This window comes from Myotis daubentonii, chromosome 1 (genome assembly GCF_963259705.1).
Source record: "Myotis daubentonii chromosome 1, mMyoDau2.1, whole genome shotgun sequence".
NCBI classification, from domain to species: Eukaryota; Metazoa; Chordata; class Mammalia; order Chiroptera; family Vespertilionidae; genus Myotis; species Myotis daubentonii.
In genome coordinates, this window is record NC_081840.1 from 93,989,608 (window position 1) to 94,258,235 (window position 268,628).

General features: G+C 43.7%; 1 protein-coding gene and 2 pseudogenes across 1 annotated transcript; 1 reads left to right on the top strand and 2 right to left on the bottom strand.

Annotated features, from left to right (window-relative positions):
• Positions 1-28,212: 28,212 nt before the first annotated feature.
• LOC132230425 (proliferation-associated protein 2G4-like) lies at positions 28,213-32,129 on the bottom strand (annotated as a pseudogene).
• A 56,374-nt stretch (positions 32,130-88,503) lies between these two features.
• CCDC3 (coiled-coil domain containing 3) lies at positions 88,504-221,624 on the top strand. Its single transcript, XM_059711258.1, has 3 exons — positions 88,504-89,210; positions 91,556-91,730; positions 219,260-221,624. The coding sequence occupies exons 1-3, from the start codon at positions 88,831-88,833 to the stop codon at positions 219,533-219,535; spliced, it is 831 nt and encodes a 276-aa protein (XP_059567241.1). The 5' UTR covers positions 88,504-88,830; the 3' UTR covers positions 219,536-221,624.
• On the bottom strand, positions 120,822-217,363 carry LOC132228141 (ankyrin repeat family A protein 2-like; annotated as a pseudogene).
• Positions 221,625-268,628: the final 47,004 nt, after the last annotated feature.

Genomic DNA, 268,628 nt, shown 5'->3' on the forward strand with positions numbered 1-268,628 from the left:
GGGTTAGACAGACTTAAAAGGGAGGAAACAAGACGTTGAGGAAGGAGGGGAAGTGCCCTAGTTTGCATCCTAAGCACCGAGAGCAGGGATGAATGAGCAAGGATGAGGACACGGGGCACAGAAGGCATCTGATCACTGTGTGTGTGTGTGTGTGTGTGTGTGTGTGTGTGTGTGTGTGTGTGTGTGTGTGAAGGTCTTGGCCAAGGTGGTGCAGCCTGTGCACCGGCAGGCAACAGAATCTAAAACAAGACAAGAAAACAGAAATCAGGGCGGGTCCCAGGTGGTCTGGGAGGGAGAGTCTGGGAGCCGGTTTGTGCTGAAGACTAAGAAGGAAGTCTTACCAGGAAGAAATTGATTTATGAGTGAAGGAGCTGATGCTGCTGAAATCAGTGGGAATACGCAGCATATAGTTGCATGTCCGTGCTATTCACTGATTGGAAAGAAACGGAAGGCGGGGCTTTTGGGGTTGGATCCTAATGCAAATAAGAAAAGGCAGATTCATTTTTCCTGGCATCCCCGTGGGATTCAGCTTCCTGCTATCTAGACTGCCTACTCCAGGGCAACTCCCCTTCACACCACCCTGAATCTAACCCCTGAACAGGGTAGGGTGGCTAGCAAGTCTTAACTGCTCCCAGACCCAATTCCCGAGGGTCCTTCCTGGGCCTGTTAGAGGCACCCGAGTGAGGCACACTCCACTGGGCTTCTTGCTATTTTAAACCATACTAAGGTGAGATAAAATGAGTATCAGAGAAGCTGGGGGATGGGGTGAGGTGGGGTGGAAGGTCATACACAGGCTGCCAAAGCTGTAGAGGGGGAAGGTTAGAAGTGAGTTTCTGGTAGAGAAAGTGGCCAAAGTAGTTTTCTCCTGAACAACTTGCTCCCAGCAGGGTGCCTCCAAAGCCTTGAGGCCCCCCCACCACTTCTTAGCTATGTGACCTTGGACAGATTACCTACCTACTCTTGCTGTACCTCATTCTCTATCTGTTAAATGAAAGCTATAATACAGATCTAAAATCTAAACAGTTTTGAGAACTAAAGCCTTTATTAATTCATTTGGAGACAAAACTTGACCTAAACTAATATAAACCTTATACAGTCCTTATATCTTGTGATTATTTGTTTCACTGAAGGCACATTAATTAGTTTGTATGAGGGTGCTTCAGACCCTCTTGGGAAGTTAAGTTATATCAATTACATGCATGTGTTGCCTTGCTAAAATCCGAACAATTTTGAATCTGAGCTTGCTCCAAAGGCTTTCAATAAGGGATATGGATCTACAGCACTTACTACCTAAAGTCCTTGTGAGGATTAAAGGAACAATGTTACCAGCATAATAGCTAGTTATCAATATTAATAATAGGAAGAAAGCAAAGGGGAAGTCAGACATTGTAAGCATGGTCATCTGGGCAGCTTCACCAGGAAGCTGTGACTTTACACCCCTCAGGGAAGCACAGGTCCATTCCCTGCAAATCACTGGGGGAAGAGAAATGGGAGCGTGCACAGTGACGTCAGGATGCACAGGAAAGATGTTGCTTGTCAGTCTTCCTGGGAACAAAGATCATTGGCTAAGAGGGTGGCCCACGAAAATTTGGAAATACATAATCCTCAGACAGAAGAGTTTCCTCTCTTGTTCCTCTTGCTTCGCTCCTGCTTCCTTGCACTCGCTTGTTCCATGACCCATGCGAGCCTGCCATATGGCCCTAGAAGCTGCATGGCCCATGGCCAAGTGGACCCCACACGCAATGGACTGCAGCTGGGTACACAAGCTAAGCCAGCCAGATGCTGGGCTGGACTGTGCTTCGATATGGAATGAAAACTCTGGGCAGTGGCTTTAATCCTAGATCTGCTGAAGAAAACAATGGGACTTCCATGGTGGGATGGAGGTAGAGAGGACCTTGAAACTCAGGGGTTTAATTCTACAGAAATAAAGCTTTCCGTGATACCTCATCTTCCTGTGGGGGCCTCTGGAAATTCTTGTTCCCACAGCACCCAGAGAGCTCCACTTCCACCAGCAACAGGTGGGGGATGTGGAGGACACCCCACCAATAACAATAATATGTGTAAAACGCTCAGAACAATGCCTGGTGCATAGTGTTGGTTGCTAGTGTTAGCGCCAGCTCTATTTCTAGCCTGAATAGCCCACGGTAGTGCCTCTTTCCTCTCACACTTCTGTGAGTACGTGGACTCTAAGTGCAGCTAAGAAAACTGTAATTATAACATGCTTTTAGCTATCTACCCATGTGGTTTTGTGGTAGTTGAATACAAAGCAGTGTGGTAGAGTATTTAGTGAGAAACTTGTTTCATGATCTCTGTGTTCCTCCCCACTCCCTAACTCCCTCTGTTTGGAGAGAGCAGCTCAAAAACATTTTCAGGATTCTTGGGAGACCAACCTTTCTTCTAGTCTTTAGAGAGAGCCCATCCTTACTAAAGAAATTATCTATCCCAATTGTCCTGGGGGAAGAGAGGAGAGAGGCAGGATGAGATGGGGGGCTTTCACAACAGTGGGAGGCACAAGGGACTCCTCCAGAATGGAAGGGTTAGGGGTTGGTGGTCTCCAGAGCATCAGGGACTCAAGCCTCAGCCCCTATAGCACCAGGACTCATGGCAAGCTCTCCGCACCACAAAGCTCTGTGATGCGTCTCTTGGACCTTGGAAACCTGGTCCCACAGCTTTGGCAGATACAGGCTTGTCATTGGAAATAACAGAGCAACCTGCCTTCTCCTTTGAAGAACCCATATGTTGGGTAATGATGATATCAGCATTAAAGTTAATGGGCTAAAGAACAAACAGCCCTGATTCCAAATGGTACCAAAAGCCCTCCTGGATTTTCACATGACCCTAGAGAAGGAGAGCCTCCACACCGAGCCCCAGTGATGCCTGATAGTGGATGTCCCTGCACCCCTCCATGGGCTGGGTGGAGATAAAGATATGTAATATTTTTCATGTACATCTGAGCTAGTAAATTAATATTCACACTAGGGACATCAGATCAAAAAGATCTACCTATAGTATAGATTTACCTATACTGTGATTCCATAGAGAGGAAATGTTTTGGAAAATGGAAACAGAGAGACAGAAAGCAGACAAGTGGTTGCCTGGGGCTGGGAGTGGTTTTGACTGCAAATGAGCTCAAGGGTATTTTGGAGGTGATAAAAATATTCTAAAACTAGATTGTAATGATGAGTGCACAACTCTATTAGAATAATTAAAAATCACTGACTTGTACACTTACAATGGATACATTTTTTTGGCATGGAAAGTATATACTTCAGTAGAATTGCGAAAACACAAAAGAGAATACTAGAGCATGCGGCAAATAATCATATTGTCTTGTAAAGGGTATGCTCCTTCCTCTGTTGGACCAGCATCTACTCTGTAGCTGAGCTGGGTCTGGGCTTTCTTTGAGCTTTAGTTAGATTCAATTTACCATTGACTCCAAATATTCTGAGGATGGGTTTCTCAAAAAGGAGCCACATGACCCAGCAATTCAGTTCCTATGTATACACCTACCCAAATTGGAAGCAGGCGTTAGTAGAGGGGAGAGAGTCTCATCTCCTCCAGTTGCCTGTGGGAATGGAATTCTTGCAATACCCTGAAAAAAAGAATTTTCTGAGACTTGCACAGGAGAATGAGTGATTTTTATTTCTGTGGAATTATATCCCTGAGTTTCCAAGGTCCCATTTTTCTTTGTCCAGTCATTGAAAAAGTGTAGCTGAGGTTTCAGTAGAGCTAAAATCAGAGGCAGATGTCCAGAGTTTCCTTTCCATGTTGGAATAGTGGTTAGTCAACATCAGGCTAGTTCAGTTTGTGTTTTCTGCTGCAGTCCATTAGTCCACCATGTGTGGGGGTCACAGGGCTACAAGGCTATAAAGGAAACATGGGCGAGTGCAAGGAAGCCAAGAATGAGCCACAGCCAATAGACACAAGAGCAACAAGAGAGAAAACTCCTTTGTTTAGGAGATTATGTATTCCCAAATTTTTGCATACTTGCAGTGGCCATGCCATTCTGGCCAACCATCTATGTCCCTGGGTTTGACTGACAGGCAAGTACCTTCCCAATGTCACCCCAACTTTACTGGGCCTGTGTCTGTCTTCCTTTTGTTAGACCCCTCCCCCTAGTGTTTTGTAGGGAATAGGCTGGTGGTTCCCGAGGGAGTGCAAAGTTGTGGCTTCTTGGCAGGCCTGTAATGGTTGGCTTTCCCGTTTGTGCCTTTCCTATCCTATCTAATAATAGATAAACATGGTAATTAACCGTAACTTTGCTACCCTTCCCATTGGCTAATCAGCGAGATATGCAAATTAATCACCAGCCAAGATGGCGGTTAACCGCCAACAAAGATGGCAACTAATTTGCATAGTGCAGGCAGGGCAGGACAGTGCCATCCCGCCTGCCCCGCTGCCATCCGGGCCTGCTATTTGCGACCCAGGTGGCAGGCGGTCCGTATGGGAACAGACCCAGGGCTGGCAGCGGAACCCCAGTGATCGGCCACCAGCCACACCCACAAATGGCCCTCCAGCGGGGATCCATCGCTTACAGGTGCTAATGCACTGATCTGTCACTGGCCACGCCCACAAACGGCCCTTGGGGGGATCCCCGGCCAACAGATGCTAGTGCACTGATTTGCCAAAACGCACACCTGGGCAGCCTTTGCCCTGCACAAACTATGCAGCCGGGAGAGGGGAGTGGGGCCACTGGGAGCAGGGCGGGAACTTCCCGGGGTTTGCGTCACGCAGTTCAGAGCAGAGTGCAAACTATCCCCGCTGGCAGCTGCTTGCTCATTCACTTACTCACGCATTCATTCACTCATTCACTCACTCATTATTCACTCACTCAGCAAACCCACTCATGTCCATGGCACCAGGCCAGGCACTGAAGTTGAAGCAGGATAAGACAGAGCTATGTCCTCAAGATGTTAGTAATTCAGTATGCAGCCAGGAGAGGGGTGCCAGGACGCTGGGAGCAGGGGGGAACTTTCCCGGGGTGGGCTTCAGGGAGCCAGGAGTGGGGCTGGAACTTCTGCCATGTTGCTGTGGCAACGAGGTAGAAGTTCCTGCCCCTTAGCTGCTTGCTCATTCACTTACTCGCTCATTCATTCACTCATTCACTCACTCATTATTCACTCACTCAGCAAAACCTCTTAGGTCCCTGGCACCAGGCCAGGCACTGAAGTTGAAGCAGGATAAGACAGAGCTATGTCCTCAAGATGTTAGTAAGTCAGTAGGGTGAAGCAGGCACATGAACGAGGCAGTTGTATGCACAGATGCAGTGTACTGGGTTCTGTGAGGGCTGTAACTAATACCGACTTTGTTCTCTTAATAAATTGGGGCCTCGGGAGCCAGGCTGCCCAAGCCTGTAGGCCTGTGCCTAGGCCAGGAGTGGCCAGGCTCCCAGAACATGACAGAGGGTGCAGGTCGGGCTGAGGGGTCTGGCCCCACTCCTCACCCTCACCCCCGAGTGCACAAATTTTTGTGCACCGGGCTACTAGTCTACACTAATAAAAGAGAAACATGCAAATTGGTGTCACTCTGCTACGCTCACCAGCCAATCGGATGAGTATGCAAATTAACCCAACAAAGATGGTGGTTAATTTGCATACATAGGCGCCCAGCGGCCTGGGTCCCGGGAACATCATCAGCACCCAGGTCACTCTGAGGTAGGCCCCGTGTGGGCCCTGAGCAGCATAGGAAGGGCCGGAGCCAGGGCGCTCCTGGGCAGGGGCGGAGCCAGCCAACAGAGCTGTGGGGGGCCCCTGCCCAAGCCTAAAGCCTCAGCCAGAGGCATCAGGCCTGGGGGGGTGCGGAGATGGCGATTGGTGTGAACTACAGAGGAAACACCTTTTCTGACCGCTCATTGGCTAAGCTGTATGCCATTGGTAATATTTTTAGTAACTTGGGTAATAAGAATCCAAAAAGGTGATCTAGGGTTTTTCACCACACTCCTGGCGAAAAAAACGAAGGTCTGCTGCTGGAGGGCTTAGAAATGTCATATCCTGCCCTAGCCGGTTTGGCTCAGTGGATAATGCCTCAGCCTGCTGACCGCAGGGTCTGGGTTCAATTCTGACCAAGGGCATGTACCTAGGTTGCAGGCTCCTCCCTGGCCAGGGCCCAGGTCAGGGTTCATGCAGGAGGCAACCAATCAAAGTGTTCCTCTCACTTTGATGTTTCTCTCTGTCTTTCCCTTTCGAAATTCCACATTCTCTAAAAATCAGTGGAAACATATACTCAAGTGAGGATAAAAAATAATAAAGAAATGTCATATGCTATGAAAGACACATCTTGAAAATGCCTAAAGAAAGTTGTCATTTTTTCATGGTGAAGGGACTAGAGTCTGTGCTGATGAAAAAACCTTGGTGGCTGCGGTGACTGGCAGTGGCTGCAGCAGCGGGGTGATGGGGCTGGTGCCTTCCCCTGATCAGCCTGGTCGCCTCCCATTAAGGGAGGCCAGACTGCGGCTTAGGCCGCTCCCCAAGGGGATCAGGGAGCCGGCCTAAGCCGTCAGTAGGACATCCTCTGAGGGCTCCCAGTATGTGAGAGGGGACAGGCTGGGCTGAGGGACCCCTCCCCACCAGTGCACAAATTTTGTGCACTGGGCCCCTAGTTATTGATAACTAGGTAATTACAGGGGGACTCAGACTAGTGCATGCACAGGGTGGCCCATAAGTCACTTTACCATTTAAAAATTTAATAACATTTTTGGCACTAACTTTTTTTAAAATTTATTTTTTCAGATTTTGAAAATTTGTTCCCTGGAAATTTAGTATGGAAAACTTCACAATGGAGCAACACATAAAAATCATTGAATTTTATTTTGAAAATCAGCACCCCATTGTTCTAACACAGACAACATACATGCGCTATTTCCATGTCAGAAATTCACCCACAAAACCAGCAATATGTCACTTGGTTCAACGTTCCAGCAATAGGGGTCTGTTAGTTAGCCTTGATCTGGAGATCACGTTTGTACATGTGCAGGAAAAGACTGAGTGCGTGCAGCAGAGCATTCAGGAAGAACCGGCAAAGTCCACTCAGAAGACGGTCTCCGGAGCTTGGAATCTAACAGACTTCGTTACAGTGCATGCAAACAAATTTACACATGTACCCATACAAGGTGCAGTTGGTGCATGAATTAAAGCCCAGGCTTATCCAGCAGCCTAAGGACAACATTCGGGAAGAAATCCAAGTGCTGGAGCCAGATATAATAAGAGCCACCATGGAAAATGCCATAGAAAGAGCCTGTGCTTGCAACGCAGAAAATGGAGGTCATTTACGTGACATTTTTCATACATAGTTTAAAAATCCCCATTTTCTGTACTTTATATTATCAAAAAATAAATAGGAAAAATTATCAAACAAAAAATGTATTCAATTTTTAAATGGTAAAGCGACTTATGGGCTACCCTGTATAAGCTCTGACAGGTCACTTTGCTCTTACAGATATCTGGCATCTGCTTGTGTGAGAAGTGAGGTTGCAGTAAAGGCTTCCACCAGAAAGAGGCTCTGGCTTAGGGTCTAACCTGCCACCAATTTGCAGCCTCAGCAAAGTATCTTGCGACAGAGGAACAATGGCTCTGCTGTATGAAAAGCCAGAGCACAACATGTGTGCGGTGTGTGTGTGGGGTGGGTGATCTTCCTTCTTCTCCTTTGTCCCACTTCTCTAAATTGTGAAACAGTAAACTCACTGGGAAGGAGTCCAGTGTTTATCCTTTAGGTGATTGTTGGTCCTCTGTGAATATTAAATAAAGATAATGTATTACTACTACTACTTATTACTTCCTACTCCTTCCCTATTATGTATACACAGAAGCTTAGTCCCTGCCACTTTTTCTACCAAGTCAAAGCAGAGCATAGATTACACATTAAATCCTTGTTTCCTTGTTTTGCTGTAAAAGTGTTAAAAGTTCCTGGAGCAAATTTTTCTGATAAGTATTAATTAGCCAGAGCCAGTGATTTGGGAAAATAATCACTTAAGACACTACCATTCTTTGTCATGGTCTGAAAAGCATTATCACTATCTTCCCTGTGTGCTTGAGGAGTGAGAAATAGCCTGGGTGTCTCATTTTCTACATAGTTTCTTGCGTCTGATTAAATAATTTATCTGTCAGTGTTGACACATGTGATTTGTCTTTTTTCCATCTCAGTTTTTGTTCAAAATGAGGTGTCTCACTTCTAAGAAGTGCATGATGGAGTGGAGGGTGCAGGCCTGTGTGTCAGCTACCTGGGCTCAGCCTGAAAGGAAGGGACAGATTGCCCTGGGCTTGACCTCTTCATTAATGAGGTGGAGGGACTGGGACAAATGATCTCTTAGATTCCCTCCAGCTTGAAAAAATAGGAATTCCTTTTGGTTCATTATATTTGCTGTCCTATTTTAGTGGATGCCAAATTACCTTAATTTCAGTCATCTTTACTTTTGTATTAATCAGGGATCTTCAGAGAAACAGAACCAACATAGTATATATATGTATACAATATACTATGTTATATATAACTAGAGGCCCGGTGCATGGATTTGTGCACCGGTGAAGTCCCTTGCCCTGGCCTGTGGGTATTGAGCCAAAACCAGCTCTCTGACATCCCCCGAGGGGTCCCGGATTATGAGAGGTCAGTTCTCAGCTAATTCGCCCCAGAATCAGGCTCCCTCCTCCCTGGTTCCAGGTGCATCACCCGAGAACCACAGCTGCCAAGTCACCGCAGCTTGGCAGCTCCTGCGTTGAGCATCTGCCCCCTGATGGTTAATGTGTGTCATAGCTACCAGCCGGTTGGCTGGTTGGCCGGTCGCTTAGGCTTTTATATAATAGACTAGAGGCCTGGTGCATGAATTTGTGCACCAGTGGGGTCCCTTGGCCTGGCCTGCACCTTCTCACAATCAGGGACCCCTTGGGGGATGTCAGAGAGCCTGTTTTGGCCCGATCCCTGCAGGCCAGCCCAAGGGACCCCACCAGTGCACGAATCCATGCACTGGGCCTCTAGTATGCATATAAGATCTTTGGTTAATCTCTCTCTGCCCTCCCCTCTCCCCCTTCCTTCTGAGATTCATCAGTCTGTTCCATGTTTCCTAGCCTGTGGTTTCTGCTTCTGCATTGAGCATCTGCCCCCTGGTGGTCAGTGTGCATCATAGCTACTGGCCAGTCGGTTGGCCGGTCGGTGGTCGGCTGGCCGGCAGCCTGGTTGCTTAGGCTTTTATATATATAGACCAGGGGCCCAGAGCATGAATTCGTGCACCTTGAAAGAAACTGTTGGCTGCGATGTGGCAGTGGGCACAGGGGCGGGTCTTGGTCTATCCTCCATGCCCCCATCCAGACCCTCCCATCGTAGCCCCCAGTCCCTATCTGCCAGCAGCTTCACTCCAGCTGCCGCCGCTCCCACGTACTGACGACGCTGGCCCCACTCTCACCTGCTGATGGCGCGGAGCGATTGGGGCCGGTACCAGCAGCAGGTGTGAGCAGGGCCAGTGCTGTCAGCGGGTGCAAACTGTGGCTGCTGCCCCGATTGCCCCTCAGGAGCAGGGGGATATAGAGAAGCCCTGAGGGGCAATTGGGACCGGCAGTGCCGCTCACATCCTCTGACGGCGCCCAGCAATTGGGACCAGTGCCAGGTGCTGGCAGCAGGTGCGAGCCGTGGCTCCAGTGCTGGCAGTGGGTGCAAGCGCCTGGCAGGACCACGGCGTGTGGGAGCAAAGAATTTTCAGTAACCACCAGAGGCTCACCCCGATGACAGCAACCGGCGATCCACCTTGGTCTGGCTCTCCTGCTCACCTGCTCCACCATCCTGCCCCGCGGCTGGTGCCCACCATGTTCCGTGCACACCCCCTGGTGGTCAGTGCACATAATAGCGACTGGTTGTTCAGTTGTTCCGCAGTTCGATCTATTTGCATATTAGGATTTTATATATATAGACTGGAAGCCCAGCATGCGAAATCACTTGGCCCCGCCCACTTGCATGGCCTTGCGTACTTGCAGCCCCACCCACCCTTGTGCGCCCCACAGCGCTCGCAACCCTGCCCATCCACATGCAGTTTGCTGCGCTCACAGCCCTGCCCACCGCACTGGTCTTTGGTCATCACGGTGTTAGGGACACTCGGTTTTTATAATATAGATTATAAGGAATTGACTTGTGTAATTTTGGAGGCTGACAGGTTCCAATATCTGCAACTGGCAAGCAGGGGACCCCAGAGAACTGAGACTGTAGTTCTAGCCCAGAAGCCAGCAGGCCTAAAACCCAGGAAGCCTGCAGGGGAAAAAAACTAATGTCCCAGCTCAAGGCAGTCTAGGCAGAAGGAAATCCCTTTTATTTGAGTGAGGGTTAGCCTCTAGTTCCATTTAGGCCTTTAACTGATTAGATGAGGCCCACCCATTAGGAAGAGCCATCTGCTTTATTCAGTCTTATCAATTTAAATGTTAAGGTAATCAAAAACCACCCTCACAAAAACACCCAGAATAATGTTTGACCAAATATCTTGGTACCCTGTGACCCAATTCTGTTGAAACATAAAATTAATCATTGTACACATAAAATTAACCATAGAGACTAATTTTATGCTTGGCTAGTTAAATTGTCACAAATGATTTTGGAATTTTAAAAGTACCATGTTTTCATGAGAAAATGTATTCATATAGGCTTTCAAATAGACTACAATAAACTTGGATGTAAAATCTTGGATTGCCTGTGACCTTTGCACCGGCAAAACCTCAGCATTCCTCTCACCAGGCTACATTAACCCTTTTCTGGTTTTGAGCATAGAGTTCCCATTCCCTCTGTCATAGGGCAATAGACAGTTATTAAATTTATATACATGTTGCCCCGATGAGCAGTAATACAGGTTTCTCTGAGGTTGGTCTTCTCAGATCTTCACAACTAGATGCCAGGGACACACTCCTCCCACTACCTACCCCCACTCCAAGGTCCATGGTTCAATTCTCCAGTAGATATGGTTTTAAATCTTGCAACTACTACCCATTGTTACTCTCAACCTCATTCATTTCTCTTTCTGGTTCCAGTGGGAACTAAGGGAGAAAATGACTTAGATTACACAGGAGTTCTTCCATTGTGGAATTCCCATAAAGCAATTGTTACCAAGTTAATTTTCTGTGAACCCAGGGAGGCAGAAAAATGTCCCAACCAAAATATAAGTCTTGCAGAGACAGTTGGATATTCATGGAATATTGTGGCAATGCTGGCCAAGTTTTGAAGAAATGGCTGTGAAAACTCCAAGATGAAGGTCTAGTTGTGAACTTGGAAGTACTGGAGGCAGTATTTCCCACATAAATCTAGAACTTTCCCATTCATTGGGTCTTATTGTAATTCTGAGAAGCCGTTCCATAGAAACAAAGGAAGAGTTTCTATGAATCGTTTTATAAAACAATTTTCTGTCTCCTTTGGCTCCCATCTCGTGAATTTTTAAATTCACCTTCAGTACAAAAGTATAGTTTGGTTGATTTAGGCTTGGTTGGCTCAAGTGTACTTTCTTTGTGTGCGTGTTCATGAAATGTCACCCAGTGACTGCTCTCTTCCCTCTGCATCTTTTCTTTCCTGCTCTTATCCTTCACCTTCCAATCTCTATTTGTCTCATCAATCTTTCCACTGGAAGACTATATGATACAGCAGTGATACTTTGGTGTGCTTTCAATGTAGCTTTTTTCATTTAAGATTATTTCTAATTTTGTAATAAAAACCTTGTCTCTTAAATGAATTTCAGGGATCCACAGCCAGAGGGATTTTTTTTTAGGGTTGAGTGCTTCACAGTACACTTCATATCAGACATAGAGGGGGCTGCCATCTCAGCTGCAAAAAATTCATGTACAGTCTTTGGCTATCATGGAAAGGGAGATACATTTGGGAGCTTTTAAATAGGTGGGGTGGGCAGACTTTCAGGATGACTAGATGTGACAGGTGAGAAGAGGAGAACTGTGGAAGACAAGATTTTCTGCCCTGGGTGATGACTAAATAGATGTAGGACCATTAACTGAGTTGGGATGGGCAGCAGTGTTGGCAGGGAGACAATAACTTCCTTCTGAGAAACTTAAAATACCTGTGGGATAGGCATGTGAATAGCTGTAGGATAGGTGTGTGATGTCTACTACTATTTGGGAAAATGGGCCTGAGCCTCAGGAGAGAGATTAGGCTTGGAAATATGGCCTTAGGATTCATCCTTAGAGATATCATCTCTGAGGGCTGAATTATAGAGAGTTCCTCCAATTTGAGAGGTACTGAAAAGAAATAAAAAGTTGAAGAGCAAAGCAAAGTGAGCAGCTGGAGAGGAAAAAAGGAAACTGTGCTGTGTACCAGAGGCAAAGGAGAAAACTTGTAGAGAAGAAGAGGCCATTTAAAGTGTTGAAGTCTACAGAGCCATCAGAAGGGCGGGATTCAGAGAAGTAGGTTTGAGATTTGGAGACTTTAGTCAATCAATTCCCATTGACTTAAAAGACTAAAAAGTAACACTAAGTTGTTAGTGTTCTTTTTTAAAAAAATATGTTATTGATTTTTTTAAGAGAGAGAGAGAGAGAGAGAGAGAGAGAGAGACACATTGATGTGAGAGAGAAACATCAATAGGGTGCTTCTGGTACACACCCCAACTGGGGATTGAACCCTCAACCTGGGCATGTGCCCTGACCAGGAATCGAACCAGTGACCTTTTGGTGCATGGGACAATGCTCAGCCAACTGAGTCACACTGGCCAGGGCCATTTGTGTTCTATATGTGACTAAATATGTTCGAAAAAAAGATTCCTGGTGGGAGAACCAAGATGGCGGCATAGGTTAACGCCGGAGTTTGCTGCCTTGAACAACTACTTCAAAAGTGAAACTAAAAAAGGGAACGGACATCACCCAGAACCACAGGAACGCTGGCTGAGTGGAAGTCCTACAACTAGGAGGAAAGAGAAACGCATACGAACACTCAGAGGAGGCGCAGTGCTGAAGTCAAATTCTGAGGTGTGGAGTGCGCGGAGCGGGCGGGCAGTGGAGGGCACGGTTGGCGTGGTTGGCGTTTTCAATCCGGAGGGAGTCGCAGACTCTGAGCTCCAGATACAGGCGAGTCTTTAGGGACCCAGACTCAAACGGGAGAAGCGGGACTGTCTGGCTTCAGTCAGAGCAAGTGCAGCTTTCTCTCCCAGCTTTGCAGCAGGTGCTGGGACTCAGAGAGGCAGAGCCCCTGGGGACAGGACTGAGAGCCGCCATAACTGCTCTCTCCAGCCCACCCTGTTGATCCTGTGCGACCCGCCCCGCCCAAGCCCGGCAAAGAGGCATTTGCCGGATAGCCTCAGGCAAAGGCTAGATTAGCACCTCCCTAGAGGACAGAAGTTCTCTCACTGCAGACACAGCTGATTCTCATAGCCACTTGACCTGGAGGTCAAACCCTCCCTGGTATTAGCTACAACAATCAAGGTTTAACTATAAGACTGCCAACAAAGACCACTAGGGGGTGCACCAAGGAAGCATAACAAAATGCGGAGACAAAGAAACAGGACAAAATTGTCAATGGAAGATATAGAGTTCAGAACCACACTTTTAAGGTCTCTCAAGAACTGTTTAGAAGCTACCGATAAACTTAATGAGATCTACAAGAAAACTAATGAGACCCTCGATGTTATGTTGGGGAACCAACTAGAAATTAAGCATACACGGACTGAAATAACGAATATTATACAGACTCCCGACAGCAGACCAGAGGAGCGCAAGAATCAAGTCAATGATTTGAAATTCGAGGAAGCAAAAAACACCCAACCGGAAAAGCAAAATGAAAAAAGAATCCAAAAATGCGAGGATAGTGTAAGGAGCCTCTGGGACAGCTTCAAGCGCACCAACATCAGAATTATAGGGGTGCCAGAAGATGAGAGAGAGCAAGATATTGAAAACCTATTTGAAGAAATAATGACAGAAAACTTCCCCCACCTGGTGAAAGAAATGGACTTACAGGTCCAAGAAGCGCGGAGAACCCCAAACAAAAGGAATCCAAAGAGGACCACACCAAGACACATCATAATTAAAATGCCAAGAGCAAAAGATAAAGAGAGAATCTTAAAAACAGCAAGAGAAAGAAACTCAGTTACCTACAAGGGAATACCCATACGACTGTCAGCTGATTTCTCAACAGAAACTTTGCAGGCCAGAAGGGAGTGGCAAGAAATATTCAAAGTGATGAATACCAAGAACCTACAACCAAGATTACTTTATCCAGCAAAGCTATCATTCAGAATTGAAGGTCAGATAAAGAGCTTCACAGATAAGGAAAAGCTAAAGGAGTTCATCACCACCAAACCAGTATTATATGAAATGCTGAAAGGTATCCTTTAAGAAGAGGAAGAGGAAGAAAAAGGTAAAGATACAAATTATGAACAACAAATATGCATCTATCAACAAGTGAATCTAAGAATCAAGTGAATAAATAATCTGATGAACAGAATGAACTGGTGATTATAATAGAATCAGGGACATAGAAAGGGAATGGACTGACCATTCTTGGGGGGGAAAGGGGTGTGGGAGATGCGGGAAGAGACTGGACAAAAATCGTGCACCTATGGATGAGGACAGTGGGTGGGGAGTGAGGGCGGAGGGTGGGGCGTTGTGGGGGGGGGGGAAAGAGGAACAAATGTAATAATCTGAACAATAAAGATTTAATTTAAAAAAAATAAATAAATATGTTCATAGTGTTAAATAATAAGCTCATTATGTAAAAATTAGTTTTTAAAAAGTGGGCCATTTTATGTAAGCTGAGATGACATTGTTCATATGGTCAGCTATGTCTTTGTTGGGCCTGAATCAGACCCTGGAGAATTTGAGAAGAAAATTTGTTCTAAAATAATTGTATAGGTAGCTCAATATTCAGTTAATAATAAAAAAATGCTTTTCTCTTTCCCATCTTGTCTCCTTGATGCTGCCTAAGGCCTCATTGGCTCTTTTGTCTAATTTTTTGGAGATAGGAGCAGGCAGGTGAGAAGAACCTGTCTTGTGATATTCATTCATGTACCATTTCTGGGAGATCTGTAGCCTCGTTTTCACCCCTGCTTCTCATATGACCTTTGAAGATCAAAAACCTGTTTCTCAATATGATTCATCCTACTTGTATGCTTGTGCTAATTACAGTTGATATGGACTCTGCTGCATTTTAAGGGATGCCATCCTATGATGTCCCTTTCTTGTGTTTATAAACACTGGTTTGCTCAATTCATATTTCCCCCCTTTCTTTTTGCTTTAAGATTTGTATCTCTCCTATGGAATTGGAATCTTTCCATTTTCAGAACATCATGTAAATCCTTCTCAACACTATTTCTAAACTATGAAGTCTTTTTATGATAACTAGGAACCAACACTAATAAAAATTGACTAAATGGCAAATAAGCCTGCCCAAACTTACCTTACATAAATTTGCTAATATGACTTTACTGTGGTTTAATCTTGCTAGGACTTGGCTGAGACGCTATGTACAGTTGTGCAGGCTACCCAGAGGCGCTTTGCCATAGGGATGAATGCATGCTGTAGCGCAGTGGACATTTTGGAGTGGGGTTCCATCTTCCCAGGGGAGCAAGGCCTTTATCTAATTACACAAAGGCCCTGTATCAATCAGTGAGTCCTGGATTTGATCACTTCACACAGCTCCTCAGCCTATGATGCTGTCATGAAAGGAAAAGGGCGGTAGAGACCTTGCCCAAATAGTCTTAATGTGGAGAGGCCGAGAAGGTCTGGAAGAACATATACCTCTTACCGCCAGGTTCCAGTTGTACATTCCAGCCCATTACAGAGTCCACAAAGGTGTTGCAGCCATGGCTCCTTTGCTCTATGTGACCAGCTGCCTGTCCTAGTTTCTCCACTGGCACTCATATGTGGAATCTGATGAACAAAATAAACTGATGAACAAAATAGATCCAGAGACATAGAAGCATGGAACAGACTGATGAACTTCAGAGGGAAGGTGGGGGTGGGAAAGATTAACTGGGGAACTTATATGCATATATACATAGCCCATGGACACAGACAATAATGTGGTGAAGGCGTGGGAGGGGTGAGTGTGCGGCGGAGGGGCCAATGGGAACAAACAAACAAACAAAGGGACATCTGTAATACTTTCAACGATTAAGATGAATTTATAAAAAATAAAAAAAACCCATTACTAAATTAGTAAGGCCTCTCTTGGTTCCACATTTCTCATTACAACCACTTTTTCTAGTTCATTTTCTTTGAGCCCAAACATCTTTAAGTGACATTTGACCCTCTGACTTTCCAATGTTTTATGGTATGGATGAAAAAAGGCCACATACTAACCCCGACAAGCTTAGGGGAGGCCTGCATGGTGGGCCTTACAAACTCAGAGACCTAAAGTAACCACATAGGATTGTCTGAACATAAAAATTCCTAACTAAAAGTGAGCCATGGCAGGTAATCACATCTAATCACACCCTTGGAATGTCAGCACAATCCCCCTTTTTAAAGAACTTCCCCAGGGCACAATCTCCCACCATAGGATGAGACCACAGAACCCCTCATCGTTATCTTATTTCCAGAATACCATCTCTGTGTGCTGTAAAGGTTAAGTAACTATTCTATACTCACCAATGTAAAAGAAGTCTCTTTGTTTTAATCTTTGTTCAGTCTCAGAGGTTTCCCAGATTTGCTTTCCCCTGTTCCCTCAATTTACAACCAATGAATTTTATGTAACCCCTGTTTTACGTCTCCTCCTTTGCTTCTAATGTATAAAATGAGATGCAAAACTTCCATTCTCTGGAGCATTTCTCAATCCGTTGAGATTTTGCTTCCTGGCAATTGTTGTCAGTCTGGCTCAAACTCATAAAAATTCTCTATAGGTTTGGACATTTCTTAGTTGGCAATGGGAAACGCATAGGTTTTTGGCCTGAAAAGTAAAAAAGGCTCTGTTAAACAAAATTTAGGGGATTCCTTGGTCTCCTTTAATATGCTGCCTTGCATTATTCACATGCAGTTCAGTACTTTTTTTGACCAGCTGCTAAATGAAATAGATGTGTAATAGGGTGTAGAATTGTTTTTAGCAGTAGAGTTGACATTTCAAAGTTGCTAGCCATTTCTATGTGGCGTGGGGACACTGAGTCATCTTGGAGCAGGCCATTTCTATTCTGGGATGGGCCATTGGAGTGGACGGTTTGAGTTCCAGAGCTTTAAGGTTTTGGGGGTGAGTGGTCACTAGCACCCTTACTAATTTTCTCTTGAGAGCTGTGATGCTGGCTTGAGGCAGACCCAGCACCTTGACCCAAATCTAAAGGTTGCCAGGGTGGTCCTGGCAATTTGCCTGGAAGCCAAAGAGCTTTAGTGGTGGAGAGGGGATATTGACATTTCAATCCTTTCTCTGTTTTGTTAGAGTCTTTGAGGGGGCTCAGAAAATAGCCCTCTACCTCCTTGCCTGGCTTCTGAAATTGAGAAACAAGAAAAAAAGAGAAAGGCTGATGATAGGTTAACATTTTCCTCTATGAGGGGATAAGGGCTTGGTTGGAAGGTGTGGCTTATCCATTGGAGAACTTGGCCTGCTAATACTGAACTCCAGAATTTTACAGCCCTATCCCCCCAGGCAGGGTCCCATTCCCAGCTCCTACACCCCTGCACTCTGAAGGAACAAAGCAGAGCTTATGCTCTTTGGGCAACTCATTCCCAACAGGAAGGACTCAGGGGGTGGAGGTGGGGGTGGAGATAATGTGCCATTTATTTTTCCCAAATTTACCAATCAGATAAGTCAAGTCACACGGTGGGTAACTCCCAAGTTCAAGTAAATAAATGGGCAGAGAGATCCAGGAGGTTGGCACCTATGAGCCTGCCTACCCTCCTTCTGGTGTGCAGGAAGATGTGTCCCCCTAAAATTTTTAGCATAACTAAGGAAGCAGGTAGACCTAGGCTAAGGTAACCTGGAGTGGGGGGAGCTTTCTTTGCACAGCAGGCAACTGATGCTGTGACTGTTGTTCCTGCCCAGACACCCCAACATGGTGGGGCCATTAGGGGAATGGCTGTGCGTGTGTGGCTTGTAGCATGTGACTCAGGTAATACTGAGGAGACAGGCACCCTTGCCTCCTGCATCCCATATTGTTGAGCCCATAGTAGCCTCAGCAACCCTTGGTTTCCACTGTTTCCTGGCATAGAACTGGTTGGTGTCTTTTAGCGGGAACACCATGAAGGTCTGGCCACTGCTCCTGCGCTTCTATGTAAAATGACATTTCCTGGGATGGCTATCTACCCAATGTAAGCATGTCTGGGGTTCTTAGACCCTCCATGAGATAGAAACTCTAAGAATGTTAGAATGGGCTGTTGACACTTAGGGGGATGGGAGCTTAAATACTAAAGAAATGCCACTTTTTGTACCTCAAGATGGTATAATGGGATGCACACTTACAGATACTCACCCTTAAATTGTTTAATTGACCCTCTCTGCTACATGTGACACCCGTGACCATATGCTTGGCTTCCATGTGCTTTTCATGCTGCTCTGGGTGCTCCCTTGCAGCTGAATGTGTGTTACCAATATTCCTTCTCAGCACCCTTTAATGCTTAATGCTTCAATGTTCTCCTTCCCCACCCTAGACAGATCTCTGTAATCAATTGCTTGCTGGCATTTCAAAATCAACATGTTATATATAATCCCCAAATTCATGATCTTGGCCAAACTGGCTTGTCCTCTCTATTCTCCATGTCAATTCATGTCATTGACATTCACTCAGTTGTGTATGTCAGAAAATTTAGAGGCACCTCTGACTCTTCCCCCCAAATGCCCCTTTTACTTCTTAAGCTTTACTGAGGTTATTTGCATCTCTGCTTCCATCATTGGTGTGCTGGTAAATGGTTAACCACCTGTTCTGTGAGGATGGGGGTGGGGGTTAAGCCTTTATTTGTAGCTTTTATTAGTTTCTGTAGAGTAAATATTACTACCATACCTGATTACAAGATATCAAAGGTTTAATATTCTCTCCCTCCAATTCCTAAAAGAGTAATTGGCTTTTGTGAGATGGTAAAGGCCATCTCCAGTCCACACTGGCCCAGCCCTCATTGGTGCTTGCTCAGCCTGTGGCCCTTGCTCCAACCTTTTCTCCCCTCAGCCATTCCGTAGCTAGCTGCCAAAGATATCTCAGCATGACACGCCCCTGCTGAAATGACCTGATGGCTCCCTGGGTGACCCAGCCCACGCCTCTTATCAGCTTACCGACCTCTTGGTGACACATTCCTGTCTATCTCTCCTGTTTCATTTCTGGCTACCCTGCAGGGTTTCCCTGTCCACATTGTATGTGTGTCTTCCCTCCTTGCCCTTGTGCTGTCTGCCCACTCCCACTCCCACTCCCTGTGTCATCTCCTGGCTCCTGTTTTTCTTCTTTGAGTCTCAGCTCAGCTGAAACCTCCTCCAGCCATTTTTCAGGTTGGGTTGGATGCCCCATCACTGTGTGTCTATGAAGACCTGAGCAGGTTTTGCTCACTGCACTTACAACTTTGTACTTCTGGGGTTTTGTCTGTTTGTTTGCTTTGTTTTTTTTTCTTAATAGTCTATATGCTTCTTGAGAGAGACATCATGTTTTGGGGTCCCCCCGCAGCTTTCCTAAGACAGTGGCTCTCTCATTGAAATCAGTCAATAAATGCTTCTTAATTACCAAGGTGTGTGTGTGTGTGTGTGTGTGTGTGTGTGTGTGTGTGTTGGGAATGTGGTGGGGGCTAACAGTTGTCCATTTATCTATTGCTTTGTAACCAACCCCCCCTCCAACACACACACACACACACACACACACACACACACACACACACACACCCCTTTTGGCTTAAAACTGTTAAAAAAACAGAGCCCAACTTTGAAAATTCCCTGAGCAGACGAAACTAGTTAAGTTATACAAGCTAAGTGTAATTAAGCTGATTTTGCAAGTCTAACATGACCAGGGTCATTTCTTACGTAAGCCTCTGGAAATCAGAAGCAAAACTTGAACTATTTCCCAAGGTTGATATGAGGTAACTGCTGACCAACTCCCTATCAGTTAAGAAAATTCTAATAACCAATCCCTGTAAAGAATAAACGGTGATTGCTGTCTCACTAGATAGGCTGCTTTATAGCAATACACCTCTGAGCGTCATTCTGCTAGTATGTTTGGGTTGGAGTGCTCCTGGTTTGCAAACTGTCTTTTGGTGTGCATTCACCAAACTTTTAATTTTACTAATTTTGGTGTGCATTCACAAAACTTTTAATAATTTTACTAATAAATTTTTACTAATTTCTACTTTGATGATTTGTTGCTTTTATTTCTGAACTTTTGATAAGATTTTTGGCAGATTTTAGGTCAAGAAAAAAATATGCATGAGGTTTTTTAAATTTTTTTTTATTATTATTATTTTTTTGTGTGTGTTTTTAAACTATACTATTTTCTTTCCTAGTTCCTTTAGGTCCAGATCTCTGACATTTGAATGGATTCCTCTTTTACTTTCCCCCATTTGTCACAAGATAACATCTTCATCAATAATTTGCAACAGTTGAGTAATTTTTTGGCATACTATTTCAAGCAATAGCTTGAAATAGCTATTGCTTTTATAGCTTCCAAAATTATTTGTTTTATTATAACCATTATTCTTTTCTTTCTTTTTTAAATTGAATTTCTTGGGGTGACATTAGTTAATAAAACCATACAGGTTTCAAATATATAACTCCATAACGTATCATCTGCACACTGCATTTCTCTTTCTGCCACCATTTATCCCCCCTTTGTCCACTTTCACCTTCAACTACCCCTCTTTCCCTCTGGCAATCACCATACTGTTGTCTGTGTCTGTTGTTGTTGTTGTTGTTTTTACTTAATTCCTTCACCTTTTTCACCCAACTCCCCAACCTCCTCCCCTCTGACAGTCTGTTTCTATATCTTATTTGTTAATTTATTTTGTTCATTAGACTCCACACATAAGTGAAATCATATGGTATTTGTCTTTCTCTGACTGGCTTATTTCACTTAGATAATAATCTTCAGTTACATCCATGCTGTTGCAAAAGGTAAGATTTCCCTTTTTATGGCCAAAAATATTCTGTTGTGTAAATATACAACAGCTTTTCTATCCACTCATCTATGGATGGGCACTTAGGCTCCTTCCAAATCTTGGCTATCATAAAGAATGCTGCAATGAACATAGGGGTGCGTATATTCTTTGAATCACTGTTTGGAGTTTCTTCAGATATATTCCTAGAAGTGGAATCACTGGGTAATAAAGCAGTTCCATTTTTAATTTTTTTAAGGTAACTCCATACTGCTTTCCAGAGTGGCTGCACCAGTCTTGTATTCCTACCAACAGTGCATGAGTTTTCCCTTTTCTCCACATCTTTGCCAACTCTTATTGTTTGTTGATTTATTAATGATAGCCATTTTGACATTGTGGTTTTAATTTGAATTTCTCTGATGATTAGTAACGTTTAGCATCTTTTCATATGTATTGGCTATCTCTATGTTCTTTTTGGAGAAGTATCTATTTAGGTCATTTGTCCATTTTTTAATTGAACTGTTTGTATTTTTGGTGTTGAATTATTTAAGTTCTTTATAAATTTTGGATATTAATCCCTTATCAGATGCATCATTGGCAAATATGTTCTCCCATTCGGTGGATTGCCTTTTCATTTTGTTGATGGTTTCCTTTGCTGTCCAAAAGGTTTTTAGTTTGATATAATCCCATTTGTTTATTTTTTCTTTTGTTTCACTTGCCTCTCACATATCAGAAAAAATATTGCTCCGCAAAATGTCTGAGATTTTACTGCTTATGTTTTCTTCTATGATTTTTATGATTTAATGGCTTACATTTAAGTATTTAATCCATTTTGAGTTTATTTTTGTATATGGTTTTAAGGAGGTGGTCTAGTTTCATTTTATTGTACATATCTGTCCAATTTCCCCAACACCATTAATTGAAGAGACTGTCTTTACTCCATTGTATATTCTTACCTTCTTTGTCAAATATTAATTGACCATAAAGGCATGGAACTATTTCTGAGCTCTCTATTCTGTTCCATTGATCTATATGCCTGTTTTTATGCCAGTACCATGCTATTTTGATTACTATGGCCTTATAGTATATTTTGATACCAGGTAGCATGACACCTCCAACTTTGTTCTTCTTTCTCAACATTGCTGAGGCTATTTGAGGTCTTTTTTGGTTCCACAATAAATTTCTGGAATGTTTATTCTAGTTCTATGAGATATGCCGTTGGTATTTTAATAGAAATTACATTGAATCTATAGATTGCTTGGGGTAGTATGGAGATCTTAATGATGTTAATTTTTACTATCCATGAGCATGGTATATGCTTTCATTTATTTGTATCTTCCTCAATTTCTTTCTTCAATATCCTATAATTTTCCAAGTTCAGGTCTTTTATATCCTTGGTTAAATTTATTCTTAGGTACCTTATTTTTTGTTGTTGTTGCAATTGTAAATGGGATTGTTTTCTTAGTTTCTTTTTCTGAAAGTTTATTATTGGTAGAGTACTATCTATCAGTCTCTATGCAATTTCTACTTTCCATCCTTGGTTATCAGGTTCTCTCTAGTTAGTCTTCAGTTGATTTTTCAGGGTCATATTCCTGTATTTTAGTTGTATTTCCAGTTTGGTCCTGGGAGAGTGTCAGTGTCGCTTTCACTTACTCCACCACTATTTTTAAAAAATATTTTTATTGATTTCAGAGAGGAAGGGAGAGATAGAGATAGAAACATCAAAGATGAGAGAGAATCATTGATCAGCTGCCTCCTGCACGTCCCCTACTGGGAATCGAGCCTGCAACCCAAGCATGTGCCCTTGACTGAAATTGAAGCCAGGAACCTCTAGTCTGCAGGCTGATGCTCTACCCACTGAGCCAAACCATCTAGGGCTCCACTGCCATTTTTAATCTCCATTTCATTATACCTATGTTTCTCTATATTTATTTACTTATTTATTTTTATTTTTAAAAATTATATTTTTATTGATTTCACAGAGGAAGGGAGAGGGAGAAAGAGAGGTAGAAGCATCAATGATGAGAAAGAATCATTTGTCGGCTGCCTCCTACCCACCCTCTACTGGGAACCAAGCCTGCAACCTGGACATGTGCCTTGACTGGGAATCGAACTATGACCTCCTGGTTCATAGATCAATGCTCAGCCACCAAGCACACTGGCCAGGCTCTTTCTTCTTTTCAAAGAAGTCCCTTTACAATTTCTTGCAATAATGGTTTAGTGGTAATAAACTCCTTTAACTTTCTTTTTGTTTTGCCTGGGAAACTCTTTATTTCATCTTTAATTTTAAATGATAGCCTTGCTGGATAGAGGAGTCTTGGTTGTAGATCCTTGCTTTTTCTCACTTTGAATATTTTATGCCAGTCCTTTCTGGCCTGAAGTGTTTCTGTTGACAAATCAGCTGACAGAGCTATGAGAGTTGAGAGCTCCCTTGTAGGTTACTGTCTTTCTCTTACTGCTTTTAAGATTCTTTCAACCTTTGTAATTTTAATTGTGATGTGTCTTGGTGTGGACTTCTTTGGGTTCATATTGTTTGGGATTCTCTGTGCTTCTTGGATTTGTGTGTGATTTTCCTTCACCAGGTTAGGAAAGTTTCCAGCCATTATTTTTTCAAACAGGTTCTTGATCCTTTGTTCACTCTCTTTTTCTTTCTGGTACCCCTGTGATGCAGATGTTGTTACACTGGATGTTGTCCCAGAGGTCCCTTAGACTTTCCTGTTTTTTTAAAAATCATTTTTTCTTTTTGTTGCTCTGCTTTGGTGTTTTCTGTTATCTTGTCCTCTAACTCACTGATTTGATCCTCTACTTCTTCTAACCTGCTGTTGATTCCTTCTAGTGTATTTTTTATTTTAGATATTTTATTCTTCATTTATGAATGTTTTTTATACAGTTTCTATTTCCTTTTTTGTTAATCCTCACCTGAGGATATTTAAAAAATTGATTTCTAGAGAAATAGTGGAAGGAGGAAAGAGAGAGAGAGAGAGAGAGAGAGAGAGAGAGAGAGAGAGAGAGAGAGAGAGAAACATTGACGTGAGAGGGACACATCGACTGGTTGCCTTCTGTACATGCCCCCACTGGGACTGAGAAACCTGTAACTGAGGTATATGCCCTTGACTGGGAATTGAACCTGAGACTCTTTGGTCTGTGGACTGATGCTCTAACCACTGCACAAAACTGGGCAGGGCTCTATGTCCATCACTTTAAGTTCTCAGTGAGATCATCCGTTTTCCCCTGAAGGTTCTTGAGCATCCTTACAATAATTGCTTCAAACTCTGCATTTGGTATATGGGTTGCTTCCATTTTGTTTAATTCTTTTTTTGGGAATTTCTCTTGTTCTTTCATTTGGGGCATATTTTCTTTGTCTCCCTATTTTGTCTGCCTTTTTGTGTTTTTCTCTATGTATTAGTTAGATCTGCTATGAATCCCAAATGTGTTATGATGGCTTTATGATATAGGTATCTTGTGAGGCTCAGTGGTGCAAGTTTTCATATCACCTGAGCTAGGTGCTCAGGAATGTTTCTTGTGTGGTTTATGTGCTCCCTCTTATTGTAGTTGACACAGCTCAATGACTATCTGAATGTCTGCCTAGAGCTTCTCCAGAAAAAGAGCACACTAGAAGTCTGTTAGATTCAGCCAATGGAATCCCTTTCTGTTTGGCAGGTTAGTGTCACCAGTAGTTGGAGGTCTGGATTACTGCACTCCCCAGGCTGGTGCTATAAGAATAGGAGTGCACGGCCCTGGGAAGATGGTGCCTGATGGTGTTGTAGAATAGGAATTCAGGATAAGGACCTCAGTGGCTGACCTTCCAGATCTCTCCTTGGGGCCATACCAGCCAGATCTTCTATTTATGACTTCCATATATCCTGGGAGTTTCCTTGCCTCTACTAAAGCTCCAGGTGAGTGTCCAGGTGGTGTTTTGGCCCTTTAAGAGAGCACCTGGGTTGCTAGCAGACTCCCTCTTCCAGGTGGACAGAGTCCCTGCTGATTTTCACTGCCAGAGGCTATGCAGGCTCCTCTTTCTGGCCCCGCTCTGGGTTGGGGACCCCTATGTGGGGTTAAGACCACATACTGCTCAGGGGGGACTTTTGCAGATGAGATATCTCTCTGGATTCTCAGCTGCCACACATGGGTGCAGAGGCCTGCCCTCTTTGTGTCTCCACCTTTCTTACCAGTTCCTATGTGGCTTCTTCTGTAAATCTGTGGTTATAACACTTCAGCTTTCCTTCAGCTGGTTATTCAGGTTGATTGTTTTGTAATTTAGCTGTAAATAGGGTTTGACACCAGATGAGATGAGTGTAGCTTCCACCTATCCCACATCCTTCTTGGAATCTTCTAGATGCTAAAAAAAACAACAACCCTAAAACTTTAAAAAATATGTATGTTTTTATTGATTTTTAGAGAGAGAGGAAAGAAGAGAGATAGAGAAATAGAAACATTGATGAAAGAGAAAGAGAAAGATCATCAATTGGTTTCCTCCCTAATGCCCCTTTCTGGAGATTGAGCCCACAAGCTGGGCATGTGCCCTGTCCAGGAATTGAACCGTGATCTCTTAGTTCCTGGGTTGACACTCAACCACTGAGACACACAGGCCGGGTAAGACAAGCTTTTTGATGATGATAAAGAAGTCATAAAAATAATCTTTTTTTAATTTTAATTTTTTTAAAATATATTTTATTGATTTTTTACAGAGAGGAAGGGAGAGAGAGAGAGTTAGAAACATCTACGAGAGAGAAACATTGATCAGCTGCCTCCTGCACATCTCCCACAGGGGATGTGCCCACAACCCAGGTACATGCCCTTGACCGGAATCGAACCTGGGACCTTTCAGTCTGCAGGCCGACGTTCTATCCACTGAGCCAAACCAGTTTCGGCTTAAAAATGATCTTTAAGGGTTTGGCAACTAAGCAGAAAAGATACTCAGCCAGCAATCTGAATACTTGGGTTCAGATCCTGGCTCCATTGTTTAATAGCCACTTCACTTCTATGAGCATGTGTTCTCATCTGAAAAACAGATAACACCTGACTGATCACTTTCTAAGATCATAAAAATCAGCTAAGCTACTATACACCAAGTGCAATGTTTCACTCTCCAGACACACCAGAGGAATGCAGCCAGCAGAGTGGGCGAAGACACTGGATCTGGATTATTGACTGTTGCCCTGGCTAGGTTTTTATGACACTGTCTCTCCTGGTTCTCTTCCTGCTTTCCTCAGTGATCCTTCCTCCTATTGATCTCCAATGGAAGGAGTTCTCAGGTCTCGATCCTGGGCCCTACCCACTGTCTACGAGCCTCTCTTCAGGTGACCTCAGCATGTCTTTAAATCCCATCTATCTGTTGATGACTCCCAACATTATATCTCCATGTCAGACCCCTTCTTTGAGTTTCATACTGGAATGTCCACTTTCTCTTTGAGATGCCACCACTGGGATGCTGCACAGGAAGCTCCAATGTAACTATACAAAAGCAGTTCTGATGGCGTCTTGTCCAGCAATGCCTGGGATGCCATCTGAGCCCACGCACCTTGTTCTTCATTTGGCTTTTCTTTAGGTCTTAGTGAACTTACATTTCACCTCCTCTGACTTACTTATGGGGGGATGAGTCTCACAATTATTCTGTCACTTCACCTTGCTCATTTTCTTCATTTCACTTTTCACATGCTCTACAATGTTCACTTGACTATTATTGGTTATCCTTTCTAGAATTTTAGCTCCATTAGGGGACAATGTCTCTTATTTACTTTTTTATGCCCAGGGCAGGTAAAATGCCAGACCCATTGCAGCTGTTCAGCAAATATCTGATGAATCAATGAAAGGGTATCCAGAGCAGGGTCACCTAATCTTGCTGATGTAATTCAATCTGTTTTATAATTTTGGTAGAATTTAATGGAATATAAGATAATACACTTGGGTCCAGCTGGTGTTGCTCAGTGGTTGAGTATTGAACCATGAACCAGGAGGTCAGGGTTTGATTCCCAGTCAGAGCACATGCCTGGATTTTGGGCTCAATTCCCAGTAGGGGATGTGCAACAGGCAGCCATTCAATGATTTTCTCTCATCATTGATGTTTCTCTCTCTTCCTCTCCCTTCCTCTCTCTGAAATAAATAATAAATAAATAAATAAATAAATAAATAAATAAATAAGATAATATACTTGGAAGAGCCTGGTCTGCTACCTGGCACATAGTAGGTGTTTATTAAATACTATTAAATTTAAATTAAGTATTAATTCCCTCTCCCTTTTCTGGGCTATACATAATAAGCATATAATGTGCATCCAAAAGCTCTTAATCAAATCAGATGCACATACCATAGTTCTAAACTGAGTGTACCAACTATAGAACTTATTATATGTACAGAAGCACTGGACTGAACTTCCAGAGACAACTGTAATCATGTTTATCTTGATTCATATTAAAGTTTGAGATCTAGTTATGTAGAATATACATTAAAGTGTAGTACTGTGTGTATTAATCAAGGTTCTCCAATCAAAAAAGACAATAGAAGATTATCTATCTATCTATCTATCTATCTATCTATCTATCTAAAATCTATAGGGTACACTGGCAGGTTGGAAATTCAGGTAAGACTTAAAGTTGCAGTCTTGAGTGAATTCCACAGGATAGCAGCCTGGAAATATGGACAGGGTTTTAATGCTTCAATTTTGAAGAGAATTCCTTTTACTTTGGATGAGGCCCACCACATTATGAAAGATAATCAGCTTTACTCAAAGTTACAGATTTAAATATTAATCATACTTAAAATATATCTTCACAGAAACATCAAGACTGCATTTTGACCAAATAATTGAGCATCCTGTCAGACATCTTAACAAATAAAATTAACCATCACACTGGGCAAATGTTTTAATGATCAATTTTAAGAAGACTGCTGAAGCGGCCTGGCTCAGTGATTGAGCGTCAATTTATGAACTAGGAGGTCACAGTTCAATTCCCAGTCAGGGCACATGCCCAGGTTGTGGGCTTGATCTCCAGTAGAGGGTATGCAAGAGGCAGCCAATCAATGATTCTCTCTCATCATTGATCTTCCTATCTCTTTCTTCCTCTCCCTTCCTCTCTGAAATCAATAAAAATATATTTTAAAAAATTTAAAAATAAGATTGAAATATTTTAATACTTCTTCAATTCTAGGCTAGGTTTCATGGAAAATCTATAATACAAAATCTTTATTCCTTCCTGAAACCTGCAGGAGTTTATTGATTTGTTTTTCTTTTTTTTAGTGTCACACTCTTATTCTCTTTTGTGTGTATGGTGTGTTTTTTTTTATGAGCAAATCCACATTTATTTCAACTCCATGTCGTTTTCAGTTTAAAAACCTCCTAAGTTAGCAGGAGCCCTAGTTCCCTGGGACAGCATGCCAGAGGTACTGAATGAAATTCATCACCTTTCTCTCCAAACCCCTAGTAATTCATCCAATTCAAGTCCACACAGGGTAGAAAGCCAGGAGTTGTCTCTTCAGTCAGTCTGCTCCTCTGGTTCCTGACCTTTCTTTCAAGGGAGGGAGGTCAAAATATTTCAAACAGGGAACAAAACCACAGTTGAGCTTTCAGCTCAGGTTTGTAAGATCGATCAAGGGAAGACCCCACTGACTCCAAAGAAATTAACCGGTTAAAATGAATTCCTCCTTTACAGTTTTTTTTTTGGGGGGGGGGGCGGGGGGAGTCCTACAGAAGAAAAATGACTATAAAGATTTACAAATGAGGATCCGTTGCATAGATGAGAATCCCTTGGTAAGTGCAGGCTCCAGCTCCTAAAAAAAAGATGGGGCCTGACCAGATAGCCTGGGTCAGAAAAGGAACCTACCACATTGAATAAAACCATCTGAAGAACAGCTCCTCTCTACTTTGAGGCCAGATAAAATACTTACGGAGAGTGGGGAAAAGAGAGGAACAAGCCCCAACAGAAGAGAAAATGCTGACATCAGAGTGTGTAAAAATTTTAGCTCAATCTTTAATGGTGGTAGCTCCTTTAGCCTCCTCCTTGTTTTGTTGTAGGGCCATAAACTTTTACCAAGCAGACAGTAGTAGAAAAAGGCTAGAAAGAGGGGCTTGAAGACAATGGATTTTGATTCCTGATTTTATTGTTCAATTTCTCTTTTCTAGTTAAAGTAGTCTTCGGTGGCTGGGAAGCCTGGCCTCCCAAGACCAGAGTCAGTTGGAGCTGGCTCTTGTTGGAAGGGGGTTGGGTTGGGGGACTGGGATTGGGCAGGGAGACCCCTGATCTGCTGGCCATCCTGGGTGGAGAAGACGAACTGCACTTCACAGAGCCTGGGGTGTGGTGGGAAGGGGATGAGGCAGGAGCGGCTGGCTGGGGAGATGGGACCCACCTCAGTCCGCAGCTTCATTCTCTTCTAATATTTCCCCACTGGTGGCATTCTCTGCAGTCTTGGAGGCCTTTTTTTCCTTTTTCTGGGTTTTCCGACTTGCAGGACTCTGGAGGAGGGCCTTTAGCTCTGCATCCTGGGCCTCCTTGTCAGACTTGTAATGGCCAGGCTCAAAGGGACCACTGGTTATCCGCCTGGGGCCACTCTGCATCAGCAGAACTGTAAATTTAAACTGGGCAACAAATTCGCCCTCCTTCTCATAGAGAACATTATGAGCAGTTCATGTTTGGCGCATTCCACCACACCCATCCGGGCATTCTTCTCATCTGCAAATGCTCTGAAGTAAACGGCATGGCATCAAAACGCCTTCCAACCTCCCTGAAGAAGGCACGTGAAGTTTTCATTTTCAGGCCATATTGTTTAGAAGGATCTCGTTTATAAATGGTGGCTCTGTCCTGTGTCCTTGGCCTTGCCCTCTCCTGAGCTGACCAGAACATCCACAGCATATACTTCATGTACCTCCAATTCAGCTCCCTCGTGGTCCTGCTTCTGCTGGTCTGTGGGATTCTGGATAATGGTTTTCTCTCCATCGACGACATGCTGCTTCAATTGGTGTGACAGCATACCTTCTATTGGCGGGCAATTAAATGCATGGGCAACTTTGTGCCAGGCTTCGGGCACTTGTGTGTTCTGGTTTCCAGGTTTGATCAGGAGTAGGGCAGCTTCTGCACAAAGGTGAGCTGCCTTAATGACGCCTGCTTTCCTCCCTGTCACCTGGGTCCCCTGAGCTACACCAGCCACAAAAGTGTCAGCCACATTAGCGATGAAGCCATCCACATGGACCCCAAGGTCAACTTTTACCAAGTCACCTTCCTTGAGAATATAGTCCTGGTCGCTTTTCAAATGGGAGAAGTGACACACACAGTTATTTACTGAAATACTGGTGGGAAAGGCAATAACTTTCTTCATTTCTTTTTCTTTCTTGAAAATTTTCCCTGTCTCTTCCATAATCATGGCATCACCTTTTTCACACAGGCTCAGCACGGCACACCTGAGCAGGATGCTTCCACCAAAGACCGAAGTACCCGGTTGGTGATGTCACCCCCCATCTTATACTTGGTCACGACCAGGTCCTCAGCGATAGTTTGCTCGTCCTCGCCCGACGTCTTCCTGCCGCCACCACCACTGCAGCCTTGTTCCCTTAAGCGGCCGCCTGGGTCTCCCTCCCTAGCCACAAGCTGTGGCCAGAGCCCCTTCGATTTGCAAGGAGAGCGAGAGCAAAAGCACGAGCAAGCAAGGGAGCGGGCGGGCTGAGGCGCAGGGCACGCTGGGACCTCTTTTGTGTGTATTTTAATCCTCACTGAGGATATATTCTTTTCCATTGATTGTTAGAGAGAGTGAAGTTGGGGGAGAGAAACATCAATGTAAGAGAGACAAATCAATTGGTTTTCTTCTGCACATGCTCAGACTTGGGCCATGGAAGGAACCTGCAAATGAGGTACCTGCCCTTGACCAGGAATAAAACCTATGACTCTTTGGTGCCCGGGCCAACACTCTAATCATTTAGCCACACTGGCCAGGGATCACCCTCTTATTCTTAAGAGATTTAATACTTTGGAGGTGGGGAAGGGTTCTTAGTTAGAACTTTATTTATTTACTATTTTTTTTTATTGATGGGAGAGAGAGAGAGAGAGAGAAATGTGAGAGAGAAATGTCAATTGGTGCCTCCCATACATGCCCCAATGAGGAATGGAACCCAGCACAACATAGGTATGTGGCCTGATTGGTAATGACCCCGGGACATTTTTGGTGTATGGGATGATGCTCAACCAACTGAGCCACCTGGCCGGGTCCTAGTTAGGAATTTATTAATCACTACCTACCCAGACTGGGCAGTATAGAAATAGCTCTCTCCTCAAAATAAAGACATGTATGTGTCACATTCCCCCATCTCAGATATTAACTGCTTATAATTTCATTCAAAAAGCCACAAAACAAAACAAACTAAAGCATACTAATTCCAGAGCTCTGATCACTATGCTGGATACTAATTACAATGATAAAGAAAATGTGGCTTCTTTTTTCTAAGTTTTTTGCTGGTTGTCACAAGGCCCCTTAATTCTCAAGATTTGTTTAACTAAATAAAACAACGCCACTTTATGAAACTGCAAAGGCATGACAAGGAGTAATAGGAAAGACCCCTTAGTGGAGGAGAACCAAGATGATCAAGTAGGTATATACTGGTACTTGCTGCCTCCCACAACCACATCAAAATTACAACTAAAATACAGAACGACCATCACTCAGAACTGCCTGAAAACTGGCTGAATGGAAGTCCTACAACTAAAGAAGTAAAGAAGAAAGCACATGGAGACTGGTAGGAGGGGTGGAAGCCTGGAACTTGCTAGTCCAACACCCACGTGTGGCCTTGTTTTTAATTGGAAAAGATATCTTAGCTGTGTAGGTATCCTGTGAAGAGCAAGAAGTTCCAGACCCACACCAGCCTCCCAGCCCAGGGTTCCAGAGCTGGGAAGAGAAGGCCCCATAACTTCAGGCTATAAAAACCAGCAGGGATATGGCTGAGTGACATGGAGGCTGCTGGAGTTTCAGGCAGTTCCTTTTAAAGTGCCAGTGCACAAACTTACTTGGACTTGTTCCCTCTGAACTCCATTGCTGGGGCAGCAGCTTGGTCAGGGGGTAAGGAGGGGATCCAGGGACAGACAGGGAGGAACTGGATTGTATGGCCTTAGAGCAAGAACTTGGGGGTGGCTTTCTCCAAGATAAGGGTGCTTGCAGGGTCATTGTTCCTATGTTGACACCTCCCCCATCAGAGAGCTGACTGGCAGCCATATCTGAGTTTCCATCAGCATGGCCCACACTGTTTGCTCCATCCTGGTGGTTCCCTGAGACACTGCCCCATCCAATTTGCAGGCCCACCCAAGCCGTTTGCAGTAGCTTTTCCATATGAATGGCCTTTCCTGGCTCAGGCTTCAGACTTTGCTAAAATCTCTCAAACAAGCAGCCGGTCTCATCATACCCTATACCTATCAATAAGAGGCCCAAGACCTGTCATGAGCAGCAGCCTGCCTTGCTTCACAGCTTGGCCTTGCCTGGGCACTTCTAAGCCCAACACAAGTAGCAGCCATCTACAGATCACTCTGTAGCTCCTGTTGGGTGGCCCCAGGCAGTGGCTGTCTTTGCATCTCCTGGGAGGCCCCAGAGCCAGTGAACCTGGTGGACAGCTTCAGACCATACCAGATTAAAACTCTACACATCCACGAGCAATAATCTCAAGGGGCAGACTCAGAGAGCAACAAAACCCCACTGAAGCAAGTCCTTCTCAATAAGGGTATCTCTTGCACAGCAGCTCTTCCACTGTAGTCACATCTGGTCCTCACAGCCAATTGGCCTGGAGGCCAATTCCTTCTAGTGATGCCAGTAGTAATCATGGCTCAACTACAATAAGACTGTGCACACAGACTACACAGGGACACACCTAGAGTGCTGAGCTCAGGTGACTGGGGAGGCTGAGCCACTGGGTCCTACAGGACACCTACTATGCAAGGTCACTCTACCAATTCCAGGAGACATATAAATACAAACACAGGGAAGCAGCCAAAATGCAGAGACAAAGAAACATGTCACAAATAAAAGAACAGAAGAAATCTCCAGAAAAAGAACTAAATGAAATGGAAGCAAACAAACTACTAGATACAGAGTTCAAAACAATGATTATAGGTTGATCAAGGATCTTAATGAGAGCTTCAATGGACTTAGTGAGACTTTCAAGAACCTTAGTGAGAACATCAAAGACATTAAAAAGGACCAATCAGAAATTAAGCACACACTAACTAAAATAAGGAATAATTTACAGGGATTCAACAGTAGAGTAGAGCATTCTGAGAATCAAATTAATGATTTGGAATATGAGGAAGCAAAAAACACCCAATCAGAAGGACAAAAAGAAAAAAGAATTAAAAAATATGAAGATAGTGTAAGAAGCCTCTGGGACAACTTCAAGCATACCAACATTTGCATTATGGGGTACCAGAAGGAGAAGAGAGAGAGCAAGATATTTAAAACCTATTTGAAGAAATAATGACAGAAAACTCCCCTACCTGGACTTACAAGTCCAGGAAGTGCAGAGAGTCCCAAACAAAAGGAATGCAAAGAGGCCTACACCAAGACACATCATAATTAGAATGCCAAGGGTTAAACACAAAGAGAGAATCTTAAAAGCATCAAGAGAAAAGCACTTAGTTACCTACCAGGGAGCAACCATATGACTATCAGCTGATTTCTCAACAGAAACTATGCAGGCCAGAAGGGAGTGGCAAGAAATATTTAAAGTGATGAATAGCAAGGATCTACAACTAAGATTGCTCTACCTAGAAAAGCTATCATTTAGAATTGAGGGTCAGATAAAGAGTTTCAAAGACAAGAAAAAGCTAAAGGAGTTCATCACCACCAAACCAGTATTACATGAAATGTTGAAGAGTATTCTTTAAGAAGAGGAGGAGGAGGAAGAGGAGTATGAGAAGGAAGAAGAAGAAGAAGAGATAAAAAATATGAACAGTAAAATAGCAACAAATACATATATATCAACAATTGAATCTAAAAATAAAAATAAACGAACAAGGAATTTAATGAACAAAATACACTGATGAATAAAATAGAACCAGTGGCCTGGAAACATGGAAGAGACTGAGGAATCTTAGCGGGAAGGAGGGAGGGCTGTGGAGGGAAGGTGAGATGAGATTAACCAAAGTGCTTATATGCATATATGCATTACCTATGGACACAGACAATAGGGTGTTGAAGGTCTGGGGCCAGATGGTAACTGGGTGGAAGGGGGCAATGGTGGGAAAAAGGGAGACATCTGTAATACTATAAACAATAAAGATTTTTAAAAAGACCCTTTAGCTTCTGAGATATTTACTAGAAGTTGGATAGATCTGTTATAAAATGATATATACTATAGCATTGTTCCAGCAGGAAACAATTAGTTCAGAACAGTTCCAGGTATGTATGATGCTCATTGTCAAATCTGATTTTCTCAGCCTGTGACTGTGTCCACTAGATGGCGCCAAAGGACGCTCTGCAGCTAGAATACACTGGCTTCTATTCAGAAAACATAAAATGTATTTATGTAAGGCCAGCATCTTAAACAAAGCATCTTGTCTGAAATCCTCCTTTTTCTCCATGTTAGTGTGACATGTGGATCAAAATAAGTGGACAAGGGAATGGTTTTCTCTCATGAAATGTGGCATACTAGTATTGTGGAATAATGGAAATGTAGGTCAAACACAGAGACAGCCCAGTAAAAAGATACTCAGACACAGAGTTGATAAGGGAAACTCTGTGTGTGTGTGTGTGTGTGTGTGTGTGTGTGTGTGTGTGTGTGTGTGTGTGTTGTACTCATGCTTCTGAGATTAAACAGTCAAGAATGGAAGTGATAAAAAGTACTTCTAAAAAAAGGTAAAGAGAAAGTATTGTAGAAAAACCTATAAAGAAAATAAAAGTTGGAGAATACGAGAGAGAGAGAGAGAAAGAGAGAGAGAGAGAGAGAGAGAGAGAGAGAGAGAGAGACCTCAACTGAGCAGGAGACTAGGAACTTGATTTAAAAGTATTAATATGGAAATTCCAGAAGAAAGGTTACTTGAGTTTTAATGAATTTTATGTAAATGGAAACTTAGGGAAAAAGACACCAAATCATCTAGAACCAATTTAATGGGATTTCTTCATTTCAGGGGAATGTAACTTATTGTTCACAAAGAATATTCAGTACCTGCTGGGGAAGCTGACGGTTGTATGGGCGCTCCCTTGTAGGTAACTAACTGCTTTTCTCTTGATGCTTTTAAGATTCTCTCTTTGTGTTCAACTCTTGGCATCTAATTATGATGAGTCTTGGTGTGGGCCTCTTTGGGTTCCTTTTATTTGGGACTCTGTCCAATTCTTGGACTTGTAAGTCTATTTCTTTCACCAGGTAAGGGAGTTTTCTGTCATTTCTTCAAATAGGTTTTCAATATCTTGCTCTCTCTTTTCTCCTTCTAGCACCCCCCTAATGTGAATGTTGGTATGCTTGAAGTTGTCCCAGAGGCTCCTTACACTATCATCATACTTTTTAATTCTTTTTTCTTTTTGTCCTTCTGATTGGGTGTTTTTTGCTTTCTCATATTCCAAATTCTCAAAATCCTCTACTCTACTGTTGAATTCCTGTAAATTATGCTTTATTTCAGTTAGTGTATGCTTAATTTCTGACTGATCCTTTTTCATATCTTTGACATTCTCACTACGATTCTTGAAAGTCTCACTAAGTCCCTTGAAGCTCTCATTAAGATCCTTGAGTAACCTTATAACCATAGTTTTGAACTCTGTATCCAGTAGTTTGCTTGCTTCCATTTCTTTCATTTGTGACATCTTTCTTTGTCTCTGCAGTTTGGCTGCTTCCCTGCATTTATTTCTATGTATTAGGTAGATGTGTTATCTCTCCTGGAATTGGTAGAGTGGGTTTTGGTATTAGATATCCTTTTAAATAGTCATTTCAGGTGATTCTGATGCAGAAGATTGAGAGAGATCTCTTAGAGAAACATTTCCCTAAGCAAAGGCAGGATTGGTTAATCAGAAAGGCCTTCAACCTGGTCAGTGTGGCTCAATGGTTGAGCATCAACCTACAAACCAAGAGGTCACAGTTCGATTCCTGGTCAGGGCACGTGCCCGGGTTGTGGGCTTGATCCCCAGTAGGTGATGTGTAGGAGGCAGCCCATCAATTATTCTCACTATTGATGTTTTTTTCTCTCTCTTCCTTTCCCTTCCTCTCTGAAATAAATAAAAATATATTTTTTTAAAAAAGAAAGGCATTCAAAATCATGTCTCCATGCATTCATTTATTCTTTTATTCATTCATTTTCACCCTCCCAAAGACATCAATTCAACAAACATTTCTAAGGCCTTAGCATTGTACTTGGTGATGTGGGACATAGTAAATATAAAGAGATTCAGTTCTTGCCTGAAGGGAACTTAGACATCTATCTCAGGCATTAGATTTATATATATATATATATATATATATATATATATATATATATATATATATATATATATATATATCAGATTTATTTAATATATATCTATAAGGAATTAGATAGATAATATATGTATATGTTTATTGGTATTAGAAATACATGCCCATATGGATCGGGCATTAATCTAATATAGTATGTCCTCCAAAAATATATACACACACTTTGAATAATTATAAAGGCAGTGATTATTAAAATACATTTCATTTTCAAAACTGAGCTGCCAGCTGTCAAAGTGTGTGTCGATGTTTGGGACACCCTGTATGTCTAATGCTGATGTATATATGTGAATGGCAATGTCAGGTGGTAAGTTCTGAATTTGTAGAAGGGATGAAGAGAGTGTTGCAGGGATTTAGAAGGAAGACATGTCAGTGTGAGATAGTGTGATGGGAAAGGAGGAGCTGCCCCTGTAGAGGAGCAGGGACACTGCCCAGGCCCTGAATGATGAGAAGAGAGCGGGATATTTGAGAGGAAGGGAAAGTATTAGCTTTCTATTATACTTATTCAGCAAGAATGTTATTAACATCTCTAAGCCAATATGAAAGATAGCAGGGTGGCAAAGCATGACCAGGGATTGAAGCTATCATCTTGTTAACTACACTCAAAGGAGAAATAAAGGATAAGAGAAGCCAGAAGTTCTTGAATTAGCAACATCATCTTCAATACCCTGATGCCAACTGGGCCATTTTTTACTTTAATAAATTGATAGATGATAGGAGTGCTTGACATAACATGTTTATATTATACTAGAGGCTCAGTGCATGAAATTTGTGCATGGGTAGGGTCCCTAGTGGCTGCCGGCTGGAGCCTCCCTTTCCTGGGGGTTGGGGCACTGCCCCCGTCACACACAGAGCAGGGCCAATCAGGGGGTTGGGGCACCACCCTCTATCACCCACAGAGCAGGGCCGATCAGGGGATTGGGGTGCCCCCACTCTCATACTCAGGGAAGGGCTGATGGGGAGGTTATGGCTCTACCCCGTCACACACAGAGCAGGGCCCCTGGCGGGGGGTTGGGGAGCTCCCCCCTATCAGGCACGGAGCAGGGCTGATCAGGGGGTTGGGGCGCCTTCCCCCGTCATGAACAGAGCAGGGTGGATAGGGAGGTTGTGGCCCCGCCCCCTGTCACACACAGAGCCGCAGGGCGATCAGGGGGTTTGGGCGCTGCCCCCTGTCACGCTTATCTCGGTGCCGGGAGGCCTCATGGCTCTGCTGATCCCGGTGCTGGGAGGCATATTACCCTTTTACTATATAGGGTAGAGGCCTGGTGCATGGGTGGGGCCGGCTGGTTTGCCCTGAAGGGTGTCCTGGATCAGGGTGGGGGTCCCCACTGGGGTGCCTGGCCAGCCTGGGTGAGGGGCTGAAGGCTGTTTTCAGGCTGGGGCTGACTGAAGCTCCCAACTGCTCCTTTTTTTTTTTTTTTTTTTTTTTTTAAATTCTGGGCCAGCTTTAGCTTTGAGGCTTGGCTCCAGCAATTAGGCCTCCGCGGCTGAAAGTAGGTTTCTGGCCTTTGCTTACAATGTTGTGAATCTGCTGGCTGAAGTCCGGCGGTATTTGTTACAGAGTTCCTTAAACTGCCCGCTCAGAGGCCTGCAGCGGCAGGCGGGGAATGTTGGTTTCCTCCGTCACTGAGGCAACCAAGCCTCATGTTAGTTTCAAGTTGCCTGGCTGCCGGCCGCCATCTTGGCTGACAGTTAATTTGCATATCTCGCTGATTAGCCAATGAAAAGGGTAGCGGTTGTATGCCAATTAGTGTAGACTAGTGACCCGCTGCACAGATTTGTGCACATTGAAAGGAAATTAATTAGAAGTTGGCCAACAGGGTGGGACTGGGCAAGACGGGCCAGACACGCCCTGGAGCCAACCTCCTGTGGTTCCTTCCCGGCATCTGCAGAGTGAGTAGGGTCCCTCTTGCAGGTGGGGTCCCTCACCTGGCCTGTGGGGATAGGGCCAAAACCAGCTCTCCAACATCCCCTGAGGCAGGGGTCCTCAAACTTTAAACGGGGTCAGTTCACTGTCCCTCAGACCATTGGAGGGCCGTACTATAGTTAAAAAAAAAAACTATGAACAAATTCCTATGCATACTGCACATATCTTATTTTGAAGTAAAAAAACAAAATGGGAACAAATACAATATTTGTATTTGCATGTGGCCCGCGGGCCGTAGTTTGAGGACCTCTGCCCTGAGGGGTCCCGTAGTGCGAGAGGGCACTCTGCAAAGTTGTTGTCATACAGGGTGTAGAACACAAATTCAAGTGTGCAGTAAACCAGATTCAAGGCCAACAGTGCCCAAGATACAACATAACCCACAGCCCCGTGAGGAATCAGGCTCTCTCCTCTCTGGTTTCAGGGTGCATCACTTGAGAACTGCCACTTCCAAGTCACAGCAGTTTGGCAGCTCCTGCATTGAGCGTCTGCCCCATGGTGGTCAGTGCACATCATAGCGACCCGTTGGATGGTTGAACACTTAGCATGTTAACCTTTTATATATATAGGAGATATATATAAAAGCCCAGTGACCGGTATGGAGGAATGACCAGAATGACTGGTGGCTATGATGTGCACTGCGGCAGCCAACCAGCTTGATCCAGGCCCCCATTGCCTTCCACCTCACAGCCAGCCTGGTCCCCGATGGGCCCTCAACATCCCGATCAGAGGTGGGGCCAGCCAACCAACTGCCTGCAACACCTTCCCCCCGCCGGCCCGGCCCGATGGGCCCCTATTGGGGTGGGACGGCTGAACCCCACTCATGCATGAATTCGTGCACCGGGTCTCTAGTATAGATATATTTCTGTTTTTCCCATAGATTCATATCTATTTCATCCATCTGCTTTCAAAAGTTAAAACTATGATTATAAGACATATGAAGTGTATAGACAATTTGCACCTTAGGACTGTTTGAGACTGAGGGAGAAAGATTAGTCTAATTAAAAATCAATTTTTATTTAACAAAGAGATCTGTATTCCTTAAATTTATGCTATATTTGTCTATCTCATTACATGAAAGAAATTTAATCTAGTTATCTTGTTCTCTGTCTCTAGCTCTTCTTGCTAACATCCTACAAAGCATCAAAAACAAAATATCTAAACAATTTTGTCTGAGTTTTCTCTGAGCATTGCTAGGTCTGATTAAATCATTGAATTGATACCCCCTCTCCTGGGATACTAAGCTTTAGATCATTTCTCAACTGACATTCCCTTCCGCTTAGGCCACATTCCATTTGCTAAGACCATCTGGTTTCCAGATGACCTAATCCTATATAATAAAACCCTAATATGCAAATTGACTGAACAGCAGAATGACTGGTCACTATTACGCACACTGACCACCAGGGGACAGATGCAGGATCTACCCCCTGGTGGTCAGTGCACTCCCAAAGGGGGAGCACCACTCAGCCAGAAGCTGGGCTCACGGCTGGCAAGTGCACTGATGGTGGCAGGAGCCTCTACTGCTGCCTTTGCTGCAGGCGGCCAGTAAGGAGCAAGGGGTCCTGGACTGTGAGAGCACCGGACTGCGAGGGGAATGTCTGACTATTGGGTTAGGCCCGATACCCAGTTGTGCACAAATTCGTCCACTGGGCCTCTAGTAAATTTATAAGTCCTTACCACTTTTGGCCTCATGCATTCCTCCTTCGATGACCCTAACAAGCATGTAGACAGGTGGTATTACTATATCGCCATGCTAGATGGGAAAGGGCCAGACTCAAGCCAGACAACTGGGTTTTTAATCTTACATATATATCACTTACTATCTGTGTGGCTTTGGTAAAGTTATTTAACCTTTATGTGTCTTGGTTTCCTTATCTCTAAAATGGACATAAATAGAAGTTCTTATGATGATTAAACAGATCCATTCATATAATGCACTTGAAATAGCCAAGCCCATAGTAAGGGATTAATCCATGTTAGCTATTGCCATGAACTCTGGTGTTGAGAATGGTACACAAGTGCAAATTTCATGGGATTATAGGTAGACTGAGAGGTATTATGTTAGTGTATAATGTATATGTTTATACATTATAATATGTACTATTAATTTATATTAATATAACTAATTTAAACAAATAATTTATATGTATACAGTTTTTTAATTTATAAATAAATTATATTAATATGAAAATTATTCAACACTCCACCAAGAATCTTACCTAATAATAGACAAACATGTAAATTGACTGTCCCTCTGAAATGCTCACCAGCCAATCAGGAGAGTATGCAAATTAACCCAACAAAGATGGCGGTTAATTTGCATACATAGGCGCCCAGTGGCCTGGCTCCCGGGAATATCATCAGCACCCAGGCCACTCTGAGGTAGGCCCTGTGTGGGCCCTGAGCAGCGTAGGAAGGGCTTGAGCCGGGGGCTCCTGGGCAGGGGCGGAGCTGGCCATCAGAGCTGCAGGGGGCCCCTGCCCAAGCCTAAAGCCTCAGCCAGAGACGTCAGGTCTGGGTGGGGGGCCGAGCTGGTGATCAGAGGGGTCTGGGGGTCCCCTGCCCAGGCCCGACTCCTTGGCCAGAGGCATGAGGCCTGGGCGGGGTGCCGAGCTGGCGATCGGAGGGGTCTGGGGGTCCCCTGCCCAGGCCTGACTCCTTGGTCAGAGGCATCAGGCCTGGGTGGGGGGCTGATCCAGTGATTGGAGGGTGATGGGGGTCAACGCCTCTGGCTGAGGTGTGAGGCCTGAGTGGGGGGTGGAGTCGGCAATTGGAGAGGTCTGGGGGTCCCCTGCCCTGGCCTGACACCTCTGGCCCAGGTGTCAGGCCTGGGTGAGGGGCTGATCTGGCAATCAGAGGGTGATATGGGTCAATGCCTCTGGCCAAGGCATCAGGCCTGGGCGGGGGGCTGAGCCTGCGATTGGTGTGAACTACAGAGGAAACACCTTTTCTGGCCGCTCATTGGCTAAGCTCCCTGTATGCCACTGGTAATATTCTTAGTAACTTGGGTAATAAGAATCCAAAAAAGTGATCTAGGGTTTTTCACCCACACTCCTGGTGAAAAAAACGAAGGTCCACTGCTGGAGGGCTAAGAAATGTCATATCCTGCCCTAGCCGGTTTGGCTCAGTGGATAGAGCCTTGGCCTGCCCACTGCAGGGTCTGGGTTCAAGTATGACCAAGGGCATGTACCTAGGTTGCAGGCTCCTCCCTGGCCAGGGCCCAGGTCAGGGCTCATGCAGGATGTAACCAATCAAAGTGTTCCTCTCACTTTGATGTTTCTCTCTGTCTTTCCCTTTCTCTTCCACATTCTCTAAAAATCAATGGAAACATATCCTCAGGTGAGGATAAAAAAATAAAAAATAAAGAAATGTCATATCCTATGAAAGACACATCTTGAAAATGCCTAAAGAAAGTTGTCATTTTTTCATGAAGGGACTGGAGTCCGTGTTGATGAAAAAACCTTGGTGGCTGCGGTGACTGGCAGTGGCTGCAGCAGCGGGGTGATGGGGCTGGTGCCCTCCCCTGATCAGGCCGGTTGCCTCCCACAAAAGGAGGCCAGACTGCGGCTTAGGCCCACTCCCCAAGGGGAGCAGGGAGTGGGCCTAAGCTGTCAGTAGGACATCCCCTGAGGGCTCCCAGTATGTGAGAGGGGGCAGGCTGGGCTGAGGGACCCCCCCCCAGTGCATGAATTTCATGCACCGGGCCCCTAGTTCATAATATAAAATCATATGCATAGGTTGTAGAGAGCACCTGGGAAGGCACATGGGCATTTCTTTAATTATTGTCAGCTGAATCCAGTGGTGTTGGCAAAGCTACTTCCTGGATCATGCTTTGCCAAAAGGCAGGAGTGTTGTCAGCTTGACCTTCAGCCCAGGTGCCAGGAAATGGGTTTTTTTATTTAAATCCAGCTGAGCACCAGGAATGAATACGACTCGGGCCCACCCAAGAATGCACATAATCTTCTTTGTCTTGACTTTTAGTAAAACTTCCTGGTTTTGCTGTATAAAATAAACACGCTGTATTGGCTCTGGGTCCCTGTCCCTGTCTCTCCATCAGAGGACAGTGGTCCCACCTGGCCCCAACTTTTTCCTTCCATCTCTGTGTCTGTCTCTTTCTTTCATTTTCTCAATTCCCAGCCTCCCCTACTCAGGAACTGGACTTCTCTCTAGCGGTGCTGGATGCGGAGAAGAGAGAAATATTTACAATAGGTATTAAATATGAGACTAGCAAGGTAGAGACATAAAAAAGAACTGGAGAAGAATTTAGTACAAAAATGCATCCATGATCTCTTATGTATATGCAAAGGGTGATCACACATTTGCCTCTAAGGTTTCTGCTAACTATTGCAAACCTGATAAAAAGAGGTCAGTTGTTCAAGAGAAACATAATTACTCACACAATTAATTACACAATTAAGACCAGAGAGGATACTCCCTACAGTCATCTATCGGATGAGTCTGTGTAATATAATAAAAGACATTTTCAACAAATGAGCCAAAGTGTTTCACAGGGCTGCTCCTGTAACATTCTTCAAATCGTCACCCAAGCGCATGTTAGCAAAAGCAGTTCTATGAGAAATGGAATTGTGTGACCCAGGCGCCCAGCTCTCTGTTGATTCTGCTTTATGGAAAGAAGGATTTTGGAATGCCTGGAACACCCATAGCTTAAACCCATTCATAGTTGCTTGGTTTCTTAAAACACTCATGACTGTCCTCTCATTTCATCTTCAGAATTAAACCTATTTTACAGATAAAGAAACTGAACCTGCCCTAACCAGTTTGGCTGAGTGGATAGAGCGTCGGCCTGTGGACTCAAGGGTCCCAGGTTCGATTCCGGTCAAGGGCATGTACTTTGGTTGTGGGCACATCCCCAGCAGGGGTTGTACAGGAGGCAGCTGATCAATGTTTCTCTCTCACTGATGTTTCTGACTCTCTATCCCTCTCCCTCTTTCTCTGTAAAAAATCAATAAAATCTATTTAAAAAAAAAAGAAACTGAACCTGAGAATGGTTGGACAGCTAGGAAATTTGAGGGGAGGCTTTGACCTGCTAACTCCCAAACTCTCCCTAGCCTCTGGCCATTCATTCCCAGACTTCTTAGAACCCTCTTCCCTCTGCCTTATGTCCCATTCCCTTTTCTAATCAATTATAATCTTATTTTTATTTCTGCAACTCCATTGAAATTTCTCTGGCAAAGGTGTGAATGATTATATGCTTATTGATTTTAGAGAGAGAGGGGGGAGGAAGGGAAGGGAAGGGAGAGAGAGAGAGAGAGAGAGAGAGAGAGAGAGAGAGAGAGAGAGAGAGATATCAATTGGTGCCTCCCATACACACCCAGACTGGGGATTGAACCAGCAACCTAGGTAATGGTCTTACCTAAAATGAAACCCTCAACCTTTCGGTGTATGGGACAATGCTCCAGCCAGCTGAGCCGCCCAATCAGGATGTGAATGATATTTTTATTGTCAAATCTGGTCACCCTTTTCTCAACTTTTTGGGGGTTGTTGTTTAGTTTGAAACAATTGTTCAGTTTTTGGCATTCTGTCTTCTTCGGTAATTGGAGCACTCATTGCTCCTCGTCCTCCTCCTGCTTCCTGTTTCCCAGGGAGCCACCTTTGGTCCTCTCCTCTCTCACTCTATGCATTCCTGCAGGAGACTCAGTCCTCTCTCATGAAGTCAGCTGCCATCCTGGAAACATTACTTCCTAAACTTACACAGTAGGGTCACATTTTGTATGAGATTGAGTTCTAAGGTCAGAGTCTGAGGTAAAAATAGCATTTCGTCAACATAAGATATGTTCATTGTTTTTTTAGTTGAATAAGAGATAAGACAGCAGGCTCAACTTGGGAGCCATTATATAGGAAATAAGATTTCTTTAAAGACCAGAACTATATTTAGAGTGTTGATATGTTCATATTGTGAGGACAGGTAAGGAAATGAGACCGTTTGGAGGAAGAACAGGTTTACACATCCCATTTCATGGTCAGTTTAGAGTCTACAGCCATGGGGTGAATTGGCAGAAAGAAAAAAAAATTAAATAATTCTTCCCCTCTCTCCATTTATTATTTATTTATTTATTTAAGACCAAGTACTCACAGGTTAATTTACATATTTTAATGATGACTCCATGTGTCCCTACAAACTCTCACCATGTGCCTGTTAGCCATTGTCATTTGGTTGTCCCATAAGATTTCAAACTCAACATGTTTAATATTTAATTTATTGTGTTTACATCACACTGTTTTAATTATATGTAGCAAGATATCCACTATTATTCCTGTAACAAAGATACTCCCAAGTTTTAATGGTTTAACCAATAAAATTTTGTTTCTCATCTGTGTAACAGCCCAGAGTAGGTTTTCTGGGCCAGGAGGTGGGGGTGGGGAGGATGAAATGGTTTTCTGGGTTAGGAGGTGAGGGGTGAAATGGAGCACAGGAGGTCCTCTCCACAAGGTCACTCACACCCTAATCTTCCTCCCCATTTTTAATTTGTTCTTCCACCAGTATTTCGTGTCTCAGTTTCCTCTTTTGTGAAATGGGCCAACATTAGTACTCTTCGAAGTAGTTGTTGTGAAAATTGAGATAATAATCTATGCAAAGCAATTGGAATGTGCCTGACTTAGAGTTGACACTCAAAAGTTGGTTAACTATTGCCCAGCTAGTGTGGCTCTGTGGTTGAGCATGGACCTATGAACCAGGAGATCATGGTTCGATTCCCAGTGTGGTCCCCAGTGTGGGGGGTTCAGGAGGCAGAGTATCAATGATTTTCTCTCTCGTCATTGCTGTTTCTCTCTCTCTCTCTCTTCCTCTCTGAAATCAATAAAAATATATTTAAAATATAAAATAAAATAAATTGGTTAACTATTATTGCTCTTAATTAGTTGCAGGATTTCATCAGCCACCAAGTTGCACTATGCTAGAAACTCTCTTCTCTCATTACTGACTCTCATAAACATACATATTTGTGTTTCTTTAAATGCAAGAAATAGGTTTCTGTTAATAGAAATCAAAACAGTTGGATTTGGATTTTTTTAAAAAAGAAAGCAAAAGCCACTCTCCCTGGGGATCCAATGGGCCATGTAATAAGACTATGTGGTTGTGTTAGAACTCTCAGTTGAAAGGGATCCAGAAAAGTTTTCTTGTCCCCTCATTTTAAAACAGAGGAAACTACAGCCCAAGTAATGACAGAGCTGAGACTCAGTTCTAGTTTCTTTTTTTTTTTTTTAACTCCAATCAAATGACTCCTTCCTGTGTAACACCTTCACATAGTCTTCTTGATTTTCACCTCTTAGTTTAATTTCACAGATAAGTAAACTAAGCCAAAACCAACCAAACAACTCCTCTCCTCATCTTCACAATCTTTGGTTTGTGTCTATTAAATGAAGATGCTGCTGTATGAATTTCCCCTTATCTCCTATGGTTACCAAACCACTTAATTTTCCAGAATATTTACTACCAGGTAAATTCTGATTCTCCTAGCCTGGTTACTTGGATCCCCAAGCCCAGTGCCATCTCCTTTCCTGATTTTTACTCTCAGCAGCAGATGGCACTGTGAGCAAGTCTGAGAAGATGTTTTCCTTTCTCAGGGAAAGTTGAGGGAAAATGTCCTCACCCCTTCCTTGATTTTATAGGCATGCTCACCTTCCTTTTTCTGGGTCAGAGTGCTCACAATGAGTGCGAGCTGTGTACTAACAAGAATAAGTAACACTGTGTGTATAATTTGTATGGTCTGGGATGCTGTGGCTGCCGATTCATCATTGAACTTGCTTTCACTCCTCCCTGGACACACAACTGGACTACATTTCCTGGTGTCTGTTGTTGGATTTGGCCATGTGACTGAGACATGACCAATGGAATTGATCTGCACCATTTCCAGGCCTGGCTTATAAAAGTCTCCTGTGCTTTTCTTATTTACTAGCAGGATGTCAATGCTCAGGATGACCGTGGAAGTCATGGGCCAATGGTGGCAGAGTTGCCTCTATGCCAGGTTCCTGAATGACTGCATGGAGCCAAGTACCCCATTGACTTGGATCCACATCAGGGAGTTACATGAGTAAAAATTAAATTAAAATGTTAAGTCACTGGAATTGTGGGCTTTGTTGTTGCACTGATTAACCTACCTTTACTGATACAAAATTAACTAACGAAATCTCCCTGCTCCATGTGTTGTTCCTGGGGAAATGTTTAATGATATTTTATCAGAAGCATCCAAGTTTCTGCACAATGGGGTGTCTTTTTTCCACATTAGACTCCGAAGGGGAAGTGATGGTTCTTTGTCAAAGAGGGTCTTAAAGGCCTCCACCCTCAATTGTTTCAACAAAACAAAGAGCTCGATCTGCAGACTGGAAGGCAGGCAGCTAGCAGGGAGAACGTAGATTAGCTCAGGATAAAGACAGACTGAGCCTATATCATGTGGTCAAGTTTGTTTCTAAGTAAATCAGGTACCTAACAAGTTACCAAGCACAGTGGAGTGAAGTAAGTCCTTCAGTAGAAATAAAGGCAGTGTCATAACTACTCAGGGTGGGGAGATTGTCTTTAATGCAGGCCACCAGCAATTTCTCCCCTCCCTGTATACACAAGCTTCTTCTACATCAAGAGGTGGATTCTGTCTCCCCTGTTGAGTCTGGGCTGGCCTTGTGACTTGCTTTTGCCAACAGAATGCAGGGGAAGTGATGTGGTGCACAGGCGCTTCCTTGGTTTTGGAACTCGGCTGCCATGCTGTGAGGAAGCCCATCTGAACTGTGTAGGAAGAGGGCCATGTGGGGAGACCTCAGAGGCCCCTGCCAATGGCCAACACCAACTAACTGCCTGTCATCGGAGTGAAGTCTTCTTGGCTGCTCTGGCTCAGCTAAGCATTTAAGCCAAATGCAGCGGCATAGATGACCACAATCCATACCATGTGGAACAAAAGAATTGTTGATGTAAGTTCAGCCAACCCATAGAATCATGAGAAATACTAAGTCATGTTGTCAGGCACAAAGTTCTGGGGTAGTTTATCATGTGTCAGTGGATAACCAGAGTACAGGATAAATGCTCTTCAGCAAAAGGTAGATGCTGCAGGCCTGGCAGGAAGTAGAACACGGTGGGGCAGAAAAGACAAGCATTTAGCAATCAGTCACTGTCTCCTAATGCAGTTTGTTAGGCCAGGGGATTCAAAGACCACTGAGATGCTATCACTGCTCTCATGGAGCTCCTAACAAAGCTGAGGGAGACTTTCAACATTTAATAAATGAATAAAAAGCTGAGGTAGGGGCAAGCTCAAAGGGGTCAATGGGAGAAAAAACAGACATATGTAATACTTTCAACAATAAATTTTTTTTTTAAAAAAAGCTGAAGGACACAGAAATGCAAACAAACAGCTAGTTATTGGAGTTGTATTGAGTGGGGGACCAAAAAATGGAAGCAATCCATTTTTTTTTATTAAAAATTTAAAAAACATATATTTTTATTGATTTCAGTAAAAAAGGGAGAGGATGAGAGATAGAAACATCAATGATGAGAATCACTGATAGGCTGCCTCCTGCACGCCTCTTATTGGAGGTCAAGCCCACAACCTGGGCATGTACCCTTGACCAGGAATTGAACTATGGCCTCCTGGTTCATAGATTGATGGTCAACCACTGAGCCACACTGGCTGGGCAGCAATCCAGTTTTTCGTTGTTGTTTATTTTATTTCTTATTAGCAATCCATTTCTTAAAAAATATTTTTTATTGATTTCAGAGAGGAAGGGAGAGGAAGAGAAAGATAGAAACATCAATGATAAGAGAGTCATTGATTGGCTGCCTCCTGTACTCCCCCCACTGGGGATTGAACCCATTACCCAGGCATGTACCCTTGACCAGAATCAAACCCGGGACCCTTCAGTCTACAGGCTGATGCTCTATCCGCTGAGCAAAACCGGCTAGGGCAGCAACCCATTTTTAAAAGCTTAAGCTGAGTTTACAGGTGAGTAGGATTTGTTGAGTCGCTGAAGGGGATTGCAGGAGAGGCGCAAAAACATTCCGCGTAGGGGTGACCATGCTCAGAGGCATGGAGTGGTGAATCGTGGTCGAGAGAAGGAAGGGAAGCAGCCTGAAAAGCTGGGCTGAGAGCAGGCAAGCCAGGTGAGGCCCCACTTCCGCAGAGTTTCCTTACACTCCCCGTGCTGCCTGGCTGTGCCAAGACACCGGGAGTTGTGCAAGCTTCACGCTTGCCCAAGGGCCTTACCAGGGGCAAATGAGGCAGCTCTCACTTAGGTCTGAGTGGTGCACAAATGAAGTGTCAGGTTCAGATTTGTAAGTGACAAATGAATCAAAAATCAGCATTCCTACTTGGAAAAATGGTAATCCTGTTTCTATCACCTCCGACTTTTCTCAAAAGCATAAATTTGGGTTCTGTATTACATAAATCAATTGTCGTCGGAGGATATGTTTATTGATTTTAGAGAGAGAGGAAGGGAAAAACATTGATATATGAGAGAGAGTGAGAGCGAGAGCAAGAGAGAGAGAGAGAGAGATCTGTATGTGCCCCAACCAGGGATCAAATCCACAATCTAGCTATGTGCCATGACCAGGAATCGAACTCACAACCTTTTGGTGTACGGGACAACACTCCAACTAACTGAGCATCCTCAGCCAGAGCTTATCAGATGTTTTATCTCTCTGATTTTAACCCTTTGACCTACAAAGCAAAACAAAAGTTACTCTACTTGCACTCTTTAAAGATTGCTGGTATTTAAGAAATAAAAATGAGTTATCTTTCTGAGAATGGAGGGGTAAAGCCTTGACCCCTGATCTATCTCCTGGTTTGGAGGCCAGGAGTATCCAAATTGGGTACACAAGTAAATCCATTGAGGGCCAGGAAAAAAAGCCATAGAAACTTTATTATTTATTTATTTATTTATTTATTTATTTATTTATTTATTTATATTGTGGTAAGAACAGTTAACATGAGATCTATCCTCTTGACAAGTTTTTTTTTTTTCTTTAAATATGTCTTTATTGATTTGAGAGAGACAGGGAGATGGAAATATCAATGCTGCCTCCTGCACGCCCCCTACTGGGGATCAAACCACAACCCAGGCATGTGCCCTGACTAGGCATCAAACCCGCCACCCTTTGGTGTATGGGACGATGTTCAACCAACTGAGCCATACTGGCAAGTGCTCCTGACAAGTTTTTAAGTGCATAATGCAATATTATTAACTATAGGCACAATGTTGTACAGATCATGTAGTGTTTGCTTTTTATCTAAGCCGTACTTCATATGTTATCAGTATAGATGAATAGCTTACAAATAAGAATATGTATATGGAAAGTTCCTGATCAAATCAGGTAGCAGTCAACAAAGTTTGAAGAGTATACCGTCCTAGTAGCTTGCACCTTCCACGCTACTGCTGAAGTCCCATAATTGGGGCCCTCCTAGCCTTCCCCTCAGGTGAGCAGCTTCATACCTTTCTCAGGAGGAACCTGGGAAATGAGCCTCTCTTGTCGAATCCCCCAGCACATTCCTTGGCTCAGTCTACTTCTGTTTTGTCTTGTCTAGGCAGAACTTTTTAGTTCTGAAGTCTGCTCCTCCCCAGTTGAGAACTTTCTGTGTAGTCTGAAGATATCATCATTTCCCTTCCACTGTCTCCCTCCCTCTCCCTCTCCCTTTGAGTTTGAGGCACTGATGCTCACCTGCCCCAGTACACCACCTCCTCTAGCACTCAGCCCCCCCTTCCACCCCAGCCTGGCCTCCAGGTATCTATAATCCATCCTCAACAGACCAGTGCCTGCCGTGGGGCAGCGTCTCCCTGGTTTTGGAGGAACAGTGATAATACAGCAATGCCAGTAGTGATAGCTCCCACTTGGGTGGCTGCTGGGTGCCTGCGTTTTGCATGGTAATCTTCCACTCTCTATAAAAATCATTGGAAAAAATATCTTCCGTTGAGGATTAACAACAAAAACCTAATTTGCAGTCTATTTGTAGATAGGTAGAAAAATAGATAAAATAAGTTGTTTGCAAATACTTGAGGTTTATTTGGGGAAGAGTCAGAATTAAAAAGAAACTCCAATGTCTAGAGCTTTGTCTAATTCCATATTACTGACATCACTCTTCTCAAAGCCCAGGGCTGAGAAATGACCAGGGGTTCTGCCCTCTTATAGATATTGCTTACGTAAGCATTTAAATACCAACATCAGCCCTGGCCAGGTAGCTCAGTTGGTTGGAGTGTTGTCCAATGCGCCAAGATTGCAGGTGTGATCCCTGGTCAGGGCACATACAGGGAGCAACCAATGAATGCATGAACAGGTGGAACAACAGATCCATGCTTCTCTTTCAAACTGATCAGGGAGGCGATGTGGATGCAGTGCTGCACTGGCCTGTGGGCGGCCCTTCCGTCTGTCCTTAAATAAGACTTCCAGTGCACAGCCACATTCACAGGCTGAAAATAGGCTCACCACCCCCACCCCCAGGCACATCACAGCCATGACCATGACCAAGAATGTTTCCCTCCACCTTGCCTCACAGCCAAGGCCACACCTGGGCCCATTTCACATTTCCACCTTTCAGGTTTGCGGTTGCCTGTGCAGCAGAATCAAAATGACAGATTTGTGCAAGGCTGCGGGTTTGGATCAGCCACACGTTTATTCTCTGCTTCTCCTCATCCTTAGTGGCTATCTGGAAGAGCTGATGGGGAGGAAAACATTGTGTGTGTTTATTCAAACCCACCACAGCTGTTCTCCACACCTGGATACATTCAATCAACCTCGAAGTCGGGGCTGGGAGTCCTGGTTGGCCCATTTCCCCGACACAGGACAGGGACAGATTGGTGATTGCAGGTTAGAAAACCATTTCCCTTCCAGATGAGCACCCAGATGATGGTCTGGCTGCGAGTCACTAATTGCTGGGCTCTTCAGGGCGGCTTTCTCTGAATTACAGCCTCCAGAACCGGAGCCCTTGCCTGTATCACACTTTGCTGCTCACCCTCTCACACTGCTGGCAAACCATTCGATTTCTGCGACCTTTGTCTTCCCATAAAAGGGATTTGAGGGGATAATTCTCCAAGAAATCTCAAGTAGTTTTAAGATCAAAAGCTTGTTTTGGTTCTTTATTTCACTTCTTCCAGCTATTCAGAGTTTTGTTCTCCTGAGTTTGTGGAAACTCATAAAAATGCATTAGTTATTCCCAGCTTTAGAGGTGAGAGCAGAGGTCTTCAGAGGGCAAAGTGGACTCTGGCTGAGAGGAGGCCAGAAATCTGTGCTGTTGCCTCCATCCAACTCGCTTGTCTGAGCAGGCGCGCAGAGTGAATGATGAGCAGAAATGCTCCATGGTTTGTTCCTCCATTCCAAGAAGAGAGGTGCTCGAAGGCTCACTCTCCAACCTTCCCCCCCCGCCCCCAGTAGGTATGAGGGAATTGTTTGAATTTTGAGCTCCAGTCAAGATTAGAGAGTCTGCCTGGCCATTGACCTATGAACAAGGTTAGGGTTTGATTCCTGATCAGGGCACATGCCCAGGTTGCAGGCTTGATTCTCAGTAGGGGCCATGCAGGAGGCAGCCAATCAATGATTTCCTCTCATCACTGATGTTTCTATTTCTCTCTCCCTCTCTCTTCCTCCCTGAAATCAATTAAAAAAAAAAAAGAATAGAGAGTCTAAGTGGATCTTCACTCTAACCAAAATATTCAGGACTTGCCTGCTGGCGTGGCTAAGTGGTTGAGAATCGACCTATGAACCAGGAGGTCATGGTTCGATTCCCAGTCAGGGCACATGCCTGGGTTGTGGGCTCGATCCCCAGTTGGGGGTGTGCAGGAAACAGCCAATCAATGATTCTCTCTCATCATTGATATTTCTATCTCTCTCTCCCTCCCTGAAATAAATAAAGAAATATATATATATATATATTTTTTTTTTTAAAAAAAGAAGTAAAAAAGTTCAGGACTTGTGTGTAGAATAGTGACTCATTCCTAACTTGCCGTCTCCTTAGTTGATGAAAGGAAAGGATAGCAGGGGCTTCACTTTGTGTGTCTTCAGTGGATTAGAGAGCTAAGACGTTCCAAACCACAACTCAAGTCAGGTAACCTGACCCTCATTCCTATGCAATAAAGAGCTCAGGAGGCTTCTCTCCCCAGCTGTGACACTGGACATTAGTATGCTCATCCTGTCATTGTTATATAGCGAACTCTGCAAATTTTGCCATGAAAAGATGAAAAATTCAAACCTGATGGTTAAAATTCATGTGGCTCTGGATGTAATGAAAAATAGTTACACAGTCACACAATCTTCCTCTTACGTGCACACACACACACACACACACACATGCCCCACTCATATATGTTTGGAGTTTTACTTTCCTCTGCTTTGATTATAACCCTATCTTGGCTTGTTCTGTGTTATCAATGGCCAGGGGACCCAGAAAGACAGCTGGAGAAGCACCAAGCTGCCCATCCACTTGGGGCTGTTTGAGAGTTGGTCATAATTCTTAGGAGGCACCTCAAGCTCATGGCTGCAATGGGTGCTGCCCAAAGTCAATAGCACAGGAACCTTCCTGTCATACAAAAGCCCCACCTAAAGATGGGTGGCATCAATAGGAAACTACAACAGAAGGTAATGTTTCCTGGGTAGGTAACAGACTCCATGGAAACAAACCAGTTTCAGGTCTTGGTTCCTCTGGAGTGTTTTAGGGAGGTCCATGTACGTCAGGCTGCATAGGCAGGACACAGGAGATTGAGGTTGGGGCTTCAGGGCCAGAGCACACTACTAATGTCCCTTTATATATAACTACTAGAGGCCCAGTGCACAAAATTTGTGCACTGGGGGGTTCCCCTCAGCCCAGCCTGCACCCTCTCCAATCTGGGACCCCTTGGGTGATGTCCGACTGCCGGTTTAGGCCCAATCCCTAGGACATCCTTCTCACAATCCTGGACCACTGGCTCCTAATCGCTCACCTGCCTGCCTGCCTGGTAACCCCTAACTGCCCCTCCCTGCCAGCCAGATCACCCCTTAAGCCACCCCTGCTGGCCTGGTCACCCCCAACTGCCCCCCCATTAGCCTGGTTGCCCCCAACTGTCCCCCTGCTGGCCTGGTCACCCCTCATGGCCCCCCCATCGGCCTGGTCACCCCATGAAGCCTGCTTGCTCAGTCGTTTGGTCATCCCTCATTAACCCCCTGCCAGCCTGGTCGTAGGCAGCCATCTTGTGAAGGTGTGACAGTCAATTTGCATATTACCTCTTTATTATATAGGATGTGTTCTTTGGTGGGGGATGGGGAGGTTGGGGAGCAGACTCAAGGTAGTTTGGGAAATTCTGCTTTAAACAAAGTTAATCAGGTTTCTTTAGCCTTTACTATTCAGGTTTTACTGCAAATCTCTAAGAGGCAGAAATATAATATGGAACTTTTCCCAGACTTATTTTGACCTGGAGCCTTCACTGGGAATCTCTAACATGTCAAAGAGCATTAATGTCCTACATAACCAAGTTTGGAGACTATCATTTGGAGAAATCAGGGAAGTCCCAGCTGTCCAGGGCCACTAACTCCATGGAGACTCAGCTCCCAACCCAGTAGAGACAGTCCATGGTAGTGGACATCACACTGGGGACCCACATCCTTGGGGAGCACATGAAGGCTTTCCAAGGGTACATAGTACACGGATTTAAAAAAAAAATTCTAGGCCTACCACCTCCATGTGCACACTTTCCTAAAATAGCTCTGCCAAGAGCTGAATGGCAATGCACTATGCGAAGGGAACAGAGGGTTTCCCACCTGTCCCCCTTTCAGAACACCCATTTCACCATTTCATAAAAGCAAGAGGCTCCTCTCACTTCCTCTCATCTTAGCATGGTGCGCTGCCCCATGGGCGGCACATCTCTGGAATGTCAGACAAAATGCTCTTTTTTGAGAATGTGGATGAGTCTATTGACTGAGTAATACCTTTTTTGTAACTCAGATAATTTCTAATATTTTGCTTTCATGAAGATTGAGGGAACACCTAATTGAGTTGTTAGAGAATTGGATCATTAAAATAATTTTGGTGATAGATCACTGAATCAGAAGGAGGTCTGTAATTGACATTGCTATGATAAAATTCCTTTCATTCTCATCTACTTACTTAAAAAAAATTTTTTTTCATTGATTTCAAAGAGGAAGGGAGAGGGATAGAGAGATAGAAACATCAATGATGAGAGAGAATCACTGATCGGCTGCCTCCTGCATGTCCCCTACTGGAGGTTGAGCCAGCAAGACGGGCATGCGCCCTGACTGAGAATCCAACTGTGACCTTCTGGTTCATAGGTTGACGCTCAACCACTGAGAACACTGGCAGGCTCACCTACTTACTTTTATGAAAAAGGTTTTATAGTGTTAACAATAACTGTAACAACAATAATTGTAAAATGGGAATAATGTTGATGAGGATCCCATCTATAGCAGTTTTTTTAATTTACTTTTTATGTTTAATAATCCTATGTAATAAAAGGCTAATATGCAAATAGACCAAACTGCAGAATGACCGGTTGCTATGTTGCGCACTGACCACCTGGGGGCAGACGCTAAATGCAGGAACTGCCCCCTGATGGTCAGTGTACTCCCACAAGGGGAGCGCCACTCAGCCAGAAGCCCTGAGCTGGGCTCATGGCTGGTGAGTGTAGCGGTGGTGGCAGGAGCCTCTCCCACCTCCGCAGCAGCGCTAAGGATGTCCGACTGGGCCTCTAGTCATTTATAAAAGTGTTGTTTTGATAAATTACAAATGAATAGTGTCTACAATGGTAATTCAGTCCAGAAACATCTCTTCACTACCTAGAGCTGTACAGTCACAGGAAAAATTTTAAATTAATTTCAAATTAATTAAAGTGTGCAAGATTACTTTAATGTTATATAGATTCTAGAGGCCCGGTGCATGGATTTGTGTACTGGTGGGGTTCCTTGGCATGGCCTGCACCCTTTTGAAATCTGGGATCCCTCAGTGGATGTTGGACTACCAGTTTTGGCCCAATCCCTGCAGGCCCAACCGAGGGACCCCACCGGTGCATGAATCCATGCACCGGGCCTCTAGTATACATATAAGACCTTTGGTTAATCTCTTCCTGGCCTCCTCCTTCCCCCCTTCCCTTTGAGATTCATCAGTCTGTTCTATAGTTCCATGCCTGTGCATTGAGCGTCTGCCCCCTGGTGGTTAGTGTGCATCATAGCTACTGGTCGAATGGTCAAATGGTCAAATGGTTGGCCAGTTGCTTAGGCTTTTATATATATGGATTTTTGCTGGGTGATCAATAAAAAGATTTCAGGCATAAAATATATCACATTATCATAACATTACTTGGGGAGAGTGGAATGGAAATACAACTTTAAGGAGTAAATGAAATAACTTTTTGCCTATTAAACACATACTTGTTGGTGTATATTTAGAGTGGGTTATGGTGGATACCAAAGTGCTATGGTATGGAAACATTTTGTTGTTGTTAATTCTCACCTGAAGATATTTTTTCAATGATTTTTTTTAGAGAGAGTGGAAGGGAGGGAGGGAAGGAGACAGAGGGAGAAAGAGAGAGAGAGAGAGAGAGAGAGAGAGAGAGAGAGAGAGAGAGAGAAACATCAATGTGAGAGAGACACATCAATTGGTTGCCTCCTGCATGCACCCTGACAGGCGGGGTATTCAGCCTGTGCCCTCGACCAGAATTGAACCCGGATCCTTCAGTCTGAGGCCCATGCTCTAACCACTGAACAAAATCAGGTAAGGCACAACTATTTAAACTTTTAAAGACATGTTTTAGATGTTAATTTAAAAGGCTGTAAGAAGATATGCAATTTTAAATAATTATTTTTTCTACTTTGTTTTTATTTTATTTTTTTTTTAAATTATCCTTATTGTTGAAAGTATTACAGATGCCCACTTTTTTTCCCCATTGATTCCCCTTCTCCCCACTCCCATCCCCTCCCCAGGTCTTCACCCCACTATTGTCTGTCTCCATGGGTTATGCATAAATGCATGTAAGTTCTTTGGTTATATCTCCCCTTCCCCTGAAAATCCTGTCTTTTCCATGCTTTCATGTCTCTGGATCTATTTTGTTTGTCACATTATTTTGTTCATTAGATTCCACATATAAGCGAGATCATGTGATACTTGTCTTTCTCTGACTAGCTTATATCACTTAGCATAATACTCTCCAAATCCTTCCATGCTGTCTCAAAGGGTAAAAGATACCTCTGTTTTTGTAACTGCATAGTATTCCATTGTGTAAATGTACTACAGTTTTTTGAAAATATATATTTATTTATTTCAGAGAGGAAGGAAGAGGGAGAGAGAGATAGAAATATCAGGGATGATCGCTGCCTCCTGCACACCCCCTACTGGGGATTGAGCCCATAACACAGGCATGTGCCCTTGACAGGAATTGAACTCATGACTCCTCAGTCCACAGGCCAACACTCTATCCACTGAGCCAAACCAGCTAGGGCTGTCCTACAGCTTTTTTATCCACTCATCTACTGATGGGCACTTGGGCTATGTACAGATCTTATGTATCTATCTATCTATCTATCTATCTATCTATCTATCTATCTATCTATCTATCATCTATATAAAACCCTAATATGCAAATAGACCAAACGGAGGAACAACTGAACAACCAGTCACTATGATGTGCGCTGTCCACCAGGAGGCGCATGCAAAACATGGCAGGCATCGGCAGCAGGCTGCAGAGCGTGGAACATGGCGGGTGCCGGCCGTAGTGGGATGGTGGAGCAGGTGAGCAGGGGTGCCAGACTAAGACAGGGCGCCGGTCATTGTCATCGGGGTGAGCTTCTGGTGGTTCCTGAAAATTCTTTGCTCCCGTGCACCATGGTCCTGCCCAGTGTTTGCACCTGCTGCTGGCGCGGGCCCTGTTCACATCCGCTGCGGGTGCCGGAGCTACCACTCACACCCGCTGTTGGCACCTTGTGCCTTCAGCGGGTTTGAGCTGCAGCTGCTGGCTCCGATCACCCCTCAGGGCTTCTCCACTTCCCCCTGCTCCTGAGAGGTGATCGAGGCCAGCAGCTGCCTCTTTCACCCTCTGCTGGCGATGGCCCCGCTCACACCTGCAGCCGGTGCTGGAGCTGCTTCTTGCACCTGCTGCTGGCGCCCAGCACCGGCCCGATGGCTCGGCACTGCCAGCGGGTGTGAGTAGCTGCTGCTGGCCCCGATCGCCCCTGAGGGCTTCTCCACCTCCCAGTGCTTCTGAGGGGCAATTAGGGCAGCAGCCACCACTCGCACCTGCTGCTGGCGCCGGCCCCAATTGCTCTGCGCCAGTAGTGGGTGTGAGCGGGGCTGGCGCCTTCAGTGTGTGTGGGAGCAGCGGCAGCTGGGTGTGGCTGCCGGCAGACAGGGGACGAGGGGCTGTGGCGGGAGGGCCCGGGTCAGGGTATGGAGGATGGGCTGAGATCCACCCCTATGCCCAACGCAGCCTCGTGGCCCACAGTTCCTTTTAAGGTGCACGAATTTGTGCACTGGGCCCCTGGTTGTAAATAACACTGCTATAAACTAGGCATTATACATTCTTTCTGGTTGGTGTTTCTGGCTTCTTAGGACATATTCCTAGAAGTAGATTACTGGGTCAAATGGCAGTTCCATTTTTAATTTTTTGAGGAAACTCCACACTGTTTTCCATAGTGGTTGTACCAGTCTGCATTCCCACCAACAGTATAGGAAGTTTTAAAAAATTATTTTAAAGTGTAATCAAGAAAGAAATTGAAGGTCTCACATCCAATAGCATGTAAGGAAAACAAAAAAGTAGGAATCCAGAGATGACAATATTTGGCTTAAGTCAAGCTTTGGGCTGCTCTGCCTTGCATTCACTGCACACTGCTGTCTCCCTTTGCTGTCCCTTTAGTTTGGCATCCTTGTCTATCCAGGTCTAGGTCCCTCAACTTCCAATATAATGTCCCACATGACTGCTAATCTCCTCCTCCCAGATGTGGTACTCATTTCTTTCGTGCTTTATAATGACCATGTGGACTTGGCTCTGAGACTACTTCATGGGACTTGTTCCAGGGGACGTGACCCCTGCCCCACACTCCCCACTTTATTCTTGCCCCAAATCCCACAAACACTCAGATGCCAAAGTTGGTCTTGGTTCCTTATCCACTTACCACCATCTCATTAATTAGCATTAATTTGTAAATTTGTAGTTTTCAAAGTGCTTCCCTCTTTATATTATCTAATTTATGTCTCACCACAACCTGCTGTGATAGATGAAATTGGGGCTCAGAGGATCTAAGGATTTGCCTGTGATTACGCAGCAAGAAATGGCAGAGTTGATATTTGCATCTAGATCATCTGCCCTCAAATTGTATACTTTATCCACAACATCTCACTGTCCCTGGGGAGTCTATTTTGGTCGAAGGCCAAAGCAAACCAATTGGGATCTCCTGAGTCTGGGGTGGCCCACTTCTCAGCTCTGGGGTTTCCTTTGGCGTCTCCTTCAAGACTGTCCACTAGACAGCAAAGCAGAAACCAACACATTCACATGCTTAACTCAGAACAAGATATTATGGTATGGAGCCAAGATGAGATGAGTATAAACAAACATTCACATAAAAATGTGCAAGATTTTCCATGACTGGTGTTTTAGTCTGTATTGTAGTTGTACTAGAAATAAGACTTGGTCAGATGTCAAAATACCAATTATCTTGCTTTAGTTTTGATTTTTAATTAAAGACACAGACTTTCAACTTACCTCAAAGGGCCCAAATTAATAGGGATTTATGGCTGAATAAGTTAACTTTCTGATTTTTATGTTATTTTTGAAACATTTGAGAGTGGTGTGGAGAGAGAGAGAGAGAGAGAGAGAGAGAGAGAGAGAGAGAGAGAGAGAGTTTTATTGTATTCAGGTTGCTAGACATGCATGTTGGAAAAAAATTACTCCATTTTTGGGACATGGTTTTTTATTCCTCAGTGAGGTATTTCACTGAGGATGAGCCCTCAAGGATATTATAAAGTTACTAGGATTCTCTAGGTCTTAAAGGAGTAAATCTGTAGATGAAAAACAGTGAATGATTTCAGGCCACGTGGTGCACAAGGAAATACTTTACTAAAAGGACAACAGCACTGTAAACAGCTCAAGGTCACCTTCAAAACCACCTGGAAGTTCAAGCGAGCAGGTGGCCAGGACTTGAGCAACCTGGAACTTATTATACCTGTCCTCCTTGGATGGCTCCAGCTGTGTACTTGTGAGTACTATCAACTTGCTGGATAGTCAGGCTCCATTGATAGGTGGGGCCCACTGGCTTTTGTCAGAGTCATTCTTGGGCTGGCAAACATGTTAACACAAGTTGACAGCGTTACAAATATTAAATTCTTGCGTTGAACTTAAAAGCAAATCTGGGTGAAACAGTGGGGCCTTTCCCAAGCAAATTCTGGGTACCCTTAAAAACTCGCAAATGATAGCCTCCATGCCAGCTCTCTGTCCATTCCAGGTTCTCAACTATCCTCATCATGCTCATGAGTAGGGGACAGATCACCGGAACGAAGAACCTCATCTCTTTGTGACCGAACTTTCAGAGGCCAATATGTACCGACTACCACACTGAGAAGGAAGTTAGAGGTCACTTACCAGTGTCAATGATCAGCCAGGGTGCTACTGGCTTTGGGGCAGGAAAGTCTTTTCCTGGTGAAACTTTCTTGTGCAGGGAAAATAGCATCCTGGTCCCTACATATCAATAATGACTCCACTAGTTATTGTGACAACTGAAAATTGCCTCTCCCATGGTTCCACATATTGGGGGAGAGAAGAAAAATACACCGCTTTCAGCTGACACTGCTGTTTGCAGGAAGGACACCTTGGTCCCTGGAGGGGGCGTGGCTTGCCTGAGTTCATAATGCAAATTGGTAATGAAGTCAGAATTTTACTCTGAAGAACTGGTGGTTACCAGAGTAGAGGAGGTTTGGGGGACTAGTTGAAAAAGGTAAAAGGATTGAGAAGTACAGGTGGATAGTTACTCAATAGGTGTGGGGTGTAAAGTACAGCATAGGGAATATTTCCAATTATATTGTAATAACTATGTTATGGTACCTGTTGGGTACTGGAAATATCAGGGGGAACACTTTGTAAAGTATATGATTATCTAACCAAAATGCTATACACCTGAAAGAATACAAAATAATATTGAATGTTAACTGTGATTGAAAAAAACATTAATATTAAAAAAAGAAAAAAAGAAAAAAGAATTCTATCCTCAGGTATCTTATTTATTTTTTTAAAATATGTTTTTATTGACTTCAGAGAGAAAGAAAGAAGGAGAGATAGAAACATCAATGATGAGAGAGAATCATGGACCGGCTGCCTCCTGTACCCTCCCCTCCCTCACTGGAGATCGAGCCCACAACCCCGGGCATGTACCTTGACCCGGAACGGAACTGTGACCTCCTGGTTCATGGGTCAGTGCTCAACCACTGAGCCACACCGGCCAGGCTCTGAAGTCTCTTGAATCATCCTCCTGCTGTTATCCACCTATAAAGTAGGAATTACTTTATTAATTACTAAATTAATAATTTAGAAATTACTAATTATTAATTTAGGAATGACTAATTAATTTACTATTCATGGCCAGTATTTGTGAAATGTGTTAAAGTCCTATACAAAAGATACTAAATAACTACCGCAAATTATTTATGTATTTATAGCTCAAGGCACCATCAGCAGGAGTACAGATTTTAAAATAATAATTTGAATTGTAATCCATTCTGGAAGTACTTTTTGTAAGAAGACAGATCAGGAATGGCTAGAAGAATGCAACTGCACTGAGACTGACAGTCCCAGAGGGCAGGTCTAGAATATTCTCTTGACACGACAGTGCTGAGCACCACGCCTGGCACGGAGCTGACAGCCGGCAGTGTTTGTTCATCTGCACTGACGCACATGCCTGTTAGCATTTGAGCTGCTCTCCCAGAAAGTTTGTCAAAAAGTGTTCCTTGAAGTTTCACTTCTAATTACTGCGAGGACTCTTGTTTAGGCTCCCCTGGATTGTGGTGAGGAAACTGGACTCTCAAAATAGCCCAGATCGAATGGGTACATGTGCAGGATGTGGCCCAAGCATGCCATTGGTGCTGCTGGGTGGGGTGCATAGAACAGGCCTGCTTGCCAGCTCATGAATCCCTCCCTCCCAGAAGCTCTAGCAGTGTGAGCAAGATGCTGCCTGCCAAGGGCTTCGAGCTGCTTGGAACAAGGTGCGGAACAAATAGCCTTATTATTGTTGCTAATCTGCAGCTCCTGGGCTCTGTGTCTGGAAATACAAAGAAAGGAATGGGGCTGGGTAGACAGAAGCAAGTGTATCTGAGCACCCCACGCTGCCGTTTGCTCCGTGCCTTTCCATCAAGAGACACTAAGCCTCTGCTTCTAAGCCTCAGCAAATCCTATGCATTTGTCTGAGAGGAGCTTCCTCTTCTGGAACATAAATGCTACTTTTTTTTTTTTTTTTATGAAACAATTAACTTTTGTTCCGTCCCAACAGAGCTCCTACCCAGCCCCAGGCTGCTTTTCCTATCTGAATTGTGGTAACACTATTCTCTCCTCCAGCTCTGTCTCAAATCTGTTAGAGACCTCCCTGGAGAAAAGCTGTTTCTTAGGGTTCTAAGTTGTTAGTTTCATTCCTCCAACTGGATCCGGGGCAGAAATAGGGCAGGATAGGCACTCAGGTATATGCCCGCCAGTTTCACTAAATTTGCAATGCAGAGTGTCCCCAAGATTCAAGGGTGCTCCTTTGGAAGTCTTAGCTGCCAGGGAGTTCGAAGCTTAGAAATGGCTTTGCAATCATTTTGTAAGCTCATGCCTGATAATGGCTCTGCCTGCCAGCTTGCTGGTAGACCAGGTCACTGGCCTTTGCAGTTTTGTTTTCAAGTTTGACAGAAGCAGAACTAGTATTGAAGCAGCATTTACAGTTCTTTTAAAAAATGACCAAGATTGCCATAGAAACTAAAGGCAAAATGACAAAACTCCAAGGTGGGGGTGGGCATCCTTTGCTTAATTGGTTATGAAGATATGTGAAAGGAACAGAAAGTTCATGCCTGGTAAAATGATTGATCTGATCAAGAGGAGGAAATGAAAGAATAGGCAACACACCCTTCAGGAGGCCCAGACCAGCACTGTTGAAATCATTGGCTCTGTGGAATTGTCTTTTTTTTTTTAAATTTTTTTATTATAGTCTTTATTTTTATCTCCCATATTTTTTCTTTAGTTAATCCTTACCTGAGGATATTTTTTCCTTTGATTTTTTTTCCCATTTTTCTTTTTCTTTTTCCTTTTTTTTTTTTTTTTTTTTTTGGTGAGAGTGGAAGGGAGAGGGAGAGACAGACAGAGAGAAACATTGATGTGAGAGATACACATTGATTGGTTGCCTCCTGCAGGCACCCTGACCAGGGCTGGGGAACCTTCAACCAAGGTACATGCCCTTGATGGTAATTGAACCCGGGACCCTTCAGTCCACAGGCCGACACTCTATCCACTGAGCCAAAATGGCTAGGGCTGGAATTGTCTTGATTATAGAGTTTTAGTTACATACCTCTAAGATTTATGCTGGGGTAACAACAACAAAAAAAGGTTATGTTACAGTGACTATTTTGTGATTAAATAGAATCACTGAGGCGAAAAACAAATGATTAGCATATATGCTTCTTGGCTAGATTTTAAATCCTGTTAAAAAAATATCACCTGAGTTTCATCAAGGACTAAGTAAAAATGTAGAGTGTTCCCTAAGTTTCAGTGAATTCAGTCACTTCACATTTTTTTTCTGTCACTATGTAGAGAAGACATATCCCAGGTATTCTTTATATATATATTTATATAATATATATATATATATATATAATATATATATATATTATATATATATATGATTTCAGAGAGAAAGGGAGAGGGAGAGATAGAAACATCAATGATGAGAGAGAAACATCTATTGGCTGCCTCCTGCACTCTCCTCACTGGGGATCGAGCCCACAACTCAGGTAGGTGCCCTGATAGGGAATTGAACCATGACCTTTTGGTATAGAGGTTGATGCCCAACCATTGAGCCACACCGGCCAATATCCCAGGTATTCTAAGGGCAGGCAGTGTTATAAAACATGAGGTCCTCTCATTCTCGAAAGTTTTATTTAAAACTTAAACACGTAGGAGAGAACAAAATTAAAACTCTATTTGAAAAGTGTACTTTTGTTCCAAAATGTTCTTTGTAAAGATTATAGGCCTTTCAGAACTAATTCCTATAGATCTCTAATACAGCAGCAGCTTGAAAAAGCTGTAGGTTATTAAGGCTTCATGAGGAAAGTACTATTGCATATAATTTCAAGCCACACCTAGTTATCAGTGTCTAGTTAGAATGCTGGTGGAGAATGGCCATTAAACTCTTCTTTATGAGTAAAGTAAAAAATAAAGATATATCAGGATAAGGGATGATGTTTTGGCTCTATTAAGATAGTGCTATTTCCAGGTGCTATTTCAGATTTAAAGCAGAATTCAGAAGTACTAAAAATGAGCTAGAACTTGTGGGTTGATAATAAAATTGTTTTTCATCTCCAGTTTCTTCAAGAAAATAATTATCCAAGTAAATTTTCTCAAAGCTTTGGTTTGAAGATAAAAGCCGGGGTTCTAGCAATAAAATTTGGCCTCAGGGTCAAGGTCTCTGTTAAGGCATCAGAAATATTTAAGGGGTATCTCAAAGATCCTCTCAGCTAGACAAGAAGACCTCTATGAAGCTTAAGATTATTTCCCTCATAGTACTCTGATTTGCAGCCCCAAACAGAGAGAGGACTGTCTTGAAGATATTTGTGTCATTTTTGTCTAATAAAGTGGATAATAATTCATTTATTTCTTTATTTGAATCCTCACCTGAGGATATGCTTTTTTATTGGTTTGAGAGAGAGGAAGAGAGAGAGATTGGCCATGTGACATCGATCAGTTGCCTCCCATACACACCCTGACCAGGGCTTGAACCCGCAACTGGGTATGTGCCCTGACAGGTAATCAAACCCATGACATTTCAGTGAACAGGACAACACTGCAACCAACTGAGGCACACCAGCTAAGATGAGTGGATAATCATTTGATACATAGAAAACTACAAATTTTTAATATACTATTAATGTACATTTAAAAGATAGAGACAATTCAAAATGAAAAGATGCCTCAAAACCCCCAAACTTTTATGGAGAGGAAGCAAGCTGAGAAGGAAACTCATCTACAAACCTGGGTTATTTCTTTTAGGGAAAAAATATATTGCAGAGAACAGAGCTTAGAGCACAGAGGGAAGAGGGAAGAGCCACAGAGAATCTCTAGGAAACAGAAATGGGCCATAGTAAAACAACTGGCTCCATGTACCTGGCTGTATTTAAAAATTGCCATGGACCAGGAAGTGCTGTGTGCCTTCCATTTTCAACCTTTTCAAATGGGAGTTTGTATTGCAGTTTTCCTGTTCTTGCTTCCTATTGTATGTGGGGTGTGTGAGGAATAAAAAACTTGTCCTTTTTGCTCTTAATGCTTCAATTTAAGAGCAGTTGCACCCAAGAGACCTTGGTTGCATTTGGACCTGATTTGGATGGTAAAGTTCTCTACCTGATGCCATAATAGGATAAGACTTGTGGAGTTTTGAAGGGGGTAAGTATATTTTGCATGTGAGAAAGACATGATCAGTTAGAGGCCAGACAGTACCTTTGTGAGCCTCAGTGAACCTCATCTCCTGGTTTCCCGACCTTTGTAAGGTTCCCTCCCTCTCGGACTCTGGGTTTGGCCATGTGACTAACTTTGGACAATGGGACTTTAGCCACAACTGGAGAGTTGATAAGCACATGCCTTTGGGGCTTGTTCTCTTGGAACAGTACTCCCTGAAAGCTAGACACTGAGCTATGTGAAAGCCCAAGCATCACGTGGAGAAAAACTGAGGCCCCAGAAAACACTTCAAACTAAGCCCCAGCCAATGGCCAGCCCCAACTCTGAATCATGTGAATGAGGCTGTGTTGACTTCCTGTTATTCCATCATCCTAGCCAATAACGCATGGAGCAGAAGAACTACCAGGTCAAACAATAGAATTGTACAAAATATTAGTATTATTGTTTAAAATTATTAAATGTATGTGTGATTTGTTGTAAAGTAATAGGTAAGCCAGAGAGGTGGATAATAATTTTTTGATAAAATTACATAATATTTTTTACCTCACATATGACTTCTGCCATACAGTCACAAAAAGGGCTTTATGTAAAAATACTCAAGAGTTTATTTAATTTTTCCAAAGTGCTTTGTTAATCCTTTGATGTTTGAATCACTTTATTTCTAAGTATCTTTTCTGTAATCATTCTTGTTTATTTTCTCTTCTTCAATTGTTAACTGGCCAAATTGTGCTATATTTACATTTATTATTGGCTTGGCATCTATTTCTTTTTTACATTTTAAAAAAATTATTGATTCTTGGAGAGGGAGAGAGAGGAAGGAAAAGAGAGAGAGAGGAAGGAAAAGAGAAATAGAGATAGAAAGATAGAGAAAAACATTTATTTTTATTCCACTTATTTATGAAATTATTGGTGGATTCTTGTATGTGCCCTGACTGGGGATTGAACCCACAAGTTTGGCATATTGGGATAATGCTCTAACTAACTGATCTACCTGGCATCTTTTTCAAGAAATTCTGAAATATTTTTTCAACTTCCTGAAATCCTGCATCTGTGAAATATTTACAATTTCTTTTCACAGTGACTTCTATTATATTTGAATTTATTATCTGCTATAATGTTGGTGGCATAGATACTAATGTCTTAAAAGGAAGGTTATTTGGGGATTAATTTTGTAAGTGGTCAGTTTATTAATAAATAGTTTTGCTTTATGATGACTTTGCTTCTCTTAACCAATGAAGATAATGGACACTTAGATAGTGAGGGGGCCCCTGGAATACTCTACTTATAGCTGAGCAGGCCCCAGTAACAGACAATGCTGAGCTTTCTGGCAAAAGCTGAGTTGAAACATGTAATTTAGGCTTACGGTCTAAGAGAAGCTTCCTACTCTTCACCCTGAATCTAACTCTTGGTACAACCCAGTCAGGTATGACTTGAAAGGAAAGAACTAGGGAGAGGTCTAGACCTCAGGCTTATTCTAGCATGCCATTAGAAGTGTGGGAGAGGGAGAAAGCAAAGACAAATGCTCTGAGAATTCAGTTTCTGCATAGTCTGCAAGAGGAGGCTGAAGGGAGGGGTCTAACCACCTGTGTTGTCCTAAAAGGCACCATTAGCCTGCTCCCTGGCCAATGTGACCTAGTGAATGTCCTGAGCTCTCATTAATACGATTAGTAAATTTTCATCTCTTATGGGAGGGAGGATGGAGGAAGAGGAAGGTAGAAATATTTAGGAGTAGGAAAAGAGGACTGAAGACTCCCATTTGTGTATAATATACATTTTATTTGGGAGAATCTACCCATTGAGTGATAGGAGGTTGGGAAATCATAAAGCAGAGAAAGGAGGTAGGTGTTATACTATGAAGGCAGGTCACTCTGTATTTCTGTCTTCATTCTGCCCAGTGGAAAGGAGAAAAGAGATTTGAGCAAAGGAACCACACCTCTAGGAGGATTTGCTTTAGCAACAGACCAAGAGAAGCTGGTCACAGGATGAGCTCTTGTCCAAGTTCAAGTTCTCAGAACTTATTGCTGAAAAAAAAAAGCTGCATGATTTTTTAAAGCCAAGTTTTACTAAAGTCTGAATTAGGAGGGAGCTGCCTTTAAAAGATGATTGAAGTAGAACAAGAAGCTCTTGTGTGACAATCTGGAGATCAGTGCAAGATGTGGTTGTGATTGAGAAGAGCAGAAAGACGGGGAAGAATTGATGGTACCTCAAATTAGCTTATTCAAAAAAAATATTCCAGAAGAGTTATCTAATTTTATTGGCAATTATTATTCTTAGCTATTTCCACAAATAGAACCTTTACAGCTGTATTATATTAAAGCCATAATCTACTTCTCAAAGCCCACATGAATTAAATATATGATAAGAGAACATTTAAACTGAATAAGCAGTTTTAGTGCTGAATAAACTGGAAAAAATGCCTGAAAGCTGAAGTTGTACATTTTTATGTAAAGATATATAAATTCATTTATTCACTCATTCAACAAATATCAAATGTCTTCTCAATGCCAGTCATCATATCTAGTGTTCATTTATTAATGCAGGTTGGAAAACTTACATTTAAAATATGTAAAGTGGGGTTACTGGCACTAAGTCATAGTATTTTTAAATGGAACAAGGTCAGTAATGGAAAATTTAGGCAAAGCAGAAATTCTTCTACAAAGAACTTTAGCTTAGGTATAGAAGTTGCTGAAATATTGACCACATTAAGCCTTTGCAATGACAGCACAGATAGAAAGATTAATAAATGCAGAGTGAGTGAAAAATCATTTAGAGAAAAAATACTCTAGTTGTGATGCCTTTGTGGTTTTGCTATAAATGAACCAGTTGGACTCTTTCTTGATGCAAAAAACAAAGGCTGTAATCAGCACCAGTTTTATTTACATTTCAGAGCAGTCTTTATTAACCCTTTTAATGCAATAATTTTATTATAAATATGAGAATATTCAAATTTCTTCCTCACTTTCTGTTCGTTTCTTAACAGTCATCACAATATCCTACTAAGCTGAAAATCCTGGGAGATCTTTCCTCAGGAATAAGAGGCCATTCCTCCAGCATGCTTTTCGACAGGGTTTTAACTCTTCTATGCAGCTGGCAAGAATATTGAACTAGCAAACTGAAAACACACAGTGGTATGTATGCTTGGTGTGTTTATAAACTCTCCCATGCGTGCTATTCTATTAGCTTCACACATTCCCTGAGCAGCTTCTGATGAGCTGAGCTATCAGGCAAGTGCTCAGACGTGCAAACTGGTCTGGTGTGCCCAGTTTGTGAATTTCCAGCTGAATATGCCCAGCTGTGGGTCTCCCCTCCAGCTGGAGGGGTCTTGCCTTCTAAGAACTGTTCCACTCGATTTGCTATGGCTTCTATCATCTCCCTAGGAGACTCCATTTCCTATGAGAAAGAGCCACTTACTGACAACATGTCAGGGACACTCGGAGCAGCTTCATGATAATCACACATATTTCCTCTCCCACCCCTCCCCAACTGTGGCTTATTTCTTTGTTCTTTCATTTCGTTACGAGGAAATGGATGCAAAAAAGAAGGTCAATGAAACCCACCTTGCTCTCAGTCTGAGGGTCGGTTTTCTAACATGTAAAGGGAAGCGTGGCTTCTTAGAGACCTGAGACCTTGTGCTTAATCTTAACTTTGTCAGTTACACATTGAAATGAAGGTATTCAGAGGATGTTGAACAAGATTTTCAAGCCGTTATTTCCCAGGTATAGGTTTCATCTCCAAAGTCAAGTTTTTCTCTTTCAGATTTATTAACTGTAGCAACTTGAGTATTGATGGGTGTGTACTCCAAGAAGGCATTCATTGCTGTAAACTCAGGGCCTAGAATAGTGTCTAACACATAGTAGTTGAAGGGTAAATGCTGAAAGTGATTTATTAAAATGTAAATGTTGAATGATGACTTCAGAGGGTCAAAATGCTCAATTATGCCTAGTAGTATCTAAAAAATTATGCAAGAGGATGTTGTAAATTTGGTTTGATAGACTTAAAATTACATCAAGAATTTTTAGTCTCATCTTGGTTACTTAAAAAAATCAACTAGTCCCCCTATCTCCATTTTGCCAACTGTGCAAGGGGCTATTGACAGTGTCTTCATCATGACAGTAGAGTGAGGAAGTAAGCATAGTGCTTAACCAATGTGCTCATAACCTACCAAAGATGGACCCATTTCAATGGGACATTTGTCAATCCCAAACTTAGCTCATTCTTTCTCTGAAATGCAGATGCTTAAAATGGCATAGTTTAAGATATCTATCATGAGTTTAGGTCCCTGATTTCTGTCCTCAACTGACAGTACAGAACTGTGATGGACTCAAAGTCATTGGAAAGGTCTTTTAAGCTAAATATTGGTCTCCATATTGCGTGAATTTGGAACTATCATAGACAATGGCTACATGGCCTAAACCTGATTCTGAAAATGTAGCATGTAGGAATGTGCAGGGGAAGAAAAATGCAGTTGTCTCTCAGCCGTCGCAGAACATTCCTTTTATAGAACAAGACTCCAACAGAGTTTTAACATACAAAGTTCTCTCATAAGAAGGAGGACCCATTTGGGAGCCAGAGGATCCCAGGCAGGGATTCCTAACCCTAAGCCCTGTTCCCAGCACCCCAACAGCCTGCAGTTATGTGACCCTGGACAAGGCATTTAACCTCCTGGGACTGTCGCTTCTTTATCTATAAAATAACATTGGCTTCCTGCCTCCCAAGGATACCAGAAGGAAGAACGAGTTAACATTTATATAGGAGCCTCCAAGAAAAGCACTGCATGAGTAGCAAATGTGATAGATTAGGAAAATGTCTTTAATTTTTAATTTGTTGGTCTCTGGTCTGCGTTTCTGGACCTATTCCCCATATCTATGCAGTATTATAATGGCAGACAAGCATAAAAGAAAGTTCTAAACTGAATTCAGGTTCAGATAAAGAAGCTAATTCAGGTGGGATAACTGAATCATAGTTGCTAGGCTTTTTTGTTGTTGTTGGTTTGCTTGTTTGTTCATCATTTAACTTTGTAGAAAGGAGATGTGTGGGAGATAACTTGATTGCTACTGGGAGAAGTATCTGTCTTTGGACTGTATCTGTATTTAGACAACAGATAAGGCACTCCTACTGGAGAACAGCAATAGGCATAGATGGAGTGGCCACAATTTGGTCAACTCCTGGAGGGTAGGAATCGTGTATTATGTGTCTTATATCTCCAGCACCTTTCCACTACCTGACATATAGCTACTACTTAGTTTGTGTTTATCTAATGCAGTGGTTTTCAAATGGTGTGCCACAAAAATTTTGAAAACATGCAATACCTGACTATTTAGCCAGGTACACTGACCTCTTTTCCCTAATATTGTTAAAAAACTGACAATAGCTAACACAGCAATAGCTGTCCGGTGTGAATGAATCAAAATTATACTTATTTTTTTTTGTCAGATCAGCAAAAATAATGTTTAAAATTTTTTTTTATTGTTTAAAGTATGACATATAGTATTACATATGTCTCCTTTTCCCCCCATTGACCTCTCCCTGGCCACTCCCAATCCCCAGCACATGCCGTCAGCCCCCGACTGTCTGTGTCCATTGGTTATGCTTATATGCATGCATACAAGTCCTTTGGTTGAACTCTTGCACCTCCTCCCCTCCCTTCTCCCGCCCCCCCCCCCCCCCGAAGTTTGACAGTCTGTTTGATGCTTCTCTGTTTCTGGATCTATTTTTGTTCATCTGTTTATGTTGTTCATTATATTCCACAAATGAGTGAGATCATGTGATATTTATCTTTCTCCGATTGGCTTATTTCGCTTAGCCTAATGCTCTTCATGTCCATCCATGCTGTTGCAAATGGTAAGAGTTCTTTCTCTTTTACAGCAGCATAGTATTCCATTGTGCAGATGTACCACAGTTTTTTAATTCACTCATCTGCTGATGGGCACTTAGGCTGTTCCAAATCTTAGCTACTATAAATTGTGCTGCTATGAACATAGGGTGCATATGTCCTTTCTGATATATGTTTCTAATTTTTAGTAACATGAGATGAAAATTGCCAATCTAATGAATAAAATGAATAAATTGAATGCATCTTCATTCTGTGCCCCTTTTCCTTAAGTAGATTGGGAGTAATAACACCATCTTTGCAGAATTGTTGTGAGGGGTAGATGAGTAATAAGTATAAAGTGCCCAGCACACTGTCTGAAACAATTTTGGGGCATACAGGCATAGTACTTGTTGTGATGACTTTTAGCCCTCTCACCACTAATGCCAGGGACACAGGGCAGTGCAGTGGCCAAAGCATGGATAACTCCACATCCTGGCCTTGGTACTTATAAGGGGGAGAGCAATGATTTAACCTTTTTGGAACTTGGTTCCACATCTGAATGAAAGGGTGATTAAATTTGATTTACTTAACAGCTCAATGTCTAGAATATAGATCAGGATGGTAAAGGATGCAGGATATCTTTAAAGATCATACATAAGGGAAATACATAAAACATTTATGAAACACAGTGAATGACCCTCCAACTACTACCAAGGTCAAGACATGGACTATATAGACAGCACCCCAAGAGCCCAGCATGTGCCCACAGATCATTTATTTTTTTATTTTTTTCCCACAGATCATTTACACTCCTCTGTGACTTAACATTATATCATGTACATGTCAGTTAGAATGTTAAAAATAAGTTTAATTGTGATAAACTATTCAAATATATGAATGTGCTACAATTTATAAACCACTCTATGATGGTTGGCAGCTTGTGTTGTTCCTACACACTATTTTAAGTTCTTATAAACACTTATCTACACTAATAAAAGACAAAGATGCTAATTGACCATACCTTCACTATACCCAAGCCACACCCACCAGCCAATCAGAGTGACTATATGCAAATTAACACAACCAAGATGGCAGCCGGCAGCCACGGAGCTGGAGGAAGCAGGAGGCTTGGTTGCCCCAGCAATGGAAGAAACCAAGCTTCCCGCCTGCTCGGACAGGCTGTGGCCTCCACAAAAGGCAACAAAGTTTCAATTATAGATGCTAAATAAATCCCAGATACCTGCTTCCAGCCAGCCTCCACTGGGAGCTTGGGTGGCTGGGGGCTGTGGCTAGCCTGCAAACAGCCATCAGCCCCTCACCCAGGCTGGCCAAGCACCCCAGAGGGGACCCCTACTGTGAAGGGGCTGTGGCCAGCCTGTAAACAGCCACCAGCCCTTCACCCAGAATGGCCACACCCTCATGGGGTGAAAGTCCCTGCTGGGGGGCTTGGCTAGCCTGCAAACAGCCTCAGCCCCTCACCCAGGCTGGCCAGGCACCCCAGCAGGGACCCCTACCCTGAATGGGCTGTGGCCAGCCTGCAAACAGCCATCAGCCCCTCACCCAGACTGGCCAGGCACCCCAGCGGGGACCCCTACCCTGAAGGGGGTGTGGCCAGTCTGAAAATGGCCCTCCGTCCCTCACCCAGGCTGTCCCGGCACCCCAGTGGGACCCCCACCCTGATCTGGGACACTCTTCAGGGCAAACCAGCCAGCCCCCACCCATGCACCAGGCCTCTATCCTATATAATAAAAGGGTAATATGCAAATTGACCCTAACAGCAGAGCGACTGGGAATCACTGGTCACTATGACACACACTGACCACCAGGGGGCAGAAGCTCAATGTAGGAGCTGTCCCCTAGTGGTCAGTGTGCTCCCACAGGGGGAGCTCTGCTCAGCCACAAGCCAGGATGATGGCTGCCAGTACAGCGGTGGTGGTGGGAGCCTCTCCTGCCTCCTCAGCATGGCTAAGGATGTCCAACTTCAGCTAGGCCTGCTCCCCGCTGGCAAGTGGACATCCCTGAGGGCTCCCAGAGGGATGTCTGACTGCCAGCTTAGGCCCAATCTCCCAGGGAGCGGGCCTAAGCCAGCAGGTGGTCATCCCCCAGGGGGTCCCAGACTGCAAGAGGGCACAGGCCAGGCTGAGGGACCCTCCCAAGTGCACAAATTTTTGTGCACCGGGCATCTAGTAAGAACTATAAGTGTTTTGTTCTTCTGACATGACTGATGCTTTTTGTACAATGACCACACTGTTTTAAACATTATAGCTATACACTATACTTTAATATCTGGAAGGGAAAATTATTCTTGCCAATGCTTTTTTGAAAACTTCTTGGCTATTCCACTTATTTATTAATTTTCTTCTCAAACTTACAGAAAAGTTGCAGGTCCAGTTCCAATGAATTTTCATCTGGAACCACTTAAGAATAAGTTACTCCATGATGCTCTACCACCTGCAAACATGTTAGTGTGTATTTATTACAGTCAAGGGCCTAGGAATTGAAAATTAGCATTGATATATTATCCTTATCAAAAGTTCAGACCCCATTCATATTGTGCCACTTGCCTCAATAATGCCCTTTACAGCAAAAGGATCTAGTTCAAGATCATGGGTGGAACTTAGTCTTTTGGAGTTTTTTTTATCTCCTTCAATCTGTAAAAGTTGTTGGATATTTTATTGATTTTTGTGAATTTCACACAAAGAGCATAGGTCAGTTATTTGTAGAATATTCATCAATTTGTGTTTGTCTTATATTTTTTCATGATTATATTTACACTAGAGGTCTGGTGCACGAAATTTGTGCACAGGTACTAAGCCTGGCCAGTGATCAGGGCCAATAGGGACCTTCGTTCAACGTCACCTCCTGGTGGTCAGTGCACATCATAACGAGTGGTCAAACTCCCAAGGGGACAATTTGCATATTAGCCTTTTATTATATAGGATTATACATCTTCAGCAGGAATAGAAGTGACACTGTGTTCTCATTGCATTCTATCAGGTGGCACATGATTTCAGTTTGTCCCATTACTCAGAATGTTTACTTTGATTAAGGTAGTTAGTACCTTCCAAGCTTCTCCAACTATAAAGTTGTTCTTTTTCCCTTTGTAATAAATAAATATTTTGTTGTGAGATATTTGTTACTATGTAAATATCTCTAAAGTCTTCTCTCTATTCATTCATGTATTACTAGTGTGGATTCATGATTTCTTACTTTATTCTATAAAATAAGAAATTAAGCTTATAAGCAATTATTATCATTATTAATTGTAATTGATCACAGGATCCCCTTCAGGACTGTGTGTGTGTGCATGTGCGTGTGTGTGTGTGTGTGTGTGTGTGTGTGTGTGTGTGTGTGTAAATATGTCCCAGTTGTTCTTTGAGCCCTCCCTTAGTTTTTGTCATAGCAATATTGCTGGTTCATCTGAGAATTTTCATGTCCACCCCCAACCCCCAACTAATCGGTGGAATCAAAGAGCTATTTCTCCAAAGATCCCTGGTTCCTTTTAGTGGAGAATGATATTTAGAATAGTGTTAGGTGCTCTCATTGCTACAGGAGTGTTACTGCCTAAGTCCTCTCAGTGGACAGAGTGAGGGAGTGTACATATGTATATATCGGGGTGTTCCAAAAGTCTTAGTGCAGTTTTAGGCTTTATGGACCTTGAGAGCTTGTTTGGAGGTTCTAGCAGGGGAGCGCAGCTACTCATATACCCTTGACCGAAGACCGGTCCTCTCCTCGGGGGGGAAGGTCGTCCTCTTCGACCGAGCGCGCAGCTTCGGGAGGGACGCACATGGATCGGTGAGGGAGGAGGGGGACACCCGCCTAGCCAGCCAGATCAGCCGAATCAACCCTGGCGATCAATGGGGTGACAGATGTCGCAGCCAGATCGCCCTCACATCCAGTTTTAGGCTTTATGAACTTAAAAAGTACAAATTCACAAAAGCATCATTGGGAAATTTAGTGATTTATAGTTCTTTACACTTAATTTTGTGAATATTAAAAAAATGATTTTTTTTTAATTTTAAGGTTTCATTTGTGACAGTTTTATGAAGAAGAATTTCTGAGACCAGTGACTTAGTATAGGAGGTTCTCTTGTTTGGCCATTTCTTTCACCTGATCTATCTCCATTAGATTTTTTTTCTTGTGGGATCATATCAAAACTGTAACTTATGCATCAAAACATAATTCTTTTAACAAATTAGATAACCTAGATAAAATGGGCAAAATTCCTAGAGCACAAAATACCACAACTGACTAAAAAAGAAATGGAAACTATGAATGGATTCATAAGTAAAGAGATTGTGTCAGTAATCCAAAAACTTCCCATAAAGAAAAGTTCAGGAACACATGTGTTTCACTAATGTATTCTACCAAACATTTAAAGAAGAATCAACACCGATTTTTCTAAAGTTAAAGAGAGGATACTCCCCCATCCATTCTATGAGGCTAGTATTACCCTAATACCCAAACAAACAAACAGAAAAGAAATCACACAAAAAATGAAGCTACAGACCAATGTCTCTTATGAATGTAGATGCAAAAATCCTTAAAAAAAAATAATACTATCAAAGTGCCTGGCTGTTATGCCTCAGTGGTTGAGGGTTGACCTATGGACCAGAAAGTCATGGTTCAATTCCCTGGCAGGTTGTGGGCTTGATCCCCAGTGTGGGGTGTGCAGGAGGCAGCCAATCAATGATTCTCTCTCATCATTGTTGTTTCTGTCTCTCTCTACCTCTCTATTCCTCTCTGAAATCAATAAAAAAATACTATCAAAGAGAATTCAGCAACCTATGAAAAGAATGTATACTATGTCCAGGTGGGATTTATCCCAGGGTTGCAAAGTTGGTTCAACACATGGAAATCAATACACCATATTAATAGAAGTAAAGGATAAAAATCACAGGATGGTATCTTTAGAAAAAGAAAAACATTTGGCAAAATCTAACACCCTTTATGAAAAAATGATCAACAAATCAGAAATTAGAAATAGGAGGGAACATCCTCAATGTGGTAGAAGGCATCTATGAAAAATCCACAGCTAATATCACAGGTAATGGTGAAAGACTGAAAGCTTTCTCCCTAAGATAAAAAAAAAAAGTCATGAATTTTGCTCTTGTCAATTTTAGTCAACGTTGAATTGGAAGTAATAGCCAGGGTTCTTAGGCAAGGAAAAGAAATAAAAGGCATCAAGATTGGAAAAGAAGGGCCCTAACCGGTTTGGCTCAGTGGATAGAGCGTCAGCCTGTGGACTGAGGGGTCCCGGGTTCGATTCCAGTCAGGGGCGTGTGGCTTGGTTGCGGGCACATCCCCAGTGGGGGGTGTGCAGGAGGCAGCTGATGGATGTTTCTCTCTCATCGATGTTTCTAGCTCTCTGTCCCTCTTCCTTCCTCTCTGTAAAAAATCAATAAAATATATTTAAAAAAAAAATTGGAAAAGAAGGAATACTACATTTGCTGATAACATGATATTTTATACGTAAAATCCTAAGGAAAAAAGTGGCCATGATGGTAGGAATAGAGGCTACACATTTACTCGACAACATGGACTCACCCTCACCAAAGCCAACCTCGCTAACACCACTACAGAGGGCCTACTATGTCAGCAACAGAGACTAATGTTGATTCCCTAATATAGTCCCATTCACTGGGGGAAACAGTTAGCCACCTGGTGGCAGGTTGCTTACAATTGGACCTCTTCCATCTTGGAGGGGGCAGATGTTTGTCCTCACTGGAATACATATATTCTGGATGTGGGTACACCTCCCCTGACCCACAATGCTCTGCCAGTAGCACTATCTATGAACTCACAGAACACCTTACCCACCCACTGTCATGCTATTTCCCATGGCATTGTTTCTGATCAGTGATTTCCATGGCACTGCTTCTGTTACAGCAAAGGGAATGCAGCAATGGGCTCTTGGCCATCCACTTAACTTGTTTTGTTATCAGAGAATCAAACTCCTCCCTCACTCATGGGAGTGGGGTTAAGGTTCTTGGGGTCCCACTAAAATAAGAAGTTTCAGAAGCCCACATGGGAGAATGAGATGTGGAAAAAGGCTTTATTTGCATGAAGTCACATTCCTTGGGCTCTGAGGTGCCCTGCCCCTGAAGCCAGCCCTGAAAGAGGTACAGCTGGGGTTCCAGCAGAGCCCAAAGAAAGGCCAGTGTTTAGAGCTTCCATTCCATGTTGCAGCCAGGTATAGTTCAGTATCCACGCTAATTAAAGTCCATTAGTCTATTGTGTGGAGTCCGACATGGCTGTGAGCCACATGGGCAGAAGGGAGGGCACCCTGCCACAGGAGAGCCAGGAACCCAGTGTGCCAGAGAGAGTGAAAACCAAGAGGAGTGTGCTTCTTTGTTTAGATGTTTAAATACCCAGGTTTCTTGGGCTTGCAGTGGCCATGCCTATTCTGGCCACTGACTAACTCCCAGGTGTGACTGACAGAAAGCACTTTTCCAGGTTTCTCAGACCTTACTGGGCATGTGTCTAAACTGCCTTTGTCTAGTTCTTCTCCCCATCGGTCAGCGGAGAACAGACTTGGAGAGTGTTAAATATAGATTTTTGGCAAAGCTATATAAATGGCATATCTATATCATTGTTTTACCTTTTCTTCTTTCCTGTTAAGTAATAACCAGGTTATTATAACAGTATCAGTTTTACCACATACTCAATCATCTACTAGAAGAAGCCATAGGGCATATTTTGATAGCATCAACACTAATAAACGAGAAAAATGGTAATTGGCGTACGAGCTACCCTTTTCATTGGCTAATCAGGGCTATATGCAAATTAACTGCCAACTAAGATTGGCAGTTAACTGCCAACAAGATGGCGGTTAATTTGCATATGTAGGCACAATGCAGGGAGGCGAAAGGGAAAGCAGGAAGAAGCCCCCTGCCACTGACAGTGATCAGAAACCCAGGGGGGAGCTAAGAGCTGGGGGGCAGGGCAAAGGCGGCCCTGGGGCCGCCTTTGCCCTGCCCCCCAGCCATGATCGGAGAATCAGGTGCCTTTTCCGCCCTGGCCAGTGATAGCAGGAAGTAGGGGTGGAGCCAGTGATGGGAGCTGGGCACGGTCGAAGCTGGCAGTCCCAGGAGCTAGGGGTCCCTTGCCTGGGCCTAAAGCGAAGCCCACGATCGTGGGGCCACTGCAGCTGTGGGTCCCCACTGCCTGGGCCGGACGCCTAGGCCAGAGGCGTCAGGCCTGGGCAAGGGGCCGATCCTGTGATTGGAGGGTGATGGGGGTCAACGCCTGAGGGCTCCCAGTATGTGAGAGGGGGCAGGCTGGGCTGAGGGACACTCCCCCACACACACACCCAGTGCACGAATTTCGTGCACCGGGCCCCTAGTATTAATATAATTTAATGACTTATTGAAGACTCAGTTATTATGTCAGTTGGGAGTCAACATCCTGGAAGGATGAGGTGCTATCTTAAAGGAGACTCTACATGCTTTGAAACAAAACATTATACAGTGGTACCTCCCACATAGCCAGATCATACTGTTGTAATGAACCCCGCGAATCACAGAAGGATGCCTCAAGAAGTCGAATGAAAGAGTCACATTTATTGCAATCCGGGACTATGAGGGGCCATTCCCCAAATCTCATAGTAACAAGGTGGTCGCAGTTCCAAGGTTATATAGGCAAAAATCACAAGGTATTGATTACATCCCAGGGTTTGGAATGAGGACCCTGGTTTGCACAAAGCAGTTACAGAAGCGAGATTGAGCCAATTAGTTATCTACAAAGATTAATTATAGTTTTTGGGCCTTGGGACCACTGAGTTGACAGAAACACATTATCTAGAGCCCTCAGGTCTGGAATGAGGAACCTAGTTTGCAAAAAAGCAGTTTACAGAAACACATTATCTAGAGCCCTTGGGTAACCTGGGTTAAACTTAGGCATGTTATCTAAATTACAATTTTGGGTCTCCGGATCACTGAGTTGATAGAAACATATTATCTAGAGCCCTCGGGTCTCGAGACCACTGAGTTGTCAGGAATTCATTATCTAGAGCCATCGAGGCAATTTAGAGTAATTGTGCTGTCCTGGTCTTGGGACCACTGAGTCAGCTGGAATGCATTATCTGTGGCCACTAAAACAATTTAGGATAATTGTGCTGTCCTGTTTCCCAGGTACAGAAGAATGTGCTTTCTAAGACCAGTATGACCCCAACCCATGGGATATTCACATTACAATCAATAAGGCATTTATGATTTATATAATTCAGAAAAATCAAAATAACCTATCCATTGTTAAACAAAGCAAATAGGTACCATACTTCAATATGAGTTTTAGAATGAAGGGTGGGAGCAACTTGTCTCACTATTAAGCCCAAAAATGCACTCGTAGAATTTTTGCCTCCCATCCTGGCTACCTGGAGCTCTGCTTGTTTGCCTTGCTCAATCCCCAGAAAGGAGCTGCTCACCAGGGGACACATCCATGACTCCAGGTAAAGACCACCAGTCTGTGAGGCGCTCTGCCAGAACTTACAGAGGAGAAGAAAAGCATGCCTGTTGTGCCTGTGAGGAATTCAGGCAAAGGACAATCTCTTAAAGGGCTTGCTCCTAGAAAAGACATTCTGGGTAGTTATTGGAAGAGTTTTGATTCTAAGTTTATTCAAAAAGAGAGAAAACAGGTATACATACTGATTTTTATTTATTTGCTCACCTAAATGGAAAGAAAAGTCAGTGTTTTAAGGTCTGTCGAAGTGGACAAATCTTTTCTAGGACTCTGAGACACTTGAAGATTCAATTAAAAAGAAAAACTTTCTTACTACCTTGTCTGCATAAGTTATAGCATAGGACTAAAGTTGAGCAGGGCTGCCACTCATACAGAATTAATGCTGGTCCTGTTACACCCTCACTTACCAATCACTAGTGATTACGCTAAAGGTTATTACTATTGTGGACAAAAAGGGGCCACATGCTAATCGGAGAAGCTCAGGGAAGGGAAGCCTAGCGGCCTTGCAAACTCAGAGACCTAAAGTAACCACAAAGAATGGTCTAAAATTAATTTTAAAAACCCAAACATGTTTTTATTGATTTTAGAGAGAGAGGAAGGAAGTGATAGAAACATGGATGAGAGAGAAACATTGATTGGTTGCCTCCTGCCCCCTCCCACTGGGAATTGAGCCTGTTACCCAGGCATGTGCCCTAAGTCGGAATTAAACCGGCAACCTTTTGATCCATGGGACGATGCTTAACCAAGGGACCCATACTGGCTGGGCTGAAATGAAAACTTTCACTAAAAGCAATTTATGGCAGGTATTCATGTCCCAGGCTAGAATCTTCTCTGACAAAAGTCCGTCTTACCAGTACCTTAATTAAGCCTGTCTAGTGTCTTGCATCTAAGACAACATTCCTTTGGAATGTCGGGGTAACTCCTCTTTTTCCAGACCCCTTTAGCGCACAACCAATACAGCAAGTCAGATCAGAAATCCTCTCATTGTTATTGTTATCATGTTAATTGTTGACTGTTGACTATCCTGACCCACCTAGGTAAAAGATGTGTGTGTCTGTCATTTTACTTTTCATCCAATCCCAGAGGTTCCCCCTACCTTTGCTTTCTCCCACCTCCCTAATCTATCATCAATGGAGTTCATGTAACTCACTTATGCCTTCCCTTTTGGTTGTAATGTATAAAATAAGGTCCAAAACTGCCATTCTCTGAAGTATTATCTCAGTGTGTTGAGATTCTGCTTCCTGGAAATTGTCAATAGTGTCTCAAATAAACTCACAAAAGTTCTTTACAGCAGCGGTTCTCAACCTGTGGGTCACAACCCTTGGGAGGTTGAACGACCCTTTCACAGGGGTCGCTTAAGACCTTCGGGAAACACATATATAATTATATATTGTTTTTGTGACTAATCACTATGCTTTAATTATGTTCAATTTTTAACAATGAAAATTCATCCTGCATATCAGATATTTACATTACAATTCATAACAGTTGTTGGGAGCTATCGGAGAAACTGGCCTAGTCAAAGCCATCTTAAGAACAATAAGTTTCTGGTAGTAACTCCTAGTTACCAGAGACCATGGCAAAGCCATCTTAAGAACAATAAGTTTCTGGTAGTAACTCCTAGTTACCAGAAACCATGTACGTCCTGCGGTTTGGTCAGCAATTAAGAATCTGTCACACACCACCTGTCACACACCACAAGCAAATAGCTGCCACTTGCTGATAGGCTATTACTATAAGCTTTGCTACCCACCCCTGCTACCCACCCCCGTCCCTGGAACAATATATATTCTGCCGCTGTAAAAATAAAAATTTGAGGCTTGATCAGACTCCTGTCTTGCCTCCATTTCTTCGCGTCTCCTATCCTCTCATTCTCTTACAGGAATTGTCATGGTACCCACGTTGCATGCCCCACGGGTCGGGGCAAACAGTAGCAAAATTAAAGTTATGAAGTAGCAACGAAAATAAATTTATGGTTGGGGGTCACCACAACATAAGGAACTGTATTAAAGGGTCGCGGCATTAGGAAGGTTGAGAACCACTGTTTTACAGGTTTGAATGTTTCTTAAGTTGACACTATTCATATACTCAGTGCTAGAAAAAGAGCCCACTTGTGTCTTTAAAACATTGCCTGCTTTGCCCCTATTCTAGTGTTGTAGTTAAGCTCATGGACTCTAGAATCTGAGGCCAAGGTTTGAATGCTGGCTCAGCCACTTTCTAGCTCTGCTTAGGTAAGTCAATTAACTTCTTTGTGTCTGAATTTCCCTGTCTATAAAATGCAGATAATAGTCATATCCACTTTGGAGTGTTGGTTAGAGAATTGATTAACATAACATATGCAAAGTCCTTACAACATTGCTTGACCCATAGTAAGCAATGAGTAATTGTTAGCAATTGTTAATATTATAATTTGGCAATGATTGCTCTAATTCTTTTGATGGTTGTTTAACCTTACCCAAAGGTATTTTTTCCATTGCTTTTTGGAGAGAGAGTAGAAGGGAGGGAAAGAGAAACATCAATGTGAGAGAGACACTTCTATCGGTTGCCTCCTGCATGTGCCCTGATAGGGGCCAGGGAATGAACTTGCAATCCAGGTACATGCCCTTGACCAGGAATTGAACCCGAGACCCTTTGGGGCATGGGCCAGTGCTCTAACCACTGTGACACACTGGCCAGGACCTTACTCTAGTTCGTTTTGCCAGGAATATAAACCATTTTATATCTCTTCTCTCTCTTTCTCTAGCAAACCTGCAGGACACCTGCTAAATAACTGTGAGACAGGTCAGTAAGCCAGGACAAGTAGAATAAGGAAACTGAGACAAATAGTTAAAGAGCAGTTAGCAGCCATCTAGAAAGTCTAGATGCCAAGCAATTTTCAGTCATCTAGTAAATCCTATCTTCCCTAAATCAGGGACACTAAAGAATAAATGATTTTCACTTCTCCCCAGCCAGAGGGTAAATAACTTAAATCACCCTATTCAGGGAGGTAGCAGAAATCCAATAGTGACATTTGCCAACCACACTTAAAGGCAGATGAAGTTAAGAGAATAAACCTCATTTTGGTACATCAGCATAAAGCTGATGAATATTCTATTGAGATCCTCCCCGAAGACTTCCCCTAAATGCCCAGCCTTTAAAACCCCTCCAAAATGAAGGCCCAGTTTGCTATCTCCCTCCCAAGAGCATGCCTGCACCCTCTCCCCTGCCTTTTGCATCTCCTGAACTCCAGGGGACCCCACAAGGCTTGTAACCAGGGCCCCCTGGACAGCAGCAGTTCATCCCAGACTAACACCCTGACCCTGTCCCCAAGGCCCCTTTTCTCTGACTTCCCAGTGAGCCAGAGCGGACCATTCTAGGCTCATTTCCCCAGCGTCCCTTGTTTCACTGTCCCCAGCTTTAATCAATGTCCTCTAAAATTCACCCGCACTCCTGTTGTGAAATTTTTCCTGCCGGCTGGCCCTAGGCGGGCTCGTTCAGAGCCAGTCCCCTTTCTGGTAACAACTGCCATGAACTGAACTGTGCCCCCTACCCCTCAAATTCATATGTTGAAGCCTTACCCCCCAATGAGACTGTATTTGGAGTCCTTAGGGAGGAAATTACGGTTAAATGAGGTCACAAGGGTGGGGCCTAATTCAATAGGGCTGGTGTACTTATGAGAGGAAGGAAGAGACACCAGAGCTCCTCTCTCTACAGGCACGTGAGGACAGGTCATGTGATGGCAAAGAGGACAGCTAACTACCTAAAAGTCTAAAAGCGTGACCACACCAGAAACCACCTCTGATAGCACTTTGATCTTGGACTTCCAGCCTCCAGACTGTGAGAAAATAAATGTCTGTTGTTTATGCCTGGAGACCGTGGTATTTTGTTATGGAAGTGCTAGCAAACTGAAACAATGACATAGAAACTTCCGAATTCACATATTAAATGAGAGACAAATGAGCAGTGCTAACAGTGCCTCCTGTTACCCTTGAATACAGTTACAGGTTGTAGGAAGCCTGGTATCCGAGGGGCAGGTGCGGGGCGGGTCACAGCAGGGATTCATACACCATCAGAACGGCTGTCCTCTTGTTTCCCTCTAACCATTTTTTCAACAAAATGTACTGAGGCCTTCGGCTGACCCACAGGTGAGCAGGGATTAGTTAGCTCCTGTGAGGAGCTCTCACTGTTATTTCTTTCTGTTTTTAGTCCCATCCCAGAGGATTTTGTAAGAATAAGAATTTGGGTGATTGAGTCACCAGATTCTAGACCAGCCGTGGGCAAACTACGGCCCGTTTGAAATGAATAAAACTAAAAAAAAAAAAAGACCGTACCCTTTTATGTAATGATGTTTACTTTGAATTTATATTAGTTCACACGAACACTCCATCCATGCTTTTGTTCCCGCCCTCCGGTCCAGTTTAAGAACCCATTGTGGCCCTTGAGTCAAAAAGTTTGCCCACCCCTGTTCTAGACCAGTGGTTCTCAACCTTGGCTGCACATTAGAATCACCTGGGAATCTTTTTAAAATCCTGATTTCTGGGCCCCATTCTCCGGAAATTCTGTTTCTTTGTTATGGGGTGGGGCCACAACATTAGTAACAAAGAAACAGAATTTCCGGAGGATGAGGCCCGTAAATCAGGATTTTAAAAAGATTCCCAGGTGATTCTAATGTGCAGCCAAGGTTGAGAACCACTGTTCTAGACGAATGTGATCTATTGTCAGCTGTGGCCTTTCATTCCTACACTAGCTGAGTATCACTGGCTGTGTTATCAGTAGAAGCAGGGTGTCCACTGGTGGAAGTGGGGGATCCTTTTTCCCACTGGGTGCTGGGGGATCGGGTGCTTATGATATCTTGAGAAAAATAATTCTCTAAGACTCCAACAGGAGAATGAGTGATTTTTATTTGCATGAAATTACATCCTTCTGTTTCTTTTAAAAAATATATTTTTATTGATTTCAGAGAGGAAGGGAGAGGGAGATAGAAATATCAATGATGAGAGGGAATCATTAATTGGCCCCTGCATGCCCCCTACTGGGGATTGAATCTGTAACCCAGACATATACCCTGACCAGGAATCAAACTGTGACCTCCTGGTTCTTAGGTCAATGCTCAACCACAGTGCTACACCAGCCGGACCATCCCTCGGGCTCTTAAGTCCTATTTCCCTGAAACCAGTCCTGGAAGAGGATTCCAAGCTGAGCTAGAAGCAAGGCTAGTGTCCAAAGTTTCTGTTCCACAGTGGAGCTGGGTCCAGTGTAGTATTAGGCTAGTCAGTCCACCAGTCCATTGTGTGGGCAAATGCAGGGGAGCATGCCCCCTGCAGCAAGAGAGCCAGAGCCGAGTGGCACCAGAGAGGGAACTCCTTTGTTCAGGAGCTTAAGTATGGAATCTTCCCCAGCTTGCAGTGGGCATGGCTATTCTGGGCAAGGACCTATTCCCAGGTATGATTGACAGACAAGCACCCTCCCCTACATCACCCAGACGTTATTGGGCATGCGTCTAAATTGCAGCTTCCTTTTGCTCCTTTCCTGTTATTAATAACTGGGTTAATTACAATGATCAGCTGGAGTCCTGATAATTCCACTTCTGGGGATGCCCAGACCCCTTCCCCTCATGTCTTCCAAGTCCCCTTCCAGGTCTCCTTCTTCCGAGTCCCTGCTCCGAAGGGCTGGATCATACCCCAGAATTGCCTTTCAAAACTTAGTTCATAACAAGCATGCATCCATGTATTCATCTTAACTGGAGTTTGAGAGATCTCAGGAAGGAGATTTGGGAGTCGTGGGAGGTGAGGTCCAGCTTGGAATCTTCTCTCCCACTTCGGTAGCCTCTGTTTTTGCTTATCTTTCTTTCCAGAATCTCCCAAGAATTCTTTTCCCTCCAGTGCATAGAAGAATTCATTTGGGTCCAAGGCTCCAACTTGCAGAAACCTTAACTCATAAGCTGCTTGCAGAACAAAGAGCCTTCCATTTTAAGGCAATTTTGCTTATACGTTTACCATACATATATATTAGATATGATATCATGATATATACAGCAACTTGTATATTACATATGCATATTTATGTATGATATGCATACATATTATAAATATCTACTTATATAAAAACCATGGGTGGTGTTCATCACATACAGACGAACAGCCGAGACCGAGAGGAAGGAAGTCAGTCCTACAGGGGTTGTCTTGGCAACGGCTGCTCCCTCCCCCGGGCTGTTTCCCGGAGCTGTTTCCTATAAGCTCAGAGTTTGAGGCAGGAACCCACCCTGGGAGCATGGAGGCAGATCTTTCTAAAGTGTGCTATGCCAGCACAGGGTGAACCTGAGTGGGGCGGCTGAAAGGCTTAGAAAAGACAGACAAGAGAATGAAAGCTGGGTCTCGGTGGAACGCTGCTTCTCTGAGAGACAGCAACCACGCCCACAGCCATGCCTTCATTTTATAGCAGATGCTATGAGGCAAAGTAAGGGTGTGATCAAGATGTTTACAAATGTTGGGGTCCAACCCCAGCAGCTCGAGGGGTTCCCAAAGGTGTGGACAGAGTCGGCAAAGAAGGAATGACACTGAGACAGTGTTCAGTTGACCAGCAGCCTAGCCAGGTTCTCCAGCCAGGTTCGGTCTTTATTGTCCTGCTACATCTGTATTTATATTGTCCTGCTACATCTGTATTTATACCAGTTGATTTGAATCCTATCTATTCTATTCCAAAAGTTAGGTCATTTGTTAATCTAGTTCTGTTGAGTTTAATCCTGTCTAGGTTAATCTCTGTGTTCCATTATAAGGGCTATTCCAAGGTCACTGCTCTACTGATAAGCTACAAGGAAATGACTGAAGGAGATTATCCTACCCAGTAAAGGTTATGTCCTCCCAGCCTTGCTACTTGCTTTCCCTGGGACTGCCCTGTGTCAGTGAGTCTCCAGGGGTATAGGCTTTGGTGCTTTCCCTGGTGGGCAGACCCCTGGGGATGTGGGCCCAACAAGTCCCAAATTTATTGCCAACAGTCTTAGTCCAAGTTCTTCATAAGTAGTACATGGTATTTCTGTAACACTAGGGGGTTTCACTGATTTATTCTCTTCCTTAGTTCTGTTAATCCCTAACTCCAGGGAAAAAATCCTCACCTGGGGAAACAACCTTTCTCGGAGAGGTGCCCTTGGTTGAAACACATAGTGCTAAGAAGGGGAGCAAACATATTAAGAACAGTATGCCATATACGCCAGGTCCCTTGAAACATATGCTGTGCAGATGTTTCTTCCCTGCAGCGACTGTGTCAAGCAGCAAGGATGGACCGGCTTCCGGCATACAAACATTCTCCTGGGTTTCAATCCTACTCAACTACATGCACCTGAACTCTATCAAGCCCACATCACTCAGGCACGTGGGGCCATGTGTTGAACCATAGGTTCAAACTTACAACTACAGCTGTTGGCTATAATTGTGCTGGGAGGGCCCTGCCCTCCAAGCTGGGACTTGCACGTGGCAATGAGAGGACTGTGCCCTCTCATCAGTCCAAGGCTTGAACCTGTCCAAAACACTGTAGTGGCTCCCCACAATAAAGTTTTAATTCTGTTTCTTTGTTACTAATGTTGTGGCCCCACCCCATAACAAAGAAACAAAGGAAATTTTCCCCATCGAATTTCTGAATAGTATTACTCCTTCAGGAATGCCGTGTCATAAATTAAAATTGAAAGTGGGTGCAATCATCATGCTATTCAGAAATCTCCATAGTAAATGGGGTCTTTGTAATGGTACCAGATTTATTGTCAAAAGATTATGACCTAACATTATCGAAGCTGAAGTATTAATGGGATCTGCAGAGGGAGAGGCTGTTCTGATTCCAAGAATTAATTTGTCCCCATCTGACACTGGACTCCCATTTAAATTGATTCGATGACGGTTTCCCATGCTGCCAGCATTTGTGATGACTATTAATAAATCACAAGGACAACTCTAGACAGAGTAGGCATATTCCTACCTGAACCCGTTTTTGCACATGGTCAGTTATATGTTGCTTTTTCTTGAGTTTGAAGAGCATGTGATGTTACAATTAAAGTTCTAAGTACTTCATCACAAAGGAAATTAGTCAAGAACTCTGAAAGTGTTTTTACTCTTAATGTGGTGTACTGGGAGATATTAGAATAAGTTTAATCACTTTATCAGTCATTGTTTGCTCACTGTTGTTTTTATATCATGTTTTTGTTGTTTTCATATCATGTTTTTGTCGTTTTTATATCATGCCTCTTTTGTTGTTATATCCTTTTGTTACTGTTTATTTATTAATAAATGTATATATTATTTTCATATACATTTTACTAATTTCCTTTCATCTCTCACACTTCTATTATAGAGAAAGGGCAAATAGCAATATTAAAATATCTCTGCTTATTAATTCCCTTTTTAAAAAAATATATTTTATTGATTTTTTACAGAGAGGAAGGGAGAGGGATAGAGAGTTACAAACATTGATGAGAGAGAAACATCGATCAGCTGCCTCCTGCACACTCCCCACTGGGGATGTGCCCGCAACCAAGGTACATGCCCTTGACCAGAATCAAACCCAGGTCCCTTGAGTCCGTAGGCCGATGCTCTATCCACTGAGCCAAACCAGTTAGGGCAATTAATTCCCTTTTAATGTGCATGAATTTCGTGCACCGGGCTACTAGTATTTATAAATAACAAGCATCTCGTTTTTCTTCTTTTCACTACATTACAAACAGTAAGGCAATTAGAGATAAAAGGAACTGCTAAGTTTAGAGATAAAGATAGAACTGGCGGAGTCTGGGTCTCCTCAAGATTCACCCATTGCCTTGTGAAAAGCTGTTTGGAATTGACCCCAAAATTTGTTTGTTATATGGAGGGTGTTGAGAATCTGGAAGCAGGAATTATGTAAATTATGTACCTTTAGAAACATCAGGGTAAAATGGCTTTGTTAATCTTTTATTATGGCTTTTCTAAGATCATGATTAAATAATGAGAGAGAGAGAGAGAGAGAGAGAGAGAGAGAGAGAGAGAGAGAGAGAACGTTTATTAGTTCAATCGAATTTCCTAGTTAACTCCTGTGAAGGTCAAGTCAGATTTGATTTCTATGTATTTTGAGTCTAAATGAACTACATAGGAAACATAAAATGAACGAAGAGTAGTCATGCTAAGGAGCAGCAATGATTTTAAGGATGCCACGCGCTTGGAACATGCTTTACTTCTGGAAAGCTTTGCCCCAGTGCCAGAGTGGGGCGCAGGAAGACGGCTGGGCGGTGTTCCCAGCAGTGACTTTTTCGGGGCGCTATGCACCCCCTTCTAAACACCGCGCCTGGCGGAGCGGCAGCCTCTGCGGCTCCGAGCTTCCTGCGCGTCCCTGGCCCCGTCCCCCGCGCCCGGCCGCCTCCCCGCCTCTCCCGCCGCCGCCCACGCCCCCGCCGCGAGGGGCCGGGCAGGAGGCGGTGGTCGGCCCGCCCCGCGACCCTTTTAAAGCGTCCCGTCCCGGGCGCGGCGGGGCTGGCGAGCCTGGCGGCGGGGGAAGCGGCGTGCGGAGCTCCCGGAGCGGCGCGCCGGGCCCAGTGCCCAGGACTGCCTTTCCCGGGCCGGGCGGGCGCTCAGAGTTCCCCGACGCCCCCTGCGCCCCACTCCGCCCTGCGGGTCCCGGGGGCCCGGCCATGCGCCCAAGCTAGCGCGCCCGGGGCGCAGCGCCGACCGGGGCCGCCGCGCCGCCCGCCGCCGCCGGCATGGGGGTGCTGCGCCCGCTGCTGCTCGCCGCGCTCTGCCTGGCCGGCCGGCTCCCACCCGCCCGCGGCTGTCAGCTGCCGTCGGAGTGGCGACCCCTGAGCGAGGGCTGCCGCGCCGAGCTGGCCGAGATCATCGTGTACGCCAAGGTGCTGGCGCTGCACCGGGAGGTGCCCGGCCTCTACAACTACCTGCCCTGGCAGTACGAGGCCGGCGCGGCGGGGCTCTTCTACTCCGCCGAGATCGAGATGCTGTGCGACCAGGCGTGGGGCAGCATGCTCGAGGTCCCCGCCGGCTCCAGGCTCAACCTCACCGGCCTGGGCTACTTCTCCTGTCACTCCCACACGGTGGTCCAGGACTACTCCTATTTCTTCTTCCTCAGGTGAGCCCGGCACCTCGAACCCACACCACCCCCTGTGCACCTCTGGGTGGCCTCCCGAGGTCACAGTTACCTGGGGCCAGGTCAGGACTCCCACAGAATCCTGTCCCTGCCCTATGAGAATATGCCTTGGGGTCCTCCCCTTACTCTTTATTCGACGTCTCTACGAAGATACCAGGTATCTTTGGCTAAGGGTGGTTATAAAACAGGAATTTCTGTACTTCATGCAAAGAAGATGTTTCAGGCAAACGCCCAAGGGGGTTTCCAATACTTCCTTTGAGTCAACTTAAAAGAAAAAACAAAACTGGATTCAGTGGGAGTAGCTTGGGCTGATGAGGAAGAAAAAGAAAAACCTCTGAAACCAGACTGTTGGAATTCTGGTTCTGCTCCTCCTGATTTTGTGCGAGTTACTGACCTCAGAACCTCAGTATCCTCACGTCAGTAATGTGAAAGCAAGGCTGATTGAGACTAAAACAGAGTAACTGCTGGAAACACCTGGTGCAGGTTAGCTGCTGGGAGAGTGCACTCTCTTCTCCCCACCTGCTTGAATGTCAGGATGTGACTGATGCGGAATGCAGACCAGCTGTCCTAGTTTCACTCCTATTCATCGGGATCAGTCTCATATCAGCTGCCGACAGACCTCAGTGCCACGCTATTCAAAATAGCCAAGATTTAGGGAGGGGGGTGGGCTTCTGGGGGTAAGACCCTGAGTCACAGTGCTTCGAAGAGGATGGAGGTGAATCAGGCAGGAGGCCCTCTCTGATTGGAGACTCCTGGAATCTTGTAAGGTTCCATGAAAGTTGGCCTATGGTCCAGATGGAGTGCATGTGCATAAGAATTCAGTCAAGGGGTTCCACTGAAGTCTGAAACCCGAGAGCAGCAGGTGGAACCCTAAGCGCATTGGTTGTTTCCGACTGCAATAGGAGAGTGATACAGAGCAACTGAGAGAAACATCAAAACGGAATCTAACATCTATATTCAGAGAGTGAATTAACCAAAGTCGTGATTGGTACTGCTTCTAATCTGCCCAGTGTGTGAAGTAGCAATAAAGATATTTGAATGACTGTGACCTGGGTCTGCAAATTCACTTTGAGCTTTTGAGATTTCTCTGAGACGGAAACAGTAAGTTCCACAGAGGGCGTCCGTAAGCCCCTGGCAACACATGTTTTCCATATTGGAGCCAGAATATCTAAGTTTAGAATACATGCGTGCTTTGTTTTGGCGTGAGTGGGTTAGCTAGATTCAATTGAATTTTTTTCTTATTGCTGGGGAAATATAGTTTCTAAATAAAGTCAGTGTGGACTGAGACTGTACCTTTCTTATACAGGAAAGCTTAACTCAGATTTTTCATATTTTTATTTAGGGAAAACACTGAGAATCCAGCTATAAAACTACACAACAACAAAACTTTTTTTTTTTCCCAAAGGAAAAAGCCGGAGTACTTGAGTAGACATTGTTTGTTTCCCCCCCAACTTTATCATGAAATAGAGTTTTGACCACTGGCTCTATGGTGGTCAGCCAACTCTTTCATCTTCTGCTCTGATATATTTACAAAGAGTTAGGGCAGAAATACAGAGTCAGTCAGTAGTCTGATAGGATCTCCGTTCCACAGGGCTGTGTTGTCCTAAGTGTGTAACAGCTGCATACGAATCATTCCTGCTCTGTCATTCGGGGACCCACTGGGACAGATTCTGGTCAGTTCTCAGTGGGAAGTGGCAGTGGAGACTCACTGGTGAGCTGGAGTGTGACTTCCATCACCCCTTTTCCTTTTCATGACTTTGTCTTTCCAACAGACTACTACACTAGGCTCTATAGAAATGTTAGCTAACATTTATGCTACACTCACTTCACGCCAAGTGCGTCACTCACATTTCCTAATGCAGCCCTTACACGGCCACTAAGGAGTAAAGTGCTAATATCCTGTTTTTCCAGATTGGAATACAAAAGCAGAGAATTTTAAAAATTTGTTTCATGCCAGGCAGAAGATAAGTAGTAAGGGCAGGATTTGAACCTGGGCCATTCCAACTGACTTTCCTTTCACCAAGAAACAAGAAATACTCTCTATGAGAAGGAATGCTTCTTGGGAGATACATAAATGGGCAAACGTACACGCAAGCACACACTTTCCCCCCTGCCTCACCCAAAGTCATCTTTTTGAAAACTTTAAGAATAGAAGCATGTACCTGTGGCAGAGAAGTAATTAGAAACAGTAACTCCTCTGATGAGAGCCGTGTGAGACATTATTGTGTAATTGGCAAGACTGTCAGTCTTCTCTGACTCTTGATTAAAGCTGGTACACCCCATAAAGTGTTTCTTCTACATCTGCTTTTTTCCTCTTTCCTCACTAGGATGGATGAAAATTATAATCTCTTGCCTCATGGAGTCAATTTCCAAGATGCCATCTTTCCAGACACTCAAGAGAACAGAAGGATGTTTTCCAGCCTTTTCCAGTTTTCAAACTGCTCCCAAGGGCAGCAGATGGCAACTTTCTCCAGTGATTGGGAGATCCAGGAAGACAACAGGGTAAGAACTGGCTGTGCCCTGTGCAGCAGCAAAATAATAGAATAGCCACATCTTGTATGAGTTTTGTGACCAAAGGAGTCAAGAATACTCTTCCCAAATCCCAGACCAAAGTATTATCCTCCCTGCCAGCAGTTAAAAAACACCACTCAGAAACTTTGGATTCCTGAGGCTTTACTATTGGCATGGGGTTCCTCACAAAGTGAGGGGGCGACATGGGAGGAAGGTTGCACACTGTGCCTCAGTTTCCTCTTCTGTAAAATGAAGACAATTGTAACTTCTACATCCTAGGTCTTATGCAATATGATTTCACTATGTAAAATGTGTAAATATGTAAAGCCCTTAGTGTAGTGCTTGACGGGGTAAGCACTCTACACATGTGAGCCATTGTGACTATCATCATCATTATTATTGTGTTGGTGTTGTTATTGATAGCATGGGACTCTAAGAAATTTTCTAAGAAGAAAGAAATGTCCTTAAGGAAATGAAATGGAATAATTATCATAGCTAACACTTCTATGATTTTTCACAATAGTTGTTAAGGCATAGCCAAGATGGTTGGGAAATGTAAGGGTCAGGATGATTTGGGGGATGAAAATATCAAAGGGATCTTCCTATCTGGGGCAGATGCCAGAGTTGTGGGGAAATTTTGAGGACTGTTACTTTCCCAAAGCAATGCAGATGGGCTGATTGTGGAACCAGGCCAGTCCCCAGCCTGAGACTTTTTAAGGAAGGTGACAGACTGCTAAAGAGAGTTCTGCTGTGGGGATGTGGGTATCCCGTGGGAAAGGGACTGTTATATGAGTTAATGAACATGTTTGGGGGCTTCCTTCCTTCCATCTTCACGTGATGGGTTTGGGCAAAGTGCTCTTCTTTGGTGCATTGTCCTACGGTAGCTTCTTGTTCTTCCAAACTTCCTTATCTTCTGCCCAGGGCTCCCTGGCGCCTGGAGGCCGTCTTCATGCTCTTGCACAGAAACTGTTAGCGTGATGGGCTGGTGCCCAACTAAGGAAAACTGTCTATTTTTACTTCCTGGATATTACCAAGAGGTTCTTCCCTTAGACCTACTTTATTAACAGCAGTCTAGGATCCTCTAACCCAGTGGTTCTCAACCTTCTGGCCCTTTAAATACAGTTCCTCATGTTGTGACCCAACCATAAAATTATTTTCATTGCTACTTCATAACTGTAATGTTGCTACTGTTATGAATCATAATGTAAATATCTGATATGCAGGATGGTCTTAGGCGACCCCTGTGAAAGGGTCGTTTGACCGCCAAAGGGGTCGCGACCCACAGGTTGAGAACCACTGCTCTAACCTCTCCTCCATGGTTTGTCAGAATTTTCTGAACACTCGTCCTATATTTTGCTTCCAACATGGTCCCAAGTGCCTGTTTCTTCCCCCTTTTTAATCTGCACCAGCATCCACTCCACACTGGCCTGGACCTGCCAAGTGTAAGCCTGAGTATCCCCAGCCCGAGTCAGGTTTTAGCACATTCCGAATTTTTTTAGGCTCAGCCGTTTGATTCTCCTTTTTGTGGGAGTTTTGCTTATACTCCTAGATCCTTGATAACGATAAATTTATATCAAGAGATCAGCTATTATTCCAAAAATATCTTAGTAGCTTAGTTCCAAATTCTTTGGCTATATAACTTATTAGTCCTATGGTCACATAATGAAGCTATTAACATTTCCTGGAATTAGATTTTCCATCATCTGAAAAAGCAGAACAATAGGACTGTTGAGAATTGCTTCAATGTGAAGGCAGCCCTATTTCTGGTGGTCAGAGGTTGGTCTTGGGGAGAAGTCCTTTTGGCCACTTAGATAACAAATGGAGGGTGTGCTGGGTGGCTCTGAGGAAGTCAGAAGCTTTGGGGGAGGAAAATAGTTGCTCTGGCTCCTGCATAGCTGCGTTTAGAAGTTAGATCTGATGTATTGTGTACTTTTCAACTCCTCTTGAACCCCTTCCGCTTTATCGCTGCCCACTATGAAAGGTAGCACATCAGAGATAAGTTAGCTAGCTAGTTTAGAATTTAATTTTAAACTAAAATTAAGTGCCCTTTTTGGGGCCAGTATTATGATTTAAATTTTATGATGCTCCTTGAGAGATTTTTATGTACTCTGGAGTATTTAAAGTAGTTGTGAATTGATGATCTCAGAGTTGGATGAGGAATTGTGGATAATTACTTGTTCTTTTCTTCAAAAGAATGCTAAACTTTTCCTGCCTTTTCTGTGTGAAGGTGAGCATCACATTGTCTCACCCAGGATGAATATATTATGTCAGATGCAGTCTGTGTTTTTCTCCTGGTGGTCCTTATTTAGGGAGGGACCAGAAGAGCTGTTCAGGTCACATTTTTATTCCAGAAGGAATAGGTCTGAGGACACTTTTGAAAAATCAGAACACACGAATGCTTTGCATGGTCCGAGACCATTATAACTGGGCTGGCTGTTGTACACTACATGCCTTTCATGTATTATGTGCTGTATCTTAGATTACAAGATCGGCGAGTTCTTGGGCTTTCTAGTGTTTATGCTGTTGCTCTCAGCTTCCAGTCAGCTCTGACAGTGATCTGGCCTATGGTTGTGAAGGCATCTTTTATTCTCTTCACTGATAGTTCTCACTTTATCATGGGGTGGGGGTGGGGGGTGGTAGGCGACTCTGGAGTCAATCCAGAGGTTAAGAAGTAGAGGAGGAAGGCACACATAGGGAAGCTTTTGTGATGTACACCCAGGGCCACATTCACCTCATCCTCAGCAGCAAAATCCTCCCACTCTCTGGTCCCACCTTCAAGCGTCCCGCCTGTGCCTCAGTAATTAGAAACATAATCTTTCAAGAGTCGCCAGGACGTCAGCAGTGTTACTGAGTGTTCAGTGCTGCTCTGGTTCAGTGTCTTGGTGCTAATGGGACCTTGGGGATGTGTCTGGCAAGTTGGAGCATCCACTAGATTTCCTGGCAGGATTCTTCTCTCCACACCAGCCAAGGACATCGTTCTTTCTTCTTTTCTATCCTGCTGTGTGAGTATAACTGTCAAAACAAAAGTTGGATATTTTCCCTTCTCTGTAAGTACTGTCCCCTAGGACCAAGACCCAGACTGGCCCATGCTTGTCTAGGTCTGTCACAGAGTGTCATGGGATTGAAATAAAATTTGTGAGAGTCCTCTGCCATCTCTGTTCTCTCTTTTTCAGAATTTGGAAGGATGGGGGAGTTATTGTCTCAGCTGCATTAGAAGGAACATAAATTTGTAATCTGGAAGTCTAGATCAGTGGTTCTTAACCTGTGGGTCGCAACCCCTTTGGGGGTCGAACGACCCTTTCACAGGGGTTGCCTAAGACCATTGGAAAACACATATATAATTACATATTGTTTTTGTGATTAATCACTATGCTTTAATTATGTCCAATTTGTAACAATGAAAATACATCCTGCATATCAGATATTTATGTTACGATTCATAACAGTAGCAAAATTACAGTAATGAAGTAGCAACGAAAATAATTTTATGGTTGGGGGTCACCACAACATGAGGAACTGTATTAAAGGGTCGCGGCATTAGGAAGGTTGAGAACCACTGGTCTAGATGGCTCTGCCACTTCCAGAGGAATGACCTTGGGAAGGGCCCTTCATTTCTCACAACGTCTCTTTTCTCATCTATAAAATGCTACAACGTATATACTATCTAAGATTGTTGTAAGGACCTAACTAATTAGAACATATTTGAAAGGGCGATGGAAGGGTTTATTACTATAAATTGATCATTTTAAAGTAATACTTCAAAATGTCATATTTTAAATGACATATTTTAAAAATTAAAAGCTTCCTGTTATTTCCCAGGGGAGTGGCAGAGTAGTGGCAGTGGTGGTGATGGAACGTGTACTGGGGATAGGAACGGTGACAGACAAGCCATCATATATGCCTCCATTCATCTAAAAGGATTTATTGGATTCTATGAAGGGAGAACTTAAAAGAAAACTCATATACTGAATTATAAACAGATGACATACTCATATGGATTCTCAAATCTAGAAGTCAGTAGAGATTTTCTCCACTTCTGCCTCCCATCCACCCAGTTCTCACCCACCCCCTAAACAGTAGCTGCTGTTATTATAAACATTCATTAAGTATTTTCATCCAAGCAATAATGCAGACATGTATTATTTACCACCTTTTAAAAAAATTTAAATTCTTTATTGTTGAAAGTATTGCATATGTCTCCTTTTCCCCCCATTGATCTCTCCCGCCCACTCCCGCCCCCCAGCACATGCCTGAGGTTTAGGTTTTAACGTACGAATTTTGGGGAATACAAACATTCAATCTTACAGCACTAATGTTGAACATCTTTTCATATTATTTGCCACCTTTTTAAAACATATTTTTAATTTCAGAGAGGAAGGGAGAGGAGAGGGAGAGGGAGAGAGAAATATCAATGATGAGAGAGAATCATTGATCGGCTGTCTTCTGCATGCCCCACACTGGGGATCGAGCCCTCAACTTGAGCACGTGGCCTGACAGGAATCAAACTATGACTTCCTGGTTCATAGGCTGACACTCAACCACTGAGCAACACTGGCCAGGCTTATTTGTCATCTTGTTATACCTCAATTTTTTTAAAATATATATTTTATTGATTTTTTACAGAGAGGAAGGGAGAGGGATAGAGAGTTAGAAACATTGATGAGAGAGAAACATCCATCAGCTGCCTTCTGCACACTCCCTACTGGGGATGTGCCTGCAACCAAGGTACATGCCGTAGACCGGAATTGAACCTGGGATGCTTGAGTCCGCAGGCTGATGCTCTATCCATTGAGCCAAACCGGTTAGGGCTGTCGTCATCTTTGACACAAATGGCAGCGCACTATACTTTGCTTTACCTTGCTTTATTCGCAAGGATGTCTTGATCTTTCCATATGAATGCATACAAAGTTGCTTTAAATAACTGCATAGTATTCCATCATATGGATGTGTCACAGTATATTTAACCAAGTTCCCTACTGATAGGGAATTAGGTTGTTTCCAGTACATTGCTGTTATAAAGAGTGGACATGCAAATCAATAAACATGATGCATAATCTAAACAAATTGAAAGACAAAAATCACATGATCATATCAATAAATGCAGAAAAAGCATTTGACAAAATTCAACACCCATTGTTGATAAAAACTCACCAAAGTGAGAATAGAGGAATCATCTCTCAACATAATAAAGGCCATATATGACAAACCTACAGCAAACAGCGTATCAGTGGGAAACATACTCTTAGGAAAAACCATTTCCCTAAGAACAGGAATAAGACAGGGATGTCTGCTTTCACCTCCCTTATTCAGCATAGTACTGGAAGTCCTAGCCATAGTAATCAGGCGAGAAGAAGAAATAAAAGGCATCCAGAGAGAGAACCAAGATAGTGGCATAGGTAAACGTCTATACTCGCCGCCTCCTACAACCACATCAAAATTACAACTAAAATACAGAACAACAATCATCAGAACCACCAGAAATCTGGCTGAATGGAAGTCATACAATTAGAGAAGTAAAGAAGAAAGCACATGGAGACTGGTAAGAGGGGTGGAGGTGTGGAACGGGCTGGTCCGACATCCATGTGTGCTGGTTTTTTTTTTTTTAATCGGGAGGGAGATTGTCTCTGCAGAGGTCTCCCCTGAGGAGCAAAGGGTCCAGTCCCATACCAGACACCCAGCCCAGGGCCCCAGAGCTGGAAAGAGAAATTTCTGCAACTACAGGCTATAAAAACAAGTGGGGATTGTGGCTGAGTGACACAGAAGCTGCTGGAGATGTAGGTGTTCCATTTAAAGGGCTGGTACACAGTTTTACTTGGGCTCCCAGCACTGGGCGGCTTTGGGGGACCCAGACACATATGGGGAAGAACTGGATTGTTTGGCATCGGGGTAGGAACTTGGGGGAGGCTTTCTCCCAGATGGGAGTGCTGGCAGGGGTTATTGTTCCTGTGCTAGGACCTCTCCTGTCCCAGGGCTGACTGGCAGTCATATCTGAGTCTCCATCAGCCTGGAGCACGTTGTTTGCTCCACCCTGGGGATTCCCTGAGACCCTGCCACATCCAATTTGCAGTCCCACTCAAGCTGTTTGCAGCAGCTTTTCCATATGAATGGTCTGTCCTGGCTCAGGCTTCAGACTTTGCTAAAATCTCTCAAGCAAGCTGCAGCTGGTGACAGTGTGCCCCAAACCTGTCAATAAAAGGCCCAAGATCCAACACTAGCATGAGCTTTCCTTGCTTCTGAGCTAGGCCTCACCGGGGCACCTGCAAACCCAATACAAAATAGCGATTAGCAGCCATCTGCAGATCTCTCTGTAGCTTCGGCTGCGTGGCCCCAGGGAGTGGCTGACTTTGCACCTCCCTGGAGGACCCGGAATCAGTGCACCTGGTGGACAGCTTCAGACCATAGCAGATTACTACACATCCACAAGCAAAACACTCAAGAGGCGACTCAGTGAGCACCAAAGCTCTATCAAGGCAAGTCCTGCTCCATATGGATGTTTCCTGCATAGCAGCTCTCCCACTGTAGTTGCATCTGCTCCCCATAGTCAATTGGACTCTAGGTCAACTTCTCCCAGTGACTCCAAGAGCTATCAAGATTCAACTACCATAAGACTGTGCATAACCCACATAGGTGTGCACCTAGAATGCCTAGCTCAAGTGACTGGGGAGGCTGAGCCACCAGCCCCTAAGGATACCTACTACACAAGGCCACTCTACCAATTCCAGGAGACATAGCAGCTCTACCTAATACATAGAAACAAACATAGGGAAGCAACCAAAATGCGGAGATAAAGAAACATGTCACAATGAAAGAAATGGAAGCAAATGAATTACTGGATACAGAGTTCAAAACCATGGTTATAAGGTTACTCAAGGATTTTCATGAGACTCTCAAGGATCTTAGTGAGAATGTGAAAGACATGAAAAAGGACCAGTCAGAAATGAAACATAACACTAACTGAAATAAAGAATAACTTACAGGGATTCAATAGTAAAGTAGAGGATTCCAAGAATCAAATCAACAATTTGAAATATGAGGAAATAAGAAAGACCCAATCAGAAGGGCAAAAAGAAAAAAGAATCCAAAAATATGAAGATAGTGTAAGGAGCCTCTGGGACAACCTCAAATGTACCAACATTCGCATTATGGAGGTGCCAGAAGGAAAAGAGAGAGAGCAAGATATTGAAAACCTACTTGAAAAAATAATGACAGAAAATTCCCTTACCTGGTGAAAGAAATCAACTTCCAAGTCCAAGAAAATCGACTTCAGAGTGCCCCAAACAAGAGGAACCCCAAAAAGCCCACACCAAGACACATCATAATTAAAATGCCAAGGGTTAAAGGCAAAGAGAGAATCTTAAAAGCATCAAAAGAAAAGCAGTTATTTACCTACAAGGGAGCGGCCATATGACTGTCAGCTGATTTCTCAACAGAAACTTTGCAGGCCAGAAGGGAGTGGCAAGAAATATTCAAAGTGATGAATATTAAGGACCTACAACCTGATTACTCTACCTAGCAAAGCTCTTATTTAGAATTAGGGGTCAAATAAAGAACTTCACAAACAAGAAAAAGCTAAAGGAGTTCATCACCACTATTTCAACACTACATGAAATGTTGAAGGGTATTCTTTAAGAAAAGGAGGAAGAAGAGGAGACGGAAGAAGAAGAAGAGATAAAAATATGAACAATAAAATAGCAACAAATACATATCTATCAGCAATTGAATCTAAAAATCAAAGTAAATGAACTAAATAAACTGGTGAATAAAATATAATCATAGTCATGGAAACATGAACAGACTGATGAATCTCACAACAGGGGAGTGGGGCAGGAAGAGATTGACCAAAGATCTTGGACACAGACAGTAGGGTGGTGAAGGCCTTGGGTGTGTTGGGAACAGGGTGGAGGGGGGCAATGATGGGAAGAAGGAGGTGCATCTGTAATACTCTCAACAATAAAGATTTTAAAAATGGCATTCAAATTGGAGAGGAGGAAGTAAAACTCTCATTATTTGCAGATAACATGATTTTATACATAGAAAACCCTAAAGGCTCCACCAAAAAAACTACTAGACTTAGTAAATGAATTTGGCAATGTAATAGGATACAAAATTAACACCCAGAAACCAGTGGCATTTTTATACAACTAGAGGCCCAGTGCATGAAATTTGTGCACTAGTAGGGTCCCTAGCAGCTGCCGGCTGCCGGCTGGGTACTCCCTTCCTTTCCCCGGCTGCCTGCTGCTGCTGTGGACTGGGGCCTCCAGGCCGCTGCTGAAAAGGCTGTGACCACGAGGGATTTCAGGGTGAATGGACTGCTCCTGCTCCTGAGTTCACTGCTGCTCAGCCTGAGGTTGCAGACTGGTCTGAAGGTGCAGGTGCCCACTGTGCCCATTCAGAAGTTTCCTACTGAAGATGAGCACTCAGCTGCCACTGAAGACTGGTTTGCAGCCCCCACTGCTCAGGTCACCGAATGGGTAGGAACAACTACTGAGTGGTCCTCAGCTGTTCTTCCATAAACTCTTAACAGAACAGAAATAAGGTTGATGGAAAATAAACAGTTTCTAAAACATAAAAAAATAAAACGACAATGAGGAAGCACCTCACACCTGTCAGAATGGCTACCATCAACAAATCAACAAATGACAACTGCTGGCGAGAATGTGGAGAAAAAGGAACCCTAGTACACTGCTGGTGGGATGAAAACTGGTAGAGCCATTATGGGAAACAATATGGAGTTTCCTAAAAAAATTAAAAATGGAACTGCCATTTGACCCAGTGATCCCACTCTATGAATATATCCTGAGAAATCCAGAACACCAATCAGAAAGAATGTATGCACCCTTATGTTCATAGCAGCAGAATTTATAATAGCTAAGATCTGGAAACAGCCCAAGTGCCTATCAGTAGATGAGTGGGTAAAAGAGCTGAGGTACATCTACACAATGGAATACTATGCAGCAGTAAACAAGAAGGATTTCTTACCCATTGAGACAGCATGGAGGGAGTTGGAGAGTATTATGTTAAGTGAAATAAGTCAATCAGAGAAAGACAAGTATCACATGATCTCACTCATATGTGGAATCTATGAATAAAATAAACTGAAGAACAAAATAGATCCAGAGACACAGAAGCATAGAACAGACTGTGGATTCTCAGAGGGAAGGCAGGGGAGGGTAGATGGGTTGGAAGATTTCAACCAAAGAACTTGTATGCATATATGCATAACCCATATACACAGACAGTAGGGTGGTGAAGGCCTGGGGCAGGGAGTGGGGGCAGGGTAGAAGGGGTCAATGGGGGACAAAGGGGACATATGTAATACTCTCATCAATAAAGATTTACTTAAAAAAACAAGGAGTGTGGACATGTATGGCATTATTCATACATCATTTTGTGGGATTGTTGAGTTCAGTCTTTAGCAAATACTTATTGGGTATCTACTGTGAAGGAGCTACTGTGTTATATACTAGAGATTCTTTTTAAAAAATATATTTTTATTGATTTCAGAGAGGAAGGCAGAGGGAGAGAAAGATAGAAACATCAAGGATGAGAGAGAGAGAATCATTGATTGGCTGCCTCCTGCAACGCCCCCCCCCTCGGCAATCGAACTCATAACCAGGGCATGTGCTCTCACCATGAATCAAACTATGACCTCCTGGTTCATAGGTTGATGCTCAACCACTGAACCACACTGGCAGGGCTAGACACTAGAGTTTCAGTGTTGAACAAAATACAAATTCCCTGATCCATAAAGCTTATAGTCCTAGTGTTGGTGATTGACATAATCAAATGACCACATTAATGACTTTATAATTTCAAATAAAAAATGTTCTAAAAGAAAGAAAAGAAAGAATCAGGGAGTTTGACCTAAACTTAGGGATATATAAAGCCTTCTCTGTTGCATTGATACTGGAGCTAAGAAATGCTGGATGAAGAGGCATTGGGGGAGATGAGAACAATCCAGAGTAGGACAGTATGTGCAAAGGCTCTGTGGTAGCAAGGTACGCGGTGCCTTTGAGGAAATGAAAGCAAGCCTCTGTGACTGGAGCAAAGGGAATGAATGAGATGAATGAGGAGAGAGCATTAGATAGGACCAGACCATGAAGGGACTGATAGGTCTTGGTGAGGATTTGCATTTTGTCCTAACAGTAATGAGAAACCTTTTATGTTTTGATAGCAAAGAGTGATAGAATAGAATTTACACTTTGAAAACACTAACTGGATTGGAAGGGATGCAAGTGATGTGGTGAGAACAGGTAGGTTGTTAAAAAGCTACCAGATAGATGCTGGACTATGGGGGAGGCAGTGGGGATAGAATAAAGTAGGCAAATTTGTGAGATTAGTAAATAAAATCAGTAGGTGTTAATGATGGTTTGGATTTGAGGGGTAAAGAAGGCAGTCAAAGATAATTCCGGTGTTCTGGCATGTAAACTATGCGAGGACCAACACTGAGAAATGGGAATAGGTTTGGTAGGGGAATTCATGAGTCTAATGTTGGATGTATTGAGTTGAGGTGGTTGGGTCTATAAGTTTGGAGTTTTGAGAAGGGTGCTGTCTGGAAGATATACCTTTGGAACTGAACAATAATTTGATGTCAGTTGAAACTGGATCAAATGAGATTTCCAAGGGAGAGGACGTAGAGAGGAGTAGAGATCTATTGTTGGGCTGAGCCTTGTGGAATGCTATCGCTAGTTGGGAAGGAGCAGTCAGAGGTATAAGGGGAATAGGAGAGTCCTGGGCACAGCATGTTTCCAGAAGGATAAGTGATCAACAGAGCCAAAAGCTGTTGAAGTCAAGTAAGATGAGGACTAAAAACCCCTCAACTTTGGTGGCCTAACTGAGGACAGTTTCCATGGAGGGAGGGAGGAGAATCTAGATTGTGAGGGTCTGAGGCGTGTGGGTGGACAAGAGGATATGGAGATGGATATGGAGATGGTGAGAGTGGACAGCTCTTCCATGAAGTTTGGCTTTGGGTGGATTAATACATACACAGCTGTAGGTGAAGGGTGCAGAACCAGTGAGGGAGGGGTTTTGTTAGGTTTAAAGATGGCAGCCATTCTAGTTAAGCCACCTTGGTCCCTGTTTTCTCATTCTTCAGACACTGTCTAACCAAGTAGACTAAACTACCCAAAGGCAGGGATATCTGTTTTGTTTACTGTTGTATATTTGGTGGATTTTTATGGTGCCTCACACACTTGTTAAATGAATAATGTCTCTCATTCAGGGAGCTCTGAAGTCTAAGCAGGGCTCTTCTCTGCCCCTCCCTCCTCCTTCCCCTGCCTCCTCTCTTTCCCAAGTGATGTGGTGAGAACAGGTAGTGGTTGTTATAAAGTTACCAGATAGATGCTGGACTATGACAGAGTCAGTGGTGGTGGTGGTGGTGGTGGGGGGGGGTGGTGGGGAGGGGGAGGAGCAAAGTAAACAAAATTGAGAGAGATTTTTATAGGTTACTTACTATTTAAAATCCACATGCTGTAAAATTTACTCTTTTTTTCATGTACAGTTATGAATTTTGACAAATGCACATGGCTGTATATTCACAACTACAACCACGATACAGAAAAGTTCCATCATCACAGAAAACCTTCCGTGTGTCACCCCTTTATAGTCAGACCCTCACCCAACTCAACTTCTGAGAACCACTGATTTGTTCTCCACCACTAGTTTTGCATTTTCCAGAATGTCATATGAATGGAATAATGCAGTTTGTTAGTATGTTGCATTTTTTACTTTGGCCTTTGTTTTTTACTTATCAGGATGCACTTGAGATTCGTCCATGTTGTGTGTCAATAGGTCACTTCTTTTGATTGCTGAGAAGTAGTCTATTATAGGAATGCACCACAGTTTCATTTCTTTACTTACCAGCTGAGATATATTTAGGTTGTTTATAGTATTAGGCTACTGGAGCTTCTATAAACATACATGTGCAGGTTTTGGGTGAACATGAATTCCAGTTTCTTTTGGGTTTGCTGAATCATAGGTAAATGTATGTTCAACTTTATAAGAAACTGAAACACTATTTTTGAGAGTGGCTCTACCATTTTGCATTCACATTAGCAATGTGGGAGCACTCCATTTCTGCATCCTCATCAGTATTTGGTGTTAGGTAAAAAAAAAAGTGGACATTCTAATGGGTGTGTGGTAGGATCTCATTAAAAAAAAAGATTTCAGATATAGGTGGGATCATATGGTATTTGTCTTTTTTGTCTGACTTATTTCACTTAGCATAATGCTCTCAAGGTCCACCCATGTTGTCCAAAAGGCAGAATCTCCTTCTTTTTAAAGGCTGAATAATATTTCATAATTAATTTCTTTATCCATTCACCTGTCAACAGAAATAGGTTGTTTCCATATCTTGGCTATTGCGAATAATGCTGCAATGAACATGGGAGGGAAAATGTCCCTCACCTTCACCTAATGATTTCTTTTTTTGGGTTATATACCCAGAAGATGGATTGATGGTTATTATGGTAGTTCCTTTTTTAATTTTTTTTTGAGGTAACTTCATACTGTTTTCCATAGTGGATGTACAAATTTACATTTTCACCAACAGTGCACCAGGGTTCCTTCTTCCTCACATCTTAGCCAACATATGTAATCTTTTATTTTTTTGGAAAATAGCCATCCTAACAGGTGTGAGGTAATATCTTATTGTGGTTTTGGCTTGCATTTCCCTGATGATTAGTTGGCTATTTGTATGTCTTCAGATCTTCTGCCCATTTTTAAATTGGGTTATTTGTTTGTTTTTGCTGTTGAGTTGTATGAATTCCTTATATATTTCGATTATTAGCCCATTACCAGATATATGTTTTGCAAATATTTTTCTCATTCTGTAGGTTGCCTTTTCATTTTGTCGATGGTTTCTTTTGCTGCATAGAGTCGTTTTGATGTAGGCACTTTGTTTATTTTTGCTCTTATTACCCTTGCATTTGGTGTCAAATCATTGCCAAGACCCATGTCAGGGAGCTCACTGCCTAGGTTTTTTCTAAGAGTTTTATGGTTTCAGGTCTTACATTCAAGTATGTAATCCATTTTGAGTTGATTTGTTGTGTATGGTGTAAACAGTGGTCCCACTTCATTCTTTTGTATGTGGTTGTTCAGTTTCCCCGCCATTTATTGAAGAGACTGTTTTTTCCCCATTGTATATTCTTGCCTTCTTTGTTGTAAATTAACTGGCTACCTATGCATGCATTTAATTCTAGATACTCAATTCTGTTTCATTGACCTGTGTGTCTGTTTTTATGCCAGTACCATACTGTTTTGGTTACTGTAGCTTGTAATATAGTTTGAAATCAGGAAGCATGATGCCTCCAACTCTGTTCTTCTTTCTCAATATTGCTTTAGCTATTCAAGTTATTTTGTTTATTTTTTTGTATACCATATGAAACTTAGAATTATTTTTTTAATTTCTGTGAAAAATGCCATTGGAATTTTGATAGGGACTGTATTAACTCTCTAGATTGCTTTTGGATTCTAGTAACCTAGAATCCAAATTAATATTGCTAAAATGTTCCTATATTACATTTAGCAAATACTTATTAATTTTATATTAATTAAATGATATTAATTTTTCCAATCCATAAGCCTGGGGTATGTTTTTATTTATTTTTGTCTTCTAAAATTTCTCTCATCAATGTTTTTTTAAAATATATTTTTATTGATTTCAGAGAGAAAGGGAGAGGGAGAGAGACCGAAACATCAATGATGAGAGAGAATCATCGATCAGCTGCCTCCTGCATGCCCCCCCACTGGGGATCCCTGACCTAGAATTGAACCGTGACCTCCTGGTTCATAGGTCGCCACTCAACCACGGAGTCACACTGGCCAGGTTCTAATTAATGCTTTAAAGTTTTTAGTGCACACATCTTTTTATCTTCTTGGTTAAATTTATTCCTAAGTATTTTATTCATTTTGATGCTATCACAAATGGGATTGTTTTCTTGATTTCTTTTCAGATAGGTCATTGTGGGTATAAAGAAATGCAATTGATTTTTGCATATTGATTTTGTATCCTATAACAACTGGATTTGTTTATTAGTTCTAATAGTTTTTTGGGGGGAGCATTTAGGGTTTTATACATAAAAGATCATGGTATTTGCAAACGATTCAATTTCTTTAATAGACAGGACTATTCAGGTTATCTATTTCTTCTGGCCTGTGCCACTACTGCAGTGCAGACCTGGGGTTGGCCTTAGGGCAAGGCTGGGTGAGAGAAAACCAGGGACTTTCTCCATACTCTCCAGTACACTGGAGCCCTCTTGCTGGGTCTTCTGGATAGATAGGGGATTTTTCCTGGAGATTTTGCTGCATAATTCCATGATTTATCCTCATTTGTTCAGGTCCTATTGCCTTTAATTATTTAGTTTTCAGAGTCCACAGGTAGTTGCTTTTGGTATTATGTGCAGAGAATTTTAATTGTAATCAGGAAAAGTCATAGGCTTCCAGCTTACTTCATCTTGACTGGCACTGGAAGTTGATGTTTCTTTTTGACTAGGCCCATTAAGAACATTTGGTCAAACTTGGGTAGAATATACTGCAGGGAAGGAAAGAACAGTAATCATTTCTGATTATCAAAAGCAAATGGGAATGGGGAAGATGATTTGTAGTTTTTAAAGTGAGGTTTGGATGAAGATAGTCAGAACTCGGTTTATCGAGATCTTCTGTGCTGCCCTAGAAGTATTTGATTTAAAATGTCCCTGGAAGTTTGCTGAGACAGTCTAGTTTCCCAGGCTGTTTGTTCAAGAACATAGAGCCCTTAGGGATGGAGGAACGTAACTTCAGTTTAACAGATATTTTAGCACCTGTATTCTTCTTTGACACATTAAACTCCAAAAAGTGGTATTTTCATAGAAGTTAGTTTCACTGCAGAATCTGAAATTTTACCAATGAACTTTTTGTATTCCTATATGAAAATCCATTAGTCTGTCATGCACTTTGGATTTTTTTCCCCAATGCATGATTTTGTAACATGGTGAATTTACCGTTTAGAAAATTCAGTTATACAGATTTTGCATATGTTAATTTATATGATATTAATCTGTACCTTCTGCTCAATTTTGCTATAAACCTAAAACTGTTCTAAAATGGTATTTAAAATTTTTTTTAAATTCTATTCATTAATATTCCATCAATGTCATCAAGAAAGTCTTTTAGCATTGGGAAAATGTCAAGCACACAGTGTCAAATTTTCTAAAATTCTAGAACAAATACTGGTAGTTATTTTCTTTGAAGTGACAGGCTTACTTTGTCCATTTTCAAGAAAATGTCCATAAATACTCAAATCTGAATAACTCTAGTTTGTCTGTTGTTTATTCTTTCCAGTAAAAACAGTATTTCATGGAGAAAGCCACTATTTCAGCTCAGAACTCAGTCACACAGTGCTTTCCCTTGACAACCATTGCTGGGGTCCTGCCCCAGCAGGTCCAGGGGTCCCCAAAGGTGTGGACAGAGTCGGCGAAGAAGGAATGACATGGAGGCAGCGTTCAGTTGACCAGCATGGTTGGGTTCTCTCGCCTGGTTCTATCTAGGATCTCCAGTCAGGTTCTTTCACCAGGTTCTATCGCTAGGTTCTCCAGACTGGTTCTGTCCAGGTTCTCCAGCCATGTTTGGTTGCCAGGTTCTGTAGTCAGGTTCTTCTGCCAGGTTCTATCCAGGTTCTGTCCAAGATCTTTTGCCATGTTCTCTTGCTAGGTTCTGTCTCTAGGTTCTGTGTCCTGTTGTCTTGCTACACCTGTATTTATACCAGTTGATTTTAATCCTGTCAATCTCTATTGCAAAGGTTAGGGAGTTTCTTATCTCCATTCCAGGGAGTAAAGATTATATAGCTTAAGCGTGATTGTTTGTAGTTAAAGTGATTACCCGCCTGGCACTTAGTTAATGGGTTTTATCCCCTCCCTAACTTCAGGGAAAAATCCCTACCTGGGGAAACAACCTTTCTCGGAGAGGTGACCTTGGTTAAAACACATAGCTAGCGCTAAGGGGAGCAAACATATTAAGAACAGTATGCTATATACACCAGATCCCTTGAAACATATGCTGTGCAGATGTTTCTTCCCTGCAGGGACTGTGTCAAGCAGCAAGGATGGACCGGCTCCCGGCAAACCATTGTACTTTGAAAAGCAGCTGGGGTGCTTTATGTGTGCTTCTGACCCTTGAGTAAACATGAGTAAAACATGTTTACTCAAGGGTCAGTGTTTAATGAATGATTTTTACTGTTTCATCAGGGACATTCTTAAATTAAATTGGCTTTTCTTTTTCCCCCACACAAGGCACTGAAGAATATAATGCCTATTAGTATAATTTGCTGTCATTGCCTTGACATGCTCTATGTGCCAGCAGTTTTACTCACCTTTGTTTTTGCACCAATAGTGCAAATGTCAACACAGTAAAAAATACATCTTAGTATTATTCCAAAAATAGTTTTGATCTCACGAACCCCCTGAAATTGTAGACTTCAAGAACCACTGCTGGAGACCAACTTGGTGATAGGAGAATGGTACAAGAGGAGGTGTTACTTGAGACAAACACTCAAAGTTAGGGGCCATTTCACAATCTGAGCTATGAAAGGGGGATGGGTGACCTCATGATGGGGCCCAGAATTTCAGAAGACATGGAGTAAACATTGATGGGATGATTTCAGCCATTGGGCTTCTAACATTGAGAACAGTGGGAAATTGCCTAGCTGGAGTTGGACCAGATTGTAGAGGGCTGTGGATACCTTTGGAAAGAATCCAGTGCTGGGATTCAGGAGAATCTGGATTCTAATCTGGACTGTCCTTACTAACTAATATTAATCTTGGGCAAACCCATTCACCTTTATGGATCTTTGTATTAAGCACGTAAAACATGCTCAATAAATGTTTTGTTTGTTGAAATTAAATGATTTTATCTCTGGAAAATTATGTGGTAATATTTTATTTTTCTGAGGGTTCTACAAACACTTTAATTATTTCTGATATTAGTAATCACAGTTAAGTGAACTGAGGCCTGATAAGTGAAATGGAATGTGGGTAGACAGTGATAGGACTAAAAGTGAGACCATGGTCTCCTGACTTTAAGTCCATTCTATTTTTGGCTCACTGGACTTCTGCCTCCTACACTGGAGAGGCTTTCTGCTTACAGAGTAACTGTTACTTCCCTGACCCACTTCCTACCTGCTTTCCTTCCTTTATCCAGCTGGTCTGGTTTTGTCCTCCAATTATGCTATTAGTACACACTTTTCTTTGTGTCACTTACCACAAATATAGTCAAATAATGAATTATGCAAATATTGTTTTAATATCTATGGCCTGGAACCAGGGTGTAAATTATATATAAACTCCTTATTCATCATTATATTCTCAAGACCCAGCAGGATTCCCTCACATAGCAGGCATTCATACCAATGAAAATATGGGGATTATTACATATCCCATGGGTAGTGTGGGCAATAAAGCTCTAGGAAGTCAGAGCAGGGAGGGAGTAGAAAGGCCTTGAGTATTCCAGGAAGATCTCAGAGAAGAGGGGGGCTTGACCTAGACCTTGTAAGATGACCTATACTATTTTCACGGTGCTTTTAAGGTTTCTATGATCATGTAATTCATTTACTTCTTAGGTGAAGGCTATTACTCTACTCTCAGGTTGTCATTACTAGGCCATTTGTTTGGCCAAATAGAGCTAGAGCTGTGAAGTAGGTAGGGTGGTAGACTTTTTCTTCCTTCCTGCCTTCCTCTATGCATATTTATTGAACACCTACTATGTGTTAGGCACTGGGAATACAAAAGAGAACAAAAGTAAACCTCTCTCTTCCCTCCTAGAACTTACATTGCAGTGGGATGAGGGAGAGACAGGCAATACATCAGTCAATGAAACAAATATCAGATAGTGATAGGTGTTTGGCAAAGAATTAAAAGAAAGTAATATGATAGGAACTGGTAACTACTTTGGTTGAGGTGAGAACACACTGAACTTTGAATGACACATGGCCAGCTAAACAAAGGTCAGGCAGAAAACATTCCAGGTAGAAGAGAAAACCAATGCTACTGGCCAAGACAGATGCCTGGCACACTTGAGGGTTGGAAAAGTATGTGTGAGCATTGTTGGTGGAGGAAGAATGGAACAAGATGAATTTGGAGAGGTGAGCAGGAGCCACACCATTTAGAACTTTCTAAGCAAGGATAAGATGTTTAGATCTTTGTGCTTTGGGAAGCCATTGAATGGAGTGTTATGATCTGAGGACTAGAGGCTCGAGTGAGGGAATAGATAGCAGTGGCGCTGGGAGAAATGCCTGGATTTAGGATATATTTTGGAAGTGGACATTTTCCTGTGTTCTTCCAATTTGTCCTTGATCAAATGTCTTTTAAGACATTTATTCTCTGTCCTCTTCCTACAGGGCTTCAGCCACTTCCAAGGTGTTGGCTAAACACCACATCTTGTGCTGCAAAACGTTACACTTCCTTTGTGAAGATTTGAATTTTAATGATGAACCTTCTTAAAATTAAATTTTAATGTGGCGATTTGCAACTTGGTAGGGCTTTTGAATGAGTCTTGGGTTCTAAACCTGAATCAGCATCAACTGTGACTTTGGAAATCACTTAACATTCTGAACTCAGTTGCCTTACCTGTAAAATGGGTCTAATTATATCTGCTATGCCTCATTCACAGCACTGCATTGAAACCAACTGAAATGACATTTGAAAGTACAAAGTAGTGGTTATGTGTGAAACGTTTGTCATGGTTCATATATCTTCACATGTACCCATTCTCCTTCATGAGAGTAAGAATAAAAGACCTTAAGGCAGACTGGATTTTATCCCATCAACAAGGATTTTTGAGTACCTCCTACATTCTTAGCATTGTGTCATGTATTATGGAGAATACGGTAGAAGGGCACCTGGTGTTTGAACTCCAGTATGTAGTTGGAGGAATACAATTAACCCACATGGGAAGATGGATACTGCTTCTGGGCCTCATGAGGAGGGAAGGGTTAGGATAGGTGGAGGGAAGAGAAGAGGATGAATTCAGATAGAGAAGAGCAAGAATGAAGATCCAGAGATGATAGTTGAGGTGCATGGAGGAAAATAGAGGACCAGTGAGGATACATATGTGGTCCACACTGGATGTTCTTGACTTGTTTTTTTTTTATTTTTTTATTAATTAAATCTTTATTGTTCGGATTATTACATTTGTTCCTCTTTTTTCCCCCCATAACTCCCCTCCACCCAGTTCCCACCCCACCCTCCTCCCTCACTCCCCACCCACTGTCCTCATCCATAGGTGCACCATTTTTGTCCAGTCTCTTCCCGCATCCCCCTCACCCCTTTCCCCCCCAAGAATAGTCAGTCCACTCCCTTTCTATGCCCCTGATTCTATTATAATCACCAGTTCATTCTGTTCATCAGATTTTTCACTTGATTTTCAGATTCACTTGTTGATAGATGTGTATTTGTTGTTCATAATTTGTATTTTTACCTTTTTCTTCTTCTTCCTTTTCTTAAAGGATACCTTTCAGCATTTCATATAATACTGGTTTGGTGGTGATGAACTCCTTTAGCTTTTTCTTATCTGTGAAGCTCTTTATTGGACCTTCAATTCTGAATGATAGCTTTGCTGGGTAAAGTAATCTTGGTTGTAGATTCTTGGCATTCATCACTTTGAATATTTCTTGCCACTCCCTTCTGGCCTGCAAAGTTTCTGTTGAGAAGTCAGCTGACAGTCCTATGGGTACTCCCTTGTGGGTAACTGACTGTCTTTCTCTTGCTGCTTTTAAGATTCTCTCTTTGTCTTTTGCTCTTGGCATTTTAATTATGATGTGTCTTGGTGTGGTCCTCTTTGGATTCCTTTTGTTTGGGGTTCTCTGCGCTTCCTGGACTTGTAAGTCTGTTTCTTTCACCAGGTAGGGGAAGTGTTCTGTCATTATTTCTTCAAATAGGTTTTCAATATCTTGCTCTCTCTCTTCTTCTGGCACCCCTATAATTCGGATGTTGGTATGCTTGAAGCTGTCCCAGATGATCCTTACACTATCTTCGTATTTTCGGATTTTTTTTCATTTTGCTTTTCTGGTTGGGTGTTTTTGCTCCTTCGTATTTCAAATCATTGACTTAATTCTTGCGATCCTCTGGTCTGCTGTTGGGAGTCTGTATAATATTCTTTATTTCAGTCAGTGTATGCTTAATTTCTAGTTGGTCCTTTATCACAACCTCGAGGGTCTCATTGGATTTCTTGTAGGTCTCATTAAGTTTATCAGCAGTTTCTTGAAAATTCTTGAAAAACCTTAAAAGTGTGGTTTTGCACTCTATATCCAGTAGTTTGCTTTCCTCCATTTCTGTCATTTGTGTCCTTTTTCTTTGTCTCCGCATTTTTTATGCTTCCCTGTGTTGATAAAGTGGTTTTCTGTGCTAAGTGTCCTCTAGGGCCCAGTGGCTCAGCCTCCCCAATTACCTGAGGAGGACACTCTTGGTGTCCCCCTTGTGGGCTTTGTGCAGAGTCTTGTTGTAGTTAAGCCTTGATTGTTGTAGGTATCACTGGGAGGAATTAACCTCCAGGCCAATTGGCTGTGAGAATCAGCTGTGTCTGCAGTGGGAGAACTTCTGTGCTGGAGACACCCCTCCGGGGCAAGACTTGCTTCAGTGGGGCTTTGGTGCTCACTGAGTCTGCCCCCTGAGTGTGTCCTTTATGGTTCCACGAGCTGCAAACTGGATGGTCCCACTCTGACCTCTGGGTACACTGGCTCCTGGATCTCTAGGGAGGTGCTAATCTAGCCTCTGCCTGAGGCTATCCAGCAAAAGCCTCCCTGCAGGGTTTGGGAAGGGCAGGTCCCATGGGATCAATAGGGCGGGGCTAGCAATTATGGCTGCTCTCAGAGGCCCAGCTTCTCAGTGTCTTGGCAATTGCTGCAAGCCCCTCTGAGAGAAAGCTGCCCTCGAGTTCCAACTGATGCCAGACAGTCCCGCTTCTCCCATATGAGTCTGGGTCCCGTATGAGTCCAGGTCCAGAGACTCGCCCGGAACTGGAGCTCAGAGCCTGAGACTCCCTCCTGATTGAAAATGACAACCGTGCCCTCAGCCGCCAGCCCACCCCATGTGTGCCTCTGTAACTTAGTATTTTACTTCCGCACTGCGCCTCCTCTGAGTATGCTTTTCTCTTTCCTTCTAGTTGTAGAATTTCCACTCAGCCAGCCTTCCTGTGGTTCTGGATGATGTTCGTTTCGTCTTTTAGTTGTATTTTTGAAGTGGTTGTTCGAGGCAGCAAACTCCGGTGTTTACCTATGCTGCCATCTTGGTTTTCCCTTGACTTGTTTTTGAGTATGGGCATTCACAGTAAGAGGAGAACTCCCTCCTACACATAGAGGGGATGGTTTGTGGCTGACTGTGCTGGCTGTCATTTCTTTTCTACTTTTGCCATCAACTATGAATTTTATTGAAACACAGCAATTATTCTTAAACATTGACTAATGCTTTACTATATAATTACTGAAAAAAAGACTTTATTTTGGAGTAAATATAGATTCAGTAGCAGCTGCAAAGAAATGGAGAGAGGTTTTTGGTACCCTTCCCTCATTCTCCCCTGTGGTGAACATCTTATATAACTATAGTACAATAGCAAAACCAAGTAATGACATTGGTAAAGTCCACAGAGCTAATTCAGGTGTCACCAGTTATACATGCACTTCTCTCTCTCTCTCTCTCTCTCTCTCTCTCTCTCTCTCTCTCTCTCATTTTATGTGGATATATATTTTCATTTTTCTTTGGTATATACCAGTGGTCGGCAAACTCATTAGTCAACAGAGCCAAATATCAACAGTACAATGATTGAAATTTCTTTTGAGAGCCAAATTATTTAAACTTAAACTATATAGGTAGGTACATTGTTATTAACTTAATTAGGGTACTCCTAAAGCTTAGGAAGAGCCACACTCAAGGGGCCAAAGAGCCGCATGTGGCTCGCGAGCCGTAGTTTGCCGACCACTGGTATATACCTAGGAGTAGAATTGCTGGATCACATGGTAACTCTATGTTTAGCCTTTTGAGAAATTGCCAGTGTACAAGGATTTTACTAGTGTGTAAAACTCTAGACAAGTTTGTCACATGTGTAGCTTCCTGTCACTACCACCTCAATCAAGATATAGACTGCCCTATCACCCCAGGGCCTCTCGTGCTACCCCTTTATAGAAACACCTTCTTCCTCACCCATTCTTAAACCTTGGTGGCCACTAATTTGTTCTCTGTAGAATTTTATTTCAATGGTTGTATAGGTAGGACCTTACAGTACATAGCTTTTTGAGATTGTCTTCTTCACTCAGCAAAGTTCCCTGAGGTTAATCCAAGTTGTTGTCTTTCTTTTGATTGCTGAGTAATATTTCTCATTATAGGTGTGCCATCCTTTGTTAAATCACTCACTGAATAACATTTACTGCTAGTTTCTAGTTACTAGCTATGGTGAATAAGCTACTTTGAACATTCATGTATAGGTTTTTGTATGGACTTAAGTTTTCATTTCTCTGCAGTAAAATGCCCAAGGTTGTCATTATTAGGTCATATAGTAAATCTATTTTTTTCATTTTAAAAGAAACTTCCAAACTATTTTACAAAGTGGCTGGGTCATTTATATTTCCACCAACAACATGCGATCCAGTTTTTTGCATTCTTGCCAGCATTTGCTATTATCACTTTTTTTTAGCCATTCTGATAGGTATGTAATACTATCTCACCATGATTTTAAATCTTTTTTTTTCATTGAGATATAATTCACACACTGTAAGACTCACCCTTTTAAAGTGTACAATTAAGTACACTTTGTCCACTGGTATGTGCAACCATCATCATTTATTTCCAAGGCATTTTCATCCCTCTAAAAAGAAACCCAGAACCCATTACCAGTCACTCCCAATTCTGCCCTCTTCCCAGGCCCTGGCTGCCACTCACCTTCTGTCTCTAGGGATTTGCCAATTTTGGACATTTTATATAAATGAAATCTAATCTAATAAAAGAGAAACATGCAAATTGACTGCACCTCCGCTATGCCCAAAGCCACACCCACCAGCCAATCAGAGTGACTATATGCAAATTAACACAACCAAGATGGCGGCCCGCGGCCACGGAGATGGAGCAAGCAGGAGGCTTGGTTGCCCTGGCAATGGAGGAAGCCAAGCTTCCCGCCTGCCCTGGCTGCCTGTGGCCTCCGCTCAAGGCAACAAAGTTTCAATTATAGAAGATAAATAAATCCTAGATACCTGTTTCCAGCCAGCCTCCACTGGGAGCTTGGGTGGCTGGGTTGGTGGCCAGCCTGCAAACAGCCATCAACCCCTCACCCAGGATGGCCACACCCTCATGGGGTGAGGGTCCCCACTTGGGGGCTTGGTCAGCCTGCAAACAGCCATCAGCCCCTCACCCAGGCTGGCCAGGCACCCCAGCGGGGACCCCCACCCTGAAGGCTGTGGCCAGCCTGAACACGGCCCTCAGTCCCTCACCCAGGCTGGCCAGGCACCCCAGAAAAACCCCCACCCTGATCTGGGACACCCTTCAGGGCAAACCAGCCAGCCCCACCCATGCACCAGGACTCTATCCTAGATAATAAAAGGGTAATATGCAAATTGACCCTAACAGCAGAAAGACTGGGAATGACTGGTCACTATGACACACACTGATCACCAGGGGGCAGATGCTCAATGCAGAAGCTGCTCCCTGGTGGTCAGTGCACTCCCACAGGGGGAGCTCTGCTCAGCCACAAGCCAGGCTGATGGCTGCCAGTACAGTGGTGGTGGTGGGAGCCTCTCCCACCGCCTCAGCAGTGCTAAGGATGTCCAACTGCAGCTTCGGCCTGCTCCCCACTGGCAAGTAGACATCCCCCGAGGGCACCTAGGCTGCCAGAGGGATGTCTGACTGCCAGCTTAGGCCCAATCTCCCGGGGAGCGGGCCTAAGCCAGCAGGTGGTCATCCCACGAGGGGTCCCAGACTGCGAGAGGGCACAGGCCGGGCTGAGGGACCCCACCCACCGAGTGCACAAATTTTTGTGCACTAGGCCTCTAGTCTTATAATATGTGGCCTTTTGTGTTTGGCTACTTTCACCTAATGTTTTCAAGGTTCATCTCTGTTGTAATATTTTACTGTATAGGTGTACCACATTTTGCTTATTCATTCATTAGTTGATGGACACTAAGTTGTTTTCACTTTTGCCTATTATGAATAATGCTGCTGTGAATATTTATGTGTAAGTTTTTATGTTGATAGATATTTTCATCTCTCTTTGGTATATACCTAGGAGTAGAATTGCTGGATAATATGGTAACTCTATGTTTAGCCTTTTGAGAAATTGCCAGACTGTTTTTCAAAGCAGCTGCACCATTTCCCTTCCCCACCAGCAATGTATGAGGATTCTAATTTCTTCACATCTTGTCCACCATTTGTTATTTTCTGTCTTACTGAATCAAGCATCCTAGTGGGAATGAAGTAGTATCTCATTGTGGTTTTGATTTGCATTTACTAAATGACTGGTAATATTGAGCATCTTCTCATGTGCTTACTAGTTGTTTGTATATCTTCTTCGGAGAAATGTCTCTTCAAGTCCTTTGCCCAGTTTTTTTTTTTTACATTTTTTAAAATTGATTTTAGAGAGAGAGAGAAAGGGAGAGGGAGAGAGAAAAATATGGATATGAGAGATATCGATTAGCTGCCTCCTGCATGCCTCCTACAAGGTGTCAAGCCCACAACTTGGGCATGTGATCTGACGGGGAATCAAACCAGCAACCTTTTGGTGCATGGGATAACACCCAACCAACTGAGCAACACAGGCCAGGGCTAATTGTGTTACTTTTTATTATTTCTTTTTTCTTCTTATTATTATTTCTTAGTGTTTTCATGTGGACATGGAGGCTAAATGTGTTGACTGTCCTTGCAGAGGCTTTTCAAAGGGACATGAATTCCTTACATATCTTGGACACTAGACCCTTATCAGATATATGATTTACAATCATTTCCTCCCATTCGTTGGAGCATGGTTACCATCTGCATTGCCTTTTCAGTGAAATGTCTCTTCATGTCTTTGGCCATGTTTGTCATCTCTTTTCACTAGAGCTATGGCTGTAGACATTTTCCTTTATAGTATAAGTGAAAAGTCTTCAAACTCTTCTTTGCAGCAGCACTAGGAAGGAGCAGACACAACTGTTAAGCTACTCACAGCTATAGCTATTTTCTCATTGTGATAAAACAATATAACATGAAATCTACCCTCTTCACAAATTTTTAAGTATATAGTACAGTGTTGTTTACTACATGCAATTATACAGCAGATTTCCAGAACTTTTTCATTTTGCATGACTGAAACTCTGGACCCATTCAACAGCAATTCCCCATCCTGCCCCTTCCCAGTCCCTGCCAACCACCATGCTACTTTTTGCTTCTATGAGTTTGACTACTTTAGAGACCTCATATAAGTGGAATCATTTAGTGTTTTTCCTCCTGCGACTTCCTTATTTCACTTAGCATGAAGTCTTCAAGGTTCACTCACATTGTAATATGTGACCATAGCTGTAGATTTGATCCATGCTAGTCAATTCTCATTTTTAATAATCTCATTTTGATAATCACATGATCTCACCACAATTCAGTTTCTCCATCAGCAAAATGGATTACAGTAGGTCCTTATGGTATGGAACTTTGAGGGTAATCAAACTCAGAGCTTTGTAAATCATTGGTACTCAGGTTCTGCAGATAGCCTCCTGTATTTCGTCAGGTATAGCTCCTGTGCCCAAAAGTCAGAAGTCAGCAGGAGAAAGTTCTCACTCTGGTTTGTTGAAGAGACTTCACTGAGTATCCTTTTTCTTCCTTAATTTTGTTTATTTTCTTGCATAATAATGTTCAGTCCTGAAGCCTTTCTAGAGCACTTCAGTTCATAAACACTGAGATGGCGAGGGAGGAAATCAAAATGAAGTATGGTTCTCCCTGAGGGGTCTTCTATGATCCCAAAGAGGATAGTCCTCCAGCCTCCACCTGGCCTCATGAGGCTCCCCGGTTCTTGGAGTTACTATGGAGACGTGCTCCAGTATGAAAAGGAAATTAAACAAAGCAATCTGAGAGTCTTGCCGGCTAGAAAATAAAAGTTCTCACTTTTGTTCCTGAAGTCTGTGGTTGCTTTCTTCATTAAATTCTTTTTCAGTGTTTCATTGTCCCCAGGTAGACTTGGAGGTTGAATGTGTTGTCCTTGCAGAGGCTTTGCAGAGGGACATAGAGGTGTGTAAGATCTCTGGCCATTAAGCTGTGGTTTTAAATATGAAGCGATGATCATTATCTCCTTTCTCTCTTGGAAGCAGAACATCTGTCACCATCCTAGCCCTCTCTGTGGACATCCTAGCTCATGCAAACTTCTCTTGGGAAGGGGAAAAGTGAATTTGCCTTTATGCTTTCTTCTTCCCCACACTCCTCCACCTTTCTGTAGGCCCTACACTTTTGCATCATCCTGTCCCTTTGCCCAACAGCTTCAGCTCTCACCTTTCTCAGCCTGCACTGTGGTTTTGCAGACAAGCAAGGACATATCTGGGCTCTGATCACAGTGGCTACAGCAAGCACTGCCTGTGTATCCTGGGCAGAGGAGATCGCCCCTGCCTCCCCCACACTGCTCTGGCTCTCACTGGACAGACCCTCAGGGATGCTGTCAAGCTTCAGTTCCCTCTGGCTGGTTCTCATCTTTCTTTTATTTAAATCGGTTGTGACATCTGGCAGAATCATGCTCCCCCCAGGGCCTGGGCAACCCCAGATGCTGCCAGCATGTTCCAAGGTCATTGTCTTCAGAGTGCACACAAGGCCATTCCATTTACTTTGTACAGACACAGGATGAAGAGTGCAGGGCCGGGGGGAGCTGGAAAGTCAACTAGTTCAACCCCTTAATGCCACATCACAAAATGATTTTACAGGAAAACAAAAACTCCACAGCTACAGTTGTTAGTGGTTAGCGTGTGGCCTGGTGCTGCTGTGTTGACTTTAAATAATCATAATTGCAATCATAAGACTATTTAAAAATGTTAGTAGAAACCAGCATAGGGTTCCAAAAGTGTCCAATCCTTTGTTATAGCTTTGTAGTAGCAAAACTGTCATACTGAAAGTCAGAGGAAGTGGACCGACACATACATACCTATAGCTGCATGCTGACATAAAAGGGAAGGGAAGGGCATTCTTGCACGGTACCAGATGGCAACACTGTAAGTGCTTTCTTTGTTATTTCTATTTATTTGATCTGAGAAGAGGGTCCTTTTCCATTTCCTTATTCCGTGACTGCAGAGAAGTGTCGATTTCTGTTTTCTGGGAAATGGTTGTAGCTGTGTTTGGAGACCAGGGTGGTCTCTCTGTGCTGTCTGTCTGTCTGTCTGTCTTTCTGTCTTGTTTTCCTCTCTGGGTTCTCCCAGCAGACCCCAGGTTGCCCACCTGCCTGATGCCTCCTGCCTGTCTCTTTCTCAGTGTCCCATTCCAGGCCGCACATATTTCGTTTCCTGACCTGTGCCATGTAACCAACCCCAAGACTGCTAGACAGTTGAAGTTGATCCCAAGGAATAATTCAGGTTAAAGTGGTAAAGAGTAGCCTTGGCATTATTTATTACCATTCCATAAACATTTGCATTTTAAAGCTTTTGATCCCTTAAGTAAAAAAAAAAAAAAAGTGAGTGCAACAGGCCATTCAAGAAAATAGCTTTTCTTTTCTGGATGATGCATCGAATCACTCAAGCTGTATAGTAGGCAGCATCATATTCCATCCATACACAAGCCCAGGCCAGTCCCTTCCTCTGTCCTGTTGTCTAAGAAAGGCTATACCCACATTTACTCCAGGTGTTTCATGAGTATTTATATGTCCTTAATTAGGTCATCATAAGCTACTAGTGAAAAGGCATCAAAAATCCAATTCTTTTCACAATCAATAGGAACTTAATATGTGTTTATCAAAGATGAAATATTACTATGGCTGAAGGAGTCAGCAATACCAGGTGTACCGGTTGATAATGCGGATTTTTTTCAATAGATGGAGTTGCACATGTTCATATATATGCGATTTGATATGTATGCTATTTTGTTGTATTGACAGCAAGCTTCAAAACTTCATATGTCAAATTTGCTGAAGGTGTTAACATCATAGATATTTTTACCTTTAAAAATGTCGAATTTCATGCCAAAAAAAGAACATTTGTGGGAGGTTTTAATTCATTATTTTATTTTGAAGAAAAGTGCTGCTGAAAGTTATCATATACTTCGGGAAGCTTATGATGAACATGCTCCATCTCAAGATACTTGTGAATGCTGGTTTAAGTGCTTTAAAAGTGATGACTTCAATGTGAAAGACAAACAACGTCCAGATCAACAGAAAAAGTTTGAAGACCAACAATTACAAGCATTATTGGATGAAGATGTGTGTCAAACTCAAAAACAACTCGCAGAAAGATTAAATGTTGCTCAGCAAACAATTTCAGATCGTTTACAAGCAATGGGAAAGATTTTAAAGGAAGGAAAATGGGTGCCACATCAACTGAATGAGAAACAAATGGAAAACCAAAAAGTCATCAGTAAAATGTTGCTTCAAAGGCTTGAAAGAAAGTCTTTTTTGCATTGAACTGTGACTGGCGATGAAAAGTGGGTTTATTTTGAGAATCCCAAAAACACAAAATCATGGGTTGATCCAGGTCAACCATTCACATCAACTGCAAGGCCAAATCGCTTCAGAAGGAAAATGCTCTGCGTTTGGTGGGGTCAGGGAGGTGTGTGTATTACGAGCTTCTAAAACCAGGTGAAACCATTAATATTGATCGCTACCGACAACAAATAATCATTTTGAACCACACTTTGATCATAAAATGACCAGAATGTTCCAGAAGACACAGCAAAGTAATTTTGCTTCATGATAATGCACCATCACACACTTCAAAACCAGTTAAAGACACATTAAAAGATCTTGCCCGGGAAGTATTCACCCACCCGCCGTATTCACCAGACCTTGCTCCTTCAGATTAGCACTTGTTCCGATGGCACACGCACTTTCTGAGCAGCACTTCAAAACATACAAAGAAGTGGAAAATTGGGTCTCTGAATGGTTTGCCTCAAAACAAGAAAAGTTCTATTGGGATGCTATCCACTAATTACCTGAAAGATGGGGGAAATGTGTAGCTAGCGATGGACATTACTTTGAATAAAGCACTGTTGATGTTTCTCTTGAAATTATCGTGTTTTCTTGGATTACAAAATCCGCATTATTAACCGGTCCACCTGGTAAGTCTTTCCTCGTGTTTGAGAACTGCTTATAAAGCCTGATTGGAAAGGCCCTCTGAAGGCTTGGTTTTTGTGTTAGAAAAAACACTAATTAGTTGAAACCCTCCAGTGAAGGTCATTGCTTTTCCCTCTAGCCAATTCATGTTGCAAATATGTTTCTCTCAGGGCCGGGATTTTATGCTTACTGGGGAGACCTGTCCCCGAAATTAGTGTCAGTGCTCTCATTGTCAGCACTGTACTCAGCTACTAGCTCTATGGGGCGTGGATTTGCTCTCTTCCCTTGAGAAGCTTTATGGACCCTGGTATCGACAGGCATTTATGGATGCCAAGGAGAAACGTAGAAGGCACTGCTTACCTTCTTGTGGACACTGAAAAGTGGTGGGTACCATTGGGTCGGAGCCCACCCTGCAGCTGAATCCTAGTACTCCTCCCAACGAATTCTGTGACACTCGGCAAGTCATTCACCTCCTCTGAGCCTCCACTTTTTCTATAAAACTGAGGTATTTCACAGGATTATTTTGAGATTTAAAGACATATTCATGCAAAGAGCTTGGCACAGAGTACGGAGTGGCCAGCTGGTGAATGGGACCTCTATAATTTGGTAAAGTCCCAAATGCATTTTGCATTTGCGGCCATTAAATTGCCATCTCAGAATGGTGTGTGTGGGGGTAGTCTTTCAGATCAAGAAATCTGGGCTTCCAGGTGTACATCTCTTTATTTTTTTAAACTGAAAATGTACTTTATTTATTTACAACATTTTGTAAACATACTGTGCATTTTTAATTCAATAATAATTTTTTCTATGGATTTATAGCAAACTCTATATAAAGTTAGTAAATGAATACAAGAGTGAAGATGAATAGAGTAGAATAATTCCTGAAAATGTTAAATTATAGCATTCAATACAAAGACAGGTAACTATCTGTACCATAAATATTTACATACCACAAAAATTTTATCATTTGAAATATGCTATAAAACACATTTACAAAAAAGCATCAACATTAATTTTATTAGAAACCAATGAATTACTCAGAGGAATATTTATTAAAACTTACTAAAAATCAGTAAATATTGCACCTGAGTTAAAAACTTATAAGCAAACAAAGCTATTGTTTATAAGGGCCAAAAAGTAAAGGAAACGCCTGGGAATACCGGGTGCTGTAGGCAAAAAAAAAAAAAAAGTAAAGGAAAGGGCAGACAACACTTTCTGAAGAGTGTCTACTGCTTGGTATTTTGAACAGCTTCCATAAATGTGACTCAGCAACCTGTTGGACGCTTCTATAGCTCAGGGCTACAGCTAAATCCATAGAATTATATCCAGTGTCGGTTTCATTTGTTGGGTCAGCTTCATTTTCTAAAAGCATTTTTACACATTTCACATGATTTCCATGTACAGCACAAAGCAAAGGTGAGCCTACAAAAGTATTCATCAATGCCACAATCAAGCAGCACTTTGACAATATCTATGTAGCCGTTAGTACAGGCCAGGGACAGTGTAGTCTCTCGGCCTTTTCCTAGAAGCTGGGGATCAGCACCCTTCTGAAGTAGAAACTCTACTACAGCTATTTGCCTGTGTACTCCAGCCCACATCAGAGGAGTAAATCTGTCTTCATCCATGTGATTGACATCATTTTCTTGTTCCATACAAGTGGCAAGTAGAGCATCTCTCACTGAGCAGCCAACTGTTGGACAGGTAAAGAATTGCTAACAGAGGTGTGGTTGAGACCTCATTTCCTCTGTGTCTACTGGTTAGAGTAATTGACTGTTTTGTGGGTGAGAAGTGCTTTGTTGTAGAGGGACTGTAGACATGCCTTACTTGGATTCCTGGAGGAGATGTATGGATATTGCATTCAGCTTTAAATAGGACGGAAGCCACCTCCAGGTCAGAGTTTACTTGCTCTTGAATATTTTCACTATCCTTTTCATAAGGACTTCACAGATCGAGAACACATGCTCATATCAGATCAGTGAGGCAATATGAATTTGATTCCATGACAACACCCTGAGCTGATGCTTCTGCAATTTGACTCCAGCTGATGTCCTATTTTAATGCCAGTTGGACTATAACTGTTGGGACACTCTTCCATTATCAGCTGGGCTCCATGTCCAGATTTGCTGATGTAGCATGCTTTCAACTGTAGTTTCAGTAATGTAAACATTTCTTCATAATTTTCCCTTGGTTTTATAACAGTGGTATCCAGTGTATCCTTGGAGTTTGGATATTAAGAAATATCCGCAGCGGGCAGTCATGAGGCAGCAGGCGAAGGCCCACCTGGTGGGAGCGCAGGGCCTCACAACCACCTTCCATAGCCAACAGCAAGCGAGCAGGATCTTTTCCATTTGGGGTCACCAATTCACTGTAGATACTCAAGTCCCAGCTTGTTTTGATTGTGACGTCACTTCCGGTTTCTTCTTTTGTTTATGGACAAAAAGCATTCCACATCCTTGTTGCGGCAGCGAAGAGGATCTCCAGGTCCTTCCCGCCACTGCGCTTTGCTTTGTGGTGCTTACTGCCCGGGTACTACAGAGACACAGTCCTTTCTGTGGACCACTGAGTCACTGGGCAAGGCCCAAGTCACGCCCCCAGGTCACATCTCCTCCTCCCCATCTAGGTGGTCTCATTTCAACTCATTGGAACCTGGGGAAATTAAATTTTGCACCTGAAAATTTGGATTGGGTGTTAACCATATCACCCTTGTAACATGATTAAAAGATGATAAGAATGAAATGCTTTGAGGCCTTCCTGTAAGAATTTCTGGCTAAATGCACAATGTCCATTTCTTCTGTCAACTGTCAGGGGGCACCCCTTCTTACCAGAGTGTGCTGGTAAGAAGACTGTTAGTAGGACTTGTCCACGTGATGCCTGGCAGGTGGGCACCTGCCTGTTCTGAGCGCTCTGCTGCAGGCCTGGCCATCACAAAAGGGGGTGTGTGAGTCCCAGGACCATTGGAGGAGTGGCTCAGTATTGATTTGCCCATCATTCCTCTAGTTGAAAAACAACCAGGGTGAACTGATTTGGTGGATTTGTTTTCTCTTTAAGCCTTTCTCTTCAAAGGCAGCTGAAACCCATCATGTTCTTGCTCCCTTATAAGGCTCAACTAATGCCCAGTAGGTGGAGTTGGGGCTGAGCAGAACATGGGAAGGTTCTTGTCTATTCAGAACTTGGGCTGGGGCTTGGTGCAAAATGAACCTTGGTTGTTTCCATTGGTGGGTGTGGGAGGCCTAGAATGAGCATGCGTGGTGGGGATAGGTGGTGCGGGTGCGGGGGCAGCAAACACCTTCCTCACTGAGCCCTCTGAGGTGATATGGGCAGAAGACTGGAAGACCCTGAATGGAAGACATTTATGAGGGGATTGGCCTCTGCTTCCTGCTGGGTCAGGGGCCTGGGAAGAGAGTGTGAATGGTGAGATCAAAGCCCACAGCACCCAAAACAATTTAAACCTTAGAATGGGACCCATCAGAGAAGCCCACGAATGACTAGAGCAGAATCAGGCATAGACTTGACTCCTGACCTTACCCGCTGTTTGACCACTGGAAATCCCTTAACAGGGGAGTCTCAGACTCTTCATTTGTCATGGGACATACAAGGAAGACATGAAAATACTTACCTGGAAGGGTTGAGGATTTTATGAAACAATGTATATAAAACACCAGATATTACAAGTCTGTGCTAAGGAGATAAAGATCTGGTCATCAAATCTTCATCCCTGGGTAGGATTTGAGGATCTGGTTGTGCCATGTGCTATGTAGTAAGACCCATCCAAGAGGCTGAAGGACCAGAGGCTCACAGAAAGCCCTCCAATTAGACAGTGATCTAGGATGATGGACACTTACCTTGTTGCTCAGGGAGGTGGGTGCCTCTGCTGGTGGGCCAGCACCACAGGGTGCCCATGCCCTCAGGGCCAAGTTGTCTTCTTCCTTGATACTCTGACAAACGCTCTCAATAGCAGGTTGCGAGGCTCCCATTTTGTCATATGGAATGGCATTTCCCAGACAAGTTGGCCTTTTCTTCTTGGCCATTCAGAGTGATAGCTGTGTCTTGGAGGCCCTGGGGACATTTTTCAATACTGGCTGTGGGATCAGTTTCCTAATATAAAAAATGAGGTAATAATAGAACCTACTTCATAAGGTTGTTGGGAGGGTTGAATGTATTAACTCATGTTAATTGCTTAATGTACTTATAGTAAAGGCTCAGTAAATACTGGCTGTAATGTTATTACAATGATTATTCTTTCTTCTACTTTTTTCTCCCACCTACAATTCTATCCTTTCCTTCCATCCCATACCTTTGATTTGGGTTCCAAAATGTTTCCAGGAAGAGCAGGGGTTTGCTGGGACTGTCATGTGGAAGCTATGTTCATCCTGTCCTCATCTCCCACCTGCCCACCTCTGTTTTGACCCACTGAGCCAGCCCACTTTTCTTCCTATGTGCCTGGCAGCAGTCAGGTCTTGCTCTCTGTGAGGTTGGTCCCTACCATTGCAGGAGCTGGCAAGAGAATGTCCTTGTCTGACCTTGAGGATTGGGCCTTGGGGGCAAAGGGGAGATGAGCAGAGCCTTGGGTCAGGTGTGCACAGGGTTTCTCTGGGGCAGCAGCAAGAACTCTCATAAAACACTGTCAATTCCTTTTATGGGATTTAGGGCGGAGATCCTACCACTAGAAAAAACTAGGCCTCTTGACCCTGACCATCTCATTTGCCCTTCCTTTTCCCCAGAAATATGGGGGTGTCCTGGTGGCCTGGGGATACACACAGCTTGAGTATTCCTGACTCTGAGCTTAGCTTGAGGCTCCTCTATGGCTCATATGGAGTTCACGGTCCTGCTCCACACCCTTGGCTTCCAGTAGCGCTTGTTCCAGCTGGGCCCTAAGGCCCTGTCCCCTCTCTCTCCCTCTTCTGTGCCATCTGAAGGATGTGATGAGGTGGAAGTTAGGTGAATACAATGGCCACATGCAAGATTTCCCAATTCCGTATAGTCGAAATCGCTAAACTATAACAAATCTACCATCAGTAGCTCCATCCTCTCAGCCAGTGGAGATACTGTAAAAACACACTAGGAGAGGAAAACAGGAGGAGAAAAATGTGGCCAGTCCCTGCCAGTGGGACAGTCATTTTGGCAGCAGTGGAACTAAACCTCTGGCCTTTGCTCAACTGTCCTATCCTTGTGCTCTGTTATGAAGCCCCTCGTGGAACCGCCAACCGCCAACAGCTTGGCCAGCTCCAGAAAACAGCCCGTCTCACAAATGGAAACTCTAGACAGGAAGTTTGGAAACCTTGCCCTGATTTCTGCATGGGATGAGATTTTTTTTCACTATACCCAGCAGGCCTTTCCTATCAATATATTTCATTTTGGTGGCTTAGGGACTTCAGATTTGGGACACTCTGTTCACCGCCCCTTATTTCCCACTATTGGAAAGCTATTGACCATGCTGTTGACCATCTTTGACCTTTCTGGAATGCTGCCTAGTTCTCGGGGTACTTTAATTTCTCTTCTCTTTTGACCTTCATACCCACAGATGTCACGACAGATGAGTACGTGGAGGTACGACCCACTCAAGGTCACAGAGGTTGTTAGCAGCTAAAGAAAAATAATTCAGGTCCCCTAATGTCTGGCCTGGTTCCCTCATACTACTTGGGGAAAAGCTGGGGTCATGTGCAAGGGGCCTTGGGAATATGAGACCTGAGTCAAGTTTACCTGGAAGGCCAAAGACCAGAAATATCTCGATTTATTGTGCTTTGCAGATACTGTGTTTTTACAGATCGAAGGCACAGCCCTCCACCAGCAAAAAGATTACAACTCCCTTTATTGCAGTATCTGCTTTATTGCAGCATCTGCTTTATTACAATGGTCTGGAACAGAACCCACAACATCTCCAAGGTGTGTCTGTACAGTAGAGGTTGGGTAAGGTCCAGTGCGTGAGAGAGATATACCTTCTCATTGAGACGGAGGCAGCAACAGCTTTTTGGTGGCAAAACCCACCATATAATTGCTGCTTCTGACCATTCTGGAGACTTCCATATTGCAAGAGCATTGTTGGCGCCGCTTACCTTTTCCTGCACAGACGGTGCTGGTGCCGACAGGCAAGAGTCGGTGGCATTCCCCAAAGACACTCCTTCAGGACTCAGGAAAGAGGCCAGGCCGTGTGCTGCTGCCTGTTTCCCTGTCCTTTCCTGTTGCTCAGAAATTGCTCAGGAATGGTCTCAGGAGAGTCCTTGGCTGGTCTCTGTGGAGCATCCTCCCTTCAGCCATGCAGCTCACCCTATGGGTTGGACTGCTGTAGTGGGCTCCATACCAGGACTCAGGGCTGGGGCAGGGCTTGCACTGTGTTATGATGTTCTGTCTCTTGCTTCCCTAAGGGCAGATCTCATCTGTTCTCCTTTTCCCTGATGATCCTTCAGACTGTTTATTAACAAAAGAGGCCTCATGTCTTTAAGAGAGGGCTTTGCTCTCTCTGTCTCCTCCTGGCCCCTCGCAGAGCACCTGGCACAGAGTAAGGGCTCTCTAAATGGTAGCTCAATAAATCACAGCCCATTGTTCTTATGATCTCCCCTATTCCTTGGAACTCCAAAAGCAAGGGGATGATGTCCCCATTTTATAGACGAGGAACCAGGTTTGGAGAAGCCTGCCTAGTCACACAGTCAGTGAGTTGGTGTGAACCCAGGCTTATCTATATCCCCAGTTGGGGCTCTTTCTGCTATACCAGCCTATACCCCTGCTGCCATGTTCACTCCAAGTCCAGCTGATTTCTGGGATTCCTCATTTTAAAAGAGTCTGGAATGTGACTTGGGGTCTAAGTAGCTATGGGACATGGCAAGAACTACGAAGGTAAAGAGCTCCAGCTTAGAATGGGACATGGCTTAGGGTAGGGAGTCAGGTCCAGCAGAAAAACAAGGCAGAAGCCAACTGTGTGGCCTGTACCTGTAGCAGAGATTAGGGGGACTTGCCTCTGGCCAGCTTTAGAAATTGGGGGTGAGGTATAAATGAAGCCCAAGTACACTATGCATTCTTAGAGTCTAAGCCTACTTAGAGTCTAAGCACTATGACAAAAATAAAACAACAAAAGCAAAGCAGCATCACAAGTGAAGTTGGGGAGAGGGGTTGCATTCAAGGCTTTGGGGAGGAACCATGCGTGTGGATGGGTTTTTGGATGGTGTGAGGTGACAGTTTGATAGTGAAGATTGCTGTACTGCAGACAATGGGGGTGAGAAGTGGGGAGATAACACTTCCAGCCTGGGAGATGATGGTTGCAGCTGTGAGCGGGAATGAGTCCTTCTTGGAGGAGGCAGGAGAGAACCAGCCTTAGGGGTTTGACTGCAGTGGGTGGAAGGAGGGACAGACTCTGCAGAGAGGGAGCCATGGGAAACGGTGGGAGAGCAGGAGACTGGAGGGTGGTGGGACGCACGTGCAGAGACAGCCAGGAGGGAGAGAGCAGCAGTGCCAAGAGCTGAAATTCAAGGTGCGGAAAGGACACTTGATTTGGGAAGGAAGAAGTCATTGAGGACCTCAGGGAGCTGTATCCTACTTTTCCACATCCCCACCTACAATTGCACAGTGAGAAGTTGTGCTCTGAGGGAGGGATCTGAGGTCCCCAGGGAGTAACTTGTGTCCACTGTGCAGGACCAGTTAAGGCAAGAAGATGTCCTGGTTCATTTTAGAAAAGATACCAGCCACTGTGTTTTCTGCCCAGGCCTTGGTTCAGTTGACCACAATGGTCCCTTTCCTGCCCATTTCAGCAACTTAAGAGTTTACTCTAACACAAAAAATGAAAATAGTCTACCAGGCCCCAGGGACAAGGAAGGTGGCACGCATCTGAAGTCAGCAGATGGCTTAGAGTCTGATTCCACATGTTGACAGTCAAGGACTCTTCTTCTTCTTCTTTTTTTTTCTTTTCTAAATATGTTTTTATTGATTTCAAAGAGAAAGGGAGAGGGAGATAGAATCATTGACTGGCTGCTTCTTGCATGCCCTCTCTGGGGGTTCCAGCTCGCAAATCAGGCATGTGCTCTGACTGGGAATCGAACTGTGACTTCTTGGCTCAGCCACTGAGCCGGGCAAGGACTCTTCTTTCCTTCAAAATGAGAGGATTTGGTAGATTTATGTGTTGAAGTAATTAGCCTTGACACTACACTGCTAAGTAGACATTCCCTATTTAAACTGTAGACACCGAGAAGTTGAGAAGTAGAAGGGTTTAATGAGTTGTCTGACTTTGCAAAGTGCTTTATAATTGCTTAGTTTATTAGTTTGTGGAGCAACTGTTAAAGAACTTTCGAGAGTCTCAAATTTGGGTAGAGACATAGTACTTAAGAATGAAAAATAGGTCATTAAAATAACAAAGGAATCAATATAATTATCTTCTCTGCCTGGCAGAAGCCTCCAAAGCTCAGAACAATTAAAGTTTGGGCTTCCAGTAAATTAGTCTCTTTACTACATGGCATCAAAGTCAATAAGTTGTGTAGGATACTAACGCAGCCTTGCAGCGCAGAACTGCTATGTTGTGGGGAGGTGGAGAGAGGTGGGTCCACATCCTGCCCCATCTTTGCTAAGGCACTCAACTCATTGGACTCGGAGCATTGGAGGAAGTTGAGAGGGAAAGAATGAACAGAAGCGTGGCAGCTAGAGATCTGGAAAAATGTATGGACAAGATCACTTAACATTTCTGGGTCTCAGTTTCCATGCCAGAGTCCTCTTGGGGCAATAAACCCTCCCTTTCCTCCAGGTTTGTTGAGAAGGCTCAAAGAGATAAGATTCAGGATAGGGCTTCAGTGCCATTAAGCACTATACACATACAGGTATGGCAAAGTCTCTCCATTTTTAGAAAATGGGGTTTCAGCAAGTCCAGTAAGTAGCCACCAGCCGCCTCCCCATGTTCTGATTTAATTGCATTGAAGATTGCTTTAAAAAAAAATGATGGAGATGTGTTTGGAAAATATGGTTCCTACCTACAGGTGAGAGGGCTGTTACCCAAACTCAGGATTTGCTGGTGTTGCCCATCCAGGCAGGCACAGGTGGCCCTGGAAAACCACAGCACATGGCCTTGGGCTCTGACACTCTAACATTTTCAGCTTTGATGAGAAGACTTGGCCCAGAGCTCCCAAGAGGACAAGGAGAGAGGGTGGGACTGAGCAAAGCATGTGCAGTTCCCGTTCCTAATCCACCGGCCTGGATTCACTTCCTATTCCCAGGGCGGGGTGACTGAGGGGCCCTGGAGAAACCAGAGACATACCTGTAACGAAGAACCCACTATACAGAAACTAGATGGCAGGGAGGAGATTTCTCCCAACAGATATTGCCATTTAGAAGGAACTCAGCCTCCACGAGCTGATGCTATGGGCTCTGAATTCATTAAAACCCATTTGCAGATGTTTCCACTTCCAGATGTTTCCTGTCCATAGACCATGGCAGATATATTGAGACATTGCTTTAGGAACATCTGGAGAAAGGTTGGCAAAGAGGACATATAAATAAGATGCTTGGATAGAAAATTTCCTTTCTATACTGGAGACTTACTGATGTGTGGTCACTAAAAATGAACTCTTTGCTTTCATAGAATGCAACGATTTCTCATCCAAAGTGAATTATATTTAGAGTCCCACTTGGGTGAGGTGTACCTTCATGTATCATTTTACAGCTCGTGTAGAGTAATGAAGCCTTCTCTTTGGCGGGGGTGGGGGGGTGGAGAGAGACATCTCTGGATTCCTCTTTTTATTTTATTTTATTAATATATTTTACTGATTTTTTACAGAGAGGAAGGGAGAGGGATAGAGAGTTAGAAACATCGATGAGAGAGAAACATCGATCAGCTGCCTCCTGCATACCCCCCACTGGGGATGTGCCTGCAACCAAGGTACATGCCCTTGAGTGGAATCGAACCGGGGACCCTTGAGTCTGCAGGCCGACGCTCTATCCACTGAGCCAAACCAGTCAGGGCTCTGGATTCCTCTTTATAGCTGAACTCTCCACAGTGCTGGTGTCCACAAGTTAATGAGTTGTGATTGCACGAGAAAGCAAACATTAATAGTTAACAGATTACTGCTATATTTATATACTTTGACTATAATGGCTAATCACTTGGTTTTACTAAGATGAACTGTTAATGCCAAAACCATTAGAATTTAACAAAAAATGATTATCTATTTGCCTTTCTAAGGGCTTATGACACTTTCAGTGACTTATACCTATAATCTCTCACACACAAACAAAATCTAACAATCATTGGGAGTAGGAATAAAAAATATATATATTGAGCTCTAGTTGATGATTTGCTAACCATTATTTCAAGATTAGTTGTGATATGACTCTGTGTGTGTGTGTGTGTGTGTGTGTGTGTGTGATTATAAAAGTATATGAACATATAATGTACTACAAAATGTTGGTGTTTGGAATTCCTTCTCTTAGCCCTTCTTTTCAGTTTTATGTATAAGCTTTAGAGCAGTGGTTCTCAACCTTGGCTGCACATTAGAATCACCTGGGAATCTTTTTAAAATCCTGATTTCTGGGCCTCATCCTCCAGAAATTCTGTTTCTTTGTTACTAATGTTGTGGCCCCACCCCATAACAAAGAAACAGAATTTCCGGAGGATGAGGCCCAGAAATCAGGAGTTTAAAAAGATTCCCAGGTGATTCTAATGTGCAGTCAAGGTTGAGAACCACTGCTTTAGAGGCTAATGTGTGCATGTGGTTAGGACATTTACTAAACCTGATTGTAGGTAAGTCACTTGCCCTCTTAGCCTCTTTTTTTAATCTGTACAGTTAATTATAGCATTAGGAATGCCTTAGGCTGCAAGTAAGAAAAATCTGGACTCAGCTAATAAAACATTTGGGAAATGTATTATCACATGAAGTAAGAAAGCAAAAGCTCTAATAGTTTCAGACAGAGAATCAGGGCTCTGGGTGCCCTCTGGTTGACTCTCTGGGCTTGGTGCTCTCTCTATGGTGCCTCTGTCCTGAGGCTATATTCCCTCATGGTTGCAAGAAGGCTGCAGCAGTTCCAGGCATCAACTCCAGACCCATTTAGATCCAAAAGAGGGAGATACTCTCTCTTCCTCTGTGGCTTTTATTAAGAACAACAAAAACAGTATTCTCACAAACAAATTCCCCCTCCCCACAACCAACTGACTTTCTTTTTCATGTCACTGGCCAGAAACGTGTCACATGCCTGTACCTGGTGGACCTACTTGATTAGCTTAGACCAGTGGTCGGCAAACTCATTAGTCAACAGAGCCAAATATCAACAGTACAACGACTGAAATTTCTTTTGAGAGCCAGATTTTTAAAACTTAAACTATATAGGTAGGTACATTGTTATTAACTTAATTAGGGTACTCCTAAGACTTAGGAAGAGCCACACTCAAGGGGCCAAAGAGCCGCATGTGGCTCACGAGCCGCAATTTGCCGACCACGGGCTTAGACCAATAAGGACCCATCTCTTAGGTCTGCCCCTCCTGAAGTAATGGCCATGTGGAAAAGGGTGAAACTTAAACAAAATTGGAGTTTATTAGAAACAGAAGATGAATTAAACAACAAAATAAACGCTATAGGATTCTTGTGAGGAATAACTGAGATAACCTATTGTTTAATGAGGGAACATATATAAAACTCTTCAAACAGTGCTTAGGACATGGGAAGTGCTATATATGTATTAGTTTACTGTGATAAATAAATGTCTCATTGGTAAGTCTCTGAGTTCCATACCAATATGAAATAGTCATATAACTGGTGTTTTATTAGAGGTAAAAGGAAACAGATGGATGTCAAAGATAAACAAGAGAGGAAATCTAGTTGATGCTCAGAGGCAAAGAGGAGGCAGTGAGCACTTGGCCCATATTTGGGCATAGTCTTTATACTGGGAGGAGTTAGGGCAGCCTTCTAAGTAAAGGAAAATGATTGCCCAATGTGTTAATGAATTCCAGTCCCAATGGTCTCTTCTTTCCCACAGCTATTTTTTTTCACTAGTTGAAAGTGGCATTTAACTGCTGAAGTATTTTTAAAACAGCTGGCGGTCTCTTAAGCAAATAAAAAGTTTAGATTTTATTACTTTTGATGTGGGGAGAATGGAGGTGGAAAATCGTGTGTTGTGTGTCTCTGTATGTAAATTTAAATATCTGTTTATGAAAAACACACACACTTACTTATAAGAAACTATATAAAAGCTATAGCAATCCTAGCCAAGGAAAAGTAACAGAAAGAAAATTGGCTTCTTGAAGCTTTTAGCTATAACTAAAAATAAACTTCCTAGTTCATGTTTGAAACATTACTCAAGAAAAAAATTTACTCTGTGTACCCTGAATGACTTTAGAGTTCATTTGTCATTCCATGTGAGTTCAAGAAGGTCCCTGCTATATCTGATGGCATTTTATACCATTTGAGACACACTTTTGTTCTGGCCACTTGATATGGCATTTTATATGTAGCAAGTGACACCTGTAAAACTACTTGTTCATGCCTTTAAAAGAGAAAAGGAAGATGTAGTTTTAAAGGTAAAAGCTTGTTTCACTTTAATGCTTCAAGCTTTATTTTGATAGCCTTGAAGAGACTTGGAGGTTTGTTGATTGTTATGTATTTTTCTTAAATACAAAGCAAATTACTTTGAAGAGAGCGTGTCCATCTGATTTGTCATATCAAATCCTTTTCCTTCAGGGAAAGCAAAGAAGACACAGAGAAATCTTGGAGCTCTTAATTCTGGCATAAAAACAGCATTTCTGTTTTCATCCTTCTTGGCCTTTTATCAAATTTTACTTCCAACCTTCTCAGAAAGCAACGTTCCATTATTTATAATCAACCTTGTAAAGCTGATGTTTGCCAATTCTCTCTGGTTTGGCACTGAGCATCTACAAGTCCAAATTATAATTTCTTCCTTTACCAGAGATTTTCAGTTCTTCCCACTCATACCTCCTCATAGGAAAATGATTGCCCAATGTGTCAATAGAGGGCTCAGAAGGGTATTTTCTACATTGCAGGGTACTGTCTTTGAAGTGAGACTGCAGCAACCTGCAGAGCCCCATGGAGAGGATTGAAATGGAAACTACTCATTTTAGCTGATTACTTGGAATGGGAGATCCTTTCTGCTTCTCTGGTGCTATGGGCTTCAGCTGCATTAACTTCCTAATGCAAAGTCCTCTTTTGGACATCAATCTAATGGACTTCACCAGCTGTCCTGAGTTGCTCTGGGCTTGAGAGCAAATACTGCGCAGGGCAAGGATATATTTATATACAGTGATCACAGAGCCTTCAGGAAAAAGCAACAGAATAAACACCCAAATGATGTACACCAACATCTTTTCAAAGGCTCATAATGACCATATCTACTCATAGATTTGTTCTGTAGACTGTAGCTAGGATAATTTAAGGCTGGTGGAAGTTTTTCCCCCTTTCTTCACTTTTCATGTTCCTTGACTTTATTCTTCTTTCAAGGAAATGTTAATCTTCGGGAAGGAGTTCCTCAACTGCTGTTTCCTTTCCTGAGGCATTCTCGGGAACAGCAGGTTTAGTGGGTAGCAGTCACTTGGGCAGGCAGCCTAGTGGTGTGTATACTGTTACTACTCTTGTGTCATTGATGTGGAAACTGAGACGCGGTGGGATTAGGCCACTTGCTCAAGCCACTGAGCTAGTGAGGCCACAATCTGGGCTGGGGCTTGGGTCTGTGGGATTTCAAAACCATGCTTGTGTCACTCAGAGCTGTTTCTGGGTGGTGGCGCTGTCTGCTAACTCCTTAAAGGATACTCATATTGTTAAGTGGAGGTTGTATTTCTAGGTTTCTTCCCTGCTGTTAGACACTTCTGTTCCCCCTTCTGCCTCCTCTCCTCCCACTGAGATATCATATTCTAAGAATACCACCCAAACTGTAAAGAGTAAGAAAGTTGGAAGGTTACCCCAAACTCCTTTTGCGTTTGTGCAGGCACTTTATACCTGCAGAATGCTTCCCCGTTTCCTGTCCTCCTTGGTTTGGTCCATAGGGCTCCTTCTGGGTGTCAGGTCAGAAGTCTCAAGCTGGGGGCGGAGCTTGGGCAGCAGTTACTCTGGATCTGTGTTGACCGTTCCAAACCCTTGGCTCTAGGGAAGGGTTGTGCAGCCCTGACCCCTTCAGGGGCCTCCTGGCCATTTCCCACACCTCCCCACTGCCAAGTTCCTGCCACACCTTGTGTTCCGACTCTGCATAGTTTGTTGTTGTGGTGGGAATGCTTCTTGAGCCTGTCACAAAAACACTAGAGTATCACATTGAGTATTATGGGCTTTGGTCTATTGGATTCACATGGATCAAGTCTGGAATATCACATTCTAAACCTCTGAGCATGGAAGTGACTTCTCTGGGCCATAAGAAGAGGAACCTGGAACCCAGGGAAGGGAATTTCCACCCTCTGAGGCACCAGGACCCAGACACATTCTCATGTCCTGGTCTTTCTCCATTCTGGCTCCCTTCCTTAGCTCCTCTCCCCCTCCCCAAACATACACAAAGGAAGGACAGACACAACAGATATTCAAAAGACATATGTCTATTCTTTTCATTGCTTTCCCCCTCAAGGACAGTACAGTTATGTTGAGAAAACCCTTAAGAAAGGGGAGAAAATTTTAATTTTCCTTGGGTCTCACATGCAAGCATTCTGAGTGCATGTGACACAGTGGTAAGCTTGAGCTGGGAAGAGGCTCCAGCCCTGGGTTTGACCCCGACCAGCCCTGAGATCCAGGCCATATCATTAACCCTCTCTGGGGCTCAAGCTTTTTACTGTAGCCTGAAGTTACCTTTCAGCTCTGATATTCTGTTGTTTGAGCAGAGGAGATACTATGTCCAGAGGGATGGTTTCTCGCAGGCTGATACTTGGCTCACCCTCATGCTGTATATTTAAATAGTAGAACTCTTATCTAATTAGTATTTGAGTGTCTATGATAAGCCAGGCACTGTGTTAGGAAATCATAAAGCATATTTCTATTCTTTGCAGCTTGTAATGTGGTGGATGAAATGGCAGTGGGGGCCATAGCTAGTTTACAGTGAAGTGGGGCAGCTGTAGTAATCTATTGGTTAGAGTCTAAGATTTCATTCTTCAGTCCCCCATGTATGTATATCTGCTGTTTCTGTCTGCCTCTTGCTTTTGGCAATGGCACCCCGACTTTCCTGTGGCCACCCTTTCCCACTGGATTGATCACATTCCTGTGATCTTGGCCTGGCCAAGAACTCATATCCTGGCTATGGTCAGTGGTTAAAGAAATGGGCAGAAACCTAAGCCAGGCCAATTAGACTTTTGTTGTAACTATAGGAACAGAGCCTCCCAAGCTGGAAAAAAGTATGCTTGATGCTGCTTCTGGCGTCTTACCATGACAGGGGGCAGACCCACTGAGATGAGGTTGTCACAGGGGGAAGCAGAGCAGGGGAGGAGGGAGGGGCTGCTGATGGCACTGTCAGCTCACCTGAGTCCGGCTCTGCCCGCATCTAAAACTAGGCCAGGACTTGTCAGTCATGTAGGCCAGCATACGGATCTTTTTTCCCTGCTGAAGTTTTAGATGAGTTGGTGTCACTACGATTGAGTCACAGTCAACACTACCGTTTAGGCACTACTGCCTTCCTGCCACGTTCTCTGGGCAGTCCTTTAACCAGTTAGGCTGCAGTTGACTTCAAGACCTTACCCAAATCAGCGTAAATGGCGTGGGTCCAGGATTGGTACTTACTGTCACCAGAGCCACAGGTTGTCAGGGTCCTGGCACCTGCTGGGTTGCCCTTAAGTTTGTCCCTGTACAGTACAAAGTTGCAGTTCTAGAAATGGCTTTCTCACAGGGCTGCTTTATCCCAAATGATAATTTCTCCCAAAATTTCTTCATAGTTTTGTATTGTTGGGTTCCTTTGGTTTGTTTGCTTTTTTTTGTTTCATTTCATTTTATTATTATTATTTTAATCCTCACCTGAAGGTATTTTTCAATTGGTTTTTAGACTCAGTGGAAGGGAGGTAGGGAGACAAAGAGAGAGAAACATCGATGTGAGAGAGACACATCGATTGGTTCCCTCCCATATGCGTCCCAACCAGTGCTGAGGATCCAGCCTGAAACCCAAGTATGTGCCCTTGACCGGAATTGAACCCGGGACCCTTCAGTCTGCTGGCCAACACTATATCCACTGAGCCAAACCAGTGAGGCCTGGTTTTGTTTTATTTTAGATCAGAAAGAAAAAAATTCTACTTGCAGCCCTTTAGCAGAGAATTGGCTTTATGTTTCTGTTAAGAAAAACTAAGTCTGACACTAGTTAAAGGTGGTAAAGACAGATTTCATTCAGTGTTACTGAAGGAAGGGAAATGGACTTAAGTATCTATAGAACTAGGCTCCACTCTGATCCATGTAGAAGTGACTGGGAGTTTAAAAGGCAGAATTTGGAGCAATGAGTAGAGGCTCGAACAGAGATAGGGAAGTGGAAAATTACAAAAAGCAGGTAGGTTGGTCAGTTTTATGAGGCCATCTGGGTTTGCTAACTGGTGCCTGTTGAAGTTAGGCTCCTATCCTCCTACAGAGACTGGGAGACAGGGGTCCTGTCGTTCCTGATGATGACATTTCAACAGAATGGCTTTTAGGTCCTTGAGAAGGACACTCCGGCATTGCAGGAGAGATGTGGACATCTCAAAGAGACAGAGGAAGGATTCACAATTGTAAGTTTTTAACAAAAATGCTTTAAGAAAAGGGAAGACAGGGCCTCTCAGGTTGTTGGCTGGAAAAAACTGTAAATTCTATTGGGAGCCTTGAATTTTTTCAGACAAGAACTCAAGGGGGCTGTGTCATCCCAGGGGCATGGCCTTAGGCTGCAGGAAGCCATGTTAGAGTTTGCTCAAGTCACTTACTAGCAGTGGGGTGGGGTAGACGGAATTGTTTGTGCCAAAAGTTGCAGTTCTGTTTTTAGTTGTGTTACTCCTCACCTGAATATTATGGTTCCATTGATTCTTAAAGAGAGTGGAAGGGAGGGAGAGAGGCAGATAGAGAAACATTGATGTGAAAGAGACACATTGATTGATTGCCTCCCACACACATCCTGACTGGGGCTGGGGTTTGAGCTTGCAACCAAAATACGTGCCCTGGACTGGAATTGAACCCAGGACTCTTTAGTCTGAGGGCCAACGCTCTATCCATGAGTCAAACTGGCCAGGGCGAAAGTTGCAGTGCTCATAGGCCAATGTTGAAGCCTCGTTTGGAAAAAGGTTCAGAGGAGCTGACTAAAGTATGGTCAAGGAAAGAGTGTCATTTCCTTGGCCAGAATTGCATTATCAGACCCCGATCAACCAAGCCACCAAAAGCTCTTTAGTGGCAAAAGAATTTTTACATTTCATTATTAGTTTAGAGTCTAACCGTGGACTCACCTTCTAGAGCTGGGAAGGGCATTTTCTCTGAGCCCAAGACTGGGAGGAAGGTGACAAAATCATGGTTCCATGGGCAGAAAGAAGGGGATGAGGAGTGGTTTGGGGTCTACACTGGGTTCCGGTGCCAACTCCCCAGCTGTGATGATGGGTAGAGGGACAATTATTGTCCATCTTAACCATAATCTTGCTCCATAGAAATGCCAGATGGAGAAAAATTGGTCTGAAGAGTATAATTTGTTTAGTTCTCTCAGAGACAGCCCAGTATACCTTGAAAGGCATAGAATGATGGAATAAGAAAGTTTCTTGCCCTGGCCAGATGGCTCAGTTGTTTGGAGTGTCATTCTGTACACCAAAAAAGGTTGTGAGTTCAATTCCCAGTCATGACACATATCTAGGTCGTGGGTTTGATCCCCAGTTAAGGTGTGTACGGGAGGCAAACAATCAATATTTTACTCTCACATCGATGTTTTCTCTCTCTCTCTCTCTCTCTCTCTCTCTCTCTCTCTCTCTCTCTCCCTGCCTCCCTCCCCCCCTCCCTCCCTCACCCTTGGGTGAGGATTAAAAAAATAAAGTTTCTCTTTTTTATTTAAAAAATGTATTTTTATTGATTTTAGAGAGGAAGGGAAAGGGAGAGAGGGAGAGAGATAGGAATATCAATAATGAGAATCATTGATCAGCTGCCTCCTGCATGCCCCCTACTAGGGATCCTGCAACCTGGGCATGTACCCTGACCAGGAATCAAACCCGTGACCTTTTGGTTCATAGGTTGATGCTCAACCATTGAGTCACACTGGCTGGGCTCTTTTTTATTTTTGACCATGGAGATGGCGGTTTGGCAGAACAGCAACAAAATGGTTACAAGTCCCTGAAACAAGGATGAAGTTATTGAATCTGGGTCTTGGTTACAAACCAGATAATTCACAGTGCTCACTTCGAACTTACTTCACTCTCCTCAGTCCCAATATTCTGCCATAATAACTGCAGATAGGCCTAGAGATCACTTGGTTTTGCCTCAGAAAGGTGGTATTTTCAGACAAAAATCAGAATCTAAGTGATAGAGTGGAGGGAGGAGTGGAATACTAGTCAGAGGGTTTTCTTAAGCAAAATACTACAGGTTGCCTAACACATATTTCTTTGAAAAGTGAATTATATTTTATCTGCATCAGGACAGCTTGATATTTAAAAGCCTCTTATACTCACCCTTTATGGAAATGGAAGTAAACAATTTTGGTGACTCATAACTCTATTTGGTATACTAAAGAGTCTAGATACCAGACACATCCGAACAATTGCAGAATTATTCTAAAACATTTTAAAAATAAGTAAGTAATCAAAACAATTGAAGCACAGCTTGCTGTTGTGTGTGGTCTGTGGTGATTGTGTGGAGTACTGGGCTGGGAGTGATAAGTGGTGATGGCTAGGTGGCCAGTCTCCATGCGGAAAACAGAGAGGCAGATGGCAATGGACATTTGCAGGCCTATCGTCAAAGTCTCATGGGTGACACGTGCATCAAGACTGTCTGGGTCCCCCCCAGCCAGCATGGCTCAGTGGCTGAGCATTGACCGATGAACCAGGAGGTCACAGTTCAATTCCCGATCAGGGCATATGCCTGGGTTACGGGCTTAATCCCCAGTGTAGGGTGTGCAGGGGCAGCAGGTCTATGATTCTCGTCATTGATGTTGCTCTCTCTTTCCCCCTCTCCCTTCCTCTTTGAAATCAATAAAAATATATATTTAAAAAAGAGACTGTCTTGGTCCCTTATATGTTTTCATTTATAACAGTGGTTTTAGAGTGTTGGATTATAATTTGGCAAATATATATTACATATCCCATTCAATAATTTGTATCATGGAAAGATAAACAAAACATTTCAAAACAAAAACTTTTGGGTTGGATGAAGTCTTTTACGATGCTGTGTTTGTTTGGAGTCAGAATATCCAAATTTTGATGACTTAGAGTAGGTCAGAAAATGGGCGTTCTACTACAGCATTTGTTTCCTAAGTGAAGATCTTCAGACATTACATAGCATGATTTCCCCACACTAGACTAGAGATCAGCAATTGGGCCCACAGGCCAAATCTTGTCAGCTGGTAGCATCCAGCCCACTGCCTATTTTTGTATGGCTCCCAGTTAAGTATGGTTTTTACATTAAAAAAATTTTTTTTGAGACTCATAAGAATTGTGTGAAATTCAAATTTCAGTGTGCGTACGTAGATCAGGCTTTCTGGGCTCGCAGCTGGGTGGCCATTGCCTATGCATGAGGCTGCTTCGGGGCCCGGGGCCCTGGAGAAGGGGTTGTCAGAGGCCATGTGGCCTGCAAAGCTGAACGTATTTACTAACTGGCTCTTTCCCAAAAGCACTTGCTGACTCCTACTAGACCCTTTCAATGGCTTCTGTTATTCTCCTTTTCCCACATGGGAGGTCCTTTCTTGGGGGTCAGTCCTTTTGAACAGCTCCTCAGCTGAGTGGCTGTGAGATCCCTGAGGCTTTTTGGAGCCACAGTCCCACAGGGTTAAAACCTGAGTGAGGGGGGACGGGGCAGGGTGGAGGTGGGCAAAAGGGGTGGGGACTTGCCAGGAGCCGGTCCATCCTTGCTGTTTCAAGGGACCTGGCATATATGGCATACTGTTCTTAATATGTTTGCTCACCTTCTTGGCACTATGTGTTTTAACCAAGGTCACCTCTCTGAGAAAGGTTGTTTCCCCAGGTAGGGATTTTCCCCTGAAGTTAGGGAGGGAATAAAACCCCTTAACTAAGTGCCAGGCGGGTAATTAATCACTTTAACTACGAACAATCATGCTTAAGCTACATCATCTTTACTCCCTGGAATGGAGATAAGAAACGCCCTAACCTTTGTAATAGAGATTGATAGGATTGGAATCAACTGGTCTAAATACAGATGTAACAAGACAACAGGACACAGAACCTAGACACAGAACCTAGAGACAGAAGAACTTCGCTGGAGAGAACATGGCAAAAGATCCTGGACAGAAACTGGAGACAGAACCTAGAGACAGAACCTAGCGAGAGAACATGACAAAAGATCCTGGACAGAAACTGGAGACAGAACCTAGAGACAGAATCTAGCGAGAGAACATGGCAAAAGGTCCTGGACAGAAACTGGAGACAGAACCTAGAGACAGAACCTAGCGAGAGAACCTGGCTGAAGAACCTAGAGACAGAACCTGGCTACAGAACCTGTATAGAACATGGCAAGAGAACCTGACTAGAACCTGGTGACTGAACCTGACTGGAGATCCTAACCAGAACTTCACTGGAGATCCTGAATAGAACTTGGCTGGAGATCCAGACCAGAACTTGGCTGGAGATCCTGGCTAGAGATCCTGGCTAGGCTGCTGATCAACTGAACGCTGTCTCCGTGTCATTCCTTCTTTGTCGACTCCGTCCATACCTTTGGGGACCCCTGGACCTGCTGGGGTTGGACCCCGGCAGGGACTGGGGATCATCTATAATAGCATCAACAATTAAAAATACTTAAAAAACAAACAACCTGAGTGAGCCATGTGCTTAGCTCCTTATCCCTCAAGTCAGCATGAGGCTCAGGAGAAGTTCCCTGCCCACGTTCACACAGTGGGTGCTGAGGACAGACTAGTAACTGCTCCATGGTATGCCTGTGAGAAGGTGATCAACCACTTCCTATTTTCCTCTCGCTTCAGTCCCTATCAGTACTTTGCTTGCATGTGTATATTTTAATCTTTTTCTTTTACTTCTTCAGTATTCCCCACATATGTACTTCTTAGGGATGTGATGAGACAGGCTCAGGGTGGGCAGAGGGACCCAGGAGGATTATCATTCGGATCAGAGGTGCAGCGTGCACACAGTGCAGAGGTTGCATGGATGAGAACTTGCTTCACTCTGCAGAGGTTGGGGTTAAGAACTGTGATCAGGGATGGCTTTGAGGAGGTTATTCCTGACTCAGGCTCTCAAAGCAGACAAGGGACACGGGATATGCAATGGCACCAAGCCATAAAACACTTCCATGCATCTGTAGACTTTAAATAAGTTCAACATTGCTAAAGAATACATTTCAAGATGGGGTAGGGGGAGGGAAAAGGTATAGCTAGAAAGATAGGCAGGAACTCAAGTATAAAGAGATGGCATGGGCCCGGCCAATGTGGCTCAGTGGTGAAGTGTTGACCTATGAACCAGGAGGTCACAGTTCGATTCCCAGTCAGGCACATGCCTGGGTTTTGAGCTCCATTCCCAGCGGGGTGCATACAGGTGGCAGCTGATCAATGATTCTCTCTCATCATTGATGTTTCTATCTCTCTCTCCCTCTCCCTTCTCTGAAAACAATATATGTATATATAAGATGGCACAGGCTAGTTTAGCGCTTCATCCAGCTGATGCCATCAAAACATTTCAAGCAGGAGATGAATAGTCTTAGTTCTGCTTCTAACTAGTTCTCTAAGTGCAGCTGAGGATACTTATTGCATCTCCGGGCAGGGTTAGCTAAGTGTCAGTAGTAATTATTGTTGAGTTTGGGGATTGTCCTCATTCATTACTTCATTAAATTATTCATTCAACTAATATTTATTGAGGGCCCACTTTGTGCTGGGGACTGATCTAGAAACTGAGGACAGAGCAGTGAGCTAAATAAAGCCTTTTCCTCCTGGGGCTCACACCATAACTAGCTATTTTTGGCTGTTCATTTTTTGGCTACATAGAAGGTTTGGGAAGGACCACACGGGCCTGTTTTTTGGTTTTACTGGATTTTAGCACACTCATTGTGGCTCTGATCTCTGTATGGCCTCAAGAAGTCATTTCCTATTTTGCACCTGTGTTTCTTTACCTGTCAAATGGGCATAATCATGGCCATCTTTGGTGAACACAGCAGGAGACTGAATCAGAGGTTGTATAGATGGGGGTTGAATTAAAAAGAGGAGTTCTCAAGAGAACACAAAGTATCCATTCTTTATTCAGTTTTGGCTTAAACCATTTTTGGCTATGGCTTGCACAAAGAACATTTTAGATCCAAACAGATGTTTCACAAAATTATGAAAGTGATGCCCTGATACTCTGTCTATTCTATCGTGCTTTATTTACAAATGTTGGTAGAGACCTGCTACATTGATTTCATAGTCCACTGCACCTGGATCACACACAGCCTCTGGGCTAAGAAAAACTGCCGTAAGTTGAACATTCCTTGCCAGCAGGGTTTTAAACATTACTTCTCCCATTTCTTACTGAGTACTTGTTGATGGATTGTTTCAGCCTCTACTTGGCCTTTTATAACCTAACCAACTGTTCACAGACTGAGCCATGGGTCACTCAGTCTGTATTACCAGGGAACCAGTCATGCATACCCCCTATACTCTGTGCATGAGGTGACCCTGTCATCATCATTCCAGTTGAGCATTAACTGGAGTCAGATATGGTGGGTGGAAAGCCATCCATCCCCCCTCATCTCCCTTCCTCCCCCGTTTCTTCCACAGGGTCTTGCTGTCAGCTCTGAATAAATGATCATGATGGGACACCTTTCCCCAGAGAGAACCACAGGTCTGAGCTTGTGCAGCCAGCTCTGGTTGGGGTGCATGGGTTCCTCTAAGGAAGGGTGAGGAGGTGGTAGGTTTAGAAATGTTTGTCTTCCCTAGTCTAATATGTACAGAAAAGCCAGGATAAGGGGGAAAATGACTATCAAATGCATATTTTTCTAGGGTTCACCAACTCCAACATGTTAAAGCATTTCACATTGTTTGTTTTGATAGAGAACACTTCTTCTGCTGGTTGCCCCGGAGCTGATCTCAGTCCCAATGGCTAGAATCTGAGGGTGATGGAGGATTGCCTTCCTTTAGATTCTGGCTTAGTGTCTCAGCAGAGCTGTGCCCCTTCTTTATTCTCAATTGAAACAACCTGACTCCTCAGGTTGATTCGCTCTTGCTCTTAAATATACTAGTACAGTGGGGCCTTGACTTACGAGTTTAATTCGTTCGGAGACCGAGTTTGTTAAGGAGCTCGTTAACTCAAATTACTCTAGATGCAAAAAATGCAAAAAATCAGCCAAGAGACAGCTGGTATCTCAAAAAACTCGTTAGTCGGGACACTCGTAAGTCAAGGCCCCACTGAACACTGCTTCGGGCTTCCTGGGGTGCTTTGGAGAGAGTTTTCTGTTAGATTGAACTCTGAGGCCTGAGGCCCTATTGATTATATTTAGTTTATTTATTCATCCCACAAGTCTTTTTTCTCTCCTCCCCTATTTCACTAACTGGTGAAATAGGTCTTGATTCTCTAGAGTTGGAGTGCAAGGAATTGGGGGAGGAGAGGTGAAGGGAGTAAGAAAGGTCTTACTTAATTGGTACTATATGAAACTGGATTAGTGCTTTCTGGGCCAGACTACATATTTGGTTTTTTAAAATATTTTATTTTTCAATTACATATGTCATACAATATTATTTTACTCTCAGGTGTACAGTATAGTAATTATATATTTATACTAGAGGCCTGATGCACAAAATTCGTGCATGGGGTGGTGGGGAGTCCTCAGCCCAGTCTGAATCCTCTCCAATCCGGGACTCCTTGGGGAATGTCCGACTGCCTCTCACAATCTGGGACCGCTGGCTCCTAACTGCTCGCCTGCCTGCCTGCCTGATTGCCCCTTACGCCTCTGCCTGCCTGCCTGATCGCCCCTAACTACCTCTGCTTGCCTGATTGCCCCTAACCACCTCTGCCTGCCTGCCTGATCACCCCTAACTGCTCCTCTACCGGCCTGATCATCCCTAACTGTTCCCTTGCTGACCTGATTGCCCCTAACCACCTTTGCCTCGCCCCACACCCAGGACCCAGGATTCTCCCCTCTGGCCCATTGCAGGCACATGGGACATGGCCATAGCCACCCAGGACCCGGGCCAGCTTCACCCGAACCAGCTGCAGCCACAGGTGCCTGGGACCGTGGGACATGTGGATTGTCCCTCTCCCGGGCCGCAAGCACAGGCACAGCCACTGGCGCCTGGGACCATGGGGCGGGCAGCTTGTCCCTCTCTTGGGCCACATTCTGGCTGGTCCCCATTCCTCTCTCATGAGCTCGTTTGTGCCTGGCTGCTTCCCATTCCCCTCTCCCCAGTGTTGAGTGTCTGAGCCATTATGGCATGAGGGTGTGATGACCATTCGCATATTAGCTCTTTATTATATATATTAATTTATGAAGTGATCACCCCCATAAGTCTAGTTCCCTTCTAACACCATACCTAATTATTACAGTATTATTGACTATATTAGAGGCCCAGTGCACGAAATTCATGCGGGGGGGGGGGGGAGTGTCTCTCAGCCTGGCTTGCACCCTCTTGCAATCCAGGACCCTTTGGGGGTTGTCCAACTGCTGGTTGTCGGAGATCCCTCTTGCAATCTGGGACCACTGGCTCCTAACCACTCACTTGCCTGACTGCCTGATCACCCCTAACTGCCTCTGCCTGCCTGCCTGATTGCCTCTAACCCCTCTGCCTGCCTGCCTGATCACTCCTAACCACTTGCCTGCCTGCCTGATCACCCCTAACTGCCTCTGCCTGGCTGCCTGATTGCCCCTACCCACTCGCCTGCCTGCCTGATCTTCCTAACTGCTTGCCTGCCTGCCTGCCTGATCTCCCCTAACCACCTCTGCCTCAGCCCCCACACCCGGGACCCAGGCTTCCCTCTTCCAGCCAGCCGCAGGCAACCAGGACCCGGCTTCCCTCCCTCTGGCTGACTGCAGGCACCTGGGACCTGGGCCGGCTTCCCCTAGGTCGGCCTCAGGCACCCAGGACCATGGGCGGCTTCCCCCAGGCCAGCCACAGGCACCCGGGATTGCAGGCAGCTTCCCCCGGGCCGGGCCCTGGCTTTGTCAGGAAGGACATCCGGTCTATCTAGTCTAATTAGCATATTACCCTTTTATTAGTATAGACTAGTGGCCCGGTGCACAAAAATTTGTGCACTCGGCGGGGAGTGGGGTCCCTCAGCCCGGCTTGTGCCCTCTCGCAGTCTGGGAACCCTCGAGAGATAACGACCTGCTGGCTTAGGCCTGCTCCCGGGTGGCAGAGGGCAGGCCCAATCCCTAGGTGCAGCCCCTGGTCGGGCTCAGAGCAGGGCTGATTGAGGAGTTGGGGCGCCGCCCCCTGTCATGCACAGAGCAGGGCGGATCAGGAGGTTGCGATGCCACCCTCAGTCATGCTCAGGGTAGAACCGATTGGGGGGTTGGGGCGCCTTCCCCTGTCATGAACAAAGCAGGGTGGATAGGGAGGTTGTGGCCCCACCCCCTGTCACACACAGAGCCGCAGGGCAATCAGGGAGTTTGGGCGCTGCCCCCTGTCACTCACAGAACAGGGCCCATCAAGGGGGTTGGGGCTCCGTACCCTGTCACGCACAGAGCAGGGTCGATCAGGGGGTTGAGGAGCTCCTCCCTGTCACTCACAGAGTAGGGCCGATAGGGGAGTTGGGGCACCGCCCCCTGTCACACACAGAGCAGGGTGGATCAAGGGGTTGGGGTGCCGCACCCTGTCACACTTAGGGCAGGGCCAATGGGGAGGTTATGGCTCTACCCCGTCACACGCAGAGCAGGGCCCATGGGGGGCGGTTGGGGCATCACCCTCTATCACCCACAGAGCAGGGCCGATAGGGGGGTTGGGGAGCTCCCCCCTATCAGGCACAGAGCAGGGCTGATCAGGGGGTTGGGGCACCTTCCCCTGTCATGAACAGAGCAGGGTGGATAGGGAAGTTGTGGCCCCGCCCCCTGTCACACACACAGCCGCAGGGCAATCAGGGGGTTTGGGTGCTGCCCCATGTCACGCTGATCCCGGTGCCAGGAGGCCTTGCGGCTCCGCTGATCCCAGTGCTGGGAGGCATATTACCCTTTTACTATATAGGATAGAGGCCTGGTGCACAGGTGGGGGGGCAGCTGGTTTGCCCTGAAGGGTGTCCTGGATCAGGGTGGGGGTCCCGCTTGGGTGCCTGGCCAGCCTGGGTGAGGGGCTGATGGCTGTTTGCAGCTGGTCACACACCCTTCAGGATGGGTGTCCCCACTGGGGTGCCTGGCCAGCCTGGGTGAGAGGATTATGGTTGTTTGCAGCTGGTCACACACCATTCAGGGTGGGGGTCCCCACTGGCGTGCCTGGCCAGTCTGGGTGAGGGGCTGAGGGCTGTTTTCAGGCTGGCAGGTGACTGAAGCTCCCAACCGCTCCTTTTTTTCTTTTTTCTTTTTATTCTGGGCCAGCTTTAGCTCTGAGGCTTGGCTCCAGCTATGAGACCTCCGCCGCTGAAAGCAGGTATCTGGTTTGTTTGGGTTCTATAATCGAAACAGTTTCAACTCCAGCTCTGAGATCCCGGCTGGCTGAAAGCAGGTTTCTGGGGTTTTGTTTAGCTTCTATATTTGTAACAATGTTTCAAACTGCAAGCTCAGAGGCCAGCAAGGCAGGCAGGGAAACTTGCAAGCCTCCGTCACTGAAGCAAGCAAGCCTCATGTTCGCTTTAAGCTGCCTGGCTGCCGGCCGTCATCTTGGCTGGCAGTTAATTTGCATATCGCCCTGATTAGCCAATGGGAAGGGTAGCGGACATACGCTAATTACCATGTTTCTCTTTTATTAGATAGGATTCCCTATTCTGTACTTTGCATCCCCATGACTGTTTTCATAACTGGCACTTTGTACACCTTAATACCTTCCCCTTTTCAGCCACCACCCACCCCCCACCCCTCTCCCAAACTGTAACTATGAGTTTGTTTCTGCTTTGTTTGTTCATTTATTTCTTTGTATGTGTTTTTAGATTCCATATATAAGTGACATCATATGTATTTGTCTTTCTCTGACTTATTTCACTTAGCATAATACCTCCTAGGCCTTCTAGGACCATCTATGTTGTAGCAAATGGTAAGGCTTCAATCTTTTTTATAGCTGAGTAATATTCCACTGCAAATATGTACTACATCTTCATTATTCGATTGCCTGTCAATGGATACTTAGGCTGCTTCCATATATTGGCTCTTGTAAATAATGCTGCAGTGAACATAGGGGTGCATATATGTTTTTGAATTAGTGTTTTGGATATCTTTGGATAAATACCCAGAAGTGGGATTGTTGGGTAATATAGTAGTTCTATTTTTAAAATTTGGAGGAAACTCCATACTGTTTTCAACAGTGATTGTACTAATTTCTAATCCCACCAGCAGTGTATGAGGGTTCTCTTTTCTCCACATCCTTACCAACACTTTTTGTGTGTTGATTTGTTGATGGTGGCTATTCTGACAGGTGTGAAGTGGTATCTCATTGTGGTTGTAATTTGTACTTCCCTAATGATTAGTGACTTTGAGCCTCTTTTTTGGGGGGGTGAGGGAAGAAGAAGGATTTATGATAGTCATTTATCCCCAGTAGTAAAATAAGCATCTGATCAGCACTTGCATGTAGTGTGTTGGGGGAAAATTGTCTTGTTAAGGTAACAGGCCTTCTGTTTATTTTATATGCCCCTTGAATCAAGAAATCAGAATGGTTGGAGAAACCAAGATGGCAGCATAGGTAAACACCGGAGATTGCTGCCTCGCACAACCACTTCAAAAATACAACTAAAAGACAGAACAAAAAAAAAAAAAAAAAAAAAGACAGAACAGACATCAGCCAGAACCACAGGAAGGGTGGCTGAGTGGAAATTCTACAACTAGAAGGAAAGAGAAAAGCATACCTAGACTCAGTGGAGGTGCGGTGCGGAAGTAAAATACAAAGGTGCAGAGGTACATGTGGAGAGGGCTGGCGGCAGAGGTCACATTTGTCTTTTTCTATCAGGAGGGAGTCTCAGGCTCTGAGCTCCAGGTCTGGGCGAGTCTCTGGGGAACCAGACTCATACGGGAGAAACAGGACTGTCTGGCATTGGTTGGAACTGGAGGGAAGCTTTCTCTCGGAGGTACACGCAGCGACTGCTGGGGCCTCTGAGGACAGGACTGAGAGCAGCCATACTGCTCGCTCCGCTCCGCATGCCCTGTTGATCCCCTGGGACCCCTCCCTGCCCAAGCTGTGCATGGAGGCTTTTGCATATGAAAGGCCCGACCCTTTGTAATCTTAAAATTACTTAACCTGCAGCTGCCCCAAGGCCCCAGGGCAACTTGCATTGCTTTACAGGTGGCTTCTGCTGGATAGCCTCAGGCAGAGGCTAGATCAGGGGTGGGCAAAGTTTTTTACTCGAGGGCCACAGTGGATTCTTAAACTGGACCAGAGGGTCGGAACAAAAGCATGGATGGAGTGTTTGTGTGAATTAATATAAATTCAAAGTAAACATCATTACATGAAAGGGTACGGTCTTTTTTTTTTTTTTTTTTAGTTTTATTCATTTCAAACAGGCCATATCCAGCCCACGGGCCGTAGTTTGCCCACGGCTGGGCTAGATTAACACCTCCTTAGATCCAAGAACCAGTGTACCCAGTGGTCAGAGTGGAACCATCCAATTACAACTTCGCAGATCCATAAGGGACACACTCAGGGGGCAGACTCAGTGAGCACCAAAGACCCACTGAAGCAAGTCTTGCCCCATAAGGGTGTCTTCAGCACAGAAGTTCTCCCACCATAGACACAGCTGATTCCCACAGCCAATTGACTGGTCAAGTCCTCCCAGTGATACCTACAACAATCAAGGCTTAACTACAACAAGACTGTGAACAAAGCCCACAAGGGGGTGCACCAAGAGTATCCACCTCAGGTAATTGGGGAGGCTGAGCCACTGGGCCCTATAGGACATTTAGCACAGAAAGCCACTCTATCGACACAGCGAAGCATAAAAAATGCGGAGACAAAGAAAAAGGACACAAATGACAGAAATGGAGGAAAGAAAACTACTGGATATAGAGTTCAAAACCACACTTTTGAGGTTTTTCAAGAATTTTCTAGAAACCGCCGATAAACTTAATGAGACCCTCAAGAAATCTAGTGAGACCCTTGATGTTATGATAAAGGACCAACTAGAAATTAAGCATATGTTGACTGAAATAAAGAATATTATACAGACTCCCAACAGCAGACTAGAGGATTGCAAGAATCAAGTCAACGATTTGAAATACGAAGAAGCAAAAAACACCCAACCGGAAAAGCAAAATGAAAAAACCATCCAAAAATACAAAGATAGTGTAAGGAGCCTCTGGGACAGCTTCAAGCGTACCAACATCCGAATTATAGGGGTGCCAGAAGAAGAGAGAGAACAAGATATTGAAAATCTATTTGAAGAAATAATGACAGAAAACTTCCCCTACCTGGTGAAAGAAATAGACTTACAAGTCCAGGAAGTGCAGAAACCCCAAACCAAAGGAATCCAAAGAGGTCCACACCAAGACACATCATAATTAAAATGCCAAGAGCAAAAGAAAAAGAGAGAAACTTAAAAGCAGCAAGAGAAAGACAGTCAGTTACCTACAAGGGAGTACCCATATGACTGTCAGCTGATTTCTCAACAGAAACTATGCAGGCCAGAAGGGAGTGGCAAGAAATATTCAAAGTGATGAATGCCAAGAACCTACAACCGAGATTTCTTTACCCAGCAAAGCTATCATTCAGAATCAGATAAAGAGCTTCACAGATAAGGAAAAGCTAAAGGAGTTCATCACCACCAAACCAGTATTATATGAAATGCTGAAAGGTATCCTTTCAGAAGAGGAAGAAGAAGAAAAAGGTAAAGATACAAATTATGAACAACAAATACATATCTATCAACAAGTGAATCTAAAAATCAAGTGAATAAATAATCTGATGAACAGAATGAACTGGTGATTATAATAGAATCAGGGACATAGAAAGGGAATGGACTGACTATTCTTGGGGGGTAAAGGGATGTGGGGGATGCGGGAAGAGACTGGACAAAAATCGTGCACCTATGGATGAGGACAGTGGTTGGGGAGTGAGGGCGGAGGGTGGGGTGGTAACTGGGAGAAGAGGTGTTATGGGCGGAAAAAAGAGGAACAAATGTAATAATCTGAACAATAAAGATTTAATTATAAAAAAATGAGAAAAAAAATCAGAATGGGACAATACTTTGTTTTCCAGAGACTAAATCTGTAGTCTTTCTTACAGTCTAAGACTCCTGATCCTTTTCTTCTGGTATACCCATTACACCAAAGCAAAGCCATATGTAGCCGCAAGAGGAGCAGGTTAATGTGCTGTAACTATGAAGATAGCCAACAGTAGGAGAAAATGCAGTCTCTGGTCTTTTGTCCCCATCTCTCCATTCCTTTCTAGAATAGCTTGGCTTTATTTGAGCCTCTTTTCATATGTCTATTGGCCATCATATGTCCTTATTAGAGAAGTGCCTATTCAGGTCCTCTGATCATGTTTTAATTAGATTGTTTTTTTTGTTTGTTTGGTGTCAAGATGTATGAGTTCTTTAAAATTTTGCATATTAACCCCTTATCGGATGTATCATTGACAAATATCTTCTCCCATTCAGTAGATTGCCTTTTTGTTTTTGTTGATGGTTTCCTTTGTTTTACAAAAACTTTTTAGTTTGATGTAGTCCCATTTATTTATTTTTTCTTTTGTTTCTCTTGCCTGAGGAGACATATCCAAAAAAATATTACTAAGAATGATGTCAAAAAGTTTACTGTTTATGTATTCTCTTAGGAGTTTTATGGCTTCAGGTCTTACATTTAAGTCTTTAATATATTTTGAGTTTATTATTGTATACTAGAGGCCCGGTGCACAAAAATTTGTGCACTTGGGGGTAGATTGTCCCTCAGCCTGACCTGTGCCCTCTCGCAGTCTGGGACCCCTTGGGGGTGACCACTTGCTGGCTTAGGCCTGCTCCCCGGGGGATTGGGCCTAAGATGGCAATCAGACATCCCTCTGGCAGCCTGGCAGCCCTCGGGGGAATGTCCATTTGCCAGTAGGGAGCAGACCTAAGCAGCAGTCAGACATCCTTAGCACTGCTGAGGAGGCAGGAGAGGCTCCCACCACCACTGCTGTACTGGCAGCCATCAGCCTGGCTTGTGGCTGAGCAGAGCTCCCCGCTGTGAGAGCGCACTGACCACCAGAGGGCAGCTCCTGCATTGAGCATCTGCCCCCTGGCAGTTAGTGTGTGTCATAGTGACCAGTCATTCCCAGTTTTTCTGCTGTTAGGGTCAGTTTGCATATTACCCTTTTACTATATAGGATAGAGGCCTGGTGCATGGGTGGGGGCTGGCTGGTTTGCCCTGAAGGGTGATCCAGATCAGGTTGGGGGTCCTGCTTGGGTGCCTGGCCAGCCTGGGTGAGGGGCTGATGGCTGTTTGCAGCTGGTTGCACCCCCTTCAGGGTGGGAGTCCCCACTGGGGTGCCTGTCCAGTCTGGGTGAGGGTTGAGGGCCGTTTTCAGGCTGGCGGGTGACTGAAGCTCCCAGCCTCTTTTCTTTTCTTTATTTTTATTCTGGGATTTATTTACCTTCTATAGCTGCCACTGGAGCTAAGAGCCGGCTCCAGCTCTGAGGCCGTGGCTGGCTGAAAGCAGGTATCAGGGGTTTGTTTGGCTTCTATAATTGAAACATTGTTGCTGTCCTTCTTGCTCCAGCTCTGAGGCAGCGGCTGGCTGAAAGCAGGTATCTGGGTTCGTTTAGCTTCTATAAATGAAACACTGTTGCTTCCAGAGCTCAGAGCTGAGCCTCGGCAGGCAGGGAACCTTGGCTTCCTCCATCACTGGAGCAAGCAAGCCTCCTGTTTTTTTCAGCTGCATGGCTGCCGGCCGCCATCTTTGTTGGCAGTTAATTTGCATTTCCTGCTGATTAGCCAATGGGAAGCGTAGCGGAGATATGGTCAATTACCATGTTTGTCTATTATTAGATAGGATGATATAAGGAAGTAATTCAATTTCATTCTTTTGCATGTGTCTGTATAGTTTTCCCAATACCATTTTATTTTTTTTAATTAAATATTTATTGTTCAGATTATTACAGTTGTTCCTCTTTTTTCCCCATAGCTCCCCTCCACCCGGTTCCCACCCCACCCTCCACCCTCACACCCCCCCCCCCACAACTGTCCTCATCCATAGGTGCACGATTTTTGTCCAGTCTCTTCCCGCATCCCCCACACCCCTTTCCCCCCAAGAATAGTCAGTCCACTCCCTTTCTATGCCCCTGATTCTATTCTATTCACCAGTTTATTCAGTTCATCAGATTATTTATTCACTTGATTTTTAGATTCACTTGTTGATAGATGTGTATTTGTTGTTCATAATTTGTATCTTTACCTTTTTCTTCTTCTTCCTCTTCTGAAAGGATACCTTTCAGCATTTCATATAATACTGGTTTGGTGGTGATGAACTCCTTTAGCTTTTTCTTATCTGTGAAGCTCTTTATCTGATTCTGAATGATAGCTTTGCTGGGTAAAGAAATCTCGGTTGTAGGTTCTTGGCATTCATCACTTTGAATATTTCTTGCCACTCCCTTCTGGCCTGCATAGTTTCTGTTGAGAAATCAGCTGACAGTCATATGGGTACTCCCTTGTAGGTAACTGACTGTCTTTCTCTTGCTGCTTTTAAGTTTCTCTCTTTGTCTTTTGCTCTTGGCATTTTAATTATGATGTGTCTTGGTGTGGACCTCTTTGGATTCCTTTTGTTTGGGGTTTCTGCACTTCCTGGATTTGTAAATCTATTTCTTTCACCAGATAGGGGAAGTTTTCTGTCATTATTTCTTCAAATAGATTTTCAATATCTTGTTCTCTCTCTTCTTCTGGCACCCCTATAATTCGGATGTTGGTACGCTTGAAGCTGTCCCAGAGGCTCCTTACACTATCTTCGTATTTTCGGATTCTTTTTTCATTTTGCTTTTCCAGTTGGGTGTTTTTTGCTTCTTCGTATTTCAAATCGTTGACTTGATTCTTGCAATCCTCTAGTCTGCTGTTGGAACTCTGCATAATATCCTTTATTTCAGTCAGTGTATGCCTAATTTCTATTTGGTCTTTAGCCATAACCTCAGGGTTCTCACTAGATTTCTTGAGGGTCTCACTACATTTATCGGTGGTCTCACCAGACTTTTTGAGGGTCTTGCTAAATTTATTGGCGGTTTCTAGAAAGTTCTTGAAAAACCTTAAAAGAGTGGTTTTGAACTCTATATCCAGTAGTTTTCTTTCCTCCATTTCTGTCATTTGTGTCCTGTTTCTTTGTCTCAGCATTTTTTATGCTTCCCTGTGTTGATAGAGCGGCTTTGTGTGCTAGGTGTCCTATAGGGCCCAGTGGGTCAGCCTCCCCAATTACCTGAGGTGGATACTCTTGGTGCACCCCCTTGTGGGCTTTGTTCACAGTCTTGTTGTAGTTAAGCCTTGATTGTTGTAGGTATCACTGGGAGGATTTGACCTCCAGGCCAATTGGCTGTGAGAATCAGTTGTGTCTGCAGTGGGAGAACTTCTTTGCTGGAAACACCCCTCCAGGGCAAGACTTGCTTCAGTGGGGCTTTGGTGCTCACTGATTCTGCCCCCTGAGTGTGTCCTTTATGGATCCGAGGAGCTGCAATCTGGATGGTCCCATTCTGACCACGGGACACACTGGCTCCTGGATCTCTAAGGAGGTGTTAATCTAGCCTCTGCCTGAGGCTACCTGGCAGGAGCTCAGCTTTGAAGCAATGCAAGTTGCCTTGGGGCCTTGGGCCAGCTGCATTAGTAGTTCAGATTTTCTGTTTTCTTTCTGATTCAGTTTTGTATGATTGTATGTCTCTAGGAATTTATCCATTTCTTCCAGGTTGTCAAATTTGGTGGCAGATAATTGTTCATAGTATTTCCTTATAATCCTTTGTATTTATGTGGTATCAGTTGTCACTTCTCCTTTTTCATTTTTTATTTTATTTATTTAGGCCACCTCTCTCTTTTTCTTGATGAGTATGGGTAAAACTTTATCAAGTTTGTTTGTCTTTTCAAAGAGCCTCCTCTTGGTTTTATTGATCCTTTCTATTGTTTTATTTATTTTTACTCATTTGTTTATTTTCACTCTCTTTTATGATTTTCCTTCTCACTTTGGGCTTTGCTTATTCTTTTTTCTCTAATTCCTTTAAATGTAAGGTTAGATTAATTGAGATTTTTATTGTTTCTCGAGGTAGGCCTGTATTGCTATAAATTTCACTCTTAGAACTGCTTTGTCTTTGTGTCATAGATTTTGGGTGATTGTGTTTCACATTTGTCTCAAGGTATCTTTTGATTTTTTCCTTGATCTCATTGTTAACTCCCTCATTGCTTAGTAGCATGTTAAGTAGCCTCCGTGTGTGTGTGTGTTTTTTTTTTTAACAAGTGCTAATCTTTTATTCATTTTATATTGAATAAAACTGTCCAGTTCCACCCATTTTTAAAATTAAATGTTTATTGTTGAAAGTATTACATATGTCCCCCTTTTCCTCCCATTGATCCCTGCCCCCATTCCCTGACCCAGGCCTTTACCACCCTATTGTCTGTGACCATGGGTTATGGTTATGCATATATGCATACAAGTTCTTTGGTTGATCTCTTCTCATCCACCCACCCACCCTTACCTTCCCTCTGAGGCCTCCATGTGTTTTTCAGTTTTCTTATTGTGATTGATTTCAAGTTTCATACACTGCAATCAGAGAAGATGCTTAATATGATTTTAATCTTAAATTTATTGAGACATGTTTTGTGGCATAACGTGATCTATCCTGGTAAAGCTCCCATGTGCACTTGAAAAAAATTTATATTCTGATGTTTTTGGTTGAAATATCTTAAAAATAGCAACTAAGCCCATCTACTCTAATGTTCATTTAAGACCACTGTTTCATTGTTGATTTTCTGTCTGGATGAGCTATCCATTAATGTCAGTGGGGTGTTAAAGTCCACCATTATTATTGTACTACTGTCAGTCTCTCCCTTTATGTTGCTCAATATTTGCTTTATATATTTAGGTGCTCCTACATTGGGTGCATAGATGTTTACAAAAGTTATATCCTCTTGTTTCAATGATCCTTTTATCATTATGAAATGCCTTTCTTTGTGTTTTGTTACATCCCTTGCTTTTAAAAAAAATATGTTATTATTGATTTCAGAGAGGAAGGGAGAGGGAGAGAGATAGAAACATCAATGATGAGAGAGAATCACTGATTGGCTACTTCTTGCACGAACCCTGCTGGTGATTGAGCCTGCATCCCGGGCATATGCTATGACCTGGAATCGAACGGTGACCTCCTGGTTCATGGGTCAGTATTCAACCACTGAGACACACTGGCTGGCCTACCCCAGCTTTTTTTAATTTCCATATGCATGAAATATGTTTCCTATCCCTTTACTTTCAGTCTGTATGTGTCTTTCTATCTGAATTGGGTCTCTTGTAGGCTGCATAGGTACGGATCTTACCCATTCAGTCTCCCTATGTCCTTTGATTGGAGCATTTAGTCCATTTGCATTTAAAGTTATTATTGATAGGTATGTAGTTATTGCCATTTTATTAATTGTTTTCTGATTGTTTTTGTAGTTCTCTGTTCCTTTTGTTTGTTTGTTTGTTTTAAATAACTGTTTTTATTAAATTTCTCAAATCCTCTTATAAATCCCAAACATACTCCCAAGTTTGGCTTAATAGAACTATATATATATATATATATATATATATATATATATATAATTTTTTAAAATAAATATTTATTCATATTATTACAGTTGTTCCTCTCCCCCCCCCCCCATATCTCCCCTCCACCTGGTTCCCACCCCACCCCCTGCCCTTATCCTCCCCACTGTCCTCGTCCATAGGTGTATGATTTTTGTCCAGTCTCTTCCCACACCCCCTTCTCCCCGAGAATTGTCAGTCCACTCCCTTTCTATGCCCCTGATTCTATTCTATTCACCAGTTTATTCTGTTCGTCAGATTTTTTATTCACTTGATTTTTATTTTTTTTATTTATTTTTTATTTTTTTATTTTTTTATTGCTTAAAGTATTACAAAGGGTATTACATATGTATCCATTTTATCCCCCCGCCCTAGACAGTCCCCTAGCCTCCCCTATCCCCCAGTGTCTTATGTCCATTGGTTATGCTTATACGCATGCATACAAGTCCTTTAGTTGATCTTCACTTGATTTTTAGATTCACTTGTTGATAGATGTGTATTTGTTGTTCATAATTTTTATCTTTACCTTTTTCTTCTTCTTCCTCTTCTGAAAGGATACCTTTCAGCATTTCATATAACACTGGTTTGGTGGTGATGAACTCCTTTAGCTTTTCCTTATCTGTGAAGCTCTTTATATGACCTTCAATTCTAAATGATAGCTTTGCTGGGTAGAGTAATCTTGGTTGTAGGTTCTTGCTATTCATCACTTTGAATATTTCTTGCCACTCCCTTCTGGCCTGCATAGTTTCTGTTGAGAAATCAGCTGACAGTCGTATGGGTACTCCCTTGTAGGTAACTGACTTTCTTTCTCTTGCTGCTTTTAAGATTCTCTCTTTGTCTTTTGCCCTTGGCATTTTAATTATGATGTGTCTTGGTGTGGACCTCTTTGGATTCCTTTTGTTTGGGGTTCTCTGCACTTCCTGGATTTGTCAGTCTATTTCTTTCACCAGGTAGGGGAAGTTTTCTGTCATTATTTCTTCAAATAGATTTTCAATATCTTGCTCTCTATCTTCTTCTGGCACCCCTATAATTCGGATGTTGGTATGCTTGAATTGTCCCAGAGGCTCCTTGCACTATCTTCATATTTTTGTATTCTTTTTTCCTTTTGCTTTTCTGGTTGGGTGTTTTATTGCTTCTTCATATTTCAAATCTTTGACTGGGTTCTTGGGATCCTCTAGTCTGTTGTTGGATCTCTGTATATTATTCGTTATTTCAGTCAGTGTATGCTTACTTTCTAATTGGTCCTTTATCATATCCTTGAGGGTCTCACTATATTTCTCAGAGGTTTCTAGAAGATTCTTGAGTAACCTTATAACTGTGGTTTTGAACTCTATATCCAGCAGCTTTCTTTCCTCCATTTTTTTCATTTGTGACCTGTTTCTTTGTCTCCACATTTTGGCTGCTTCCCTGTGTTGATAGAGCGGCTTTCTGTGCTAGGTGTCCTATAGGGCCCAGTAGCTCAGCCTTCATAATTACCTGAGGTGGACACTCTTGGTGCACCCCTTTGTGGGCTGTGTGCACAGTCTTGTTGTAGTCAAGCCTTGATTGCTATTGGTATCACTGGGAGGAATTGACCTCCAGGCCAAATGGCTGTGAGGACCAGTTGTGTCTACAATGGGAGAACTTCTTTACTGGAGACACCCTTATGGGTCAGGACTTGCTTCAGTGGGGCTTTGGTGCTCACTGAGTCTTCCCAGGTTTTTAGGTGGAGAAAGGCCAGGCCATTCATATGCAAAAGCCTCTGTGTGCAGCTTGGGTGGGGTTGTAAATTGGGTGGGGCCGGTCTCAGGGAATCACAGGGTGGAGCAAACTGCAATGGCTGCCAGTCTGCTCTGCCTCAGAGAGGTCCTGGGGTCTGTGTCCCACGGCCCTGTGCAGGAACAATGACCACTGCAAGCACCTCTATGAGAAAGCCACCCTCACGTTCCGGCCTGATGCCAGACAGTTCAATTTCTCTCCGTATGAGTCTGGGTTCCCTGAGTCTCGCCCAGAACTGGAGTTCAGATCAGTCAGGAGCTTGTATCTCCTTCCTGATTGAAAAAGACAACAGCGTACCCAGCTGCCAGCCCCTTTTGTGCGCGCCTCCATACCTCCACACTCCCACACCGCTGCACCTCCTACCAGACTCACTGCACTTTTCTCTCTCTTCTCATTGTAGAATTTCCACTCAGCCAGCCTTTCTGTGGTTCGGGATGATATTTGTTTTGCCTTTTAGTTGTAGTTTTAATGTGGTTGTGCACGGCAGCAAATTCAGGTGTTTACCTATGCCGCCATCTTGGTTGTCTCTTCTATGTTCCTTTCTTATTCTCTTGCTCTGTTCTCTTGTTAATTTTGATTACTTTCTATAATGTTGTGTTTGGCTTCCTTTCTCTTTATTTCTTGTATATCACTTGCAAATTTTTGGTTTGTGGTTATTATGTGCTTCATATATACCAAGCTATGTTTATGGCATTCTATTTTAAGTTGATGGTTAAGTTCAAATACATTCTAAAATCACAGTGGTTTTTGCTCAACTCTGCCTGCCGGGAGCCGGTCCATCCTTGCTGTTTCAAGGGACCTGGCATATATGGCATACGGTTCTTAATATGTTTGCTCACCTTCTTGGCACTGTGTTTTAACCAAGGTCACCTCTCCGAGAAAGGTTGAATCCCCAGGTAGGGGTTTTCCCCTGAATTTAGGGCGGGAATAAAACCCCTCAACTAAGTGCCAGGCGGGTAATTAATCACTTTAACTATGAAGAAGCATGCTTAAGCTACATAATCTTTACTCCCTGGAATGGAGATAAGAAACGCCCTAACCTTTGTAATAGAGATTGATAGGATTGAATCAACTGGTATAAATACAGATGTAACAAGACAGCAAGACTCAGAACTTAGAACACAGAACTCAGAACACAGAACCTACACTCAGAACCTAGGCACAGAACCTACACAGAACATTCTCTAGAAACAGAAGAACTTTGCTGGAGAGAACATGGCAAAAGATCTTGGACAGAAACTGGCCTCAGAACCTAGAGACAGAACCTAGCGAGAGAACATGGCAAAAGACCCTGGACTGAACCTGACTACAGAAATTGGCAAGAGAACCTGACTAGAACCTGGTGACCGAACCTGGCTGGAGATCTCAGACAGAACCTGGCTTGAGAACCTAGCAAGAGAACATGGACACAGAACCTGGCTGGAGATCCAAAGCAGCAGAACCTCTCTGGAGATCGAGACCAGAACTTGGCTGGAGATCCTGGCTAGGCTGCTGATCAACTGAACGCTGTCTCCGTGTCATTCCTTCTTCGCCGACTCCGTCTACGCCTTTGGGAACCCCTGGACCTGCTGGGGTTGGACCCCGGCATCTGCCATGTTTGTATTGTTGTCATTTATTTTTTATTTCTTTTGTGTGTATGTTTTTGTGTCCCTTAATTTATTGATGTAATTACATATGATCTTCCTCCTTTTGCCTTTTAACCTTTTAACTAGCTTTATAGATGTTTGATCCTGCTTTTACTAAGTGTTTGCTCACAGATATCTTTGGTAATCTGGTGTATACAATGAACCCTCTCTCAGAAAAATACATTTATATATGCACTACACATTCATTCATTATCTGAAGCCCACTCACAGAACAACAGGGGTCAGGGATGAATAATTCCTACTCAGGGATCAGAGACCAGTGCTCCCTAAATGCAGCATCTCCCTGTCCTCCCACTGGACAACGTTAGATAAACCCTGTCATCTTCACAGATTCCCCTTTGTAGAATTCCATCAGCTGTTCCCTGTTGTTGATCACATCTTTCTTCAGAACTGGTAATGCCAAAGGTTAGACTATTGGCTCTTTATCCTTCAGTTCTGCCATATTTCGATTTAGTGCCAGGAGACAAGGGAGAGGGTAAATTGTCTACCTCTTATGTACACTTGACTCATAGTCTTACTTAGTTTAACCCTCACCACCAATATAGGAAGTAAATGGGATTATACATCAAGGATCTAAGAGGTGAAGTGATTGGACAGTAATGCAACTAGTTGATGGTTGAGTAGTATTCAAACTCAGATGAGTCTGACCCCAGACCATCTGTTATTTTTGCTATACCAAAAGCCTCACACTGCTTTTTCCCCTTTGACTAGGGAAATACTCTGACCCTAAAGTGACATCTGGAGATATCTAAGCTCATCCATTTTGTGGGTTTTATTAGTGTAACTCTCAAAGGGTCATGTGATTTTGAAGTCCTTGCAGACCATTTTATTGTGGTCTCCTAAGTACCAATCATGTATTTGAAATGCAACCATTATCTCCCCATCACATTTCCCAACTATACAATCTCATTCCCAGGAGAAATAGTAAACTTGGGCTTGGTTTAGGGAATAAAACCATTCAATTACTCTTTTTCCAGATGCCTTATTTTTCTTTTTGCGTCATTGCTTCTGTAACTGAAATAATATGATGTATTTTGAGTTATTTCCTTTTCCATGTAAAACATCTGCCAACAGGGTCCTGTTGTCCGAAAAATCAGCGTGTTCAGACATTTATGTCTGAGGTTTTAACTCAAAAGTAAAATCAGAGATGGTGGAGGCTCTGGAATGGGCATTAATCCACCCTGGCAAGGTTTATCTTATTGTTCAAGGCTTCCAACCTTCTTTGATGAACTGTGCTAGTATCTAGCAACCTATGTGCTAAGGAAATTCTTAGGATCAGCCAATTAGTTAACGTTTTTATTAAATCACTAGAGGCCCAGTGCACAAAAATTTGTGCACTGGTGGAGGAGGGGAGGGGGCGGAGGGTGTCTTTCAGCCCCACTCGTGCCCTCTCACAGTCTGGGACCCCTCGGGAGATAACCACCTGCTGGCTTAGGCCTGCTCCCTGGGTGGCAGATGGCAGGCCCGATCCCTTGGTGCCTGCCCCGCCTCCCCAGGTCGTGCACACGGCAGGGCCGATCCGAGGATTGGGGCGATGCCCTGGGTCGTGCACACAGCAGGGCCAATCCGGGGGTTGGGGTGCCGCCCCGGGTCGGGTCGCACACAGGACGCCTGGGCGGGCTGGCAGATCGTTGCTGCCCCGCCTGGCCTCCCTGGGTCGGGTCGCACACAGGACTGCCGGGCAGGCTGGCGGATCACTGCTGCCCCACCCAGCCACCCCGAATCGGGTCGCACATGGGATGTCCCGATGGAGGCCGGGTGGGCTGGCTGATCGCTGCTGCCCCGCCTGGCTGCCCCGGGTCAGGTCGCATATGGACACCAGCCACCCCAGGTCACAGGTAGCAGGCCCAGATGGCGGGAGGGCAGGCGGGATGGCACTGTCCCGCCCTGCCTGCAGCATGCAAATTAGCCGCCATCTTTGTTGGCAGTTAATTTGCATATTACTCTGATTGGCCCATGGGAGGCATAGCGAAGGTATGGTCAATTACCATGTTTGTCTATTATTAGATAGGATTGGCTGTATAAAGTTATTCTTTTGTCACTTTTTAAATTGTTTTTATATTTATTTATTTATTTTATAATTTTTATTTCTTAAAGTATTACAAAGAGTATTACATATGTCTCCTTTCCCCCCCCTCTTTTGTCACTCTTAATAGGATTGACCAGGCTTTTATTTCATCATCCTCTTAGGGAATTATTATGATTTGTTCAGAACCTCTGCTGTCATGCAATAATTTTTCTGCATAGCTTCTGTGGAAGAGAGGCTGATCTTCCCAGAGTGTCTAATTTATTCTTAGAGGTCAGCTGATAGCTGGGTAGAATTGATCTACTTTTAACATTTTTTATAAACTAATCTTCATTATAAAATATAAAGCTTCCTTCTTATGCAGCTTAAAAATACTGCTGGTCAGATGAGCTGGACAGTTAAGCCCTGGGGTAGGAACTTACCTTAATCAGAAGGACCTCTTTCCTATTGGAACGGGGAGATTAGAGGACACAGATACACTTAAGGAATGGGGAGGAAAGTTGAGGAGTCCTTCTCTCTCTGTGCATGTGTGGAAGCCTTTACTTCTCTCTATATAGTAGGAAACAGTTGTCTGCCAGGAGTGAAAAGAGAGATTAAGGAAAAGAGGGGATTTGAGGAGAGTGTTTAAAGCTAGAAGTCACTGTTGCAAGGAATAGAAAGAGAGTTGACTTGGGACACATAAAGGAATGACACAGCAGAGTTAAAGTTGGAGATGCTGAATTTGTAGTGGGAATAATCTCAAGGGTAGGAGAAGAGTATATAGACTATTGCTTAGATCTGTGGCTGGTGTATCATGGAGTGTATTTATTGAAAGGTCAAGAGGGCAGGGACATTAAGAGAATGAATGAGAACATAGTTGAAGTTACAAATCATTACTTTTCTCATCTATTAAATAAACATTTATTAAGCAACCATGGGAGACAGAGTGGCTGGGTAAGGAAAGAGGTGAATAGAGAAATAAATGGATACTTTCAGAGAAACCAGAGGTTCAGGAGATTAGAAACTTAAGGTGGTTGAGGACCAACAAAGGAAGTGAGGACATGAGAAACTGGAAGGATTGTAATGGAAGTCAGTACTTAAATAGCTCTGTGTGTAAGCCATGCATTATTCTAGATTCTTTGTGCACATTAACTCACTTAACTCTTATAGTAATCTTATGAGAAAGGACTATTGTTATTCACATTTTAAAAATATGTTCTTATTAATTTCAGAGAGAAGATGGGAGAGGGAGAGAGGAATACAAACATCAATGATGAAGGAGACTCATTGTTCAGCTGCCTCCTGCACGCCTCCTAATGAGGATAGAGCTTGCAACCCAGGCATGTGCCTTGACTGGGAATTGAACTGTGGCCTCCTGGTTCATAGATTGATACTCAACCACTGACTCACACCAGCTGGGCAAGTTATTTACATTTTTTGAAAAAAAATATTTTTATTGACTTCAGAGAGGAAGGGAGAGGGAGAGGTAGAAACATCAATGATGAGAGAGAATTATTGATTAGTTGCCTCCTGCATGCCCCTTACTGGGTATCGACCCCACAACCTGGGCTTGTGGCCTTGATTGGAATTGAACCTGGGACCCTTTTGTCCACAGGCCAATGCTCTATCCATTGAGCAAAACCAGCTAGGGCTATTCACATTTTATTAGCATGGAAAGGTTGAATAACTTGTCCAAGGTCTTCCCTTGCCCAAGGTCTCCCACCAGGGCAGGGAAGAGCTGGGATTTGAACCCAGGCAGCCTGGCATTAAAGCTTAAGCTTTCCACACTGTACCATATTGCCTTTAGGACATTGTGGTCAGAATGGGATGCAGAACATTAGAGGTGAATGCCGGGGTCCAACCCCAGCGGGTCCAGGGGTTCCCAAAGGTGTGGACGGAGTCGGCGAAGAAGGAATGACACAGAGACAGCGTTCAGTTGGTCAGCAGCCTAGCCAGGATCTCCAGCCATGTTCTGGTCTCGATCTCCAGAGAGGTTCTGCTTCAGATCTCCAGCCAGGTTCTGTCCAGGTTCTCCAGGCAGGTCCAGTCACCAGGTTCTAGTCAGGCTCTCCTGCCAATATCCGCAGTCAGGTTCAGTCCAGGATCCCCTGTCATGCTCTCTCGCCAGGCTCTGCCTCCAGGCTCCGAGGCCAGTCCCGGTCCAGGATCCTCCGGCATGCTCTCGCCAGCAAAGTTCTTCTGTCTCTAGAGAACGTTCTGTGTAGGTTCTGTGCCTAGGCTCTGTCTCTCTTGGTCCTGTCTTCCAAGCCCTGTGTTCTAAGTTCTGTCTCTTGCTGTCTTGTTACATCTGTATTTATACCAGTTGATTCAATCCTATCAATCTCTATTACAAAGGTTAGGGCGTTTCTTATCTCCATTCCAGGGAGTAAAGATTATGTAGCTTAAGCATGATTGTTTGTAGTTAAATTGATTAACTACCCACCTGGCACTTAGTTAAGGAGTTTCATCCCCTCCCTAACTTCAGGGAAAAATCCCTACCTGGGGAAACAACCTTTCTCAGAGAGGTGACCTTGGTTAAAACACAGCGCCAAGAAGGTGAGCAAACACATTAAGAACAGTATGCCATATATGCCAGGTCCCTTGAAACAGCAAGGATGGACCGGCTCCCGGCAAATTCCCCCTTTTTTATTTTTTAAAAGCAAGCATTAAAAACAAAAACCTCAAATGCTCTCTTATATCCATTTTAAGAGCAGGATTGGCGCTTTCCGCTATTACCTGAGTCCTGATCTATCACCCCAGGGAGAACTTGCCAATCCTGCACTTTCCCGGGGTGGAAAGGCTGCAGTGGGGTTAAGGATAAGGCTCCTTGGGCCTACCTTCTCCCATGCCATTACATTTACCTTTCCTTCCTCAGAAAAGCATGGACATATTTGTTGTACAAAACGTTCTGTCTGACTGGGAGTAACCTTAATTCCTCTGCTAGCAAGCATATGTGTTAAAAAATCAATACAGAGTCTTATTTCTTTAGACTCAGTATGGCACATCTTCTTAATCTAAAGATCAATACAGAGTCTTCTTTCTTTGGACTCAGTATGGCACATCTTCTCAATCTAAGTTCTGTACTATCCACCTTCTTACCCTACTTATCCTCTATAGGGGGGTCTGCAGTACCCTGGTGGAGTCCTATCCGTCCCGAGTGTGGGGTTTTCAATGGGGGGGGCTTACCTATAGGAATCCTGTTCCAGGGGTTCCCAAAGGTGTGGACGGAGTCGGCGAAGACTATCCACCCTCTTCCTACAGTGGAGTCCTATCCGTCCCGAGTGCGGGGCGCTTACCTAGGGGAACGCTGTTCGGGCGCCAGATGCCGGGGTCCAACCCCAGCAGGTCCAGGGGTTCCCAAAGGTGTGTTCGTAGTTAAAGGGATTAATTACCCGCCTGGCACTTAGTTGAGGGGTTTTATTCCCTCCCTAACTTCAGGGGAAAATCCCTACCTGGGGAAACAACCTTTCTCAGAGAGGAGACCTTGGTTAAAACACATAGTGCCAAGAAGGTGAGCAAACATTTTAAGAACAGTATGCCATATATGCCAGGTTCTTTGAAACAGCAAGGATGGACCAGCTCCCGGAAAATTCTGTATAAAATGTTCTGTCTGGGCCAGTCCCTGTCCACTTTTTTTTTTTTTTTAATTTTAAAATTTTAAAACATAGTAGGTTTTGTGTCTATTTACTCCCGTACAGAACCATAAATGAAGAGACACAGGCAAGGTTATGTCTAATCCTGAACAGTTTGCCGGGAGCCTTCTTAGATTGAGAAGACTGAGCCTGGCTGGAGAGCCTGGACGGAGTCTGGCTGGAGAGCCTAGCGAGGGAACATGGCTACAGAACCTCGCTGGAGAGCCAGACCAGAACTTGGCTGGAGATCCTGGCTAGAGATCCTGGCTAGGCTGCTGATCAACTGAACGCTATCTCCGTGTCATTCCTTCTTCGCCGACTCTGTCCACACCTTTGGGGACCCCTGGACCTGCTGGGGTTGGACCCCGGCATATGGCACCCGAACAGGGACCCCTAGGTAAGCCCCATTATCGGGACGGATAGGACTCCACCGTAGGAAGAGGGTGGATAGTCTTCGCCGACTCCGTCCACACCTTTGGGAACCCCTGGAACAGGATTCCCATAGGTAAGCCCCCCCCATTGAGAACCCCCACACTCGGGACGGATAGGACTCCACCAGGGTGCTGCAAACCCCCCCTACAGAGGATAAGTAGGGTAAGAAGGTGGATAGTACAGAACTTAGATTGAGAAGATGTGCCATACTGAGTCCAAAGTAAGAAGACTCTGTATTGATTCTTAGATTGAGATGTGACATACTGAGTCCAAAGAAAGAAGACTCTGTATTGATCTTTAGATTAAGAAGATGTGCCATACTGAGTCTAAAGAAATAAGACTCTGTATTGATCTTTTAACACATATGCTTGCTAGCAGAGGAATTAAGGTTACTCCCAGTCAGACAGAACATTTTATACAAGAAGTATGTCCATGCTTTTCTGAGGAAGGAAAGGTAAATGTAATGGCATGGGAGAAGGTAGGCCCAAGGAGCCTTATCCTTAACCCCACTGCAGCTTTTCCACCCCGGGAAAGTGCAGGATTGGCAAGCTCTCCCTGGGGTGGTAGATCGGGACTCAGGTAATAGCAGAAAGCGCCAATCCTACTCTTAAAATGGATACAAGAGAGCATTTGGGGTTTTTCTTTTTAATGCCTGCTTTTAAAAAATAAAAAAAGGGGGAATTTTCCGGGAGCCGGTCCATCCTTGCTGTTTCAAAGAACCTGGCATATATGGCATACTGTTCTTAAAATGTTTGCTCACCTTCTTGGCACTATGTGTTTTAACCAAGGTCTCCTCTCTGAGAAAGGTTGTTTCCCCAGGTAGGGATTTTCCCCTGAAGTTAGGGAGGGAATAAAACCCCTCAACTAAGTGCCAGGCGGGTAATTAATCACTTTAACTACGAACAATCATGCTTAAGCTACATAATCTTTACTCCCTGGAATGGAGATAAGAAACGCCCTAACCTTTGTAATGGAGATTGATAGGATTGAATCAACTGGTATAAATACAGATGTAACAAGACAGCAAGAGACAGAACTTAGAACACAGGGCTTGGAAGACAGGACCAAGAGAGACAGAGCCTAGGCACAGAACCTACACAGAACATTCTCTAGAGACAGAAGGACTTTGCTGGAGAGAACATGGCAAAAGATCCTGGACTGAACCTGACTACAGAAATTGGCAAGAGAACCTGACTAGAACCTGGTGACCGAACCTGGCTAGAGATCCTAGACAGAACTTGGCTGGAGAACTGGCTACAGAACCTGGCTGGAGATCCTGACAAGAGAACCCGGCTATGATGATCACCTGAACACTGCCTCTGTGTCATTCCTTCTTCACCAACTCCGTCCACACCTTTGGGGACCCCTGGACCTGCTGGGGCTGGACCCCAGCAGGTGAAGTGGTTCCAAATGATAACCCAGTATTGGAGATATCCATAGGAGAAAGTAGCTAAAGCCAGGTGAGGGTAAAGCTGACTGGAGGCAAGACTGGTGGATGCATTAGGCATGTAATTACTGATGCCACATTTGGAATAATGGCAGGAGTGTAGGGAGAGAAAACTGTGTGCTGGGGCAAAAAGCATTCACATGTGTAGGCTGGTGATTAGAAGGCTAGTCAATGGCAAAATGAAGAGGTGGAGATGGTGATGTAATTAGATGACATGAGTCCCATAGCTCCAGGATTATTGTATGCTAGTGGGGGAAAAATAGTGTGGAAATGCTATTGTTGGGTGAGAAAAATGCTAACCCTTCTTCCCACTCCTGAAGCTTATAGGACTGGGAAACTATGCTCTTGGGTAAGAGCCAAGTTTTAGCTAAGTAGGCAGATGGAAGGAGAATTCTCCATGTGAATTGAAGATGTTTGGGGATTTATTTTCTATACTGTAGAATTCTAGGAATTTGGGAGGGAGATTTGGGGAACCTATATCAGAGGCATAAGAACACAGAGGAATTTGGAATGAGAGTAGGGCAAAGATGGGAGATTGAAGGAGCCAACATTTTTGGTGATGACTGAGACACCGGCAGAATGTTTGCCTTCAAGTTTCCATGTAGGGCCCTGGTATAAAGTTGTGTGGGCCTCTGTGTTGGTCAAGGTCCTAGGTAGTGGCCATTGTCCAAGGGGACCAGGTGGACCTTCCATTTGAGCCAGGCCAGTGAATGTGCTTTCCACAAGACCATATATATATTCCCTTAGCCACTATGACAAGCTACGAATGGGCTTATTCTGAGTCACTCCCCATCCCCACCCAATAGGGATTTTTAACTGTTTCTGTGCCATAAAGCTCTTTGACAGTCTGGTGAAGCTTATGGACCACCTTTTACAATAATATTTTTAAATGAATAAGAACCTACAAGGGAAACCAATAATATTTAAATAGGTTATCAGAATATAAAAAATTTGTGATATAAAAATATACTCTATTAACACTTTACAGTATAAAATAAGAACTATCAGAAGATCTAATACCTGTTATAATTTCAAAATAATAGTGAGCATAAGTAATATGTTAAGATATAATATGAGATGAAGATATCTGTAATATCTCACTGGCGATAAATATCAGGGACTGCTAATACTGCTGTCACTTGTTGATCATATGCATAACAGAGGAAAATGCTATTTTTCAGTTATAAATGAGTGAAAATAAATATGTAATAGATTCCCACCCAAATCCACATAGTCCCTAAATTCTACTCACAGCTCTTTGGGTGGTGGGGACCCCAGGTTAAGAACCCCTGCATAGAGGAAACACACACGTAGGATCTAATTCTTGATAATACGGATGGTTTAGAATTTCTGATTTTTCCCCATTTCACCTTCTCTAGTAAATAATTAGTTAGAAACAAATTATTCATAAAGGTTTGTGAATACATTATACTTGCCAGGGCTTTAAATCAATCACTATGTGCCTCTCACTGCATAGAGTGTGATTTGGACCAGAGCCTGGGACAGACTTGTGTCATTGAAGTTCTCACTGAGGCTTCGTTCTAAAGAGCCCACCTGGCTCTGTGCTCCTGCTCTCCTCAAACAGACTTGCTCAACATCAGCACCATGGACATTTGGGGATGGGAAATTCCTTGTGGGGGGCTGTCCTGTGCATTGTGGGCTGTATCGCAGCATCCCTGACCTCTGTCCACTGATGGCAGTAGAATATACCCTAAGTCATGTCAAACAAAATGCTGCCAAACAATGTCAGTTGTTCCCTGGGGGTAGAGTAGCCCCCATATGAGAACCATTGCTCTAGGACAGTGATGGCGAACCTATGACTCGCATGTCAGAGGTGACTCATTTTTTTGGTTGATTTTTCTTTGTTAAAAGGCATTTAAATATATGAAATAAATATCAAAAATATAAATCTTTGTTTTACTATGGTTGCAAATATCAAAAAATTTCAATATGTGACACGGCACCAGAGTTAAGTTAGGGTTTTTCTAAATGCTGACACGCCAAGCTCAAAAGGTTCGCCATCACTGGTCTAGGACATGGTTTCAGCTGTTCACCCAGGAGCAGCAGCCACATCACTATTGTTCACTATTCTGCCCACATCAAAATGACATCCCACCCTCTTAATGCCATATTGACCTATTACTAGCAATGCAGAGAAATGTTTACAGATGAAGGGGAACTCTCCTAATGCTTTCCCTCAAAATAATATCTGATTATAGTCCTCTGTTAAATGTCAGGAAATGGCTTTTGTGACATATAAGCTTTCAACTGCACACTGCAAATAGGTGACCTATTATCACTGAATAGAAAAGAAGCTGAAACATGTTAAACCATTTCATAGAGGAACTTGACAAACACTTCTCTTGGAAAGCCTTTTTCAAAGGATGAGAGGCTATTTGATGCAGACGATTTGGCTGAAGTTCTTCCTGGAGCCTGAGCTTGATGACATCCGGAATTTGATTCTCACTGTGCAATTATGGAAACTACAAAGTCATCCTCACAACTTGCTCCCGAGTTAGCATCTCCCATTATAATATAGGTATGTGCACAGTAGTTTTATTTGAAAATGAACATAACTATTAAACATTATTGCTTTCCCATTTATATTCGAAGACTGCTTTCTAATACTCTCCATCTCTCATCTACTCATTACAAAAAGAAATTTCAGGGGCCAGGTCAAAGACAGAAAATCATTTCCCTGTCTAGCTTTTTCTCTGATTGTGTCTTGCAGAATATAGCCTGACTCCTTCCCACTTTATTTAGCTTGCTTTTGTATAGCATTTTACAGTTTTCAAAGACCTTCCACATACATTTTCACATTTGACATCCCCCTCAAGTCTATCAGACTGGCATCATTACTCCTATTTTAAATATAAAGGAACAGCTTCAAGAGGTAAAGGTTACCAGCTCAGCATCAAATGGTGTCGGATTGTCTGAATGGGGTCAGTCTTGAGGCATGTTTGTGTTATGGACCAATGGAGAAGGGGTAAAAATCAGTACTGTGGTGCCAGGAAAGGTGAGGGGGTCTTTGTGGGTCACTGTGGTGTTGAATGTCATGTGGTTGACAGTGATAGAGAAAATCTGTGGCAGAGAGCGGCAGAGTAGGCTTAAATCCCATGGACACTCACCAGCATTGGGCACGTAGGTGTCATCCATCAATGCCAGGACTCAGGTCTCAAGGGAAAATGATAGAAAATGATAGAGCCACTAAAGCTGAGGCAGCTGCCTCACGTCCTCCTCACAGCTATGTTTCTGTGGAAGTCACTCATCAGAGCACCTCACAGCTCCCCCAACTCATCAGTGACCTCAAGCTTAGGCAGAGGCAGGTTCGGTATTTTGTCTAACACAGTGATGGCGAACCTTTTGAGCTCGGCGTGTCAGCATTTTGAAAAACCCTAACTTAACTCTGGTGCCATGTCACATATAGAAATTTTTTGATATTTGCAACCATAGTAAAACAAAGATTTATTTTTTGATATTTATTTTATATATTTAAATGCCACTTAACAAAGAAAAATCAACCAAAAAAAATGAGTTCACATGTGTCATAGGTTCGCCATCACTGGTCTAACATGACAGGGTACAAAAATAAAACTCAGAGTTGGGCAGGGTCTTGTTTAGGCAACATTGAACTTTAGAGTCATTCTTTAGTTGGATGGTCCCAGTTGGCCTGGATCCTTGCTGTATCAGTCAGGGTTCTCTATATAGGTTCTCCAGAGAAACAGAAATAGAAATAGTTCTAAATTTTGTATTTCTAAAAATGTCTATATTTCTAAAGAAAGTCTACAATCTGCTGTCTGCAAGCTGGAGGAAAGCTGGTGGTGTAGTTCAGTCCCAACCCAAAGGCCTGAGGACTGGGGAGGTGATGGTGTAAGTTGGATCTGAGCCTGAAGGTGTGAGAATTGAGGGGACCAATGTGTAAGTCCTGGTCTGAGTCTGAAGGCCAAGAACCAGAAGAGCTGATGTCTGAGGGTAGGAGAAGGTGGATGTCCCAGCTTCAGCAGAGAGTGAGAACTTGCCATTCCTTCATCTTTTTGTTCTATGGTCTCTCAAAGGATTGAATGAGGCTTGCCCACAGTTGTGAGGGTAGATCTTTAGTCAGTCTGCTGATTCAAATGCTGATCTTTTCTAGAAATACCCTCACAGACACACGCAGAAATGTTTTACCAGTAATCTGGGTATCCCTTAGCCCAGTCAAGTTGACAGAGAAGATTACCCATCACACTCATTAAGGTCAGCCAGGTGGCTGCAGAGCTGTTCTTGTTTTCTTTTGGGTGTGTGTCAAAGAAGCTGCGTGTGATAGAACCCTAACTGTCCCCTCACTTTGGATGTTGGAATGTCTTCATTGGAATAAGAGCTTTGTTACATCAGAGCCAGCTATGCTAGGGGATGACTGAACTACAGTTGTTGCTCCAGCGATGAAGTGATGGTCAGAGAACAGAATACCTGGATACTTTCCACTGCACTGCTCCAGGGCTCCTGTGCAGAATGCCTCCTGCAGGGAGGCAGATCAGGTGACTTGGGTGAATGTTAAGACTCAGCTGTCGGTATAAATTATGTACCCCAAACAGGAATTCCAGAGGGAGGTTCCTGAGATTATTCAACCTCTCTTATTGACGAGACAAGTTTTTTTTTTGGTTTTCAACTTGTTCTTTTTAAAATTTTCTTATTAAATTGATTGGGATAACATTGGTCAACATGAACATATAGGTTTCATGTGTGGGTTTCTATGTTACAAGATCTGTATATTGCACCATATGCCCACCACCCAAAGTCAAATATCCTATCACCATATATTAGGACTCCCTTCTCCCCGCACCCTCTTCCCTCTGGCAACCACCACACTGCTGTTCATGTTCATGAGTTTCAGTTTTGTATCACACATATGAATGAAATCATATGGTTCTTAGCTTTTTCTGAGTGACTTATTTCACTTAGCATAATGTTCTCAAGGTCCATCCATGTTGTTGCAAATGGCGCTATTCCATCCTTCCTTATGGCTGAGTCATATTCCATTGTGTATATGTGCCACACCTTCTTTATTCAGCCCTCTATCGAGGGACACTTTGGTTGTTTCCATGTCTAGGCCACAGTGAATAATGCTGCAGTGAACATAGGGGTGCATATATCTTTTCAAATACATGGGGTTTCTGGGTCATATGGTAGCTCTATTCTTAATTTTTTGAGGAATTGCCAGAATGCTTTCCATAGTGGTTGTTTCAGGCTACAACCTCACAGCAGTGAATGGGGGTTCCCTTTTTCCCACAACCTCTCCAACACTTGTTATTGCTTGTCTTGTTGATAATGGCCAATCTAACAGGTGTGAGGTGGTATCTCATTGTAGTTTTGATTTGTATTTCCCTAATTGTCAGTGAAGTTGAACGTCTTCTCATATATCTATTGGCTGTTTGTATGTCTTCTTGGGAGAGGTATTTTCAGGTCCTCTGCCCACTTTTTGATTGGCTTGTTTGTTTGGTGTTGAGTTTTACAAGTTCGTTATATATTTGGAAATTAAACCTTTGTCAGAACTACTGTTTGCAAATATCATCTCCCATCTGGTTGGTTGCCTGTTTGTTTTGTTGTCAGTTTCTTTTGTTATAAAGAAGCTTTTTAGTTTGATATAGTCCCATTCATTTATTTTTGCCTTTACTTTCCTTGTGTTTGGGGTCAAGTTCATAAAATGTTCTCTATGACCCAGGTCCATAAGTTTGTTACTGTCAGAGACAGCAAGAGCACTGTTGCTCTGAGTTGCTCTGAGTCCTTATATTCTTATAAATTCTCCTCGACTATACCAAGTACCAGGACAGGCTCCTTCTCAAATCCTGCCCACTGTACTAACTGTTGGGTCTGAGCCCCTCTGTCTAGGGCTGGACCTTCTTGGACGCCACGTCTTAGACGGAGATGCCGTGAGAAGTTGTGGGTGTATAAGAATGAATCTTTATTGCAGAAGCCAGTGGCCATATTGCCATCAGACGAAACAGTCCTTCACAGCAATCCCATATAGATAGCCGTACATCGGCTGGTAAATACATATCTTTCCCACACAGTAGTAGCAGTCTCTGTACCCACAGTTGTTATCTAAGCAGCCGCATGCTGCCCCCTAGACTCACTGCCTCACATAGTAGTGGCACCTGAATTGTCTGCCTCAGCAGCTTCTCCAACCTCTTCAGCCTTACATAGTAGCTACATCCTCTGTGCCTACCTCAGCTTCTCCAGCACACTCCTCTGCCCAGCACACTGGCTGGTCTCTGGAGCCTCACATAGTAACTTATCTCCAAACTTCTCTCCCAGCACACTGGCTGGTTAACATGGTAGCTATATCTGAGCTTTCTATGAGCTCTTAGCCTTACATTATAGCAGTATCAGCTCTCAGCTCCTTCTGAGCTCTCTAGCCTTAGTAATATACTTTGAATACTACTAAGACAAAGGAGGCTAGTTGCCACTATGACGTCAATCATTTGGCTATAGAAGGGCACAGCATACCGTGAGATTGCTGTGGCCTTGCAGCTGTGTAGTCTTTGGACATTTCTGGTTAAGATTCCCATGTTCAGAGTGGCCTTGGCCATCTGGCATACTAACAGCAAAGCCTCTGTGCTCTAATTAGCTTTGGTGTCTCTGGCATGGTTCACACAGGTACCTATATTTTCTTTTATGTAACTTACTAGAGGCCCGATGCAGGAAATTCCTGCAAGGGGCTTGGCCCTCGCAGCCCTGGCTGCCTCAGCCCTTGCAGCCCCAGCTTCATCCAGAAGGATGGTCGTCCGGAAGGTCATCTGGATGGGCATTCTGCTGTTCGGTCTAATTAGCATATTAGGTCTTTATTATATAAGACTAAAGGCCTGGTGCATGAAATTTGTGTATGGGGGGTGTCCCTCAGCCCAGCCTGCACCCTCTCCAATCTGGGACATCCTTCTTGCAATCCAGGACTGCTGGCTCCCAACCCTCACCTGTCTGCTTGCCTGATCTCCCCTGACCCCTCTGCCTGCCTGCCTGATTACCCCTAACTGCCTCTGCCTGCCTGCCTGCCTGATCGCCCCTACCTTGCCCCCCTGCTGTCCTGATCACCCCTACCTTGCCCCCCTGCCAGCCTGATTGCCCCTAATTTGCTCCCCTGCTGGCCTGATTGCTCCTAACTGCCTCTGCCTCAGCCCCAGCCTAAGCCGCAGTCTGGCCTCCCTCTGCAGGAGGTGACCTGGCGGATCAGGGGAAAGCGCCACCCCCATTACCCCGCTGCTGCTGCCACTGCCGGCCTGAGCCTGGGCCCTTTGCAGCCACCCACGGCTGCCTGAGCTTCGGCCCTCGCAGCCGCTGCGGCTTTATCTGGAAGGTCGTCCAGAAGACGTCCATCCTAATTAGCATATTATCCTTGTATTAGTATAGATTGTTTCAGGTCTTATATTTAGGTCTTTGATCCATTTTGAGTTAATTTTTGTACATGGGGACAAACTGTAATCCAGTTTCATTCATTTGCATGTGGCTTTCCAGTTTTCCTAGCATCATTTAGTTATTGAAGAGACTATCTTTACTCCATTGTATGTTTCTGGCTCCTTTGTTGAAAATTATCTGTCTATATACAGTACATGTAGTTTTATAGTTTGGCTCTCTATTCTGTTCTATTGATCTGTGTGTCTGTTTCTCTGTTGTGGCCAAGTGCAGTCCTGGAAAAGAGCAGGAAAGCAGATCGCTAATGAAAAACTGGAATTGGTTCATTTTAACTCACTGATATGTCCTACTGAGGATGTCAAGCATGGTTATTCCTAAAAGGACTGGAGGGAAACGGAGCAAAAACTGCTGAGGAAAGGCAGTCATGCCACACTTTCTCTTTCTTTCCTTTTGTTGTATTCTTCTCCTTTGTGCCTGGGGCTTTGCTACCCCCGCCCCGCCCCCCCCCCCCCCCCCTAAGATTTTGGCTTTCCAAGCTCTCTAAGAGAGAACAAAGTTTGGGGTTGCTGTAGGCAAGTGTTGGAAATGGTTCCTTGGTGGACTTACCTCAAGTGCCTTGAGCCACACTTCTCATGAGCACCTCCTTCAAGCTCTGATTATTTTGTATTAAGCATATTTGAACAGCATTGTGATTTCATTTGCTTGGCTGTGTTTGAACACGCAGAGGCCCTGGGTGTGCACACCTGCATTCCGTGATGGCTCCCATGTGCCCCAGCAGGCCTTGAGGTTAGAAGAAAACAAACAGTTACTTATGACTTGGCAACGTTCTTTTCCTTCAGACCTCGGGCCCTCTTTTCTCCATTTTAGTTACTTTTCTGGATTGTACCTGTCATATGAGATTGATAGAACCTATGTGTCTTGTTAGTGCTTTTGAAGTGGAGATTGAATTTCACTTGAAGTTGACTTGAAATAAGTCTTTGCTCCTGATGATTCTAATGGGGTCCCTGGATTCAGATGGAGTTCAAACTGTCTTATATAGGTTTATCAATCTTTTTGGTTAATGAGATGTCTTTGGAGTGTTTTGAAACAGAGTATGTATTAGAGAAATCACTTCCAAAATTCCATATTACTGTTCTTTATATAGTGGTAATAATCACCTCTGGAAGAGATTTTTATATCAGAAAGAGCTCTTTTTTGGTTATTTTGTAGCATAAATAACCTAGTTTCTCTTAAGAAATCAATGGCTTAAAAAGTAAGGAAAAAAGGTTATTATACCATAAAAGAGATTTGGGAGTTATAACAACCAAATGGCAAAATATGGGCCTTATTTGAACAAATCAAATTTGAAAAATAATCTGTGAGGCAATTATTATACTGGGTATTAACTAATATTAAGGAATTATGATGAATTTTATTGCGTGAGATAAAGGAATGGTGGTTATGCTTTTTAAAAGTGACCTTGCAGCTAGAGAAACTTATGAAAGTATTCACAGGTGAGATGATGTGTTATCTGGGATTCCCTCTAAAATACTCTTCCAAAAAGTAGTTGGGGAAGGGCCAGTGATTAGATGAAACAAGAGAGGCAAAATGCTGGGAACTGTTGAAAGTGGATGGTGATGAGTATATGGAGGTTCACTATACTAATCTCACTAATTTTATGTTTGTTTGGAAATTTCCATAATAAAAAAGGGATCTTTCAAAGATTTCTTTTCTGGGTGAACATGGAAAACAGGTGGGAAATATCACATCAGCTGATATGAAGACCAGGATGTTGAAGTATCTTTCTTTGCTGCTAATAGTGTACTTTGAAAATCTTAAATACTTTTTTTCCTTAATAAAGGTTTATTTTTTATTGTTGTTGACAGCATTATAGATGTCTCTCATTTTCTCCTTTTTGCTGCCATCCACCCAACCCCTGCTCCACCCCAGGCCTTTCCCATACTATTGTCTGTGTTCATGGATTATGCATATATGCATACATGTTCTTTGGTTAATCTCTTCCTGTATCACCACCCCGACCCCCCCCCCCCACCTCTGAGATCTGTTATTCTGTTCCATGCATTCATACCTCAGGACATAATTTGTCAGTTTATTTGTTCATTAGATTCCACATGTAAGTGAGACCATATGATACTTGTCTTTCTCTAACTGGCTTATTTTGCTTAGTATAATACTCTCCACATTCCTCCATGCTGTCACAAAAGATAAGAGTTCCTTCATGCTGTCTCAAAGGGTAAGAGTTCCTTCTTTTTTGCATAGTATTCCATTGTGTAAATGTACCACAGCTTTTTTATCCACTCAATTACTGATGGACACTTGGGCTGTTTCCAGATCTTAGCTATTATAAATAACACTGTTATGAACATAGGGGTGCAAATATTCTTTCTGATTGGTGTTTCAGGATTCTTAAGACATATTCCCAGAAGTGGGATCACTGGGTCAAGTGTCAAATCCATTTTTAATTTTTTGAGGAAACTCCATACTGTTTTCCACAGTGGCTGCACCAGTTTGCATTCCCACCAGCAGTGTACTAAGGTTTCCTTTTCTTCTTATCAGCACTTGTTTGTTGATTTATTGATGATAGTCATTCTGGCAGGTGTGAGGTAATAACCTCATTGTAGTTTTAATTTGCATCTCTCTGTTGATTAGTGATGAGCATTTTTTCATGTCTACTGGCCATCTGTGTGTCCTCTTTGGAGAAGTGTCTATTCAGGTTCTTTGCCCATTTTTCAAATGGATTATCTTCCTGGTGTTGAGTTGTATGAGTTCTTTGTATATTCTGGAAATTGACCCCTAACCATATGTATTATTGATGATTATGTTTTCCCACATAGTAAGTCCCCTTTTCATTTTGTTGATGGTTTCTTTTGCTGTGAAGAAGCTTTTTAGTCTGATATAGTCCCATTTGTTAATTTTTGCTTTGCTTCCCTTGCCCTAGGAGATGTAGTGGTGAAAATACTGTTAAATGAGATGTCTGAGATTTTACTGCCTATGTTTTCTTCTAGGATTTTTTGGTTTTGCAACTTACATTTAATTACTTTCTCTATTTTTGAGTTTGTTCTTGTGTGTAGTTTAAGTTCGTGTCCTACTTTCATTTTTTTGCATGTACCTGTCTAATTTTCCCAACACCATTTATTGAAGAGACTGTCTTGACTCCATTGTATGTTCTCACTTCCTTAATCAAATATTAATTGAGCATATTGGCATGGGTCAATTTCTGGGGTTTCTTTTCTGTTACACTTGTCTATATGCCTGTTCTTGTGCCAGTATCAGGCTGTTTTGATTACAATGGCTGTGTAATATAGTTTGATATCTAGTATTTTGATCCCTCCAACTTTGTTGTTCTTTCTCAAGATTATTGTGGCTATTCAGGGTCTTTTTTGTTCCATATAAATTTTTGGAATGTTTATTCTAGTTCTGTGAAAAATTCCATTGGTATTTTAATAGGGATTGCATTGAATCTGTAGGTTGCTTTGGGTAGGATGGACATTTTAATGATGTTAATTCTTTCAATCCATGAACAAGGCATATGTTTCCACTTGTTTATATCTTCCTCTATTTCCTTTTCCAATGTCCTATAGTTGTCTGAGTGCAGATCTTTTACCTCCATGGTTAAGTTTATTCCCAGGTATCTTATTTCTTTCTTTGCAATGGTAAGTGGGATTGTTTTTTTTTTGTTTGTTTGTTTCTTTTTCTGAAAGTTCATTATTGGTATATAAAAATGCTGTTGATTTCTGGGTGTTATTTTTGTATCCTGCCATTTTGCCGAATTCATATATTTAATCTAGCAGTTTTTGTGTAGAGTCTTCAGTTTTGTTTTCTGCGAATAATGACAGTTTTACTTCCTCTTTTCCAATTTGGATGCCTTTTATTTCTTTTTATCTGATCGCTGTGGCTAGCACTTCCAGTACTATGTTGAATAAGAGTGATGAAAACAGATATCCCTGTCTTGTTCCTGATCTTAAGGGAAACACTTTTAGGTTTTGCCCATTGAATATGATATTGGCTGTGGGTTTGTCATATGTGGCCTTTATTATGTTGAAGTATGATCCCTCTATTCCCACTTTGCTGAGAGTTTTTATCATGAATGGGTGTTGGATTTTGTCAAAAACTTTTCTATGTCTATAATACTTGTTCTTTTTTTACAAGATGGAATTTCTTTTGGGGAAGTGACTGTTTTATTTATCTTTCTAATGCCTACAGTGCTAAATAAATGAGTGCTAAATAAATGTTCCCTAAGTTTACTACATGCATTTTTTTTTGTTTTCAGTGGTGAAAACATTTATGATTATAATGTCTTCAGCTGAGCTGGGGCTTGGTGAAATGTCCTCTGTTTTCTTGAGTAATACTTCATGACCTCAAGTCTACTTTCCCTACTGTCAATATAGCCACACCCACTTTCTTATGCTGTTTCCATGATATACCTATATATCTTTCCTATCCTTTTACTTTCAAACTGTTTGTGCCTGTATTTAAAGTTCATTTCTTATATATAGCATATAGTTGGATCTTAGTTTTATATTCAGTTTTCTTATGTCTGTCTTTTTAATGAGTGTTTAGTTCATTCATATTTAACAGCTGGGTTTAAATCTACCATTTTGCTATTTGTTGTTTTCTACTTCTATCTGTTATATAACCTTTGTTCCTACCTTAATAGAAAGAGAGGATGCACAGTGAAGAAAGTAGTCTCTTTCCCTATGGGTAGATGCAGAATTCCAGGAGCATCATTCATATCACATTGTTTGAGAAGCGTTTTCCTGGAGCACAATTCCAGTGCTCCGTGAATGAGGCTCTCTAGAGTGGGCATCGTATCAGCCTGCCTGCCTTTCACTGCACCTCATAGTGAAGACAGCTGTTGCCTGAGAATCATAGGTTTCATTCAGCCACAATTCTTGGCCTACTTGAGAAACATATGAATGGTTTTAAATACAATGGCTTTAAATACATGGCTCCAGCAGTTTCTTAGGCTCGGAATTTTTTGTTGTTAATCCTCACCTGGGAATATTTTTCCATTGATTTTTAGAGAAAGAGGGAGGGAGGGGGAGAGACAAAGTGAGAGATAAACATCAATGTGAGAGAGACACATCGATTGGTTGCCTCCCGCACATGCCCGGACCTGGGCTGGAGATCAAACCTGCAACCGAAGTATGTGCCCTTGACCAGAATCAAACCTGCCACCCTTCAGTGTGCGAGTCGACACTTTATCCACTGAGCCAACCAGCTAGGGGTTAGGCTTAGAATTTGATGATCACTACCATTTCACACAGTCCTGTGCATGGAGTGGGGACCAGCTTATCACCAGTTCACAGCTCTCTGTACTCCATCTGTGCTCCCTAGTCCATAGCATGGATTGATGTCCTTGTTTGGGTTTCTTCTCCTGACTGTCCACCTGTGTCCACCCTACCCAGTATTCTAGTCCCCACTCAGGACTGGAGCACTGTCCTGCACTCTAAGTGAGTCACCAAGTGCCTGGCTGTCCTGTGCTTCTGCCCAATCTCTCTCTTGGGCATAGCATCTCAAATACCCTACTACACCTGCAGATGTTTCCTCTGCAGCCCAGTAAGGCCTCGTGAGGCCTGTCCAACCCTAGTAAAAGCTGGCCTTATAGGACTTTCCAGCTCTTCTCCCTATTCCTTTTTGCCTCACACATAAGGTTTGAGCTTTAACAGTCCTGGTCAGACCAACCCTAAAGTATAGATAGCGCTCCGCTCTGGAAACTACGTTAGGATGGACGTGTTGGAGGATTCTAGACCATGACGATTGGAGGGGTCAGACCATGAGAGGTCTGGAAAAAATGTAATGTGAGAAATGATCTGGGGAGCTGAAATGTTTACCCTGGGATAGAGAAGGGTTAGAGAAGATAGGACACTGTGCACAAACTCTCGGCATGACTTTATTCGTTGTGATTCCAGAAGCAAGAGTTAAAACCATTTCTATTTTGTTATAAGGCACATAGGTATGTTTACCTTTGGATTAGGTATTTGTGATGGGAAAAACAAAGCAAAACATCACAGTGGGTTGAATGCCAGGCATGGGCAGAACATCTTGCCGTGGAGGCTGACTGGCCACTTGTGCGGAGTTGCTGAGGGTTTGCCTTCACTGGGTGAGAGGTTGTCAGCAGTTATCTTGAAACATGTGACTCAACAGGGGTGAATTTTGAAAACATTCTTTATTAATAGTGGGCCACAAAGGATTTTAAAGAGGGAAAAGGAGATCTTATGATTTATTGTCTAGAATCAGTTAAACTACTTATTGAATTTAAGCCAAAGAGGCAAACAGTACACCCCAGTTTGGAGACCTTCATAGCCTTCCCACTCGCTGGACTTCTCAGCAGCTCAAAGCATCTATACAAGTTTTGCTTCCTAGTCCCTCTCTGAATCCCTTTCCCACCTACCTGCTTCCTGATGGAGACCCACTGGTCTGACCTAGGCTTGTTGCTCCTAGTTAGGTGTTTCATTAAGACCATCTGTGCTTTCCAAACCTGCCTATTTCCCTGGATAGGATGGGTGGCTTCCTCTTCTTCAGCACCTAGAAGCTCTAAAGCAAGGGTCCTCAAACTTTTTAAACAGGGGGCCAGTTCACTGTCCCTCAGACCATTGGAGGGCCAGACTATAGTTAAAAAAACACACCTATGAATAAATTCCTATGCACACTGCACATATTTTATTTTGAAGTAAAAAAACAAAACGGGAACAAATACAATGTTTGTATTTGCATGTGGCCCGCGGGCCATAGTTTGAGGACCCCTGCTCTAAAGCAGTGGTTCTCAACCTTGGCTGCACATTAGAATCACCTGGGAATCTTTTTAAAATCCTGATTTCTGGGCCTCATCCTCCGGAAATTCTGTTTCTTTGTTATGGGGTGGGGCCACAACATTAGTAACAAAGAAACAGAATTTCCGGAGGATGAGGCCCAGAAATCAGGATTTTAAAAAGATTCCCAGGTGACTCTAATGTGCAGCCAAGGTTGAGAACCACTGCTCTAGAGCTTCAGGCTAACTCCATCCTCTACACCTGTGCTCAGTGTTACCTGAGGGCTGCTCTCCGTTGTCACATCTGGTTCTCACTTTCCAGAATTGCAAATCTTCCTTGAAAGTCTCTAGCCACTCTCACTGTATTCTCTTCCATTCTTCTCCACAGTTCCCCACACTTCTGAGACCCAAGTTGAACACATATATTGGGGATTCTCACACACATACACATATACACACACACAGGACATGACCGGTTGAAAGCCATAATGACATTCAGAGGCAGATGTCAGGGATTTTGAGATCCACAGAAAGCAGTGCATTAAGAGCAGGAAACAGAGTGGTTACCCAGGCCCTGGAGATCACAGCTGGCTGTTCCACTTAGCCTATTCTCAGAATCATCAGGGTCTAGATATTCTTAGGCTGAATGAAACATGACAGATTGGCTGCCATAGCAACACAGTTTTAAAATCTGTTTTGGCAACAGATTTTCACTTCGGAAGGCGTTCTAGGATTTCTACTTCAACCCACAGGCATAGGATTTCCTAAAACATACCAAGAATTTAATGAGCTTGTTTCTGCTCTAAAGTCTTTGCAGCCGTTCAGTGCAACACTTTTTGCGGCGTAAGCCACTCTGTGTGGCAAGGTGTTTAAAGACAGAATTGGAAATATGGCTTCTTGACAGTTTTTTGGGAGATTGGGAAAGGTTCTAAAAACTCAGAGCTTCACTTGTAGGTTGCATAGCCAGAGCTAATGATACCAGCTGCTTAAAGTAGAAAGTGAGGCCGTGACAATTCGATAGCATCTGAAAGCAGTCTCCTTGGAGGCACAACACTGAGCTCACAAATGAATCCCACACCAGACCTAGTGTCTCTTCAGTCTTTCAAAGGGAGGACATTCCACTCTCCCTGGTTTCACTGCAAAGGGCAGCTGTTCCTGAAGGGTATTTGCATTGCTGAGTTTAGGCACCCTTATCAGTGTTTGCAAAGATACACATGGCAGAGGAGGTTATGTCCACAGACTGTGTGCTCAGAATAGGCGTGTTGACTTGTAAAGCTTAACAGACAAAGGCGTATTGAGTACCCACTCATTCCAGGCATAGAGAGGGTGGCGAGTGATGGAGACCAGAGGGCAGACACACATGTGGCCTTCAGAGAGCTCATCTTCGAGCATAGAGGTGAAGACAAGTATGTACATGACCGGGATGTGTATCCCAAAGGCAAACCCATCTACGTACCTTATAACAAAATATAACATAATTGGTCTTAATCCTTGCCTCTCCAAGATAAAAGGCAAAAAGGGAGGGCCCAAGCGCCACGGGAGTCCAGAGGGGGTGGACTCCATGCAGTCAAGGGGCCCAGGGCAGGTTTGGAGAAGGTGGCATCAGAGACTGACCTTGAAAAGGGTGTTGTTTAAGGGGTGATGGTGGGAGACATGCCAGGTGCAGGGACAAAGACTCAGAAGTGATGCTCGGGGTTTGTTTCGGGAACAGTGAGACTAGTTCAGGGTGCCTGTAAGTTAGTGCTTGTGAAAGAGTAATGATGTCACATCCGGAAATGGAGTGAGGCCTGTCTCCTGGGGCTCCGGTTGAGGTTTCTGAGCAGAGAAGTGACATAATGCAAGTGTGCCGGCATGTGCTCCCCAAGGAGGGGACGTCACCCAGAGATTCCTTCCCTGATAGAAAATTAAGGCTACAGATGGGGGCCAAGTGACGTCTGTGGAAGGCCATTCTAGTCTGGTTTCGTCTACTCAGTCTCTTTCCTGTGTTCTGAGGGTTTCAAAGCCTCCAGATGGTCTGCTTCCCCTGACTGACTTTTAAAAATAAGTGATTTATTCTTCAGACCTGTCAAGGGAGTGCCTTTCTTATCTCACTCACCAAGGGAAGGCCAGGAAAGGACATCCCACTTTTGTCTGTTGAACCTTTGGCGAGTATCAGAACAAGAGTGTGTTTTCCAGATGCCACGCTCCCCTTCCAGGCTGTAAACCGGCTTTTGGGATCATCCTTCTATACACTCCATTCTACGGAGTATGACCTCCAAGAGGGCATTTTCGGCCAGACTCAGCCATAGGGAAGGGGGAAAAACAGGAGTATGTTGGCCCAGACGGTAGAGCACCAGACTCCTAGTTTCCACCACTTCCTGGGATAATGTAAACTCTCTGGGTTCCCATGGAAGGCTGGAGTGAGGAGGCGGTGGAGAAGGGCGTGCGGGAAGAAGGAAATGAGGGAGAAGGACAGTGATGGAGAGGGGACACTGGAGAGGCAGCAGCAGGTCAGGATAGTCTCAGGGAGAACGTGACCATCAGCACGTGATGCGTCCTTGAGGGAAGCCTCATTTCCAGTCCCACAACCCCCCGCAGTGTGATATCCGCGGCCTGATTTTGTGGAGGGTGAATAGGCTCCTGGGGTGTGGTCAGCGCTCAGGGCCACGGAGCTGCTGAAGAGGCCGAGTAACCCAGGGCATGTGGTTCCAGTGTCTCCTGACCTGGAGGAGCCCGAGGTGGAGGAGGCTGGCTGTGGGGCCTGGCGGAGGAGGCTCCGGGGCGCGCCTGCGGCAGCGGCTGAGCCCTCGGGCAAGAGGTCCAGCTGCGCCAGGAAGGAGGCCCCGGGAGCCGTCAGAGTGGGGGCCACTCAGGAGTCCGCATGTGGTCAGCCTGCAGGCTTCATTCACAAGCACAGCGTCTCTGGTCACAGCAGAGAAGCACCTGGGGAGGTGGTCATCCGCTTGTAAGGGCAGCCGTGGAACAGACGGTGGGAGTTGGGGTGCAAACACTCAGGGAGGCCAAGCTGAGGCCTGGAGGTGGGTGGTGGTGGTGGCCGCACAGGAGTGCGAATGTTCCGAGTGCCAGGGGACTGTGCACATAAACATGGTTAAAACGGCCAATTTTGTGTTCAGCATATTTTACCACACACACAAAAAATTATATAAAAAAAATAAGGTCTGGCTTTTCCACTGGTCAGTGAAGTCTGTCAGTGGGCGGGGCTTCCTGGCGGTGAGTTCGTTTAATAAGGGACCCCGTTGAGGGAAACGGGCAGCCGGCTGCCCACCCTGGGCTGACCTCACAGGACACGTGTGCAGCCCTAGGCACAGGGTCACAGCGCAGAGGCGGCGCTGGCCACAGAGGACGTGTAAAGTTTAGGCGTCAGAAGGTCACCTTCTCAGGGACTAGAGGGGAAGTTGATGTCCATTAACTGAGTTTTTAAAAGCTGGAGCTGCCGTTCTTCCTCACTTAAGTTGCCGCCTTAATTCGTTTTAAATTGAATTTCCAGATTGTTTGCGCGTGGGGTTATGGAAGAGGATGAGAAGGCAGTCATCTGGAATGGTGGTTGTAAGTTTTATTTTTTGGTAACTAAAACCTCTGTGTTCCCAATAAACAGTATCACCTGTGGCTTGCCTGGGGTTTTCTGAGTGTTGGAAGGTGGATTCTGTGGGGAGTACTCCCTCTGTCTGCTGCCAGGGTCAGGGAGAGCTGCAAGGAAAAGCAGAGGCCGGGAAACCTCCACCTCAGCTCTGGTTTGCAAATAAAATCCCCTAATCTGAAGTAGTCAGGAGTCCATCACAGAGCTTAAGAGCCTGGGGGCACAACCTTTCAAGTAGATGGTCTGATTTCAAGTTCAAGCTCCATCACATACTACAGAGCAAGTTACTCCAGCTCTCTGAGCTTCATTTTTATAATGTTTGAAGTAGGGAAGGTAGTACAACCTACCACGTGGATTGTGTCAGAATTTAATAAGAAAATGTGTCCAAAGCACCTACAGTGCCTGGCACATAGTAAATGCTCAGTTAATGGTAGTTGTGCTTTCTCAAATGCAAGAATATAGTGAAGATCAGGTCCCAAGTTTGAGCATCTGAGTGCCTTGGGTAAATGACTACTGCCACCCACAACCGGGAACCAGCTCTGATGGTCATGTCCCCAGCAATTAGCATGCTTAGAACTGCTCTTGTGGGATGCTGGGTTGGGATGCCTAGATTCTTTGCATGCCTGGTCAAGCCCCTCACTCTTCCCTGAACGTGGCTTTTCTTACCTAAAATGGCCTCTGCAAGTCCTTGTGACGCCTGCAGGGCCAGGACTTAGTCACAGCACATCTCCCTGGGGGCCCAGTGCCCGTGCTAATAACCAGGCATCTGTGGGGGCTGAGTGTATGCTGAGAGCCTGCACAAGGAGCCGAGTGGCCTGTGGCGCCAAGGCGCGATCAAGAGAAATGCAGTCCTTGAGCTGATAATCCCGTCAAAGAGAACGGCTCTTACACTATTTACTCATTTCCACTTTCGTGAGAAAAACAGGTGTGGATATATTATCCATACAAAAATGTAAGCATTACAGATAAAAACACAGCTTCCTTTTTACGCTCAGTCTCAGACCCTCCCCAGAGACAACTATGCGACATTAAAGATGCTTCCTGACTCTGACCAAGGCTTTACATACTACATTACACCCTCAAAAATAAATAGTTATAATAACAGTATATGATTATCTTGACCACTGTGCTGTACACCTGAAACTAATATAAAATAATATTGAATATAAACTGTAATTGAAAAAAAATAAAAGAGAGAAAAAGAGAAACATGGATCTGAAAGAGACACATCGATTGGTTGCCTCCCACAGGTGCCCGGACCAGGACTAGGGATCAAACCTGCAACCTAGGTACGTGCCCTTGACCAGGAAGCAAACCCACGACCCTTCTTCAGTGGGTGGGCCGACACTCTAACCACTGCGCACACCGTCCAGGGCCAATTTATACTTCTTAATTCCTTCTCCTTTTTCATCCAGCCTCTCAGTCCACTCCCCGCTGGCAAAACATAGTCTATCTCTGTACCTGGGAGTCTGTTTCTGTTTTGTTTGTTCATTTATGTGGCTCTTTAGATTCCACATATAAGTGAAATCATATGGCCTGTCTTTCTTTGCCTTATTCAGTCAGCATAATACCTTCTGGGTCCATCTGTGCCATGTAGCCATTCCCTTCTGGAAGAACATGAATGTCGTTTCCACTTTTTCAATCTTATAAGCAATTCTGCAGTGACCATCCTTGTTTGTCCCCACTAGGCACATCTGTGCATATTTTCCTAGATGGGTAATGAGAAGAGCGGAAAATACAACTTTTATAGGTTAAATGCAGAATGAAACATAAAATTTTATGGCTTTATTCCCTGACTAGGAATAAGACAGAGATAGAACCAAGAGTGTATATAAGAAAAAGTAATGGGCAGGAAGACAGATCAGAAAAGTATGCACTTTGATCTATTTTTAAAATTGTCATTATCAAATAGTAGTGTATAGTTTTTGATCCATTCAAAATATGTGTAGAGTTGCATACTTTCCATACTATAATTTCAAGACTATTATAGAATCCTTCTGGATTTTAAAAATTTTGGCCAAAATTTTTTTGAGAAAGAGGAATATCCTATCACATATTAAACCTAACGTAATAAAAGCCACATGGGTTTGGTATACTAACCCACAGCTAACCAGTATGAAGTACGTCCAGGCAGACCTGAGTATAAGTCAGAAGCCTAAGGAGGAGGGTATATAACCTGTGGGGGAGGGAGGGTATCTAATAAAATGCGGAGGAGTACATTGATTTGCTATTTGGAAAAAAATTATATACTTATATCACACCCTGTGGGAGTCACAAGGACTTGCAGAAAAAGCTAAATAAGTTCTAGTAAAGTAAAGAAAGAAATATGAAAAATTAAACCTTAAATTAGTATACTTTTAGAAAACAATTTGGTAACATTCTTAGAAATGTTCACTAAATCGAATTATCTAATAATTTTACTTCCAATTGTCAACCCTAAGGAAATAATCCTGATAAAGAAAAATGTGCTGTTTTCTTTTCTTTTTTTTTTAATTAAATCTTTATTGTTCAGATTATTACATTTGTTCCTCTTTCCCCCCCCCCCATAACTCCCCTCCTCCCAGCTCCCACCCCACCCTCCGCCCTCACTCCCCACCCACTGTCCTCATCCATAGGTGCACGATTTTTGTCCAGTCTCTTTTCGCATCTCCTACACCCCTTTCCCCCCCAAGAATAGTCAGTCCATTCCCTTTCTATGTCCCTGATTCTATTATGATCACCAGATTATTTATTCACTTGATTCTTAGATTCACTTGTTGATAGATGCATATTTGTTGTTCATAATTTGTATCTTTACCTTTTTCTTCCTCTTCCTCTTCTTAAAGGATACCTTTCAGCATTTCATATAATGCTGGTTTGGTGGTGATGAACTCCTTTAGCTTTTCCTTATCTGTGAAGCTCTTTATCTGACCTTCCGTTCTGAATGATAGCTTTGCTGGATAAAGTAATCTTGGTTGTAGGTTCTTGGTATTCATCACTTTGAATATTTCTTGCCATTCCCTTCTGGCCTGCAAAGTTTCTGTTGAGAAATCAGCTGACAGTCGTATGGGTATTCCCTTGTAGGTAACTGGGTTTCTTTCTCTTGTTGCTTTTAAGATTCTCTCTTTGTCTTTTGCTCTTGGCATTTTAATTATGATGTGTCTTGGTGTGGTCCTCTTTGGATTCCTTTTGTTTGGGGTTCTCTGCGCTTCCTGGACCTGTAGGTCTATTTCTTTCACCAGGTGGGGGAAGTTTTCTGTCATTATTTCCTCAAATAGGTTTTCAATATCTTGCTCTCTCTCATCTTCTGGCACCCCTATAATTCTGATGTTGGTGCGCTTGAAGCTGTCCCAGAGGCTCCTTACACTATCTTCGTATTTTCGGATTCTTTTTTCATTTTGCTTTTCCGGTTGGGTGTTTTTTGCTTCTTCACATTTCGAATCTTTGACTTGATTCTTGCGCTCCTCTGGTCTGCTGTTGGGTGTCTGTATAATATTCTTTATTTCAGTCAGTGTATGCTTAATTTCTAGTTGGTTCTTTATCACAACATCGAGGGTCTCATTAGATTTCTTGAGGATCTCACTACATTTATCGGCGGTCTTACCAGTCTTTTCGAGGGCCTTACTAAGTTTATCGGCAGCTTCTAGACAGTTCTTAAGAGACCTTAAAAGTGTGGTTCTGAACTCAATATCCTCCATTGACAGTTTTGTCCTGTTTCTTTGTCTCCGCATTTTTTATGCTTTCTTGGTACACCCCCTAGTGGTCTTTGTGCGCAGTCTTGTTGCCTTTAAGCCTTGATTGATGTCGGCAATACCGGGGGTGATTTGACCTCCAGGCTAACTGGCTATGAGAGTCTGCTGTGTCTGCAGTGGGAGGGCTTCTGTGCTGGATCTCTAGGGCGGTGCTAATCTAGCGTTTGCCTGAGGCTATCCGGCAAATGGTTCTGTGCAGGGCTTGGGCAGGGCGGGTCCCCGGGGATCTACAGGGCAGGCGGAGCAAGCAGTTATGGCTGCTCTCAGTTCCTTCCCAAGGGGCTCTGCCTCTCAGAGTCCCAGCAATGGCTGCAAACCTCGGAGAGAAAGCTGCCTTCGAGTTCCGACCGAAGCCAGACAGTCCCGCTTCTCCCGTTTGAGTCTGGGTCCCAGAGACTCGCCTGGATCTGGAGCTCAGAGTCTGAAACTCCCTCCCGATTGAAAACAACAACCGCGCCCTCTGCCGCCAGCCCGCTCCGCACGTGCACTCTGCACCTGAGTATTTCACTTCAGCACTGTGTCTCCTCTGAGTCTGGGTATGATATTCTCTTTCCTCCTAGTTGTAGAATTTCCACTCAGTCAGCCTTCCTGTGGTTCTGGATGCTGTCTGTTCTGTCCTTTAGTTATATCTCTGAAGTGGTTGTTCGAGGGCAGCGATCTCCGGCGTTAACCTATGCCGCCATCTTGGTTTCTCTCTGTTTTATTTTCTTTAACATAAAAGAGTACAATGTTTAGAAATAGCCTGTGTGTCCAACAAAAGGTATGGCGAAGTAAATTAAAGAGTAATATAGTTGCAGACATTAGAATAATGAAATCCTTGTGTTGTTTTTTTTTAAGAAATTGAAGCTTTAAAAAAGCAAAATTGAAAATAGTGTGTTTATAACCAGGTTAAAACAATCATGCCAGTAAAAAAAGAAATGAAGGTTGTATTTGAGTGGTGAAATAATAGGTGACTTTTTTTTCTATTTTTCAGTAGTCCAATTTTTAAAATAACTAGCATATGATAGTTTTAGAATTTATTATTTCATTAGCAGTGACTCTTTTGAGCACTTATTGTGGTAAGGCACTCTGTTAGGCAGTATAGCAGAAGAAAGGCAATTAATCATTAATAAGTAAACCTGATAATTTGCAGCTATTAGGGCCACAAGCAGAGTGCTGAGATAGAGTCATTAGGAGAGCCCCCCCCTCCCCCCAAGGAAGGTAGGGAAAGATAACTGAGAAGGTGACACAAGAAACAGAGGATGAGAATTAGCTTGCCATACAGCATCATGAACAGCATCCCAGAAAGATGGAAGAGCAAACTGCTGAAGAAGTTGCTAGGAATAACTTAGGTTATTTGTATAATGGAACAAGAATTAAGGCATACCTATAACTCACAGCTAATACCTATTTTTCATTTGCTACAGAGTCTGTTCAGAACCTTGCACTGGGTGGGAGGGGGGGGGGTGGTGGGGGGAGGGATTCTGTAATCTAATGTCTTCATATGTAAATTTTGCCCTGACCATGTTATTGAAACTTTCAAGTTTACAAGGACTTGTGCCAGATACCAGGCCAGAAAGTTGGCAGAAACATGTCACTTCAGTGATTTAGTATCCATTTGCCATTTGTTGTTTCTAAGTTTTTCAATAATATTTTTCCCTAATAAAATATTAATTGAGAATTGATTCTGGACATGAGGTTATTGACAGAGCCCAACCATATGTAAGAACGACAGTTAATATTTAGTGGCTTTAAGGCTTACCAAGTGAATCTGTGCATATTCTGAACAATATTATCAGTATCTCTACTTTGTGAAAGAAGAAAAATAGCTGCCAAGCCAGCAGTATCAGAGCCAGGTTTGAAGTGAGGTCCTGCTAAACTCCTCTCCGAGCTCTTATTTTCAAATTAAATTTATTGGGGTGACATTAGTTAATAACATTGTATAAGTTCCAGGTGTACAATTCTCTAACACATAACCTGATATCGCGTTGTGTTCTCACCACCCAGAGCCTGTCTCCCGTCCCTTTCCCCTTGTTAACCACCACACTACTGTCTGTTTTATGAGTTTGTTTGTTCATTTGTTGCTTTCTGTTTTATATCCCACGTATGACTGAAATCATATGGTTCTTGTCCTTTTCTATCTGACTTATTTCACTTAGCATGATACTCTCAAGGTCCATCCGTGTTGTCATAAATGGCAGTGTTTCATCTTTCTTATGGCTGCATAGCATTCCATTGTATGTAAGTGCCACATCTTCTTTATTCATTCATCCATCGAAGGACACTTGGGTTGTTTCCATGTCTTGATTACTGTGAATAATGCTGCAATGAGCAGAGGGATACATATATCTTTATGAATGAGTGTTTTCAAAAATTTCAGGTAGGGACCCAGAAGAGGGATTGCTGGGTCATATGGTAGTTCTAGTCTTAATTTTTTGAGGAACCTCCATAATGTTTCCATAGAGGCTGCACCAATTTACATTCCCACCAGCAGTGTACAAGTGTTCCCTTTTCTCCACACCCTCGCCAACACTTGTTATTTCTTGTCTTATTGGTAATAGCCATTCGAACTCATGTAAGGTGGTACCTCATTGTGATTTTAATTTGCATTTCTCTTATATCTAGTGAAGTTGACCATTTTTTTCACATGTCTCTTGGCCATTTGTATGTCTTCTTGGGAGAAGTGTATGTTCAGGTCCTTTGTCCACTTTTAATTGGATTTTTTCATTGCTGTTGTTGAGTTGTATGAGTTCTTTGTATGTTTTAGATATTAGCCCGTTATCAGAGGTGGTATTTGCAAATATATTTTCCCATCCTATTGGTTGACTTTTTGTTTTGTTGATGCTTTCTTTTTCTGTGCAGCTTTTTAGTTTGATGTAGTCCAATTAATTATTTTTTTGTTAATCCTCACCTGAGGATATTTTTTCATTGATTTTTAGAGAGAATGGAGGAGAAGGGGAGAGGTAGAGAGAAATATCAATGTGAGAGAAACTCATTGATTGGTTGCCTCCTGCACATGCCCCAACTGAGTTACATGCCCTTGACCAGATTGAACCCAGGACTCTTCAGACCATGAGCTGATGCTGTATCCACTGAGCCAAACTGTCTAGGGCCCCATTCATTTATTTTTGCTTTAACTTCCCTTGCTTTTGGAGTCAAGTTCATGGAAGCCTCCCTGAGGTCCACAAGTTCAGTGCCTATGTTTTCTTCTATGTATTTTTTTTTTTTATTTCAGGTCTTATATTTAAGCCTTCAATCCATTTTGGGTTAATTTTTGTCTATGGTGTCAAATAGTGTCATTTCATTCTTTTGCATATGCAGGGCCACCTGTCTTAATTCAGTAGCAGAAAAGCCAGTATCTGGGTTTGAAAAATATCTCCTAAACAGACTTTCAGCTGAGTCAGGCCCTTGATGTGGCCGTGTGGACAAGTCATCAGTCCCTGCGAAGTAAACAGGAGCGCACTCACAGCTCGTAAATCTCCATCACATTCCCCAGCAGGGCGGGTGGCAGAGCCCTTTGGGGTTTTCAGCCAGTGGTGACCATGCCAGGAAAACACACAACCATCAGGAGGAAAAGTGAAGCCTAGTCCTTAGCTGCCCTTTGCAGGAGAAGGGCTGGCGACTAAACCCCAAGTACTTGGAACCCATGACCGTGAGAGGCCCCAGTGAAATGGACATCAGATCAGAAGGGGCTCAGGCCAACAGTGCTGGTGGAGAGAGAAGGGGTGGAGCAGGCCAACCTTGGCTCTGGGCCAGTTTTCCTATAGGCTTCCCCTCCTTTATGGATCCCAGTGGTCCATGGTCCAGCCTTCCCAGTCTCAGCAGCTTCACTATATGCACTGAGATCTGATGGGACTCACTTGAGATCACCCTGGGCGAGTTCAGAGCTCCACAGGGTGAAATGGAAGTTTTGACTTAGCTAATGACCTACTACTGTTCCCTGGGGCAACAGCAGTGACCTGAGGCATGGAGCTTAGAAAGCCAATCAGTGGCTCAGCGCACCTCACTCAGCAGTGAACTTGGTCCCCATCCCCATGGGTAGCACATTTGTGAACTGCTGGGTTTAGAGGAGGAGGCTACATCATCAACCCGTTCATACTTCCTCTCCCATAGCTCAAGATTCCCTGGAGGCTGAGTACACACACATCAGAAGGCCAGTGGGCAGATCTTTACAGAACCCTGAGGTTCCAGTGAGCATGAACAGCACCAATCCCTCCGAAGGGAATTCCCACATCAGCAAGTCTGTAACAGGCCTGTTTCCTGCCTGCTGTGTTCATGGGAGGGAATCCCAGCTCTGGCTGACTGGCCAGCTAGGGACTGAGATGCCCAAGGGAGCTTTGTGCAAACATTCAGAGGCCTTAGAGGTAGAAGATATCTTTCAGAGGCTGTGACTGAGGTTCAGAGAGGACCATGACTCAATAAGCTCACTCACTCATCAGTGGGACTGGATGGAGGTGCCCCTCTACTGTGATGCTGATTCTCTGGGATCCTAACAAAATAAAATAGCTTCCTTCTCACTCTACCTGGCAGTCTTTTCTCCACTGCACCACGGAAAGTGCTGGGCACTGAATGAGAGCCCTAGGATCTGTGTTTCAGTATTTCCTCCCCTCAGTAGTAGGTCTAGAAAAGCATTGTGGGTTGGAATCAGTATTCTGTGGCCTAGTGCTTCCCAGTCTTCTACATCATAAACAACGGAAAGTTATATTTGAAAAACTCCCTGGGTGAGATGTAGATTCACCCACAGAGGCTCAGAACTTAGACAGAAATGCCACAGAATGGGACAAGTCCAGTTCCTGTCAGTGAGGCCACATGCATACAATTGAGTGATAATAATATATATAGAGAGAGCAGTGAGATGCAATAAGAAAGTCATTCCTTTTGACAAGTAGTGATTAAAATGTCTTCAAATTAACTTATTTAAAAAGTTACTAAACTCCTGTCCTCAGGCCATTTTCAACTATAACAGTAAGATTTTTGTTATGGATACTGAAAAAATTCTTTGGGAAAAATGCAGCAGGCTGCCCATAGCTGGACGGATTGGCTGGGGGCCTGGGGCACCTCCAGGGCAAAGAGGATCAAACACCTCTGCAGCCTGTAGTCAGTTCTTGTTGTCTGTTGGAGGGCTCTGCATAGTCAGATGAGATTTGGGGTAAAACAGAGTAACAGAGGTTTACATAATCTAGGACCAATGTGCAGTGGCAGATATGTTAATGAGCATTACAGCAAAGGGAGACATAATATGCAGCATTTCTGAACTTTTTTTGACCAGAAGAACTCCTTTGTCCCCATGCAAGCATCTCAGAGATGAGCACTATGTAGACCCACGTTGGGCAATACTTTGTAGTTGATTTATCTGAAGATAGAAATGTATTTCTCTGTAACTGAACTTAACCAACAACCTTTCTTTCCACAGTGGTGGGAAGAGACCCAAGGCAGTGCAGTCTTTCCTGGTTTTAACAATGGTCAGTTCACAATTCATGCTTTGTCTGTCTAAGAACGGTCCCCTTCCTCCCTCCTCTCTGCAGCCTCTGAAATGTGATCCCATTTCCCAAGTTTACCTACATTTTCTGTAACCTGGCATCACCCCTCTAAAATTCACTGTCTTTTCTCATCTCCATCATGACCTGCAACCTCTGTGGGATTTGGTACAGGGCTATACAAACTAATCCAGTCAGGGGTGTAGGGAGACTATAGAAAACAAAAGCACTAGTTTTAGTGATGTTGAAAGCCAGTTTCTGATCTACCCAGAACAAGTAGTCAAAACCGATTTTCTTCTTGGGAAACAGGACTTCACCAGGATCATGGGGAACCTAGCACCCACTTTCCAATGGTAGTTCCTCCTTCTCCGTTTGTTGCCCATTTAAAAGTCATTGAAACTTATTTCTGTTTCAACCTGCATCCCTCCTCCATTAATTAAATGCTTACTGTGTGTTAGGTGTTGGATGAAAAGATGAAAAGATAGAGCCCTCGTAAAGATAGGCTTATGGTCTAAGAGAGAGTGAGACTTGCTAATGAGCACGACGCAATAAATTTGACAGAGGAATCGGGATAGTTAACATGGCCCCGCCTGGAGGAATCAGGGAAGGCTTCAAAGAGGATGTGACCCTTGAACTGAGACTTAGAAGATAAATAGAATTTCATGAGTTAGATTAAAGTGTGAGGATTGTGGGTTGGTAGAGATTTTCTAAGCAGGACCTAACTACACATGCAAAGGTGCAGCCAGTTGAGAGAGTCAGGGAGTAGCAATTTGATCAGGAAAGCTCAAACTCAGAATGAATAATCTATAATAATAAAAGGGTAGTATGCTAATTAGACCAGATGTCATTCCGGACGTTCTTCCTGATGAAGCCAGGGCTGGAGGGAAGCCAGCCCGGGTCCCGGGTACCTGCTGGTGGCAGCTGGAGGAGGAAAGCCTGGGTCCCAGGTGCCGGCAGCCAGGGGAAGGAAGGCCTACTCTTGCATGAATTTTTGTGCATCAGGCCTCTAGTAATATAATAAAAGCTCCATTTATTGTTCACTCTATGCCAAGGCTAGGTCAAACGTGCTACCTGAAGCATCTGACTTAATCTTTAAAGCAAATCTGGGCAGAGGGATTGTCATTCCTGTTGTGTAAATGAGGAGACTGAGCTAAGGCAGCTTCACTGACTTATGAAGGGCCCCACCGGCAGATAATGGGGGAGCCAGAAAGGGTCATATTGCCTGATTCTGAACAGTTTTTCCCATGTTCCGACCCCAGATGCTAGATAGCCTCCTGCTTGCTGCGGCCAAGTGGTGGGAGGGGCGCTCTGGGGTCAGTGCTGGGGGGCAGAAGGATGGGGAGCACTCCCACCCCAGCTCCCTCATGACTTCCTGCTTCACCCCAGTCCCCGCTCTCCTGTTCTCACTCCCCTCACCTTCCAGCCACAGTCTATCTGGGCACTCTCTTCCCCTTCTGCTGGGCTCCTGGCACAGGGAGACAACTCTAGCTTTTGGGTGGAGCAGAGAATCAGCTACCAAGTCAAATACAGTCGCAGGTTTCTCCAGAGTCCTCAGGAGAACTGCCTTGCTTGTCACTTCTGTGGTTTGGAAGCTTTTTCAGTAGCTCTGGGTGCCATCCAGCCTGGTGGGGCTGAATCCGTCAGGAAACCATTGTGCAGTACTTGAACCTGCTGCCACCTCCTCACACATCTGTCTCAGGGCTGAAGACAATGGTGTGGAGCATTTGGTCTGAGGCCTGGGAGCTTTCCACCAACCCCCGAATACCCAAATCACACGTAGAATGAAGGAATGTTGGTGTCTGCCCTCGGCCAGGTCAGAAAACAGCGCAATGTAAACTTTACAGAACTGACAGAATGCAAGTCTAGAGTCACCGATCCCCTGATCTTCACATTGATCACTGATCTACGTGGGCCGTGCACATTTGTAGGTTCTAGAAAGTTTATCTGTCCAGTTGCTGGGGAAGCATTTTAGAAATAGTTGCTAGTCATTTTGGAAAGAGCTGTTTTGTTCATCTCTATCTGGAGGCTTGAAATTGGCAGCAGTCTGTTGAGATGGATTCAAAAGGATCCTTGCTGACAGGGATTGTTGAGAACTTGAGCTAAGACCTGGCAACCAAAAGCAATAAGCAAAGATCAGTGTTTTCAGAGTAGAGTGAGAGAGGTGAGGTGGGCGCTGAGGGTCCTGGGAGCCTCTGGTGCCAGGTGTTTCCCTGTCCCTTTACCCTCCTTTCATTCTTTGGCTCTTTCCCTTCAAATTCATCCAGTTGTTGCCTTGGCATCTCCACTTGCTTTAAGCCCCTCCCAAGGTTAGGGTTTAGGATTTTTTCCCCCTGTAAAGTGCCAGGTAGTAAACATTTTAGGCTTTTGGGACCAGACTGTGTTGCAAGTACTCAACTCTGCCATGTGGCATGGAAGTAGCCATGACAGCATATAAACAAATGAACGTGGCTGTGTTCCAATTAAACTTTATTTGTAAAAGCAAGTGTTGGACTGCATTTTGCCATAGTTGACTAACCCCTGCTCTAGATTTTGATTCTTTCCTTTTTCCTCCTCTTTTTTGAATCCCGATAATGGGAACAAGTGTTTAAAAAGGCAAGCTGTTTTGTCTATGCTGTTGCTTTCGGACTCTTCCACTCATTTTTAACGTTTCTGAAAGTGCACTTAGTCTTGCCTTTATAGGTGGTGATTTAAATTGAAAGCATCTTTGAAGGCAATAATCCTTTTGAGCATTTAGTAGGTTTGCTGTTGTGAAATAGTAATTGTTACTATACTTTCTGTTTAGCTAGGTGTGGAGATTACCCGTATATTGCAGAATAATTCAGGAAAACTTTCTGCAACACACAATGCCAGGCAAGGAATAATAAATGCTTCTTGCTGGAATGAATGAATATGTGGAAGCTGAAAATGTTAGAAATGATTTCTTTACAAAGCATTAGAGACAACTGTATATGTCCATTTACCTTTCATGATGTTGATTGTGCATGTTTCCTGGGCAAACCAGAGAACACACAGGAAACTTTTAGGTAAAGGTATAGGTGAGACACTCTCCATGGGTTTGTCCTGTCATAGGAGACCGGCATCGCCCGCCCCCCCGCCAAAAAAAAGACCACACTAAGATCACTCAGCCTCACTGATGCAAAAACACCCATCTCAGCACCCTTCCCATTGGCTCGTGGCCATAGAGAGAGAGGAAGATTAACAACTGTGATCTAGCCTTGCAGTTCATGGCGGTGAGGCCCTGCCACCTGACTCAGCCTCCCAGCTTCCAATTCAGTGCTCAGGGGAGTGTACAAATGAAGTCTAGGGAACAGTCATGTGAAATGCCAAAGGGAACATGATAGAACAGAAAATCCAATGATGGCACGGTTCTAATTTTGCTTAAAATATTATCTCTACTCCTAAAAAACAATCCCAGGAAGAATATATTAAAATGTCAACAGTACCTCTATGTGATAGAATTAGGTGACTTGAATTGTCCTTTTTTTTTTTTTGTCTCATAATTAAAACAATTTTTTACAATGAATATGTGTTGCTTATGTAGTTTCAAAAGGTGTTATTTAAAAAGATAAGGAGTGGGTATCCCAGTCTACCTTTTTTCTTACTGAGAATAAGAGAAGAGGCTCCCCTATGACAACCTTCTCACCCCCCTGCAGCAAGCACTCTGTCGGGCGCAGGCAGGGGCTTTCCAGGGAAAAGCAGACTGTCACAGGCGGATGCTGGGGTGGGGGTGAGGGTGGGGGTAGGGGGAGGTGGGGGTGGGGAGGGGTGCTCAGACATCTGACAGGCATGTGCTTCTCCTCCTTAGCCAATTGGCACTGGTGTGACTCGGGCCCGAGGAAGGGCTGTACATTAGGAATCTGTTGCTTCGGGCCCCCTGATGGGGTCATTTGTTTCTCTTGGGTTCCTCTTCAAAAGAAACGTGGCAGTACCTGTTTCAGCTTGGCCTGGCCTTTCCCCTCCTCTTCTCAGCTTATTAAAAGGTACAACAAAGCTAAATAAGCAAATAATGTCTTGAATATATATACATATATAAAAGAAGTTTTCTAAAGAGATTGATGCCATTTGGAAAGTATTCCACAGAAAGCACAGTTTCTTAAAGAAACACACCTATTTGAAAGTACAGCTCTTGGGTGGAAATTCCTGCTTTCTTGATGAAAAAGAATTTTCTTTTGAGGCAATGGTCAGGATTCAGGGGGCCCTCCTTGAGATACTGTTGTCAGTGGCTTCATCCTATTATGGGTTGCCCTCTATTCCTAGGGCCTAGGCAGGGGTGGGCAAACTTTTTGACTCGAGGGCCACAATGGGTTCTTAAACTGGACCGGAGGGCCGGAACAAAAGCATGGATGGAGTGTTTGTGTGAACTAATATAAATTCATAGTAAACATCATTACATAAAAGGGTACGGTCTTTTTTTTTTTAGTTTTATTCATTTCAAATGGGCCGGATCCGGGCCGTGGGCCGTAGTTTGCCCACGGCTGGCCTAGGGTCTCCCTACTTGTGACAGCCCACTTTTCTGCGGAGATGAAGACCGTGGGCTCGCTTAAGGTCCTTGGTCACTGGACATGTTACTAAGAGTCCTTCTGTGTCTTTCTGCTGCTATTCAAACTTTACCCCTATCAAAGAGAGGCTGTGGGGATTGAGAATGACATATTTCACTCAGATCTTTAGTTGTCTAATCCAACTCAAGTTAATAACTACACTCTCCTTACTGCCGCAACCCCCAACCCACACAATACACACTTCCAAGTTGACCCTTCAACAACATGGGTTTGAACTACACAGGCCCACTTATATGCAGATTTTAAAAAAGAACTACCTGTACTATTTTCAGTCTGTGTGTGGGAAACTGTGGATGTGAAGGGCCCACTGTGTGTATTGTTCAACATTTTATACAGGGGACTTGGCACCCGTGGATTTTGGTATCTGAGTGGGGTCCTGGAACCAATACCCTGTGGATACCAAGAGACAACTAAGTTTTGGGGGAATCAAAAGTTACATTCAGATTTTTAACTGCACAGGGGTCGGTACCCCTAACCCTTGCGTTGTTCAAGGGTGTCTCCTGTTCCCTTTCTTTCTTTCTGAGGGGGCTCATTTGTCCAGAAGAGGACAGTGTTGCACTTGTGGTCTCCCCCAGAACAGTGGCAACCCCAGGAGGCCACAGCTCTTTAAATGACAGGTATTTTTGGAACATTTAACTTGATTCGGATTGTATCCCTAAAATGGCCAGGGCGACAAGGCTACAAAGAGCAAGGTGGAGTTGTCCTTCAGTGAGTGTATGCCCCATGCTGTGTGGTGCTTGGTATGTACTGTATGGGCAGCTGTAGGGGCACTATGGGCACGGGAGCAGGAAAGGTGATGTACCCCTGGAGAGCCTGTGGAAAGTGTCATGGAAGGGCCCACAGATGGTTACCGCATTGCCAGACAGAGGCGAGGCAGACAGGCCTCCAGGAGGAAGGAAGAGTGTGGCGGGGCCCGGAGATGGAAAAGAACAGGATTACTGGGGACAGCCAGGAGACAGGTTGCTTTGGGCATAAAGTGGATGAACAGAGGGATGAAAAATGAGACTGGAGATCTAGGCCAAGTCTAATCACAAAGGCTAAGGGTTTTAAAAGATGCCATACTAATGACTAACATTTAGTGGACACTTTCTCTATCGTAGTCCACTCAGCGCAGGGCTGCCATAACAACATCCCACAGATTAGATGGCTTATAAACGGGATTTATTTTTTCATGGTGCTAGAGGCTCAAAGTCCAAGATCCAGGTGCCAGCATGGCCAGGTAAGGGCTTTTTTCGAGGTCGCAGACTTCTTTAAAATATATTTTTACTGATTTCAGAGAGAAAGGGAGAGGTAGAGAGGGATAGAAACATCAACGAGAGAGAATTGTTGATCAGCTGCCTCCTACATGCCCCCTACTGGGGATTGAACCCAAAACCCGGGCATGTGCCCTGACCAGAAATCCAACTGTGACCTCCTAGTTAAACCACTGAGTCACACCGGCTGGGTGGGTCTCAGACTTCTTATCTTTATGTGGCAGAAGGGGTGAGGGAGCCCTGTGGGGTCTCTTTTATAAGGACATTAATCTCACTCATGAAGGTTGTGCCCTGAAGACCTAATCACCCCTCAAAGGTCCCGCCTCCAAATACCATCACATCAGACATTAGGATTTCAACGTATGAATTTTGGTGAGACATTCAGACACCAGCACAGGGTATGGTTCTGAGTACTTTACAAGTAAAGCGCATTAAATCTTTGAAACACCCCGTAAGATGGGACCATGATTCTCCCATAGCACACATGAGGGCAGTGAGTGCTACAGGCTGGGTCTGCTGGGAAGCAGACTGAGCTGAGTAGTGTGCAGGAGGTTTTTGTCTTCTATTGAGTGCTCCCGGGTTCAACACCTGAGGGACGGGAGGGAAGAACAGGATTGAGCAGTGGGAGAAGCTGGACTGCGATGCAGTCTCACCAAAGGCCATAGCCTACCTCAGGTGTGCTCCGAGGCTGGGGGACCCTTCAGAAATGATCCAGGCTGGGAGGAGGGCCCTGGCTTTCATATCCTTGGTTAAGCAGTCATTGGCTTTGGACACCCTGGGAAGGAGTTATATGGGAGCGAGGCAGCTCTCTTAAGTTAGGGGTAGTTTCTGGAGAGAGACTCAGCTGAGGGCTGTCACCATGCCAGGAAGCTGGGGAAATAATGACTTTACTCCCTCAGGGGGTCTTGCAGGTGCAGCAGAGATCCCACTATCACAGTGATGGTGAACCTTTTGAGCTCCGCGTGTCAGCATTTTGAAAACCCTAACTTAACTCTGGGGCCGTGTCACATATAGAAATTTTTTGATATTTGCATCCAGAGTAAAACAAAGGCTTATATTTTTGATATTTATTTTATATATTTAAATGCCATTTAACAAAGAAAAATCAACCAAAAAAATGAGTTCGCGTGTCACCTCTGACACACGTGTCATAGGTTCGCCATCGCTGCACTATCATAAACTTGAGAAGCTACCCAAGGTAACATTGCTCCTCAGTGGAAGAGGCAGGACTCAAACCAAGGCAGGTGGCTCTTCTCCATGTTACTGCATTGGAGGGTATATGTTGGGGATCAATGGATATTTCTAAGCAGCGGTAATTTGCAGCTCAAGCCTTACTTTAGAAATCTTATTCTTTTTTTTTTTATGGGGAAAGTTATAAAATTTTATTAAAGAATACAAAAGGTTTTCCTAAACTATACAAATTCAATGAAATGCCCCAAATCCCAAAAGTATTAAGAAAAAATGCAGAGATGCAAAGGAGTATAATTTTGAAAAAGAACAAAAAGAGAAGACCTAACCCACCAAGTATTTCAAATTCAAACTCATAGTTTTTTTAAAGTGTGGTTTTAGCATAATGGCAAACAAATGGGTCAGAATATAGCCCAGAAACAGATTCATTTCTACATGGGAACTTGGCATTCGATAGTGGTGGTGTCAGAAATCTTGCGTGGAGAGATAATTTACTCAGTAGTGTTTGGGAAATTGGCTAAAATATTTGGAAAAATTAAGATACAACTAGGTTCTGACCTAGGATATAAACACAGAAACTTGGTCAAGTTTAAAGAGAGAGATAGTAGCCACACAGTGGGTAAAGCCAGGATCACTCCCTGAGTTTTATGAGAATATCTGTATCCCAGATTCTCTTTTAATCCAGAGAGAAACTTTCATCCCTTTGGAGAAAGGCTATAACATGCCTTTTACCCTGAGCTCACTTAATCATTTCACCTATGGCCCAGACCTAGGAATAATTAAAAAACCACTCTAGGCGACTGGCATGCATGCCTTCACATCTACATATCAGTTTCTTTTTTTTTTTATTGCTTAAAGTATTACAAAGGGTATTACATATGTATCCATTTTATCCCCCCACCCTAGACAGTCCCCTAGCCTCCCCTATCCCCCAGTGTCTTATGTCCATTGGTTATGCTTATATGCATGCATACAAGTCCTTTAGTTGATCTCTTACCCCCCTACCTCTTGCCCCCCAACCCTCCCCGGCCTTCCCGCTGCAGTTTGACAATCTGTTTGAGGCAGCTCTGCCTCTGTATCTATTATTGTTCAAAAGTTTATAATGGTCTCTATTGTCCATGAATGAGTGAGATCATGTGGTATTTTTCCTTTATTGACTGGCTTATTTCACTTAGCATAATGCTCTCCAGTTCCATCCATGACGTTGCAAATGGTAAGAGTTCCTTCCTTTTTACAGCAGCATAGTATTTCATCGTGTAGATGTACCACAGTTTTCTAATCCATTCATCTACTGATGGGCACTTAGGCTGTTTCCAGATCTTAGCTATGGTGAATTGTGCTGCTATGAACATAGGGGTGCATATATCCTTTCTGATTGGTGTTTCTGGTTTCTTGGGATATATTCCTAGAAGTGGGATCACAGGGTCAAATGGGAGTTCCATTTTCAGTTTTTTAAGGAAACTCCATACTGTCTTCCATAGTGGCTACACCAGTCTGCATTCCCACCAGCAGTGCACAAGTGTTCCTTTTTCTCCACATCCTCTCCAGCACTTGTCGTTTGTTGATTTGTTGATGATAGCCAGTCTGACTGGTGTGAGATGGTACCTCATTGCTGTTTGGATTTGCATCTCTCGGTTGATTAGTGACTTTGAGCATGTTTTCATATGTCTCTTGGCTTTCTGGATGTCCTCTTTTGAAAGGTGTCTATTTAGGTCCTTTGCCCATTTTTTGATTGGGTTGTTTATCTTCCTTTTGTTAAGTTGTATGAGTTCCCTATAAATTTTGGAGATTAGGCCCTTATCAGATATGTCATTGGCAAATATGTTTTCCCACACAGTGGGTTTTCTCGTTGTTTTGTTGATGGTTTCTTTTGCTGTGCAGAAGCTTTTTATTTTGATGTAGTCCCATTTGTTCATTTTTTCTTTAGTTTCAAGTGCCCTAGGAGCTGTATCAGTGAAGAAATTGCTTCGGCATATGTCTGAGATTTTGTTGCCTTTGGATTCTTCTAGAATTTTTATGGTTTCCTGTCGTACATTTAAGTCCTTTATCCATTTTGAGTTTATTTTTGTGTATGGTGTAAGTTGGTGGTCTAGTTTCATTTTCTTGCATATATCTGTCCAATTTTCCCAACACCATTTATTGAAGAGACTATCTTGGCTCCATTGTATGTTCTTGCCTCCTTTGTCAAATATTAATTGAGCATATTGGTTCGGGCCGATTTCTGGGCTCTCTATTCTATTCCATTGATCTATATGCCTATTCTTGTGCCAGTACCAGGCAGTTTTGAGAACAGTGGCTTTGTAATACAACTTGATATCTGGTATTGAGATCCCACCTACTTTGTTCTTTTTCAGGATTGCTGCAGCTATTCGGGGTCTTTTTTTATTCCAGATGAATTTTTGGAAAGTTCGTTCTAGATCTCTGAAGTATGCCGTTGGTATTTTAATGGGAAGTGTGTTGAATTATAGATTGCTTTGGGTAGTATGGACATTTTAATGATGTTGATTCTACCAATCCATGAACACGGTATGTTCTTCCATCTGTTTATGTCTTCCTCTATGTCTTTTTTCAACGTCCTGTAGTTTTCTGAGTAGAGGTCTTTTACCTCTTTAGTTAAGTTTATTCCTAGGTAGCTTAATTTTTTTGGTGCAATGATAAACGGGATTGTTTTTATAATCTCTCTTTCTGAAAGTTCACTATTGGTGTATAGAAATGCCTCAGATTTCTTGGGGTTAATTTTGTATCCTGCTACATTGCCAAATTCATGTATTAAGTCTAATAGCTTTTTGATGGAATCTCTAGGGTTTTGTATGTATAATATCATGTCATCTGCAAATAAGGACAGTTTTACTTCCTCTTTTCCAATTTGGATGCCTTTTATTTCTTCTTCTTGCCGAATTGCAATGTCTAACACTTCCAGTACTATGTTGAACAGGAGTGGTGAGAGGGGGCATCCCTGTCTTGTTCCTGTTCTTAGGGGAAATGGTGTTAGTTTTTGTCCGTTGAGTATGATGTTGGCTGTGGGCCTGTCATATATGGCTTTTATTATGTTGAGGTATGATCCTTCTACTCCCACCTTGCTGAGAGTTTTTATCAAAAATGGGTGTTGAATTTTGTCAAATGCTTTTTCTGCATCAATTGATATGACCATGTGGTTTTTTTCTTTCAATTTGTTTATGTGATGTATCACATTTATTGATTTGCGGATATTGTACCATCCTTGCATCCCTGGGATAAATCCTACTTGGTCATGGTGTATGATCTTTCTGATGTACTGCTGGATCCGATTTGCTAAGATTTTGTTGAGGATTTTGGCATCTATGTTCATGAGGGATATTGGCCTGTAATTCTCTTTCATTGTGTTGTCTTTACCTGGTTTCGGTATTAGGGTGATGCTGGATTCATAGAATGAGCTTGGAAGTGTTCCTTCCTCTTGAATTTTTTGTAGTAGTCTGAGGAGGATAGGTTTTAGTTCTTCCTTGAATGTTTGGTAAAACTCCCCTGTGAAGCCGTCTGGTCCTGGGCTTTTGTTTGATGGAAGCTTTTCGATGACTGCTTCAATTTCTTCCATGGTTATTGGCCTGTTGAGATTTTTAGATTCTTCCTGATTGAGTTTTGGAATGTTGTATTTTTCTAGGAATTTGTCCATTTCCTCCAGGTTGTCTAGTTTGTTGGAGTAGAGCTGTCCATAGTGTTTTTTAACAATCATTTGTATTTCTGTGGGGTCTGTTGTTATTTCGCCTCTATCGTTTCTGATTTTATTTATTTGGGTCCTCTCTCTCTCTGCTTCTTGGTGAGTCTGGCTAGAGGTTTGTCAATCTTGTTTATCCTTTCAAAGAACCAGCTCTTGGTTTCATTGATTTTCTGTATTGTTTTTTTGGTCTCTATGTCATTTATTTCTGCTCTAATCTTTATTATCTCCTTCCTTCTGCTCACTCTGGGGTTTTCTTGTTGCTCTCTTTCTAATTCTTTGAGTTGTAGAGTTAGATGATTTACTACCATTTTTTCTTGTTTTTTGAGATAGGCCTGTAGAGCTATAAACTTCCCTCTCAGGATTGCTTTCATTGTGTCCCATAGGTTTTGGATTGTTGTGTTTTCATTGTCATTAGTTTCCAGGCTGTTTTTAATTTCTTCTTTGATCTCATTGGTAACCCAATCAATATTTAATAGCATGCTATTCAGCTTCCAGGTGTTTGAGTATTTTGGGTTGTTTTTATTGTAGTTTATTTCTAATATTATGCCATCGTGGTCTGCGAAGACGCTTTTTATGATTTCAATCTTCTTGAATTTGGGGATACTTTGCTTGTGACCCAATATATGGTCTATTTTTGAATATGTCTTATGAGCATTTGAGTAGAATGTGTATTCCCTGGCTTTGGGGTGAAGTGTTCTGAAGATGTCTATTAAGTCCATCTGATCTAGTGAGTCATTTAGGATTGCTATATCTTTGCTGATTGTTTGTTTAGAGGGCTTATCCAGTGCTGTCAGCGGTGTATTAAAGTCTCCTACTATGATTGTATTGTTGTCGATCTCTCCTTTGATATCTTCCAGGAGTTTTTTTTATGAATTTGGGTGCTCCTACATTGGGTGCATATATGTTTACCAGGGTTATATCTTCTTGTTGTATTGATCCCTTTAGTATTATGAAGTGGCCTTCCTTATCTCTTGTTATGGCCTTCACTTTGAGGTCTATTTTGTCCGATATAAGTATTGCTACCCCAGCTTTCTTTTCCTTTCCATTTGCCTGAAAGATATTTTTCCATCCTTTCACTTTCAGTCTGTGTGAGTCCCTTCTAATGAGGTGGGTTTCTTGTAGACAGCAGATGTATGGGTCATGTTTTTTTATCCATTCAGCCACCCGATGTCTTTTGTTTGGAGCATTTAGTCCGTTTACATTTAAAGTTATTATTGAAAGGTACTTGTTTGTAGCCATTTCTTTTTTTGTGTGGCTGTTTTCTTTCTGGGCTTTTTATTTCTTATTTTTATACCAGTCCCTTTAGCATTCTTTGCATTGCTGGCTTGGTGGTGACAAACTCCCTTAGCCTTTTTTTGTCTGTGAAGCTTCTTATTTCCCCTTCAAGTTTGAATGATAGCCTTGCTGGATAGAGTATTCTTGGATTCAGTCCTTTGCTTTGCATCACTTTGTAAATTTCAGTCCATTCTTTTCTGGCCTGATGTGTTTCTGTTGAGAAATCATTTGACAATCTAATGGGAGATCCCTTGTATGTAACTTTCCGTCTCTCTCTTGCAGCCTGTAAGATTCTCTCTTTGTCCTGAACATTTGCCATGGTGATTATGATGTGTCTTGGTGTGGGTCTTTTCGGGTTCACCTTGTTTGGGACTCTCTGGGCTTGTGTGACTTTTTTCTTCCCCACCTCAGGAAAGTTTTCTGATATTATTTCTTCGAGTAGGTTTTCTAATCCTTGTTCATCCTTCTGTTGTTCTGGTACTCCTATTATTCGTATGTTGTTTCGTTTCATGTTGTCCCAAAGCTCCCTTAGGCTCTCCTCCTGTCTTTTAATTTTTTTCTCCAATTGCAGTACATTTTGGGTGTGTTTTGCTTCCTTGTCTTCTAATTCACTAATAGGTCCTCCGCTTCTCCTAGTCTACTGTTGATACTTTCAATGGAGTTTTTCATTGCAGCTATATCACTCTTCATTTCTTCTTGGGTCTTACTTAAGTTGTTGATTTTTTCATCTGTTTCTTCTAGCTTCTTCCATATGTTATCGATTTTTTCATCTGTTTCTTCTAGCTTCTTCCATATGTTATCGATTTTTTCATCTGTTTCTTCTTGCTTCTTGCAGAGGTTGTCGATTTTTTCCTCCATCCGGTTTATGCACTCTAGGACCCTTATTCTGAATTCTTTATTTGTCATGTTGCATGCCTCTGTATTACTTAGCTGCTTTTCTGGAGAGTCCTCCTTCTCTTTCCTTTGGGGGTTTCTTTGTCTACCCATGTTTGATCTCACTGACATATCTAGACATTGAGTCGTTCAGTGGTTGCTCCCTTGGTGGCAGTGACTCCTTGGTGTCTGGTTGCTCTTTGGGCGGTTGCGGTAGCAGCTACTCTTCAGTTGGCAGCAGCTCCTCTGGTGGGTGCTGTTCACAGCTGTGGTGGCTCTTCTGGCTGGTGGGGCGAGGTTTCACGTACAGCTGCTGTTCCTCAGCAGAGGATGTGGTGCTCAGGAGGTTGCTGTTGCTTGGATCTGCTGCGTTGATTTAAAGGCACAAAATACAACACAACAAGGCACCACGTACCAGGCACTATACACAAATATATTCACGATATTAATAACCCCAAATAAAGGTGACCACCTGAATTAAGAGAATTAGGGGATAAGGAAGAAGGAAGAGAAAAAGATAAAAGAGAAAAAAGAAAAGAAAAGTAGGGACCAAAAAAAGGAGTGCAAAAATGAAATTGGGAAAAAGGAGGGGGGGAAATAAAAGTGAGAAAAGAAAAGAGAAAAAAGAGAGAATGAAGTGGAAGAGGGGAAGAGACTTTTTATATGAGGAGAATACTCCTATAGAACAGCCATTAATCCCAACAAATTCCAGCAACAGCTCCCTGGATATGAATGCAAACTAGAAACAACCAATAATATAACGATGAAAATAGAATGGAGAACACTAATCCCAAAATAAAATATAGAGAAAATAAAATGGCACTTTAAAAAATGGTAAAATGATAGCAGTAATAATACTGGTTAAAAATAAGAAGGTAGTAATTAAAAGGCTAAAATCAGGTGATGGAAAAAGAAGAAAAGAGAAAAAAAAAAGAACAGAAAAAAAAAAGAAAAAAAATTGGTTTCTTAGTTAAAAAGTGAAAAAAGAAAAAAAAATTGCAGTAGTGAAGGTCCTTCGTTTCTTCTATTCTTCAGTGTGGCTCGCCTTAGACCTTCCAGGTATTCAGGAGAGTGTTGAGTTTCCCTGCAATATACTGTTCCTCTGTGTTGTAAACCACAGTCCTTATTTTAAAGCATGCCACATTTATTTCCCAGACTGCCTTATTTTGTGTTTAGCAAAGAGTCAGTTTGTGGGTCAGCCTCTGGGTGGCAGTGTTCTGGGGTTGGCCTCTGAGGCTATAGGGCCTCTCTGTCCAGTGGAAGTTCACTGCCCAGAGCTGGCTGTGTAATAGTTAGTTACCGGCGCTATGTTGTTGCTGGGATTGAAAATCCCTCTATAGGCCAGACCCTGTTAACTCCCAGGGACTGATCAGGTTCTCTTAATCCTTGATCTCGTACAGGGTGGAATCTGGGTGTGGCTGTGCTCCTTGCCTGGGGGCTGGGGGGAGGAGTATCACTCTCTGGAGAGGATGGCTGCCCCAGTCCTGGGCTCAGGGGTGTCTCAGCACTCAATTCACTGCCACCTCTCCCGGCTACCCCTCTTTCCCCAGTCTCTCCCCAGATTCCGCTCCTCCGCACACTCTCCCTCTCTTCAGCACAGGTGAGTGTCTGTATCCGAAATGTCCCATGAACAGGATTCAGTGAAAACAAACAAACAAACGCCGGCCGCGGAAACGGGGAAGGCTTGGTTTCTGTAAGCTTCTTCTCTTACCGGGACTGCATGGTCAGGTCAGCTCTTCAGGCTGCCCCCTTTAGGCTCAGTCCTCCGTGACCACAGAACCCAGATCTCAATTCCCCCGGCGGCGCCAGGAATCCCGCGGTTCTCCTTTCCCCCGTCAGGGGCTGTGCCTGTCCCAAGGGACGGGGCTGTCTGCCACTCGGTCTCCCTCCGACTCTCTGGGCTCAGAGGTCTGGCAAACTTTCCTGCCCAAATCCCTGGTTTTTTTTACCTTTCCAGGGGAGTTCTGCTCTTCCTGGCTGCAAACCCTCTCACCAGCTGAGCAATTTCGCCAATTCGGTGTGAGTGTTACTAGTTTCAGCTGCTCACTCCATTTGGTCCGGGACACGACCTGGGACGCGTCTGCCTATATCGCCGCCATCTTCCGTCTCCAGCATATCAGTTTCTATGTTTTACACGTTGGTGAGATTTCAGACTATTACAGTCCTAATAACCATGGTGTTATGGTTTTCTGCACACACAAGACTGGAAGCAGCAAATTAAAATTAGAGCATAGGGAATGAAGTGAAGTGCAGGCTCAGAGTGAGGTTTACAATGAGAATAGGCGGTGGGAATTGGCACAGTTATTTATTTGCATAAATCTTGTTTCCACCTCAAAAACAGTGATTCAAGTCTTAGAGAAATGGTTCTCAAGCCTAGCTGCTTATTAAATTACTGAGAAGCCCTTTTAAAAAAAGTGATGCCCAAGCCTCCATCACAGAGACTCCTGTCTCATTGGTCTGGGGTGGGGTGCAGGCATATACATTCATATACTTCATATACATTTCCTAGGTGATTCTAATGAGCAGCCGGGGAGCTGGGGGATCCACTAGCTCCGTGGTCGGCAAACCGCGGCTCGCGAGCCACATGCGGCTCTTTGGCCCCTTGAGTGTGGGTCTTCCACAAAATACCGCCACACTCATGGGGCCAAAGAGCTGCATGTGGCTCACGAGCTGCGGTTTGCCGAGCCGCAAGTTTGCCAACCACTGCACTAGCTTAATGGTTTGGGGCCAGTGGTGAGCCCAGACCTATAGGCGCTTTTGCAGGCCCTTATAGCTCACCATGATAATGAATAATGGTTAGGTTGACAGTGGTTACCAGGATTTTCTTTTAAGAGGAAAACACTTTGTATATTAGAAGTGATTTTAACAGAAAATAAGATAACCTAGAACTAAATGATATAGAGACACATATTCAGGTCTGTGTCAAAGAGAGAAATCTGGAAGGAACTGGTGGAATGAGGCTGGCACCCAGCATCTCTGGCCTTCCTGACCTGCCCCCCTGTGGACCAACAGCTATCGTACCCACCGATCACCTGGGGATCTTGTTACCATGCAGATTCTGACTCAGTAGGTCTGGGAGGTCTGGAGATTCCGCTGTTCTCACGAGCTCTAGGTGATGCTGACGTAGCTGGGCCAGGAACCACCGGTAGCAAGGCTCTAGCTCACAGTGATGGCCAGGACTCACTCGCAAGCCCCTCCTTTGGAATCCAAACAAGGAGGATGGCTTCCTCTTGCCTGAAGAATGAATTCTGTGGGGGCTCTTGATATCTGGAACCACTGCCCCAAACCAGTGGCTTTCCTGAACTGAAGTAAGGAGTTCACCCATCTCTTCTGTTAACCATACCCTGCTCCCACGAGGCAACTTTATTAGAGGGCCAGTGACTATGAGTTAGATACAGGCTTAGAGCATTGAGTGTGGGCCATTCATTACAAAAGCGTGGCAATAAGATGGCAAAGGATGGCAGATTTCATGGGTCAAAGTCCAAACTGGATCCAAGTCAGGACATGAAAGTATCAGTTACAGATTCTATTCTGAAAATTACTCAAAATAATTACTTTGTGGTACTTTCTACATGAAACAGCCACTTGATTATCATCAGGTAGCCAGCAGACTAATAACCAAAGCATTGAAAGGAATATACAACTCCAAAGTGAGGCTGAGTGGCTGTAGGGCCCTAAAAGGGGTGGATACCATGGTGGAGAGGCTCTCCTGTCTGAGATCACACAGCTGCCATTGTTTCCCCTCTTGTGGAATTTCCTTGGAGAAGGCTCAGGTCTTCACAGAAGCTGCCCAACGAAACCCCAGTCATCCTTCTTCCCTTTGCAGTTCCTGGAACCCCTTTGCAAATAATTTTCTAAATCCTCTACAATGATGATGCATTCTCTTGCCCTCGTGAAATAGCAGAAGATACTGTTTTTTCAAAGGCAGGGATCATATTCCCAGAACATTCAGGAGTGTAGCCAGTCTAATGGGTCTGATTCTTGTTATTTATTTCTTTGTGGCCTCTTTAGAAAAGCAGAGCAAGTGCTGATGAAATCGGTAGACAACTAGAGCCAAAGATGATGGGTGCCAGCCCCATTCTGGGTCCCGGAGCCATGGATGTGGCTGGGTCAGTGGCCCCATGGCTCTGAGTGCCCCCTTCCATTGTCACATGAAGCCACCCCAGTAGTACTGTTTAAGTAGTACTGTTTAAGATGGACTTGTTACTACTTTTGTTCTCAGAGCTCAGTACTGGGCTAAGACCTTCCCCACAGAGTATATTACCATCTGATCTTGCTCCCAGTGGCTATCTGGGTCTTTGTTGTCCAGAGATCAGCTATTAGGCTAATTTTCACTTTCACGACATTTCCAAAGACCACAGATTATTTTTTTGGTGACTTCTCAGAGTGACTTTCTTCCCCTCCTGGTACTCCTATGATGTGAATATTGTTACATTGCACAGTATCCCACAGTTCCCTTAAGCTGTTCTATTTTTAAATTTTTGTTGTTGTTGTTGTTATTCTCTGAGTGATTTTTTTCTAGCCTGTCTTCTAATTCACTGACCCAATCTTTGTCTTCCCCTAATCTGCTGTGTATTCCTTCCAATGTGTTCTTTAAAATATATAGATAGATGAGAGAGAGAGAGAGAGAGAGAGAGAGAGAGAGAGAGAGAGAGAGAGAGAGAGAGAGATTTCAGAGTGTAAAAGAAAGGGAGAGAGAGATAGATACATCAATGATGAGGGAGAATAATTGATTGGCGCCTTCTGCACGTTCCACACTGGGGATCAAGTCCGCAACTTGGGCATGTGCCCTGACCAGGAATTGAACCATGACCTCCTAGTTCATAGGTCAACACTCAACCAGTGAGCCATGCCAGCTGGGCCCATTATGTTCTTTTTTAGTGCTGTCAATTTCTGACTTGTCTTTTTTTCATAGTTACTATATCTTTTCTCATGCTGTTGAGCATTTTTGCCATCATTATTCTGAACTCTATATCTGATAAATTTCATATTTTCATTTCATTTAGTCCTTCTTCTGGAGAATTCTCTCGTTCTTTCATTTTGGGCTTTTTTGCCTCTCTGTTTTGCTGTTATTTGGGTTTATGTCTATTTATTAGGTAGATCTGCTATCACTCCCAATTTCTAATACTGGACAATGCCAGACGCTGTTTCTGACTGACCCTGACTACCCTGTTTGGAGCTATCAGCAATCCACAGCTTGTGGCTCCTCCTGCTGGGATGGATGCCTTTAGAAAGGACCAAGATTTGCACCAAGGTCTGCTTTTCCTAGCTCCAGGCCCCAAATTAGACCAGGCAAAGACTCAAAGCCTTCAAAGATCTGCCTCTGCCTTCAGTCTGATTATTATTCAGTCATGATTAGCCTCAGATATCAACCACAGGGTGGGGCGAGAGTTTTTCCAACAGGGTGTGCAACTGCTTCTGCCTACAAGATGACTGTTTTCTCAGTCACTTAATGGGCCTCAGAAACTCCATAGGGTAGGGCAAGGGGTTTTCAATAGGGTTTTCCAACCCCCCCTGCCCCCGCTCCCCTTGCAAAAGCTACCTGGATGGTAGAGGCCAGAGAAACATTTCCTCTGCAGCAGCAGTTGCCAACTGTTCAGACCTCATGGACCACAAGTGGTCGGTGACCACTGCTCTGCAGTATGAGAGAATGACTCAGCACAGGAAATGGAGTGTCTGCCTTCTGAGCTCTAACCTTAGAGCCCACAACCCTGGCTTCTGCTCACACAGCTCCAGTCCATTCTGCCCTCCCTCTGCCAGAGCCCAAGGTGAGTGGCTGCACACGAAATTTTGTGTGTTGCCCTTAAGAGTGTGCCTGCATTTCTAGCCATCTCTCCCTGGCAGATAGCACCCCTGCTGCTTTTTTTGGACTGGGGAGCCAAGCTTGGGATTTAGGCCCCAGAGTTCTCAGTAGAAACCCTCTCCTCTTCCTCCCCCCGCCCCCCGCAACTGAGATATCTCTCTGGAACTTCAGCTGCTGTCTGTGGGAGCCCAGGCAGCCCTTTTGTGCCTCTGTTCTTCCTACCACTCTCCATGCAGTCTCCACTTTCCATCCTTGCTTATCAGGGTTCTCTCTAGCTCAGCCGTGGGCAAACTACGGCCAGCGGGCCGGATCCGGCCCGTTTGAAATGAATACAACTATTGAAAAAAAAGACCGTACCCTTTTATGTAATGATGTTTACTTTGAATTTATATTAGTTCACACAAACACTCCATCCATGCTTTTGTTCCAGCCCTCCGGTCCAGTTTAAGAACCCATTGTGGCCCTCGAGTCAAAAACTTTGCCCACCCCTGCTCTAGCTAGTCTTCAGTTGATTATTCAGGATGGTCTTTCTGTATTTTAGTTGTAGTTCCAGTTTGGTCCTAGGATCATTCCAGTGTAGCCTCCACTTACTCTGTTGCCATTTTGGAATGTTCTTCTCCTACTTGATTTCTAGTTTCATACTATTGTGGGTAGAAAAGATGCTTAATATGATTTCAATCCTCTTAAATTTATTAAGACTTGTTTAGTGGCCTAACATATGATCTATCCTGGAGAATGTTCCATGTGCACTTAAGAAAAATGCTGTAGCTTTTGATGGAATATTCATGATATGTCTGTTAAGTCCATCTATTCTAATGTGTTACTTTAGACCAGTGTTTACTTATTGATCTTTTGTCTGAATGATCTATATATTGATCGATGTAGGGTATTAAACTACCCTATTATTGTATTTCTATCTATCCTTTTAGGCATTATTTGTTTTATACAGGAGTAGGCAAAAGTAGGTTTACAGTTATGAGTATGTGAAAGTTTGTTATTATTTGTATTATAACTGTAAACCTACTTTTGCCCATGCCTGTATCTTTAGGTACTGCTCTATTGGGTGAATACATATTTACGGATGTTATATCCTCTTGTTGGATTGATCCCTTTATCATTATTTAATGCCCTTCTTTATTTTTGTTGTAAAGTCTTTTTGTATGACATAAATGTAGCTCAGTCAGTTTTATTTTGATTTCCATTTGCATGGAATATCTTTTTCCATCCCTTTACTTTTAGTCTGTTTATTGTCGAGTAAGACTCCCTCCACGTTCTGCGTGGAGTAGGGCTCGGTATCTGAAAGAGGAGCCGCACAACAAATGAGAGAAAAAGACACGAGATAATTTTGCAATATTGGGGGACCAGGCGGCAAGTCCCGAAGGACTTCCCCTGTGCTCAGACCTCACCAAGCTTTTATTGATCTGGGATGCACCCATAGCATAGCCCTTAGGCAGGTGACCCCCTAGTAACAAGCAGACTAGCCCATCAGCAAGGATTTACATAATAATAAATGGGGGAGTAGTTTCAGCTACCACTGTCTGGACAAACAGAGGTGGCGCCTAGCTCAGACCTTTGCTAGGGCTTCAAAGGCACCCAGCCTTCGGGGAGGGGGGGGGGGGTTTCAGGGAGTTCTCTGTCTATGCTTATCAGATAGTGAAGGCAATAAACAGTTTCCCACAGTTTATGCCCTTTAAGCTGAAGTGAGTTTTTTATAACCAGCATATAGTTGGATGTCTCTCTTTTTATTTTATTATATATGTTTAAAATATATGTTTTAAAATATATGTTTAAAACATGTTTTTTAAATTGATTTCAGAGAGGAAAAAAGAGGGAGAGAGAAACATTAATGATGAGAGAGAATCATTGATAGGCTACCTCCTGCATGCCTCCTACTGGGGATTGAGCCTGAAACCTGAGCATGTGCCCTTGACTGGAATCAAACCCCAAACCCTTCAGTCCGCAGGCCGATGCTCTATCCACTGAGCAAAACCATCTCAGCCACTCGGTGTCTTTTGATTGGAGAATTTAATCCATTTACATTCAAAGTAATTACTGGTCGGTATGTACTTATTGCCATTTTGTTCATTGTTTTCTGGCTGTTTTGTACCTCCTCTTTTCCTTTCTTCTCTTGCTCTCTTCCTTTCTGATTTAATGATATTCTGAAAAGTATGATTAATATTCCTTTGTCTTTTATGTATCTACTATAGGCTTTTGCTTTGTGGTTACCCTGAGGTGTACATAAAACAACTTATATTTATGTCTATGTTAAGTTTATACCAACTTATTTTCAAACACATTTTAATGCTCTTTTAATCCCCCGACACACATTTTATTTTGTTTTTGAAGTCACAATTTACATCTTTGTGTCTTGTGTATTCATTAACAAATTATTGTAGATATAATTATTTTTACTACTTTTATCTTTTAACCTTCATAATGGCTCTATATGTGATTAAGCTGTCACCTTACTACAGTCAGGCATCACTTAAGAACAGGGGTACATTCTGAGAAATATGTTATTAGTGATTTTATCATTGTGCAAACATCATGGAGTACACTTATACAAACCTAGAGGGTACAGCCTACTACACATCCAGACTATATGTCCATTACGTCAATCTGTACAGTATGTTATTGTATTAAATACTATGGACAATTGTAACACAATAGTAAGTATTTGTGTATCTATACATATCTAGACATAGAAAAGATGCAGTAGCCCTAACCGGTTTGGCTCAGTGGATAGAACGTCGGCCTGCGGACTCAAGGGTTTCAGGTTCGATTCCGGTCAAGGGCATGTGCCTTGGTTGCGGGCACACCCCCACTAGGGGGTGTGCAGGAGGCAACTGATCAATGTTTCTAACTCTCTATCCTTCTCACTTCCTCTCTGTAAAAAAAATCAATAAAATATATTTTTTTAAAATAAAAGATACAGTAAAAGTACAGTATAAAAGATAAGAAATGGTACACCTTAATAGGGCACTTACCATGACTGGAAGTTGCTCTGGGTGAGCAGTGAGTAAATGTGAAGGCCTAGGATATCACTGTACACACAGGCTACACTAAATGTATAACAAATAAACCTTAGCTTATTTTAACTTTTTTACTTTGCTCTTTTGTAATAATACTTAGCATAAAACACAAAGACATTGTATAGCTGTACAAAAATATCATTTTTTTTACCAATTTCTTCTATTTATTCCATGTATAAACTAACAAAATATATTTTCTTTATATCTTTATTCTATGAGCTTTTTTCTATTAAAACTTTTTTTGTTAAAAACTAAGACACAGAACACAAATCACACACATATTAGCTTAGACAGTGGTCGGCAAACTGCGGCTCGCGAGCCACATGCGGCTCTTTGGCCCCTTGAGTGTGGCTCTTCCTAAGCCTTAGGAGTACCCTAATTAAGTTAAAAACAATGTACCTACCTATATAGTTTAAGTTTAAAAAATTTGGCTCTCAAAAGAAATTTCAATCGTTGTACTGTTGATATTTGGCTGTTGACTAATGAGTTTGCCGACCACTGGCCTAGACCCACACAGTCAGAATCATCAATATCACTGGCTCCCAGCTCCACATCATGTCCCACTGGAAGGTCTTCGGGGGCAACAACATGGAGCTGCCATCTCCGGTGGTAACACTGCCTTCTGGAACACCTCGGGAAGGAGGTGTCACTCTTCGGAAACAGGTCCATGATGGTTCGCTGGGTTCGTTTTTTCATCATAGATGATGCAACATGAACATTCCTCTCTATTAATGAAAACCTTTTGGTGTTGGGGGGGTCCATGTTTTCAAACTTTTTAAGGAGCTTCCTGAGGACTGCAAAAGCTTCTGCTAAGCTTCCTGAGGACTGCAAAAGCTCCACTGTGAGTTCTCTTGAGGGTTCTTCCTTTTCTTTTCCTGCAGTTTCCTTTTCTCTTGCCTCTTCTTCAGCAATGCTTTCCTGTTCCCCATGAGTCAGTTCCTCAGGAACCAGCTCTAGGAGCTCCTCAATGTCATCCTCACCCACAGCTTTGATTTTTGCAGGCACCTCATCTTTGGCAAACCCCTTGAAGTCCTGGATGAACCCCTTGAGTATCTTCTTCCAGATGCCATTCATACACTCTTCGGTCACATCATTCCAAGCCCAAGCAAGGGTGCTGATTCAGTCATAGATGTTACAATCCTTCCAGAATTGCATCAGTATCTTCCTCAGTTGCAGCAATGGCCTGGGTAAAGTTCCTCCTCAGTTGCAGCAGGCTTTAAAAGCTGATCCATTGTTGGATCAAAGAGGTGCTGTGTTAGAAGGAAGGAACACTAGTTTGACATTGGGACGAAGATCAGTAAAAGGTGGGTGTCTGGGGGCAGTATCCACAATAAACAAAATGTTGAAAGGTATGTTATTCCCCCCATAATACTTCTCCATTTTTCTGGCATAACAACTCAGGAGGGCATCTTGGAAGAGAAGCTAGGTCATCCATGACTTCTTAGTGTGCGTGTTTATGGATATGCTCGAAGGCCCTGGGGTTGGTTCTCACTGTGCCAGATCACAGAGGGTTTCAATCTGTGGCCCACAACATTGCCCCCACTGAGCCGAGTGGGGTAGCTGGTTAAAAACTGTTCTCTACTTTCTACAGTCCTATGGGATCTGCAACCATGCTCCACTGGCTACCAGAACCAAGTGATCAAGGAGTGTCCCCTGGGCACAGTCACAACCACTGGGGCACCCAGTGTGTGCCCAAGCTCCTCGCTGGTTGGTACCAATCACCTGGAGCAAGGCAGAGGCCGAGCCCACAGTGTTTGGAGGAGTTTGCAGTAGGCCTCTAGGTGTGAAATTAATTAGAAGCCTCTTGGGCTGCAACTTTAAGATAAGCAAGTAGGCCTCCTTCACAGAAAGACTGGGTGCTCTTCAGTCCGCTGCCTCTGTGCTGGGCCCTGGGATGGGCGAGTCCATGTGGGAGCCCTGTAAGAACTGTTTCTCAGCTCGCTGTAGCCTTGTGGACACAAGCCCCACTGGCTTTCCTTGGGGATTCATCTCCCAGGTGCAGATTGTAAAAGTTGGAACCCTCCTCATGTGGTTCAGACACTTCACTCCTTAGGGAGAAGCTTGGAGTTGTGAGTTCCCTTCCCCACACCAGGGGTTTAGGACAACCTTGTGGCTCAGCCTCTCTCTCCCATTTCAATGTGGGGTTTTTTCCTTCCCATTTGCCCAATGAGTGGGAGTCACTCATTTAGTTATTGGGTTTCTTTATAGGAAACTGTTCTGTATGTAGCTGTACATTTGGTGCATCTATGGAGGGAGGAGAGTTTGGAATTCTCCTATGTCACCATCCTGAATCATAACTTATTGCTTATGTTTTTGATGATAGCCATTCTAAGGAGTGAGGTGATACCTCATTATAGTTTTGATCTTAATTTCCTTGATGATTAGTGATGTTGCATATCTTTTCATATATGTGTTGGCCGTCTGTATATCTGCTTTGAGGTCCTTCGCCTGAGAGGGACTGCAGCCAGTTCATGGACCACTGCAGGCTCCACAGCTGGGACTGAGGTCTGTCTGATGCAATAGCAATTCATTGTGGCTCTAATTTGCGTTGATCTTATTATGAGGGAGGAGGCTAAGATGCCCTTCCCATGTTTGAGAGAGGTTTATAATACTTGCCCTGTGAACTATCCATATTCTTTATGCATTTTTCTGTCTCTGGTTTTGGTCTTTTACTTCTTGATTCACTGAAGCTTTCTTTTTTGATAGGAATGATAAGTATTTAGAATATCCTTGTAAAACAAGATTATCTAAGGAACTCAAGTACAGAAAGCACAGGAGGGGCGCTGTGTATGTTTGAGGTCAGGGCGGGATCCACAGGGTGAAACTGAGGAAGGAGTCATGAGGGGTGTCCTTGTGCTGGAGTCAGTGCTGTGGGTGATATTAGGGTCTGTGTGGCTGGGCACGCGGGCTGGCCTGGGCCTGTTTCCTGGAGCTCACCTGCCTCTCCCTCCGTGGTGTCTATCTCCCCAGCTCATGTGCTCCTCGGTGCAGAAGGCCCTGTTTGAGGAGGAGGACCACGTCAAGAAACTGCAGCAGAAGGTGGCCACGCTCGAGAAGCGGAACAGGCAGCTCCGGGACCGGGTCAAGAAGGTCAAGCGGTCTCTGAGGCAGGCGCGGAAGAACGGCCGCCACCTGGAACTGGTGAACCAGAAGCTCAGTGAGAAGCTGGCGGCCACAGCGGGAGCCCTCCCGCACATCAATGCCCTCAGGCGGGAAGCTGCAGGCAGCACCTACCTGCGGGGATAGCCGGACCCCACGGCCTCAGCCACACTGCTGGGTGCATTGCCTCTCTCCAGGGAATGGAGGGTGATGACGGTGTTGGACATACACATATTTCAGATCTTGTAGAAGATACTTTTACTATGCACTTGGTAGTGTCTAGCTGGTTTAAAGGGGAAGTCTTGTTGCCCCTACCTGGCCTGGTCCCAGACACAGTGCTTTGAAGTCCAGAGGCGGCAGCATCCTGGAGGCTGTGTGCTTGCCTAGGGCCTGTCCTCAGCTTCTGGGAGCAGCCTGCAAAATGCAAAGAACGTTTTAGACTTTCTAAATGTATGAGACATCACAGAGCTTGGGCTTATTTCAAATGAGAAGGTAGTATGGTTGTAGCTCTGAGCTACAGAACAACTACTAGTTCTGAGGAGTGATCTGAATCACGTCATAGAACCCTCTGATGTCTCATTTTCTGACCTTTGGAAGAGGATGCTGGCCTTGCTAAGCACTCAAGGACGCCTATAAGTAACAGGTGCAGGGTGTCCCTCCTCTGGCCAGCATTTTCTCACAGCTGAGGCACATTAGGCTTAATGAGCTCAGCACAGGTAGGGGAACTGAGTTGGGCAGTAGGTCATTAAAAAGAGAAATTATACCCAATTTCCAATACCAGCTTTAATCAAGAGAGACATGGCCTTTAGGGGCCTGTCACGTTTCATCACACCACATTCTGAAGTTGGAAAACCTGAAGTTATACTTTGCCCCTTCTAAATTTTAACTGCTGTTTGCTCGGTAATTTCTTTCAACTTTTCCAAATTCAAGGTGAGCTGTCTTCTGTAAAGACACCTCCTTCCGTATTGGGGTCAGATGACCTTACCTTATTCTCATCCAGGTTCCCAAAGGGCTTGTTCCAGGTGCTCCGATCTCTTGCTTCTTTATGCAAACACTTGCCACCCGCCAGGACTGACCGTGCCCTGGAGTAATGTTTGTACATTCGTGCACCTATAGTGACTGCACCTGTACACAATCAAAACACTCATCCTCTTGGGATAGAAACCTTTTTACAGTCCTACAGGTAAAAAGTAGAGTGTTCACTATAACTGCCATTTGAGCTCTTGACTTAGGCACATTCAATCAAGCCCCAGTTGTGTTAGTGAGAGGTCAGTTGAGGGTCCTCTCTTGGTTATCCTCTGTGGCTGGACCTCCAAACCATGTTTCCCTCCCCTGATTTTCCAAAGAGAAGCTTCTGGTCCTTCACTGGGGGATCAGCTGCCCATAAACCACCCAATGACAGTACAGGCCCGATTACTGTCTTTGACATTGGCAATGGCAGTTACTGTAAGATTTCAGTTCTACTGGCAGCCAGTCTCGGGGGTGGACTTTGTGCCACTTGGGTCTTGGTGGCAGTCTCCTGCCTCAGGGACATATGCCCTGGACTGAATGGCATTGGAACTTTTTGCTCAAGGGCACTTCATTTCCAAGCTTCTGCCAGCACTTTATTAGCTGTATATTTCCTAGTGGGATACAAGAGAAGGTGCATCTTCTAGATTAGTCTTCCTGGGGACATTTCCTTAGGGTGGTTTTGCTTTCACAGAAGGGAATGACAAGCCTAAGGGTGATTTATAGTCAGTGTTTGCAGAACTGTGGAAGCTGGGTCTCTACAGCTGCAGTATGTTCTCCTTTTTCAATAAATATGAGTAATATTTCAGTCATAAAAGTAAAGCAATGTGTTTCTTTTGGGTCGGGGAGATGTCAAGATTTGGTCTGGAAAGGCAATTTAGATCCTCAGCAGGGGTGGGGGTGGGGGTAGGGGCATGTGTGAGTAACACCTGGGGCATTTAGGACACCCAAGCTTAAGCCTCCTCTGCTTTGCCTGTTGGGATGTGGCCTAACCCTGTCTCTCTCGGGTTTCCATCTCTCAACACACCTGCAGAAAAGCAGAGCTATCCTAGCCTGCTCCTCAGAAAGGATGGCAGCTTCATTAATCAAAGTCATCAAAAGCATACCCAGATCAGTTGCCAAAGGGGACTCCCCGGGTCCCTGTTATCTGCTGTGTTATCTTAACCATAGTCCTTGCCACCTGTTTATTGTATTAGTAGGATTTTTTAAAAATAAAGAGAGAAAAGAATCTAAGCATACCACTACAGAAAAGCATCAAATCAAAAAATAAGAGAGCAAATAACTTCTTCCATTTGGTTTGTTGTCTTTTTGTTTTGTTGACAGTTTCTTTTGCTGTGCGGAAGCTTTTTGATGTAATCCCATTCACTTATTTTTGCTTTTGCTTCCCTTGCCTTTGGGGTCAAGTTAACAAAAGTTCCTCTAGGACCAAAGTCCATAAGTTTAATGACTATGTTTTCTTCTGAGTAGTTTATTGCTTCAGGTCTTATGTTCAAGTCTTCAATCCACTACTCAACAACAACAACAAAATAAAACAATCCAATTAAAAAATGGGCAGAGAACCTGAATAGACACTTTTCCAAGGAAGACATAAAGAGATGGTCAATAGACCTATGAAAAGATGTTCAACATCACCAGTTATTAGGGAAATGAAAATCAAAACCACAATGAGATACCATTTCACACCCATTAGAATGGCTATTATCAAAAAGACAAGAAATAAGTGTTGGAGAAAAGGGAACTTACTACATGTTGGTGCGAATGTAAATTAGTGCAGCCACTCTGAAAAACAGTATGGTGGTTTCTCAAAAATTAAAAATAGATCTACCATATTATCCAAGCAATCAATATCTTGGATATTTACTGCCCAAATATGAAAAAACATATTTGTAAATATATATGTGCCCCTATATTCATTTCAGCATTATTTACAATAGCCAACACATGAACCAATCTATGTGTCCATTGTGGATGACTGGATAAAGAAAATGTGATATATACATATGTGTGTATACACAATCCTACAGTGTGTGTGTGTGTGTGTGTGTGTGTGTGTGTAATGGAATACTACTCAGCCATTTAAAAGATGAAATATGGATGGATTTTTAAGAGTATTATGCTAAATGAAATATCAGATGGAAAATGTCAGATAAAATCATATTTCACTCAATTTCAGGTGTATAAGATTCCTGAAATCTGTTCCATGCTTCCATGCCTCTGATTTTGTTTTATTCATCAGTTTATTTTGTTCATTATATTTCTTGTTCATTTTGATTTTTAGATTCGATTGATATATTGATAGATTATGTAAAATATAAACAAAAAGCACCAAATGAAATAATAAAATAAACAAAAGCAAACTCTTAACTACAAACAAGAGGAGGGAGGTTACCAGAAGGGAAAGGAGGAGGAGCAAAGTAGGTGAAGGGAATAAAATATATGTTAATATGCCGAAACCGGTTTGGCTCAGTGGATGGAGCATCAGCCTGCGGACTGAAGGGTCCCAGGTTCAATTCCGGTCAGGGGCATGTGCCTTGGTTGCAGGCACATTCCCAGTGGGAGATGTGCAGGAGGCAGCTGATGTTTCTCTCTCATCGATGTTTCTAACTCTCTGTCTCTCTCCCTTCCTCTCTGTAAAAAAAATCAATAAAATATATTTAAAATATATGGTAATAGAAGGAAACTAGGCTTTGGGTGGGGGCACATAATACTAGTAGAATATACAGATGTTGAATTATAATCTTGTACACATGAAAATTGTTTAAAATCTTTTTTAAAATATATTTTATTGATTTTTACAGAGAAGAAGGGAGAGGGATACAGAGTTAGAAACATCGATGAGAAAGAAACATCGATCAGTTGCCTCCTGCACGCCCCCTACTGGGGATGTGCCTGCAACCAAAGTACATGCCCTTGACCGGAATCGAACCTGGGACCCTTCAGTCCACAGGCCGATGCTCTATCCGCTGAGCCAAACCGGCTAGGGCTAAAATCTTTATTGTTAAGAGTATTATAGCTGTCCTCCTTCCCCCTGCCCATTGACCCCCTCCACCTGATTCCTGCCCCACCCCAGGCCTTCACCACCCTACTGTCTGTGTCCATAGGTAAGATCTTTGGTTAATCTCTTCCCACCTCCTTGCCCACTTCCCTCTGAGATTCCCCAGTCTGTTCTATGCTTCCATGCCTCTGATTCTGTTTTATTTACCAGTTTATTTTGTTCATTAGACTTATTGTTCATTTTGATTTTTAAGTTCAATTGATAGATATGTTGATAGATATGTATTTGTTGCCATTTTATTGTTCATATTTTTTAAATCTCTTCTTGTTGTTCTTAAATAATACCCCTCAACATTCAGATAATACTGGTTTGGTGGTGATGAACTCCATTAACTTTTTCTTGTTTGTGAAGCTCTTTATCTGGTCCTCAATTCTGAATGATAGCTTTGCTGGATAAAGTAATCTTGGTTGTAGGTCCTTATATTCATTACTTTGAATATTTCTTGCCACTCCCTTCTGACCTGCAAAGTTTCTGTTGAGAAATCAGCTGACAGTTGTATGGGCATTCCCTTGTAGGAAACTAACTGCTTTTCTCTGGATGCTTTTAAGATCCCCTCTCTGTTTTTAACCTATGGCATTTTAATTATGATGTGTCTTGGTGGGCCTCTTTGGGTTCCTCTTATTTGGGACTCTCTGTGCTTCTTGGACTTGTAAGTCTATTTCTTTCACCAGGGGAAGTTTTCTGTCATTATTTCTTCAAATAGGTTTTCAATATCTTGCTCTCTCTTTCTCTCCTCCTTCTGGCACCTCCATAATGCTAATGTTTGTATTCTTGAAGTTATCCCAGAGGCTCCTTACAGTTTCTTCATATTTTTTTCACTCTTTTTTTTCATTTATTAATTTTTTTATTGCTTAAAGTATTACAAAGAGTATTACAAATGTCTCCTTCCCCCGCCCCCCTTAACATTCCTCCCCAGCCCCCCAGTGTCTTGTGTCCATTGGTTATGCTTATATGCGTGCATACAAGTCCTTCGGGTGATCTCTTACCCCCTCTTCTTGCCCTGCAACCCTCCTTGGCCTTCCGGCTGTAGTTAGTCTGTTTGATGCCGCTCTGCCTCTGTATCTATTTTTGTTCATCAGTTTATAATGGTCTTTATTATCCATAAATGAGTGGAATCATGTGGTATTTTTCTTTCATTATTTGGCTTATTTCACTTAGCATAATGCTCTCCACTTCAATCCATGCTGTTGCAAATGGTAAGAATTCCTTCTTTTTTTTACAGTAGCATAGTATTCCATTGTGTAAATGCACCACAGTTTTCTAATCCATTCATCTGCTGATGGGCACTTAGGCTGTTTCCAGATCTTCACTATGGTAAATTGTGCTGCTATGAACATAGGGATGCATATATCCTTTCTGATTGGTGTTTCTGGTTTCTTGGGATATATTCCTAGAAGTGGGATAACTGAGTCAAATGGCAGTTCCATTTTTAAATTTTTGAGGAAACTCCATACTGTCTTCCATAGTGGCTACACCAGTCTGCCTTCCGACCAGCAGTGCACGAGTGTTCCCTTTTGGCCACATCCTCTCCAGCACTTGTCGTTTGTTGATTTGTTGATGATAGCCATTCTGACGGGTGTGAGATGATACCTCATTGTTGTTTTGATTTGCATCTCTCAGATGATTAGTGACTTTGAGCATGTTTTCATATGTCTCTTGGCTTTCTGAATGTCCTCTTTTGGAAGGTGTCTATTTAGGTCCTTTGCCCATTTTTTGATTGGATTGTTTATCTTCCTTTTGTTAAGTTGTATGAGTTCCCTATAAATTTTGGAGATTAGACCCTTATCGGTGATAACATTGGCAAATATTTTCTCCCATGCAGTGGGCTTTCTTGTTGTTTTGTTGATGGTTTCTTTTGCTGTGCAGAAACTTTTTATTTTGATGTAGTCCCATTTGTTTCTTTTCTCTTTAGTTCCCAATGCCCTAGGAGCAGTATCAGTGAAGAAATTGCTTCGGTATATGTCTGAGATCTTGTTGCCTTTGGATTCCTCTAGTATTTTTATGGTTTTCTGTCTTACATTTAAGTGCTTTATCCATTTTGAGTTTATTTTTGTGTATGGTATAAGTGGTCTAGTTTCATTTTTTTTGCATGTATCTGTCCAATTTTCCCAAAACCATTTATTGAAGAGACTGTCTTGACTCCATTGTATGTTCTTGCCTCCTTTGTCAAATATTAATTGAGCATATTGGTTTGGGTCAATTTCTGGGTTCTCTATTCTATTCCATTGATCTATATGTCTGTTCTTGTGCCAGTACCAGGCAGTTTTGAGAACAGTGGCTTTGTAATACAGCTTGATATCAGGTGTTGAGATCCCACCTACTTTGTTCTTCTTTCTCAGGATCGCTGCAGGTATTCGGGACCTTTTTTTATTCCAGATGAATTTTTGGAGAGTTCGTTCTAGACCTGTGAAATATGCCGTTGGTATTTTAATTGGAAGTGTGTTGAATTTATAGATTGCTTTGGGTAGTATGGACATTTTAATGATGTTGATTCTACCATGAATATGGTATGTTCTTCCATCTGTTTATGTCTTCCTCTATCTCTTTTGTCAACGTCCTGTAGTTTTCTGAGTAGAGGTCTTTTACCTATTTAGTTAAGTTTATTCCTAAGTATCTTAAATTTTTGTGTGTGATGATAAATGGGATTGTTTTTTTAGTCTCTCTTTCTGTAAGTTCACTATTGGTGTATAGAAATGCCATAGATTTCTTGGCATTAATTTTGTATCCTGCTACATTGCCGAATTCATTTATTAAGTCTAATAGTTTTTTGATGGAGTTTTTAGGGTTTTTTTTTTTTATGTACAATATCATGTCATCTGAGAATAAGGACAGTTTCACTTCTTCTTTTCCAAATCTGATGCCTTTAATTTCTTCTTCATGTCTAATTGCAACGAGTAATACTTCCAGTACTATGTCGAACAGGAGTGGTGAGAGTAGGCATCTCTGTCTTGTTCCTGTTCTTAAGGGAAATGGTTTTAGTTTTACGCATTGAGTATGATGTTGGCTGTGGGTTTGTCATGAATTGCCTTTATTATGTTGAGGTATGATCCTTCTATTCCCACCTTGCTGAGAGTTTTTATCATAAATGGGTGTTGCATTTTGTCAAATGCTATTTCTGCATCAATTGATATGACCATGTGGTTTTTTTCCTCTCAATTTGTTTATGTGATGTATCATGTTTATTGATTTGCAGATATTGTACCATCCTTGCATCCCTGGGATAAATCCTATTTGATCATGGTGTATGATATTTCTGATGTACTGCTGGATCCAATTTGCTAAGGTTTTGTTGAGTATTTTGGCATCTATGCTCATGAGGGATATTGGCCTGTAATTCTCTTTCATTGTGTTGTCTTTATCTGGTTTTGGTATGAGGGTGATGCTGGCTTCATAGAACGAGCTTGGAAGTGTTCCTTCCTCTTGAATTTTTTGTAGTAGTCTGAGGAGGATAGGTTTTAGTTCTTCCTTGAATGTTTGGTAAAACTCCCCTGTGAAGCCGTCTGGCCCCGGGCTTTTGTTTGCTGGAAGCTTTTTGATGAATACTTCAATTTCTTCCATAGTTATTGGCCTATTGAGATTTTTAGATTCTTTCTGATTGAGTTTTGGAAGGTTGTATTTTTCTAGGAATATGTCCATTTCCTCCAGGTTGTCTAGTTTGTTGGAGTAGAGTTGTTCATAGTATTTTTTAACAATCCTTTGTATTTCTGTGGGGTCTGTTGTTATTTCACCTCTGTCATTTCTGATTTTGTTTATTTGGGTCCCCTTTCTCTACTTCTTGGTGAGCCTGGCTAAAGGTTCATCAATCTTGTTTATCCTTTCAAAGCACCAGCTCTTGGTTTCATTGATCTTATGTATTGTTTTGTTGGTCTCTATGTCATTTATTTCTGCTCTGATCTTTATTATCTCCTTCCTTCTGCTCACTCTTGGGTTTTCTTGTTGCTCTCTTTCTAATTCTTTGAGATGAAGAGTTAGATGATTTACTACCATTTTTTCTTGTTTTTTTTTTTTTGAGGTAGGTCTGTAGAGCTATAAACTTCCCTCTCAGGACTGCTTCCATTGTGTCCCATAGGTTTTGGATTGTTGTGTTTTCATTGTCATTAGTTTCCAGGATGTTTTTAATTTATTCTTTGATCTCATTGGTAACCCAATCAATATTTAATAACATGCTGTTCAGCTTCCAAGTGTTTGAGTGTTTTTGGATTGTTTTTATTGTAGTTCATTTCTAATATTATGCCATTCTGGTCTGAGAAGATGCTTGGTATGATTTCAATCTTCTTGAATTTGGGGAGACTTTGCTTGTGACCCAATATGTGGTCTATTTTTGAAAATGTCCCATGTGCACTTGAGAAGAACGTATATTCTGCAGCTTTGGGGTGAAATGTTCTGAAGATGTCAATTAAGTCCATCTGACCTAGTGAGTTATTTAGGATTGCTGTTTCTTTGCTGATTTTTTGTCTAGAGGATTTATCCAGGGATGTCAGTGGTGTGTATTAAAGTTCCCTACTATGTTTGTATTGTTGTCAAACTCTCCCTTGCTATCTTCCAGGAGTTTTTTTTTTATGTATTTGGGTGCTCCTACATTGGGTGCATATATGTTTATCAGGGTTATATCCTCTTGTTGTATTGATCCCTTTAGTATTATGAAGTGGCCTTCTTTATCTCTTGTTATGGCCTTTACTTTGAGGTCTATTTTGTCAGATATAAGTATTGCTACCCCAGCTTTTTTTTTCATTTCCATTTGCCTGAAAGATATTTTTCCATCCCTTCATTTTCAGGCTGTGTGAGTCCCTTCTTCTGAGGTGGGTCTCTTGTAGACAGCAAATGTATGGATCATATTTTTTATCCATTCAGCCACTCGATGTCTTTTGATTGGAGCATTTATTCCATTTACATTTATAGTTATTATTGAAAAGTACTTGTTTCTAGCCATTTTTATTTTTGTGCCTGTTTTCTTTCTTACCTTTTTATTTCTTCTTTTTACACCAGTCCCTTTCTTGCATTGCTGGCTTGGTGGTGATAAACTCCCTTAGCCTTTTTTTGTCTGTGAAGCTTCTTATTTCCCCTTCAATTTTGAATGATAGCCTTGCTGGATAGAGTATTCTTGGATTCAATCCCTTGCTTTGCATCACTTTGTAAATTTCTTTCCATTCTTTTCTGGCCTGATGTATATCTGCTGAGAAATGATTTGATAATCTAATGGGAGATCCCTTGTATGTAACTTTCAGTCTCTCTCTTGCAGCCTTTAGGATTCTCTCTTTGTCCTGAACATTTGCCATGGTAATTATGATGTTTCTTGGTGTGGGTCTTTTCGGGTTCATCTTGTTTGGGACTCTCTGTGCTTGTGCGACTTTTTTCTTCCCCACCGCAGGGAAGTTTTCTGACATTATTTCTTCAAATAGGTTTTCCAATCCTATTTCTTCTTCCTGTTGTTCTGGCATCCCTATTATTCGTATGTTCATTCGTTTCATGTTGTCCCATAGCTCCCTTAGGCTCTCCTTCTGTCTTTTAATTTTTTTCTCCAATTGCAGTTCAGTTTGGGTGTGTTTTTCTTCCCTGTCTTCTAATTCACTAATTCGGTCCTCCGCTTCTCCTAGCCTACTTTTGAAACTTTCCATGGTGTTTCTTATTGCAGCTATATCACTCTTTATTTCTTCTTGATTCTTACATAATTTATTGATTTTTTTCATCCATTTCTTCTTGATTCTTACATACATTGTTGATTTTTCCCTCCAACCCATTTCTGTACTCTAGGACCCTTATTCTGAATTCTATTTCTGACATATTGTATGCCTCTGTTTCACTTAGCCACTTTTCTGGTGATTTCTCATTTTCTTTCCTTTGGGGGTTTCTTTGTCTACCCATTTTTGGTCTTACCCACTGATCTAGATGTTGAGTCGTGCAGGGTCTGCTCCTTGGGTGGCAGTGGTTCCTCGGCTGCAGTTGCTCAAGTGGTCACAGTAGTGGTTGCTCCTCAGTTGGCAGCGACTCCTCTGCTGGGTGCTGTTCACAGCAGTGGTGTCTCCTCTTGTTGGTAGGTAAGGCTGCTCGCACAGCTGCTGCTCGGGCGGCTGCTGCTCCTTGGGCTGGATTGAGCTGCACGTGCAGCTGCTGCATCTCATACAGGGGCTGTCTGCTCGCATGGCTGCTGCTTATTGGACGGGGGATGAGTTGCTTGTGTAGCTGTTTCTCTTCAGGCAGGAACAAGCTGCACGTGTGTCTGCTGCTCCTCAGATGGGGGCAGGCCGCTTACCCAACTGCTGCTTGTCAGGTGCAGGCTGTGTGTGTCTGCTGCTCCTCGGACCAGTGTGGACTGCACAGGGCTGCCGGTCCTCAGATGTGGGTGGTCTGCTTGTGTGGCTGCTGCTCCTTGGACTAGGCGAGGCTGCTCGGGCGGCTACTGCTCCTTGAATGGGAGCGGGCTGCTTGTGGTGATGCTGTTCCTTGTATGGGTATGGGCTGCTCACACCGCTGCTGCTCCTCATATGGGGGCAGACTGCTCGTGCAGCTGCTGCTCCTCAGATGGGGGAGCGGGCTGCTCACACAGCTAACAGCTGCTGCTCCTTAGACTGGGGCAGGCCACGTGAGGCTTCTGCTCTTAGGCCTGGGGCAGGCTGCTCATGGGGCTGCTGCTCCTTGGACTGGAGTGGGCTGCTCATGTGTCTGCTGCTTGTGTGGTTGCAGTGCCCCGGGCTAAGGCGCTGGGCCAGTCAGGGGGGAGCATGCTTCAGAACTGACAGGAGCCTGCGCCCAGGGTGGCTGGAGATTTGATGACCGTGGGACCCCAGCTGAGGTAGCAGGTCCCAGGCAGGGGTGTCTGTAGAGTCCCAGGTGTTATCTAAGGACACCCTGGGTGGGGGTGAGGCCTGGCTCCCAGTTACAGCAGCTCTCCCCTTAAAAACGCTAGGCTTCTGAGGACGAGCTGGCCTCCTGGAACTGCTTATATGGTAGCAGAGGCTGCCTAGTTAGGCGAGCCCATTTAGCCTGACCCCGAAGGCCCTGTGGGATCTATCTGTGCCTCACTCACATACACACACACACTTCCCACATGACCACACACTCTTCTTTTGGTCCCTCACTGACTCACATTCTCTCCCTCACTGCTGCCTTCTTCCTGCCTCTGTAGTTGGGTCTGGGGTGTTATTGACCCATTTGTGGATGGAGTTTCCTCTCTAGGTGTCTGGTTATGAGGCTCACTCTCTAGCACCTGGCCAGACAGGATAAAATTCACCTCGACAAGACACAACACAAAGGGACCAAAGCACGAATGCACTCACAACAATAATAACCCTATTATCAGTGACCACCTGAGAAAAGAGGATTAGAGGAGAGAAAAGAGAGCATAAGTGTTATAGAAGAGAGTGAAAAAGATAGGAGAGAAAAGAAGGAAGAAAAGGAGATTTTATATATATATATATGGTGAAAATACCCCAGAACCAATACATAAACAAACAAAAAATAATAGTAATAATAAAAATAAAAATACAAACACCAAACCCCCAGCAAAGAGGATGGGGGCAGAATCTATAGATGCTGAACTTATATATAGAAGATAAGGTTAAAAGTTGGATGAATATGGGGAGGATCTCAGTTCAGTATAGAGGAAGTAGAAAGGGGATGGATGGATAAGAGGAAAGAGAACAAGAAAAAATAATAATAATAAGTTTATAAAAAATTTGATTTAAAAAATGTTATAAAAATAGCAAATAAAAATAAAATAAAATAGAGTGATGGAAAAATAATGTGAAAAGAAATAGAAAATAAAGCAACAAACAGAAACAGGAACAAAACAAAAAAAAGAGATAACAAAGTAATAAAAAAATAAAAAAAATAAAAATGAAAAAGTGAAGTGTTCCTTTGGCTGGCTTAAGATCCCAATCTTCTGTACTATAGTGTTTCTCTTTAGTCCAGCCCCTTTGTGCTCTCAGGGACTATTTAGTTGTGTGTGTGTGTGTGTGTGTGTGTGTGTGTGTGTGTGTGTGTGTGTTTAATCCTTTTACCATTCAGGGTGGAATCTGGATGTGGCTGTATTAGTTGCCTGTATAATGGAGGGAGGGGGCTATCTCTTCAGGGCAGAATGGCTTTTCCAGGCTCAGGAATGACTCAGCACCACACTCGCTGCCACTTCTCCTGGATCTCCCTCTCCCCCCAGATTCCACAATTCCACACCTTCTCCCACGCTCCAGCCATGGGTAAGTGTCTGTATTCGAAAGGTCCTATGAACTGGGCTCTATGAAGAAAGGCACAAGCCACAGAGGCCGGAGAGGCTGCACCTCTGCGCACTCCTCTCCTGCCGGCACTCTTCAGATTTTACTGACTGTACCCAGAACTAGAATCCCCTGCGAGGGGGGAAAGGCTGCGCCTCTTCTTGCTCTTCTGCTGGCACTCCTCAGCCTTTCCTGATTGTGGACCCAGATCTAGAAGCAGTTCTGTGTACCTTTTTTCCCACTGCATCTGTCCCAAGGGACGCGGGCCAAGCCGGTGCTGTGTGGATTCCCTCTGATCCTCAAGGCTCACCGTTCTGGCCGATTATCCTTCCCAGAGCCTTGACTTTACCTTTCTCCTGGAGTCCTCTGCCTTTCTCAGCTGAAAACTGTCTCCCAGGTGAATCTCCTCTGCCAATTTGGGCTGGATATTACTGGTTTCAGCTGCTCACCCTATCTGCTCCGGGACAAGGCACGGGACACTGTCCATCTATACTGCCGCCATTTGTCTCCCTCGATTGCAGGCTTGATCCCTGGCCCTGGTCAGGCTGCATTTCTCTGTCCCACTCTTTTTTCTTTTTGCTCTTTAGATTGGGTGCTTTTTGCTTCCTCATATTCCAAATCATTGATTTGATTCTCTAAATCCTCTACTCTACTATTGAATTTCTGTAAATTTTTCTTTATTTCAGTTAGTGTATGCTTAATTTCTGATTGGTCCTTTTTCATGTCTTTCCAGTCTCACTAAGATCCTTAAAAGTCTCACCATGATCCTTGAGTAACCTTATAACCATTGTTTTGAACTCTGTGTCCAGTAGTTTGCTTGCTTCCATTTCTTTCATTTGGGACATGTTCCTTTGTCTCCACATTTTGGTTGCTTCTCTGTATTTGTTTCAATATGTTAGGTAGAGCTGCTATGTCTCCTGGAATTGGTAGAGTGGCCTTGTGTAGTAGGTGTCCTGGAGGGCCCAGTGGCTCAGCCTCCCCAGTCACCTGAGCGGAGAACTCTAGGTGTGTCCCTGTGTGGGCTATGTGCACAGTCTTGTAGTTGAGCCTTGATTGCTGTTGGTGTCTCTGGAGGAGATGACCTCCAGACCAACTGGCTGTGAGGACCAGTTGCAACTACAGTGAGAGAGCTGCTGTGCAGAGCGTGAAGTCCAGCTGTGAAGGAAGGCAGTCTGGTGCTAGTTCCAGGTCTTGCGCCTTTTATTGATAGGTTTTGGGCATGCTGTCACCAGCTGCAGGTTGTTTGAGAGACTTTAGCAAAGTCTGAAGCCTGAGCTAGGGGGAGCCATTCATATGGGAAAATTGCTGCAAACAGCTTGGGTAGGGCTGAAAATTAGATGGGTCAGAGTCTCAGGGAATCCCCAGGGTGGAGCAAACAGTGTGCTTCAGGCTGATTGAGACTCAGATATGGGTGCCAGTCAGCTCTGCAACAGGGGAGGTCCCAGCACAGGAATGATGACCCTTGCCAGCATCTCTGTCAGGGAGAGAGCTGCCCCTGAGTTCCTGCCCTGATGTCAGTCCAGTTCCTTTTTGTATGCATATGTGTCCCCCAGTGTCTTGCCCTGGCACTGATGCTCATAGGAAGTGGAACCTTGTAAGTTTAGTTCATGTGCCAGCCCTTTAAGTGGAACAGCTGGGTCTCCAGCAGCCTCCATGTCACTGAGCCCCAATACCCACTGGTTTTTATAGCTCATAATTGTGGGGACTTCTTTTCCCATGTCTGGGAGCCTGGGCTCAGATTCTGGTGTGGGGCTGGGACCTCTTGCTCCTCACGGGCAGCCTCTGCAGAGATGATCTCCCTCCTAATTAAATAAATGCCACATGTGGGTGTTAGACCAGCCCATTCTGTGCCTCCCCCACCCCACCAGTCTCTGTGTGCTTTTTTCTTTACTTCCCTAGTTGTAGGACTTCTATTCAGCCAGTTTTCAGGTGGTTCTGAATGATGGTTGTTCTGTATTTTAGTTGTAATTTGGATGTGGTTGTGGGAGGTGGCGAGTACAGGTGTTTCCCTACACCACAATCTTGGTTCTTCCACCCCCAAATTTTTAATTAACCAATGTTATGCCAATAAATTTCATTTTAAAAAACGTAACTAAAAATAGAGCAAGAAAAAAAGAACAAAAACTACAAAAACAGCCAGAAAACAATGAACAATATGTCAATAAGATACCTATGAATTTACTTTAATTATAAATGGACTAAATTCTCCAATCAAAAGACAGAGTGACTGTGTGAATTAAGAAAACAGGATTCACCCTGGTTGGATCAGTTGAGCATCAACCTATGAACCAGGAGGTCAGGGGTTGATTACTGGTCAGGGCACATGCCTGGGTTTGGGGCTCAATCCCCACTGGGGGGCATAGAGGATGAAGCCTATCAATGGTTTTCTTTCATCATTGATATTTCTCTCTTTCCCCCTCCCTTCCGCTATCTGAAATCAATGAAAAAATATTTCCTTTTTTAAAAAATAGGATTAATTTATGTACTACATATAAGAAACTCACTTCAGCTTTAAGGACACACACAGACTGACAGTGAAGGGATGGAAAAAGATGTTCCATTAATTGGAGACCAAAAAAGAACAAGGTAGCAATACTTATATTAGACAAAATAGATTTTAAGACAAAGATTGTAATAACAGACAATGAATGTCATTATATAATGTTAAAGGGGTCAATCCAGCAAGAGAATATAGCATTTGTTAATATTTATGCACCCTATTTAGGAGGATCTAATTATAAAAAACAAAGGTAGAAATAACAATATAATAATAATAGGGGGCTTTAGTACTCTACTTTCATCAATAAATACATCTTTAGAGAGAAAATCAATAAGGAAACATTGAACTTAAATGATACATCAGACCAGATGGACTTAGCACACATTTACAAAACATTCCATCAACAGCAGCAGAATATACCCTCTTCTCAAATGCAAATGGAATATTCTTCAGGACACATCATATGTTAGGCCACAAAACAAGTCTTAATAAATTTAAGAAGACTGAAATTATTTCAAGAATTTTTCTGACCACAATATTATGAAACTAGAAATCAATTTTACAAGAAGAAAATTGGAAAATTTACAACTGTGTAGAGATTAAACTGAACAATCTTGAGACAAATTTAAATAGAAATGTAACATACCAAAATTAAGGGAATACAGCACAAGCAGTTCTAAGAGGGAAGTTCATTCATAGTGATAAACATTAAAAACAAGAAATATCTTAAACAACTTAACTTTACATTTTAGGGAACTGGAAAAAAAAGAACAAAGTCTAAAGTTAGCATAAATATAAAACCAGAAGCAAATGAAACAGAGACTAAGAATGCAATAGAAAAGGTCAATAAAACTGAGAACTTTTCTTTGGTTAATCCTCACCTGAGGATATTTATTCTATTGGTTTTTAGAGAGAGTGGAGGGAAGTGGGGAGGGAAGAAAGAAAGAGAGAATGAATCAGAAAAGAAAGAGGGGACATTGCAACTGATACCACAGAAATGCAAAGGATCATAAGAGACTACTATGAACAGTTACATGCAAGAAAATTGGACAAGCTAGAAGAAATAAATTCTAAGACATACAAACTAGAAAGACTGGATAATGAAGAAATAGAGAATCTGAAGAGATCAACTATAGAAGGAGACTTGAGTTAGTAATAAAAAACCTCCCAACACACAAAAGTTCAGAACCAGATGGCTTCACTGGTCAATCCTACCAAACATTTAAAATCCTATATAATAAAAAGCTAATATGCAAATAGACTGAACAGAATGACCAGTCACTATGATGCGCACTGACCACCAGGGGGCAGTCAATGCAGGAGCTGCCCCCTGGTGGTCAGTGTGCTCCCACAGGGGGAGCACTGTTCAGCCAGAAGCCGGGCTCATGGCTGGGGAGTGCAGCGGTGGTGGCGGGAGCCTCTCCCTCCTCAGCAGCAGCGCTAAGGACCCCTTGGAGGATGTCTGACTGCTGGCTTAGGCCCACTCCCCAAGAGGACACAGGCCGGGCTGAGGGAGCCCCCCCCCCCCCAGTGCACGAATGTCATGCACTGGGCCTCTAGTTGAATTAATATTATTCATTCTCATACTCTTTCAAAACATAAAAAAGGAGGGAACACTCTAAACTCATTTTATGAGGCCAGCATTACTCTGATAAAACCATAAAAAAAAACCTATAAGAATATTATAAGACAATATCCTTGATGAAAACATGCAAAAATCCTCCACAAAATATTAAAACTGATTATATTAAAACCAGATATTACATTAAAAATTAAGTTAAATTCAACAATATATAAAAAGGATTATACACCATTGTACGTAGAGCTTGGGAAGTATGTCTCAGCACCATGGCTGATGCAATGGTATGAGCACACTCCACCATGACATGCTTCCTCGGCACACCAGGAAGTAGCAACGCCCGCCTGGACGAACTCCTAGAGCCACATGCACAGTACCCCAGCCTTTCAGCTATTGGTCGCCTGTAGCAATGTGTCTCCCTCTGATTGGTCCCCTCATGCTATATATACACCCCTGTAGTTCCACAATAAAATGGATCTGCGTCACTGAACCTGGTCTCCGGAGTCGTGCATGCAGATGCCCTAGCGCGTTGGGGCTCCGTCGTCCTCACCCCTGAGGGACTCCCCGCTTCATCTGGCGCCCAATGTGGGGCCCCCGGAACGGCTGGATGGGTGAGCGACCCTCTACAGTAAAATGGGAAACCTACCCCCTTCGGCGAGAGCGCCACAAGTGTGCGCTCTCCACGCCTTACTGCAGAGCAGGCGAGTTAAGGTCTCTGAAAAGGAACTCCAAACTCATTGGGAATATCTATTACAGTCCAATCCGTGGTTAATCGAGGCCCCCATTTGGGACCCCTCCACTTGGGAGAAGGTCTTGAAAAGGATTTGATCTGCTGGAGGTCCACGAGGAAAAACTGTTACCCCCTTCTCTGACACCGGCCATCTTAGCTATCCTGGCTTGCCTGTCCAGTGCTCCGCCCGAACCGCCACTCCCAGTACCCACAGCCTTTTCAGCCACAGTGAAGGACGAGCCTCCCCCTAAGCTTCCCTTGCCACCTTACAATCCCCCGGTCACTATCACCACTCCCTCAGCACCTGAGGGTCCCCCAGAGGCTGACCCTTGGGAAGTATCTACCACCAACAGAGCTCAGAAGTAAGTGGAACAAAACGAAACTAAAATGGACCGTAAGGTTACTCACACCCAGGCCGCAGAAGCCCTTACCAGGGAGCTCGTCTGGGAGGGAGCTAATACTGAGTGCCGCCAGGCAATCTCTCCAGTTAAAGCAGGCAGTATAGATGACTGGGTGCTTACCTGTCGAGATGTAGGCAGTAAGTCGGGCGCCACCCTTGCGGCAGCGCTGGCCGCTCATATCAATCTAGGATGACAATCAGGAGGACAGAAAGGAGCATGCTATGAGTGTAAAGGAATCGGCCATTTTGCGAAGGATTGCCCTAACAGGAAGAGAAAACAGGGAGGGGAAGGGAAAAATCCCCCTCCGTTTGCCCCCGCTGTAGAAAGGGACTACACTGGCGCAGGGACTGCAGATCCAATAAGGATAAAGATGGCAATCCACTGCCCCCTTTAAATGAGAAGAGGGGCAGCTCTCAGACTCACCAGTAAGAGAGCAGCCGACCCAAGAGGTATATTGGACGCTACCTCTTACCTTACCTTACCTTACCTTAACGGTCGAGGGAGAGAGAATAGAAGGGCTAGCAGATACTGGGGCAGACATGTCAGTTATTCAAGAGGAGAAGCAGAGTTCCAAATGGCCGACCACATCTGGTCCGCTAGTTCAGGGAGTCAGCGGCTACAAGAGGGCTGCCCAAGCTGCCAGGGGACTCGCCTGAGCGGATTCAGATGGGAATACCAGGACTTTCCACCCACTCTTCATGACTGACATCCCCCACACTTTGTGGGGCCGAGACATCCTTGAGGCGGTCAATGCAGTCATATACACTGCACCGCTCCCCCAATCCTAGGGGCCACTGTTCACCCACCGGCGCCACAGCCGATAAAGTTATCATGGGACACCACCGACCCCATATGGGTAGAACAGTGGCCTTTACCGCAAGAGAAATTACTTGCCCTTAAGCAATTAGTACAGGAACAACTAGATGCTGGACATGTTGAACCCTCTCTCAGCCCTCACAATACACCAGTCTTTGTCATACAAAAGAAGGATAAAGTAAAATGGAGATTTCTACAGGACCTCAGAGCTGTAAATAGACACATGAAAAAACTAGGCCCTCTACAACTGGGACTGCCTCACCCCTCGGCTATTGCAAGGGGAGCACATATAAAAATCATAGATATTAAAGACTGCTTTTTCTCTATCCCGTTGCACCCGGAGGACAGGCCCTGCTTTGCCTTTTCAGTGCCCTCTACCAACCATCAACTACCGGCAGATAGATACCAATGGAAGGTACTCCCCCAGGGCATGAAGAACAGCCCTACCATGTGCCAGGCTTACGTTGGAGTTTCAACCAAACCTCTAGCCAAACAATGCTTTATCACTCATTACATGGGTGATATCCTTATTGCCCATAGGGACCCTATATGGCTAGAGGCATGCTACCAAACACTTATTAGCAACCTACGAGCTCTTAACCCTCATATAGCTCCCGAAAAGGTCCAGGCCATTCCGCCATACTCCTTTTTAGGATATAAAATACATGAACAAATAGTACCCATAGCTCCTCAGCTTGCAATTCCTGATACCATATCCCTACATGCGCTACAGGAACTATGTGGCCAGATTAATTGGGTTAGGAACAGCTTATCAATGTCCACCAGGGCCCTAGGCCCCCTCTTCCAATTGCTTGAAGGAGACACAGACCCCCTTAGTACCCGCTCTCTAACCCTCAAGGCCAAAGAGGTCTTAAAAGCTGTCAACCAGGCTCTAAGGGAGCTAGAGCTACACAGAATAGACTTGGCCCAGCCAATCCAAGCGATAGTACTGGCCACCATTGGGACTCCTACAGGAGTACTATTTCAGGAGGGTCCTCTTTATTGGGTACACTTGGCCTACAGCCAGCTTGCTAAAGTAATGCCCCCAACAGCGGCCTACGCCCTCATAGGACGGAAGCTCAGGCAGGCTTCGCTTACCCTATATGGAAAAGAACCTGACACTCTCATACTTCCTTATACGCAGGAACAAATCTCTCATCTATTAACCACAGATCTAGAAACACAGTTACTTCTCCTAAACTACCCAGGGCAGGTAGATAATCACCTACCCAATCATAGGCTCCTCCAAACCCTCCAAGAGGTACCGTTAGAGACACTAGGTCTGGTACGCCCCTCTAGTAAACCTATCCCTGGGCACCCTGCGCCTTCACTGACGCGGGGAAGCATTACTGTGCAGCAATAATAAAGTCCCCTAAAACTTCCACCAACCCCACTTATCTTAGATATACCTATCAAGGCTCAGCACAAGTAGAACTCAGAGCTATAATATACACCCTTCTCTACTGTCAAAATAGTCCAGTCAATTTATTCTCAGATAGTGCTTACGCGGTGCATACAGCAAAAAAATATAGGGTATTCCACCTTAAGAGTTAAAGATACCCTGCTAGATCAGAGCCTCCAACTCCTAAAGGACATTCTAGAGAACCGTAAACAGCCCTGGTATATCCAACACTTACGGTCTCATACTGGCCTACCTGGCCCACTTTCCCTAGGCAACGCAGAAGCAGACAAGCTAGTTCTTACCCTACAACCCATAGAAGAGGCCAGACTCCTATACACCAAATTTCATATGTCAGCCTCCTCCTCCTCTCTCCATAAGCTCTTCCCCGATCTGCCCCTAGCTCAGTGCAAGCACCTCATACGTGCTTGCCGATCCTGTGGCCCTCTACTACCCCTCGGGCATTTACAACCCAAAGGGGCCAATCCCCGAGGACTACAGCCCAATGCCATATGGCAAGTGGATGTCACGCATGTCCCAGCATTTGGCAAATTGAAATATGTCCACACAGTCATAGATACTTGCTCAGGAGCTACGTTCGCCCAGGCCCAAAGGGGGGAAAAAGCCAAACATAGCATTGCCACCTTCAAGGCTGCCTTTCTCATCCTTGGATTCCCATGGGAGGTAAAAACTGACAATGGACCATGCTACACCAGCACTCTATTTCAAGACTTCTTAAAATCACACGACATCAAGCATACCATGGGCATCCCCTATCACCCCCAGGGACAGGCAATTATTGAAAGACTACACATGGAACTCAAGGCCCAACTGATTAAAGAAAAAGGGGGAGTGATAGGGAGAAATCCTCATACACTGCTAACCCAAGCCTTAACTACCCTCAATTATATTCATTTTGATGAGCATGGATTAACCCCTATGTATAAACATTGGGGAGGACTCTGGGACATACCAACACCTCTTCCTTTGGTTTGGTGGAGAGACCCACTCACCGGAGCCTGGTAAGGCCCTGACCCGCTCTTAACCCAGGGGAAAGGGTTTGCTTGTATTTTTCCTGAAGGTGACAAAAGTCCCGCGTGGATTCCTGCTCATGACGTCAAACCCTACACCACCAGCGATGAGCCGTAGATCGCCACCATCGCCCCTCATGGAGGAAATGGAGGACCTGACCATAGAAGAGAACCAGCCCCGACTGGGGAGACAACCTAGACACCGATGAGCCCACCCCATCACCTGGGTGACATCAAGGCTCTACAAGACCAAGCCGCGCGCATGGCGCCAGAGGGGAACCCGTCGGCAGGAACATTATTCTTATTAATGTGTGCTATCATCACAGCTAATAGCACAGGTGCACACAGATAAGAACTGTGGACTGTGATACCTCACCCTGGCGTTCTCATTCCAGTTGGTGTAGACAGTACCCAGTTTCCAGTGGCACGTGCCTCTGCTACTCCTTTACCTGTCTATAAGGCCACCCTTCTATCTCCTTCTGAGTAGTGACAACTCCTTTGCTTTGGCGCTAATTAGAAAGGAAGGGGGAGATGTATGTAGAGCTCAGGAAGTATGTCTCAGCGCTGCGGCTGATGCAATGGTGTGAGCACACTCCACCATGACATGCTTCCTCAGCACACCAGGAAGTAGCAACACCCACCTGAATGAACTCCTAGAGCCACGTGCACAGTACCCCAGCCTTTCAGCCATTGGTCACCTGTAGCAATGTGTCTCCCCCTGATTGGTCCCCTCATGCTATATATACCCCTGTAGTTCCACAATAAAACGGATCTGCATCACTGAACCTAGTCTCCAGAGTCGTGCATGCAGACGCCCTAGCGCGTTGGGGCTCCGTCGTCCTCACCCTCGAGGGACCCCCTGCTTCACACCATGATTAAGTGGAATTGATTCTTAAGATGCAAAGATGGTTCAACATCCACAAATCAAACAACACAATACACTACATTTACAAAATGAAGGATAAAAAAATCATATGATCATTTCAATAGATGCAGAAAAGCATTTGATAAAATTCAACATACATTCATAAAAACTCCTAACAAAGTGGATATAGAGGAAAGTACCCTAACATAATAAGGCCACATGTGACAAGCCTACAGCTAATATCATACTCAGTGGTGAAAAGCTGAAAGCTAAGATGAGGAAGGAACAAAGATGCCCACTCTCACCACTCTTATTCAACAAAGCACTGGAAGTCCCAGCCATAGCAATTAGGCCATAAGAAGAAGTCAAAGGCATCCACATTGGTAAGAAAGATGTAAAACTTTCTCTAACTGCCAATGACATAATATTTTACATAGAAAACACTAAAGACTACACCAAAAATAAAGTTAAAACAAATTCAGTAAAGTTGCAGAATTGAAAATCAATATATAAAAATCAGTTGTGTTTGTATTAATAATAATAATGAACTATTCAAAATTATTAATCATCCATGTATGTCTTTCATTTTTATCATTCCTTCAAATAAAGTAATTTGGTACCCTCTCCCCCCAAAAGATATAAAAATTAAGAAAATAATCCCATTTACATTTGCACTAAACCCATAAAATACTTAGGACTAAGTTTAACCAAGGAGGTGGAAGATATCTATGCTGAAACCTTTAAGACATTGATGAAAACAATACACAGCTAAATGGAAAGGTATTTAATGTTCATGGACTAAAATAATTAGTATTGTTTAAATGTCCATACTATCCAAGTGATCTACAGATTTAATGCAATCCCCATCAAAATTTGATGGCATTTCTCAGAGAAATAGACTAAACTAGATATCATCCAAAGTAATCTTGAGCAAGGAGAACAAAATTATAGTAACCAAAACAGTATGGTACTGAAATTAAAACAGACACATAGATCAATGGAACAGAGTAGAAAACTGAAGAGGTAAACCCACACATTTAAGGTCAAATAACTTATGAGAAAGGAGCCAACAATATACAATGGAGAAAGGATAGTCTCTTCAATAAATGGTGTGAAAACTGACCAGTTACATGCAAAAGAATGAAATTTGACCACTATCTTACACCATACACAAAATCAACTAAAATGATGGATTAAAGACTTGAATGCATGATCTGAAACCATGAAACTCCTAGGGAAAAAAATAAGGGGAAGTTTGTTAACATTGGTCTTGGCAATGATTTTTTGAATTTGATACTAAAAGCAAAAGTAAACAAGTGGGACTAATTCAAATAAAAGCTTCTGTACAACCATGGAAACAATAAACAAAATATAAAGGCTACCAATGGAATGGGAAAAAATATTTGGAAACCATGTATCTGATTAGGGGTTAATATCCAAAATACATAAAAATTCATATAACTCAATAGCAAAATACAAACAAAACCCCAAACAATTTAATTAAAAATGGGCAGAGTATCTGAATAGTTTTCAAAGAAAACATTCAGATATATGAAAAGATGCTCTGTATCACTGAGATATCACCTTACACCTGTTAGAATGGCTCTTCTCAAAAAGAAGGAATAATAAGTGATGACAAGATATGAAGAAATGGGAAATTATTCACTATTAGTGGGAATGTAAATTGCTGCAACCACAATGGAAAACAGTATGGAGGTCCCTCAAAACATTAAAAATTGAAATTCCAGGCTGGGTGGAGGAAGGTAAAGGGGAGGGATGTGGGGGACATCTGTAATATAGTCAACAATAAATATATGTGTATATATTTATTTTTTAAAATTCCATATGATCTAGCAATTCTACTTCTGAGTATTAGCCAAAGGAAATAAAATCACTATCTCAAAAAGACACATGCACATCCGTGTTTATTGCACATCCTATCTAATAAAAGAGTAATATGCAAATTAACCATCACACCCTCACTCCTGCACTCTGTCATTCCATCACAAAGATGGAGGCGGCCACGAGCTGGAGTGAGCAGAGGCTTGGTTGCCCCCGGTGATGGAGGAAGCCAAGCTTCCCGCCTGCCCTGGCCTGCCCTGAGCTCCGCTCAAGGCTACAAAGTTTCAATTATAGAAGATAAGTAAATCCCAGATACCTGCTTCCAGCCACCATGGCTTCCGCTCAAGAGGGGCTGTGAGCCTCCCATTGCCAGGGGCAACCCAGGCTTCGAGCGGGACCAAGGCTACAAAGTTTCAATTATAGAAGTTAAATAAATCCCAGATACCTGCTTCCAGCCCGTGGCCATGGCCAGCCTGAAAACGTCCCTCAGCCCCTCACCTGGCCTGGCCAGGTACCCCAGTAGGGACCCCAACCCTGAAGGGGCTGTGGCCAGCCTGAAAACAGCCCTCAGCCCCTCACCCAGGCTGGCCACACTCCCATGGGGTGAAGGTCCCCACTGTGGGGCTTGACCAGCCTGAAAACAACCATCAGCCCCTCACCTAGGCTGGCCAGGCACCCCAGTAGGGACCCCCACCCTGAAGGGTGTGTGGCCAGCCTGAAAATGGCCCTCAGCCCCTCACCCAGGCTGGCCACACTCCCATGGGGTGAGGGTCCCCACTGGGGGGCTTGACCAGCCTGCAAAGAGCCATCAGCCACTCACTCAGGCTGGCCAGACACCCCAGTGGGGACCCCCACCCTGAAGGGGGTGTGGCCAGCCTGAAAACAGCCCTTAGCACCTCAGCTGGGCTGGCCAGGCACCCTAGCGGGACCTCCACCCTGATCTGGGACACCCTTCAGGGCAAACCAGCCGGTTCCCACCCATGCACCAGGACTCTATCCTAGATAATAAAAGGGTAATATGCAAATTGACCCTAACAGCAGAATGACTGGGAATGACTGGTCACTATGACACACACTGACCACCAGGGGGCAGACATTCAATGCAGGAGATGCCCCCTGGTGGTCAGTGTGCTCCCACAGGGGGAGCTCTGCTCAGCCACAAGCCAGGCTGCCAGCTGCCAGCACAGCGGTGGTGGCAGGAGCCTCTCCCGCCTCTTTAGCAGCGCTAAGGATGTCCGACTGCAGCTTAGGCCTGGTCCCCACTGGCAAGTGGACATCCTCCAAGAGGTCCCAGACTGCGAGAGGGCACAGGCCAGGCTGAGGGACCCCCCAAGTGCACACATTTTTGTGCACTGGGGCTGTAGTCTATCCTATCTAATAAAAGAGAAACATGGTAATTAGCGTACGACCGCTACCCTTCCCATTGGCTAATCAGGGCGATATGCAAATTAACTGCCAGCCAAGATGGCAGTTAACCGCCAACAAAGATGGTGGCTAATTTGCATACATAGGCACAATGATGGGAGGCAGAAGGGTAAAAACGGAAGAATGGTGGCAAGCAAGAGCTGATGCCCCCCAGCCAGTGATCGCCATCAGAAAGCCCAGCAGGCCAGGCGACACCCCTGGCAGGGGTGCTGGTGATCGTCATGGTGATCGGAGGAAGAGAGAGCCGGGGTGTAGGACCACTGGGGCCAGGGGGTGCCGACTGGCCTGTGGCCCCCTGATCTGTGATGGCGAAAGGAGGGGCGGAGCCCCAGGCACAGTGGCACCCCAGCACCAGGTGCCCCTGTGCCTGCAGTCCCCTGATCTGCGATCTTGAAGGGAGAGGCGGGGCCGCAGCACCACTGCACCTGGGGGACCAGGTGCAGCCATGCCTGCGGCCCTGGATATGTGATCATGAAGGGAGGGGCAGGGCAGCAGGCATGGCAGCACCCTGAGCATCTGGTGCAGGCCCAGGGTGCAACCTGCCTGCGGCCATCTGATCTGCAATTGCGAAGGGAGGGGCTGGGCCGCAGGCATGGCTGCACCCAGGGCACTGGGTGCTGAGGTGCCTGTGGTCCCCTGATCTGAGATCGGGAAGTGAGGGGCGGGGTCACAGGCACGGCTGCCCCTGGGATTTGGGTGCCACAGGCAGGGGAGATCGAGGCTGGTGGGGCGACCGCAGAGGTCAGCCAGCACTCAGCCCCCAATTGGCTCTCCCTGGGAGTCTGGATCGGAGGGCGCTCTCCCTGGGAACCTGGAAATCCACCTCCCAGGGCAACTGCGCAGAAACCAAGCCTGGTGAGCCATGGAGAGGGTGACCTACCTGGAGGCCACGCAGCTTTTATAGTTGAAGTCGCCCTGGATGGAGGACTGGGGGTAGCAGGGATCAGAGTCGGCCAAGTCAGCCATGGAACCCCGGGTCCCCGCCAAATGACGAGAGCACATGGACTTCAATGGTCCTCGGTCACTTGCTGAGCAGCAGTCAGCGTGGACCAGGAATCAAATCCAAAACCTAACAGAATGGAACCCAAACCTTTGCTGTGGCAGAGGAGCTCCGACCCACACCAGGGGCCAGGGCTCACCAGAGGGATTTTGTTGAGGGGCCCTGACAGGCAGCACCCTGGGCAGTGGGTTAGAACCTCCTCCTGATACAGCAAAGTTGCAGGTTGGATCCCTGGTCAGGGCACAGACAAGAAGCAACCAAAGAGAGCATAGTAAGTGGAACAACACATTGATGTTTCTCTCGCTCCCTTCCTCTCTCTAAAATAATCAATCAATAAAAATGAAAATAAAAAATAAACCCTCTGGCCCTAACCAGTTTGGCTCAGTGGATAGAGCATCGGCCTGTGGACTGAGGGGTCCTGGTTCAATTCTGGTCAAGGGCATATACCTTTGTTGCGGGCACATCCCCAGTAGGGGGTGTGCAGGAGGGAGCTGATCGATGTTTCTCACTCTCTATCCCTCTACCTTCCTCTCTGTAAAAATCAATAAAATATATTTTAAAAAAATAAAAATAAACCCTCTGGCTTGCAGAGTTGCTAAAACAGTTAGAAAGCAAAGTCTCATCCCTTCCCGTTCATTCAACAAATACTTCATATGCTCCTTCAACAATCACACTGGGAATGGGTGTTTGTTTGTTTGTTTGTTTGTTTTGGTTAATCCTCACCTGAGGACATTTTTGCATTGATTTTTTGTTTTGTTTATTTATTTATTTTACAGAGAGTGGAAGGGAGGGAGAAAGACAGAAACTAATATGAGAGACATCAAATGGTTGTCTCTTGCTGAATCCCCGACCAGGGCCCTGGATTAAGCCGGCAACCCATGTATATGCCTTCGATTGGAATCCAACCTGGTACCCTTCAGTCTGCCTGCAGAGGCACTATCCACTGAACCAAATCAGCGTTTTTTTTTTCTTTTTAAGTCCTCCTCTAAGGATATGCTCTTTTCATTGATTCTAGAGAGAGGAAGGGAGAGGGAAAGAGAAAGAGAAACATCGATCAGTTGCCCAAGCAACCCACAACCTGTGTATATGCCCTCACCTGGAATTGAACTCATGACCCTTTGGTGCATGGGAGGACACTCTAACTACTGGTCCACACCAACCAGGGCCTGGAGGTACAATGAGTTCCCTCAGGGGGAGTGCTGCTCATCCAGAAGCCGGGCTCATGGCTGGTGAGTGCAGCGGAGGTGGCAGGAACCTCCGCGGCAGCACTGAGGAGCAGCGAGCCGAGTGGTAGGGAGCAGCAAGCAGGCAGGCGGTAAGGAGCAAGGGGTCCCAGACTGTGAGAGGGCACAGGCCGGGCTGAGGGATTCCCCCTACCCCCAGTGCATGAATTTCATGCACCAGGCCTCTAGTATATATATAAAAGGCTAATATGCAAAGTGTCCCCTTGGGAGTTTGACCAGGAGATCGGGAGTTTGATTGCTCAGTATGACATGCACTGACCACCAGGCGGTGGCATGGAACAAAGGAAGGACCCGGCAGCTGGCAGCCAGGGAAGGGAGGCCTTGGCCAGCAGCCAGAAGGCCCCAATTGGCCCTGATTGCCAGCCAGGCTTGGGACCCTACCCATTCACGAATTTCATCCACTGGGCCTCTAGTTTCTTATAATAGCCAAGATGTGGAAACAACCTAAGTGTCCACTGACAGATGAATGGATAAAGAAGATGCATGAATACATGTAATAATATTCAGCCATAAAAAATAAGGGACTGCTGCAATTAGGGACAACATGGATGAACTCTGAGGCCATTATATTGAGATAATTCAGATAGAGAAAGACAAATACTGCATAATATTATTTATATGTGGCATCTAAAAAAGTCAAACTTACAGAAACAGTGAAGAGTGGAGAAATGGGGAAGTGTTGGTCAAAACTTACCAACTTTCAGTTATAAGATGAATGAGTTCTTGGGATCTGATGTACAGCATGGTGACTATAGTTAATAACATTATATTATATGAGATTAAATTTTAAATGTTCTCACCTCAAAAAAAGTAATGGTATTCATGTGAGGTGATGGAAAGTATTAGCCACGCTATGGTGGTAATCATTTGCAATACATAAGTGTATGAAATCAACACATTGTACACCTTAAATTTACACAATGCTATATGTCAATTATATCTCAATAAAGCTGGGGGAAAAGAGTATCGAGTGTCACCCTTGAAAGGAGGTGGCCTTCCTCTGAAGGTCAGAGATGAATGTGAACAATACTGCCACTGAAATGTACTTCTGATTTCATTGTGGCATGAGGGCCTAGGAAAGATCAATGTAGCAGTATTCACATTCCAGAGACACAGTGGGTATTTAATTAACAGAAAATATGACCAAGGAGGCTATCCAAATGACTGATCAATATATATATATATATATATATATATATATATATATATATATATATATATATAGAGAGAGAGAGAGAGAGAGAGAGAGAGAGAGAGAGGAGAGAGACTGGCTTGAGTCTGTACTTCTGGGAAGTTCATAGCCCTTCAACCTGAGACAGTTCATAGAGCTCCTTGATTTAAGGGGAGATCAGGAACTCTTGAAGAAAGACTTTGTGGTAACATCACAGAATAACATACATCTTCCTAGTTGTCTACCAAGAACCTGTAGGTGTCCACCACTTTAAATGTGCACCAGAGAAAGGGAAATATAAAACCTTTCTGGGATTAGATAACAGTTATGGGCTATTCCTGAGCCAACAGTCAGAGGGGATGCTAATGGAGGTCCAATAGTAAATGGTGTTCTGGCCCAAGTCTTATGGGTCTGTGTACCCATTCTGTGCTTTTCCCCAGTTCAGGAATATGTAGTTGGGACAGACATTCTTCACTGGAGGATGCCCAGCTTAGGTCCCTGACCCCTGGGATTAAGGCTACTATGGCAGAAAAGTCAAGAGAAAACCTGTAATGCTAAAGTATATAAGTAGTAAACCAAATAGAATCCATGAGAACAGTATCTCACCAACTGGGGAATATTAGTAGAGATAGGATTTATAAAAAGGAACCAACTGAAAATTCTGGAGTTGAATAGCACAATAATTGGAATGAAAAATTTGCTGTAAGTGGTCAGCAGATTTGAATAGGCAGAATAAATAATCAGTGAACTTAAAGATAGGTCAATTGAGATTACCCAGTCTGAGAAATCTGGGTAATAATAAAGAATGAAGAAAAATGAATAGAGTACAAGAGGCCAGTTGGATTCCACACGCTAACCAACATATACTTACTGGGGGTTCCAGAGGAGAAGAGTAAAAGAAAGGGACAGAAAGTAGATTAGTGGTTGCCAGATGCTGGGAGTGGGTGCAGGGTTTGTTTTGGGGTTATAAAATGTTCTGGAATTAGATAGTGGTGATGTTTGCACCCCATTGTGAATATGCTAAAAACTATTTAATTATGTACCTTACAGTGGTTAAATCATGAATTTTTGGTAGACAAACTTTATATCAAAAAGAAGTCATCATCTCAGTTCCTCCTGGTTTTCCTCGCTCATTATACCTCCTGATTCTAAGCCACACTGGGTGTGATTCAACCAGCACCAAATGTCTTTCTTATACCATTTCCCTGCCTTTTCCTTGGTCTCTCTTTGTCCCTCTATCTCAGAAAATCTTTTCAAAATCTGCTCAAAGCCTATTATGATTCTCCTTCCCCATAGCAACCCTTGTAATTCTTTAAAATGTTAGAGTCTGGAAACTAGGTAGCTATTGAAAAGCCTTGGGTTTTCAATAAGTTAGTCAGAGAAAGATAAATATTACATGATCTCACTCATTTGTCGAATATAATGGACAACAAATACTGATGAACAAAAACAGATCCAGAGACAGAGAAGCATTGATCAGACCATCAAACCTCATAGGAAAGGCAGGGGAGGGTGAGGGAGAGGGGGAGAGATCAACCAAAGGACTTGTATGCATGAATATAAGCCTAACCAATGGACACAGACACCAGGGGGGTGAGGGCAGGAGCAGGAGTTGGGGGTGGGTGGGCAATGGGGGGAAAAGGACACATATGTAATACTTATTACATATGTGTCCTTATGTAATACAGAAAAAAATAAAAAATACTTCTATATCAATAAAAATAATCCTATATAATAGAGGTAATATACAAATTGACCATCACACCCTTGCACAAGATGGCCGCCCCCATGTGGTCAAAAGATGGCTGCCACAAGATGGCCAGCAGGGGAGGGCAGTTGGGGGCAACCAGGCTGGCAGGGGAGGGCAGTTAGGGGTGACTGGGCCTGCAGGGGAGGGCTGTTGGGGGTGACAAGGCCTATAGGGGAGGGCTGCTGGAGGCAACCAGATCGGCAGGGGAGGGTGGTTGGGGGGACCAGGCCTGCAGGGGAGGGCAGTTGGGGGCAACCAAACTGGCAGGGGAGGGCAGTTGGGGGTGACCAGGCAGGCAGGGGAGGGCAGTTGGGGGCGATTGGGCCAGCAGGGGAGCAGTTAGGCATCGATCAGGCTGGCAGGGGAGTGGTTAGGGGGCGATCAGGCAGGCAGGCAGGCAGAAGCAGTTAGGGGCAATCATGCAGGCAGGCAGGCGAGCAGTTGGGAGCCAGCAGTCCCGGATTGTGAGAGGGATGTCCAACTGCCGGTTTAGGTCCGATCCCACATCTCCCAAGGGGTCCCAGATTGGAGAGGGTGCAGGCTTGGCTGAGGGACACCCCCCACTCCAGTGCATGAATTTCGTGCACTGGACCTCTAGTAATAATAATAATAATAATAATAATAATAAAGAAAAAAATAGAAAAGCCTTGGGTTATCCAGGCCAATCTCAACTGAAAACTTTTATAAAGAATCATTTTTTAACGTTTGGTAAAAAAATATAAAATTTGCTATTGTAGTCATTTTTGGGTGTATGTCTCAGTAGTGTTAGCTATATTCACACTGTGCAAGAACTAAGTATCAATTATATCCTGATTTGTGGAGCCTTTCCTAATTGGAGTCAATTCTTCCTTCTGCCATGATCCTATAGCATGTTGGGCACCCTTCCATTCCAGCACTGACCACATTTCTCTAGCCCCATCACTAATTTGTGAGCTCCCTGAGGGTAGGAGTTGAGGCTAATTCATCTCTAAATTCTCTGCCCAGCACAATGTGATACTAAAGTGCTTGCTGAAGAAGGAATGAAGGGGCAAAGAACGCAGTAGTATCATGTAAGACCTGGAGACATAGGAGAGAGGCAAAGAATAACACTCTTCATCACCCACGCTTCCTCCTCTTCCTCTACATCCTGGCCTAACATCTTGCCTCATACTTGGCCACGAAGAGGGGCCAGGAGTATTACTCAGTGGTTCTAGAGTCCTGTCAGCTGTTGGTCTCAAGGAAACTCCTACCTTCAGAGCAGTGTTTTCCATGGCTAATGCACTACAGCAGCTGACCTGCCATCATCCAAAGCTATCTGTTTTGTGTAAAGGAAGATTCAGGTTCCTTCTAGCTTCCAACTTTCCTGGATTATAGGACCTTGACAAATGCCATCTGCGTGCCACCTTGACAATGAGCACAAGAAAATATGTGGCAAAATCCATGTTTGGTTATCTAGACACTATTTCTCCAGGGAGGTGATTAAAAAGCCCCTGGCTTTTCTCCTCCCTCTTTACCGCTGTGGCCAGCCCCTGCAAAACTTATTGGCTTGGTACCAGAGACTGTGAACATAGGTGTAAAACTCTAATGAGTTTGTCTGCTGCTTTCTTCAACTTCTTTTTAAAGTTTTTTTTTTCTGTATTGATTAAGGTATTACATATGTATTCTTATCCCCCCCATTGCTCCCCCCCCCCCCGCACCACTCATGCCCTCACCTCCCTGGTGTATGTGTCCATTGGTTATGCTTATATGCATGCATACAAATCCTTTGGTTGATCTCTCCCCCTTACCCTCACCCTTCCCTACCTTCCCTCTGAGGTTTGATGGTTTGATCGATGCTTCTCTGTCTCTGGATCTGTTTTTGTTCATCAGTTTATGTTGTTCATTTTATTCCACAAATGAGTGAGATCATGTGATATTTATCTTTCTCCAACCGACTTATTTTGCTTAGCATAATGCTCTCCAGTTCCATCCATGCTGTTGCAAATGGTAGGAGTTCCTTCCTTTTTACAGCAGTGTAGTATTCCATTGTGTAGATGTCCCACAATTTTTAATCCACTCATCTGTTGATGGGCACTTAGGCAACTTTTGCTAAAGGCTCAGGGAGGAGGCTCAAAAAGAAACTAAAATGAACCTTTTTGATTATCTATGTTTTTGCAATTAACCCTGTTCCCCATTCAGGACCATGAGTGGCTGTGTTGTGCACACCCTGTGAGATGAAGCTCCGATTGCCAGATGGCTGCCATGAGCTAGATGGCCTGGCATTGCATTTCTTCCTGTCCAAAAAGATGAGAAAATTCAAACCAGACACTGAAATATCCTTTTCTTGTATTAAAAACAGTTCTCAATTGTGTAGCTGGGTTCTCTGAGTGTGAGCTTCAATATGTCTGAACCTCTGACTGCAGAAACAGAGACAAAACTGCCATTCTGAAAGTGCTAGACAATTACATAACGTGACTCTAAACTAGTAGGCCTCAACCCTGGCTGCCCATCACGAAGGAGTGGGGGCTTAAATAACATGCCCGCCAGCCTCCCCCTCCTACCCGAATGGGGCTTCTGCATCAAAAACAAAACAAAACCCTTTTCATATGATGCTAATCAGTAGCCAGGACTCAGAAACCACTACTCTGAGGGTAAAACAGGTCATTTATCTTCAGAATAAACATTTATTCTGGGAGAAATTGTTTTGGAGAGCCCCTTCAAAACAAGGATATAAATCAAGGTAATTGAAGTAGCTCTGAATATTGATAAACTGATCCAAATGCAAACACTAGACTGATATATTAGCTATCTACTACTTTGTAACCAATTAGCACAAACTTAGTAATAACTGTGTGATTACTAATAACAGTAAAACTGTGAGATAATTTATAGACACATCTTTATCACTGTCTCTACCATTTCCATGGCTGGGCATTTTTTTTTTATTGTTTTATTGCTTAAAGTATTACAAAGAGTATTACATATGTCTCCTTTTTTTCCTGCCCTTGACAATCCCCTGGCCTCCACCCCCCGCCCTTGTCTTATGTCCATTGGTTATGCTTATATGCATGCATACAAGTCCTTCGGTTGATCTCTTACCCTCTCCTCCTGCCCCCCAACCCTCCCCGGCCTTCCCGCTGTAGTTTGGCAGTCTGTTCGAGGCTGCTCTGCCTCTGTATCTATTTTTGTTCATAAGTTTATAATGGTCTTTATTACCCATAAATGAGTGAGATCATGTGGTATTTTTCCTTCATTGACTAGCTTATTTCACTTAGCATAATGCTCTCCAGTTCCATCCATGCTGTTGCAAATGGTAAGAATTCCTTCTTTTTTACAGCAATGGCTGGGCATTTTTATGAAGGCCAGATAACTGTCAACCCTGGAGGCAGCTGAAAATCACAGAAGCACTGATAAGTTACCTATTGTCTCCTTGATATAGTCCAATGTCCAACTTCCAACAAAGAGTCTATAAGAGTCCATTAAGAGCATATAGAACCCCAGGGTAAAAGGGACGCTAAGGATTCTGCAGGCCAACTTCCACCGATGCTCAGATCCCTTCTTTTGCTCTCTTAGTTCTTGTTGCTACAGTAGAATGCCATAGTTTAGGTGGCTTAAGCAACAAACATTTATTTTTCACAAATCTGGAAGCTGGGAAGTTCAAGAACAACTCAGATTTGGTGTCTGTGAGAGCCCTTTCCTGGTTTACAGATGGCTGTTTTCTCTCTATCCTTTCAGGAAGGAGAGCAGAGAGTGGAAGCAGCTCTCTGTGTCTCTTCTAAGGGCACTAATCCCATTCATGAGGGCTACACCCTCAGGACCTATTCACCTCTCAAATGCCCCATCTCCAAACCCATCACACTGGGGATTGGAGTTTCAACGAAGAATTTTGGGGGGACACACACATTCAGTCTATAATACGCTCTCTCTGATGGCTCAGGGACCCATGAGGAAACTTCCAACGATGGAGAGAATAGTTCCTGAGCTGAAGGCCATCATTGTGAGAGGAAAACAATGATGGCCTGAGTTTTATTCTTGTTCCTCGACATTTTTTCTCTATGATGTGGAAATGATTTAGCTTCTCTGTATAGTTTCCCACCAGTAAATTTAAAGTCAACCAATCTATTTATCGATCATCTTTATATCTATACTAGAGACCTGATGCACAAAATTCGTGCAACGGACTCATCCCTTGCAGCTGCGGTGGCTGCACTCGGCCCTCGCAGCCTGACTTCTTCCGGAAGGTCGTTCAACTGTCTGGTCTAATTAGCATATTATGCTTTTATTATTATATATTTGCTTTCCAACACAGCCCCTGAAAAACAGAATTGATTTTCCTATCTTCCTAAAAGTCAAAAGGACTGATTTTTTTTTACAGTTGCTCAAGTGCTGGCCCTTTTGCACTTGTTATTTGAGGGTTTAAAACTCACTTTCTAAGTTCAGTTAGATTTTACTTTGGATTCCTCAAGGCAGTCTCTTTACTTAGAGTTAATAACTCAGACCCAAGTGTTTAGTTTGGAAGAGGGAGGCTATTGCAAATCTCTGGGTCACTCAATCTAAGGCCAAGTGGAAAGTTTTTCTAAGCATCCACTGGAGGGAGGGCCAGCCTAGCCCTTCCGCGGCTCTCCTCCAGGTACCCCTGTCAATGTCCCAGAGGCACAAGCCTTTCAGATCTACCCAGCTTTTCTGCTTGCCAAGAACTACACGCCCTGGGACTTCAGAGACAAAAGAAATACATCAGCCTGAAAGATTTTTTTTTAATTTCCATAATTTTTTCTTGTTTTGATCATGAGCATCAGTGATGATAAGTAGAGTATTTGTCCTACCATCACAGAATTTCCATCCCACCCATCATTGAGGCTGTCCTCCCACCTGCACACCATGATGGGCAGCACACCAGTGGCATGCAGCAGGGTCACTATGGGGTGGGAGGCACTGAGGGTGGGGAAGCTACCACTGGCTTTCAGCTCAGGAAGAGCAGGAACGAATGGGAGGATTGTCCCATAGTCTAACTCCCATCCCACAGAAACTATTTCTGCTTTAAAAACCATATGTCAGCCATGTTTACACATTTTCAACCCATGCCATTGATCACTTGTTGATTTTACTTTTGCACTGGGATTCTCAAGGGTGGATTCTTATCCTTTAATTTTTGAAGGATGGTGGTGGTAAAAATGAACATTATAACCCACAAAGCAGAACACTCAGAAAGTAACTGCACAGCATTTCACAGACAACTATCTTACATCTCTGAGGAAAAGGCTCTGCTCTCAGCTCATGTTTACTATTTTGGCATCGGACACCAAGTGCCAACAAGCCAACAGGTTGTACACATCAGGCACTTCCCATTTTCTGGTTCTCAAATGAAATGTCAGCAAGGTTTTGGCTGGGAGGCTCACCAGCGCCTCTTTCCTGGCAACTCAGGCTGTAAAGATGTAAGCCCTCCCTTTTCCCTTCTGAAATACTGTGATTGATATAGACAGATATTTCTAGAACTTTATCACACTAACTGTTTAGTGAGGAAGAGACAGTTTCTTTCATCAGACTAAAAAAGAGACATAAACAATATTTCAAAAGAAAAAATTCTAACATCTCCCTGCATATGTCACGATTTATCTCTACCCATGAACTCTGACATCCTTCCTCTGGAATGATGGAGATTTTGCCAGGTTTCCCCTTGGCCTTTATGCCTCCCTATTGGCTAATTCACATGCATAAGTGAATACTCTTCAGAACAATATGAGATCCATAGTTCAGATTAACACATTTCTACCCCCCTTTATAATGTTTGTGCTACTTAATTGTGTACTTTCTTATTGGACCCACTGTGACCCTGTCTGTCTCTCAGGGGAGCTGGAGGGCAGTCCTTGCTGAGACCCAGAGGCCCCGGGCTATTTCCAGCTTTCTTCTCAGGAGCAGACCTTGCACTTGGCTTCTCATCCTTTTCTCAGAGTAGCTGGATACGTGCTGTATTCCCAGAACTCTCTAGTGTGTTGAGATTGAACATAAAAATAGCCTTCTCCCCTGCAGGGGACATATCCTGATTTGAAATCTTAAAATACTTTCTCAATTTCTTTTTCCATGGAAGGGACTAGATTTTCAACCAGGCAGTTGGCAAATAGCCACACGGTTTTCCAGTTTGCTGGCCCTGACATCTCATGAGAACAACTCAAAAAGCTTACGAAGATCTCTCGCCCCTGGAGCTGAGTGGGGAGTGGATCCACCGCTGTGCTGGGATCCTATTCATAACAAGGGTGCATATGCTGTGGTACTCGGTGAATGGTACAAATGCGCCTGGGCCTGTGGTTCTTGGAAATTGCTGTGTTGCTTGTCTATATGTTCTTTGATAATTACTTCCCGCGCAGTCTTTAAAAACTAATTCCTTAGACCTTATTTGTCTTACATAACTAAAAGTTTCTATTCTTTGAATAGCAACTCCCTTTTTATCCCTCTCACCCCAGTCCCTGGCAACTACCATTCTACTCTTTGCTTCTATGACTTTGACTATTTAATTAAGAAGGTAGATCTCATTTAAATGTTTTTACCTAAACAAACAAAACAAAATCCATTCCTTGTCTTGAGCTGAGCTTGATGATCTGGAATAAGGCTACTCCAGCCCATGCTTAGAGCACCAGTGATATCTCAGGCAGGGGAAGCTCATTCACTTCTTCAATGCCGGGAGCCGGTCCATCCTTGCTGTTTCACGGGACCTGGCATATATGGCAGACTCTTCTTTATATGTTTGCTCACCTTCTTGGCGCTGTGTTTTAACCAAGGTCACCTCTCCTAGAAAGGTTGTTTCCCCAGGTAGGAATTTTTCCCTGAAGTCAGGGAGGGGATGAAACTCCTTAACTAAGTGCCAGGCGGGTAGTTAATCACTACAAACAATCATGCTTAAGCTACATAATCTTTACTCCCTGGAATGGAGATAAGAAACGCCCTAACCTTTGTAATAGAGATTGATAGGATTGAATCAACTGGTATAAATACAGATGTAACAAGACAGAATTTAGAACACAGAACTTAGAACTCAGAACTTAGAACAGAATCAAGAAGACAGAACCTACACGGAGCCTAGAGACAGAAGAACTTCGCTGGAGAGAGCATGCCAGAGGATCCTGGAGAGGGACTGGCCTCTGAGCCTAGAGACAGAGCCTAGCGGGAGAACATGGCAAGGGATCCTGGACTGAACCTGACTACAGAGATTGGCAGGAGAACCTGACTGGAACCTGGACACTGACCCTGACTGGAGAGCCTGGACAGAACCTGGCTGGAGAACCTAGCGAGGGAACATGGCTACAGAACCTCTCTGGAAATCCGAAGCAGAACCTCTCTGGAGATCCAGACCAGAACTTGGCTGGAGATCCTGGCTAGAGATCCTGGCTAGGCTGCTGATCAACTGAACACTGTCTCCGTGTCATTCCTTCTTCGCCGACTCCGTCCACACCTTTGGGGACCCCTGGACCTGCTGGGGCTGGACCCCAGCACTTCAACAAATATTTAATATTTATTGTGCACCTACTATGTGCCAGTTGCTCTTATAATCCTGGCCGAGCAAGATAGGCAGGTTCTAACCATGGAGACTAATTCTCTCTCCAACAAAGGAAACAAAAACACATAAACTAATTTTAGATAGGATGGTTAGAGAAGGTGACCTTTAACATGAGACCTGAAAAATGAGAAGTTAGAAGGAGTCTATAAATACACATGATCTCTTAGGAAAGAGAAATGTTTTTTGGAATGTGGTGACTGACTCTCAGTGTCTACTGAGAACAACATTTGATCTTGTTTTCCCTTTCTTTCCCCACACTTAAATTCCCTGTAGGCATCTAAGTAGACTGAGCTATACCTTAGAGCAGTGGTTCTCAACCTTCCTAATGCCGCGACCCTTTAATACAGTTCCTCATGTTGCGGTGACCCCCAACCATAAAATTATTTTCGTTGCTACTTCATAACTGTAATTTTGCTACTGTTATGAATTGTAATGTAAATATCTGATATGCAGGATGTATTTTCATTGTTACAAATTGAACATAATTAAAACATAGTGATTAATCACAAAATCAATATGCAATTACATACGTGTTTTCCGATGGTCTCAGGCAACCCCTGTGAAACAGTCATTCAAGCCCCAAAGGGGTCGTGACCCACAGGTTGAGAACCACTGCCTTAGAGGGAGACAGGAGAAATGGTGCCCCCTGCAATTGCAGGGAGGCATAACAACACACTTCACGTTGCTATGGACATCTCCTTATATCTTTAGCCTTGATCTTGCCGTTGAGCTCCCCACTGTCATATCCAGTTGCATATATGACATCTCCATATGGTTGTTTATTACACATCTCAAACTTACCAGGTCTAAAACAGAAGTCTGATTTTCTACTTGAGACTCCCTTACCTCAGCAAATGGCAACAATATCTACCCAGTTATATAAGCCCAACACATCCTGAGTCATTCTTGATTCTTTTCCTTTTCTCATCCACTCATGTAATACATCAGCAAGACCTGCTGACTCTTATCACCAAAATAAATCCAGAATCAACCTACTTCTCTCCTTCTACAAAGCCCCCACCATGGTCCAAACCCCCAGTGTCTGTAATGCCTCCTACAAGCTTCCTGGCTTCTATAATAATTTCCTCTACAACTAATTTTCCACAGCATCACCAGAGTAATGTTGTAATGCAAAGTCAGATCTTCTTAACTCCTTTGTAAACCTTCTAAGGGCTTTTCCTTGCCTTCACAATCGCCCCAAAACCATTGATCCACGCACTCCCCACCCCCGCAAGCCTATCTCAGACATTCTCCTTGCTCCTGTTTCTCAACTGTACTCACTACTCTCCAGACACACTTGGTTTTTTATTCCTTGACTGTCCAAACTCATTCCAGCCTCAGAGCCTTTGTTTATACTATCCGTTCTGCCCTAGCACCTTTATCTTTCAGATATTTGCACCGTCTCCTCCGCCTTTAAAACTTGGTTCAGTTACCCCCTCAGGATGTCTCTCCCTGAGCACACTGTCTAAGATATTCTCTAGGTAACTGCATTACTTTGTTTTATCTCATTCATAGCATATATTTCGATCTGCAATTATCTTTTTTTTTCTTTTTCCCATGGTATCCCCCATCCCCATTAGAAAATGAGCTCCAGGGAACCCCGTCTGTTTCGTTTACTGCTACCCATTGAGAGTATCTTTAGCCAAACTCGAGAGAGACAGAGAGAGAGAGAGAGAGAGAGAGAGAGAGAGAGAGAGCGCCCAAATAAATAAAATCATAAATGAAAGAGAAGTTACAACTGAAAGCATAGAAATACAATGGTATTTTAGTTCATTAAAAAGTACTATAAATAATTATACGCCAACAAATTTGACAATCTAGAGCAGTGGTCGGCAAACCGCAGCTCGCGAGCCACATACGGCTCTTTGGCCCCTTGACTGTGGCTCTTCCACAAAATACCAACTTCTGCGCATGGGCCAGGAAGTTTCAATCGCACTGTACGTGCACGCCCGCATGTGGTATTTTGTGGAAAAGCCACACTCAAGGGGCCAAAGAGCCGCATGTGGCTCGTGAGCCGCGGTTTGCTGACCATGGATCTAGAGGAAATAGATAAATTTCTAGACAATATAATCTTTCAAGCCTGAATTAGGAAGAAATACAAAATGTAAATACATTAATTACTATATATGATATGGAAGCAGTAATAACAATAATAAAAAAACTCCCAACAAATAAAAGTTTGGAATCAGACAGCTTCACAGGTGAATTCTACCAAACATTTAAATAAGTATTAATACCTATCCTTCTTTAACTATTTCAAAAAATTGAAAAGAAAGAAATGCTTCCAAAATCATTCTATGAAGCCAGTATTACCCTGACACCAAAAATAGACAAAAACATTACAAGAAAAGAAAATTACAGGCCAATATCCTTGATGAGCATATATGCAAAAACTCTCAACAAAATATTAGGAAACCAAAGAAAAAAAACAAAAAAATAAAACACACACACACACACACACACACAAAATATTAGGAAACCAGAGTCAACAATACATTAAAAGTATTATATACCACTAGTGTCCTGGTGCACAGATTCATGCACATTGAAAGGAAATTAATTAGAAGAAATATTTTAATATCGCTATTTGCCCTTTCTCTAAAATAGAAGTGTCAACCAAATTCATAATCGACAATGACAGATCAAAACATGGTGCCAGCAAGAGCTTTATATGTATTATGCATGTGCGAGTCAACTTAGCCTTTTATATATATACTAGAGGCCTGTTGCACGAAAAGATTCGTGCAATAGGCCTGGGTCCTGGGTGCCGGAGGAAAACCGGTGTCGCTCCGGCCGGAGCCACCTTCAGTCTTCGCTCCACCGCTTCATGCCTATGTATGCAAATTAACCGCCATCTTTGTTGGCAGTTAATTTGCATATCTTGCTGATTAGCCAATGGGAGGCGTAGTGAAGGTATGGTCAATTTCAATCTTTGTCTATTATTAGATAGGATAGAATAAACTTGCTTAATTAGACCTGCTTTCTGATTTAGATAAACTTTTCCCTGCCCAGTGAAGCACCCCAACTTCTCTTTCAGGTAATTGTCAGCAACACAGCAGTAAATATCAACATGAAGCAGATTATTATTATAGATCACGCAGAGAGAACAAAGGGTAAAATATTGAACTGCAGCAGTGGTTGACTATATTCTGCACAGTGAGAAAATCTGAAGTCATTTTCAAGGTCCACCATTTCTTACTTCTTTTCAGTCGGGTCAAGTTTCTAAACTCTCTAAATCTCCGTTTTCAGGCTAATGAAAAGAAAATAAGATTCTACTGAGTCTCCTCTGTACCTACTCCAAGACTTCTATGAGGATCAAATGAGATTAGGCATGGAAAACACTTCACAGACATTTGGTTAAAGTGTAAAATGTTTCCACCTGGTTATAAAGCAAGTCATGTTTCTGGGCTAAAGAAACTCCAAGGAGGCTAGGAGAGGAAGCTGGGCTTTGCTATGTGACATCATTATGTGGTGCCCACTGTTTCCAGGCTTGGGTGGGCTGTGGGCCGCATTTTGTGCCATGGCTGCATCGGCTGCGATTTGGTGGGCTGTTGCTCTGGGGTGGTGGCAGGGCCTGTGTAACACTTGGGGGAAGCCGAGTGTTGCTTTGTGGGTGCCAGGTCCATGCTGCTATTTCTCTGTAAATGGTCAATGCATGTCACGGCAGCTCCTGCATTGAGCATCTGCCCCCTGGTGGTCAGTGCGCATCATAGCAACTAGTGGGATGGGCAGAGGGAGACTTAGCATATTAGCTTTTTATATATATATAGATGATCACGTGGGATTCATCCCAGGGATGCAAGGATGCTTCAATATCTGTAAATCAATCAACATGACCCATCACAATCACAATATAAAGGATAAAAACCACATGATCATTTCAATTGATGTAGCAAAAGCATTTGACAAAATTCAACATTTTACATGATAAAAATTCTCAATAAAATTCGTATTAAAGGAACATATCTCAACATAATAATGGCCATGTCTGACAAACCCATGGCTAACATCATACTAAAAGGTGAAAAGTTCTAATCTGTTTTCCTATGATCAGGAACAAGACAAGGATGCCCACTATCCCCACTTCTGTTTAACATAATCCTGGAAGTCATAACCACGATAATCAGACATAAAAAAGAAATAAAAGTCATCCAAATTGAAAAGGAAGAAGTAAATCTCCTCCTATTTGCAGGTAACATGATACTACATATCAAAAACCCTAAGGTCTCCACTGAAAAACTATTAGAATTAAATGAAATCAATAAAGTTGCAGGATACAGAAGAAATATACAGAAGCCTGTTGCAATTCTTTATACCAATAACAAACAATCAGGAGAAATTAAGAAAACAGCCCTGTTTACAATTACATTAAAAAACATAAAATATCTAGAAATAAATTTAATAAAAGATATGAAAGACCTGTATTCTGAAAACTGTAGAACACTGAAGAAAGAAACTCAGCAAGCTACAAATAAATGGAAGGATATGCTCATGGATTGGAAGGATTAATATTGCTAAAATATCCTTACTGTCTAAAGCAATATACAGATTCAATGCAATCTCTATTAAAATACCAATGTCACCCGGCCAGTGTGGCTCAGTTGATTGAAAGTCATCCAGTGCACCAGCAGGTTGCTGGTTCAATTCCTGGTCAGGGCACATACATGGGTTGTGGACTCTTTCCCTATAGCGGGCATGCAGGAGGTAGCCGATCCATGTTTCTCTCTCATCGATGTTATTCTATCTCCCTGGTTCTCAGGCCTTCAGAGCTGAATGGGAATCTACACCATTAGCTTGCTCTCTGGCCTTCAAACTACACCACTGGCTTTCTTGGGTCTCCAGCCTATAGATGGTAGATTTTGGGACTTCTCTGCCTCCATATTCGAATGAGCCAATACCTTATAATACATCTCTTTATCTAGACACATAGATATAGCTATAGCTCTATATCCATCCATCCATCCATCCATCCATCCATCCATCCATCCATCCTACTGGTTCTGTTTCTCTGGAGAATCATGAGTAACACATTAATAAGTACTACATGCTCACTTCTTAGTCATCCTCATCTCCTGGTGAAACCTATATTGCTAAGTTTAAAAAAGTAAGAATTTGCTTATTTGCAAGTCTCTGTCTACTAAACACAGTTTATTTACATAAAATCCAAAAGAAAAGAATTGGGGGAAAAGGAAAGAATACTAAATTCCTAGGTCTGAGGCCTAAATCTGAGTCAACCCTGATTCCTCTAAAACTCTAATTTCTCTGGGATCACTTCTCTATAAACTAAACAAGGTTTTACCCCAGACCCAAATTTCTGCCTCAGACTTGCCAGAGCTTTACCAGCCCAAGTTCCATTGGATCAGCTTTCCATCTCCCTCTAATTATGAAATTCTGACTGAGAATCATAGCTTTCTTCCACCACAAAACTTATCTCATGCTTTATTCCTCTGTGAACAGATTTCCATCCAAGACTGCCAGAAGCTCTGAGCATGGGCCAAGTTCAGCAGACATTAAGGTCTTAGCACTCCTCTCCATGTTCCCAGCTCCAAGCTGTCCATGAAATACCTCTACTCCCCCAGGCCTACCAGGCACTCGGCCATTCCTGCCATGCACCTGGGCTTGCTGACTTAGCTATCTTCTCTGCCATAAGCCCTGTGCCCACCTTGCACCTGGTGGCCCTGTCTGGAGCCCTCAGGATGACCTCCCAGCTCACTTCAGGTCCTGCTTCCCTCACACTGCTCAAGTGGGGAAGCCTCGATTCCCAGGTCAGTCACTGGAACCAGTGGTAATTTAGTGGGGAAAGGATAGGTTGATGACAAGGAATGTTGATGGAGACTTTTTAGTTAAAGGCCAAATCTGGGAGAAAAAACAAAAAGCTGTGATAGGTACCCCTCATACTAAAGTGAGCCAGCTGTAGTTTAGGAATCACAGAGTGGGATCAGCCACTCTCTGCACGGGTAACAAGGGCCATGGGAAAATGAGCCCAACTGTCAGTTGCCCAAACTGAAGCCCAAATGGAAAATAGAAATGCTAGTCTCCCTGTCTTGCTAGCACCCCAATCTTTGCCAATTTGCCTCTGAGAAAGGCAGGCATCCCTTTTTACCCCTACAGGCAGGCCCCTACCATAATGGCATTGCCCAGATTCCTCAGTTTCCATTTCTCCCCTTGCGTTTCTCTTGACGGTGACGAGCTAGAGGTGAAGAGGTGGATGGTATTTTGTATCCAAGCCTTGGGTGTTGGAAGCTTCCCTTTACCTGGAGCCTTCTGCTTTACCTTTGGACCTCAGCTGAACTTCTAAGACAACAGGAAAGTCCCACCTCAGGATCCGGTTACACACAGTGACCTCCGGCCAATGATAAGCTAAATAGGGAGCAGGGATGATGCCTCCTCACTTTTTCTCTCTCGGTGTCTGACAGCCTCCCGCTGTGCCACTGCCCATGTCAGTGCACACCCAAGTCTTTCCTGCCTCCACGAGCCTTCTATTATCCTGTGCTTCAACTTGAGTCTGTCCTAAAATGTCCGTGTCCCGTTTTCCTGTGCTCTGAGGCTTGGCACTAGATGTTAGGGGGTTTGACTCATAAGTTATTTACATTTTAACAGAGATCTGCTCCCAAGTTTAACCGAAAGAATGGCCCTGAAAGTAAGAATTTTAGAGATAGTAACAGGTTAAGGGGCAAATATATTTGTAGAGAAGTTGAACTTTATTTTTTAAAATCTATTTTTATTGATTTCAGAGAGGAAGGGGGAAGGAGAGAGATATAGAAACATCAATGACGAGAGAGAGCCATTGATTGGCTGCCTCCTGCATGCCCCATACTGGGGATCGAGCTTGCAGCCCGGGAATGTGTCCTGACCAGGAATCGAACTGTGACCTCCTGGTTCATAGGTCGACGCTCAGCCACTGAGCAACACTGGCCGGATGAGAAGTTGGACTTTAAATGCCTTCCCAATGAGACTGCGTTGGCAATAAGTACAGGTCGGGACAAACCCATTCATCATTTACAAAGAACACCAGTCAACTCAGAATGAAAAGCAAGCATCATTCCTGTCCATCTCTGTGCAGCCTCGGCTCCTTATTCTTGTGATGTCTCAATGCAGAAAGCAAAAGTTAGACTTTACTCCTGCTGGGGGATCCTCAGTGATAACTAGCACATAAGTTACAACGTTCGCAGAGCTTATGAAAAAAAAAAAAAAAAAACAACCCACAAAATCAACAGACTAGATCACTGACGTAAATAAATATGTTTAAATTAGATGGAAAGTTTCTCCAGCCTCCTCTGAAATTGCTGTGGTTGCTTATTACACGATTTGGGGTGATGAAGAAGGGTGAACACAAAGAGGGCCATGCAATGTGCATGGGGATCAGGCATGGTGCCCACATAATTTACTGTCCAAACTGGGGGACACTTCTGAGAGTGAAAAGGGCACTCACTCTGACATACTTATGCTGGAACAACAGTTCTCAACTGGAACTGTCCAGAGCCGGCCAAGACATAGGTCACCCTACGGCCTATATGTGGCCACTATTACCATAGTAAGAACCCACTATTACCATAGTAAGAACCGCACGTTACATGGGTCATCATCTTCCCCACATTGCTTTAGCAACTCCAGAACCCACGTTAGCACCTGGAAAAGGGCTGGCAACTGAGAAGAGCATGCTCATGAAGTTCAAAATCACATGCTATGGCAATGTCAACACTGGCTAAGATCTTTCTAAATGCTTTCAATGACTTTCTGTATTTTTTTCTTCTTACAGACCATTCTTTATATAGCATTGAAGAATAGGCATATGAATTTTAGGGTCCTTATTATGCAGAGGAGAGCCAAAATCTCTTCTCAGTGGAGATTATAGCTAGAAGAAGAGCACTAATAGGTGAGCTGAGGCCTAGGCTCCTGGGGTTGAGTGGCTGTGAAAAGGCAGACATGTTGCTTTCAGAATAAAAGAAGGACAGATAAGAACAAAGTCAAAGAAGCCCAAAATGGAGATGATTTTTAGTGGTCACACCAGCCAAACAAGATATAGAGTTGGCATGGAAGGAATAAGTGGAAAAATTCAAAATGCCAAAGGGAAAAAGATACATGTTGGGAGAACTGGCGCTCAGTGGAGGCAGGGTCTACGGCGGTCCCTCCTCTACATAGCCTGTCATTCCCCAAAGATGCCCTCACACATGATTAATTACTTCATGAAATAATTCCCTTAAAGATCTGTCCTACCACTCTATGTTTTTTACAATGTGTTTTTAGCCTGTTTAGGAACCATATCTATAATTTGAATATCTCTAAGTCATCTAGAGACATTGGAAATAAAATACATATGTTCCTTTCATAAAACTCCCAGAATTGGAAGATTCTGTGAAAATCCATGAATTGGCACCTATTTCTCTAAGAATTCCCGAGGAATATTATGCTCCGTGAATTGCTCTCACCTTCTGCTTTACTTTGGGTGCCTCAGGGCAGCTCAGGAATGCTCTTGCAGATGGTTTCAGCTCTGTGGCTCATGTCACCCCTCACTGTCAACCTCTGTTACACAAGGAAGGATGCGGGGCAGGATGAGTTCTCTGCCTCCCTTACGTACTCTCTCTGTGCATCCCTCAATGGATCTCACCCCTGCCCACTGGGGTGGGTCCTTTTAGCATAACAACACCCAGAACGAGGCTGTAGAGAGTGCCTGGGAAGGTGCATGAGCTGATAATTGGCTGAGTCCAGTGGCGTCAGCAGAGCCATGTCCTGGAAACATACCTTTCCAGAGGCAGGTATGTTGTTGGCCTGACCTTTAGCTCAGTCACCAGGAGGTGGGTTTCATTATCTAAGTACAGCCAGGCACAGGAATGGACATAATTATCCGAGCTCAGCCAGGAGTGACAATTACAAAGAAGCCATAAGAATGAAGAATTTCAGCTTGATCTTTAACCATGATTTTACCTAATTTCCTTTGTCTTAAACTCTAGTAAAACTTCCTGGTATCACGCTGTATATAATAAATGCACTGCACTAGCTCTGGGTCATTGTCTCTCCATCCGAGAACAGTGTCCCACTGGGTCCCAGCTTTCCCTACTGTCTCTGTGTCTGTCTCTTTCCTTTTCTCAATCCCCTGTCGCCCCTATTCAGGACTCATCTGCTCTCTAGCTATGCTGATCATGGCCAAGAGAGAAAACTTATATCTGGCACCCGGAACAGGGACCTGAATACTGGGGAACTCTTAGCCAGGTGAGGGTGAAAGGGCCAGTCGTCTCGGGGCCTGACCACGCTGCTGGCGGCCTCAGGCACCGACTCCCCAGCCCACGGCGGGAGCCCGGCGCAGGCTGCCACCCGCCCGCCACCCCCGGACCGGACCCACGCGGCGGCAGCAGCGGCGGCGGGGCGGGGCGCGTGCCCTCGCCCGAGGAGATGGAGGAGGAGGCGATCGCCGACACCCCCGGGAACGAGACGGAGGATGTGGACTTCCTGCCTGGGCTGGAACTGGTCGATCTACTGGACCCCCAGCAACCGGACTGGCCCCTGGAGCCCGGGCTCAGCTCGCCCTGGGGGGGGCTAGGACTGCACCCTCCATCTTGCCCTGGGTCCTCCATTTTTGGGGCGGCCGCCATGTGCTCAGGAGAGTGCCTTCTTCCCGGAAGCCCAGGCCCCTGCTGGCCACGCCCAGGATTTCTTTAAACTAACCAATGACAATCAAGGGACGTGCGCGCCATAGAGATGACCCGACTCGCGCCTGGCCAATCAGTGGGGCCCACAGTCCCCTCTCCTGCCCTCACTCCACCCCCCTTTAAAACCCCCTGTCCCATCAGGCCTCTCTCTCTCTTGGCCACTGGAGCTTACCGTTACATCGGTGAGTGTGGCAGGGGAGCCAAACCCGGGTTTGAAATAGATGACTCTTTGCTTTTGCATCGGACTGACTGGCTCCCTGGGGGTCTTGGGAACTTTGAAATCTGGGCACAACAAGGGGTGCTCCAAGGAGTGCGTGCGCAACAAACTCAAGAAGTAAGGTAAGGAGCGGATGGTAAGAACTGGGTGTAAAACATGGGAAATTCAGGGTCTCAGGAAAGAGATCTCCACTCTCAAATGCTTAAAACTATGCTCAAAGCTTGAGGGTGCTCTGTTAAGCATAGTCAAATTCTTGATTTCTTAAATTTTGTTAATGAAACTTGCCCTTGGTTTCCTGAAGAGGGAACCGTCAACTTTCAAACCTGGGAAAAGGTGGGAAAGCAGTTGCATGACCAATACACAGCAGAAGGTCCAGAGAAGATTTCTATTCCTATATTCACACTATGGTCTTTAATTCGTGATTGCCTTGATCCCACTCAGGAGAGTTTAAGGATGTCTAAGCAGGGTGTGGCCACGGCTTTACAGCCTACCGTGAGGAGTGCGAATCTCTAAAAACACCACTTCCCCTCTCTGGGCCACCTCTTTCTCCACCTGCTGCTCCTGTGACGGCAGTCAAAAGCCCGCCTGATAAAGATTTACCTTCTAATTATGACCGGGAACTAGAGTCTGAGGCAGAGCGGGACAAGTGTCACTGAGAGCGGGATAATTCAGATAATGAGAAAGATTTTGCTTGCAGTTTTACAAAAATGACCCTAGCCACCCAGCTTTTACAGCTAGAAGCAGGCGCTCAGCCGAAAGTAAAAGTAACTTCCTCACCAACGCTGTCTCCATTACAACAGACCTTACGGGAGGAGGCAAGGTGAGCTGGAGAGGATATTGCAGGATTTTCAATATATCCTGTTATAGAGAGGCCAAACCCTACCAATCCAGAGCAGACCAATTCCAGCATGTCATAATTGCAAGAGTTTCATCAAAAGGTTGATGAAACTTGGGGACTCAACAGGGTTGAGTCAATGGCTAAAGGCATTTCCCCAAACCTGAATAGGATACATTAAATGGATTGCGGCTGCCAGACAGTTAAAAGGCATCTTAATCTACATGTTATTGCCTCCTACTGGCCAAACACCTGAACAGCCGTAGGCTAATTCCCCCATTCTGACAATGGACTCTGTACCAAACCCTGACCCTTTGAAGTGTATATCTCTGCCTCGCCTCAGGACAAATTGTGTTAATAAAAAGCATGGGGTCCTGGGGATGGAGAGAAACTAAGACCTTATACTTAAGATCTTAGATCTTAGCTCCTTTAGCTAAACTTCTCTGACCCCCAATGCCTTTCAAAATTATATTTCGTCTCCAGATTCTTTATTAGTCCCTGGACTCTTTAATCTATGCACAGCCCCTTCTCCAGATTCCTGAACCCTTCTTGATGCTGGGACAAGAGCACCAACACATATACTGCGAGTACATAAGCTTATTCCTTTTAAAACCCTCAAGGAGTTTAACACCTCTGTTTCTATGTAGGCCCCCGCTTCTTTTGTTTTGAGCTTATTTGACTCAATGGCTGGCAAAGCTCTGCCTCCTCTCGACTGGCAAATGCCAGCTAAGGCTTGTCTCTCCCTTGGCGATTACCTAATGTGGAAATCCAATTGGACTGAACTTAGTGCGGAACAAGCAGCTAGAAATCAGCAACATGGTGTGCTAATCACTCTTGAAATGTTAGTAGGAACCAGGGCATATCAAGGCTTATAGGCTCAGATGACATTTCCTTTGCAAGCTTATCAGCAGATAAATATTTGTGGCACTAAGGCTTGGAGGGAGTTGCCCACTAAGGGAGAAAAATCCATGGACATTACAAAAATTAGGCAGGGGCCGGAGGAGCCCTATCAAG

What these genes read in the sequence shown, in the direction of transcription:
- CCDC3 (XM_059711258.1), top strand. Translation starts at nt 88,831, where the DNA reads ATGGGGGTGCTGCGCCCGCTGCTGCTCGCCGCGCTCTGCCTGGCCGGC. An exon ending in TCCTATTTCTTCTTCCTCAG is followed by an intron (nt 89,211 to 91,555) that starts GTGAGCCCGGCA and finishes TTTCCTCACTAG; the next exon opens with GATGGATGAAAATTATAATC. An exon ending in AGATCCAGGAAGACAACAGG is followed by an intron (nt 91,731 to 219,259) that starts GTAAGAACTGGC and finishes CTATCTCCCCAG; the next exon opens with CTCATGTGCTCCTCGGTGCA.